Source organism: Chelon labrosus (genome assembly GCF_963514085.1).
Source record: "Chelon labrosus genome assembly, chromosome: 24".
Lineage (NCBI taxonomy): Eukaryota > Metazoa > Chordata > Actinopteri > Mugiliformes > Mugilidae > Chelon > Chelon labrosus.
Genome location: NC_140357.1, coordinates 1,550,248 through 1,838,605, shown reverse-complemented (window position 1 = coordinate 1,838,605; position 288,358 = coordinate 1,550,248). Strand labels below are relative to the sequence as shown.

The following is a 288,358-nucleotide window of genomic DNA, read 5'->3' as shown; positions in this document are numbered from 1 at the left end:
TAAATCCCATCTCTACTTACAATACACCTCCCTGCACAAAGACCACAGCACTTTTTAAGCATTAATTGCTTAATTTCATTAAAAAGAAAACAAAAAGACAACACTACTTCCTCTTTTAGTTCCTCATAATGCTTCAGATCAGGAGAATCAATGAAAGGGAACTAAATGTCTCTTCTGCTCCACTCGGTGTGTATTAAGTTTCCGAGACCTTTTAATTGCAGGGACGCTACAGTACAAGTGTGTTTGAGCTAGCACTAGGCGTCGTAGCAGTACTTAGACACTACTGGAGAGAGATAATGTCGAGCGACTCTATCAGCTGCTTACCGTCCCCCCGTCTGTGTGCGCGGAAGGCCGATTATCAATTTACACCCAAACAGATCAGTGTGGAACCTGGCAGATTCATCAATCACTTCTCTCCTCGCCCTGCTTCTCTTGTGTCCACGGATATGAGTCCTTCAACTGAACCTCTGTTCTGCCTGGGACAATAAAATAAAAATAAATCATAGCTACCTCTAATTTTTCTTCTTGGGTCGGGTCAAATTCAGAATACATTTTACAGATTTTGTGTATCGCAAATACAGTTTGTATTAAGAACCTACAGATATAATTGAAACACAATACTTTAGCACAATCCTAGAAATGAGAGCTTGTTTTCATGTCAAAAAAGATTCTGACCTCACTCACCTTCACTCGCTTGCCTCCTGTGTGCCTTTTGCATGTGAGGTGTCCAAGAGGAATGAATGTCTTCGCCTCGGCCGGGTCTTGTAAGCAGGTCGGGGCAATCTTTGGACTTTGCACGGACCTGTGGACTTCGAAGACAAGCGTCTTAATCTTTATGGCTGTGGGACGAGGGGGATATGAGGTTATGAGATATGAGGGAGTGTTGCAAGAGCCGAGAGATATGGGACGACTTTATGGTGCTGCGCATGGGGCTAGGGTACGTCCTCTGTGCTGTGCAGATCCATGCATGCAAGCTGTAAATTCAAATTATCAGTTCGTGACTCTGGTTCAAGAGACACAATGTTCAGATGACAGGCTTTAAATATTTCATTCATTGGAGGGAAATAAGGAACACTTTCATTTTAAATATATTAAAATTTGTATCATACCACCAGTAGGCCCACATGTGAGAGTCTAGATGTCATCCTATAATGGATATTTGCGTCCTGTAGGACAAATTGGGGTAATGTTACACCCCTCTACACATTCACCGGCCTTGCACTGGCTGTGCTTAATTACCTAAGAAGATGTGAATAAAGGGCATTGTTGAAGAGGCCTAAATGCTCATTTAAAGTACCGCAGTACGTAGACGGCGTAACCTACGCACGTAGCTAGCCTGTGCGAGCCAATACACTACTGTCAAGTGGACCAATCACAGCTCTTGCGGTCTGCGTCACTGTTAAATTTCTGGTGAGATGCACGTCAAGCTACGGTGTTCGGGTCAAATTGACGCAAAGGTATAAACTGTGCATAAGATGACCACTTATCATCTGCAAGAGCTCACCATGTCTCACCTGTTGCCTTTTCGTTTTCTTTTGAATTAAATAAACCCTTTTTTGTTCTTTTTTTGTAACTCCATTATGTGTCTCTACTCTATGTTGCTGCCCTCGAGCCGGGTCGTAACATAAATTGAAGATAGCTCCGGAGTTCTTTGTTTCTTAGGGTCAGAATGGGGATTATCCGAGGCTTGCAGTTAGTAAGATCAAGCTAATGTTGCTACATGATGTAATTTTGTATGTCTGGTATAGAAGGCCTCCAGGTGTTAGTGTGACCACCACCACTTTATTATTAGTGCGGAAACCCTGGGTACGCCAGTGACATGCCTGGGAAAGCTAGTGGAGTTCTACTTTTTTAGAATTTCAGTCTCTTAGTTAGAGAGGAAACCAGGCAAGTTCAGCGGTTAATTGGAAACTAGAACCTCTAAATTTGGGATGGCATGCTGAAGCATTCTCTGGCCTTTGTTTTTACAGTGTTCTTTGTTGAGATGGGGTGAGCTGACAGGAGGTAAGGAATTATAGGGGACTCTAGTGTTGTGGGGAAGTCGGCCCAGTTTTGGTAGCTAACTTCTTGATGTTCCTAGCTGGGTGAAGGCAGTAACTTTGTATGGTGTGGAGCCACATTCGTTGTGATCATTGTGGGCGTGGCTTTTCCATTTGTGGTAGGTCACTTGTATGTTGGCTTCACTGAATTTGTAAGTTGTGTGTGAGTTTGACCACGTTGGGGTATCTAAGGTAGTAACTGTAAGTAATCCATTTGATTTGTTAATTGTGATCACGTCTAGGGGATTCTATTGTTGCACGTCTTGGAAGATCGGACATGATTGCAGTTATGTTTTCTTAAGGATCCTGGAGGATCCCTTTTGATGGTGAAGGTGTTACCCCCCTCTGCACCTCCACTGGCCTTGCAGTGGCTGTGCTTGTGCTTAATCACCTTAACCAGCCTCACATGAGAAGATGTGAATAAAGGGGGGTTGTTGAAGAGGCTTAAGATGACCACTTTTCAGCTGCAGAAGCTCACCATGTCTCACCTGTTGTCTTTTTGTTTTCTATTTAATGAAATTAAGCCTTCTTTTTGTAACTCCGTCACGTGTCTCCACTTTATGTTGAAGCCCTTGAGCCGGGTCGTCACAGGAAGTCATAATGCATTCTTTAATAAAAATCCCGTCATAGTCGGAAACTATCCCATCAGGGGTCACGTGAAGATTTAGGTGAGAATCCATTATTAATTTCAGTGCACAGATTGACAAACATGCATACATTAGGCCACGTTGTCTACGTACTTATAGGTGTTGTAATTGACGGATTGTCTTCCTCCCTTCAGTTGGGCTAGGAAATGTGCTGCGAATCTGCAACAGCAGCTTTCTAATTCACATTAAAAGGGCTTACGCTGCTGCAGTTGTATAAGTTCTGTCTTTCTGGGGATAATTTAGGACAGAAGTCTTCTTAGAATAAGGTTCATAGGCCTGATGTAGCCTCTAAATTAAAATAATTCCCTCCAAAAATCTACTAAACCAAAAAAAAAACGAAAAGAATTAGCTTAGACTTTATTGATCCTCGAGAGGAATTGCTTGGTCACTGTAGTCCAGTTCATTGAATGGAAAGACACTAAAAGGACCAATACAGTGTATTGGATAATGGCAAATTTTACTCCTGAACAGAAAGAAGTTGTTATAAGCCAATTATCGGATACCTGGTCACATACTTCCAAACTTTCTTCTAGTATGCCTCACCATCTGGTTCACATAAGTCGTACTTCTTGGAGTACTGCAAATAAGATGTAAGCACTGAATTATGTTGTTTCACTTGCTTGGAAAGGCATTATAGATGGGAGGTTGCCTGATGCCAAGCCAAACACACACCACCTGCTCTCTCTTTCCCTCAGCATTAGCCGTATAACTGATAGCATAACCATTATGCGGTCTGTGGGTTGCTCTCTCTTTCTTCACCTCTCCATTTTTTCCCCCTGCTCCTCCTCCGTCTCTCTCTCTCTCCCCCTCCTGGTTTGTCAGGACACAGAGAGCTGTGGTCACGGGGAATTGTGGGAGGAAGATGCAGAGGAATAAACACCACATCCTGATGAAGGCAATGTCAGATCGGCCTCATTATCAACAGAAACGCTTTCTTTTTGTCCGTGCGTGTGTCTCTCTCATATGCACGCACAATCTACAACTGACTTGATATATATCATTGAAAGTCTACCGCTCCCTGCAGACTTGTGACAAATCAAACGAGATCTGCAGTAAATTCACTGTTATCTTTTGTGTTTTTTGGTTAATACTGAAAAAAAGTCTCTGGAAGTTATTTATCGTCAGCCTGTAGCATGGTCAAGGTCTGTCCTCTGGCAAATTTCCCACAAATTTGTAGAGATTCCGCCATGACCAATGCAAAATTTTCCACTTCTGTTGCAGAACTGCCCTAATAGTTATTTCCACAATAATATCTCCCGAAGTTTATTCTGTAAGATTACCTGAGCACATTTATTGACATTCTAATAATTACTGACGATAGGTGAAAAGTCCTAGAAGTCAACCTGTAGCGAGCAAAGTAAGTACCCTGATTGGTAACATGGACATTGCACAATCCATGTTAGTTTTTGTGAGTTGTTCCTGAACCGTATTTGTGTGTGTGTGTGTGTGTGTGTGTGTGTGTGTGGGTGTGTGTGTGTGTGTGTGTGCCTGCTGGGAATTCCCTAGATCCTAAACTGATCATGTTGGGATGATCCCCAGAGGCCCCTCCCCTCAACCCATAGGACCCAAAGGCCCCCACTAACAGAATTCTGCTGCCGGACACCACAGGACACCCTCAGAAGGCCCGTGTCTATTCTCTGATGAATCACAACTGTTTTAGATACACAAGGGATACCTGCTATTAGGCAGGTCATAATGTTATGCCTGATTGATGTATAATATCATTGGGAGGAGAAGTCTATACAACTAATTTGCAATCCATTAGCAATGACAGATATCCACATTTCTTGAAGTATGACCAAATGCTTCACAACTTGTGAACCGTGGACCTTTCGGAAAAGTTGTGGATGCCACAAAAGGTCATTCGTAGGAATTTTTCTTGTGAACTCACCAAACATGGCTCCATTTTAAGGCAGACTTAAATAAACAAAACTACATGCTGATACGGGCAAGGCTCCTTCCCTGTTGGGATAAAATTCAGGAAGCGTTTGGGGACGAAGGACAGTCCTTTGAAGACAACAATGTCCAGCATTAAAGGAGACCATCAATGGCACATTGGAAAAGTATCTGGTCATTAACACACTCTAATAATAGGAGTTTCCGATGAGTAACAACCGCAGAAGTTCTTATTTAAACCCCAAATCCCAGTCTTTTAGAACTGAAGAAGCTACTTAGATGAAACATCTTCATGAAACTCTACAAGTTCAGACGCTGTCACTTCAGTGAGTGATTATTATATTTAGGAATTAATTTCTAAATGAATTCTTCCCAAGGTTGTTCACTCATTCACAAATCTCTAGCGCTCTACCTCTCTCACCTCGCTTCTCCAATCAGCTGACTAAGGGTGTTTCCAGCCTAGCCGCTCACATTCGTCCACATTCATCCGGTCACATCATTGCTGTCAATTTTTGAATATATCCTCCTCCGCCGCTATCAGATGTCATTTCAGTTGAAGTTCTGTAATTGGACTCCATCCCATCCACCTCCAGTCTTCACATCCACGCCCATGTCAAGTCGTAGTGTCCGTTCCTCACTACTCATCACTACACTTTAAAAAAATAAATAAAAAGAAGAAATTACAGTAAGATACTGTCAAATAGCAACAGTAAAACACTGCAAAATGTCAAATAGTATATTGTCGTAGTAGTAGTAGTACTCTAAATCAAGAAACAGTGTATAAATTTTTACTGCCATAATATGTAGCAAACATACAGTTTTACAGTGAAAACTATAATATTTTAGTAAATAATTAAATAATTATGGTAAAGACTGACACCATATTTTTTACGGTAAACTTCTGGCAACCACAGCTGCCAGTATTTCACTGTAAAATACACAGATTTATATATTTTTACAGTGCACTGCCAGTGTCTCGGGTGGTTTTCTTATTCTATGCTATTCCCATTTGTCATTCACAGTCTAACCATTTCCTCTCCAAGATCTTGATAGCATCACGGATAGGTCTAATCGCTAAATCGTTTTTGTTGTGCACATCATGGAGTAAATCCCTGTTGTTCACTCTTGATTGAACTATTGTTTCCGGCTAACATTAGCAATGCTACAAGTGAGCTACAACTGCAGAAACAATGAAGTACAAAAATGAACTTTGAGGTTTGAAGGCTTTGAAAAACAAAGAAACTAACACAATAATCCTGTTTCTTCATTGGCTCCCTTGACTAGTAATTTAAAAAATTACATTAGCATGTGTGATTGAAAGACACATTAAGCAGCTGCTTCAGTAAATATGTAATCACAGGCAGTGAACTGTTACTGAACTTTACCGTGGACCTGAAAATAGATGGAGAAATGTGAGACATTTTTATTTTTCCTCTCTTGTGCCTCTAAACACACTGGCAGTTTACAGTTACAGTGAACTTCAAAACGCCAGGCCGTTTAAACGGGAGCTGGCAGACACAAAGCCACGACACACACTCACAAACACACACGCACTCAATTTCTCTCAATTACGTCTCTTCTTCTGCCATCTCTCTTTTCTCTCCTCTCCTCCCCCCCCCCCCCCCCCCCTTCCTTTAGGCAGTGCCCCCCTGTCCTCCATCTGAGAGAGATTCAATTGGATTGGAAGCCGATCAATCACGGCGAGTATCCAGCTGTGATTGGATTTTGCCAGAGCTGACTTGTTGAGGTTGATGGGTGGGGGGTGGTTGATTTTAGCTCTGCTCCAATGAAGGTAGATCTGATATATTATTGCTATGGACGTACAGGATGAACGAACTGTGTGTGTGTGTGCCTGGGATGCAGGCTTCTCCCCCCTCTGGTGAATGAGAAAGAAGGGAAAGAATGCCATGCTGCATTTGCGAGCGGCCAGAGCATGGACTCCTTGTGAGGAACATCTCCATAATATGTCAGATTGCACAAGAGAGTGTAGGTTAAGATAAAAACTTCATAATTAATAATCATAAAATTATGAAGCCATAGTTTAAAAATATTGTTTTACATTGTCAATGAGACTTTAGGAACCGTTAAGATTACTGTATCGTCACCAGAAAAATTCCTTCACTTCACCAGCATATATTCACATAAAGTGTCAAACGACTAGTCGACTAATCGGCTTTACTTTTCGCTAGCCTACGGCCTAGGTCCTAATCCTCTCAACAGCAGTCAATTAACAACTTCACCAAAGGTCACGCGATAACAAAGAGAAGGAGGCTGCAAATCAACAATTTGATGATGAATGGACCTTTAGCTGCTATACACGGAAAAGGCTTCAGAGATATACCGCATAGTTTTATTATCCCGGCTACACTATACACTATATCTTACAACACACTTTGAAGTACTATTAAACGCTATTGACGGTGCCGATTTATATAGGCTAAGCATATCTGCACTGCCCAATACTGATAAGCTCATGTGATTATGTTTAGCTATGTAGTGTTCTATTAGTTGACATTGTTGCTGTGGTTGTACGACGTATTTTTTTGCCAAGCGAGAGCCGCATATAAGTCTGACGGTGTTTATGGTGTTGACGTGGGCTACGACCGACAGTAGACCTGTGTTCAAGGTTCAGAAATTTTGCAGAAAAGCCTCCGTAGCTTCTTTTGCATGAGATGCTACAATGTGTATTCAACTCAAGAATCTAGACTTCAGTGTTGAAAAGCATTATTTTCTATGCGTGACTTCATCGACTCGTCAGCGCTGACTTGACTTTCACCACAAATTAGTTGACTTTATGATCACTGAATTTTGAATACATAGACACACCACTTACTACACAACAACATTACATAACACCTACAGTTTTATGATCCTTTGACCATCAAGCTCACAGTCTCCACAATTGCACCTCAGACCCTACACCCCACTGAGTTCATATCAGTCTGGTAACACACCATTAGGATCTAATTATAAGATGTATAAATAAAGAAATACCTTAGTCAGCACACATGGATTGTGCAACAACCAGTCAGGGCCACAAATAGTGTGTTGCATGCTTCTCGTCGAAAGCCGTTCAAAGTTATTTCGCTGTCGGTATCTTTTAAAACAGACGCAGTGGAGGAACCTAGGCCTCTTTGTTCTCCGAGCCATTGACTAAGAAAAGTCAAGACAACGACGCTCAGATGACTGGTATGACTACATCACCGATGCTCTTCAGTCCATCCATAAAGCCGGCCCTAGCAAATTGATCAGCCCTGCAGATCTTTCTCAACTTATATTGAAAAAACAAAATGTTTCATCAATAATGAATCAATTCAACATCCAATGTATTCAACGTCCTTTGCTGCGGTAACAATGCCAGAACTAATGAAAAAGGTTTTCCGGAACTTTATTGCAGAGCAGTTCATATTCAGTTTAGCTTGATAATGGTTTTCTGGATAGAAGGCAATCTATTTAAGACATTTTATTGGAGAACAGATGTTGATATGGTAGAAGACTGTTTCCAGTTGCTGTCTTTTACAGAGCTGTTCCAGGAATAGTGACCGTATACCTTTGGGAGGGTACTCCTAGTTAGGCCAACAATACTGATGTGTTCTTATTCTGCTGCTGATTCCTCATTTATCCAAATTGTCCATTGTTGTCACGAGTTACCGCATGATGTTAGGTAAGGTAAAGCATTGAGGAGCTTTTGAAGCTGACATGAGCTACTTAGTTCAGGCTATGCTATGCTTGCTATAAGTGGAAAGAGATGTTTCTCTATCATAGGACACCCAACATGGCAGGGCTGAAGATACATTTTATAAGTTCTGAGGTCAAGAATAAGTGACCATAATTCTGGCTTTTCCTAGAACTTTCAGCCACTTCACAGTCTCGAGTCTTGACAGGAATAAATTTGTGTAATTGAGTGATTTCCCACAAATACACACACCAGTGATCTTAATTAATCTTGGTCCGCTTTTTGAACTTTCTCAAAATGTCTGTTAAGTAGAAAATCCTGCCGTGAAGTCACACTCCGTCCAATCACATTGGCTTAATGCCTGAAACGTGGCACGAGATACCACGAGAGCGGTTCAGCGCATCTCTGTATGACAGATGGCCAGCTTTGGACTTCTGCAGACATCAGTCAGAGCCGGCGCTGCTTCGAAACCTCGGACCATGACACATGTCAGCCACAATCACGCACACCATCCACCCTTCCACCTAAACACACACACAAATGAGAGTCCTTGCCATTGTATATGAGTGATGGCTGCATTAGGTTAGTGGAGAACCTCTTCTGTGGCAGTTATGATGCTAAAGGATCTCTCGCTGTTTCACCCACACACATAAAGACACACATGCAAGGATTCAAAGAACTTAATTTTAAACTTTAAACAATGAAACGATGTTTAGGAAGAACAAAATAACAGTTACCTGCTCCATATGTCACTACAGCAGGTAGTATTAAGTGGTCTTCTATATAGCGCCTTTATTGGTACTCAAAGCACTTTACAATCACTATGATGCATCTACCCATTCATTCACACAGACAGGGACCAGTGCCAGGTTCATTGTCTTGACCGAGGACACTTTAACATGTGGTCCATGTATTGGGGATTGAACTGCTGTTCCTCTGGTTTGTGGACAACCTGCACTTAAGGGAAGGCTGTCGCTCAGTAGGTAGGCACACCCATTGCCAACGGTTGCCAATTCCTTGGGCAGCAATCAGGCGTGTAAACATACGTGTATATGACAGATCTTTTTCTCAGGATGCTATGACTATAATCCAGTGCACAAAGGCAGGAGCTTATCTCAGTGGGATGCTCAATATACCTTCATACGCCATTAGCCCAACTGTATAGGGCTAAAAAATAAAAATAAAAAATCAGATTACTCAGCAAATTGTAAATTGGTTAATATATTATACAAATGATATGTGTATTTACGTGGTGGTGCCATAGCTGTGAATCTTTTTTTAAACCTTGTGCCCAGACACATGGGTGTTGGATAAGGTACATGTGGATAAGCACACTGGATAATTTGCTTTTCTCCACTCAGTTTTTATTTATGAGTCCTACAAGCATCTCCATTGGGGTGATTGGGAAGCCCCACCAAAGAGAAAAATGCCACCAAATAGGGTCGCAGTGTTTAGCTAGGTTTCAGTGACTGTCACAGCTTTTCGTCCATGAAGATGGATGACAGAATAGCTCCTCAAAAGTGAAGCCAGTAGAGCTCCCGCTGGTAACTGTCTGCAGTATAGGTCATAAGCTCCACCCCCTCCATGTTGGTGGATGGGACTTAAAAGTAAAACACTAAAGTACACATCAAATATATATATATTTTTATTTGACGTTGCAGAAACATGACGTGACATCATGATGATTACAAGCTGCCATGCCAACCGCTCTGTGAAGTGGTCCCATAGGACCGTGGGAGCTGGAAAAAATAAATAAATACATATGTACAGTGTATAATCCGACATTTCTTTGTAAGTGGTGGAGGTAGAACAGAGTGCAGTATTAATCAAATAAAAAGTGAGTATGGAGGAAGTGTGGGCGGGTCTTCAATAACACGGCTCTGCATGGCTCCACTCTCGGGCAGTAGGCTACTGTGCAGACTCAGGCTCCATATTTGCAACATGGTGCCGCCCGTATGCCCAGGAAAATAGCCTCTTTTTGGCCAATGCAAGAAAGTGGGATCGCATTGTCCATATTTGTATACAGTCTATGCTCCACACACATACATTGATGCAAACTCTGTTTTTTAGGTATTTTTGTCAGTATATATTTTGTGAAGTAGCTAAATACCTGACTTTGCAATAGTGTACCCTTCACATTAACCAAACACATGGAATTTTGGCCTGTTGGTCATAGCTCCATTATAAGTAACTGAAGAAGTAATTCAAGGGAGACACAAAAAGTTTCAGTATAAGTGAGTTTAAATCTAGAGTCATTGATTATACTCATTGTATAATGAGAGGAGTAGTGAGGAAAGTAGTTGCTTTTGCGTCCAGGTGCTGAACAGAAAAATGGCGGCACAACTGTTGATGATCACTGTCAATATATTTTCCCTATATCAGAAAGAAAATGTTGTTCCAACCCTCCAGTAGAATTCCAGAAACTTGTAGAATCAATACCTGGGTGCATTGTAGCTGGTCTTCCAGCTTGTAGTGCCTCAACAAATCACAAAGACACTTTATGTTGGTTTATCTTTTAATGTGTCACCTATCTGAACTTTAGAAGTACTGCCTTACTATGATACATAAGCTTACATAACATCAGGTTGAAATAATAAGTTAAATGTAGTGTTTTTGTCCATCCCAGCCTTACTGATAACATTAGTGAACGTGTGGAGAAGCTGTGTCAGCATTTGGTCCCCTCAGTCAACACCCCATTGGGTTTGGAACAAAACAATAAAAAAGAGACAGGACGGGAAGGGAGGGGAGTGGTGGCGGAGGAGGAGGCGATGGGTAGATGGATGTGAAAACAAGTGAGCGGACCGACAGTCAGGGGAGCCATTGATCCTCCCCCCTTCTCCCTCCGTCCCGTCCTGCTCTCCATCGGCAGAAGACAGATAATGTTGAGGTCGCCTGTATTGGATTTATGAGTTAATGGCCTTGCCAGGATGAGACAGATGGAGAAATAAGGAAGAGGGGAAAGACAGAGGGAGGGGAGGGAGGAGAGAAGAAGAGCAGGAGATTATCTGTGAGGAAGAAAAGTTAGTTACGACTTTTTTGTTATTTACTATCCTACATAGTGTAATTTACTATAGTAATATAGAAACCAAATACTGTGAGCATCATGTGAACATGTGTGATCAAGATGTATCTTGTTTCACTTTTTAATTTACACATGTCTTCTGTTGAACTAACTTGCAACGTACAGTCAGGCCCAAGGCCTTGGGAGGTATGACTGACTCTTAAGTGAGATAAAAAATGTACTTCCTCACATATCACTGCAATACAATGTATGTACAATACATACTTTGATTGATTTTACACTCGGGAATTGTTAACCCATGATTTAATTTTATAACTGAGTGATATCTCTTGTTGTTTGTCATTTCCCAGCTGTATTGGACCAAAACCATGCCCAAGAGTCCCTAGCGACATTTCAAGATTTTGGATACAAGTGTTACATTGACCACGTGTTCCAAACACTAAACAATAGTGTTGGATGTGATGTGAACTTGTGCAACTGTTTTAAATATGACTTATTGTTAGTTAAAGGGTAAATGTGTCAACACGATTTGCTTGATGGTATTTGCAGCCAAGCCTTTGAGACTAGAGTCTCTAGCCAATAATGGGTCTTTAGAGTGTCGGTCACTGGGGAAGGAAGACAGGATCAAAACAGATTCCTCCAAGGTAAGTATCAACAGACCATGCGAGTTTCACAACCCCAAACTCCCGCCGGTCCTTTAGTACCGAAGAAGCTTCTACAAACAAGCCCAGTTGCCTATGTTTCATGTTGTTTTGGGGAACAACAAAAACGTCACCACGTAACAGTCCTACACACTCTGGCCTTTTGATACATGTATATTGTATTGTATTTAAGGGTCATTATACACCCTTCAGACATAACATTATGACCACCTTCCTGATATTGTGTATATCTCCCTTGTGCCTCCAAATCAGCCCTGACTCATCAGAGAATGGACCTTCTGAGGGTGTCCTGTGGTGTCTGGCAACAGAATGTTGTTAGTTGGGGGCTGCCATCAAGGAGTGTCATTGCTATGGGGTAGGGGTGCCTGGTTTGGTCTAGGTGGGTGGTACATCTCTAAGTAACATCCACATGAATGCCATGTCCAAAGGTTTCCAAACAGAACATTGAATTGTCACAAGTTGGTTGATGTTATTCACTTCTGTAGAGCATGCAGAGCATGTCTCAGCTACTACTGGAGATGTACATTGCATTCTCTTGTCCTCTCTGAGCTCCATGCACCCTATACCAATGAGATGTGTGCAAAGAAAAACACAACTGCAGAAATTTCTCGTGAAATGACAACAAAACAATTATAATTTTATGCTGTTTAGGAAAGTTTTTGAAGTCTTTACCAAAACAATTTGACGCAGCAGTCAAGACCCCCATATCCTTCCAGTTTATCCCAGCCTTGTGAGATACTGAATGATTGATTTGCTTTGGAAAACCGTAAGAAGACGCAAAACCTCCTGTGCGGGGCTTTAAAGTCAGCAGCCACTGACCATGACCAATGCAAGGATATGTAATCCATCCGTACGCTGTTTATCTGTCTACCCATCCCTCCCCTCCCCCGCCCATCTGACCTCCACTGACCCCTCCAAGTCTCCATACCCCATCCACATGAATCCACATCTAAAAATTCTCCTCTCATTCCTCCATCACTCCATCCTGCGCCCCCGTCGTTTTTTGTCATCCGCGGGGGAAAATTAAAAATGTAAATCTAATCGGAGGGGGGGTTGTAATGTGATCAGGATGACAGGGGATCAATAGGGACTGTCACACGCACATAAATACACATTACAACCAGTGATGCATGTCATGTAAGGGAAGTACGGATGGATGGAAGAAAGAAAAGGAGGGGAGTACATTAGATGACCAATCTCACTTTATCAGCCTTCTTCCCTTCTTTCTTGACGTAGAATATGACCGGCAGCAGAAGCATGTATGTGGCGCAGCCCTAATGATAGAATAAGGTTATTTTAATATTTTAAGCATTGTTGGAATTTGCTCCTATTATGACTACCAAAATATAAATTTTCCATTTTCTGATAAAAACAGATTCAGAGTCCCCAAAAAGCCACACCAAGACCCTTTTTTGGACTTTTTTGTGGTACAGAATTTAATTAACCCCACCATACTTTTGCACTCCCTTGCCATATGCTTTACATTCTCTCAGCTCCATACGTTGTTGTGTTTAAATACTCATTATTTATTCACACATGGCAGATCTCCAACTGTTTTCGGCAGCTGACTGCTAGAAAAGTTGCTCCGCTTGCTCAGTTGAAGCTACTGTATGGCTGGTGTTTGTTCAGACTTCAGCTGCTGCTGTGGCGCCGAGAATATGTCCAGCTGTAGTGCTTCTACGATGTGTTACCATCAAATTGCAGTTGTTCAGGACTATGGTAGCTTAGTACGGCAATTAGCTAGCCCAAGCACCCATGCACTCACATACTTAAAGCTCGGTACTGTGTGACTAGATACCGTAACCTATGCACATCTGGCTCTGGCTCACTCTGTAAAAACTATATCTACTACAATTACTATAGCAAAAATTATGAAAAAAATAAATCAGGAAAATTTATGTATCGAGACAGATATTTTGCAGGAACAGTACCTGACCTGCAGGTGGTGCTAAAGGGCACGTCATAGGACCATCAAAGATAGGAGGAGCCATCCTAGGTGCAAGTTTTTTTAATTGATGATAAATTTAAATCTGGAGCCAAGCATGATCCGATCTGCCATCCCTAGAACCATTATGCAAGCATGACAAATAAATAAATAAATAAATACATAAATAAAAAATAATATAGGGACAATAAGAGCATACACAGGCCTTGACTATTCATGGACATGGAAGGACAGAAAAGTTGATATGGAATGTATGACTCTCCAAGAGAAAGTGGTAAATCATTGTTTTCTCTTGAAGTGAAAGTCAAGTTAGTGCGTATAGTTAGTGTGGAGATGCGCTTGCAGTGAAAGCCAATCTTGGATGCAATTAGAGCTCAAAGTGTTCGAACCTAGATGTAGCTGAAAGTCGGATGTGCACGATGAGTTTAATGCCCTTTAGTGGAGTTTAATTCAGCATTCACAAGACCACATTTTAGCAGAGATAACACAGTTCTCTTGCACCAGCCTGCCAGGCCAGATCCCACTGTCGGAGGCCGGGCATTCTGTAGATAATTTAATTGCTGAAACCATGCGGCCTTTAAACTTTGAACTCCAACCTAATGCGACTAACACATCCACAGTGTCAGTGATCCAAATCTAATCACATATTAATTATTAACTGTCCTCTTATCACACCTACATGCACACCCACACACACACACACACACACACACACATTGCACCTGCACATGTCCCATTCTCACACAAACACAGCGATTGTGCAAATGAGGCATAAATGAAATATTGACCCCGAGGATTCATGCATACTCAACACTTTCTGTGAGTGAAGTATGAATTAGATATGCTAATGAATCTGCAGAGACTGTCAGAAACTGATGATGATAAAAATTATGATGATATCGGGGAAGGGAATCAAGTTGTTTGGAATTCACGTATGGATCAGCCGCTTCACCTCACTGCCAGTCTAGAAAAATATCACATGTTACATAATTTATTACTCACAGATTTGCACATACTTGCAAACACATACAAACAACTATAAAAAAAAAGAAAAAAGAACTTCCGCATACTTTTGTAATTCCGTAATACTGTAAATGTGCAATGCTGCAAAAACCACAGTGGCTACTGTTCAAAATGTTATTTTACTGTGTTGTAGGGTGGCAGAATCTGAGAAGTATCGTTAATAGCTCCAAGTCAAAAAGATCGTAGAAACCTGCGGTTAAACGAAATAAAATGAGAGGACTGGACCAAGGCGATCACAAAATAGCATTTGCTAGCTCCCTCTAGAAAGTTAGCATAATGAGCTTCGCTGATACTTTGATAGCAAGCTTCGTTCATTTCATTTTTCTAAACCTAACACAGCTAACAACATTTTGTTTTTGCATTAGTCTCTTAGCTATTAGCCTGTGTAATAGCCTCCACTGGCATTAGCCTCTATAACTAGCACATATATATGCATGCACTTAACTTTATGGTTGACAGATAGCAGTTAGCTGTTAAGACATAGCTGCTGGTTCTGTTAACAATAACCTAAATCTGAGGCAGGTTTGTTTTTCTGACCTTGCCGCAAGCTAGGCAGAAGTTAACTTTTTCACGTAACGCTCTGAGTCCTGGGGTGTGAGTGACCATACATATTCAGCTTCAGAACACATGTTTTCTTCTGCCATGTCTTGTCAAAAACAAGCCGACAGAAGCTGCTAGTCCGTGTTAACTAATATATTCCTGTGGATTATTTTTCCCACCAGCTAAACCCCGCCCACAGAAAAACGTCATCGTGTTTAGGCCTGTGAAGGTTCTCAGTCATCCAGGTCATGGTATATCCAACAAAGGTTCAAAAAAAGCAACTGGACTTGTAGAGTTTTTTGGGAAGACGTTTCACCACTCATCCGAGTAGCTTCTTCAGTTCTAGGTAGGTTCTAGGAAACGTCTTCTCAAAAAACTCTACAAGTCCAGTTGCTTTTTTTGAACCATTGTTGGATATGTCATCGTGTTTACTAACGCAAAAGGGGTCTATTGAATGCCTCTTAGCGAGGAGCAGTAAGGTGAGCTGGGTTTGGGATAGACAAAACAAAGAGTTGTGGTAATCATATGGAAATCCATTTGAGCTGATTTCATAACCAAATCAAATCATCAAAAATGATATCACGTCCCTTAGCCAAAGCAGCTTTTTACTAATTCGCAAATTTTTAGTGAATACAAGCAGCCGAAATGAGTTTCCTTCACAGGGTGGCTTAGCTCAGCCTTAGAGATAGGGTAAGGAGCTTGGACATACAGGAGGAGCTCTTCCACGTCGAGAGGAGTCAGTTGAGTTGGTTAGGCCATCTGGTAAGGATGTCTCCCGGACGCAATCCGGATAGATGAAGACAAAGCAAATTTTTAGTATGATCAGATAGCTAATGCAGAAAAACACATTTTAATTCTCATAGTGAGCACGTAAAACTGACAGACTGCAAGAAGCCCGAACATGTCTGATATCATGTTCATGGGAAACTCCTCATGATGTGGCATGAACACAACCTCACAGAGACTTGTACACTCAACACTTCAGTTTCATCACGCCACCTCCGTCAGTAGATAATCCACATTTTGGAAACACTTAAGGACCGGCGCACAACCGCCGCCTTGACCGCAGTCAAGGACACTTCAGCACATTCCAGGGATCGAACGGCTCTACCCTCCTGTTCGTGGACAACCCCGCTCCACCTACTGAGCCATAGCCACTTGTTCCAAATCGATAGAATACCTTTCAGGTTGCATGCATGTGTGAGTGAACCATTTGTCTAGAGGTAAGAAAGTAGGCTAGGTCTGAATTTCCATCACTTTTTGTGTCAATGACAAAAATATATTAATGCATAATGCATGTATACAAGTACAAATATGAGTGCAAGTACAAGTACAATTGGGATATTAGTAAAGGATTTAGGGTAGATGCCCTTGACCTGGAATAAAAACACAGATATCCTTGTATATGTGTGTGTGAGAGTGTGTGTTGGTGGTGAATTTTTGTGGGTTGTATAAATTGTCCACTGGCTGACCACTGTGGTCAGACGCAGTGGTCAGCTTAAGTGCCCGCCCTCCGCACCCTCGGCGCACACACACACACGAACACGCACACACACACGGCGGACACATCTTCATTAACAAAGAAACATTTCTATTGATCTGGTCTCAAGCTGCGCCTCATGTTACAGCAAAGAAATATGTATGGGGAGCACTAAATGGGTTACACACTCACACACGGACACACACATTCACTTCCACCGAGAGGGAAAACATGCAAACACACTCTTTCTTCTCTCTCACTTACACACACACGCAGAGTGACTGGTCAGTGCTAACCGGGTTAGCGTGAGTGAATTAGTATTGACCACGTCCTTACAGCATTATATGTGGCTGCAGCTTGTCACTGGTGTCAGAACTGCTAAAATGTGTGTTTTTGTGTGTGTGTGTGTGTGCCTGAATAGTGAGCCACAGATGCTTGTGTGATTATTTACTACAAGTCCCTTATGTGTGTACGTATGTGCTTTGTGACATGTCCACATGTGACTCCTACAATTGATTCCGTTTGGGAAATGCACAGAAATAAGCCTATATTTGTATCCACGGTCACAGGTGTACTAAAACCTATAGGTCCAAAGGAAACAACTCCAAAGTCTGAACTGACTCCTCTTCGAGTCATTGCGGGAGTTGTGCTTTCAATGAAGTTGGGGAACGTTGAGTTTTAGGAAATTCTCTTCCGTTTGGAATTTGCTAGGTCAGAAAGGTAACCCACCTGCTGGTCACAAGTCAGTCATCCAGGCCAGTTTGAGTTTAATGAAATGTAATGTTTAATGGCATTAACAAGTATATATCAAAAGTATTTGCACGCTTCAGAATTGTCGACATAAAAATGCTGATTTTCACATCGGTCCTGCAAACGACAAAGCAATGAACCCAATGAATCCTTAGGACGTATGCTTCATGGTTGACACAAGATTTTTCCAACAATTGTTTCAATGATATTTCACCTATGACTTAGAGAGAAGGCGTAAACCCTGTCTGAGATCGGACAATGATCGGAGACGGCAATTGACAACTAAAGCTTGTTACATACTCCGCAAGAAGTCCGCATACTCCGCATTTGTTCTTGCACCTAGGGCTGCAACAACATGAAGACATCATTTTGTTCACACAGCCCTCGTTTGGGAGTCCTTGCAGCTTGGTCTCAACACGTCAACTAGGCAGGACTTTATTCTTGAGTGGTGTCCTACAGCTGTTCTGGTCAGAAATTGGAAGTAGGCTTGGTTAATGTGGAAAAGTACAAACGCTTGTGGCCACTCTGTGAACTCCCAGATTCTAATATCCGCAGTGTGACCGCTAATCTCTCTAGAGATCACCATACTGTGCGCGGGTGCGTGCTGAACAAATGGCATGATCCGATGGACCACCAAACGACTGGGCGGCATCCAAAAATAATAAGAAAAGAGCCTCTCGTCATCCATCTTCCGCATTGGAGGGCTCTATAAGGACTTCCCCGGAGTTCTGCATTTGGGTTTCTCGTGAAGTATAAATGACCTGGCCAGAATGAACTTTGTTCTTGTTCTTGCTCACCCCAAGAACAAGAACAAGAACAAGCCACCACTGATTACCTTTTATCATTATGTCAGTACCCTGTCTTTGGGTAACCCCTGTTTTCCTGTGTCTGTACCTGCCTGTTTTCGACACAGGCAAAAAGAGGTAAATGACTTTGCTCTCATATCCCTATACCCCCCCCCTTTCAGCTCCTCCCCCCTCATAATCAGCCCCAGATTTTAAGATACCGGCTATAGGCGCTAGAGTTAGATTGGCTTCATTCGGGCGCACCTGCGTAGCCCCAACAACTTGTCGGTATGCGCCATAGCCGACGTCTGGCCTCATCCATCCTCCTTCCCACTGGCGATTTGTATCACAAAGTAAATTAGGGCTGCGGCAGCAACAATTATTCATAAAAATCCATTCATGTGCCAATTATTTTCTTGTTTAATTGATTAATCCTTTGGCTTAAGAGACGCCAGAAATTGATGACGCATGCATGCGATTTTCTCTGAGGGTTAAGACGACGTTCATTTAGTGAAATCAATCCTGACCGATAAAAATTGATGGATAAGTCATTTCATTAACAACTTTTGCAGCTTCTTGCAACTCTAAAACAGGGGTTTTAGTTGAAGCACCACATGTCCCGTACGACACAATAGGTGTTTTCATTAGGACCGAGACCGTCGTAGGTTTCGCATGCCTAGGAGAGACAAGGAGGTTCGCCTCAGAAATATTGCGATACACACTAAGAGGGGTGGCCAGCGGCCTGCGGCTTTGGCATGGCATGCACACACTCATACAGTGTGGTTAGAGTGTTTCAGCCCCCACTGAACCACGCTGGCCTCTGGTGAGCCACAGAATCCATGGGGTGTAGAGTGACAAGCTCCCTCGCTCTCCATCTCCCCAACACACACAAATATTCGGATTGTCTCGTTCTTCTCTCTCATGAACCTCCTGGTCTTTGTGTCTTTCTCGATAACTGATTTGGGTTTTTAATTTAATTTTATTTCTTGGTTTCATTACAGTATTAAGCCACGGGAAAAGCCAATGACCGAGGCTCTATTTCTATTCAGTTTTACATGCATTCCAACCACTATCAGCTTTTTAAAATATAGTTCTAACAACTTTTGTCATTGTTTCTGTCTTATCTGCCTCTACATGGACTTTATACTGTGGTACAGTTTGGATTTTGGACTCACAGCAAGCCGCAGTGGGTGTAAATGTTACGTGAATCCAAAACTTTCTCTTGCTGATGTTGTGGCATTGTAACGTGCCCGTTGTAAACAAAGTATTCAAACTGAAAGGAGGTGGACAGCACACTGTTTCTTCTTCAGTGGCTTTCAGGGACTGGCATGTATCCTCTGCTCACACGCATTCAGACGTCACCATTTGGCCACCATAACACAGAATTATTTGCAGACGTGAAATGACATTTAGCTGACTTACAGCAGATGCGGTCTTAGACATTTACTGCATGCTTAGTTTTATTTTGAAGTTACAGTTATTAGCATACTTTTCATAAATTGTCAAATGCTCACATTTGGTAAAATGCCATGGTTCTTAATGACGATTCAACCAAAGAAATAATAATAATTATTAATAATTAACTAGTGTTTTAAATAATAATTAAAACACTAGTAAAAAAATAAAATAAAAAAAATTGAGAATTAAGAAATAATAGAATAAAAATTAAATTAAATTAAATTAAATTAAATTAAATTGTATAAGCAAAATATACACAATTTGCATATGTGCAAATCTATAAGAAATACAAATTACAAATGAATTACACTATGGTTTCTTATTTACTGTACTTTTAAGTAAGGACAAGAAGTTTTCAGAATTCTGATCATTTCGTTTTTTTGTAGAATCCCCAATTTGGATAAACTGTTCACCTCCTCGTCGTAGCGCCGACACCGTGTTCCCACGCTACAGAAATAGGTTTGGAAAAAAAAACAGACCCACTGGACCCAGAGAGTGAATAAAACACTGCAGGTACTGTACACAGAGTCCTGGGATTTTAGTGATAGCAAACAGTGTAATATAATTAGAATCATAACCAGTCAGCATTAGCTTGTGTCCTTTAGCTTACATGACAAATTAATCTTTGTAAATCATGAGGTCATGGATTTTTTTTTTTTTCTTCTCTCGGGCACATAAACACACACACACCCAAACGAGCACTGCTTTTCTCCACAGGCCACTCTTCACCTCCCATCAATCCAAATGCTTTTATCTAACAAAATACAGCGCAGACGTAACATCAGTCATATAAGCTGCAGAGGAGAGCGCGCACAAACTTTACCTACCCTTTTAATCAAAGTCGGCATCCACATTCTCTCTAGCTCTCTCTCTCTCGCTCACACACGCACACACGCACACACACAAAGAGAGACACACAGTCAGGTCGTGCCCTTCTCGTGTTTCCTTTGACACATGGTAATAGATTCCGCTGTAGTTCTACGCCTCGGCTAAGTGGCCTCACCTTTCACTGAAAACAAATCACTCCCTTTCTCTCCTTCTCTCTCTCCCCCCTTCTCTCTCTCTTTCCCTCCATCCCAGTCACTCATTCACTCCCTCACACACACACACACACACACATGCACACTTGGAAAAGGTGAAAAGGGTCACATATAAGGACGTATATGCTTATGAGGTTATCTGGCACATTCAAACACATGGGCATGCTCATCTAAACTCTCCAACCATAAGGCACTATAAAAACCTTTAAATGCAGATGAATCGCTGTTGCAACAAGCTGCAGTGCAATGTGCCATCGATAAAGAACATGAGTTATGAACGACTAGACTAATGAGTGTGGAGGTCGGTGTGATTATACCGCATAAAGGTTTGCTCGCCCTCAAACCCAAGGGATCATAGCTAAACGCTACCACCTACTGACCGGAAAGAGTGACAGAAAATGTAAGAGGAGAAGACAGAATATGAGCAACTGAATAATAGGCTTCTACTTTGATTTATTTTTGTGCTCGTTTTAAAACCAACTGAAATAAAATTTGCCTTTTTGCAGGAATTTGTGCAGAAAGTTTAACGTAAACCAGTCAGTTCACTAACAAAGACTTTGATTGGTGCGAATAAATCTATTGGTAAACATGGATGGAGCGATGAAAAAGGTCCAAGGGAATGGGATGAAAAGGGTTTGATGGGATGGGATGAAACTGTTTTGAGGGGAAGGGATGAAAAAGGGGTGGCAAAAGGCTGAGGGGATGGGATGAAAATGCGTGAAAAGGGGTCAGGTGGTTGGGATGAAAAGGGGCCAAGGGGATGGAATGAAAAGGGGCGGGGCTTGAGGACTGAGATGAACAGAGAGAGTGTTTGCACAGGAAACAGAATGATATGACTTAAGTTACATCTTCATTGTATGAATGTGGATACTTTCCCCAGCATTTACTATTTAAAAGGTTCCTCCCTCAGGTCATTAAATCCCTGCAGCATCCGAAGACTGCAGGACTGATATTACATCTGTAGCCTCTGTCAAGTGCACGCCAGTGCAATTACAATTGGCCATTCACTGTGTTGAAGATATACCAAGTCCAATAAAATAATCTGACTGAAAATCTAAAGCTAAATAAATCTAATCTAAAACTATAAAATAAATTATTGAAACTAGACTATTAATGTGGTCCACAATTAGAAAAACTAATTTAAGGGCACTCCTGTGCATGCATCTGTATTTGTGCATGTGCACCCATGTTCATGTTTGTTTGTCATGAGTCCCACATGTGCGCCCATGTGCATCTGCATACCCGAGTCGTACTTTCAGTCATTACACATTACAAAACAATCACACAATCACATGTGCTGGATATTGTCATTTTCACACACCACGCCACACCTCTCCTTCCGCTCATACATCGCCTGTTTCACCCCCTTTCCTCATCATCCTTTTATCTCTCTCTCTCACTCATCCCTCTCCCATGTGTGCTCTCCTATTCTTCTCCGCCACTCAATCCAGCGTCCTTCTATTTCCATCCAATCTCTCGCTTCTATCCTCTCCTGTTTGTTGCAGATTGCTGTTTAAATGTTTGTTTTTTTAATTGTATATAGTTGTAACTTTCAGTAAGTGACGTCTATTTATGACATTTTTAGACATTCAACTTGTTGTGTAGACACATAGTGCTGCATTTCCAAGTTCTATTTATGTTATACCGTAATTGTGGGCAAATTGCAGACTCAGCTATAATTTAAGGGTTTTCTCATGCACAGAGGAGGAAAGGTGTAGGAACTGTTACCACATTCATACACGGCCCCGTGTTTTCAGGTGCTCAAAAGTGATTGGACAATCATGACTCAAAATGTAAACAGTTATGTCCATGTTTTTGAATGCAAATTTTGCTATTTAAGTTCTTTAAATGGTAAATGGCCTTGTTTTTATATAGTGCCTTTTTACCTATTGGTACTCAAAGCACTTTACAGTCACAGACACATCTACCCATTTGCTCACACAAGCACACACACATTCACACACCAGCGCCACACACTGGGTGCAACTGGGGGTTCAGTTATAGTTATAGTCATATTGTAAGCAAATTTTAGACTCTCAATATAATTTAGAATATAATAGAATAGAATAGAATAAAACTTTATTGTCCACCGAGGTGGAAATTTGGCTTTGGCTCACCAACACAGAAGACATACAGTACTAAAATACAAAAGTTGACAAATACAGGCACACAGCATTAAGAGTTTGTAACTGTTTTTAGACACCATGCTCAAAAATGATTGGATAATCATTAATCAAATGCTCACTCTCTCCAGAATCATTTGCAGGTAATGACTGTATCAAGTCTGGAACCTTAGACCTCGTCAAAAATAACCCTTCACTGTGGCCGTCTTCAGCTGCTGTTTGCTTTTTGGTAGTTTAGAAACATGCATGCTCGACTGGGTTGAAATCAAGGAACAGACTCAGCCACTGAATGTTCCGCTTATTTACAATCAAACATTGTTGGTTTGCTTTGAAATCATATTTTGGATCATTGTTCACTTTTATTGTGAAGTTACGTCCAACTGTTACATCCAATCGCTACATTTAGTTAAGTCCAAGAAGACAGCATATCCCTATACCCTAGTGAGCCAATGGCTTTAGTAACATGTATGCCATAATACGCCTTATTGAGGTTTATCAAGTGGTAAACCCTCTGGTGATGTACTTTCTTTATGGTACGCTTGAGTAATGACGTGCCAAACGCCTGGAGAGTATTTCTCACTTTACTGGTGTTTCGTCTCCTAAGATCATCCGATCCCAGCTTTTTTATGTAGCACAGCTCACCAGTGTGCTCTTTTTTTCTCAGAATTTGCCAAAATTATTGATTAGCCCCCTCCTAATGTTCCTGTTATCTCCATGACCGATCTGTTTTGTGTTTGCAGCCTAAGGAAGTCTCGTTTCGCTCGCATCTGAGATCCCCTTTGGACGCATGTTGTGCGAATGCCATACTTGGAATCACCTCCAGACCTGTTACCTTATAAACAGATGCCCCATATCTGTCCATTAAACAGATCTTGAGTCATCCATTTAGCCTTGATCCACAGACAGAAAAAAGAGCTACGTATTTCTTAAACCCTAGGCCCAATTCTCAGTTTCCTGCTTGCATGACCAAAATAAACTGCGTATATCTTAGAAGCTATGGGGATCATTTGTATCATTTTTATGTCATAATAAAAGTTGACATGTTTAAGATGAGTAGGTTCGAGTCAGACACCTATCTATGCCAATGTATTTCATGGTGAGGGACCAAGTCTGTGGATCTATGCGGCATCAAGGAACTCTATAGAGGAGGACTGCCCTCTAGAGGTGACTGAGCCAAACACCAACAGAGAAGGAGAGATCTGTGAGAGCAGCTTGGGAGTGAAGAAAATTCAAAAGGAAGTGTTGGTAATGTCCATGCTGAGTTGCAATTAAGCTGCATGACAAAGGTTTAAGGACGTGTTCCACCTAAACTGCAGAAAAGGTGTTTTCTTGCTGGCCACTACCAAGTAAAGAGTTTGGTTTTGTTGTCCAAGTTTTGAGTGAAATTTAGCAAGGGAACTGTTTTCATTAGGAATTTCTATCAAAGAAATAGGAAGACAGACAGTGTGGTCTGTGAAATATACTACGAGATCATCTGGGTCAAAATCACACAATGGGTCACAAGAGGAATATGGTAAAATTGACAAGAAGTAGAAATGTACAAGAAATAGAAACAAGATTCTTGTAGTGTGACCCTTTAATAGTTTTTTTATTTTAACTTAAAATCTTGTTTCAACCAGACATTGCTTTAACCAGACTGCTGACAATTAACCTTCGGACTGTAATGTTGTTTTTTTAGAAACTAAGAGTCTCCCTGTATAAAGAAGAAAAGGGCGAATGATGGCACGTCTAAAGACAGAGAGAGACAGAGAGGCAGACAGACTTGATGTTTCAAGAACAAGATGGATGAGACAGGGGAAAAAAGGATAAGAAAACGCTTCTTCTTTATTTCCCTTGAACTCCTTCACTTCCTATCTCTCCCACACGTGGACGCAGACACACAACGTGTCGGACAAAGCTCTGCGAGACGGACAGTAATGAATGAGTGGATGTTCTTAAAGCTGAATTCTCTTCGCCTGGCAACTAACTCAAATGCAAACACACACGCACACACACACACTTTGCGTCGTTTAGTATTTTTTCCCCTCAGCGTTTTCCACAACTCATGGATTGGTAAAAGAGGCAAGTATACTATATTAGTTGTTGTTATTGGCAAGGGTTTCCCACCGTCACTCTGTCAACTTCCTCTCTGAGGGATTAGTCATCACAATGAACAACTAAACAAAACGCAGAACCATTCTCTGGGTCTTTTTGTAATTTTGGACACGAATTCTCCGCCTTTGTGCGCCCTTTGATGTGCATCCCACGCTTCTTTTTACAATCTGTGTGTGTCTATGTGCGGGACCTCCAACCTTTCTTCCAAGTTCAAAATGACCCCAGAATTGTGTGTGTGTGTGTGTTTCTGCGCATGAGTTTGTCATGTCGTTTTCCGTGTTGAATGCTGTATTTGTGAGCTTTGTCTGTGTGTGTGTGTGTGTTTATGCGCAGTTGGTGTGGCTCCAGGCCCTCATGCGTCAGAGGGCCTTTCTCTCTCTGTGGCCCCTGAGCAAACATATTAAGAACTACCTTATCACTGCTTATACAGCCAGGCCCGCACACACACACACACATACAACACACACACATTAAACACAAGTCTAAATTCACACATTCACAAAAAGATAGCTTTGACACCCAACACACAAAGCCTGCCGCCAAACTCCCCAAATGTCACAGACCCTTCGAGGGGAGAGGGGCGGGGGCAGGGAGCCTTTGCAGTAGACGGTCAACGGTTGACGACGAGCAAACTCGGGTTTATAAAAGCGAGATAGGTCGACTGTATGTGGAAAAGGAGCTCACTCTAGACAAGCCATCTTCAAGAGGCGCATCCATGGACTATGAACGGAAAGACTCAGTTTGTTTTATAGATAAAAAGTTAGATATTTAAGTGTATATTCTTCTTCTAAAGTAAACGAATACCAATTTTTGGTTGGAAAACAGGAAAATTTTAGGAACTTCTTGACCTAACACAGCTAGAAAGAATTCTGGTTGTCTCGTAGTGTTTCGGGTATTTCAGAATCACCAGAATCTCCAAAGGGCAAGTCACTGCAAGAACTCAAAAGACGTTAAACAAGCTTTGACTTGACAGAAAGTCCAAAGAACCAAATGGATTGAGTTTTTTCATCAGGAGAAAGATCATAAATTGAGAATCTGTACACCAGAAGAACTCTAGGAAAAATTATCCAGACTCTGAGTTTGAAATATTTAACCAACAAGAAAATCAAGCTGCTGCACTGCATACTCGTCATCTCAACTACCTTTGCAATGGTCAACAGAGCGCCAGTCCTGTCGGGGATGAAGGTACTCCTGATGATGCTGATGATGCTTGGGAAGCAAGTGGAGGCCATGACCATGGAGAGAGGTAAAGAACCTATAAAAATTGCAATCACCCAATCTAAATGGACATGGCAGATCTTAACTGGACTTGTAGAGATTTTGAGAAGACATTTCACCACTCATCCGAGTGCGTGGTGAAGCGTCTTCTAAAAAAACTCTACAAGTCCGGTTGCCATTTTTGGATACACCATGACCTGGATGACTGAGAACCTTCACAGACGAAAAGTATGATGGTTTTCAAGGTGGTCGATTGCTTGTAGATCTAACCCAATCGCCCAATTAGGTGATTCTGTCAAACCAAGAATAATTTTACATCTATAGTCATAACATTCTACAGAAGTTGTTCTGCAACATTTGGGATTGAACCTAAGGCAAAGGAATGTCCTGCTTATGGCTAATAAACCATGGTATTGTCAGTGGCTCAGCAGGTATACCGGGTTGTCCACGAACCAGACATATGCATATATGAGCCCTGAATTGCTTCCAGTGTTTGGCATTGGTACGTGAATGCATGTGCAAATGGGTAGATGTGTTTAATTGTGACGGTAAAGGTCTCTGAGTACCAATAGGTAGAAAAGCTCTACACAGATACAAGACCATTTATCATAAACCAGAATGTTTTTAGGGTTCAAATAGGGATTTTTAGCATTTCACATTTTAAGAAGTCACTACTGCAAGAGATATGCATATAAAATGGTGGGTTGATTAAATTCCTAAAGACCATATCAATCCCTGCCATGGCACTCGCCCTTGGCTCCAGAAGTGAATTAACTTGACTTGTCTTGAGCAGACAAGTCCTAAAAATACATCTCTACAAACACAGAAAGCAGAAAACCTTAGCTGAACAAACTGTGGTGTATGAAGAGGAGCTGTTTAACATGCTCTGTGCCCTGTTGTGTTTGCAGATCCAGATTTAGAAATCACCTGGAAGGGGACAAAAATAAGATACGCTTTGGCTTGAGTTAATCTAAATTAAACCGAACTGCTCAAAATACCACCAGACAACATGGAAGGGGCACATTTCCAACAGGATAGGTGCTATTCGAGGACCTTTTGGTGCACATTCCTTTCATTCCTTACGAAACTACACAGTACAGAATAAGTGTGTGTGTTTATTTGTGTGTGTGTGTAAACACAGCGACAATGAGCCACGCTGTCCCTGAGGCTTGGACGTCACGGCGCGGACATGCAAACACAATTCATGCAACTCTTATGTCACAGCTCAAGGCTAGAAGCCTACGCAGTAACCAGCTAAAGCAATGGAGTCGCACCAAAATAGCATCCGTGCGTTTGAGGGTTACGTCATGTGCTTGCACGGGCTAACAAAAGACTGAGAATCGGAAGATGTCAGCAAATTAAAGACAAAGCTCAGCCTACTCAAAGAACTTTAATCTGTCTTTTTCACATTCTGGGCACACTGGACTTTTGGTGTAATACAGCCAGTGAGAAGCTACTCTCGGTTAAGGGTTTAGTCTGATCTGTTTGTATAGTTGTGTGTCAAAGAGTCAAATAAAGCTGTTGCCAGCTTGTATTTCATTCTCTAATGTGATTCTGTACACAGGAATTACACCCTGCACTAAATCCTGCACTCTCGCATTCCAAAAATCAATTTACCATTACAATAGTCCAGGTCAGTCTATCTTGTGGCAGGGTCCAAGGTTGTAATGAGGCACGTATTGAGTTCAACCAATAGAAAACATTTCCTTGCAATGTTAATTTAATTACTGCCTCTTTTCTCCCAGGTTTTGTGAGACCACCGCCGGATCCTCTTCCTACATACACTCACGCGTCAACAGTTCCACAAAAGGCGTCCACGCTGAATCCGAGCCAGTACCTGAAACGTTGGCTTCTGAGCGTCAAAGCAGCCGGACCGGATGGGACGACAAAAGCCAATGACAAAACCACTTTGAGGACCATCACTGACGGTGGCAGGGCCAGCCAACCGAGAATCGGTCTGGATGCAGCCGATCTGGACAAACGAGCCAAGATGCTGAAGATGATCTCGTCCCTGGAGGAGCTGCACCGGGCGTTCAGCAGCACGCTGAGCTCCCAGATCACCATCATACCGCGAGGTAAGATGGTGAATACTGCTGTATTTTGCACTCCTCATGATCACCAGAACTGAAACTTATCCCAACATCCCATGTGCAGACAGCTAGAAGACACTGTGTGTGTGCCGTATGCTCCTTTTCTCAACAACCAGGAAGGACTACTGCTAATTATCCCTTAAGCCCGTTTTGTTTTTCATTTCAGCAAATGGCAAAAATTCAGGAAGAAAAAGTAAAGTGGTAAGTTCCTGTGAGATTATTGTAATTTTCAATGAAATGCTCAATAATGTGCCACAACTTCATAAACCTGTACTGTACTGATTTAACATCTGAATGGTACGTGATAAATTGCTGATTACGTCTGGGATCTCCTATCAGCTTTGAAAATGAAGGAATAAAGAACTTTTGAATCTAAACCTGAACCACATTGAATGAGTTCATCCAAACTACAGGGCAGCTTTACAGTTGTCAAAGAAAAAGGAAGTGATTACCTTAGAAGGCTACTGAGCATAAATGATCCAAATGATCCAAGGAAAGGATTAGATGATTTGTAATGAAAATGTGGTACAATAAAACCAAAAGGTGTTGGTGTGGCTGCATTCTTGGTTGAATGTACATTGTAAATCATGTTTGAATTAATCATTGCCGTTGTGTTCTATCTGTTGCTGTTGTACTGAAAGCTCCCTGCTGCCGAGGGTGCTGTCAAACCCACAACTGTGACCCCGGCAGTAGACGACAGCACAGCATCCAGAGCAAGTGCAGACGTCGGCGTTCCGAGCCTGACGGGACGAAACTTCAGGAAGTCTCTCCAGCCGCAGGCCAAGAAGCCCAACAAAAGAGGTGACGAAAGTTAACGAGCCTGTTCTGGATGGTGTCTTTGTGGACTCAGGGTGTGACAGTGATGGGTTGCTTTTGTTGGCTACAGAGGATGACCAACATGACATCTACCCCAAACCTTGTTGCTCTTAGAGACAATGTGCCCAAATAAGCCGGATTAACACAGCATTTTTAGTATTTACCAGCAACAATAAAGACCATTTTAATGCCTTATTGTGACAACGTCTATTTTGTGGTGTAGCAGTAGACAGCAGTATCTCTTTAAATTTCACATGATAAAGTCCTGGAATAATTATTTTTTTTTTTCTAACCAAATGTTCTTCTCTTTCTTCCGCAGTGTGTTTTTGGAAGTACTGCTCCCAAAACTGACCTCCCATTTCACCTGCCTATCAACTCATTCCATCCATCTAGATATCCACTATCTCCCTCATATGAAGTATTTCCAAATTGACAGCACACACAAATGATCATCTGATATAGTATGCATATTTCAGCCAGGTGACAGCGCAATAAATTCTTTTAAATTGGGAGTTTAAATTGGACTCGCACCTCTCCATCCCATTCCCCTTCCTCTCCTGTGGCTCTTCCCTAACCTCCCAGTGCTAGGAGACCGTCAGCTCCTGGCATTACGAAAGCCCCGCGCCTCCCACCAGCCTGGCGCCAGCCTAGTCCCGGACCTTTTCATTCACTCATTAATTAACAAGACTGACCAATCAAAGAAGACGATGTGTGCCTGTGGCCCGGGCGCATGAACAATCCTTTTTTTTTTTTTTTTTCTCACAAAAGCTTTTTTTTTTCTCTTCATAATAAGACAGACACGCGTCAGTTTGTATGTGTGTGCCAACTTTGAAATAAAGTTCATCTTTAGCATGGAAAACTGTGACAATAAAGATTGAAATTGTATTTTTCTACAGTTACACTCTCTTTAGTTGTTCATTATGTTATTTAATATTTTAATACATAAGATATTTTAGTAATACTATATTTCAATAATTTTACAAACGCTCCAATGAGCTTTCTATAGTAAATGCCAGGGCCATGGAAAAAGTCGGATAATGGGGCCCGAATGTGAATGGTTTACATGAGAAACGTGACGCATGAATAATTTGTTAACCATAAAATGGTAAATGGTAAATGGCCTTGCTTTTATATAGCGCTTTTCTACCTATTGGTACTCAAAGCGCTTTACAGTCATAGACACATCTACCCATTCGCTCACACAAGCACACACACATTCACACACCAGTGCCACGCACTGGGAGCAACTGGGGGTTCAGTGTCTTGCTCAAGGACACTTCGGCATGTGGCACATTCCGGGGATCGAACCGCTAACCCTCTGGTTCGTGGACAACCCGCTCTACCTACTGAGCCACAGGAATAAAACTATGGCAAAATATTTCAAAGTTCTTTCTATATATTTCATGCTTTTGTCTTCAATTCCTCTGATAGTAGTATGTCATGAGTCACTTTGTCCAGCCTTAATAGTATAGTATCAACTGCAGGACATTCTTCCTCTTGATGTTTCTATAGTGATTGAGCTGTGAGTGTTTACTGTCTGTCTGGGTCATTACATTGAGAGGTTTTCCACAGCGACTTCCACACCATCATTGTCGCTCTCGTCGTGACTGTGTGATTCTTCACATGCTTGTATGTACTTTGCTCAAACAACATCTCTTTAACAAAATTAGAAATTAGTAAAGTATTTATATCAAATCTATATATATTCTAAGTTGTGTCTTCTATATCTAAAACAAAGCCCGAACTGTTGGGTCATTAACAGACCAATCATGTAAGTTTCAGTTGGGCACCATCCACATATTTTCCTAAAAAAAATATTATTCCTAATAAACTTCCAGTCACCATGATGTACATGTCTCAGAATCACAGACATAATGGCTTCTATAGCTATAACAAAGGCATTGTGCCATCTGCAGGAAACCTATGAAATGTATGGAGTCCATAGTATGCCACAAAAATCTGAGTAATGAATTAATGATATTTAAAAAAATTAAAATAAAAATAAATTATATATTTCATTACATACTGAAATGTGAAAATGGAATATGCATTTTCTATCATTTTTTTGTATGATTTGTGTGGCATAATCTAAATGCTAATTTTCACATAGACAAAAATACATTACAAAAGTCAAATATAGAACGGTGCCAAAATGTGTTCCTCTGAAGAAATATGACTGTATAAATGTTGTCCGGTGGTTTAGCTTATCTTCAAGCTAAACCCAAAGAAAGGGAATTTTAGAGAACACTTAGTGAATCATTGTTTGAGAGAAAAGATAGCTGCTGCGCCAATGCTAGGTGAGCGGATTAGATGGAGTGGTTCTGTTCAAATGGCCAGAGTTTATAAAACCCTTAATTGGATTAACTGAGGAGAGTCTGTTTTATCGCTGGAGAGCAAAAGGTCACGTTGGTTGAAGACTTTACATATACAGGATATAAAATAAGACAAGACTCTTTATTGTCATTGTACATTTCAGTATGCAATGAAATTCAGGAGCCCAACCAGGAACCAGATTCAGTAAGTGTGTGACAGAACAGGTAAATAAATGCATTTGACATTACTGACAATATTTTACTGCAGAGATTTGAAAGTGTGATCAAGATTAAAGGAATCGCATTAGACTGGTTTGAATCCTATTTGTCAGACAGATTCCAATTTGTCCATGTCAACAACGATTCTTTTACTTATACAAAAGCAAGTTATGGAGTTCCTCAGGGTTCTGTGTTAGGGCCAATACTCTTCACATTATGCATGCTTCCCTTAGGTTATATTATTAGGAAACATTGACCATGATTCCATTTATAACATGGGTGCAATAAGCATAAATGTGTTTACTTGGTCTTTGTAAGTACTGCACTGAACTCTGACGTAAAAGAGCTGATTCGGTCAATGGCAACAGTTCAGTATAAAAAATCTCCTACAATAAAAACACTGAAGACAGCCCACATAGGAATAAAATCTGTTTAATGAAGATTTTCCCCCTCAGAGAGAATATAAGGCCAGAACACAGCAGGCTACTGTCAAGGCTCATTTAGTAACAACTGATGTCTACATCAGGCTAAATGGTCTGTCCCAATCTGTGGTGGTTTGAAGCAAAACACACTCGACCAAATGTCCTACAAATGAGTTTATTTAAATAAAGCTGCTTTAAAATTAACTAAGGGGGAAAAAAGACTTTAATCCACTTTTTTTAAGGCAGAAAAAACTAAATAATTGAAATAGGGTGATTTCTCCAACCTCCTGAATCACAACATCCCAGAAATACCCATAGCTGAGAGTATATTTTTTTACAATTTTATAAAAACAAGAAGAAAATGAATCACCATGGGTTTTCTCAACGCAGAAACCTTGCATGGCTAACCTTGTATGACATACGACTCTGTCATGTTGTTCAGAGACACGTAAAGACATGACGTGACAGAACAGTTTGGATACATGATATAGTATAAGTTGTTTTTTTTTACTAAACTACAATGTGTCACTTAGACAAACTAGCCAGAGCACAGGCCTGCCCACACTTTGAAGCATTAGATACAAAACCAAACGTGTCAACAACAAACAAACAAAAAAAAAAAAATCACAGTATAGGTAAATACTCTCATTGCGATATCACTCATCGGTATAACTGACTGCTTATAAAATGTACAAATTAAAAAAAAAACACTCTTCAATTGGACTTCAAATGCTATGTTTTAGTTTGATTCATGAATGTTTAGCAGAGACATGAAAAGATAAAAATGAAATCACACGATGCACAAAGTAAGCGGCATTATCAAGGGGAAATAAACTGGTTAAAAAATCCTGAATGATATCGGCCATAGATGGTGGTTATATGACTGAAATTTTGCCCCTCACGCCAAAAAATAATTATCTCCTTTATAACACCAAACAACATTCAGAGAACATCTTACAGTTTCCTCATGTCCACAACCAGTGACAACCAGCGGGTCCAATGAACAAAGGAATAAATGCTTAGAAGACGCCTTCATCGTGTAGATTAATTAAGTTCACTGTCCATATACCGTTTGTCTATCCTGAGTTAAATGATACATCGAACAGAAATGACCACAACAGTCGGAAACGTCTCTGTGAGTGTGTCATGTTATTGCCGTCTTGTAGACACAGAAAAAAACAGCGCTTTTCTGACGTAGCACTGCCAAGGCTTTTCTGCCAGAGAAAACTGCAATATAGACACAAAATCCTTGACTTCCCCCACACACCTAACTGTCCTTCGTTTTCCTTATTTCTAGCATCTTTAATCTTCTCACACTCTCTCTTTTGACTTTTGTTTGAAACACCTACTGATTGCAGATGTACAGTATAGTATTCAGCCCCTTTTCTTTCTTCTTTTCCCCACTCTCATTTGATTCGTTTTGCAACATCCATATAGGCAAACTCAATCTCCCTCTCGGCAGGGCAGGTCTTGGTGAACTCCTCTCTCTGGTAGGCGCAGTTCAAATAGCTCCACACCCGTGTCATCTCGGCCGGGATCTCAAAGCCACGGTATTTCTTGGCTACCACCTAAGAAAAAGCAGATCAAGATGAGCACCAGTGATCCTGCATATTCAGAACAGCTCAAGCAATCTAAACAATCCTTATCAAAGCTTTTTACTTTAGTATATATGTATCAAGCTGAACCTTTAGGATGTGCAGCTTAGGTAGCAGGTTGCAGTCAGCCAGGGTGAGCTCAGGCCCATCTAGGAAACTCCTCGAGGATTCAGGCAGGTCTCCTGAGGCATATGCATCAATCTCCTCAGACAGGGGAATCCTCAGAAACTCATCGAGGCGCGAGAGAGACTTCAGCAAGGCTTTTTCTAAGGCTGGAAACACAAATGGACAACTTGTGAGTACAACCACGTCAAAGGTATTTGAAAAGCTCGTTCAACTGTTGTTTTTGTCCACTTGAGGGCAGCAGAAGTTTTTCAATTTTCTGCTTTGGTCTTTGGTCTGGTGCTTTGGTCACCAGAAATATGGTATATCTATTTATTTTGGTTGGTTTGTTTGTTAGGCTAGGGTTATGTTTACGCTTAACAGCAATGGTGTGAGAGATGTTTGTATGTATTCCAGGTCACCACTTTGACCTCTGTGACTGAAATAGCTATTCAGTCATCGCCAACAGATCTTCTGTAGTAAAATTTAGTGCATTCATGTTCCTTCAGGATGAATGGTAAGCCTCAGCCATTGTGTTCAGTGCTAATAAGCTAATGTTAGCATGCTGACAAGCTGGAAAAAAGCTTAAAGTTATACATTTTATACTGAGAACCATCTCTTTTTGTACTGGGGAATGGGCTAAAATTCCTCCAAGCTGCTGTAGACAATTGATCGGCAGTTTCTGGAAATGTTGATGTGTTGCTGTACAAGGGGGTCACACGAGATTCTGAAAGTAACTATAACAAATGATTAATTTTCTTTAAGATTGGGATCTCTTTACTCTCAGGACTTAAAATTAGGATAAAACAGAAGGCTCCGAGAGAACCTAAATGAGGAGCCATTTGGGAGCCATAAGAACTGGCTCGTCTAAGGGAGTCGATCCAAAGGAGCCAGATCTTTGAAAAGAGTCTGGCTTCCCAAGACTGGTGAATACATTATACTTTTTATTTTTATTTTTACCTTTTTATTGACCTGTGATTTCTCCTGTCTATGTAATGATGCTATTGGATATCTATCTACTTAGCCTTTACATATAGCTACACTGTTTATCCCTATTTTTAAGAACTCATCATGAATAAAATTAATAAAGTAGCAACAAATAGCAAAAATATATAACATGTGGGCCTGTTTTTTGTTTTATTTTTTGTGCCATTTTAGCAATTAATCTAAATAAGCTATAGATATATACTAAATATAGGCGTAAAGGACAGGCCAAATCAACCGCCTGGTACATTTTCAGGTACAAAGAACACACCAGTGACCACCGTCACATATAAAGACGTGGATATCCACAGAAGAAAACAGTGGTGGATGACTGTGGGATCTTTTCCAATGTTAAAGAAAAATCCCTACAAAATGCTCAGCCAAGTGGAGAAAACTCCCCAGGAGGTAGGCATATATTTACCCAAGCCTACCATTAAGAGAAGTGCTCACCAGAGCAGAGGGTTCACCAGGAGGTGCAAACCATTAATAAACCTCAGCATTCCATACATAGACACCATCGCTGTCCATTACTTTGTATTTTACCTATTACTTAGGCAGTCCTTCTGAATTAATCACACAAAATACACATTTGAAGGTATGTGGCATTTCCACATTTTATATACAAAACTGGTGCTGCACTTGCAAGGAGCCTGTGAGCGTGCACTGAAGCAGACTGTCCAAGGGCTTTATAACCCACTTCCTCTTGATGATAATTGGTTTGGAATGGCTCTTAATGTGCTGGACTGTCCATACTTAACAGAGTCAGAGTGGGTAGGGAAGCAACACTTTTCCCGTGATTCATTTGTTGTTTAACTGATTATACAGCATATTGTTTACCTTATTCTGTTTTTATCACTTACCATCATTGGTGTCTTTCCTTGGGTTTTTGATGTATGCGGAGAACTTGGCGAAGATGTCAATGCCAGCTGTGTTGGCTTCAGCATGTTTGGGAGCCAGTTTGGGGTAGCTGGTGTTAGGGACACATTTAGAGGATTAGATAAACCTGCATGCAGCTACTTTCCAAATGATGCTGACATTACATTTTCTGTTATCATTTTACAAGTGTGTAAAGTGTGATACAAGACGTTTCTGCAGAGAACCTCATGGACAATTACAAATAACAGACCTCTTATTTGTGTAACCTCTTTAAATCAACTCGTGCCAATGAAAGTGCGTTTGTGTACCGGGGTGGGGTCAGTTTCTCCTCCAGGAATTCCTCTATTTTGTTGACGTCAACCTTTACCTCGCCATTAAAGGTCATGAAAGGAGGGTTGGTTCCAGGAGCAAGGTCCTGGAGATCAGCCGGCTTACTGACAAGACAAAGCGAATAACACCACATATCAATGACCTGCATTTCCAGGACAGACAAATGTTCATAGTATGAAAAGGTTCATGTGTGTACAGTAGGTTACCGCTTGAGGTCGACAGTGGTAACGTTGAAGAGAACTCCTTTCAGCCATAGAATCATAAACAGTCTCTGAGAGAAAGGACAGTTGCCGATGGTCTCCCGATCGCTTCCCGCCTACACACACACACATATGAACATAAGTTAAGCACATAGTCCACTCTTTGATTTTCACAGGAAGTCAAGCTTTCACGGAGCATATGAATCCTTTATTTGTAGAATTCAGGATTTTGGATTTTCAAAAAGTGGTCCACAGCGGCAACATTTTAAAAGTGATGAAGTTGTAGCCGCAAAGCACCTTCTCCTTGAATGCAGTAGCCGTATTCTCCACAATGCCGTAAGAAGGTGAACATCATGTCCTTGTAGACCTCCTTGGGTGGTAAGCACTGGAGATTGAGATAGCTAAATCCCGCATAAAGGCCTTATTAATTACCCAAAACAGAAACATCAAAAGTTTGTGTCACACTTCCTGCGTAATAAATGTGGGATTATGTGTGTCCCCAACACGCAGCTGTATGAAGGCTTAGCTACAACACATTCCTTCACTGTTTACCAGTTACTTTCTCTGGCACCTGCTCTTACCAGGTGTGAATTAATAGATGGTGTGAGAGAAAGTTAGTTTAAAAAGAGGGTTGCCCACAGGTCAGCGGTGTACATTGCAGTACATACTTGTGTATCTCTTTTTGTGAGGACCTTCCATTGGCTTCACATGCTTGAATGTCAATTAAATAAGTCGGTCAAGTTGAACACTTGCCAACAGCACAGGATGAGGGGTCTGGTAGGGGGTCAGCTCAGAGGATCAACGGGGGACTGACCTGATTGAAACTGATGTGATCTAATACTGTACATTATTAATAACCCAGTGACTTTAATCTGCCGATCCTTAGCTCTTGTTGAGCAGGGTTACCTAGCAGTTCCTCATAATGTACACAGTATGTGAAGTGAGGTGAGAATGTGTTGTTCGCAGCACTTCTGTGTCCAGAACTCTCAGTACCAAATAACATGCTAATCAGCTTACAGAGTGAGAATGCAGAGATTAACCCTACATGCTACCACCATAGCAGAGTTACACTACTCAGCGGTTAGCACCCTAAACCCAAATCCTTAGCTATTTATGCGAGACAACAACAAAATAAAATGCAGCATACTCCATTTTATGAGAAGATGAAAATAGAACCCTTATTTTGACATAACGGTCATCATGTCTTTCTCATAGAGCTAATCACATTTGCAAATGTAGTGACCAGTTGGGTTATTGTTGCCACCGCTACCCTATTCAACCTTTCTGGACCTCAAGCGTATGGTTTTCCAAGTGACACAGAAGGACGCTTGAACCTTTCCTTGTCCCTACCTACCTCCATCTGCGCTGCCAGCAGAGCTGCTTACAAAGGAAGCCATTGTTTGAATGTGGTCACCCACAGGGAACAAGGTTGCTGTGTGTATGTGCAAGGCTGCGCTCAGATATTAGTGCATTTTTTCTCTGAGTTAAACCTCTCCGGTAATGCCCTCTTTTATTCTTGCCTCAGTCAGGAATGCTCCTAAACCTGGCGTCTCTACCCTCTCTGTGGGAATGTGACCACAGGTTGGTCTTAATTAAAAGCTAAGCGCACATATCCAGAGCATGAAACAAAAGAGTGGCCATTATGATCAAATGTCACATTTCCAATTTAAATGATGGTTTACTATTATTGCTTCCACTACCTTTAGAACATGAAGCATGAAGCAATGTTGGCTATTATGCCTGATGGATTAGGACATCACTATGCTAATGGGATAAGGTAAGCAGATCAAGATTTGTCTCTCACTTGCTGTCTCTCTGTACACACACACACACATACAACTCTAACACTAACCCCATGTTAAACATAATTGTAATATTAAACCAAAGGATCACCTACAACAACAAATGTCCTCACAAGTACAAACATCCTCACAATTTGCTTGGCTCTACGTGTAAGATTAATAATGGTCCATAACAAACCCAACAGCTCTGATTCAGAGAGGTTTGGGCACAAAGTTATTATTGAAAATCCTCATGGCAGCCAGACAAAGCCATATTGGGCATCCAGTGCAAGAATAGTACAAATGTACTGCCACTCAGCTGCAGTTGGCCTCATTCAGCTAGCTATCTGTCTGTTTGTGCATGTGGCTTAAAATACAAGTCGGTTGTCCATAGGGGCACATTCACTGAAGATGGCGCCACTAAAATAGGTAGGAACTTGATGGGTTTTATCAATTATGGCAAAGCTGAGAATTTGTAGAACTGGTCCAATGACATTGGTCTATTGAAATGTCTTATCATAGAGCCTAAGTCTCCTCATTTGACTGAATTTGTTAATGTTTTTGAGACAATCAAGGACCAGCCAGGATGTCCAATTTGTTTGAAGGGCCACATGCACCGGCAGCATCTCATCGTACTTCATTCGCGGGCTGACATGCATCAGTTTGTCTCCAAGCATTGATGCATTCCAAATGCTGTCTTTTCAGCACATCCTAGGTAGTGTTACCTTGACTACTCTTGTCTGTCTGAAACACAGGTGATGATCTGAGACAGGATGTGGTGTCTATTATAGGAAGTCGCACTGACCAGGGACAAATGAAGGAACCCTGTCTTTTCTCAGTGCCTATAAAAAGTTATTGAATCAGGCTGGACTACAGGCTTCATTGGATGGGCTGTGTGTTTACATGCTTCATTACCTTAACATAAAGTGAGATCTCGTGGTCCTGCTCTTGGAGTGTTCTGTTGTTCCTGCGCACAGGGGGCAATGGGCTCTCCACTCTCCTATGGGAGATCAGTCTGACCTCCTCTGTCACCTCCTCCCGCTGGCGAACGTACGAATGGCCGTCCTCCAGTAGCACCACTCGCTTTTTCTTCACATTCTCGTCTCTTTTTCTGGGCATGGATTCGTCCTTGATCACCGACTTCAGCTCCTTTATCCAGTCTTCCTTTCTTGGTGGAGTTTTCTCTTCTCGCAGTGTATCTTTCTTTGTCCATTCTTTCCTTCCAATCTCAGCACCCCAAATGTCTTTTTTTACAGGCTTCAGTTCTTTCTCATATTCCTTCGGTTCTGGTGCTGTCTCTTTCTCTAATTGATCTTTTTTAATCCAGTCATTGTCTTTTCTCCTAGATGACAACACTCTTGCTTTCCCCCACCCTTCCTTCCTAAGAGGCTGAGGTTCAGGACACAAGCGTTCAGTCTCCAGCGCTTCCTTCAGTCCTTTGACTTTACCATTTATATCCAACTCTAACTCTCTTTTGTCCTCTTTTTGCCTTTCATCCATCTCTGTTTCTACTTTTTCATCTTTCAGTTTCACATCATTCTCTTTGGAAAGCTCAACTTCCGTTACGTGCAGCTCTTGTTGCTCTTTTGTCTCGGTTGTGGCCTCATCAGGCGGCCTTGCAATGGCGGCAGGACTCTGGTCTTCAAGTCGTCCACCTGGGCTCTCCTCTGTCTCTTCAATCTCATCATCGAGAACGGTTACGGGCTCTTCTGCCATCTCTACCTCGCCCTCTACTGCTTCTTCCTCTTGTCCTCCTCCTCCCTTTTCATCTTCCACAAGGGCTTCGTCTTTTAGCTCTTCTTTCAAGTTGTCTGTGTTTGTCAGTTCTTCGAGAAGTTGCAAGTGTTGTTCTTGAGAACCTCCTTCCTCACCTTTTGCGAATTCATTCTCTTCTGATGTGACCTCATCTCCCGGCTTGTCCAGTACAACTGCTCCCACTTCCCCCAGTTCAAAGGCTTCCTCCACATGGTCTAAACCAAAGTCTTGTTGTTGTGTGTCTGCAGGTATCTCATCTACACCCTTCACCACTGGTTCTGGCTCAGCTACCATATCTGGGTTTTCAAGATGAACTACTTTTTCTTCCTGCATTTCTAGATTACCTCCTCCTCTGTGTTCTTCCTCACCCATTACCTCCTTAACAACATTAGCACCTGTCTCCCCCTCCCCTTCTACACTATTTCCTTTCTCATCAATCACTGTTGGAGTATTAAGCCCAACCAGTTGCTTTTCCTCTTCCTCCTTCTCGTTGATCCCCGGCATCTTTGTGGCCTCAATCCCTCCCTCTGACTGTGACAGTTCTTCAAAAGGTACAAAGGATAATGCAGCTTCAGTCTCGCTGGTTGACTGATCAGCCTCCTCTTCAATTGTACCAACTGCATCAATAGGTGTACCGTCAGTTATGGAAGAGGAGGTAGGGCATAGAGTACCTTGAATGTTCGTTGTATCATTTACCCCAGCGTTGACAGGGGTTACATCTATTTCTAGATCATCAACATCTTCTGTTACGTCGCTGGTAGTGGGCAAAGTAGCATCTTCTGATGCTTGTGAGTCATCTGCAGATGGCTGTATACTCTCTCCGGACTCAGCCACCAGAGTACCAACATCTTGAACATGCGTCCCTTTGGCACTGGTGTCCTCATCTGTTTCTTTGTCACTTACCACCATTTCTGAACTCGCTGTTACTTCCTTTTGTTCGTTTTCTTTTGTCTTTTCTTCATGTTCTACACTGCAGTCTACTAATGCTGGAGAAAGACATGGATTTTCTGTCATCACATTTGTGTCTTCACACTTTTTCTCTGTTGACTGCTCTTCTGTGTTTTTCTGCTCTCCACCCCCCACTTTTCCATCCCCATTTCCTTCAAGTCTTCCAATGCCTCCCTCCCCCTCTGTTATTAATCCATTCGGTAACAGGGCTACTTGTATAATACCCCCTTCCTCCATTTCACTATGTTCTTGGCTTTTGTTTTCAGCTTCACCCTGGTCTTCCTCGGCCATCATCAATACATCTTCCCCTACCTCCTCTGCTAGTTCCACTTCCTCATCTTCTTCTTCGCCCTCCTTATCCTGTCTTCCTCTCTGGGTATCTAGGTCTGAACAAATACCTAATGGGCTGTGGACAGTGGCTCCATTCGATAGATCTGGGTTTGGGCAGGAAATTGATTGAGCCATTAGGAAAGTTTGAGGAAACTGGGGCAGGGTTCCGGAGAAAATAGATTTTGTAGATTTTGGAATCAAAGATAGATTTTGGAGGTACTAAGAGTGAAATTCCACAATGATTCCAGGTTCTAGATTGAGTCCAAAAGAGAATCGCAGAGTGTTTCTTGGAATATTTGAGATTCCACAAATCTCAAAATGCAAAATGAAAACCAGTATTCCATAAAACAAATGTCCCAGTGTTTCTGGAGTTTGCAAGCAGTAGCAATAAAGTTTTTTCCAACAACGCAGAAGGTACTCAAACTGTGGAATAGCTACCAAGTTGCTGAGGGACGAATCAGGTGTGTCCAGGATTCTAGAATGGTTCGGAGACGAACGTTTCTCAAGCTCTGAGAATCACAGAAGACCGATAGGATACACAGAGATTCCAAAGTTCCCGGCAAAGGAAGGAAATCCAGATTGTGAGATTCCACCTCCAAATAAAACAGCTAATACTAATGAGCCTTAGTGTTTGTACGTACACACTCTTTCTACTGCTTGCTTGTGGCTATGGGGTTCTTAAACCACTACAGTGCCTATCGCTCTCCCTCCCTCTCTCTCACTCTCTCTTTCCTCTTTCGCTCTCTCCTCTCTCTCACTCTCTACCTCTCCACCCACCTCCGAAGGATTAAATGAAGGCTGATCCCCACATGACAAGAAGATTAAACCCCTCTGCCACCCAGGGACCAGTACCAACTGTGTTGGAGTTTCTTAAACACACACATTCCCGTTGACCCGGACTCCCAGGTCAGGAGATTAGCTGTCAATGCGAACTTCCTGGCAAAATAAATAAACAGTATTACGGACATACGCCGATCTGCCGCAACATAAAAACTCCTGACAGGAAAAGTAAATAACATCTTGTGACAATACAATGTTGTGCTGGGAAACGTTTGGACCTGGCATTCATGTGGATGTTCCTTAGACATGTAGCACCCACCTAGACCAGACCAGGCACCCCCACCCCATGGCAATGACACTCCTTGATGGCAGCAGCCATCCCCAGCAGGATGCTGCCTGACACAGGCACACACACACATTTAAATGATGAATTTACTTCACACTTTACTAGCCTATTTGACACAGTACATGTTATTCTAATCCTTTGAGTTGCCTGGAAATCAAAATAATTATTGAGAGAACATTTATGTCCAATTGCATTTGTTGCAATATTCTTTTCTGCCACAAGATGGCAGAATATGGACTTCAAAGAACATGGGCAAAGCATAGACTGTATGCAGTTTATATACTGTGTGGTATAAAGAAGCAAGTACAATATTTGTTTATGTGTTAGAATTTTGAGTATATGTATTTTTTCTTCAGTATTTTAGTGTATCTTAAGTGACGTAAAAAATTAGAAAAAAATGTATTACAAATAATCAAAAGCATATATATATATATGTTAATGTGCACATTATCTTATTAATTTATTTAATCCTATTTTCTTTTTATAATATTAGTCAAGATTAATCGTGTTTCTTTCGTCCACAAGCATAAAAAGGCCCACACAATTAAAAAAAGAAAAAAAAAAAAAAGGCACAAAGCAAAACCGGAAACTCGTCCCAGCTGCTGTTCGGTTTACGTCATCTCCTTTATCCTCTGCGCCATGCTAACACAAACGATCCTCGAGCTGTATTTATAGTTAATATTAAGAGGATACTGCGTGGTTTCAGTTGAGGACAGTGGCAAAAAACACACGGCCGCCTTCAGCCACGGCTGACAAATTGAAGGCCTTCACGGGACGTCGTGTGTCTGGCTTGTTTGGGTTCCCGGTTAGCTAAGTTGTTAGCCAGCTTAGAGCCGCTTTTAAGCTAATATACTCAAGAGCAGCTTTGCAGCTTTTACTTGTGCTGGCGGATCGGAGGAAACCGCCGTGGACAGTGCTGTTTTAATTCACCACATTGTCATGAAATAACGTCTACCGCTTTGCTGGTACGTATAAAGTTATTGCTACGTTTATTGTTTTTAACAGCAACCAAGTGACGGATGTGGCGGACGTATAGGCCAAGTTGTGTTTCCCGTGTAACTGTATGGACTCGAGGGTTGCTAACATGACTTGTCCCTTTTCCCAGAGACAAGTCTTGTGTTCTCCTGTAAGTCGTGATGCAGCGGGCAGAGAATGGCGGTGAGGAGGAGGCCACGGTGGACGTCCAGTTCACCGACTTACCGAATGCCCTGATAGCATGCAAGGCCCCGGAGGATCTGTTCACCGATGGCATACTGAAGGTAAGATAAAATAACAAACTAAGGTATTTTATTGGACCATTTGTGTCGTCGGTGTATGCCGAAGTCAAGGGTGCTGCTTTTTGTTTGTGAGTCACGTAAAGTAATGACTTGTGAATAATGGGCTTAAGCGGTTGAGCAAGGACATGTTAAATCGCTCGACTTTTGAAGGGAGTTTGGTGCTATGCTCTGTCGGTCCATACTAATGACTGTATGTAAATATGGACGACCAGCCACAGCATTTAAGCCACTGATAGGTGAAGTCAGTAACATCTTGTGACAATACAATGTTATGCTGGAAAACCTTTGGACCTGGCGTTTGTGTTGATGATACTTAAACGTGTACCACCCGCCTAGACCAGACGAGGCACCCCCACCCCATAGCAATGACACTCCTTGATGGCAGCAACCATCCCCAGCAGGATCTTCACACAAAACCGGTTTGGGAACAACTTAAAAAACATGAGATACCAAACCTAGATCCGAAACTGATCAAGTATCTGTGGGATGCACTGGGGCAAGCTTGACCAACAGAGGCCCCTCCCCTCAACCCATAGGACCCAAAGGCCCCCCACTAGCAACATTCTGTTGCCACACACCACAGGACCCTCAGATTTGGCTTCTTAGATAAATGTAAAGTGTCATCTGCACAGTATAAGAAATGTATTTAGTTCATGATAATAAAAGCAAACATTTATAAGGTGAAAGGTATAGATCCTAGCACAAAACCTTGAGGAACTCCACAATTACCTTTTGTCCTTTGTGTGGAAGAGTCATTGTTCACTAAGTTAAATTCAATTGTATTTACATAGCATCAATAACAATACAAATTGTGTCAAGACGCTTTACAAAATCTGATCTTTAATCCAGCCTGAAACCCCTAAAGCATGAATGAAGGCGGCAGTGGCAAGGAAAAACTCCCTTTTAACAGGAACCCAGCTCATATGGAGGGACCCATCTGCCTAAGGCTGGCCAGGTAGAGACAGAAAAGAGAGAAGAGAACAGCAGGAGGAACGACTTAACATACATCTGTCCTAGATGCATACATCTGACTTAAGTGTACATTCTGGTACAGGGACACGCAGCAGTTAGCATGTTGTTCAGTAGTAGCACAGAATTGCATGAGTAGTAATGAAGAAGAAATTAGATAAGAAATTAGAGGACGGGAGCTCAGTGCCAGAGAAAAGAATATTGACATGAACCAACTGACATCTTTCTGATAAATAGATCTGCTTTCCATGCCATCAACCATGGAAAGGCTTTACCAAAGGATTACTCCAGTTTTTCCTAGTTTTCCTAATAGCTTTGCTCTTTTGAACATTGCCTATTAGTCAAGGGTAAAATTTATTTGTTTGTCTTTGGATTTTTGCTGTTTTTTTTGTTTGTTTGTTTGTTTGTTTTTATGTCACCGTCTGTAGTCAGCTGGTCTTTGTTTGTTGGGCCATAGCACCAATTACTTAGCGGAGGGAAAGGCAGTATGCCACTTCACCCACAGGTCTAGCAAGTCTGTTTTGTTTAGCTCATGACCCTTTTAGAAAGGCAATGTTGCATTCAATATACCATATAACAAGTGGGAAATTGGAACTTAAAATTGTACCTTTATAAATTTGATTCACAAATTGGGATTGAGAAATCTCATCTGAGACACAAGGTCCAAAACACAGCACGCTGGGTCACGGAAGGAACCGGCATCGCTAGCTGTGCATTACTGATGTCGAACTACCTGTACACAGTAACCTTTAGGTCATGTCCGTGTTAGTTGTTTCCAAAAGACCCTGGGGTCAAGGGCTGATGAGGGTTGCCTGTTGTGTCAGTAAAATGGGGCTTGGTGACTTGGCCGGAATGGCCGTAATTAATCTTTTCGTGGATCCACATCATGCAAAACATCATTTTATAGAGAAACGTAATAGCTAAGCAAGGCTTTATTACTAATCCTTCAGATGAAATGCCCTCCTGATAGTCGGAAAGGATTCCGAATTCAACCGGCCTCCCTGCCCACGCAGATAGCAGCTGCGCACATGATCCTTGAACTGGGTTGTGGATTGCCAGGATCGGCTGAAATTGTGTGTATTCCGTATTTCAGCGCTCTAATCTCTAATCACCATCATGAGACACGAAACATTAAAACGGGCAGACAAAATGAGAGAGAGAGAGAGAGAGAGAGAGAGAGAGAGCCATGCCACTGCTGCAGTCGCTAGCCTCGCCATATTCCTTGGGTAATGTTGGACAAATATAGAAGATAGGGATGTCCCGATCAAGTCTTTTCGCCCCCCGATTTGATACCAATCTTTTAGTATTCTGTATTGGTCAATCCGGGCTCAGATCCGGAGATTAACGCCAATAAATAGACCTGTCCGGGCTAAGGTAGCGAGGAGACGGTAGCTCGTACCTTGGCTCCAGAAACCCTGTGGTCTGTACTACAGGAAATTGTTTGGTCTCTGGAATATTTGCCACTTGACTCTGTCTCCAGGAAACATTCCTCTTATTTTAAACGTAGTGTTCAGTGTATGTTGTTGTTGTTGTTTGCGCGCAACCTTTGCCCAAGTGTTCCGCTTTGGGTTTTTCCGGTGGCAAAACGAGTTGGTAGTATTGAATGACGGTATCTTACTACCGCCTCCCCAAACATCCACGCCATTGTTCTCGACGCTAGCTAACCACCATTGAAACAGAGGAGGAACAAGGCGCTTTGACGTCTACAAAAGATCACCTGTCTAGCTCATTCCTTCCAACCTGTCCACTTTTCTTTCACAGAGCGTTATTTTCCATTCACCAAATGATTCCTTTTCCGCGTTCAGAAGCAGCAGAGAGCAGATGAATGTGTCAGTTTGCTCAGCTGTGATTATTTTTCCAGCATCTCACTCGCAGACGCACGCCCACACGCTCTCATTGCCCTTGTTTCTGTATGATTAGTCAGCGTCGGGTAGTAGAAGGATGGGAAGAGAGAGGAAAAAATAAAAAAAAGACGCCCCTCCCACTTCCACAGGCGATTGGGCTAGAGTGAATGAACAGATTTATGAGACCATGAAGAGAGGGAGAGGGCTGTGGGTAATGCGTCATCGGCTGGCAGGGTCTCGTTTGAGAGGCTGCGGAGCAGGATGTGTGTGTGTTAGAGAGAGAGAGAGAGAGAGGGAGAGGGCGTTTGAATAGGCTGAATGACAGTTTTGGGTCTCCACACCCAAATCTCTGGAAAATTCCTCCCGTTTGCAGACTGCTGCACTGCGTCCTCGGAAAGAGTGACCGAAGGAGGCAGGAAAAAGCTGGATATTAAGAGCGCTGAGACAGGAGGAGGAAGGATTCTTTCTCGCATCATCTGCGAGAGCACACTCAGATAACCTTGGATTGTGGATTTAGCAGCGACGTGGATTTTTCACCGGGAGGTCTGCTAAAGAAGGTCCACGTGTGAGGAGCCAGTGGAGGGGGTAAAAAAAAAAAACCTGGACCGGTTCCCTGTTCAGAAGTATATATTACTTCCTACTCCTCTGTCACCCTGGGGAAGGCAACTCTCCTCCGACTCCCCCCTTCCTCTCCATCATCATCCTCTTCGCCCTCCTTATCGCTGTCGGTTTTGGCGTTCCGTCGCGCCCTGTCCGCGGTTATCAGGTGGAGGAGGTTTCAGCTCTCTGGGTCGCCAATCATGCACATCAAGACCGCTAAGGGTAACCGCTTCTGCCTGGTCGCCTCGGTGACCAACCAGGAAGTGTTCCACCGTCCTGAGGCGCAGGTAAGACAGCAGTGCGACTATGGTGCAACCCAGTTCCGCTAGTTGTTGGTTGTGAATAAGCATTATTAAGTCGGAAGTAGTCTTTCAGTCTTATGGGGCAATAACTACGAGCAATAAAAGCTACAACTCGGTCAACATTGCCTGCACCGTCGTCAACGAGTCACTGTTGGAGTGTCACTCCAGCATTGATAGGCCCATTAACAGCTGTGCGGTACAGTTCGTTTTCCATCCACTTAAATTACTAGAAATCCTGTGTTCAAGATTATCTATATCTATATTACTGTCCAGTGCTTCCGTATGTTTTTGCAAGCTACATTTTTTCCAGCAAATTCCTTTTTATGTCTGGGATTTTATTACCTGGAAGCGAGCTAGAACTTTTTTCCCCTCCCACAAGATCTCTGTAGGGGAAAGTTGGTCTGGAGTCAAATAGTTTGGGTGGGGTTTATGAGGTAATGAATGGAATGGTGCGGTCATACACATCGGCCGCGGTGTTTCACTGATTGTTGCGTGCCAAGGTATAATTTCCTCTGGCTTGGTTGAAGCACGGCTCATAAAGGGGTCCGTATGGTTTAACCAGACTCAAATTTGGACAAGAATTGAGCCTGGCTACACGAGGTTAGGGAATTTCGTGCTTTTTCTTTTGAAATACTCCGATATTTTGTCATTCTTTGACAATGTATCGGAGTTGAAACACACATTTCCTTCTGACAGCGCCACAACAGGCATATTCAACCCGTCCATTCATACACGCAAAGAGTGTAGAGAGTACTACAGGATTACATTACTACATTTGCATTTACAATCACCCGGCCACAGGCGGCAACAACCAACCACGAAGGGAGCCAAATATCAAGTACCTTTTGGACCTGTGCATCAAAATGCCAGGTGGAAAGCTCTTAGTCATCCTTGGCATTGGAATACATTTTGAGTGGCCGCTTTTGTTCGGATCTCGGTTCCATGTTACGTATGCAAATAAACGCCTACATCGTTTTTTGCCACAGTACGACGTTGTCCAACTGGCTGTAGTTGCCAGTAGATCAGTATCATTACTGTTCTTTCAGAACCACGAACACAATGACTGCCGTTTGTTGTCTGTAGGGGGGTTAGCGCATCACATGGCTACACGATACTGAATGTGGGAGGCTGGGAGGCATCCAGAGCTCTGAGAAATATCACCGTTGTGCTGTTCGCAGCAGTGAAAGGGAAGTCCATCTTGTTTGATGTGCGATAATTCGATGCACTCTCTTGTTTTCAAAGCAAGACGTGAAATTGTAGCACAGAAAGAACGAGGCAAAACTTCAAAACGGAGGACATCAGTTGGCGGTCCATCAATGTGGCCAGGACACATTGTGTGCATTTGGTGCTAATGGGCCTCCGTGAGCCATCATATTCATTGGTCTCTCTAAACTAATTATCTTCTGTAACAATAATTGGACGTCTAAAATTGAGTCCATAGCTCCCCCTTGACTCATAGTTGGACATACGCAGAATACACGCTCTCTCCAGCAAAGAAGGAGGACAGAGATAGTGTCTGTTAGCTATTTTTACTGCTTTTAATCATCACATCTTCAATTCTCTTAACTGCTTTCATGCCTCTCTCTGGCCCGCAGTATTTTTAGATATGAGATGAAAGAAGAACTGAAGGGAACAAATGAGTGGAAGTGGAGGAACCTGGTCTAATCTTTTCCAGATTCCAGGCCTTTGTCTCACTGACGACCACTCACTGTTCTCCCCCCCCCCCCTCCTCTTCCATTACAGGCCAGGTTTGAGGCGTTGTTCCGTTCGTTTGACCCAGAGGTGCAGTTCCAGTACTTCAAGTCTTTCCGGCGGGTGAGGATTAGTTTCAGTGATGCTCTGGTTGCGGCCGAGGCGAGGCTCCGACTGCACAAGACGGACTTCAACGGCAAAGAGATGAGACTCTACTTTGCTCAGGTAATACTTAAGGCCCTCCCGTGGCCTTTTTTGTCCTTTGGCATAAAGAACTAATCCTCCCAAAGCTCTTAAAGCTCACTAATGCCACTTAACACAATCTGGATGACATCAATGTCTCACCATTTTGTATGAACTCCCCAAAATTTTGTTGACTAATGTTTAAATGAGAAATGACTAGAATATTTTGGTTAAAGGTCAGTAGCTTTCAGGCTCTTATTGATCGATATAAGATGATGTTTCTAATTCTTACAGATGTGTTCTCTGTGTCCAACACCGTTTAACCTTAAGGCTCCATCATTTCAAGCCACGTACATTCAAAGCTGCTAACTGGGCTCGTAATCGCATCCCATTTTATGCTCAGCTGTCGCCAACCCTGACATCTGTCGTTCTCCTACAGTCCGTCCACATAGGGAGTCCTCGCCTGGAGCCTCCCAAGCCAGATAAGCAGTTCTTGATCTCCCCACCTGCCTCCCCTCCAGTCGGCTGGGAGCAGTCTAAGGACGCCACACCAGTCATCAACTACGACCTGCTGTGTGCCATCTCCAAACTCGGACCAGGTACATGACTCGACGTGGTTCATTTGATCCATAAACTGTAAAAAAAAAAAAAAAAAAATGTGGATGCCATTACAGCTACTCAAAAGTAAAATTAAAGCAAGTAGAGCTCCCCCTGGTGGCTAGCTGCAGTGTAGTTCATAAGCTCCACCTCCTCCATGTTAGTGGACGTGCACTTTTTCTTTGTTTTGTTGTTGTTGTTCTTAAATGGTCATTTGGACGTACGTTCAAGTGTCCATTTTTACTGACAAATGTCATTTTAGTTCCTAAATTTTACTACTAAATAGTGTATACTATAACTATAAACTGTAAAAACAGGATGTGACATCATGATGATTGACAGTTGCCATTGACAAATGCACCATGAAGCTGTCCCATAGGACTGTGAGAGAAAACAATTAAGTGCTTTAAACTTGCATAATGGCGCTGCCTGTATCCCCGGAATTCTAGAGTCAGTTTAACCAATGAGAGGAAGCGCCAACATGTGTCATCCATTTTTTTTTACAGTCTATGCTTTGATCTTACAGCATCCTTGAACCTCCTTAAAAGATACAGTATAATAATCTCTCTTTCATTCTTGAACTATTCACTCTCACTGGATAGCAGGCATCTGCTGGCCACTCCAAAGTGGGCTCAGAAACCTGTTCAGTTCTTTAACCGCTTCAGTTATGCTAGCCTGTATTGAAATCCACTGTATTGTGAACTCCTAGGGGACAAGTACGAGCTCCACACTGCCACGCCCACCACACCCAGCGTGGTCGTCCACGTCTGCGAGGACGAGCGCGACGACAGCTCGGCCCCCGACGACAGCGACCAGGATGACAAGCCCCGCCCCCCGCGGCCGAAGATCATCCAGACCCGCCGCCCCGACTTCACGCCCGCGGTCGAGCAGTGAGCGGCAGCCGCAGCGGGCGCAACTCGACGGCTGTAACATTTCATCCTAAAGTGATTGGTCAAGAGCTGAACATGCTCTCAGAGCTTTGAAGGAGGTTTTGGGGTACTTTGAGAAGGCTCCCGAGGGGGTCCTGCGATGTCCCCTAGATGAGCATGTCATGAGACCAAGTGAGAACACATTGCTTTGAATGCTGCATTCATGTACCGTGGGAAACACAGGACAAATGAGAAGAAGAAGAAACGGTTCATCAGATTTAGCCATCAGATGAGATGTACCGCTTGAGATTTTGCGAATGAACGGAAGGAAATATTAATTTTGAAGTGTAGGAAATCATATATGCTAATGTTCTAATTCTAGTTCGTTACCTACCATGGTGTAAGACGTTTCTGGATTTTTGGATTGTGGTGATATTTTTGCAAAAAAATAAAAAATACAGGATGCTGGTCAGGTACAAATAATGTCTGTACTAGACCGTTCAAGTGATTCGGATGTGGCTTAATTCCCACATGACATGTATGCAGCATCATCCTGATGAGTCATGTTTTCCTCATCTAGAGTCTGGAACACAACAAAGTGAAGAGGGAAACTTTTTAAACTGAATTGTTAGACATATCTATGTGGATATTTGCTAGGGTGCTACATGTCAGTGAGCTACAGTGTAGAGGCTACACATTTTTACACACCGCTGGCCTGTGCTTTTTATGATCTTCTTCGGTCGTGTGCTCTGTACCCAAGAAGTCATGCTGGCAATGAAGGCTCCCCATCCCTCTTCACTAGTGTCCGACGTGTCTGCTTCACTTTCACAGCTGCTTTGCGGAGAGCAAAAGTCAAAGCTCGCCTTAGACGCATTTTACGGTCAACCTGTGCAGCGTTCTTCTTCTTACTCTGAGATTTTTGTCCCGAAATAAAAGCAACCACATTCTTGTTACTGTAATGACAATGTTGTACATTTGTGTGTGTGAATGTAGAACATATGCACACAGTCCTTAATCTGAGGGCTTTAACAACGCCAACTGTGGTATTTAAATAGTATTTTGAAGGAAAAGTCTTTCAGCTAATGTACAAGGGGGAGAAACACAACTGGACCACTGTTATTCAACCTGTTCAGGTGTGACCCCATTTTTAAAAGATTGTGCTTGTACAGGTGTAACAGTTTCTAGTCTTTTCAACAACCAAAATCGTGTATATGTGTGTGGGTCAGTTCGTCTTTCCGTACGCTACGCCAGATTGTTGCACGCACACTTGTTAAATCGGACATTTTCCGTGTCAGCGTTAAGTGTTAGTCCACATGTGTCACAATGTTGTTACCATAGACTGTAAATAAAGATGGGCTAAGCAAGCCTAAGCAAGTAGAGCTCCCCCTGGTGACTGGCTGCAGTATAGGTCATAAGCATATGGCTAGTTGCTATGCTAACTGCTAAAGCGGTCCGTGAGAGTTGGAAAAAATAAATACAGTGTACCGACCGTACTGCGCAGTACAGATATGGTGCCACCCATATCCCCAAGAAAATTGCGCCAGTGGCCAATGCAAGGAAGTGAGGATGTGTAGTCCATATTTATATACAGTCTATGGTTGTTACACATGATCAATTAAGACTTGTAAAGAAACATGTAAAATTTCGCAGTTTTTTTTTTTTAAATACTTGAATGAAAACGCACCTCTGTTTTCTGTAGGCAACCCCTGCGTTAACCGATGTGTGTGTGCCTATAGCTTTTTTTCTTTCTTCTGCTCTGCCCATCTGTTTTATGAGTTACAAACATGGAAAACAAAGCATACATGGTCTTGATACAGGACTCCACCAACACACTTATCGGCTTCATAAAGGTCTAAATTTTTAATTTTTGGGGAGTTAAAGCAACTGAGTGCCACTTTACCGGAGTTAAAATGATATCGCTAAAGGTAATTTTTGCTTGTTGAATTAGCTTGGTAAATATCGTCACACATTATTTGTTGTTATCTGTAACCAGATTTCTGTGTTGGTGACAGGAAGGGTCCAGCTTTCTTCTTGTGGATCTCATTTACGGTGATGGGAGACTGCTCACTAGTGGAAGCATCACTGTGCACTGTGTCATTATGGGATTGAAGCAAGAGTAAGGATACCTTTTCACTAGCTGTTCACTTGTTTTGAAAAAGGAACATTGAGTTACAACTGAATAAATGTTTGATCATCTCACGTCTCGTGTCTCTTTGTGCATATAGTTGAGTATCTTGTAATGCGAATCAAAATGATTAGTACTTTTAGGTCCATTTCCTGTGCAGCGTTTCACCTAGATTTGCGGCTTTGAGGGGGCGGGGTTTGCTCATGTGTTGCTTTTAATGACAGCAGTTGACATGGCAACTGAACGATTTTTTTGAACTGTTGGAACTGTACATGGAACTAAACATCGGAACATTTCTTCTCAGTTCATTCTACATTTTTGTTTTGTTTTGTTTTTTAAGGTGATAACGTGCTCGCGATACCCAGAGCAGAGGAGAATTGTAAACGCGTGATGATGTAGACACAAAAATGGCATGCTGTCGTGTAAGTAAGATGAATAACATAAGGATAGGTCGTTGGTTTAATAAAAGAACAACATATAAACCTGCCCTGTAGGAAATTTAATCTTAAATGGCTTCTGTTGTGATCTGGTGCTATATAGAAAATTAACTTGATCGTCAAGGATGGGGGCGGGGCAACACTGCTATACGAAGATGGGCAAACAAAAAGTATTTGAAGCTCGGAGTAATCAGCATATTTGCAGTCTGCTTAACTCTTGGCTGGTGATGTGTCATGCGCACAAGAGCCAGCTCTAAGAGCCGATCCTTGGTGGTGAATCCCAAGAGCCGATTCCCATCCAGTGAGAGTCAGTTCCCCACTATTTTTTTGCCTTTTGCTTGGGAGAGGATGGGGCAGAACTTTGTTTTGATGGGCAGCCATGTGGCCAATCACATGTGAGGACTTAGGATCATACCATTATGAGTGACACCTCGAAACGAAGCAGCATCTGGCTGAAATTTAAAGACACTGGGAATGGCAGAGCAGATTGTCTTCACTGCAAAATGAAAATATAATATCATATAAGATCAGGTTCCACCACAAAGCTGCACAAGGACATTTATACCGTTTGCTTACTGAGTTTGGTTCTGTTTTTGCTTGTGTGGATTTGATTCTGCTTTGGGAGCCGTGTCAAAGGAGCCGGCTCTCAGAAAAGAGCCGAACTTCCCGTCACTGCTCTTGGCTAATCCACAAGAGTGGTGGGATTTGAGTCAAACTGTGGCAGGAGACTATAGGAGACGGCTAACGGTCATTCGGTGCAACTTAACAGCAGAAATAAGTACGCTTACAGTCTGGTACAACAAATGTTTTCGGTCTCTGGAGCTAATTTCCCCATTTGTGACAACTGTGCATGCTAAAAGTTGTGACGTCATTCTGCTTTGAGTGACAGGTGTGTGCCGTCTCAGGTTGCTCTCTGGCTGCCTCAGCTCTTCTCTTTGCCCTTTTTCCCAATAAGCCGGGGCTTAGGAGGAGTAATGCACTGGCAGGGTGACAGCGCCATGTGCCACCCGCACTTTAGAAACATGTACAGTTGTGTCAGGGTACAGGCTACAGCAGCAGTAGCGATCACTGCTGATTTAGGAGAGAGAACACTGTAATTCAAATCAGGCTTCATAAACTTTTATTTTCAGGATTTAACTTTAATTTAAGGCTATGACCAGCAGGAGGTACTGTATGCTACCTTATGTGCCAAAAAGTACAGGGTGCCTATCGAAGTCATTTAAGTGTTGAGCTAATCACTTATAACACTATAATATTTAAGTAAACACAAAAGGTGCTTACTTATAAGAAAGTCTTGTGGCTCCACTGATCACACCTACAACAAGTAACCTGGATTGCTACCGAGCAGACTCATTATTCATTTCACTGAAGCCAGAATTAACTTCACGACAGCTTTCGTGACGGTTCATATGCCGGTTTAGCAATGTGACTATCTCGAATTGTCTCACTTGACGGTATGAAAGGGCTGGGACTGAATAGGGGACTGACGTCAATCCTTGGCAAAGAGCTCAACGCTCTGTGGCTTTAAACAAATCCTAGCTGAATATGATGACTAAATGAATGAGTTATGTTTTGTTTCTCCTCCCTACGTGAAGGGGGCGGGGCTCTGTCACCATGGGTAGAATACAGAGTTTTCAGAGTATGTAATGAGTCTATTAGGTTAAGTTCACTTCAAAAAGACAAATTTAGAACTAAATGGTTGGTCTTATGATGGTAATAATAAAATGTACTGTGTTAGCTGAGGTGCTGCATGAATAGACTTTTAAAAGGCTATGATTATGGAGGACACATTTTTACATTTTTATCAGTTAGGGTAATTTGGGTAAGGCTTAGAAGTACTATGAAACATAGAATTGAAAATAGTCAACCGGTCCCCATATCCTAAAGAACTTTTGATAGGGCAGAACATCTGGTTTTAGGCATGGCATGATAGATCCTAGATCTTGCTCTCAGCCAATTTTAATGTTGTTAAGAGAGGGGCCTTTTAGCTCAGATATCAGACTGTGTATGGTGGATATTGATCCCATTACAAGGGGCTGGAGCGAAAGGAATTTGTCAGTGGGGTTGGGGGTAGGGAGCTTTGGGAAGCAGGGTATTAGCGATCTAACTTAATGCCTTCTGAAGAAGTTGTTAGATGACAAGTTCAATTTTTTAGACAGGTCAGGAGTATGAAGGGCTGGTGGACAGATTTGTGGGGTGAGCGTGAAGGAATCACCTGCTGCTTAACATGGACAAGACTAAAGAGATGGCGACTGACTTCAGGAGGAAGGGAACGACTCCTCTGCCCCTCAGCATCCTTGGTAGGGATGTGGAGGTGGTGGAGGATAACACATACCTGGGCCACTGACAATTGACAACTGACAACTGACCACTGAGCTGGAGGACCAACAGTACAGCTGTGTACAAGAAGGGTTGCAGCAGACTCTATTTCCTGAGGAAGCTGAGGTCCTTCAGATCTTTTTTCCAGTCTGTTGTGGCCAGCACCCTTTTCTCTACTGTGGTCTGCTGGGGGAACAGCACCGCAGCCAGTGACGCCAACAGACTGAACAAACCGATCATCATTGGCTGCAGACAGGAAACATTTGAAATGGTGGTGGAGAGGAGGACACTGAACAAATTGTTATCAGTCACGGATAACCCTGACCACCCTCTCCACCACACAACAGACAACGGAGCACAAAAGGGATGGCAGCTGCAGGCCAAAGGTTCTCTGAACTTGGCCCACACTCTTAGGGAGCTGCATGCAACCACGCTGCTGGTCGATCCAGGGAGCAGAGGGAGCGCTGCCCCCAATGGTGCAGGGAGTGATGTGCCTTGGGAGGAGTCAGCCTCCAAGCATGTCCATGTTGGGGAGTTCGGGTGGAGGTGGGAGCGTAGCCAAAGGACAAGGCATCTAATGTTAGCCGCCCAGTTGTAGAAGCGGAAGTTGGGGAGAGCCATTCCTCCGCGACCCCAAGGTCGCTGCAGGTGGGTTTTACAATGTCGGGGTTTCTTATGTTTCCAAATATATGACTAGATGACAGAATGTAGCGAGTAAAAAAAAAAAAAAAAGGATTTGAGTATAAAAATAGGGACATAGGGACATGTTGAAAAAGATATAAGAATTTAGGCAGTATTGTCATTTTCACCGAGTTGATTCGCCCCATTGAGGACTGAGACCACATTGTAACGTCTCGTTTTATCTGGTTCAGGCATTGGACAAAGTTTTCTTTGTAGATGCTTTTGTACTGCCTTGTGATGACCACCCACAGATAGGTAAAACTCTCTTTTTCAAGTTTCAGTGATATGTTTGAAGAGTCTAGTCCCGTCGCCTCAGCGTTAATTGGGAATAGTTCACTCTTGCTCAGGTTTAATTTATACCCAGATATCAGTCCAGACTGATGGAGCAGGGAGAGTGCAGCAGGTGGAGAGGAATGTGGGTCTGAGATGAAAAGCGGCAGATCATCTGCATACAGCCTTTCTTCAGATCATATGATTTAATATCTTTCCACATCACATTTCCACATCACCGACGTCATGACAGTATCCTATAATAAAGCGTCTATGGAAGATGAGTCCAGATATTCATGAAATCATTCTGAGGAAGGTGGAGATTGCAAGTTGGAGATTCCCGCCTATGCTCTGCTGCCCCCTAGTGGTGAAACTGTGATACCACAGACCACTGAGAATGTGGATTTTCTACTTTCTTTTTTTTTTTTTTTTTTTTTTGGAAATTCCTATTTACATAAAGCATGGGACTGAGAGACTCCCAGAATTTGCTGAAATGGCCCTTTTTCTCCAATGACAGATAAGCACCTGGTCGTGAACGGACACTAGTCATGTGACTTCCTGGTGGACAACACTCTAAGATGTTTCTAATAAAACCCCAACTCTCCATTAATTTAACTTAATTAATGGTGGTGGTGAATATGCTGAACCACTGCCCTTCTGGTAAAGGGTACACGTTTGATACTGCAAACAGGTTAGCTACGGCTCATACGCTGCATCGGTCACCAGGGTGGTGTTTCAACTTTAATCATAAGACTGAATTCAAATGTTCACCATTGTCATTTTTATTGAATCATTAAAAGCATTTTTAAATGTCCTGCAGCATGCTTATGGGAGTAGATGTAGATGTTCAGTAAATCAGCATATAGAGAGAGTACAGACATGATATACATTTGAATGCCAAAGTCTGAGTGAACGTTCAAAAACAGGATAAACAATAAGTTCACGTTCAGGAAGGCGTCATCAATAAGATGTGGACAACTGGAAATGTGTTGAAGCCACAGAGAAACATTGCATGTGATAAATGGAAGGAGGGGCAAAAACACATTATTTGGCGTGCCAGAGGTCTTAACTTCAGTTCTGGCGAGCAGAAGATGACTGAGCAATCAGCTGCACCATCAGGCGGATCTGCTCCTTCTGATTCTCAATGATCGCGTCCAGTTTTTGGATCACATTTCCCTGGGAGGCTGGGGAAGAGATTACAGATTACTTAGATTAGAGACTTCTGACGGTGTCCTGTGGTGTCATTGTTAGTGGGCGCTTTTAGAAACCTATGGGTTAAGAGGAGGGGCCTCTGGTGCATCCCACAGATACTTGATCAGTGTGGGATCTAGTGAATTTGGAGGCCAGGTCAACATCTTTTTCTTTTCATGTTTTTTGAGTTGTTCCTAAAATATTTTTGTGTGTGTGTCTGTGTCAGGCTGGATCCTGCTGGGGATGGCTGCTGCCATCAAGGAGTGTCATTGCTATGGGGTGGGGGTGCCTGGTCTGGTCTAGGTGGGTGCTGCATGTCTAAGTAACATCCACACAAAGGATTGCCATGCTCCTGTTTGAAACCTGGAGATAAATACTACAATTCAATGGAGAAGGAGATGAAACTGTTTCCTCCGGTTACAGGTAATAAGCTGGTCATCAACAGACCCCAGTCAAATGAGATAAATGAAAGAGTACTGTTGGGATGGAGCATCTTGCGAGTTGGTTAGTTTAATGAAAAAAATAAAACTGTTCTGGTGTGAAACCAGCAGCTTCAGTTATATATATATATATATTTTTTTTTTTTTTTGAGTCAACCAGTGTTGATTGCGGGCCTGTGGATACAAAGATAATAGCAAGAATCAGTTCATCGTAGATAAAGTAAAAGGAAGGAGTTTTCTCTTGCAAAGTAATTTACAGTACAGCCATTTTGAATTGCACATAGTTTAAAGTAAACAATCAAATCAACAGCCATTTAAAACCCATACAGGAGTAGTTAGCTTCAGTTGCAAGCAGTTTTACCTGGTCCGAAAACATCCTCTAGATCAAATCCAAAGCCACCTGAAACACAACCACACAGTCTTTACACACTGACCAAATAACACCTAACTACCTTGTTAATATATAATTGTTGTTTTTTTTGTTTTGTTTTGTTTTTTGAGTCAACTAGTGTTAATTGTGGGCCAACCTCTTCTTGACCACTAATCAACATCTAATCTCGCTTGCCAGACTCACCTCCCCCACTCTTTGGGGGCTTGACTGCATGTTTGTTGGTTTTGGGGGTGGGGCCTGTGGATACAAAGATAATAGCAAGAATCAGTTCATCGTAGATAAAGTAAAAGGAAGGAGTTTTCTCTTGCAAAGTAATTTAAAGTCATTTTGAATTGCACATAGTTTAAGGTAAACAATCAAATCAACAGCCATTTAAAACCCATACAGGAGTAGTTAGCTTCAGTTGCAAGCAGTTTTACCTGGTCCGAAAACATCATGTAGATCCAATCCAAAGCCACCTGAAACACAACCACACAGTCTTTACACACTGACCAAATAACACCTAAATACCTTGTTAATATATAATTGTTTTTTTTGTTTGTTTTGTTTTTTGAGTCAACTAGTGTTAATTGTGGGCCAACCTCTTCTTGACCACTAATCAACATCTAATCTCGCTTGCCAGACTCACCTCCCCCACTCTTTGGGGGCTTGACTGCATCTTTGTCGGTTTTGGGGGTGGGGCCTGTGGATACAAAGATAATAGCAAGAATCAGTTCATCGTAGATAAAGGGCCCGTCCACACAGAAACGCAAAAACGCCGAAACGCATAAGTTTTTCATCGTTTTGGCCTTTCGTCCACACGTATCCTGTAAACGCATAGCCCTAAAACGCACTTTTCTGAAAACGGGTCCCAGGGTAGAGAAATTCGCAAACGCAGCTCTTGCGTTTCTTTGTGGACGGCTAAAACGGGGAAAACGATGACGTCATCGCCACACTCCCGAGCAGCCTTCCACATCCCGCGAGACGTCTCGTAACAACATCAACAACAATGGCGGACTACATGCTAGTTTTCATGCTGGAGACGATGTTGAGCCTATTAGGGTTACTAGGGCAACATATCATGCTCCTGTGCCACCACGCTGAGCAAAAAAAGGCGATTTGTAAACAGCGCTCAAGCTTTATGCGCATGCTCCGCATCTTCATCTCCCTTTTTGGTGAATTTCTGAAACCGAAACAGCGCCACTTATAGGCCTGGAATAGGAAGTAGCGTTTTCGGTCGTGCTGAAACGGATCCTTGTGGACGCGGATATTTCTTGAAACGATGATCGAAAACGGAGAGGAAAAAGATCGTTTTCGTACGTGTGGACGGGCCCAAAGTAAAAGGAAGGAGTTTTCTCTTGCAAAGTAATTTAAAGTCATTTTGAATTGCACATAGTTTAAGGTAAACAATCAAATCAACAGCCATTTAAAACCCATACAGGAGTAGTTAGCTTCAGTTGCAAGCAGTTTTACCTGGTCCGAAAACATCATGTAGATCCAATCCAAAGTCATCTGAAACACAACCATACAGTCTTTACACACTGACCAAGTAACACCTAAATACCTTTTCAATTACTCTTGGGCAAACATTCATGTTAGGATTAGTTCCAACTTCTCATATTCATCCACACGCATTTAACATGAGGCAGCAGTCATGCTGACATTTTACCTTGGAATACCAGAGTCTTATCACTTCATCCTTGAGTCCAGGTGGACGTCTGTGCCAAATTAAAAAAAGTTCCATCAGAGTGTTCCTGAGATATCTCATCAGGATACTGACTTTTCACTTTCAAATAGCAGATTCTGATGAGTTCATTCTGGAGTCCAATTTTGAAGAAATTCCTTCAGTGCTTTCCTGACTTCCTCAAAAACAAAATGCCTTTTTGGCTGTTGCTGACACACATTTGCATTAAAAAGTATAGAATTACATCTACAGCATCATACACAAGGAGTGGAGAGCTGTTATGGGCTTCTCAAAGGCTTTTGGTTTTGGTATTGTTACTAAAGGAACAAAAAGAATGCAGTGTGTTACTAAGTGCCCTATAAGACGAACCAAGTTTGTCCAAATCTATTGGTAAAAATGACCCACTACAGAGAAAGTCACTCACAATCACCTCCGAGGGCATCTGCTAGGTCGAAATCTGTTTGAAGAAGACATGATGAGGAACACCATTACAATTCAATGGACAGAACCACATGACAAGAAAGTTATGAGTGTTACAGCAAAGGGCAATCCGTCAGTTTCGACTCACTACTGTTTTTGAGTCAGTAACCACAACTACATAATACAGTATTTAGTGTTTTTGCTTCATGGCAGCTGCACATGTGCTCTGTGTTTAGGTGTCGCACAGAATCGCACAGTGTATTTGCCTGCGATGACACACAATCGAATTGATTGTTTTGGGCAATGCAAACAAGATTCAAAAGCAGCAACATTTAAAGTCACTGTTCTGTCAGGATCAAGCTCTGAGGAACACATTGTCCACATGATGGAAAGTGGGACATGATTCACAGTCATAGGGTTACTACTAACAACCACATTCACTATTTATTATTTATTTATCGTTACACAACATAGTTAGTTGTTCCAGGCTTACCACCTTGTGTTAAAGCTCCAGTAACAAGAAAAAGAAGTACAACAACCCCCAAGAAAAACTTCATCTTGTCTGTAAAAGCCTCGGTCTTCTGCTGCTGCTACTCGCTGTTTGATAGTTTTTTATGGTTTCTGTCTACGTCCTCGTGTGAGCCGCGTAGCTAGCAGATATTTCTGGACACAGATTGTTTCCCGTACCCTGGGCAGAAAAACAGAAAAACCTCGCTTGGTGTCCTGTTACTAGTGATGTGTCATGCGCAATAGAGCTGGCTCTAAGAGCCGATGCTTGGCAGTGAAGCTTTAGATATCAGGCACACTCCAATACATCTGCACTCCATGCCAACTAACCCATACACTTACCACAACAGAGCATAGACTGTATGTAAATATGGACAACGCATCCCCACTTCCTTGCATTGGCCAAAATTACGCTAGTTTTCCGAGGATATGGGCAGCACCATCTTGTGAGTTTGTAGCCAGAGTCTGTGCAGCACTGCCCGACAGGAGCCACGCGGCGCCACATCATTGATGACCCGCCCACACTACTGCTGTTGTAATCGTGTTTCCATGTCACTCCGCTTTCTGAATACATACTGCAGACCTGTGTGTTGATTAAGATTCTTAGTGCTCTGTTGCAGCAGTAACAGCAATATATGCAGAAATTAGAAATGTAATGTCCGCAAATGTACACCATTGTCGTCTTTATTGAATCACTAAAAGCATTTTTAAGTGTCCTACAGCATGCTTAAGGAGATATGCACTGCATACAGGTAGATTCGTAGTAAATAAGCATATAGAGAGACTAAATTCATGATGTACACATACAAGTTTAATGATAGGATAAACAAGTTCAAATTCAGGCAGGCGTCATCATCTGATCTGTCATCTTCTTGTCTAAAAACACAAGCACGTCAGTTATTAAAAGTGAGAATACGATGTGAATGGCTGGAAACGTCCTCCACTGGAATGGACATGCAATAGAAGTGAGGAAAACATTCTTTGGCGTAGCACAGGTTTCAGTTTCATCGCGAGCAGATCTGCTGCTGATTACTGCGCTAGCAGGCGGAACTGCTTCTGATTCTCAACGACCGCGTTCAGCTTTTGGACCACATGTTCCTGGCAGGCTGGGGAAGAGATTAGAGGTTACTTAGATTAGAGAGTAGTCATGAAAAAATTGGGGGTTGGTGTTGGCAATTCTGTTTTTCATAAACTAGATCACTAATCGAGTGAATTTAGAGGCCAGGTCAACGCCTTGTGCTGTTTTTCACGTTTTTTAGTCGTTCCTAAAATATTTTTGTGTGTGTGCCTGTGTCAGGCTGCATCCTGCTGGGGATGGCTGCTGCCATCAAGGAGTGTCATTGCTATGGGGTGGGGGTGTCTGGTCTGGTCTAGGTGGGTGCTACATGTCTAAGTAACATCCACACCGATGAATGACAGGTCCAAACGTTCACCAGCAGGACATTGTATTGTCACAAGATGGTCAATGTTATATACTCCTCCTGTTAGTGGTTTTAATGTTGTGGCTGATCATTGGCCAGCCTAAGGCACACCTGTGCAATAATCATGCTGTCTAATCAGCACCTTGATATGCCACACCTGTGAGGTGGGATGGATTATATCCTGAATATCACAGATTTACACACATTTGTGAACAATATTTGAGAGAAATGGTTATTTTGTGTATACAGAAAATGTTTTAGATCTTTGAGTTCAACTAATGAAAAATGGGAGCAAAAACAAAAGTGTTGCGTTTATATTTTTGTTCAGTGTAAGTCACGCTGCCATTGCCTCACGAGTCATGACACAAGGAGGAATATTGTGGGTGACAGATCCCCGTAAACCCAAACTGTCGTAGCAACTTATTAACATTATTTATTCAGTACTTAAAACCTGGTATTTAGTTGACCAAAAAATAAATGCATTCGTTTTCTGAGCAGAAAGACGTTTTGATTGTACTGGAGTTTGTATTTCACATTGCTTGATACCGAATCAACTGATACTGTAAGTACAGTATCAGTGACGTCTGACGTCCTCAACGTGCTTTACGCAGATCAGAAAGGAATCAAAAAATGGCGGATAATTTGAGACAGAGAGATTTATACCTTCTATGCACCTTGCTTCTGTGGAAAGTCAATCAGGGCAAATACTTTTATGATTTGTGTCATTTCTTTTCTTATTAAGCGGCCTTATCTGGTAAGTAAACGTTTTGTCGTTTTCTTTGCGCGCGCAAGGATCGTTATCTGATCGTTAACGTATTCTGCAACTAGCAAGCTCCTCGTTGTTTATTTATTTTCGCTTTTTCGCCGTATTGAGCTGAAACAGGACGCACTTTGTCCCCTATTACCGTGGGAATCAAAAATAGTGTGTGAAATGTCAATAGAATGAGTGAATAACAGGGCGCTTTATATGAACATTTACGGTAAACTTATTCCCAGGCCGTCTGTCTGCCAATGAGCTGACAGCGGGAATCCCGCTGTCAGCTCATTGGTCGAGGTCTCGCGGTACTGTCGTTTGCGAAGTAGATACCGGAAGAAAACAAAGCAACAACCTTTCCTCACACTTTATGTTATTGCACTTTTCTTATTGCACTATTACAAGAGGAATGTTCTGCTTTACATTGTTTTATATTAATTTATACAGTTTTAAGTTAAGCAGGACAGGTTTCTGTTTAAGAAAGATGTTTATTTTATTCTGCTAATTTTGTTACGTTGTATTAAAAATAAATTGTTGAATAATAATTTGTTTTTTCCATGTGTTCATATCACTCAGAAATATGCATTTAATTCAAGTAAATCAGGTTCGAGTCAAATGGGTAAAAAAATAGTTTCACTAAAAAAAAAAAAAAAAAAATACACCACGCCAGGAATGGTGAGGCTGTCGGGTCTGCTGGCCCTGCCAATGAGGTGTCCCTTATTTATTTTTTAGGGAGTTGACAAATCTACCTGTATCTTAGTAAGCTATGAAAAAACAGAGTTTTGACTAAATTAAGTCCACCTTTTTACTAGTTGCTGATCTGTAGATCTTATTTGAGGAGCATTAAGATGCATGTTAATGATGCATTATGTTTAAATGAGCTGAGGGAAGTATTATATATCCAGAATGTGATACTTTGTTATGTACTTCACTGTGGTAATATATGAAGTTAATATTTGTACTGTTGCTCTCTCTTGCAGGCTCAAGTGGAAGATGAGACGTGCATGAGCAGTTCCTCCTGAATCCCAGTACTGTATCAGGTCTGACTTTAAGGCTAGTCACGGTTAGGATGGCAGTGGAGTGGAAATGTAAGTTGTGCACTGCATTGTTTCAAACCTGAGTACAATTGTTCAGACATTATCGCCTACAACACAGTCATTTTTCTAGAGTTAGCCCTCTGCCATGCCCCTATGACAACTGCGTTTGTAGTGTTCAGTCTTTTGATGCATTTAAAGCCCATCTATCAGTCCATCTATCTCACACTCGCATCACTTATGATAGTGTTAACTGTATGACAGTGCACGATGCCAGAAATAAGTATTTATTGATTCTGCCTGTGTTTGTTTGTCTTCAGGTTTGTTCAGAGTTTCATCACAATACAAATGTGAACCTACGCAACACATTCTACTCGGAGCTTGACCGATACACAACATGACTGATGACCTTGTACAGGCAGAAGGCAAGACTGCAGAGGCACTACGGGCAATCCTCGAGGCTTAGGTTCTTCAGGTATGTCTCGGACTCAGCGTATCAGTGATCATATTTTCTACCAAGAATATCCAAGTATTGCTGCCTTAAACTGAATCAGGAATCTGACTGAACTGCAGGCTTTGTTCACACTGCATGCCAAACCTTCTTAGAAATATTTTAATTAGAATCTGATTAGATTGAATCTGATTAGAACTGTATTTCTGCATTACATCTTGGAGTGTCACTGTGAACAAGGCCTTAAAGTGAACAGAAGCAGTTGAGTTGAAAATGTATTACTACTTGAATGAGGAATGAGTCAGCTGAAAGTGATCATGCCTGAGAACATTGACACATTTAGGAGTTATTGTTGAGAGGGCCCAGATGACAGTGAACAAGCTGAAAACTATTTCACTATCATTTTAACTTGTCAGTCAAAAGAAAACATGATTTACAAATGCCTGAACAGATTTTTTTTGTACTCTTTATTGAATTGGTATAGTTTTTCTGATTTACTAAAAACTTGATCACTTGATTTGTAAAACACCAGATTTGATTTAAGTTGTTGTTGACAGTCCAGCTGATTTCATTGCTGCATAGCTTGCTTGCTAGTTCAACTGTCTTTTTCTGTCATAGATCCATCAATAGATCCATGGAGTTATTTTTGTTATAGATCTTTTTACGGATATACTTGAAAAGTAAATGATGTGATACATCTTAATTTGTTTCTCGTCTCATTCTTTTCACTGGAAATGTTATGTACATTTTAATGTTAATTGTACGGTAACTGGGCGGCACAGAGGCGAGGTGGTTAGCGCTGATGCCAAACAGCAGACTGTTGCTAGTCAGCACCTCGTGCTAGCGGTATCAGAGACTTGTTCTTGGTAAACACTTACTGCACCAAGCTGCTGAGAACCTACTGGATGGCTGCAAATGTGGTCGTAGCCTGACGGCGTGTTTCTTGACCACCGTGACGGGATACTGCTGAATGAGGGGTTCGCCAGACTATATCTAACAGCACTCTGCATCCCAGGAACTGTGAGTACTGTACCTCCAGTACGGCGGTGAAAAAACATTGGCGTTTAGTCAGATGTATGTACCTATGACAGATGTACGTTTCTCTAGTTCCTCCTGTACTCTCGCTTCTCTTTTCTGTCTCTACCCGGCCAGCCTAAGGCAGGTGGGTCCCACCATATGACTCAAGGTTTCTTCCTGTTAAAAGGGAGTGCTTCCTTGCCACCGTCGCCATTAGGCTTGTGATTTAGGGATGTACGATATGGACCAAAAATCATATTTTCTAGCTAAGGCATATACTGCTGTACATTTATATGAAAAATTACTGTAAAAGGTGAAGTAACAGGCAACTTGGCAGCTATCTAAGTATAGTTTTAGCGCAGTATAAAGTATATCGATATAATATTGATATATCTTAAAACTCGACATATCATCCAACCCTAACTAAAGCCTGTCTAAGATTCCTTGTTAGCCAAGAAGGCCCCTGTAACTGAGAGGAAATGTATGTATGTATGTAGCAGTCAGCTACAACCCAAAGTCTGCCTATCAACACACACACATTCTTTAGTAGTACCTTTAGTAAGATTCTGTATATTCTTTATTTGATGCTGTATAAGAATTAAACTTAACACTCATTAAAATGCCCAATTTTTATTGTAATGCTAAAGACACACAAACACACACACACACACACACACACACAGGGAGCTGCATAACGTCGCTGATTCCTCGGTTGGTTTCAGGATTGTGCCATTTGGTGGTTGTTGTACTCCTCCTCTCTGTCCTTTTTGGCATATCTTTTTGAGCCTTTGAGAAAGGCCCAGTTGGGACGTCCACATGTCTCGAGTGTTTGTTTGATGTAAAGTGGGAGGAAACCGGAGTGCCCGGGGAAAACCCTCACAAACACGGGGAAAACACACACACACACACACACACACACACACACACACACACACACACACACAGGGCGCTGCATAACGTCGCTGATGCCTCGGTTGGTTTCAGGATTGTGCCCTTTGGTGGCAAAGTTCAACATGAAGGTTTCTCATTCATCCAGGTCATGGTATATCCAAAAAAGGTTCAAAATGTGTACTGTACTTGCAGAGTTTTTTGAGAAGACGTTTCACCACTCATCTGAGTAGCTTCTTCAGTTCTAGGGGACTGGTGGGAAGTTTGAGTTTAAATAGGAACTCCTACTGAAACGTGCTTGTTGTGTAAACAACCGGAAACCGGTGCAGCTAATTCCCATTAACGGTTGGGTACTTACCTGTCGTTGAGGAGGGGGCAGTTTTCTCCTTGTCCTCTTTCCCTGTGAATGGTGCTCTAACGACCCTTGTCCATCAGAGGCTCCAGTGTCAAGGTGTGAATGGGGTTGAAACTTCTTGGGGACAGAAGTTGAAACTGTACTGTAAATGGATGGCAGATTAAATCTTAATCCACCTCCTCTGTTTAGAAGTTTTTCCAATCTGACATAGGTGGCTTCCTTTACTCCTCTTTCAAACCATCGGGCTTTTCTGGCTAAGAATTGGACGTTGATATCTTCAAAGGAGTGTCCTTTGTCGCTCAGGTGTGGGTGGACCGCCGAATCGTTTCCCGATGAGCTGACTCTCCTGTGTTGGTACATGCGTCTATGGATGGGTTGTTAGGTTTCCCCAATGTATAAGTCTGTACACTCCTCACTGCACTCAATATCATACACCACATTACTCTGTTTTCACCTGGGTGTTTTGTCTTTTGGGTGGACCAGTCTTTGCCTTAGTGTATTCCCTGGTTTAAAAAAAACTGGAATGCGGCGTTTTCTGAAAATTCTCCTGAGTTTTACCCGATACTCCAGCCACACAGGGGATGACAATGTTCTTTCTTTTGTTGTACTCCTCCTCTCTGTGTTTCTGTTCCTTCTCCTTGCCATGTGAGTACAGTCAGTGCTCATCGAAACTCTTCAGCACAGAGCACAAGACTGGATGGCAAGGAGAAGGAACAGAAACATCAAACATCAAACGGACACTCAAGACGTGGATATCCCAACTGGGCCTTTGTCAAAGGCTCAAAAAGATATCCCAAAAAAGGACAGAGAGGAGGAATACAACAAAAGAAAGAACATCGTCACCCCCTACGTGGCTGGGGTATCGGAAAAACTCAGGAGAATTTTCAGAAAACACAGCATTCCAGTTTATTTCAAACTAGGGAATACACGCAAAGACTGGTCCACCCAAAAGACAAAACACCCAGGTGAAAACAGAGTAATGTGGTGTATGATATTCAGTGCAGTGAGGAGTGTACAGACTTATACATTGGGGAAACCAAACAACCCATCCATACACGCATGTACCAACACAGGAGAGCCATCTTATCAGGAAACGATTCAGCGGTCCACCTACACCTGAGGGACAAAGGACACTCCTTTGACGATAACAACTTCCAAATCTTAGCCAGAGAAGGCCGATAGTTTGAAAGAGGAGTAAAGGAAGCCACCTATGTCAGATTGGAAAAACCTCTAAACAGAGGAGGTGGATTAAGATTTAATCTGCCATCTATTTACAATACAGTTTCAACTTCTGTCCCCAGGAAGTTTCAACCCCATTCACACCTTGACACTGGAGCCTCTGATGGACAAGGGTCGTTAGAGCACCATTCACAGGGAAAGAGGACAAGGAGAAAACTGCCCCCTCCTCAACGACAGGCAAGTACCCAACCGTTAATGGAAATTAGCTGCACCGGTTTCCGGTTGTTTACACAACAAGCACGTTTCAGTAGGAGTTCCTATTTAAACCTCAAACTTCCCACCAGTCCCCTAGAACTGAAAAAGCTACTCAGCTGAGTGGTGAAACGTCTTCTCAAAAAACACGAAGTCCAGTTGCCTTTTTTTGAACCGTTTTTGGATATACCATGACCTGGATGAATGAGAAACCTTCATGTTGAACTTTGGACAACCTTTAGACAACCCTGGTTGGTGTCAGGATTGCGACATTTGGTGAAAAATCTAGAGCTGCCCTTCCAGAGGAAATCCTCTTACATGTAGCCGTTATTCTGATGGTTTGTGTCAGACTGGATGGTGACGTCTTCTTTGTTTTTCTCTGATGTTATCACCCAGGAAGTTGAAATTTGGACACTCGGCTCAGTGTTTCCTGGTTCTGGGGTCTGCAAGCAGAAAGGCTGCAGACTTACCTGACCGTCCTCATAGTCCGTGTCAGTGTAGGTGTTTTCAGAGGAGCTCTGAGGGTGGCTGGACGCAATGACAGGAGACAGCAGAACCTCCTGTGTTTTGATGCCTTGGTTGGTTTCAGGATTGCGCCATTTGGTGAAAAATCTAGAGCCTCCCTTCCAGGAGAAATCCTCCTCCATAAAGTCATTATTCTGAGGGTTTATGCCAGACTGGATGGTGACGTCTTCTTTGTTTTTCTCTGACGTTATCACCCAGGAAGTTGAAATTTGGACACTCGGCTCAGTGTTTCCTGGTTCTGTGATCTGCAGGCAGAAAGGCTGCAGACTAACCTGACCGTCATCATAGTCCATGTCAATGTAGGTGTTGTCAGAGGATCTCTGAGGGAAGCTGGACGCAATGACAGGGGACAGCAGAACCTCCTGTGGTTTGACGCCTTGGTTGGTTTCAGGATTGCGCCATTTGGTGAAAAATCTAGAGCCTTCCTTCCAGGGGAAATCCTCCTCCATAAAGTCATTATTCTGAGGGTTTATGCCAGACTGGATGGTGATGTCCTCTGTATTCTCCTCCCTTGTATAACCCGGTAAGAAGGTTGAACTTTGGACAACCTTTGGACAACCTTGGTTTGTTTCGGGATTGCACCATTTGGTGAAAAATCTAGAGCTGCCCTTCCAGAGAAAATCCTCTTCCATGTAGCCATTATACAGAGGGTTTGTGTCAGACTGGATGGTGATATCTTCTTTGTTTTCCTTCGATGTATCACCCAGTAAGGAAGTTGAAATTTGGACACTCGGCTCAGTGTTTCCTGGTTCTGTGATCTGCAAGCAGAAAGGCTGCAGACTAACCTGACCGTCCTCATAGTCCATGTCAGTGTAGGTGTTTTCAGAGGAGCTCTGAGGGAGGCCGGACGCAATGACATGGGACAACAGAACCTCCTGTGGTTTGACGCCTTGGTTGGTTTCAGGATTGCACCATTTGGTGAAAAATCTAGAGCCTCCCTTCCAGGGGAAATCCTCCTCCATAAAGCCATTATTCTGAGGGTTTGTGTCAGACTGGGTGGTGATATCTTCTTTGTTTTCCTCCTCCGTATCACCCGGTAAGGAAGTTGAACTTTGGACCCTAGGCTCAAGGTTTCCTGGTTCTGTGATCTGCAAGTAGAAAGGCTGCAGACTTACCTGACCGTCCTCATAGTCCGTGTCAGTGTAGGTGTTTTCAGAGGAGCTCTGAGTGGTGACAAAGCTCGAGCTGCCCGACCAGAGCAAGTCGTCCTCCAAGTAGTAATTCTGAGGGTTAGGGTCTTCTGCGTTCTCCCCTGGTGTATCACCCAGGAAGGAAGTTGAACTTTGGACCCTAGGCTCAGGGTTTCCTGGTTCTGTGACATGCAAGCAGAAAGGCTCCAGAATAACCTGACCGTCCTCATAATCCATGTCAGTGTAGCTGTTTTCAGAGGAGCTCTGATTGGCGACAAAGCTCGAGCTGCCCGACCAGAGCAAGTCGTCCTCCAAGTAGTCATTCTGAGGGTTAGGGTCTTCTGCGTTCTCCCCTGGTGCATCACCCAGGAAGGAAGTTGAACTTTGGACCCTAGGCTCAGGGTTTCCTGGTTCTGTAATCTGCTGGCAGATGTCTTTACTAGATGCAAAAAGAGGATGATTCAGAACCTCCAGGGGTTTGATGCGTTGAATAGCATTTAGATGCAGCATGCTTTTTATGAGGGACACCAACAGATGCTGATCATCGTGGTGTCCTGTCTTCCTTCTCATCAGTTGTTCAAGGTCATCCAGAGAGTTGAGCCTGATGAATCTGGTATCTTTAGCTTGTAATCCTGTGTCATTCTCAAACTCTCCTGGGGTTTTAAGTCTCCAGTATTGTTGGCCGCTGTTGTCATCAGCCTGGAAAAAATACTCAGTCGCCATCCCACGGTGTAAGATGTGGTCTGCTGGCTGACCTTGAGTGTCTATGATGAACCGAAGAACATCGTAGTCTATATCTCCAGAGTAGAGCGGATACCCAGTAATCATCGCCACAGCTGTCAGTCCCAGAGACCACATGTCAATAGCCTCATTATAGGGGATACCTAGTATTATCTCTGGTGCCCTGTAATAGATGGTCTGCACACAGACACCAGGAGTGGCTGCAGACACAGGATGCGCCAGGCCAAAGTCAATAAGTTTGACTTTGAGCGGTTTCTGATGGCGGTTCACAACCATCACATTTTCAGGTTTGAGATCGGCGTGTATTATTCCTATGGAGCTCAGGTGGGACAAGGCTGTGGCTAGCTGTTGTATAACTGACTTCACTTCTGTCATGCAAAGACATTGTTTGCATTGTTCCTGTATGTAGCAGTGCAGGCTTTGATCAAGGAGCTCAAATTCTAAACATATTGCCTCCCAATCAAAGAAAAAGCCATTCCATTTTACAATGTTGCAAGTATCTGGATCCAGACATCGCAGCTGTTTTAGAATGCTAATTTCCAGTTTTGCCTGTTTCACTGTTCCAGGTTCGTTTTTGTTGACTTTGACGGCTGCGGGTTGGTTGGTCTTGTTATTATGACATTTCAAAACAAATCCAAAGCCGCCCTGCCCAATGATATCCCCTATTATGTAGTCATTATTTTGAGGGTTTGTGTTGTCCTCAGATGGTTGCTGCTGGCTAACTTGAGGGTTCTTGTCTAGTGTGTCCATTATGTCGTTGTTGGTGTCTGCACAGGAGCTCTGAGGGAGGATGGATGCAAAGAAAGGATGCTTCAGTACCTCCAGGGGTTTGATGCGTTGATTAGCATCCAGGTGCAGCATACTTTTAATCAGGGCCACCAATAGATGCTGATCATCGTGATGTCCTCTCCTGTTTTTCATTACTTGCTCAAGGTCATCGAGACTCTCAAGTCTGATGTATCTGGTATCTTGAGCGGGGCGTCCCGTCTCATACTCATACTCTTCTGGGGTCTTAAATTTCCAGGATTCTTGGCCGTTCTCCTCCTCCAATTCAAAATAATAATATGTATGCCCTCCAGAGTATAACATGTTATCTGGAGGCTGTCCCTGAGTTTGTATGATGAACCGGAGAACATCATACGATGAATTTCCAGGGTAGAGCGTACGCCCAGTAACCATCTCTGCCGCTATCAGTCCCAGTGTCCACATGTCAATGGCCTCATTAAATGGGGCGTCTATTATCACCTCTGGCGCCCTGTACCATAGGGTCTGCACAAAGGAGTCACGAGTGGGATCAGACACGGGACGCGCCAGGCCAAAGTCAATAACTTTGACTTGGAGCGGCTTCTGGTGACGGTTCACAACCATCACATTTTCAGGTTTGAGGTCTGCGTGTATTATTCCTATGGAGCTCAGGTGGGACATGGCTGTGGCCAGCTGATATAAAACTGGTTTCAGCTCGGTCACGGGAAGACCTTGGTTGTATTGTTCTCGTATATAGTAATGCAGGCTTTGATCAAGGAGTTCAAAGCTTAAACAGATGTGAGTCTTGTCAAAGAAAAAGCCGTTCCACTTTACAATGTGGCTGGTAGTTGGATCTAGTCGTCGGAGCTTCTTCAGCATGTCAATTTCCACTTTTGCCTGTTGGACAATCTCGGGATCGTTCTTGTTGACCTTGACGGCCAGTTTCTCGTTGGTTTTTGTATTGCAGCATTTGGTAACAAATCCAAAGCCGCCCTCTCCGAGGAAAGACTCCACTTTAAGGCAATCGCCCAGTGTGCTCCCTACGAAGATATTCAACTCTCTTGCTGTTTCGTTGGTTGCCATTGATGCTTGTTATTCGGGGAATGGTGTGTTATCCAAATGTCAATGAAAAATGATGAATGAAAATATGTTCACGTGTGATCGCTGTCTCGCTTGCAGTCAGTATGAAACTCTGATATGCACTAAAGAATGTACAGGTGGACAAAGGTTTACACCTTATTTAAACCTTCAATAAGATCAAAGGCACAAATGAAGATCAAAGAAAAACATTTGATGACATCATCATCGAGGGACCGGAATGCATGACATCATCATCGTAGGACAGGAATTATGACATCATCAGAGGAAAACATTCTAAAAACATGTCAAACATGGAAAAAAAAAATAAACATACAAAATATACAAAAATACATGGAAGATTACTGATATTTTGGACCGTTCATTGAGTATATGGAATGTCCTGTGTGTGTGTAACCAATGTTCAACATGGTTCCACACACACACACAGAGGACATTTTCAGATGTTCTGTGTAGGCAATTTCTGAAACGAGGGACGACTGTGACAGAATTGTGTGAAATATTCTTTTCGGAGGTTTACATTGGCAGGCTTATGTATATTGTGTTGAATACTTTTACATATATTCGCGGAACGAGTATAGTTAATGCGGGTGTGTACGCATGTGTATATATTCCAAGGGTGGTCCATAATAATGAAACGCCCCAACATTCAAAGCACCTTCTCTTCAGTGTTGAGCATCTCCATAGCACCTGCAACAGAAAATCTCTGGAGCCGCCACTGACTATATCTATCAGCACTCTGCATCCCAGGAACTGTGAGTACTGTTAAGACACTGTAAACTGGATTCAAATGGGCTCCAACATGCGCATCAATGGTTTGGTACCATTCACTAATTAACTAAATGTTGCGTGTGCCTTTGTGATAATGTATTTCCTGGTAATGAGTAGGGACCTATGGGGCTGCAGTGCTTTTGTTAATGTATGGCTCTGGCGCCCCCTGCTGTGCCGCCATTATCGTTGCAGTCACTCGCATGTGTAAAAGTTAAACCCGATGTCACAAACTGTCACAAAAGCAGCGTAATGTGCGATAAAATGTCATGCAGTCGCTGTGTAATGGCGGTGAATTAAACTTAATCTATTGATATGCACATGATTCAGGTGGGAAATCAAGAGCCTGGGCGTTTATCAATACCAAGTCGGCGACATTCTGACTTGCGTACTTGGTCGTTCGCACTGGACAAGTTCGACTTCGTCTCTAACAACCGTGAAATGCATTCTGGGTGTCGAGTTGAGTGGTGGTTAACGGTAGTTACCCATAGATATATGGATATATGTCTATGGATATACATAGAGCGTCACAGTCCCGCCCACAGCCAAAGAGGGCGGAGGTGCCGGAAGTACGGTTCCCATTAATTTCTCCCATCGACGTTTTGGAAAAATCCGTATCTAAAGATTTCTCGAGCATGTCTTAGGATAACCAGCTACGGCTGAACTCATAAGCATATAACATATCATTTCGAGTGAAAAAACGAAGAGAAAGTCCAAAAAAAGTCAAAGGTACAAGACTGTGTACATATTTTCATTTCCGAGAGAAGGAACTACTCATCCCATAAACCACGCGACTCACTGAAGGTGCCTCACTGAAGTCGACTCGAAGCCACAACCTGTGATCGTACAGTCACTGTACGTCTCGACCAAAATGAAAAACATCTGAATGCGTTTACAGAACTGTCTCACCACGGGTGTCACTTACACTTTGAAACTAGTTTGAGCGACAACTGTTCTTGTTGCACTTTGTACACACTTCCCGATATTTCCATATTTATCTATAGGCGTGTTCGACTTCATGCAGATCTGTGCAGATCTGACTTGACGTGACGCATGCTGGGTTGTTCATGCTCATAGACCTCGAATATGATTGGTTAAAATGAACTTGTTCAACCCAGCATGCATCACGTCAAGTCAGATCTGCACAGATCTGCATGAAGTCGAACACGCCTAATGTCAAAACATTTGGCTTCAAGCTAGTTACCTAACCAGGTGGACCAGACACTCTGGTGGTCCTTTATCTGTCTTTGTGTCTCTTAATTGTGTTTTTTTTTTTACTGGCTTAATTGTCTTTTATGTTGCAACTTCACTTAAGTTTAACTGGTCTTATATCACTGCAGTGTGCTCCAGGAGCTGGATTCAAACCAGATCTGGGCGTCGCTGGCGGCTTAAAGCCACAAATGAAGCCACCACTCCTCCAAGTCCCCTTCGCATTTCAAGTTTTTCCTCCGGGCGCTTTTCAATCTTTGCTTTGACTGCTGGGATTCAGAATTCACCGAGTCCCGTAAGAGACGAACCCACATCTTCAGAGTCTCCAAGATGTCTTCTAACAGTCTGAGCCATCTAGTCACATGTTGTCAGTGTTCCTTTGGCTGTTTAACTTGAAAATGTTGTGAGCAGCGAACACAAGTCTCCAGAACACTTGTAAACAGACTTGGGCGTTAAACAGCAACGATTTCTGAAACTGGCCAAGGATCAAACCAGTCGCCTCCCAATCCTTTGAGGTAGGTTTTGAAAGTGCAAACAGCTCTGGCTCAGGGTTGATTAAAAACTTGTCGCTCATTTACCGGTAAATAATAAAAATACGAGACTGTAGGTGTAATAAAATACCGAGCTAAAATGCAGCAGTCGATGAATATCAGTGTTATTGGATGTGGACAGTTGCAGTTACAGACAGTGACCACTGGAGGGCAGTGATCGTTATGGTTTAAAGAACACTTCCTGTCCTCTGTTCATTAAATGGTTCAATATCAGGTGTAACAATTATTTATTTGAGCTTCAGTCTCCGCGTTGTGGATTCTTCTCTCCATTTCCTCTCCAGAGTCTCTTTTTCTTCTTCTTTAGTCTGGTTTGTTTGTGTTGATGTTTGGCATTGACGGAGTAAAAACAGACTCTGCAGACTGACCTGCTGCTTCCTCTCAGTCTGTGTTCACCACTCAGTCACATTTGATCAACTCTGTGTAGAAACATGAACCAACACAAGAACACAGTCAACATGCTGCTGCTGCTGCTAAATCTGGTGCAAGTTGAAGTATCTGATGTCCAAAACAGTCTGACAGTAAATGTGTCTTCTTTTCTTTCCAGATGAAAACTGAAGATGAGTCGTCGTCTGACTTCGTCACCGTCTCATACTGTACCTTTCCTCAGAGGTCAGAGTTCACAGAGAAACTTTCTGACTTCAGGTCAGCAGAGTCACCTCTCAGAAACAGTCAAGTCGCTTTCTGTGGACAGATTTCTTTTTATTAAATGTGAAACGGAAGCTTTAAAATTGAACAATTTCAAAATGTGTTTCTGCCTTCTGGAAAATAAGTATCGACTACTGAGGCAGAAATAATGTTTGTGGGGAAAAATAAAAGGTCTGTGGTGTCGGACTGGTGTTCCCGATAAAGCGCTGCATTGAGGTTTGGTGGTGAAACATCAGTCTGAGGCTTTAAAAGGACATTTATCTGTCGTTCACCGTGCAACTCAGGTGTGGTGAAGTTTTGGAGGTTGCGTGTTCATCTCCAGGTCAGACAGCGACTTGAAGGAAGTCCTCCTCACCCAGAGGAAGGATGGCCCTCACCACCTGAGTCATTTCAGAGACAGAATCATCTGATGATTCAGAGAGGTGAAACATCTAAGAAGAATGCTGAAATTGTATGAATGCATGTAATGGACATTTTTGTATGATTTACAACTACCAAACACCCCTTCTACAATGCCCAGCTTGGTACAGTCCAGCCCCCCCTTCTGTGAATCACATTGGAATCTTCCACTTCCTGTTTGTCGGTCTGGCCTTCTACCTGGACAGGTGTGGATGGAGCACATGGAACAAACATTTGGGTAATTTGAATTTACGAATAAATGAGACTGAATGTGAATGTTTATTTCTCTGAGTTAACCTGAAATCCTTCAAATCAAACATTTACCAATGAAATCATTTAACAAAAAGTGCCAGATTAAAATTCATTGATGCCCATTCAAAGCAGTTTAGCGAAGAAGTTTAGTCCCCCATCACCAGCTGTAAATGTGAGGATGAAAATCAACTAACAACACAGGAAACCACAATGAAAGAGACGCCAAGACAGACACTGCTACTTGATGAAAGACTGAAGTTGTGACGTTTTGTTGAAAGTTTTATTGTCACTTTTATGCTCGTAACATAAGCAGGCAGACCAGAGACTCTGGTATTCACTCAGCAAAACCTTGTCACAACTTCAGTCCTTTATCGAGCAGCGATAGCTGTGTTCATGTCTCTTTAATTTTTATTTTTTATGTGAAGGTCCAATGTCAAAACTTTTTCTTTGCAACTTCACATTTATATATTAAAATTCATTGATACCCATTCAAACCACTACAGTAATAAAGGCCAGACTGTCCCCCACCACCAGTTCAACCACAACTAAAGACACACGAAGACAGCTATTGCTAAGTGATGATAGACTAAAGAACACACGAGTTGAAGAAAGTTTGAAGAACGTGAAAACATTTGCCTTTAAGCTTGTAACATAACCAGGCGGACCAGAGACTCTGGCAGTCCTTCATCAAGCGGCAATAGTTGTCTTCATGTGTCTTTGTGTTTTTGTTGCTGCCTCACTTTTACTAAAATGTCCATTTTCTTTCAACATACTATACTGTGACATTATGACTTCTTTTATAACAGTAGAGTAACAGATAGTAATAAAATAGTGACATTAGTAAATGTCAGTCAGTTTTGTTCTAACCTCCTCCTTCTATCGGTCCAGAACATCGAGAGGGGACACGGCCGTGATGATTTCCAGGACTTCACCCAAAGAACAGGAACTTGGCAACCAATGACACTATATAGGTGCAGTATATTACATTACTATTTAAAACTGTTTTCAAAATTCCATCATTTTTTTTTTTTACTTTTTACTCCACAGTAAAACTCCTGATGTTTGTAGACTTTTATTATTTTAGTTTTTTACATGCTCTGTTACTATTTTATAATAGTAGAGTAACAGGTTGTAATCAAATAGTAATGTTTTTTGTTGCAACAAGTCAATCTTCTAAAAGCATATATCTAAAACATACAGTATTATATGATGGCAAACTCATACAAGTATGTTATTTTCTATAAAAGAAAAAAAAATCAAGCATTTTAAGATGCACATACTGTAGATCCTTTATTGTTGAGCAAACACAACATTCTGTTTCACGCGGATGCCATGTATAGTATTATCCAGCAGATGTCGCCACATTTAATTGTATCAAATGCTTCACGCACCTGAACCATTTCAAAACAACTGCTTCAGATTGATTCAGTGGTTCAGAAGGCTTTGGTTTCTCCATCACTAATTTGTCCATATGTTTCCTCTCTTTCTTAGAGCCTTTCAGTCTTGACTGACCTTGTTTTGTTGTTGTTGTTTGTGGAACTGGATTCAGCGTGGTGTGTGAATCATTGGAAGGCTGCTATAATTGCAGATGACCACTGGGTGTCACTGGTAGTGTCTGTCTTTGAGGCTTTGAATCTTTTTTGAGGAAGAAGCCCCAAAAGCTTCATCCACCCATCTCCAAGTCACTAAGCCAGGGTTCATACAACACTTATCTATTTTTATATTTTTTATATCTTTTCAGTCTGTCATCTTGGTATTAATATTCAAAATACATCCAGAGCTTTAACCCAAACCTTCAGAATCTCTGAGGAAAGGCTTCATATCATGATCCAGAGGACCCAAGAACAAGGAGTTACTGGGATATCTATAGATGTAGTTACTGGCAGTGACCACTGGGGGGCAGTAATAGTTTCTAACCACTTCCTGTCCTCTGTTGATTAAATTGATCAGGATCAGGTGTGACTCTAATGTATCTGAGCTTCATCACTGCTCCTCCTCCTCCGCTTCTCTGGATGTTTCAGTCTCAGCGTCGTGGCTTCTTCTCTCCAGCTGAAGGTAGCGATGGAGAAACCGAAGCTTTCTGAACCACTGAATCAATCTGAAGCAATTGTGTTGAAATGATTCAGGTGTTTTGAAGCATTTGATTGATACAATTAAATGTGGCGACATCTGCTGGATAATATTATACATAGCATTCACACGAAACGGGTCATGAAACAGAAAGTTGTGTTTGCTTAACCCTCATACCTGATTTTAAAATAGTTACGTTGTTACCACTAAGGGACAAAAGTGTCCTCTTTTAAAATGCCATAAAAATGGCACATGTTAATATTTTTTTCTGCTTTTTTTTACATAAATCTTTTCATCTACTTCAGTCCTAATCATAAATACCAAATGTTTGATTATTTTCAATATTTTAACCCTTTATATGCCAGTGTTTGTGATGGCATCCAAAATTTATCGTAAAAAAACACACAAAAAATGAAATATTTTCAATAATCTAAATGCAAAGTGGATTTTTCTTGGGGGGATTATTAGAGCCTTGGATATGTCAATAAATGGAAGCAAGATTGATTTTGATGGATTATTATTAGTAGTATTAGTATTGTTTTTTTGTGCTGTGTACAAACAGCTCCCATTGAAATCCAATGAACCTACTGTTTTGTACTTTGCACCTGTGTGTCTTTGAAGTAAAAGGATACATGTTATAGATCAAACGCCTCAATTAGACACACACTGCATCACCGTGCGGTACGGCAGCACTATGGCCGGGACCCCAAACGCCTGCAGAAAGGATCCCCGGGACTCTACTGCCCTCTCTGCAGAATATCTACAAGCACAGAGTCCGCAGGAGAGCTGCCTCCATAACTAAGGACCCCACCTGCCCCCAACACAGACTGTTCACACCCCTACCTTCAGGAAAGAGGTACAGGAGTGTGAAATATAGGACCTTGAGACTGTTCTTCTTCCCCACTGCCATCAGAGTCCTCAAGAGCTGACAGGAGTCTACAATCACAGACTAAAATCTTGCCATGTTCACTTTCCAGCTTCTGTTTACATTTTTTCAGTACATTGTTTTCATTTCATTTGCATATCGATATTTGCACTTCGTCTTCATCTTCTCGCGCTTATCCGGATCCGGGTCGCGGGGGCAGCAGCTTCAGCAGGGAAGCCCAGACAGCCCTCTCCCCAGCCTCTTCAGCCAGCTCCTCCGGAGGAACCCCCAGCCGTTCCCAGGCGATAGATGTAATCCTTCCATCGTGTCCTGGGTCCGACCCGAGGTCTCCTTCCAGTGGGACATGCCCGAAACACCTCTCCCGGGAGGCGTCCTTACCAGATGACCAAGCCACCTCAACTGACTCCTCTCGACGTGGAGGAGCATCGGTTCTACTCTGAGCTCGTCCCGTATGTCCGAGCTCCTTGCCCAATCTCTAAGGCTGAGCCCGACCACCCTGCGAAGGAAACTCATTTCGGCCGCTTGTATTTGCGATCTTGTTCTTTCGGTCATTACCCAAAGTTCACGACCATAGGTGAGGGTTGGAACGTAGATCAACGGGTAAATTGAGAGCTTCACCTTTCAGCTTAGGTCTCTCTTCACCGCGACCGACCAGTTAAGTATCCACATCACTGCAGATACTGCTCCGATCCGCCATTTGCACTAGTTATCTTATATTTTTGTATTATATGTATCTTTTTATATTCTAATTGTAAGATTTTTTTTTTTATATTCGTAGGCATTTGGCTGGACGGCAAAAGAAGAATTTCATTGTACAGGGAAACATGTTTCTACACTGAGCACATGAAAATAAACTCTTTGAATTTTGAACATACACACACCATCAATGCAAGGATCCCTTTCTCCTCATGACCAATAACATCACTTTTATATCATAAGAAACTTGGGAGCTCCAAATCACAGCAACTGTGGAAAATACATTTGCAAAGTTCACACATCCTTTTGCTGCAGTTCCTGTGTATGAGGGTGAACTGAACTCACACACATGTACATACACACACACAACATTCCTGATGCCATTGATGTACTTTTCTGTTCCACATTTTTAAATATTTATGTATTTATGTTTTACTTCTAGAGCGATCGAAGTTGCTGGACACTGCACTCCTAATTGAAATGCATTGTATGTAATGCATTGTGATGCCATCACAATCACTGGCATATAAAGGGTTAAAATATTGAAAATAATCAAACATTTGGTATTTATGATTAGGACTGAAGTAGATGAAAATATTTATGTAAAAAAAAGCAGAAAAAAATATTAACATATGCCATTTTTATGGCATTTTAAAAGAGGACACTTTTGTCCCTCAGTGGTAACAACGTAACTATTTAGGTTACACAGTGGAAAAATAGAGTATTATGGGATTTGTTTTTGAAAATATCAAAATTTGTTCAAAAATACACACCTTTACCAAATATCATAGCAGCAAGCATAACCAACACTGAGTAACCAAAAAAATAAAATCAGAAAAGGACACTTTTGTCCATATCAGGTATGAGGGTTAACAATAAAGGATCTCCAGTATGTGCATCTTGAAATGCTTGATTTTTTTCTTTTATATAAAATAATAATATACTTGTATGAGTTTGCCATCATATAATACTGTATGTTTTAAATATATGCTTTTATAAGATTGATAGAAATACAAAAATATATTTACAAAATAAGTGAAATGCTTGTGCATCTGGGGACGGTGATGACAGTCGTTGTACAAAATGCTTGTGCATCTGGGAAGGGGATTTGGGTGGTTCAGAGATTTTTATGATAATTTCAGCTGAGTTAGGCTTTAGTCTGTTCCTCTTCTATGTATACATACATTGATTTATATTAAAAAAAAATTTGTGTAATACAAAAAGTATTTCTCTTAATATGAAGATTAATCTGGTAGAAGTTTATGAGGATATCTATAAAGGGAAGAAAAAGTCCCATTCACCTGGAGTGTGATAATAGTGTCACCTATTGTGGTCATTTTTCAGGACTTTCGTCCCTGGTAGAGATTTTGGCACACATCCCACGTTGTTCAGTGGGGTCATATTAGTCTATAACAGTTGAGATATTCTCCGCTAAATGAAGCGCATACAAATCTTACCCAGGACCTCTACTATTTACTCTGGTGTCAGTTTGTTTGCGTTGACCTGCGCAGGTGAGTCTGTTTTCAGAGCCGCGAGCGTCCTCCCGCCTCTGCAGACTGACCTGCTGCTTCTTCTCAGTCTCAGTGTTCACCACTAAGTCACTGAACTGACTGACAGTTGGTCAACTCACTGTAGAAACATTAAAGCAACACACGGACAGTCAACGTGTTGCTGCTCCGCTGCGTTCAGGACAAATCAGACACGTTGGTGAAATCCACCTGGGTTTAGAAAAATGATAAACTGACAAAATAAATGTTGATTTAAAGCAGACTTTCTGTGTTTGATCAACAATGAGACTAACAAGTAAAGTGTGTGATCTGATCACTGCAGAAACAAATGTCCTGACAGTTCAGTCTGTTACTGATCATCTCAAAATTATAGAGACATGGGGCGATTATTTCAGATAAGATGAACCTTTATTTAAAAGTGATGCAGCAGAAATGTAAAATAATAAAAATCAAACACCTGTCTACATACAGTCACGTCAGAGTTAAATCTGACAGGAACTCGAACATGAAGTTTGTATCTGTCTGTAAATAAGAAGAATAATGTAGATGGAGCGTTTAAATCAATACTTGGTCTATAAATTAAAATGTTGAGGCTCCTTCTGTAAAAGCAGCTATAATTAGATAAACAGCGTCTCTAATATTTTGGACTTTCCATCACATGTGTTAACTCTTCAACAGGAACAAATGATCAACGTCTGAGGCGGGAACTCCTGGTTGACTCCACATGGAACGTCCTCCTCTTGAATGAATCCTCTAAACCACAGGTGTCAAACTGATCCATGAAAGGGCCGCTGCAGGTTTCCAGTCCAACCATGCAGCAGACCTGACTGCATGCAGTCATTTCAGGCGTCCTCTTGCTCCTTCACTGTCCATTGTAAACATCGAGGTGAGTAGTGGTATTAATATTTTTGGATATTCCCCATTGAGAATGACTGGGCTTATGGAAGAAGGTAGAACTACTTTGGAGGAATAATTGTTACCGCCATAGTTTACCAAACCTTTCCTTCAAAATAAAGTATTTAATTATGAAAAGATTGTGATAGTTGAGACACCTCAGACTTTAATTTGCATAGCAGTTAAATACTAATTATTTAATGGTAAACACTGACCGAGAGTGTTTGACTGCACGGTGGGTGTTTTTATTTTAGAGTATACTGTCGATGCATTAGATTAAACTGTAGTCAAGTAAAGCGCTGTCATTTTGATGCATATCTGTTTTGTCTTGCAGGTTTCTCCACATAGCAGTGGCTCAAGGTAGACGGGCTATGGCTTACGTGTTGGCTGCCAAGATGGCCAGATGCGGCTTCCTGGATCTAAAGGAACACAACGGACAGGTAAGGATGCTCAGGCCTAGTAGCTGTAAATGTTGATATTTTTTTCCCCAATCTAATCTGTACTCTATCGCTGCGGCCACCAATCAGCACCTGCTGTCGCATGGAGCTCAGATCAACACCAGAGACTTCTGGGGTCGCTCTCCCCTGCACGCTCAGAAAGGTCATTTGTCTAGTCTTCAGGTGTGTTGTTGAGTTCAGCCTTTAAACTAAATATAGGAGAAGTGTCTTGTCTAAAGGTAACACTAACATCAGAAGTATTGCGTATATTATTTATTTATTTAGATGAATGACTGCTACAAATAGCTTTGAGCCATTTATAATTGTTTTTCTTAAGTGTAATCCAAAAGTATTTTTGTGTTTCACTTCAGCTGCTTTTTAAATTATTAAAAGATTTATATAGAAATGAGTTTATGTACTTAGTGAAGAGATAACTCCTTTAAAGACTTTACTTTGCATGTTATGTTGTATTGACTTAGCTGTAGTTAATCTTTGTGCCATCCACCTTTGACTTGTGTTGTTGCTGCTTGTGCAGAGCATTTGGGCTGGGAAAGCTGTGGACATGTTCAACTATGATGGTGAGTGTTTGTAATACTGAAGTTGTTCATGTCATTGAGGTGATTTAATGTTGTCCTTTGTGTACGCAGGCTTGACTCCTCTTCATTCAGCTGTGGTGTCTGGACAAGCCCTGTTCATGGAGCGGACTACATCCAGACTGCAGATGGGTGCTTCCTATGTAACTAAGGTTCATTGTGTTTACAGAATAAAGCCTAGCAATGTGTTGAACCTGTTGTTTGATCAGTGTCTTTCATTGTAAGCAGCAAGAGCAATATGGTGATATTTTTGGAAATTCCCCATAGAGAATGAATTGGCTTATGGAGGCCCCACGAAGATAGAAGATAGAAGATAGAAGATAGAAGATAGAAGATAGAAGATAGAAGATAGAAGATAGAAGATAGAAGATAGAAGATAGAAGATAGAAGATAGAAGATAGAAGATAGAAGATAGAAGATAGAAGATAGAAGATAGAAGATAGAAGATAGAAGATAGAAGATAGAAGATAGAAGATAGAAGATAGAAGATAGGTTCTGCACCACTGCCTAGCAACCGAAAAAATTGCTGAAACTGAAGTCCTTCACACATGCCATTTTATTGACTTTTCTAAACATTACAAATAAAACATTTCTTTACAGACCTTCAATGGAAAAACATTGTTAGCTCTTTACAATGTCACAATAACAAACTAGTCATGAAAAAGAGCAGACCCTGGAATAAAAGGTAACATCTCCAAACACTTGACATTAGCATAGCATTACACAATTAATCAATGCTAACATTTGCTTTTGGTCCCCAGATATAACAGATCTTAAGGGGAAAACATGTTCACACTTAAGTGAAGCTCAAGAACACTATCAGTTAGACAGTCAACACTAAGAAAATTTCTGTGTAACATTAAACTTTACTTTTTAACCATTAGCATTACTTTAGAAATTCATGTATTAACTTAGATTTAGTTACTTTTAAGAGCTTCACCTTGTTTACCATTGATGCCAAATGTACTCTGTAATAATACTCAAATACATATGTTGGATACTGAAATTTTATTTTGGGTTTGAACAATAAAAACATTCAAAGATGACAGGTGGAGTAGTTTCTTAATGACTTACATACTAGGGCCTCCGTCCAGTTCTCCCAGGCACTTTACACTCTCAGAGCCTACAATGAGGTACAGACATTTGCAATCATGAATGAAAAAGGCAGCACTTTCAAATAGAAAATGATTCTGGACAATAGTTCTCTGCAGTCTTTACTCACCTCAAAGCCAGACCACACTTCAGGTCATTTCTTCTTCCTGCGTTGACGATCAACGCCAAGAAGCTGAAGACCGTGAGGAGGTAGGGAGGGGACACAGAAGACAACTTTATAACTCAGCTGATATCGTTTAGGAAATCAAAACTATAACACTTGGAAAACTTTGCCCTTACCTGAGCTGCCATCAGCACGTGAACAATGGTTATTTTCAGACTTCAAGGTGACACTGAAACAAACGAGAAAGTAGTTGACACAAAACATAGATACTTTAATCCCAAGGGAAATTCAAGCATCCAGTAGCAGTAACAAACATTGAACATAAAATACACAAACGATATAAAAAATAGAAAGTAACTAGAAATAAAGTGTTTTATACAACTATAAACTATGTTAAAAATATAAAGTGACCAGTAGAAGTAGGTTTTTTTTATGACTGTGTGCAATGAAATAAATGAAAATGACAGTGTCCAGTAAGTGGTGCAAAAAGATATGTCCATGTTCAACATATACAGCAAGGTTCAAAATGACTCAAAGGGGGACACAATTTTACCTCATCTGGTAATGAGAGGCAAGTCGCTGCTCTCGGACCTTCTCTGGAAGCCATGATGGAAAGTTAAAAACACATCAGGCAAGACTAGGACTGCATGCGTTAATGGTAGATCTGTAACACATGGCAGGGAAGCAGGACCTCTCAAATGCACGACACCTGTGCTTACCTGCAGTGAAAGGACTCATTAGTAATGCAAGAAACACATTGGAGATAATCCCAGGAATTGAGCTTCACAGCTGCAGACACCTTGTTAATCAATGGCAATTTTATTGATTTAACAATAAAGTTGTCTCAAGGCAACACAGAAGAAGGAGGAACAACATACATGTAGAATCTAATACAACATTCAGGTGACGCATGTTACTTTAGTTTACCAAACAAAAGTGTCAGCTTAAAAGATTGCTAAATTCAGGTTTAAGTGGATAACTGCAGGCCACGAAGACTGGGCTGCTCGACGACCACAGGTGAGGAGCAGCTCCACTGCGCAGGCGCGTCATTCACAGCTCCTGCTTTAGCATGTCCAGTTAGCACATTAGGTTTTACCACTTACCCGTTTCTTGGAGCCCTCTCAGCTTCGCGCGTCAAACCTACGAGCAAACCCTACGTCTTTTTTTTTAACTTAACATAATTCAGATTACTGTTAATTGCAACATTTACAAAAAGACAAGTTGAGCTAACGAGCTAAAGCTAGCTGCAGTAGGTCAAACATACGGGAAGGTTAGCACAGCTTTCACATAAACGGAAAGACACGCTGCCAAACAGACACGTATCGTAAAATAAAGTACTTCTGGCATAAGTTGAAGTACTTACCTGCTATATCTAGCCTTCATAAAACAACGTCCCGACTAGAACGCTGGCTAAAAAGCATCTAAAGCCGGGCGAGATGGGTATATGAAGCGGGAACGGTGGACATGAAGTATGACGTGTCGAGCTGCGATTGGTCCCCGTTTAACTCTTCCCCTTCCTCCCTCTCCTGATTGGCTACGCGTCAGGTGTTTCCGTTTATCGCAGTGATTGCAAGTGCAGACGTCACGCGAATGTGCCAGCTGCAAAACATTTGTAATTTAGCTTCTATGGATTTTAACTCGAACTTTAATTAGGAGAACGCAACCAATAGGAGGTTAGCAGATGGGTGGCAGGACAACGGCAGGGAAATGCCAAAGTTTTGTGCAGTATATGGCTGTACAAACCGGTCAAACCGGGGAAAACAAAAAAGTTTCTTTAAAATTCCCAAAGAGGTAACGCTACAGTAATTACACTACTTAAAGAGCTGACTAAAACTGTCAAAAATACAGAGCAGGGTATTATAATATTATTACAAACATACATATATATATATATATATACATACATATATTGTCTGTCTACCTCTGCTACATGTGGTGACTGTGATTTTAATTCATTTTTTTCATTTCATTCATCTGTTTACAAACGAATTTAATTTAATTGCACACATTCCTCCCCATCTGTAGCTCTCATATTTATAAAAAAAAAAAAAACCTTCTACTGGTCACTTTTTATTTTTAACATAGTTTATAGTTGTATAAAACATTTTATTTCTAGTTACTGCTACTGGATGCTTGAATTTCCCTCGGTATTAATAAAGTATCTAGCTATATATATATATATATATATATATATATATTTGTGATTACCCTTTGAAGTTCCAACGTTAAGCTATGTGGCCATCACTAGTGTCGTTGTTTTTAGCATTGCTACCTAACGTTAGCTATCACGACCACTGGTTCTCAAATTGTAGTCATTGTCTATCTGTGTACAATACAGTCTTGGTAGTCTGGTCAGAATCATCTAACAATAAAATATTGTCAGATCTCTGATTGAGACGGCCCTACGGACATAATGTGAAAACGGTAGAGAATTATTTCAGACTGTAACAACGTGATGTAAACTACAGTTATCCCTTCTTACTCTCAGTACAGGGTGTTAATCACATTTATTTTATCTAGGCTGGCCAAGTGCTGTCCCAGATGTAAACTCTCCAGAGAGGTCAACCAGCGACAGAGGCATCACGTCAACATGAGGAAAGATTGAGGGCCAATTACCACCGCCTTGATGAATACAATTTGTAAATTATACAACTAACCTATCTTTCTCCCTCTCGTCCTCTTTGCAAAATATAGTCTATATATGAAATTAAAATGTTTTAAATGTTTTAATACTATTACTTGAGTAAATGAATTTGAATCAATTGAGTTACTTTATGAGTCATAAAGTACTTTAAGTGTCTGTTCTTCCAACTGAGTAAAGAATGTGTGTACTTTTGGCACCTCTGTATATTGTACATGTGGTTTTATATTTGTCTTCTTACAGATAGGTATTAAAAATATTTCATACTTTGTTTAAAAACTGTGTCATAATATCCCAAAATCACCCTGATATGCTTCCAGTGAAAGACGACAGACAATATTGAGTCATCACCCTCCCGTACTTAATTCATAACAGTTCTTTAAACTGACATCACAAAGTGGCCTTGGCATATTTCAGAAACTCATTTATTTTTTTGTGATAGATACGATTTGGACCTGTTGTGGTCACATTCTATGAAAACCTATGGACATACATGTAAAGACGTGAGAACGGATAAACATTTGATTCATTTTGACAGTGTTGCAGAGTGGGTGATGTACTATGGAAAAGTGCAAGTGGATATGTAAGTATAACATTCACTCTTTCATTTTAACACCAGCTTCAATGGAACTGCTCCAACGTGTGAGCAGGATTCTGACAATCTGTTGGTAAAAAGGACAGAGAAAAGGAATTATGCATTTACAGATAAGATCTGTTTTTCACAGTGACATAACACAGTGATACTATTAAGTAACACAAACAACTGACAGACTGCTTTGTTTACGTCGCTGAGAACCTAATTAGCCAACCAAAGGACACACCTCTTTAAAGAGTCACAAGTTATTTTATTTTCGGACAAACGACACGTTAGCTTGAGACACAAGCTGGGTTGTTAGCTTAAAACCCTTTCATGCGCAATGTCCCCATCTGTGGACAGAAACTTTAACTCTGTTTTCTATTTATTTATCATGTTGATATACTCCAATCCACTTGAGGGCTGTGTTAGTAGATCCATTGCAATATATTAACAATGTGTATCATCTTATATTTGGAATATTGACTGCTTTATGACATCATCAATTCAACATGGCTGACAGTAATGGCCATGTGCTGAATGCTCCAGGCATATCTGTAAAAAGTTTCAATTCAAGAAGGCAAAATCAGGTAAAAAAAAATATATATTATGGTATACAGGAGAGTGTGTTGAACAACTTTATGTGTTTAGAAAAGAAATTTGATGTAAAATATAGCTTGTACACCCTAAAAAGCAACTGTCCACGTATGTGGACGTTGCGCAACAGAGGAGTTAAATGACCAAAAATCTGATTTTGTAACTAGGAGTTTTTCTTATTTGTATTGTTCAAATATGAATTTCACTACTTTAAATTAAAAAGAAACAAACATTTGGTAAACATATAAACATAAATAATGACCTAACTATATGTTATAAATTATGTGAACTGCCTATTTATGACAACATTACAGAAATATATAGAGACCAATGAATTGTGCATGTTTTGCAAAGAGTAATATATTAAGACATTAGGTGGTTACTAAGAGGTGTACAGTGACACACACACGCACACACGTATAATAGTATAATTCCGTATAATAGTATTGTTGTCAGATCATTTTCTAACTTTTTAACATTTTAACATTTAAAAAAGCTGTTTAAAAATATGTTACATGCTAAAAAAGTAATAACATTACAGACATGATTGTAAATTCAACTTTTTTAAGTTTTTAAAATCTTTGTTATCTGTTACAAAATATGTTCAAAAAAATGATCAAATACTGTTAAAAATAACTCTTTAAAATGTTAACTCTTTGTAATGTTGCATAGCATCTTCATCATATCCTTCTGTGCCATTAAAATCATTACTGTTATGATATCTGTTGTTTTTTTGCATTAAAGTCACATAATGGTCCATATTTTCTGTCATTACTCTTTATTATTTTTTACTCCATTGTTGCGCACTGTCCACATACGTGGACAGTAAAATAACTTCTATATAAAATCATATTTTTAAAAAATTCAAAATGCTTTTCAGTTTTAGGCTCATATAGAGTAATAAAATCAATATTAAAAAAATCTGGACCATTTTTTTCATAATGTGTGCATGAAAGGGTCAATCAGCCTAATTAACCGACACCTGTTCACTACTTCCGGTTTCTTCTTCTTCTGATGTTTAATAGCGGTTAGCAAACCACCTTAAAGGTGCATTCCCGCCACCTACTGGACTGGTCTGGTGGAACATGAGATTACAGGAAAACAAAGAGAATTAACTGTTTTCCTCCAGGTGGTTTTCCTGAACATCCTGTCACAGCATTTACAAATCAACATGTCTGTACAGGGTTTGAGAACATTTGCAGATACAACAATTTATTAAATATATTAAGGATGAAGCAGGTGCAAAATTACAGAATATTTCTTCTTAACCCTCGTGCTACCCTCTTGCATAATCTCTCTCCGTCTGTCCATTCACTTGGGGTGCCAGAGACCCCAAAGGTAGCACGAGGCTTAAATTAAGCAAAACAACACAAGCTACTCCGCTATTACCTTCGAAGCAAACCGGTAAACACGAACACGTGGTCAACTTTAACTGAATATTACTGTACCTGGACATAACTCTCGGTGTCTCCGTGTCTATTTAAACTTTTTTATTTCCTCTTTAAAGAGTCACGAGTTATTTTATTTTCGGACAAACGACACGTTAGCTTGAGACACAAGTTGCGTTGTTAGCTTAACATCAATCGGCCTAATTAGCCGACACCTGTTCACTACTTCCGGTTTCTTCTTCTTCTGATGTTTAATAGCGGTTAGCAAACCATATTAAAGGTGCATTACCGCCACCTACTGGACTGGACTGGTGGAACATGAGATTACAGGAAAACAAAGATAATTAACTTTCTCTGGTTTGGTCACTAACTGTTAGCCTGGTCGTTACCAGAGAACGTCTAATATGGGGAGAAGTTCCACTCTCACTGAACTTCCGGGTTCTGAACTGTTGCAGTTCCACTCTGGTTCCATATGAGGGCGCTCTCAGGACGAGTGCAGAATGAATGGCGGTCTATGGAGCAGTACCCCTCAAAATCCACTTTTCTCAGGATATAATTTTTTGTGCAGTAATTTGAATATTGAATTTGAAAGGAGATGCAAAGAAATTACACACTGCTGGGTGTTAGATTTTTTAGAGTCACTTATTTTGCTTTAAAAAGTATTTTAAAATGTCAATGACGTCATACACATCGTACGACCAGATACTGCTTTACGGCAATTCTTCAGTCACTGCTTTGGTGCTTTCGCGCTCTGCACTTTCTTTTCTCTCGAGGCATGGACAACACAGCTGACACGGGTAAATAATCGTGCTAGAAGAGTTTCTGTTTTGTAATTTTAAAAGACCGGGCCGAAAAAAAAAAAACTTGGGCGAAAAAGTCCGCCTTAACATTCTGGTCCCGCTTCGGATGCCACGATGCCGTCAAGCGGGATCTGGTCGTAATCAGTCATTCACTGACCAATCAGCGTTCATTAGCACAATGCTAGCGTGTTATGGGCAACAACAACTCAACCTGTAAGAAAACGAAAGGACATAAGTTCTCGTTCATTCAACTTTTGACCTATAACCCATGTTGAACTTGCAAAACCTACAATCAAATCTGAGATTTCTCAACGACAATCGGGTGAAAGAGACACATTTAGCCGTTTAGCTCCATAGAGTCCCATTCATGTTGCACTCATGGCGATCGCCCCCAGTGGAAATCTGGTGGAACTGCAACCAAAATTCGTTACAATGGGACTTAATAGAGAGTGGGAAGGCTCTCCGTAGACGGGCTCTGTCGTTACCATCCTACGTTTCCGCCCAGACCGAAATCAAATTTTTGGCGGAAGTACGTAGGATGGTAACGACCAGGCTAACTAACTGTAACTTCTTGAGTAAAAACCTTCTTCTCTAAAATCGTAGAAATCAATTTAAAACATGAATCAACGTTAAACTGCCCTGTGATGGAGATTTGCCTCCATCTCGCGGTGAAACGATGAACTGCATGATGTCGCTTTAATAATAACACATAGAAACCATCACGATCACTGCCCTCCGGTGGTCACTGTCAGTAATTACAACTCTCCACATCCAAAATCATACTGCTCTCTCTCTCTCTCTCTCTCAATTCAATTCAATTCAATTCAAAATGGGCTTTATTGGCATGAAACTTTCTTAAAAAAACAATATTGCCAAAGCAAAGCATTAAAGTACAATACAATAAATCAAAGATATATACATTATGAACATTCTATTAGTTATATACAGTGTGTGTGTGTGTGTGCGCCTCGATCACTCACTGTCCCTCAGGGTGTGGCATGTTAATACATACTGGGCAGCAAGGTGTGCCCGCTCTCCTTCTCCGAGGAGTATTTTTAATGTGGAGAGGTCGTCCAGCTCTTTGAAACCTGGAACCAAAGAGCTGAACTTCTATGCACGCATCACTTCCGCATTGGCGTAAGGATGGTGTGACATTTCCGGTTACATGAAGAAAACATTAGACAGTGGCAGTCGACATTTACGATGGCAGATACTAAGTTCACAAGGTGTTTGCTGGAGTTGCCGAAAGTATCTGTTAACGATATACGGAGGATTGTCCGGGCATCCAGTACAACACCACGTAGCAAATTAGACAAAGGCTTCAAATTTTACGTGTCTTCATTTCTTTGCAACTTTGCTAACGCTAGCTAGCCTGAGCTAGAATCCTAGTTTTGGTGTTTTAAAGCATAATAACTTTCGCCCAAATGCATCCTAGGGTGTTTTTGTGAATGTACCCGAGTCAAACTTTCGTTTAAAAGCATAATTACTTTTAAGCTTGTTCGTGTTGCCGTTTTCTGGTCAAATGGCCTTTTGAATGGGAATCGTAGGGGCGCTAACGTTTCTATTTTGATACGTGATCACGTAGAAATCGCTATTTTTAAGACACTAAGAAGGCTCGACACAACATGAAACTTTGATCGAACAACTCACTTGGTTTTTCTGCTCGCTGCCATCTTGCCAGTCAAGGAATGAGTTGCCCAAAATCTTTATTTTTAGTAAACTATTTGTACACGAACAATGTTCTCAATGCTCGAGTTCATGTGTAGAGACACTGATGATACCCAGACCAAAGTTTCATGTTGTGTCCAGCCTTCTTAGTGTTTTAAAAATAGCAATTTTTACTCGATCATGTATCAGAATAGTAGTTTGATTGATTGGGGTACATTCACAAAAACATCGGATGCATTTAGGCGAAAGTTACGCTTTAAGTCATAACTTCGTACTGCTTCAGGTTAATCATGCTTTAAATAAGTTTAATTATGTGTATATACCTCTCACTTCATCTGTTTGTACTTTTATGAAAGTATCAGGTAAAAACAGGGCTACAAATGAGATATCTGTGAGAGCCCACTGCTACCGATCAATGAAGAAGCTAAAGCCACCACACCAGCTGAGAGTAGGACTAGATTAAGTGACACGTTCAAAGTTCTGTTGAACTTGTTGAAGGTTCCGTTCAACAAAAGTTTTACTCGTTTAATGTTACCACATTTCAGCTTTGATTACCATTGGTAAGAGAACGCCTTTGTGGTTTTCACGAAAGCTGAACAGCGGTAGCCTAATACAGAACAGGGTCGCTGAGTGGGAATTGCCATGCTTTGTTGTTGGGTCTGTTAAACAAATTGGAGTTTGGTTTAAAATGTAAACAACGAGATTACTACTTTTGCATGACTTGACTGCAAAGACGGTAAAATATTCCACTCAGCTATTCTTCAAACTGCTGTTGTTCTACTCAAAACTGTCCTGACAAGGGCACTTGGAGAGGGTCGGTACAGGTGGAGGCATGATCAAGTCCTTGAGACCATCGCGGAAGCCATTGCCGCAGGACTGGCATGGGCTAAACAGTTCCACCCCTCCAATAAAACCATCGCCTTTGTCAGAGCCGGGGATAAGCCTACCCCGGCCAGAAGATCTTCATCTGCAGGCATCCTGTCGTCTGCAAGAGACTGGCAGTTGTTGGTGGACCTTCAAAGACAGCTGAAGTTCCCCAGTCATATTCCAGTTACCACCCTGCGACCAGACATTGTCCTCGTGTCTGAGTCCACCAAACAAGCAGTGCTACTGGAGCTGACAGTCCCGTGGGAAGAGCGCTTGGAAGAAGCCTTTGAGAGGAAGCTCTCCAAGTATGCAGGACTGGTCAGCGACTGCCAGCTGGCGGGTTGGAGAGCAAGGTGTTTCCCTGTGGAGGTTGGTTGCAGAGGATTTGCAGCCCGTTCCTTGGCCAGAGCCTTTAGCAGCTTAGGCATCGATGGAGAGAGGAGGAGGAGAGCCATCCGCAGTACCACGGAAGCGGCAGAAAGGGCCTCAAGATGGCTGTGGCTCAAAAGAGGAGATCCATGGAGTCATGGTAGCTAGTTAGCCGTCTGGACACAAGCCGGGACTTGATCAACCCCGGCCGGGTCACCTGGAGGAGGGCGTATGATAGTTGAAAGACCCGAAACGCCCAGTGAATCCAGGTACATCACTGATGATGTGTCCAGACTAGGCATCAGTAGATGTATGTACACAGCTGTCATCTTTACTTCATTCTTTATAAACATAAGGCCCAACGTCCTTGCTTTTGTACTTGATGTTTCTACTCTTCGAGAGGAATTAGGAGCAAAACCTCCACTCTACTGTTGTTATTGGCACTAGGCTACAATGTCGCACCACTCACCTACTGCTCTGCCAATACTGTGTGAAGGTAGGTAAATTGCACAAGACAATAGGTAAGTGGTGGGAGACCATACCTGCCAACATTTAGCTTTCCAAAAAAGGGAGATTGTTGGCTGTGGCTGCTAGTGTGCGCCCGCTTCCTTATTTGGGTTGCCAGGTATTAAGACCTTTTGGCTAACCCTAGAATGTAGATTGACCAATCACAGCTCCCACAGGGGTCCGACACTTTTTCACAGCGCTCCATTGACTTTAACGCAGGCGTCTCATATTTTCGGTCTCGGCAGGCTATAGCTACTGTCGGTATATATCCAGGGTATGGATAAGCCCAATGATGTGCGCGCAAAACCCCGTGGAGCTAACCAAAACATCACCGTTACAGCTCAAGTTGCATAGTTGTTGATACGCTAGCACACGCTGAAGAAATACAACGTTATACGTGCGTAACGTTAGTCCGTTTGCTTCGTAATACCGATTATAGAAGTGAATAGAGACGTACCCAGCTTTGCATGAACAGTGTTGCTCCTTGATATTGTCAGTCCCAGCCTCCGTCTCGATTAATAGGATATGCGGTGGTTCATTTTTTGATTGTGACCGGTATGCTTTTGCCTCTATTTGGATGCCTTGTTGTTCGTTGCGTTTCACTTGTATGTCCTGAATATAGCCTTCGAACGCATATTGCAGCCCCTTTTGCCTACTTCTGTCGGACACTTTATTTGCTGCTTTATAAAAGTTTGACAAAAGTTCAGCAGGAAGAGCTGTCACAGCATAAGCCATGTTGATACCAGAGCCTTATAGATAACCAGAAAACCACAGCCCAGAAGAGAATGTCGGACGTAGCAACAGTAACTAAGGGGGGCGGGGCTTAGCCAAAGGTCAGTTGAAAGTAAGAAAATGTGTATGTGTAGGGTGTATTTCATACACAATCTGGCAACCTGGGAAACGTCAGACTGCCAGAAAAAAATAATGGATTTTACAATTAAGTTTGATGGTCATGCAAATTACGGGAGTTTTCCGAAATTAAGAAATAACAAAATGAGAGGGCACCAGGAGATGACCTTGAAATACTTGGGAAAAACGTGAGTGTTGGCAGGTATGTGGAAGACAGTATAGCCAAGTGGTACAAGACAGTAGGAAAGTGACGCAGAAAAGCATAAAAGTGACACGAGGCAGCATATAAGTGGCTTACACCAATAAAAGGAAGAAAGAACAGGCTTTGCTCCTACTGCTGCTACTGTAGACCATCTTTCAAAACCCATTCAATTATGCTTCTGTGTGTTTCAGATGACATTACGTGATTCACAGCCACTTGTGCTTGTTAAAAGCTACTGTTCCTGTGTGGCTGGGTGTGGGATATGCAATCATTTGGTTGCATTACTTTATCAGACTGCCCATTACTCCGAGTGTGGCATGTCTGTCGTCCCTCCTGTACTTTCTTGCACTGAAACCGAGCAGAAAGTGGCATAAACCACGGACAATGGTTTGTATCATTTCAATACCAAACAGTTGTATCACATGCATACTGGCATCTCTCCTAATACCATCTGATAAATAAATAGGGAGTGAAGCCAGGACCTGTGGATGCCATGGTTGTAGTGAAGCCCAAACCAGATGCGACTTCGGCAAGCGGAATTAGGTATGCTGAGTCCAATTAAATAGGCAGATTACAATGTGTTGCAATATAAATGTTATTGATCGCTGTTAGATCATGGTGGATTTCCTACTGAGTCTGTGTACTCTTCCTGCTGCATAGTGACATCTTGGTTATCTCAAATGTCATGATCAGGCTGTGCCGCTACGACGAAATACATAATACAGTCGACTATTAGATAGTCTAAAGCAGGCATGGGCAAACTACGGCCCGCGGGCCATATACGGCCCGCTGGGCTTTTTAATCCGGCCCGCCGAACCTGTCTTTATTATATTAAATAATATTATTAAACCTTATTTATTTGGCATTTTCCCTGCAGTGCCTGCGTTTCCCCAGTAGATGGCACACCCCATGTGCACTGGCCTTTGTTGAGTGTATTTACTGAGTAAATGAAGAAAAGAAAAGTGGACAGTGAGTGCCGAGTGTTTAATAAGGAGTGGACAACAAAATATTTTTTCACTGAAGTCCGATCAACGGCTGTTTGTCTCATATGCCAAGAAACGGTCGCAGTATTCAAAGAGTACAATATCAGCCGTCACTTTGCTACGAAGCATGCTAACTGCGCTAGCAAGCTGTCAACGCAAGAACGGGCGGCTACTGCTGAGAGGTTGACGGCGCGTTGAAGAAGTGTATGGTTAGGTAGGCAGATGCCAAAGCATGATAGCAGTTTTTTTTTTTTTTTGTGAATTTTTCTTTTTTTTACTACTGTTAATAAATGCTTTTTTTTTTTCAAAAAGCCTTGCATATCCATGCTTTACTACCTATTAAAGGCCAAAACCTTTTATGCAATGGCCTTTACATGTCATTTATATTCACACAAACACTACATCCATCTGCCCCTGGCACGGCCCCTCTGTCAAATTTTAGAACCCATTGAGGCCCACGAGTCAAAAAGTTTGCCCACCCCTGGTCTAAAGTCTATACAGTTATGCCTAGAATCCATAAGAATCCAACAATAGCCTGATATTGTTATTCCAGATCTACACTTTACAAGGGATACAGCGGTGTGCTGCCAGACCCATCAACCCTCAACCCACTACCTGCCTATGCTGACATGGAACCAGACTCTCTTCCCCTTATCTGCAGAATGAACATCACACCTGACGAACCACTCGTGGACTCCGTTTTTGGCAAGGTACAAGCTGGCAGTATCCTGTCACATCAACACCCACCAGCTCCACCTGACAGTGTTGTCGTCCACGAGGATGCACCACCGTTCCCAAAAGTGCCACCGGAAGGTTACCATCTACCACCAACAGAGTGTTCGTTCGAGATCATGACGGATCAAGAGAAGCTGCACCTCAGCTCGCTGTCTGTGACTTTGACACAGTCGCGCCAGATTGAGGAAGCAACCAGATGCCAAAGCGCAACGCCCGAGTGGCATTCCCTGAGGAAGGAGAGAGTGACTGCTTCACATTTCCGGGAGGTAAGCCATGTAAGAGGTACAAACTCAGCAGAAAAACTGGCAGAAAGAATCATCAGAGGGACAAGACAAACACCACTAATGAAAAAGGGGGCTAGAAATGGAAGCAGGTGCATTGAAGGACTATGCGGTTCTAAAAAATCTTCACTTGACCAAGTGTGGGCTAGTTGTGCATCCCGACGCACCTTGGCTGGGTGCATCGCCTGATGGGCTGGTATATGACCCACTTGAGCGACCATCATTTGGTCTGGTTGAAATGAAATGCCCAAATGTAGCCAGCTATATAGACTGCAAGTTCCTGAGATTTGACCATGGCCTACACAAATTGAAGGAGAGCCATTGTTACTATTGGCAAGTCCAGGGACAGTTACTCATCACAGGCATATAATGGTGTGATTTTGTTGTTTGTGCCCACGATGACATTTTGGTGCAGCGCATTTACCGAGACAGCACTGTATTAAGCTCCCTGAAAGAGAGATGTGATTTGTTTTTCTTTAACGCATACATGTCCAAATACCTCTCTATGAGAAATAACTGAACAGACGCATGAATTTTTGCATTATTATTGTACAATCAGTCTTATTTACAACATTGTAATATTAATTGTCACAATATACAAATTGTAACATCAAATTGTAATTGTAAAAATAAATAAATGTAAAAATAAGTTTTGTACAATAAATTGTAAATTGTAAACTACATGAATTTCATTTTAGGGTTGTGCTGCCAACACTAGGCATTGGTTGCCCAGGCTTTAACCAAGGGCCCGTTTTGATAGTTGACCAAAAGACATGCGACTGTGTAAAGTTGATTGACGCTGCCCGTCAATGAAAGAGGGATTACTGTACCGAATAGTTTATGTTCCTTAACCCTGCGAATGAGCCGCTCAACGTGGACTCTCAGTCTGGCAATAGATTGCGTCTTCCTGACCTCTGGCTCAGAGAGTTGTGCTCTCTTACACAGAAAGGTAGGTATGTGGACTTTGCAGGGCGCACAGTCTTCTACAAGAAAACCCTTGTCAACCATTATGGCCATAGATGGGTTTAAGAGAGCCACAATGCCAGACTGCTTCAGAATCTCTTTATCGCTGATGGCACCTTCATAGAGAGATGACACAAAGGTTACTGCGCCGTGAGGGGCCATCCCAATTAATCCTTTAAATGTACAGTGTGATTTATAGGTGGAGAATACCTCACTCTGAAGAGAACTTGGTGTTTGGCAACGTATTTCGGTACAATCCAAAATAATTTGTGTGTCAGAGTAACCCTGAAAAACCTCTGGCATGTGAGATTTTACAGTCTCCTCATCCAGCCAGATACCCACAGCCCCTAGCACAGTATACAGGAAGTTAGCCCATGTATTTATGATGCGGCTTACAGTTGACTGGTGGATTTTGAATCTGTGGGCCAGATCCTTCTGCATCAGACCCAATGACAAGTAATTCATGAAGAGAAAAAATTCATCAACGGGTTGAAGAACCTGAAAAGAGAAAGAATTCCATTATTACCTCATTACACGAATAGATTGTGACTGGTTCAACTTATTTAGATGGAAGGATTTGATAAGATTATGAAATATATCTTGCATGTAAGAACAACTGTAAAATATATTCACCGTTGCACTGCCAGTGTGAGGGACCTCATCATTCTTCGCTACACTTCGTGCTCTTGTCACCCGTACCGTCTTGCGGGTGGCTGGTTCTATCTGCTTCCAAAAGGCCGTCAGGTGGGCGTGACTTGCAAACCTGTGGGACATGGGTGTTACATTCCATTACCGTATTTTCCGCACTATAGGGCGCACTGGATTATAAGGCGCTCTGTCAATGAATGGTCTATTTTCGATCTTTTTTCATATATAAGGCGCACCGGACAATAAGGCGCATTAAGAGAAACGCTATGGAAAATACGTAATTAAACGAACTACAAGTCCAAGTCGCTTACCGCTTACGCGCATGCTGGCGCGTACAGAACCGACCAAAACTCCCTTGGTGTAACTACAGCTCTCGACATGACCCGATTTATAATGACTTTCACCTCGTTTGATGCTTCTGCCTTCGTCCTGGAAGAAGACGGTAAAGCTCAACAAGGAGACAGCCATAGTTGTCTAGTGACGTACATTGTTCGAGACGAGAGATGTAGTTCACTAAGCGATCTCATACAAAACCTAATGTTGTTCAGCTTATTTACGTCAAATGATTTATCTCTTGACGTGAAAAATTATCTTTTAAATTCACACACATCATATGTGAAAATCATGCCACAATTCGAACGGGACCAAAAAATAATTATGATCTCTCCATAGACTGCCGTTCATATTTTTTCGAAAGATAGGTCCAGAGCCCGTCTACGGAGAACCTTCCCACTCTCTATTAAGTCCCATTGTAACGAATTTTGGTTGCAGTTCCACCAGATTTCCACTGGGGGCGATCGCCATGAGTGCAACATGAATGGGACTCTATGGAGCTAAACGGCTAAATGTGTCTCTTTCACCCGATTGACGTTCAGAAATCTCAGATTTGATTGTAGGTTTTGCAAGTTCAACATGGGTTATAGGTCAAAAGTTGAATGAACGAGAACTTATGTCCTTTCGTTTTCTTACAGGTTGAGTTGTTGTTGCCCATAACACGCTAGCATTGCGCTAATGAACGCTGATTGGTCAGTGAAGGACTGATTACGACCAGATCCCGCTTGACGGCATCGTGGCATCCGAAGCGGGACCAGAATGTTAAGACGGACTTTTTCGCCCAAGTTTTTTTTTTTTTCGGCCCGGTCTTTTAAAACAACAAAACAGAAACTCTTCTGGCATGATTATTTACCCGTGTCAGCTGTGTTGTCCATGCCTCGAGATAAAAGAAAGTGCAGAGCGCGAAAGCACCAAAGCAGTGACTAAAGAATTGCCGTAAAGCAGTATCTGGTCGTACGATGTGTATGACGTCATTGACATTTTAAAATACTTTTTAAAGCAAAATAAGTGACTCTAAAAAATCTAACACCCAGCAGTGTTTAATTTCTTTGCATCTCCTTTCAAATTCAATATTCAAATTACTGCACAAAAAATTATATCCTGAGAAAAGTGGATTTTGAGGGGTACTGCTCCATAGACCTCCATTCATTCTGCACTCGTCCTGAGAGCGCCCTCATATGGAATCAGAGTGGAACTGCAACAGTTCAGAACCCGGAAGTTCAGTGAGAGTGGAACTTCTCCCCATATTAGACGTTCTCTGCTACCGCCCATACATTTCTCTAGTTCTCTCTCTCGCTCTCTCTCTCTAGTGTTTACTGCCCTCTGGCGGTCACAGCAAGGAACTAGAGTTAGCAACCACATACAACATATAATAAACCAGCGATACACTGGATAGACACTACTGTGTTCACTGAGAAATCAACAAGTTTCAGACAGGGAGTTGGCAACCCTATACGCAACACTTCAGCAACCCAGTATATAAATGGCATTTATTACAATAGGCTACTGTTACGAGCTTGTTTTTGTGTTCTGGTAAGGTTAACTAACGTTAGCTAGAAGCATGCAATCAACTCAAGCTGACATTAACGCCTGGTCTGGTAGGCTGCTATTATAATTCATAAAGTTAGCCAACAAGATTTCTTGACCAGAAGTCTTACCTTATAACAATACAATACTGTAATTGTTTCTTTTCCTTTCGTTGGGTGGATGGTATCAAAACTGACCGCTGTATCACTTTGAAGTTTGAAGTGTTTGCACTTCCGGAAACTTGCACTGTTGACATGACAACAAGCGTGACTAGTGTTCCGGTTTACTGCGCCGGCTGAAAACATCACAGAAGGAAAGTTCCGCTTGATACTAATACCATAAGTTCTGCTGTCCACCTAGATTACTCCCTTTATACTTGCTTTAAATACTTAAATAAAATAATTGAATACATTTTAGATAACAGTCTACAGCTGCTGCCTTCAGAAAGGAATAGGGACATAGTTATTCATAATTTATGATAAGGTACTGTATGTTGGAAACAACTAAAATTGTACTAAAATATACTTTTACTTTCTATACTATAAAACAATTATATATGTTCCTGAAGTTAAATTGTCATTTTAGTATTTAGTATTTTATTTTTAAACAGACTAGAAAATGTCAGAGAGCACCTATTTACTGCAAATGATTCAAAAGCTTTATTGCGTTAAATATATCAGTTATTGCAGGTATATCCTAGCCCAGGAGCATGGTTAAATCATTAAATGTCAATATCATAAATTATCGTCCCTAATGCAGTGGATTCCTGCGAGCACTGAAACTCAAGAGCTTTATTTGGCATAGATGCAAATTTTCTCTGTAGCTATATCTCTCGCAAAGGTTGGATGACTACTGGGATCAGATACGAGCACACTGCAACCTCACACCTTTCTGCAGGGTCTCGTTTGCGAGCTTGCGTCATCGCGTTAATTAGTGATGTGTTTTTTCGCGAACGAGTTGGCTCTAAGAGCCGATTCTTTGTTGTGAACGAGAAGACCCGACTCCCATCCAGGTGAGTCGAATCTTCAGCTGGCAGGACTTTATTTTTATGAGAGCACCATTCAATCACATGCGAGACAGAACAGGATCATACCATTATGTGAAAGAAAGAAGGGGTGATATTTCTGATATCAGGTGACATTTCTGAATGCCAACCTGCACTAAAGACTTAAGTGTCATGATGTTAAGACTTTGGCCTTATGTATTTGATTTGTTTGCTATGGTTCTGTGTTCTGCTGTTTATTAAAAGTTTGATTAAAATGTACCAACACACAAACCATTCATGATGGCTAACTCAGGATAAAATAGAAGACTCAGAGCGATATTGAATGAAGAGCCATTTGGGAGCCATTAGAGCCGGCTCTTCTGAGGGAGCTGAGCCAAAAGAGCTGAATCTTTGAAAAGTACGAGACTAGCATTAATGTTTAGAAAATATAGTAATGTGCAGAATCATCTGCTCAATATAAAACATGTGGATTCCTCAGAGGAGCAGCAGCCTCAGAGAAAATGAAGGATAACACATTTGTCTTTAAGTGAAAATAATATTTATTTGCAGCGGGATGTGGCAAGTGAATATGCGACTTATGCTACAATAATAAAAAAACAACAACAACAAACAAGCAAATTATAATTTAAACACTACAACGTGCTACGCTGTACATATGAACGCGTCTGTGTATACAAAAATAGACATATCAAAACGATTTTACACAAATGGGTAATATGTACATACCACAAAATACATGAGATGACACGAGACTATATTGAGTTTTAACCTACTGCTCTCCATTGCGTTTAATAATGAAAATTCAAGCAAATCAGCTGCAATCACATTTGTCCCGTTTGAACAAGTCACATTTAGCCTGACGCGTTCGGCGTTAATACAGAACACAGAAAGACAACTATAAGTCCGGAAAACTCTTATCCGACTGGGGAACAATGGGAGGTGTCATAATGCCTCTTGACGCTCAACCTCCAGCTGTTTCACAGTTGCAGTGCAGAAAACTACAAGGGGAATGAGAATCTCCAAGAAAAAAAAAATTTAACCATCAAAGAAACAAAGCACGCATCCCTGAATGAGTATGGGCTATAAAAGAATCATTTAATTATAAGATTTTTGTTTTAGAAACAAGGGATTTCAGAATGTATCGGGTTTGCATTGGGTACATTTAAATTTGTATATTATCAGAAAAACTTTATGCGTGTAAACATTTTTGGATAAGCTGTTGAACCAGATTAGCCTGAAAACCAGATAAACTACCCGGTCTGGAACTGTACCAGTGAGAACTGATTAAGCTCCAGCACAAATCTGCCGGCCCGTCAAATAATTTGGGCGGGCTTTATGAACGTTTTCAAAAGTAAAGTAGTCATATATGTGATCTAAGCACTGTGTTTACAACAAAATGACTCGATTGGTTGTAGGACTATCCACTTATGTGCTGATTTATTTTAATTTCTTCCAAATTAATCATTTGAAACACTCCCCGGAATGAAGTCCAAATAACATGGGCTAGGCTAGGCTAGGCTAGGCTAGGCTATGCTAGGACTAGACTGCATTAGATTACGTGTTCCTAATAAAGTGCTCCTAAAGTGAAAGTTGACTGCGCGTCCCGATCAAAACATGGTGGCACATTCTCCTATACAGCGACACATTCCAAAAGAAACACGAGCAGCAAAGTTCAAGTCATTCACAGGAACAAGTTACATACACTACAGTAAACCAAACAAAAATAACAAGCAGATTTAATATACTCCTTCGGACTAATACCACTACTGATTTGGCATTGTATTTATTCACATCAAATACTAATATCAAGCATTATTAAGAACTATATTTTCTAGAGTGAGGGAGGACCCTGCTCTCGTCACTAAATAAGATAATAAGAAGATGCTTTATCCAGTACCTCTGTCTCTTAGGATCAGAAAGTTTATTCTTGTTTTGTGATCCGGATGTGAACGAATAAGGAAGAAGGAGGAATACTGGTTCCGTCTTTGGACAAAAGGTGAATGTGACGATAACCTGAGAACAGGAAACAAAAGGGATTAGGAGGCAGCAGGACGTCTTCAGTTACTTGTACGTAAGAGAACTGGGATCAGGACACTTGTGGAGGGAATGGTCACAATTACAGATGGGTGACAAAACAGGCTAAAGAAACTAGTCTGTGAAAAGTAAAAAGCTAGCACGGAAAAAGGATGAACTCCTTCGCCTGTACATTTTTGCAGTGGAAAGTTGGTCTCGAACCACTCAGTCGGGAACTGATTATGCTCCTTGCAAAGATCTGCCGGGACAATTTAAGCAATGATGGACATAAGACCAACAGCGGCATAGCTATAGATGTCATCCAAGCACCGTTGGGTTTAATTTGTTTGAATTTCACAAAGCGTTTGTTTAGTGTTTGTCTTTTTGGACAGGTTGTGTCCTCAAATTAAAGGATTATCTTAAAGGATTATCTTATGTCTATTTTCTATAGCTAATACCACCTATAAATGCTGTACTCTACCGTCTTATGGAGTAAGACCTGACAAAATAAGTCATAGACAGATGATATTTATAGAAGAAGCACTACCTTGCTGCATGCAGCTGAGAGGGAGCGTGTACTGCCCCACAAAGTCGTTCTTAGACGTCTTGTCATAGTCTTCCACCACAAAGCGCACCAAGGCCAGCTCAGGAGTGTGGATGGTGAAGCGCAGAGTGTCATACCATATGGGGTTGAACCCTGTGAAAAGGACATACTCTTCACTGCTAGCACTCAGACAAAAGTATTTCTGTGGCGTATGAGCCCAGAGCCTGCCCTGTACCATTGTTCTCAATGTATCTGGTCTCCTGCTTGGCCTGGTCCATAGGAACTCCATGGAGCTCCACTCTGACCAGAGGATCCACAATCGAATCCTCTTTGATGTTGACTTTGGGCAGCTGCTGACCACTGATGACCTTTATCACACAACACACACATTTATTCCGTGTTGTACGTGACAACTGTATAAAACCTTTTTAAAATTCTTGGCGCTCTGTACCTGTATGGTGAGGATGACAGGTTGGTAGCCATCCAGGTTTTGAGGCGTCTCGGGGTCAAAGCTTTTCTCCACCTCTCTCATGAAGCTGGGCTTCAGGACGAAGCCGCAGCATCCGTTCTGACTGAAAAGTCCGTCGTTCAAGTCCATCCCCTCTCCCGCTGTCTGGAAGTTCAATGCAACTGAGAGGAAGAGAAAAGTTTTACTTTACGGTAATTTGACAAGATTCTGGTTTAAAACTTGGTGTGCTGAGGCACTTTGCAAGAATGGAATTATTATTAAAGCTGCACTGGGAAACTTCCGTAGGGATCTTTTATAGATAATAGACAAATCAGTTTGGTGAAATAGTCTTGTTATGTTTTTCCCATCAGTCTTTAAGTCACTGTGGCTCTGTTTACCTGAACCCTACCCTAACTTTATTAAATAAAGCTGACTGATTTCAATACTCCCCCGAAATGATCAATAAATAACTTGTGTGCTGTTCGTGGTTCTGAAACAGCAATAGAGATCCATCATGCATTTTAATGCCAGTTGTGAACACGGGCGCTAAAAGCTCGCCACTTATGATTAGATTTCCCAGAACAGATGACAATGCAAGGTCTGAACAGGGCTTGTGATGGCACAATGAAGTTGACCTTTGACCTTTTGGATATAAAATGCAAATAAGCACTTTAAAACAAACATTATAAAAGTTGGAAAGCAGCCGATTTTCCACTCATTAAGAAGAATTTCACCTAGCCTGAAAAGCTGGTCCAATATAATGTATTCATAATAGGGCTGTGACGTTCATGGACGAACCGAATCAATTGATGACTCCTTAAAAACGAACAACAGGAACGGGATCGGAGTTGCGAACCTTTTTTTTTTTTTATTTGCAGTTGCACTCCGAAGTTCCTGTTTTTATGAATATCGAAACGAACCATTCTTTTGAACGGCTCCTTGAAAGGAAGGGATTCACAAAATCTGGCTCCCTTCAAAGAGCCACAAATCCCATCTCTAATTCCAAATGCTAAAACCACATATTGTTCATCCTTAAGAGGGAAATATATCAACGACCCCAGCACTGTAGCCAGTCTGGCGGAGTCACAACTGTCATTCATTCATTTGCAATGTATGAAGTCTCTATAGTGTCAGTTTGAGTTGAGCAGAAGATGTCATCACGCAAAAATTAAACCCAGTGCAGCATTAATAGTGAAAGAAAGAATAATAATGGCAGTGTTGCAAATGATCTGAGAGTTATCTAAGATCCCTGTTTGAAATCGAGTCAAATCTATTGTTCAGTTGCAATCACCGATTTGGCACCCAGTGTTCCACATTTCCTGAGGATTAAAATTGGAGGAGTCAGTTCGGAAGCCGGTGGGATAAACCCTGGTCAGCTGTCGCGAGTTGTGGTACACAAACTCGGCCCCTGGAATGGAAATAATACATCAGAAGGATGGTTAAAGTCGACAAACAAGTCGTAACTGAAGCCCCTGGCACATGTTAAATTTTAACTAAACTTCTGGTGTAGACACAGCCAAAAATCTCAAACATCTACAGAGAATGTTGAAAACCTGTGTTTGTTAGTGATGTGTAATAGTGTAACAGGACTCACCAGCCTCTCTCAGGTGTTTGCGGGCTTTAGACTCAGTGAAAGATGTCACCTCATAGAACTTGGAGTGCATGCGGGAGTGCTTGAAGCTGTTAAAGTGCACACTTTTGCAGTAAACAACGCAGTCTGATAGCTCCTTGGACAGACGCTGCTTTGACCTCTGTGAAAATATATGAAAAGGAGACAAAGGATAAAAGAGGGATGGCGCTGATAGATGCCTGGGTTTGTAAGTGATAAACAACTTTTGCTGTGACAGTGCAAGGCGCCGTGGATCAGTGAGTAGAGTCAGTCATCTAAGAAGCTTCATCGATTCTGCTGATTGGCAGGAAGACCACACACTGAAACCTTTCAGGAGCATGAAGTCACATGAGGCCCATTGACTTCAGCCCATGTCCGAACTCGGCATTATCACCAGCTGACTGGCGCTCCAGTCCCGAACACGTGATAAGGTAAACCCCTTGGGGCGAAAAGGAGTCCTGTCATGGGTGGAAGCGCCAGGCACATCGAAACCTTGAGATAACCCCCTTTTGAATTGTGTAAGCGATACTCAGCCACGGTGCCAAGTGAAAGCAGGTGCGCTGCCATCACTGCACAGATCAAAAGCACCGGGAAACATCCAAAGTACCTCTACGTGCACGCCTGCCGGCTTCCACATGAAAGCTGATCAGGCCGATCCACCCTAACCTCCCCAGCACCCATCCACCAGACATCTCCCCAGACATTTAAACCATCAGCAGGGGCACCTCAGAGCTCGTATCGCTGCCAAACCAGACGCTGGGCTCACCTGTTATGGCCGTGTTGACAGGATTCCCAGGGTGGCATTTCATGCCTCTCATCAATAAACATGACTCAAAGTGCCAACGGTTTCCTTTAGACGGTTAGTTTCCTGTACTAGACCCAGAAGCACTATCAACACTCTCTAAAGCCACAAACTCTGAGGGCATATAAATCCAGTACAAAGCATATGTACAATATGCTTGTCAGTCACCAACATAAAACATAGTAGCATGAATATTTCTATGTTTCAAACTGATTCAGAACTCCTTCCTATGTACGTGGTGTATATTTACTTCTATTTCTGTTATATTTGTACATATTTGAATATATATTTTATTTTGTTTTAACCAGACTGGCAGAAAAGACACAGCGCCGACTAGCTTGCGCCGGTGTAGGCTACGTACAGTACGTAGGTTACGGCGTCTATATCCCGCAGAGGTATAGACTGCACTTTAGTCATTAGGTCTAAGTCTGAGTTGTCAATTCACATGTAGTTTTTAGAGGATAAGTTAACAGCAACTCCCAAGGTGCATTTCAGCAAGATAGGGGGGAAAAAAACTCAACACTTTCTTAATTTGCAACACCGGACATGACCACCACATGGTCTATATAGCTGGTCACGTAATGCCAGTGGACCATCTCCATAAGCAGAGATTAAAAAATGGAATCAGACTCGTTAGGTCATAAATGGATATAAAATTTACTTTTTTTTATTGCTTTTTTGAAAAATTGGTTCTGGTATAAAATAAATCTGCAGGAGAAGTTTCTCATTTTCCGTATCAAATGAACGCACTATCTTCCATTTTTCTACTGTTTGGGATTGTAAAGCAAGTAAAAAATATAACGCTTAAAGATTATTAGCTATAAAACAACTGTGGGACCACAATGAATAATCTCTATTATGATCATAAAAGCGAGAACTGTGCACAAGGACTCAATTAAGTTAACTTTACGTCTTGAAAGCTAGGGCAGAGGACATTGGTGTCACGAGCGGTAGCCCAAGGTTGAAGCTCCATTCCGTCTTTCTGTCTCTCTGTCTTCCTTGCCGAGCACTATCTCTCACGGTGCTATCACTTGTGTAAACAGATCACCTTATCTGTCTGCTCCCTGCCTTTCAATCCTCTCTATTTTTCATGAGGGATGACAGCAGTTTATGCAATCCTTCTCTACCGGACGAAAAGGCGAGCAAGGTGTCTGGGCGTCTTTGACTGGCGTACCAAAAAAACCTCTCACCCAAGACGAAAAGACAAAATTTGTGGTTGTGCTACAAGTAACAAGACAGTGCCAATGGTTCACAGCTGTTTTCTCCAACACTTATGACCCATTCTTAATAAAACCTTCTAAGTATTCTTCCTGATCCGTTTCTTATCCTATTTTGCATTTCTCATGCATCCCTGTTTTCAGTTGCTTTTGTTTCCTTCAGCCTTTTCTCAATAAATCAGCTTGGTTTGCATTTTGGATAGCTGTCTTGGTTTTGCCCCTTTGCCCTGCATCCCATGAAGAAGTTTAAAATTGTATTGTATTGTTTAGTCTCTAATGTTTCAGACAAATGGAATAAAACTAATTTTAATCTCATACTACTGAAATGTGGTGAAAACCATGTATTCCAGTTTATATTTGATTGAAGAAGCACTGAATTTCATTCTCCAAAAAAGGCCGTAGCACCTTTTTTTCCAAAAATGTGCCGCCCTTTGACTTGCATGACTCGTTTTAGGTCTTCATCTGCAATATGTGATGACTGTGTGACCTTAGTCCTGCTCACTGCCAGTTGTGTGTGCGTGGACCATTACAGTGTGTATTGTTCCATTCTCCGGCAGCAACAAAGAGGTTGTCTCAGAAGAGTGTTCAGTTCAGTTTATAGCAACCCCAATAGCAACAGCTATTAGAGGGCATAGCCTAATAGAGCATTGCTTGGGTAGATTACATAGTGTGGGCCCCACTGGCTCCACCAGCCAACGTCAGCTAAAGATCAGGACTCAAGGGCCCATGTGAGTCACAGGGTGGGAATCTTCAGGACAACATCTCTCGAGGGCTATGCCTTTGCTCACGGAACATTCGCTAACACAACCAACATTTGTGTTCTCTGTAACTGTTTAACACTGGAAATCCAGGGTTCAAAGCAGTCTGAAGCCTGAGCTTTGAGTTCAGAAATGGGTTTTCTGGTCTGTTGGGCACTAATACAATAACATCTAATTATTTGAGTAAGTAATTATTAATAGTATCTTCACAAATCACTTCTTCAGAACATGAAAAATGTGCGGCAAGTTCTTCCATGTCCATCATTGATGCAAAAAAAGTACAAGACGATATAACTGTAGCTAGGATAGCTTAAAAATGAGCCTGAATAAAATAAGCACAATGTCTTTTTGTTTAAATGCTCACAAATTCCACAGGTTTATGTCTGGGCAAGTACCTTTGCAAATTTAAAACCTCAAAAAACCATGCCCAATCTGTACCTTCATTTGTTGTGAACTTATCCATGGAACTGCGACACACTTCAAAATTCTTCTGCATATTAATGCTGGTAAATTTTGTTAAACCCCATTGTCTTCCACTGATGATGGCGTAAAAGTTCTCTTTACAAATGCAATAAATAACCTGGACTGAAAAGTGAAAGGACCTTCTCAGGTAAGGACTAACAGCTGTTCACTATATTCAGTTGTTAACATGACATGTTTAATCAAAAGGAGAGCCTTTATTTTGGGTTACCTTAATCTATTAAGTGATTCATTCACACAACCAAATCCACTTCCTGATTTGCTTCCTGATTGTATTGAATCATCAGCCTAAAAAAATCCCTGAAATGGACGTCCCCGGTCTATATCAGGCTGGATTATTGAGCCGTGCATAATGGGGCTGAGGCCAAAAAGTTACAAATCTGTGCATTAAAAACAATCAGACTCACCTTAACCCTGCGGCGAACACTCTCGCGGTGTAGGTTGTCCTCATCTATTTCAGCCGCTTCATCTTCATCGCTGACCTCCCCCGTTAGAGACTCTTCTGCAATCCCGTTGACACTCTCCTCTAAACCGCCGATTTTCTTCGCCTTCAGAAGAATCTTCCCCTTAAGATCCTGACAGAGAGGTCCAATGAAATTCCAGTCACCCGTAACAAACAGTTTAATTTCCAAATAAGACAGTAATTGGGAGTTACTAAAATGGTCAAACACAATGTGCCATTGAATAATTCAAAGGGATGTAGACATGGACCACAAGGCCCATGGGTGTATGGCCATTGTACCCTCTGGGTCAGTGCTCTGACAGAATCAGGACCATTGCCTAAAAAGCCTCACACCAAAGCCCATTTGTTAGATGGTCTGAAGATTCCCATATCCCGCATTCTTATCCAAAAAACAAGCGGAAACAAGGGCAACTGGACTTGTAGGGTTTCTAGAAGATGTTTCACCACCAGCGTCTTCAGTTCTACAAGACTGGTGGGGAGTTGGAAGACATCTGAACATCAAAACCCCACAGTCACAGAATGGATGAAGGGTGAAACATCTTCAAGAAACCATCCAGTTCCTCCAGTTTTAGCCTGTTTTTTGGATATACCATAACCGGAATTACTGAGAACCTCAGAGACGGTCTTGCTCTGGCAGTTCGTTGATAATGGGACAGAATGTACATAGTTATCTGTAGAAGCTCATGGGCAATGATCAAAAACAATGAACATAAAGTGGTTCAGCACCGCACGAATTTGCCATGAAGTCCTTTGCATAGATGTTTGATAACTTGAAAGTCGTTTGTGTAGCGCATTGGCACAGATGCGGTACAAAGAATCAAGCCAAATGAAAAGGAGATAATGATAAATATCTCAAGCAAATTGAGACAGTATGTTGTGGCATTTCGAACATGTGATCCATGTATGGGACTTCAAACCTTTGAACCTCCGGTTCTTGGACAACACACTCTACCTACTCATCCAAAACAAAAACCTCTGGAGTTGGAGTTAAACATTTTTTTTTGCTGCAAACCCAGCTAGTACCAAGCAGAGTGAGGTAAGAATAGGATAACTGACTGCACCGCTAACCTCAGGAGACGGCAGCTGGAGGGGAGCATTGCCATCCAGTGTGGTTTTCAGCAGCTTGTCACCGAGGATGAGGTTGAGGTGTTGGGCCATGACTCCCTGCTGCTCAATGCTGCAGTGGTTCTCGATGGACAAGATGACTGGATATTCCGATACCTGGGCGGGGAGAGGAGGAGGAGGTAGTGAGGGAGTTTGTAATTTGACACTGAAGAGCATCATCATAAAGGGAAAACTAATACGCGTGCTGCCATACACCTGCGGGTCACGGCTGACTGGCTGAAAGACCAGTGGATGCATGAACAAGTGCTCTGTATTCAGTTGCAGACACACATCATACACAGCTGACATACTTGTGAACCTGAAAGCTGTTTATTTTGGCATGAGGCTAGAATTCTAAGGCAGATCTCTCTCCAGCTCCATATCCTTGCCCAGTTGCACTCCCACTTATTAATAGACAATGTGATGCCGAATGACTGGTTGATACAGCTTTACAGAACAAGGACAGCAGAAACAATTGTGATGTTAGCATCAGGGGATTATAAAGCCTGCTTGGCCTTCTTGAAAAGCCACATTCAGATCATTGTAATAGTCTTTTCCAACAGGTTGGGACTAAATCAGCACAGGTGATGCTACCTTAAAGGCGTAGTTGCCCACCGCAGTGACCACATCCTTGAAGAGTATTTTGGAGGTGAAAGTGTGTCCGTGATAAACGATGGGCTCTCCATTTGCGCCATCCCAGCAGTCTACTTCTACACACCGGCAACCGCGACTCAGAGCCCTGAAAACAAAAGGGCAATTCATTCATTATTTTTTTTACTCAGGGGGTTCTATGAGTATAGAACATACACTGAGCCTGAGTAAATCTCCTCTGTTAATGGCGTCATTAGACGGATGTTTGCAATGACCAATTTGATGAAACACAATTAATCGCTTAGAAAGAGTATTATGTCAGGACTCGCACTTTATTTTATTAGTGAGGGTTGGAAAAGCAGTGCAGTGGTGGAAGATTAATTCTGGGCAACGTCACTTTAAAACTCATTAGGCACAGTGGAACATGTCAGAGAACACATTTTCCTCAGAGACAAACCCTGAAATCTGTTAAATCTTTCGGAAGTGGATTTGAAGAGAACCATCTTCTAAATGATTCATTGTTAACTGGTATTTCTTGGATGTGTTGGCAAGCTGTAAGCCAAGCTATGCCCAGTTTTAATGGTTATGTGGTATCAGAGATAACACAGTCACTTTAAAAGGTAAGTAAGTGTCCAGGTCCATGTGCTAAGGTTTGGCTCAAGAAAGCTTTGAGCCTTTTCCTTTGCAGTTTTGTGAGAAGTTTGGAGAACTGTTGAATGGAAGAAGAGAGCAAAGAGTGAAAAAGTCAAAAAGTTGTGTTTGACCATTTGATTGTACATAACCCTAGTCTTCCACAGTATAAATTGCTCTTCAAAATGGGCATGTCAACAGTGACTATAGCTGTGACGTTCGCGAACGAACCGCATCTATTGAACGGCTCTTTAAAACGAACGATAGGAACCGAGTCACAGTCGCTCTTGGTGTTGGTGACAGAGATGGTATAGTGGGGAGCATAGCAGTGGATCCGTGTTCGAGTCCCTGTTAGTGCGAAGGTGTTTACCAAGTTTACTACGTGAAAAATAAAGCATCTGTCTATCTAGAATATAGATGTCCCACCAAGAATATATGTATTGGTGGGAGGTCGAAGTTTGAATGATTCTGATCCAAATCTTACCCTATCACAGTGCTTATTGTTGTCCGAGTACGTGAAGGACCCCTACCTGATGTATCCCTCCACACTACTATGCCCACGGAGCTGGTCCTCCATCAGGTAGGTGTTGTGGGAGGAGGAGATGAAGTAATGGCACAGCGGTTGGCTCATGTCCTGAAAGACACCCCTCCGCTGTGGGTTGAAGATGGAGCCCTCAGCTGAGCCCAGGTATATCAAGAAGCCGTCAAATGTCATTGCATTCAGCAGTTTGGCTGCAAATTCATAAAGATGGGGTCAGAGTCTTCTCAAACAGTGCTTTCATTTATGGTACACTGACCATTGCTAAGAGGCAGTAAAAAAGGACTTAATCTTAATTTTCCTACGGCATTAGGATCCCACAAGATACAGTGCATTCTTTGGTGTACCTGTGTCTGAGGGCTCATAGCGCTCAATGAGCTGCTTGGCATGCTCTTGGGTATCATCCACCTCCAGCTGCTCCTCTCTCAGGAAGTCCTCCAGGTCGCTCTGGGATAGCTTTTGGCCGTCAGCCGAGTACTCCTGAAAAACCCTCAGTACATCCTCTCGCTGGGTCAACATTTTGTAGAACAGCACAAACTCTTCATCCTCCAAGGTACCCGACTGGGACTTATCAGCCATCTGCATCAAAATGCAAGAAGTCTTACAGGGGTTGTCAAGAGAATGGTCACAGACACCAAACTATACAAAAGGCTCTCACTGTGAAAAGACGATGAGCGTGGTGCTCGTTCATGTCCACATTCATCATCTTCAGCAGGTCCCGCACTTCTTTGAAGTTCATCCTGCCATCATTGTCCTTGTCTGCTTTCTTGAACCAATCACCAATCCATCTGGGTACAACATTTAAGGAAAGTGTCCCATTCGACGGCTTGGTAAGAGAGATACTTGATGTACTGATACAATGAGTACTGGGCACTGCATACTTCTCAATAGAAAATCTCTGTCTGAATTGCTCTGCAACCTTTACACCCTTCTTGATGGACTTTAAAATGCCTTGAGTAGAGTAGAGTTAGGTTGGACTGTTAAAGAAACGTTAAACTCTTTCACACCATTGTTGGCATACATATATTAAACTCTGAGTAAAGGATACTGGTCAAGTTTCTCCCTTTCTCCCATGTTTTCAAGGTTCTCAATCAACTTCCTAATGCCCTTGATCCAGGATTGTGCCTCCTCGGCCGACTCGGCCACCAGGTCCAGGTTGCCCCTGCGACCTCGGAAGACCAGCGTAAAGCATCGGTCAGCTGGGAACTCATCTGCAATGCTGAGCAGTATCTCGCTCTGGTGGCCTTCTCGTATTGCCTCGACATCGCTCACAGAAACTGAGCAAAAAGGACAGAGGTGTTATATTTTAGAAATGTAAACAAAGCACAGTTTAGAATTATGCACATCTCTCTATCCTGTGTTGGCATGGCAGCAAAGTGCAGTCAAAACACAAAACACTTCCACATAGCTAAAAGTTGTGTTCTTACATGTGGAGTGAGCGTTCCCAGCCTTCTTGGATTTGTACCAGATGGTCATGCAGTCATCCTGCAGCTTGAAGTATCGCTGCTTCTTCCAGGTACGAGACTTGATTTTCCTCATCACCGTTCCCACCAGCATAGACTGGAGGTTATCATCCCCCTGAATGCCTGAAAAGAAGAGAGACCAGAGTGTTGAGGTCCATTTGACACCTTTAAACTTCCATACGCTTATACTTGTGAGTGATGGGGAAACCTGCTGTGGCTTAGTAGATAGAGCAGGTTTGTTGGGTTGTCAACAAACCAGAGGGTTAGAGAGTTCCATCCCTGGTACATGGACCACATGTCAAAGTGTCAATTAACAAGGCACTGAACTGAACTGTGTCATTGTGGCTATAAAGTGCTTTGAGTACTAATATGTAGACAAGTGCAATAGAAAAACACACCATCTACCAAGAACATTTGTATCGTTCACCTTCCACAATAGACTAGAGTACACTGAGGTGTTTGTGGCAATATTCAACATTTAATACTTTAAATTCATTGATTAGTGAAGGATTTATACATACATATTGCATTGCCCTCAGTTTCATATTTTGACAAACCCAACCCCCCCGCAGTAGACAAAAAGGTGGCTTGACTTACGGAGGTCACTCCCTGTGAAAGCCATTTGTTGTCTTCTCACACTGCCATCTAAAGACAACAACAGAAATAGCTGTAATAGCAGAACAGCACTCAAAACAAGATGAAACTTAAGTGCTTAAATATTACAGCGTTGTGGGGGAAAAAAAGGCCATTTTAATTCCGAGTTACCGTGAAATAATGAAACGTACTGTGTATTTGTGCTAAACTAAATGAACCTGTGGAACCCTCTTTCAAAGATTTTTAATTAATTCATGAGATCAAGGAATAATGAAGTCTCCTGGGTCTCTAACAGTCCATCTGTAACACTACAACTGAGTTTTATGACTACTTTGTTGTGGTATTAAGAAAATATCATGCAAACGCCTTACATCTGGCCAATAAAAAAAAATATACTGTACATATACAGTATACAGTATATCTACCTATAGGTAACATGATTATGAGACCAAGGGGTGATGGGTATAGACAACAAAAGACATGCAGAGAAATTGGAGTCATTCTGTGCATCATTTTGTGAGTCTTTGTGGTTTTAGTTTAGTTTAGTTGTCGGTTTTGTTGCTTAATTTTGTAATTTTTTTCTGTTTTTTTTGTTTTGTTTGCTTTTCTTTATGGTCATTTTGCCTCACTTTGTGAACTTTTTTGCTTCCCTTTGTTGTTTTTTGGTTGTTTTTCTTCTCTTTTATGGTCATTTTTTGGTTGTTTTTCTTCTCTTTTATGGTCATTTTTTGGTTGTTTTGTTTAGCTTTGTGATTCTTTATAGTTGTTTTGGCTTCTCTTTGTTATTCTGTTTGGCTTTGTGGTTGTTTTGCTTAACTTTGTGGTACTTTTCTGGTTGTTTTGCTATACTTAGTGGTAATTTTTTGGTTGTTTTGCTTCTCCTTGTGGTTGCTTTTTGGTTGTTTTGCTTCTCTTTGTGTTTTGGGTTGTTTTCCTTCTCCCTGTGGTCATTTCTTTGGTTGTTTTGCTTCACCTTGAAGCCATTTGGTTGGCATTCTATGTCTCAGTGATTGTTTTGTATTTCTTTGGGGCTGTTTTGTGTTTCCATGGTGGTTTTGCATATTTTTGTGCGCTGATGCTCATTTTATAGTTGTCTTCTGGTATGTCTAAACCATGCAAAATTGGTAAATTTTACAACCTGGTATCTCTTTTAGGCCAGTTTCACACTGTTTGATGAACGTGTCAGTAGATTAAAATAATAAACAATTTATTACTCTCCAATCAAATATCAATAGAAAAGCAACATGGCAATTGCCGCCTCATTACTCAGCCTTCCGCCCCACGCTGTCTAGGACGTTATCAGACTGCTCATTAAGCTGATCTGTTTTGCAGCCCCATTGTTGCATTTTGTCCTGTCCTGCACTTTTTGTTCCATCTCCGCGTCGAGCTCTGCAAGCCAACTAATCTTTCCAAATCCCTGCTGCCTTTCATTTGTGACCTGAGTGAACTCAGTCCAGTTCGTGCTCAAAAATCCCTGGCATTTTGTTCTGCTCACAAAGAACCTGAACATCTTAACACGAACAGATACAACCAGCTAACCTTTGTCTTCAGTGTAGCTGTGATGTTTAGCTCTGTCTAGAATATAGACTATAACAAAACAGTTGTTTTAAACTGAGTAGAGGGCAGATAATGCATCTAAAACTGTGACATAAAACAGAAAAAGTCGACTTTTTAATTAATATATTCACTCAGTTACAAAACAGTTATATATCATGTGTGGTAGCTAAACAGCGAGCACACAAAGTGTATCCACTCTGTTAGGGAAATGTTAAACCAAACAGATAAGTTCTAATCAGTCTATGCGCTTTAAGAAAAACCATTTGGTTTTATCTAACCAAATAAAATCCAGCAGCATTTGCCTTGGAAAGCAAAAATGTGGCAAATAATATCACAATCTCTTGCTTTCTTGCTGTCGACATCCTCTCAAATATTCAACTATTGGAACATGGAAGTACATGGAAGTGTAACATTGTGGTTTTGCGAAATATAAAGTTTATTTAAGGATTACAGAAGAAGCCAAAATAGGGGAAAGGCCAAAGCTGAATTGAAACTACTGAGGTGTACCCTACCTGTTGCAGGATCATCGCCGTCGCTGCTGCAGAGCTGGAAGAGATCATATGTCCCGGGAGCTGCTGCTGCTGCTGCTGCTGTCCCTCTGCATGCCACACTGCAGTGACGAAAGTCTGCAACAACTGAAGCCTGAGTCAACCCACTGTGATGCTCACCTGTTGCCTCCTCCCACCCCTCCTCCTCCTCCTCCTCCTCCTCCTCCTCTCTCCACATGGTTTTTGCTGTGTCTTCATTACATCACTATCATTACAAGATAAAGAAAAATCTTGAAGCTTCTGTTTATTTTGTGGGGATGCAAATGTTGAGTTGGTGCCTCAGGTGGTAGAGAAAGGTTGTCCACTGATTGCAGAATCGATGGTGCAATCCCCCGGCCCCTTCACATGCCGGATGTCCTTGGGCAAGACGTTGGCAGCCAACCATGCCATCGGCCAATGGTTACCAATGGCAGATTACCACTTTGCAGCTCTAATTTGCTCTCATATGTACTGATGGGATCTGGGAGTTCCGGAACTCCCGGAAGGGGGAGTCATCCGGTAGTCCCATGGATTCAAACTTACCAAGAACCTCTGATTTCTTGAAATGAACTTTGATAATGTATGGTCAGGTTGCTCTGAAACTGTGATTTCATGAAAACTCTTGAAAACTATCTCCAAAGTGTTGAGATATCTGGATGGGAAAGGGGTCATTTCGTCCCAACGTCCCTGTGATAAGATCACCCTTTACGTCGACTTACGTCTATGGGGCTATAAATATTCTGTGACTGAAACCGTCAGGGTTTCTACTGCAAGAAACACCATTTTGACTCACAAGTGAAGAATGTGAGACTTTTTCGCTACCACGGGATCTCCACAGGCAACCTGAGGTGCCAGCTCCCTGCACAAGAAGTGATTTTTTGGGAGAATGACTTAGAGCATCTAGTTCAAATACACATTCTGGCCTTAGATAATTGGTGTTAGTGTGGCAGCCTGACTCCTGTAATTCAGGATACTCGTTACCAAAGCATTACCCTCCAGTTTCGACCACGTCTATCCCATGGTGCCAGCTGGAGGATTAACAGCAGAGCTCAACCACACAGAGAGACACCGCGTTTTTCTGTGCCGCTTCATGTTACCAGGACCCACTCATCAAACTTTGATCGGGTCAGTTTAGCAAGCACGCCCGCGAGGAGAGCGCGTTAGGGAGACATTATTCATCAAATCAACCAAGCTGCTCCCAGCTCACTTTCGGGGTCATTACAGCCATCACTTACGCACCTGAGAGCTCACACATGTGGAAGTTTAGATATGAATGCTCTCTCTGTGGTCTTGGGCCGTGCTCCCTGCTCGGGTTCGGAGGCATTAATAATCCACGGCTTCAGCTCAGTGACCCGACTCAAATTACAAAGACGTAGCCAAGGCTAAAATGGAGGGAGTCCCCCACAATGACCTCGAGTAGGAAAACTACAGTACCCGGCAGCTGCATTAACAATAGGTGAGCTGAACTCATGTGTACCAGACATCCGGTGCTGGGTAGTTTGGGTAGAAGTAACGTGTGCAAAACCAAAACGAATTCTTATTTTATTCCAAAGTGACAGTCAAATTCCCTTCTCTGCCACATTGGAAACATATATTCCCCTGGCTTCACACCATCAGTTTGTCATTCAAGTTCGGCAGCCACTGCACGAGACAAATGATCACCAGGACCTGGTTAAGCAATGCCGGGAATTTGTGTGTCGGGCTGCAAAATTTTTGTTGGACATGGTGGCTAGAAACACTGCGTACCACAAGAAACTCTACTGTCATCAATTTCGTGCCCCCTCTACACCAGAATTTCTTGATCACACACTCATCACTGGCTGTTACGCAAAAGATAACAAAGAATACGGAGAACTAGCACAGCCCGGTAGGCAAAATAACCTCCAAGCCTGAATGTTTTTGTGGTGGAAACCTGGTCTGGAAACGCTCGATAGGGAACTGATTGTGCTCTGGCAAAGATGCCAGGACAAGACAGAAGAGTGTTACCGGACTTAGGTTAAAAGCAACCACGTCCAGTGCAATATCAGGAAGACCAAGGGAGGATGTTCAGCCAGTCTATTATGGCCAGCATTCTCTTTTTTGCTGTGATGTGAGGGAGGTGACATAGCAGCCAAACTGGGTAAGCTGGTCAGGAAGATCAGCTCTGTGGTGGGGATGGAGCTGTGGTAGCGAGAGAGAAAAGGGTAAGAGGGAAGTTGAATGCGATGTTTTGCCGCTAGTCGGTCTATAACATGAGCTGCTCTGGGGGGCGTGGTTGGAACACAGTGCATGTCTGCCGGTTAATTCCTTTTCATTTTATTTCTTAGGTGCGACCATAGAATATTGTCCTACCATCCCTACAACTTGTTTGCAATTGTAATTGTTATCATTTTATTTTATACTGTTTTACCGGTGTTAGTGTGTCTGTGTTTTTGTGTGTGCGGATTAGTGACGAAGCCGCGCCAACCCCTTTAGTTCCGCTGGGGCGAACTCCACCATCTTTAACTCATGAACAAATTAACCGCAGATTTTGCAGATTTTTATTCAGTTTTTTTTTTTATACAAATGCCACATGTGTTGCACATGTTCTGACAAATGTATAAATATACCACAAACATTTCACATGTACATATGAACAGTATTCTACTGTAAACAGTTTCTTTCCTATTGTGAATTCCCTGTGCTGCCATGTCATCTTTGAATTTCCCCTACAGACAATAAAGGCACATCTTATCAATATGCAGTGCATAAAATCCAACAAGCCTCTGTTAAAACAGCAAGTTTTTGTGAAGTAAATGAAGAATGAAACAAAGATAAACAATTTGAGAACTTCAGTCCACGCAAAAAAGCACAGCAGCACAGTACATCAGCAAAAGAACACCGGACCTGTCCCTCCAACAGTGAAGCATGGTGGGGGCAGCGTCATGCTTTTCTTAAGCTGGAACTGGGGATTTTCTGAAAGTGAAATGAATCATGACTAAGTGGTACCAGCCTACACTGGTGTCTGCAAGAAAGGCGAAAATGAAAAACTGCCAAAGATGAGGCAACGCGATAGACTGTTATTGACACAAACAGTGTCCTGTAACAGAATTAAAAGGTGCTTCAATTAAGTATTAGAAGTATGAACACTTTAGGTTTAGGTGCAAAAGTTCTGAAATGATTTATTAGATTTTTTACATCACAAAAACCTGGTATTTTAACAACTTCTTTTCCCCAATGTAACTAGCAGTTTAGATCTTTTAGGATGCACTAAATCTGTGTATCAGATACCGCACAGTGAGGCAACTTGAAAATAAGGATCCACGGGAACAGTACAGCAAATTTCAAGCAAGTAAGTAACATCTGAACACGAACATAATCAGGCAACAACCTTTTCTTTTCAAGTGTTTCGGAAGAATTGTGCAATTAGTTGATGGGAGACAACTAATCGCATTTATTACTTTGTAATAAAAAAGAAAAAAGCGCAATTAAGTTACAGTTACTAAGTCATCTTTTATTCGTTTTGCCGAGTTTTCTTTTTTCACTTTGCAGGAATGCCTTCTCTTGGCATTTTCTGGCCAATATATCGCTGTTTGCTAAATTTGAGGGATGGCTTATAATGAGCTGGTTCTAGACTAGGCAGGCTACATTCATTTGGCACTACACGCTCAAACTTTTAATTATTGTATCAGTTCTGCCTGTACTCTACCAATCAAATCAGTGCCAAAGCCAAACCCAAGGTGGATGGCTATGACTCTGGACAATAAGGCCTTTCAATGTTAGAACTTCCACTCTGAAATCAGAGTCAACATACAAATGACCAAAGTAACCTGAGGAACATCTACAAGAACTTTTCAGTTTTATAAAATAAAGTACCTACTCTGGTTTAAAGACATGTTTTTTTAAAGACTTTTGTGCTTTGTTTAAAACCAAAAACATCAGAAAATAAATTAATGAATAGGTAGTCATCTCAAACCTTTCCAACACTAGCTGTCTTTGACTTCATGAAGGCTCGTCGCCTGTTTGGCAGTTCTTTGCTGGTGCGCGAAGAGCAGATGGAGATGGCAGTTGGGCGCTCACTGCGGGGGGAGAGGTATCCCGCGAGGGTCGGTCACTTGGCCCTCCTGCAGGTTCTTCACCAGCTGGGCCAGCCAGCGTTTTGTGGTGGTGTCGTCCTTGAGGACCTGGGCGAAGGTGGTGTCTTTGAGCTGGTCGGGGAGGCACTGGCGCAGAGCTTCTCTGGCTCTGATCGACAGGAAGCACACACATAGGTTCCCAAACTAACACAAATACGTATTTTATGTCACTGTCATTGGGACAGAAATGAAACATTGTGGGGATGGTGGGTCTGGAGTTACATGCGTGCATGCAGTTGTTATCCTCTACTTATTTCTTCTTTAGCGCCTCTAAAAAAATTACTTTTTATTGCTTTTATGAATGTCATAATCAATATAATTTGTCTTTTTTGACAAGAATGTACTAAAAAAATCTTTGCTGTATGTGATAATAGATCTCTAATGTAAATTAAGTGAAATTCACCAATCTTATTCAACAGAGGCCCTGCCAACTGATGCAAGAAGTCTCACATTTAGTGAAATTGAGATCGCCTGAGGACAGTGAATGTGTCTCAAGTGACCGTACTATAGAGACGCCTATGTCTGGAAGGTCCAGTCACTGGTTGATCCCTATTCCTGGCTACAATTACACCACGAAGACAAGAGAACACTCCCAAGTAACTCAGAGAAAAGGTAGTAGAGATGTATAAGTCAGGGCATGGATGCAAAAAAAGATGCCCAAGTGACAGAACATACCCTGGAGTATTAAATCCATTGCTAGGACGTGGAAGGAACAAGGCAACAAGGCCATCAGACTCGGTGCTACTGTACGCTTGGCGCCAAACAAGACACCAAACGCTGCGCATCACTACAAACACACCACCCGCACTGTAAAACATGGTGGTGGTAGCATCAGGAGCCCCTGGGCGACTTGTAATGGGTAAAATGAACGCTGCAAGGGAGTCCTGGAGGACAACAGGCTGCAAGAAAACAACGCCTTGGGTGAAGATTTATTTTCCAGCAAAGCAGTGGTCTGAAACAAACGGTGAAAGTTACACAGACATGGTAAAGACCACGAAGTGAGCGTACAAGGCGTACACCTGATCCCTGTGCAACCTGACGGAGTCGGAGCAGGTTTGCTGGAAGAATGGTGTAAAATTGCAATGCCCAGATGTTGAAGCCTAACTTGAGACTTATGGCCACTCAGACCAATGGATCTCTGTTGAATGAGAAATTGTATATCCGGTCCAACTTTACCTACTGCTTACCAAGGTACACGGAGGAGGAAAGGGAATATGAACAGGCCGAGTCTCCAACATATTGCTCTGATATTACTCTTGTCAAAACAGACAAATTATATTGACCATGATTCCATTTAAGGGGCTGAGTACTTTTTTTCTGCGTTTCATCCGAGCCCTCGCTTGTTGGTTCAGCCGCCAATGTAGCACTACTTGAATGGCAGAAATATTACGAACTAACTAAAATGTTAATCAGACTGTTCATCTCTAAATTAATCAGGACCCAGTGAACTGGAATCAAATCAATTCATCGACATAATGTTAACTTGGGTCTCTGAGAACTTATTAGGGTTACTCAAATACATTGGTTTTGAACAATATGAACAGGGGTGTTAACTGTTCATGAACTTAAGTATTGATATTACAATATTAGTTTGAGAGCAGTCAAGTAATTGTATACACTGGGTGTCCTATGGCTTATTTGTTTACGTGATTCCCTTCTGCCCGATTGCGTTTTTTGCCGATAAAAGTACCTGGAGTTGTCAGAAAGCCGTAAGTAACACCGCACCACATGCTTCAGCAGGCGGGCCGACGGCTCTTTGGAGAGCTGGAGGACCATTTTACCCTGAAACACAAGAGGAGACCGTGAGGCCCTGAGAGTTAAACAGCAAGTGCGCTCAATTATTCAAGGGATATAACTGACTCACGAGAATCATTGCGACATGGGAGAAGCGCTCGTATGTTTGGCAGATGTACGCCAGCCCCGTGTCGTCCAGGAGAATCTTCTGTAGGATAAAGGTGGCGACCTAGAACACAGTTATTCAACATCAATGTGTTACAGTTGTTTTAATCAACTACAATTAGCATTTTCAGCTAAGTTACAAGATATGTGTTTTAGCCATAGGCTGTATAAATATGGAAAGCATAACTGCTCCTCAAAGGTGGAGCCAAACCAAGTGGAGCTCCCCCTGGTGGCTGGCTGTAGTATAGGGCATAAGCTCCACCTACTCCTTGTTAGTGGACGGGACTTCGGCCAAACAAAAACTGAAATGATTTTTTTTACAGAAACAGGATGTGACATACAGTGGGGAAAATAAGTATTTGATACACCGCAGATTTTGCAAGTTTCCCCCCTTATAAAGAATGGAGAGCTCTGTAATTTTCATCATAGGTACACTTCAACTGTGAGAGACAGAATCTAAAAGAAAAATCCAGAAAATCTCATTGTATGATTTTTAAATAATTAATTTGTATTTTATTGTATAAAATAAGTATTTGATCACCTACCAACCAGCAAGGATTGTGTCTCTCACAGACCTGTTAGTTTGTCTTTAAGAAGCCTTCCTATCCTCCACTCGTTACCTGTATTAATTGCACCTGTTTGAACTCGTTATCTGTATGAAAGACACCTGTTCACACACACAATTGATCACACTCCAACCGCTCCACCATGGACAAGGTGAGGGAGCAGTACAGAACTACATGGGAGGACCTGGTCAATGACCTGAGGAGAGCTGGGACCACAGTCTCAAAGGTTACCATGGTAACACACTACGCTGTCATGGATTAAAATCCTGCAGCACACGCAAGGTCCCCCTGCTCAAGCCAGCACATGTCCAGGCCCGTCTGAAGTTTGCCAGTGACCATCTGGATGATCCAGAGGAGGCATGGGAGAAGGTCATGTGGTCAGATGAGACTCAAAAGTGAACTTTTTGGTATAAACTCCACTCGCCGTGTTTGGAGGAAGAAGAATGATGAGTACAATCCCATGAACACCATCCCAACTGTGAAGCATGGGGTTGAAACACAAGGCTTTGGGGGTACTTTTCTGCAAAGGGGACAGGACGACTGCACCGTATTGAGGAGAGGATGGATGGGGCCATGTATTGTGAGATTTTGGGCAACAACCTCCTTCCCTCAGTAAGAGCATTGAAGATGGGTCATGGCTGGGTCTTCCTGCATGACAATGACCTGAAACACACAGCCATGGCAACTAAGGAGTGGCTCTGTAAGAAGCATTTCAAGGTCCTGGAGTGGCCTAGTCAGTCTCTAGACTTAAACCCAGTAGAAAATCTTTGGAGGGAGATGAAACTCCGTGTTGCCCAGCTACAGCCTCGAAACCTGAAAGATCTGGAGGAGATCTGTATGGAGGAGTGGGCCAAAATCCTTGCTGTAGTGTGTGCAAACCTGGTTGAGAAGTATAGGAAACGTTTGATCTCTGTAATTGGTTTCTGTACTAAATATTAAGTTCAATCAAATACGTATTTCATGCAATATAATGCAAATTAATTATTTAAAAATCATACAATGTGATTTTCTGGATTTTTCTTTTAGATTCTATCTCTCGCAGTTGAAGTGTACCTATGATGAAAATTACAAACCTCTCCATTCTTTATAATGAGGGAAACTTGCACAATCTGCGGTGTATCAAATACTTATTTTCCCCACTGTAATGGCGACTACCAGTTGCCATGCCAACCAGTCCGTAAAGCGGTCCTGTGGGACCGTGAGATTTGGAAAAAAATAATGTAAAAACAAGTACTGTGTAAAATCCAACATTTTCTTGTAACTGGTGGAGGTAGAGCAGAGCACAGTAACAATTAAACAAAAATGCGAGCGAGTTCGGCGGAAGTACGGTCGGGTCACTGATAGCGCGGCTTTGCGTGGCTCCACTTTCGGACTGTACTGCTCAAACTCTGGCTCCAAACTCACAAAATGGCGCTGCCCGTATCCCCGGGAAAATAGCGTCAGTTTAGCCAATGCGAGGAAGTTGGGATGCATATTTATATACAGTCTATGGTTTTTGCAGGTTTTCGTTCTAGCTCCTCCAGTTACCGCCATTGACCGCCAGGAAAAGACAGTAGAAAGTCTGCGAATCGGCTCGATACAAATACAGGATTGATAAGAAATAAAAAAAAAAAAAAAGGGGCAAAGTACCGTCTTGGAGAGCTCACTTCCAGACTCCATGATACGAAGGCACAAAGGAATTATCTCTGTGGTCAACAGGAAGTTAATCACTTCCTGCTCATCTGTTTTCACCAAAGCACCTACACAGGGTTGACACATGGAACAGATGAGTCTAGACTCTGAAAAGTCACGTAATGATGCTTTAGATACAAAGATGCCAACAAAATCGAGATTTCTTACCGATGACTCCTAAGCTGGTGAGGCGGAGATACTCAAACGGTCGTGTTTTACTCACAGTGTGCAGAAACGGATAAAGGAAGAGCGGGATGTGCGCGGCCAGGAAAGCTGACCTGTGATGGGACAAAAACTCCATCGTGAGCCGTTCACGGTGTTACGGAGTCCCCTGGCAGTAGAGCTCCATCATTATTTCACAGGGCAGAGCCCTTTAATACTTTAATGGTTGGTCTTTTGTGTTAATTACATGGCATGTATTCATTACCCTTTATTTATTTAAACAGGATGTCTCATTGTGATCTGGGTAAAAAAAAAAAAAAAAGTACAAAAACTTACAGCTACACCGATCAGGCATAACATTATGACCACCTTCCTAATACTGTGTAGGATGGACATGGGTGGTGTGTGTGGTAAATGAAAGTTGTTAGTGGGGGGCCTTTGGGTCCTATGGGATGAGAGGAGGGGGCCTCTGTGGATCAGGCTAGTCCCAGTGCATCCCACAGATACTTGATCAGTTTGGGGATCTAGGGAATTTGGAGGCCAGGTCTTGTGCTGCTGTTCTTCTTGTGTGTGTGTGTGCCTGTGTCTGTCTGCATCCTGCTGGGGATGACTGCTGCCATCAAGGAGTGTCATTGCTATGGGGTGGGGGTGCCTGGTCTGGTCTAGGTGGGTGCTACATGTCTAAGTAACATCCACACAAATGCCCAGAGGATGACATTGTATTGTCACAAGATGGTCAATTTCATTTACCTCTCCTGTCAGCGGTTTTAATGTTGCGGCGGATCTCTGTATATCTCAACATTAACAAGTGGCACTTCTAACTAATGAGCGAGAGGAATTCCCAAGTTACCTTGTCTCCGGATGGGAGGCTACACACTGGAGGAGTGCCAGTGCGTTACATACTCTGTTGGACTGGTGTGCTGTCAGCGTGGGGGGGTTGATTGATGGGTAGATGTTGACAATTTCCTGCAGGTAAAGCATGATTAGGTTTTTTTATTGTTTATCTTTTTTTTTTTTTTTTTTAATTCATCAAGCGCTTGGTTGTTTTTAAGCATATCTTTCCCACCTTGTGGACAAAAATCTGCTAGGAATAAAAGGCCCGACTGACCTGCAGCAAAGCTGCTATGGTGCCGCAGGAGTGCCACAGCATGGGAGCCAGGTCTGGCACAGACTCCCTTTTCTTGCTGAGCTCCAAGAGGGCATTCTCCCTGGTCTCTGGACTGGACAGCTCGTTGATCCACTGGTAGATCTTTTCTCTGTCTACTTGTGCAAGGGCAGTGGTTACAGCCTGGAAGCAAGGCAAAGACACAAGTGTTCACTGTAAATGAACATGTGATGCTAAGTGTGCTGCCTACTGGACACATAGAAATAAATTGGCCAGTGTTTGTGTACACACAGTGCATTTTCAGTACATACACACACGGCGACTTAAGGAATGACAATTTAATAGTGGTTATAATGAGTTTGATCTCATTTATAGTATATGTCAGTATGAATAGCTCTTTGTATGGTTAGCATTACTAAGCCAGACTGAAACAGGCAGATTAGCTCACGCTAGCTAGCTGCGTTTCATAACCTGTGCCTACTTACTGCTCCTGTGGCCAACATTTTGTGCAGCAGAACTTTTTAATCCGGTATGGTGTTCTGACAACCTGTGTTGCAGATTTAAAATGAATTTAACGAGCTGAAATGGAGTTATTCAGCTTGAACAAATGAAGCTACATTAACATCTGCGTTCAGTCACCCGGAACAACAACTTCCGGGTTAGTGGTGTTTTCAAAATAAAGGCACGTTACTGCAAGCGCATACCTTCTATAACTGCAACAAAATTAGTTTTGGCGTTTAAACACTGCAAATGTAGACTGGGGGCGTTTATTAATATGTGTTTTTGTCTGTAGTTGTGTTCTTGTGAAATGTCATCAGCCATTGTCCTCATTGTCCTGACCCATAGACACATAGACACCGCATCGACTGTAGACGGGCTCTGGTGATACACTTTCCACTTTACTAGTATATTCCGTAGTAATGCTTTCACAAATACATAGTTTTAAATGTAAATTGAAATTATCTCAAGTGTTTACACAATGTATATGTCACGTTTATCTGAATTAGTTACATACTCTCTGTAACCATCGTAAACAATGCCATACACGTGGTGTCGCGACAGAAAATAGCAAAACACTTGACAATTTACACAGGTGGCCTTTCTTTTGTGAAAGTATATATATCATACTACTGTTGCTATTGGCAAAACACAAGCCAAAAGTGTTCAAAAAATATAAATGTGACATTTCGTTTGAAAGCGACTGAGACTTACTTCCGGTTAACCGTCCTACGTCATACGCAGTCGACGCAGGGGACAGCAAAGCAGCTGCTCGTTAAAAAGAAAGCGCCTGAGATTAATTCATATTTAAAGTTTGCTAGGCGATATTATCATGGTTGGAAAGATAAAACACGTCCGGCAGAAGCTCCACCAGGAGGCGGTGAAGTTTGACAAGCCGGGCAGCCTCACAACAACACAGCCCCCCGGCCCCGCGTTACCTCTGGGTTTAGTGAAGCCTCCTTCCCTGGAGCTAGACACAAGAAGTCCTCCACACGTGGAAAACAGCGGCGCTGCGAAGAATGCTAAACAGGTCTGTCATATGAAATCTTCGAATAATCGACGCTGACATGATGCTAATAAAAGAATATGTGCAGAACTCCTTTAAAACTATTAATAACGAGTATGTTAACATGTAAATACAGCCAGTGTACATGTGTTGTTATTGTCTGTTGTTATGAACAGAATCCACTGACCAATCAAAATAACAGCCATTTCTCGAGGTGATTGATAATTACTTTGCTATTCTGAATTTCTCACAGGTCCTGGCAGAGAGGTCTTTACCCGCTGGGATTTTTGCAGGCACTAAAATCTCACCAGAGGCTCTGGTACAAACACTGAAGTTTGAGGAACCCCCAGATGTGCCCACACCTGCAAAGACAGGTGAGAGGAGCGGAGTTGAAACGTTCGCGGACGAACCGGATCTGTTGACCGGCTCTTTAAAACGAATGATTGGAACCAAGTTGCAGTTGCGAGACCGTTCTTTTTTTGTTATTGCTGCATTTCATTCATATACCCACAGATGCTCCTAATTTAAATTTGCGTTCAGTGCAAAGGAGTTTACTGAATTTCTCACCCAATAAATGGAGCATCTGTCTATCTGAAGTCTATAGTTTAAGTAAAGATAGATTCAGATATCCCAGCAAGAGAATATGTATTGGTGGGTTGTCCAAGTTTGAATGATTCTGATCCAAATCTTACCCTATCACAGTGCTCACAGTTAGCCCCAGGCTGGCATCTTAAAAATAAATAAATATCAAAATGAGCCAGTCTTTTGATAAGCTCTTTGAAAGCCAGGATGGACTCACAAGATCCGGCTCCTTTCAAATAGCCATAAATCTCTCCTGGACCTGCATATCTCATGATCTCTTTCTGCATGGCAGCATCTGTTTTGCAACAAACCCTGAGGTTCCCCCTAAAGAATTAAGAGTCCCAGTGGAAATTCCACTTGTCATTAGCCAGCGGGTGTGCTCGCAATCAATAATCGTTTTTTGGGCTGCCCCTTTGCTGATTAGTTTAGCTAAGCAATGAATAATAACATCATTTCTCGCACTCACCTTTCAACCTACATGGATGTTGACGCTAATTGGAGCGTTGTACTTTGTGAAAATCTGCACATCTGCCCTTTTATCACTGAAAATTAACTTTTCTTTGCATATTAGATGAGATTCTGCTTTATAGTCGTTGCATATAGTGCAGGTACATACACGGCAGAATGCAGTTTAGCATCCAACCAGTAGTGCAAATAGCAGCAAGTGCAAAAAGAGCCCAATAATTGGGTACACGCCATGACTATTGTATAGGTACGTTACAATATAAGTACATAATACTGTAATAATAGTATGTAGATCGTGTATATGTGGTATGGAAAGTATAGACAACACAGTATATGCAATTCACTATACACCCACACGCACATATACATACACAGGCAACTCTGAACTGTTCACATTGCACAACTTCGACATGTCTGATACTGATTTTGTTCCTATATTAGGCACATTTTGTCTATATTATATCTATTGATATATATATATATTATTATTTGCCTGTAAATGTACTAGATAGTTCCTCAGCGTAGGTGATGTTGTGCTGATCAAAACACTGAATTATTGATTCAACTATGCCATAACCGGCCACTAGATGTCGCCTAAGACATGTGATTGTCCTCTAGATACTACAGCGGAACCACAACTAACTACAGTGAAGTTTTTGTGAGGTGAATTATGTCCCACTAATTAAAGCCGAGGGAACATCTCCCTCCAGCTTTTAAGACTAGTACTGAGCAAAGTTGGATGTGAGCCCTCACCAGACAATTACTAGTTGCTATTTATAGACCATTCGTGGTGTAAATTTACCTCAAGCTTGAAATCAAAGTTTAACCACACCTTGTGTTTCAGCAGCAGAAGTCATGTGCAGTTCGACACATGGATTATAACTACACACTTTATATCCTTGAATATTGTGCCTCGGCTTTTTACTGAGGAAGCTGATCAGACAGCCCCGCCGCTATTTGACAAAGCACTCTGCAGTGTCTGCAGTCCAATTAGAGATGTTGTATCACTTACAGACTGGAGACCCTGGTTTCTCTTTCTTCTGAGGTCATCTTGCTAAAGACATTCCAGCTTCACTCATCTCCACTCCCCTCCTCATCTTTCTGCTCCTCTTATTTCATGGCAGTTTATTTCTCTCCCCTCCCGTTCATTGCTTCATTTTAACCAGATTTATTTTATTTTTACCTGTTGGCATCTCTGCACCAACCAGTTATCACCAAACACATCCAGAGCCATCTAATTTCCACTTAGCGGGACCTTCATTTATTTTTTTAACAGGACCCCAAACACACCCCAGGCTATGTCATTTAAAGCATCATTTAAAGTACCGCGAGACGTAGACGGCGTAACCTGTGTAGCCTGCGCCAATGCGAAGTTCCTGGAAGTTGGGTCATTGTGACTCTAGAGTGCCTTGGGTGGAAAAGCACTATATAAATACAAGACCTTTTACAGTACATCCCATTGTATTGACCTTTAAAGGGTCTGCTGCTGACATCTTGGCAAGTCAGAGATGATTTGGAGGAGGCACTCAAAATATCAGTAGCATATTAGGAACTAGCATGTTTTTAAATGCCTCATCAGAGGGAAAATTACAAATGAGTTCAAATTTGTAACTGACACATGTCTGAGTAAGACGTGCAGTCTGTCTGGTTGTGGACGCTGGGTAGATAAGGGGGTCACCTCTAGTGGAAAGACGATGCTCCCAGTGGGAGTGGAGTGGTGGTAAAGACACCCTTCCCATTCTCTCCCCTCGGTAAACACCACAGACACTCGCTCCTTCCCAGATTAGATTTCCCCTCCTTCCACCCGCAATTGTAGTCAGCAGCAGATGCTTATCTTTTGCCTGTTCTTTTACTGCAAACAGCGGCAAAAACACTTGTGTTGTTTAATGCCGTGGTGGCTGATAAAGGCCTGCCAGGATCTCTGGAGTGTACAGACTTTGTAGATAATGTGCCTGTTGTGATCACTCAATAAATATTTATTTCAGTCATGGTTTCAGTTAAGTATCTGTCCAAACCTAGGTCCTTAACAGCCCTAAATCTTATGTGAGCCCACCAGTATCGAAGGAGTGACTTATTTAGTAAACCTATTTTTTTTAACCTATTTACAAGTCTAAAGTGTATCTTGACACATTCTTACTGCTGCTGGTGGTGGGCCAGGGCCAGGGCCAGGGCCAGGGCACGGCACAACACATCACAGCCTGCTGAGCTCATTGAAAAATGAGAAATGACATACAAGCCTATGAGTTGCCTCTGATCTTTGACCTATTCAGAGCTAGAGCTGCCAGCAATCAATGGATGGAAGCTAGGTCAGGCATAACATGACCGTTAGTTTACATGGTACTGAGAAATTTGATATTGGCATGTATATTGTGTACGGCATTCAGTCACAGTTTAAAATGATGTCCAGTGCAATATTGGATTTTACTGGTTAAAGACTCCATTGAATCATGTATCAGGAATATGTGGAAATACCAGGTTAACTGGCTCTGGGTTTCTGATGGATGACTCTCAATCTTTTTAAATTTGTGACTTGACTCGATATTTCCTGTGAACTGTAAAATATTATTACAGTTTTGTTAATTACCAGCTGTTGCCTTCAGGCCTCTGTACTTTATTAGGCGATTTCTGGTAAAGGCCCATCAATATTTGTAGTTTTTGTTCTCATATGGACCTGATGACACACCCAGATTAAACAGCAACAAATTCCCTAAAACAGCTTGCTTTATATAAAACTATAAAACTCCATCGTAGTCATGTCAGTGGTTTTCCATCCATATTATTGCACCTCATCATTTATCCTTCCTATGTATATACACTATATTACCAAAAGTATTCGCTCACCTGCCTTTACTCATTCTATGAACTGAAGTGCCATCCCATTCCTAACTCATAGAATCCAATATGATGTCGGTCCACCTTTTGCAGCTATTACAGCTTCAACTCTTCTGGGAAGACTGTCCACAAGGTTGAGGAGAGTGTTTATAGGAATTTTTGACCATTCTTCCAAAAGCGCATTGGTGAGGTCACACACTGATGTTGGTCGAGAAGGCCTGGCTCTCAGTCTCCGCTCTAATTCATCCCAAAGGTGTTCTATCGGGTTCAGGTCAGGACTCTGTGCAGGCCAGTCAAGTTCATCCACACCAGACTCTGTCATCCACGTCTTTATGGACCTTGCTTTGTGCACTGGTGCACAGTCATGTTGGAAGAGGAAGGGGCCCGCTCCAAACTGTTCCCACAAGGTTGGGAGCATGGAATTGTCCAAAATGTTTTGGTATCCTGAAGCATTCAATGTTCTTTTCACTGGAACTAAGGGGCCAAGCCCAGCTCCTGAAAAACAACCCCATACCATAATTCCTCCTCCACCAAATTTCACAGTTGGCACAATGCAATCTGAAATGTACCGTTCTCCTGGCAACCTCCAAACCCAGACTCGTCCATCAGATTGCCAGATGGTAAAGCGTGATTCATCACTCCAGAGAACGCGTCTCCACTGCTCTAGAGGCCAGTGGCGGCGTGCTTTACACCATTGCATCCGACGCCTTGCATTGCACTTGGTGATGTGTGGCTTGGCTGCAGCTGCTCGGCCATGGAAACCCATTCCATGAAGCTCTCTGCGTACTGTACTTGGGCTAATCTGAAGGTCACATGAAGTTTGTAGCTCTGTAGCAATTGACTGTGCAGAAAGTCGGCGACCTCTTTGCACTATGCGCTTCAGCATCCGCTGACCCCTCTCCGTCACTTAACGTGGCCTACCACTTCGTGGCTGAGTTGCTGTTTTTCCCAAACGCTTCCATTTTGTTATAATAGAGCTGACAGTTGACTGTGGAATATTTAGGAGCGAGGAAATTTCACAACTGGATTTGTTGCACAAGTGGCATCCTATGACAGTTCCACGCTGGAATTCACTGAGCTCCTGAGAGCGGCCCATTCTTTCACAAATGTCTTGTTTCACAGTCTGCATGCCTGAGTGCTTGAATTTATACACCTGGGGCCAGGCCAAGTGATTAGAACACCTGATTCTGATCATTTGAATGGGTGAGCGAATACTTTTGGTAATATAGTGTAGCAGGGTTTCCCATACAATGGCACAAAATACGGTCGTTTACTCACCCATATTACCTTTGTGTAATTTGTATTCCTTCGGGAGATATTTCAATCTGCGTATATCCATATAGTGGGAGTGACTGGGGCACCGAAACACAGCCTCTGAATAACGCATTATCTTCCGCGAAACTCATTCGTTTCACCAATATTTTGTTGTCGTACTTCTGACCTGGATGATGTCGTCTCTGAGCGCCGCACGCACCCGCGACGGTCGGCTTGTTTACCTGTAATTTGCTACTGCTAGCTTTTTGCAACATGGCTGACTATTTTTCCGATTCTGAGGTTGTGGACGAACCATAGCAGACCCCAGATGATGATAACAGCTAACTCCGGACTCAACAGGGAATAGCACTAGCGTACGACAACAAAGAAATAGTTTTTTTCGTGGTAGATAATGCGTTATTTAGAGGCTGTGTTTCGGTGCCCCAATCACTCCCACTATATGGATATACGCTGATCTAATTATCCCCCGAAGGAATACAAATTACACAAAAGTTATATGGGTGAGTAAATGACCGTATTTTATGCCAGAAATAAGGTTGAGGTTTACATTTGGTGGGTCATAAAAAGCAGTTCTCCTCGTTCCTGTCTTTGCACCCTCAAATTTCGGTGTGCATGTTGTGAAATCATTACTGTAGCTTTAAATTACTTTATTTCTGTGATCAAGTGCAGCTTTGTCTCTAACACCTCTTTCCATCGTCATTGAGAGGAAGGGAAATGAATGTTCTGTGACGACCCAGGCCACAGTGCAGATATCTCTGCTCCCCGGTGTCGATGTTTCCTACCCAACCACTGTTAAAATTAGACTCCTGATAATGTAGAAGTACGAAGCATTGTAGAATTTATACAACACACACATTCTCATGGTTTATCCGTTATGCCCGAGCCTCTCTCGCCCCCGAGGATGTCCTGACCACAGGGAACCTCAAGGTGGCTTTGCTGATAAGATGTCATTAAAAAAACTTTCCCTTCCAGCCAGGGATGTTATTCACAGAAAGGAAAAGGAACCAGATAGGTCTGTAGTTATTTTTCTCTGTATCTCTGGTGTATTTTCTTTTTTTAGTCTCTTAAGTAGTATTCCTGCCTATTTATCCCATAAGTAATGCATTGCAGTGAGAATCAAATATCAGATTTGAAGTTAGCGCAGCGGTTCTCGTCTATGCCCACATTCATTTATGTATTTTAAATAAATAATAGAGCATTTACATTAACTACACTTTGTGTAAGTTTAATAAAACAACACATTTAAGTAATTCATACCATCATGTTAAAAAGTCCCTTATCTCAAAAAACTCTCTACTCTCTTCTAAAAAAAAAAAAAAAAAAATCCAATTTTTAGGTTTGAAACATTTGTTTGACCAAATGTAAACACAGAAATTAGACATGTGGAATGTTGCTGAATTGGGTTTTGGATACCTGTCTGCACCAGGTACTTGCAGCAAATTCTTCGAGTTTCCCCTAGGTTTACGGCTTTGAGGGGGCTGGGGTTTGAGGGGGTGGGGCGGAACTCCGACATACGACGATGTATAGACGGACATGACATGCTGTCGTGTAAATAAGATAAATAGTAGAGCAGCATTTAGTTTGTTTAATAAAAAAAAAAAACTGGAACGGTAACCTTATATTACGTCTGTTGTGATTTGGAAAATACAATAAAATTAACTTGACCTTCAATGGGGGGCAGGGGTACAGCAGGACAGTGTGTGTGTGTCATTGAAAATCTGTTGGGAGATGTCAAACGTGTGCAAGGCAGACTAAAAATAACTCAAATCTTGCGGGACAGTGTCAAAAAAAATGTGATGTACAGTAAGAGTTTTTTTTTTTCTCTATTTCCTTTAACTTTGTTAACAAAGGGAATGCTTATTATATTCTGTATCGGCTGTATACATGTCTTTGCCCTCCACAACCCAAGAAACATATTTGATTGGCTCATAACTGCATATTTTTTCAAGAGTTTTGTTTGATTTGCGTCTTTTTTTTCTGCGGGGATTGTTATTGACATGCACATTCAGTGTACAGTTTGGGAAGAAGAAGAAGACGTTAATAACCATGTGTTTGTGTTTTCACAGGCCCAGAGGAGAAGAAAATCCAGTCAAAGAAAGAGAAGATGAAGGAGAGGAGGGAGAGATGGCTCAGCAGTGAGTTGATATCAGTACTTAAGAAGGAATGGGCATTAAACACGGCGTTACCACTAATTTAACTAATTAAACTGGAGTGGATAACTTAAATTCAACATTTAAATGACATTTTCAAATCCCTAACTTTAAAACCTTCATCAAGTCCAAGCGCAATCTGCAATCAGCCAACTTTGAATTCCCACTCTTAAATATTTGACGAGGGTTACGCATTTATCTTGTTTTAAAACTTTTGCTGCGAACTTTGCATTCATTGCCCCAGTTAAAGCGGCAGTAGACGACTTCTGAGGCTTGTTAGTCGGTAGACAAATTGTGATGTGATCTGGGACAGTACTCTAGAACGTGGACCAAAATCTGAGGAGTGCCTGTCCAGATCATATATGCCCTGTGAGTTTAGTAGTAGAATGAAGAACAGTTGTCGAGAAATGCGAAGAACTGGAAGACACACATGCTGAGATTCCTTTAATTAATGGTGGGATAGGAATGAAGGCTTCATTACTTATTGATCTGCTAGGAATAATGCCAACTCAGTGTCTTCTTCAAACCCTCTCCACTCCTGGAGATCTCTCCATTGAGTGAAAGCCCATCCGTTATCCCATGTTACATTGGTGCTTATGCCTTTACCACCGATATTGCGTGTAATTTCTTTCTCCAGCTGACGCAAGGTGAGTTTAATATTGTCAAGCGCCCATGAGTCATTTTCACCTCCCTCCCAGTTGTAATTGCAGCTCAAATGACCTCCTATTTTACTGTAATTGAAATCCAGTCCCGAGCTACGTCCTTGAATCTGTTTTTTTTTTTTTTTTTTTGTGGGAAGATCTTCTTTCCTTGCTGCATTCTCTCAACTCGGTGTGAAATTTAGATTTTTTGGAAGGAGTAGGAAGAAAATGTTCTGCCACTCTAACGACGCCTGTCGGCCTGTTAGGTAACCTACGTCATGACAAAACAATTAAAACAGCACCTAGTAATCTCATGGATGTGTTATGCCACAATGCCAGCCCTGTTTTACCAACTATTTCTTTACAGTTTATCAAACAGATGCAATTAAATGTACCCGAATTAGCTTTTAACTCTTCTTGGTTGCCATGCTTGGTAACCGCTATACAAACACCTCTCTTAGAGCTATGGGCCATTTTTTAATGAGCGCATCAGTGGGTATTCAGACTCGGGGCCCATCATTTCTCTGTAGTTATAACTCTTCTCCCCAACACTGCCGCCAGGATCTCCAATAATTGGGGTCAGGCCTGTAACTGTAACCTTCTGCTGAGCCAATCAATTCCTAAGTAACACAACACGTATCCTCTTCAGGCGTATAATTAGTTGTTAATGGCCGTGTGCCTCAGTCTTTGCTGAAACCCAAACCCAGCTGAATGGCATACGGTTTTCAGGAATAAGGAGGAAATAATAAGGAATGATTAAGTTTTTTTTTTTTGGTTCATAGACACAGGGTAGGGACAGCAGATTGAAGCCTGACTTTTGTAAATCTTTTAACCAACAGGATGCGAGTGGACACATCGTGGACACTTGGTCATGGTGAAAAACCTTGTAGTGTAACACACAACTGCTAAAGACTTTCGGGATGTCTGGTAACTAAAAGTTAAAGAGGTCTGCTGCTTCAACCATTGGCCGTATAAAGATGGACGATGGAACAGCTCCTCAAAAGTGAAGCTTAAGCAAATAGAGCTCCTTCTGTTGGCTGGCTGTAGTATAGATCAAAAGGTCCATCCCCTCCATGTTAGTGGATGGGACTGGGACCAAACTAAAACATGGCAAATTTTTTCAGTGATTGTTTGATATGATGTAAGGCCACCCTTTGCGGCTACAACAACTCTTCCGGGAAGGCTTTCCACAAGGTCTAGGAGTGTGTTCATGGGAATTTTTGACCATTCTTTCCAAAATACATTTGCAGTGTCAGACACTGATGTTGGACGAGAAGGTCTAGCTCACAGTCTTCGCTCTAATTCATCCCAAAGGCGTTCTATCAAGTTGAGGTCAGGACAGGCCAGTCAAGATCTTCCACACCAAACTCATCATCCATGTCTTTATGGACCTTGCTTTGTGTATTGGTGCGCAGTCATGTTGGAACAGGAAGGGACCATCCCCGAACTCCCCAAAGTTGGGAGCATGGAATTGTCCAAAATCTCTTGGCATGCTGAAGCATTCAGAGTTCCTTTCACTGGAACTAAGGGGCTTATTTAGTAGCGAGGAAATGTCATGACTGAACTTGTTGCATAGGTTTCATCCTATCACAGTACCACGCTGGTCTATCTCACAACACAGAGTGCTGTGAAGGCATCTACTCATTGCCAGTAGATACCATGAGTGCAAACCCATGATAAAATTTGACTCATTTAAAGATATTTCAGATATTTTCCAGGATTGGAGATTTGTAGTTTTCACACTGTTGTCATACCGTCCTACCTATCAGCTTTCTGAACGCTGCTCTCAGAGTCGGGAGCTTCTGGTTCAAGGATTATGAATCAATTGCTAATCTTTCAAATGAAGATGAATTCCAATCAGAAAATAGACAAACTGTGACACGGTTCAGACTGACGTCGTAGTTCAGTACATGCCGAGCTGTGTGCACCGTCTGGAGACCTCTTCCCCTCACATCCCACTGAGCCATTTAGCCCTTTCTGTCTTTCTACCACTCTCAGAGATCAGTTCCATCAAGCAGGCTAAAGAGCAGCAGGCAGCCGAGGCCCGCAGACAGGCCACGCCTGTGGTGGGAGACATGAAGCCGCTGGCGGACGCCTTGCCCACGCTTTGTCAACTCATTGGTCCTGCCGCCACAGCCACAACGTCTCGCCGGAAAAGCAGAAAAAATAAAGCGTAAGTTGTCTGTGAAGGTTCTCAGTCATCCAGGTTATGGTATGTCCAAAAATCAAGCTGAAACAAGGGCTTTATAGAGTTTCGCCACTCATTCAAGTAGCCTTTTCAGTTCTAAAAGACTGGTGGGGAGTTAGGGTTTAACAGGAACATTTGTGAGTGTTGCCCATCAGAAACTAGAGTCTGTTTATGACTAGACTCTTACCTGTAGTGTGAGGAAATACAGTTTTCATTCCCCAATGAATAGAACTCAATGGTACTCAAACCTAGAGTTGCGCTTGTTTCAGCTTTTTATTTGGATACAACGGAAGTTCCAAGGTGGCATCTCAATGAGCTGGGCATCAAGTGTTAACATTGCAGTTTTGTTCATTCTTAAGTGTGGTAATCTATAATTATTGAGTTTAAACCTAACCCTCAACCAAAATAGCCATTGTGCAACTGTCTTTGCAACTCTGGACTATTACCAGCCTTTAGTGTTGAGTTGTAGTGAAACCTTGCAAGTCGAACAGAATCTCTTAGTCTTGGTGTGTTAAAATGTCCGTCTCTTTGTCCTCCCTTCTCCCTCAAGGCCGATGAAGAGGCCAGAGCCAACTGATTTCAATCAGATGAAACAGTCCCAGAAACGGAAACTCCTGTAAGCAACTTGAATTTCTTTTTTCTTGGCTCCGTGTCCCTTGAATGTCTGGCTGATTAGAAGGGAAATGTCCACTCTAAGCATGTTTTCCTCCTCTTTCAGGGAAACTGAAACCAACCAGTTCAGCGACGCAGTCAAGAAACTTTCTGGCAAAATGAATCCTCTAGCCGATATCGGCGAACTGCTGAGGAAGAGGATGAAGAAGGAAGAGGACGGTTGCAGCTAACGGCGGCAACAAACGAACTGTGTAAGACGGAGGCGCCTCCACGCACATGAACGCAACACAAGCACATGAAACATGAAATGACTTTGCCGGGAAAGCCCAACGCCACACCCTAATACCTCGTACTACATCACACTTCCGGACTGCTGACTAAGGGATGCTTCTGACTGGACATACACAAAATAAGCCTGTAAATGTAAATGATGACTGTTAATTATCCTTCGGCTCCTATTATCCACACTTCCTCTGCAGTAATAAATCACTTTACATTCAGATGAGGTTTTCAAATGTCTGTTTTCAGATCAAACGGTGCACCGTTACCATTGTGCTGAGCTATTGAATGACTCAGTGGCAATAGCCATAGCGGCTCCTCTGATCCACGGTAGCTAGCCGAGGCATCACCCGCCTGGCTCAGCTTCACTTACGCTCCACTTCTTTGCCCACTTTTGAATTAGTTAGGCGGAGACGTGTAGCGCAGAGACGGCCATAGCTTGAGCCACCACACTGAGCTTCTTCTGGAATTCTCAGTGATGTTACAGAGGGTTCTCCCATCTTTATATTCAGTCAGATGGTGTGCCATCCAAAGGCTTGTGACATCTTCACACAACCTACATTTGCGTTTGAAGATGTTTCCGGAAGTGGTGAAGCCCCGCCCACTTATGGTGTTCCTTCAAGCAGCCATCTTGATCTTCAAGCACAGACATGGATGTCTCGCTAGGGACATGGATCCAACCATTTGCCTTTTTTGGGTTTTCTTTAAGTTTTGTTAAGTAACCATTAACACAGTTTAGGACACCCCAGCCCCAGTCTCACTTTGGGAAAGTTGTTAAATTCTTCTGTCCACTCCCTGTCTCCTTGGTTTGGCTTTGAATGCAGACACTTCATTAGTCAACCGTGTCCTTGGCAGTTGCCAGTCTCCCCTGAAGTGACAAATTGAGCCCATTAAGCAAGTTGAATTAAGGCACGCGGGTCCTTTCTGATAAGGGAAGGTGCAGCTTCAGTGTAATTACCGTACACACATAATCAAAAATGTCGTATTTATAGTATTCGGAGGTTTTTGCCGAACCTTATCTTGTCACGGCCTTGTACCAAATACTTCGGCGTCCGGTTCATGCTATATACTTGCAGTACTGGAAAATCTAAGTATTGAAAGTAGAAGATTAGAAGAAGAAGATATGTATTGTAACACAAGTCAGTTTGTTTTGTTACATTCTACCACCAGCAATTACAGGGACAAATACACTCCATACGAAGCACTTTTTAAAGCGTTGCTTAAATATTGCTAATCCTTGTTTATGAAGTTTTCTAGTTCGATATTTCAACTCCTATGTAATAATATAGCAAAGACATGTCCCCCCCACCCCACCCCATTGCTCTAGTTGGCTGCTATGATTAGATTAGAGGTAAGAAAAACCTAATCAATAGAAGGTTCAGTGCTGCTGCGGGCCATTAGGACTCATTAATAATGGAAGAGCACAGTGTCAAATTAAAAGTAATCAGAGCTCGTCGTTAGCGTCCTATGCATCCTCTTTATACGTAAACCAGTGTAAGCTCGCTGTCAATTCTGACGGTGTGGACATTTCAGATTCATGGACTGTGCTATGTTACGGACGGGTATGGACGTATTCAGGGGTCCGAGCCAGAATGAAGTCCTGGAGTAGCCCAGTCTCAACCCGAGATGAAAGTTGTGGTTCACAGACACTTTCAATCTGATGGACTTGAAAAGAAAGTGTCAAGAAGTACAGAATAAATTGGCCATATCCAGGTGTGATTGTTTTCATTATTGATCTGACTCATTGACTCATTGACACCAACCACCTTTCTATGCAAGTTCTTTCACTTTTTCCAAGTCTTTATAGGAGTTTTTTAGTATTACAAATAGTCTTAATAGTCTTCTTTTACTCTGATACTTTGGGTTCTTTTGTTGTGCTGTCAGTTTCCTTCTCCTTTGTGCTTCCTCTCAGACTAATATCCTCATGATCCAGTGCTTTATTAACCCTCAGGTATCAGTTTAATTCCTGTTGCCAGAGGTTGGATTCCGGGCCGACACCGTACTCTGTCACCAGGATGGCATGTGCTGGCGAATCGAACGGGAACATAGTGGGTGATCTCTGCATTAGTAGAAAATCAGACATGCCAATTTTTTGAAGTACATTCTGTTCAGGATCCGTTGTGTCCTCTCCACTCACACTGGAAAGGTCAGGAGAGGAAGAAGAGGAAGCAGAATGATCTGATCTACTCTCATTCTGACCCTTTTCCACGGAGAAGAACATCTTCATCTTGCTCATTGGTTGTCAAAGGAATGAAATGACCAGACAGCCAAGCTCCAAACAGTTCGTGACGGTACTCCAGTCAGGTGCAAAAACTCACACATACCTTAAAATAGCATGCTAAGCTCAACAACAAAACTAATGAAATAACAAACGTTTTGTGCATAGCCCCTGTAATAGGGAAGTGGCTGATTTTAGTGTTGAACTCTAAAAATGTTCTCATAAATGAAACCCTAATATTGCAGAATGAAGGATTACATTGCATCATGCCTGAGGGATTAAAACATGTGGTTATAATGGGGGGATTTTGGTCTGCTAAGGTCACAAGAGGGTAGTAAATTTTAAATCTGACACTACACAAAAACTAATAATGCAATTAAATCAATATTTTAGATAATCTTGATCATATCCCAGACTGATTTGTTAAAAAAAAAAAAAAAAAAAAAATGCCCCAGCCTACAAACATTAGTTTTATGGAAAATAATTTTTTTAAATTTTTTTTTGTGAAAAATAACAGTGACTAAGTGATCAAACTGGTATTTGTAGGGTTAAAATCCTCAAAATGATTGAATTGATAGTTTTGTACAGTGCTGAAGTGGTTTAAGAGATTTATGCAGAATAACAAATATTGCTAAGTTTTTATAGCAGTTTTTTTAACATGGACATTTTTGTCCTTAATGCCTCAAGAAGGTAGTAAAATGTTTTCACAGCGTTCTGTTGACCAGTTAGATTTCATTTTTTTAATTTTTTTTATGCTTTTTTGAATTTCACACTTTGTGTAGAGAGAGACTTTGTTACAAAAAAAATGTGCCATATGCACTAACACAGCCAAAATGATGGCAAGATGAAGAGGAAAATTTTGCCCGAATGGTCCGTAATGGTGCATGATGTTTAGCAGTATGTGCTCCATCTAGTCCTCTTGCCCATATCCAAATCTGCATTTCTAAATTCTGTAGTTCCCCTGCTACATGATCTGTGATAACACACGCATGTTAGCACCTGACCTGAACAGCACATTTGATGCTGAAATCTGAATTTCAAGTGTCTGAATTAGCATCAAATAATGTTAACCTTTTACTTTGCACAATGGAGATGAAACTTAATGAAATGTGAGCCACTACCTGGTATCACTTTTCTGTTGGACTTCCAAGGTAAGTACTTTAAATTTACACAATGTCTAAACGGGAAGCCTTCAGTGGGTCCGGCAGGGGAAACCTCTCAAACGTCTATTATGTGCAGTTAACTGCATAGTATATGTGCAAACCCTGAAGCTATAGAAACACCTTTGTCTCCTGCACCAGTTAAGATGAGACAGGATAAGATAAGGTCATCTTTTACCCACAGTGGGTACATTTGTAGCGTTGTGGCAGCAATTTAAAGACAGTAGCACACGGGATAAAAATGGAGAAATAGAACATTAAATAAGTAGGAAATTAGGCAACAAAATTGCTCCCTCCACTCTAAAGGACCTATGTCTCCTTAGCAGGCAGAGTCTCCTCTGGTGTTTCTTGTGAATTGAATTCAAGTGAGAGGGCGCCATCATTGAGACCAGTACCCAGTTCACCTAAATACTGTACATCCATGTAGGCTGAATTTAGTTTTGAACCAGAACAGAAAGGGGCATGTGTTAATGTAAAATGTCTTATCTGGCTTTCTTTGGATGAAATTGTAGTAAAATAGTGATGGGATTCATGGCTCTTTAAAGGGAAGGAATTATAGACATCCCACCAATACATCTTCTCCTGGTGGTGAGTCTATCTATATCTAAAATATAGATTCAAGAAAGATAGATGCTTTATTTATTGCACGAGAAATTCAGTAAACACCTGCGCGCTGCTATGCTCACCACTATACCATCTCTGTTACCAACACTGTCTTAAAGCAACGCAGCGCAACTGTGTGCAAAAGGGAAAAAAAGAAAGGCTCGCAACTACCGCTTGGTTCTCATTGTTCGTCTAAAAGAGCTGGTCAATAGGATCAGTTCGTTCGCGAACGTCACAACTCTACACAAGTCCCATCATATATTGCCACTCCTTGGCCCAAGGTTTAGCATGCAAATGTGTAATTATGCAGGAGCATTTTATACCTCAGTTCACGATGTTAAACCTATGCATCCTCTCATATTTCTATCTGCAGATGATAATATAAAGACTACATATTGGTGGTCATAAAAACCTAGTGAAGATGTGACATTCAGGAATAAACTGAATGTCTAATATTACACAGTATATACTGTCTAAATGATTCTGATTTAAATCTTACCATATCCTTCCTCCCAGCATTTATTTCCCGAATAAAATTTGTCATCTCCAGGCTGACATTTTAAAAATAAATAAATATAAAAAAGAGCCAGTGTTTTGAACGGCTCTTTAAAAGGAACGGATTCATACGATCCGGCTCCTTTCAAAGAGCCGCAAATCCCGCCTCTAAAAACCAAGAGTAACACATACAAATACAGTTTTCTGTTCATATATAGGCAGCGCGTCCAATCAGCGTATCTGCTGGCGCGTAAAGCCTGGCCTCATTTCCACCACCCTCCACCCCCACCCCTTTTCCTCCTGTCCAATAAGAAAGAGGAGCTTTTGGAGCAGCCAGGAAAGACCTTACCCAGAGATTCTTTTTTTCTTTTTTTCTTTTTTCTCCATCCCTCACCCCGGCGAGCTGACACTCCACTACTGGTCCTCTGAGCGCTGCAGGGTCTGCATCCGAAAGCACCTTTACGCAGAAGTTCAGTGTAAGTACCCGTTAACGGGTTGCTTTATTTTATTTTAATTGCGCATTGGGTTTACGCATTGATAGCGACAGCCTTCCTCTTCTGTCTGTTTATCCGAGAAAGGTTTTACGCACACCGTGAGCCATGCACAGTGTATTAAAATATGTATCCCACTGATGCGCACGGCATGTAACGTGGTCATTTTAGATTTTATTAAATATCCCTTATGCCGCTGATGTTTCCCAGATGGAGGTGTCAGTCCCCGGGGAATTTTATTGTGCACTGATGCCATCAAAACTGCATTATGTGTTAAATATATGCTTCAAGAGTCAGCCCTAAGTAGAATTTATGACACTGGTATCTTATTCTGTTAAGGTTTTTTTTTGTATATTACAATCCAAGAAAACTGTTCAAATTTAATTTAACTTATTTTATTTTATGTACACAAATTTTATTTAATATTATTTTATTATTTTCATTTTCATTTCATTATATTTTAGCAGACTTGAAATTAAAAAAAATAATTAAGAGCATTTTTCTTTAAATATTTTCCACCACTGCTTTGGTTACAGTCCAACAAGCCCTCCAGTAAAAAGCATTTACAATTAAGTCTTATAGAAAGAAAAGGCTGCATGGTAGAACTAGGGATTAATTAGTGATAACTTTTTAAGGAAAGGTGAAACTTTAAGTTTTTTTTCCGGTGGTGATTTTCTCAATCACTACAGAGAATCAACACCAAAATTTGACTTTGTGGATTATATAGTATTGTGGACATATTGTTGTAACAATATAAGATTACAGCTTGACATCATCCGAAAAATATTACATTTATTTGTGTGTTTTATACTTTTGAAAATCTCCGAGCTTGGCCGTAAACTTCTAGGCCACTTGCAAAATACACACATCGATACACAGCATGTTATATCTTTGTCACTAAGCTTGATGGAAATAAAAATAAAATCAATATCGTGCCATGAGGCGCACGATGAACTGAGATGGGTGTTTATCTTTCTAAATATAGCTGAGTTTCTTTATTTATTATATACTACATGTGATTAAGTACTGTTTGTATAGTGGTCATTAAGACACAGTTACTCTTTAACAGAATCAAATTAAAAGACTGTTGTGATAAACAGACAGATCATCCGGTTGTACTCTCCCCCTGTGACGAAAACCGCCTTCAGCTGCAGCAGAATGCCTCCTTGCCAAAATCGTTGGCGCTGCACTTACGCCTGACCTCTGAATGGCTCGGCACAACTTGCCGTGGGCGTTTTTTTATTTTTTTTTTGCTTTTGTCTTCCACTTAGCCTATATATAAATATACGGAGGCTGTGTGAATTGCTGTCCCCGTTTGTAAGATTAATTCCCCCCGTTTTAACCCTTATATGTAGGGCACGTTTTCAGGTTTTCCACCCATCCTGTTCTCGTGATAGCTCAGTAAAATAGGTATCAGCTGAAGTTGACTATCCTATAGAATGTTACGTACCATGTAAAAAAATACTGAAAGACTGTGCTGTGTTTTTTGTTCCTTTTAATTGGAGGTATCAAAATCCATTTGAAGACGAATCGTAAAAAATGAACCGCACCGTAATAAATGGGTCAGGTCCAGAAGATGTATGATAGCAGGGGGAAACACATTGGGGTAACCTATATCTTTTGAAGCATCGCTATTACAGTTCATATAGTCATCACATTTTTCTCTATCCACCTAACCCCACCACCAATTTTTCTTCCGATCGCCGCCCGACAACTCCAATTCTGGATCCTATAAACATAAGGCCGCATCTCCTTCCAAGGCAGGCACAATAAAAGTCTAGACACATATCTCAAGTCCACTAAATACAATCAAACATAACTGAATGGACGGATCTTGCGCTGAAACATGCTACACCAGACAGGAACAGGGCAGCCATAGGAAGTTTATGTGTGATGACAGTGACACGATGCACAAAATTGCAGCTTCTGAGCTTCAGATTCTTTGTTTATTTCCTGCTAAATAGATTTCATTGGCAGACTTTAATTTCTGATTGTTTTTTGCAGTATAGCACACCCAACAGTTTGCTTGATCAGCTTATGAAGTGCAAGTTTAGTTATCATGAAAATACTGACTTGAGCGCATAGACTGTATATAAATATGGACAATGCAACCCCGCTCCCTGGCATTGGCCAAACCGACCTATTTTAAACCTATTTTCCCGGGGATACGGGCGCCGCCATCATGCAAGTTTGGAGCCAGAGTCTGGCCGAGAGTGGAGCCACGTGGAGCTGCGTTATCGACGACGCGCCCACACTTCCTCCAGACTCCCTTGCGTTTTTGTTTAATTAATACTGCGCTCTGCTCTACCTCCACCAGTTACAAAGAAATGTTGGACTATACACTGCACTTCTTTCTTTCTTTTTTATTTACAACTCTCTTCACGGAGCAGTTGGCATGGCAACTTGTAGTCATCTTGATGTCAGGATTTTTTAATTTTTTTAATTTTTTTTGTAATTTTCTGTAGTATAAAACACAAAACAGCCAAATAATCATTCATTTCAATTTTAGGCAATTAATGCGCCTTCACCTTAACCCTACATGACAACTTCTGTGCATGTGAAGTGGTGGCTGGGGAAGAGAAGGCCGGACACAAGGAGAAGTGAGAATCAGAAGCAATCGGGTTATTTTCTGCTTGGGATGAAAGACATTAGCATACATGCAGCACGCATGCATTAATCATATTAAAAATACTAAAGGGAAATGATCCAAACAAGACCGACAGTAGTAGTAAAATGGTATTAATTATAGAACAGCTTAATGGGTATCCAGCAGCGTCCCACAGTGAAGTGGAAGAAGGGAGCAAAAGAGGCAGCGTTTTGTTGTCCAGCCATCAGGATTTGCCGGCAAATGCGCTGCTATATGGGAGAGAACAGACACAGATAGATATCATGTGGTAGAGTGAAGGAGAGGTTGAAAGAGAGGTGGCAGCATGTTGTCCGTTCCACATGAGGCTTGGTAGCTTGGCTGAATTACTACAAGACCCGTCCTCTCTAAAGGAAGAACCTTGATTATGCATCCAAAAGGGAGTATTTTTGTCCTCGGGATGTCCTGTCTCCAAGTGGTTTCCCAACTTGTTCGGTTTCAAACTGTCGGAAGCTGACATTTTTAGACACAAGTGGTCTCTCCTCGTTGCCGACCGATACATGCCTCATCATATTTTCTCGTCTTTGCTTTGGAAGTTGTGTTTTGAGCTGTTGAAGACTCATCCTCTGCTGTACGTTTAGCTGGGAACCCTCCCCCAAATCTCTCCATGGTATGCTAGCGGTGCTTAAGGAAGCTTCATTCAACTGCCTTCCCCCCGGACTTGTCTAGTAAATCAACAAAAAACAGCATTTGTTCAATGTTTTTAGATGTGCAAGGTGGTCATGGTATGGTGGTTTGCTGTGGCGCATCACAGCAAGAAAGGTTCTGGGTTCAAACCCGCCGCCCGGGACCTTTCTGTGCAGAGTTTGCACTGTTCTCCGGGTGCTCCAACTTCCTTCTTAATTTCGTAGACACGCTAGTTAGGACAGCTGGTGATTCTAAATTGGACGTAGGTGTCTATGTGAGTCAGAACGATTGGTTGTCTGTCTGTGTTAGACCTGTGATAGACTGGTGATCTCTCCAGGGTGTACCTTGCCTCTCGCCCAGTGACAGTTGGGAAAGGCTCCAGCCTCCCTCGACCCTCTAGAGGATGAGCGGTAATAGATAATGAATAAATAAAAAAGACGATGGTGATTGTGAATATATCTATCTATCTATATATATATAATGCAATATATCCCGAATCTTCCCTTGAGTCTACGGAATTTCTCTCCGCTTTTCTGTCTTTTTATTCCAATTTTCACTTTCTCCACCACGAGTTCAGGCCCAGCCCTGTGTAGAACCATGATGTATCGCTGTTGAGCTGCTTTTAATATTTCATAGGTTGCCACTTTGATGAAGCAAAGGGGAACACCCACCCTATTTAATGGGAGTCAGGCTATCAATGCTGAGATGTCTAGCTGATGAATCATTTATTACTCCGTGTTTTTTTTCTTTTTCCTCACCTGCTCTTTGATGCATTCAGGCTCACCGCACACACACAGATGAGCTGCACTGCAGCAGAGGAAGGTTTTTTTTATTTTTTTTATATTTTAACACACAACACACAAACCGACATATGTGAGCTGTCAGTATGTCAGGCTGCACCAGCTGTTTATGAGCCGTGCCAAGATATTGGAAGCACCGATGATTTTATAACTTCTCCACTACATCTGCACATCAATAATCAATCCTACAGTGTAAAAGTGAATCGCTTCTTGGTTTAAACAGGAGTCTGGTGAAAGCCCTAAAGAAAAAAAAATTTTTTTTTAGCGATATAAGCACTGCCTTTGACCCCCCCTACTGCAGAAAGAGATCTTCATCTTCTGTAACCGCTTGTCATGTGAAGAGTGGCAGGGGGGCTGGAGCCTATCCTAGCTGTCATCGGGCGAGAGACGGGGTACACTCTGGACAGGTCTCCAGTCTATCCTAGATCCAACACAGAGAGACAGACAACATTCACACTCACATGCACACCTACGGCCAATTTAGAATCGCCAATGAACCTAATGAGCATGTCTTTGGACAGTGGGAGGAAGCCGGAGTACCCGGAGAGAATGCAAAAGGCCCCAGTCGGCTGGGATACACTCGGAACCTTCTTGCTGTGAGGCATCTGCGCTAACCACCATGGGACTGTCCGGCTCCTCTGTTACTTACTCCATCTAGTTGGGTTCAGCACTTTCAGAGCTCACTTTGTGGGCCCTGGAAAAAAACTAGAGATGTGACGGTCGTGAACGAATCGAATCTATTGACTGGCTCTTTAAAATGAACGATGGGAACCGAGTTGCAGTTGAAAGTTGTTATTTTTTTTTGCTGTGTTTCACACAGATGCACACACAAGAAGGAGAACAAGCACAAGGGGAGGCGCACAGCAGAGTTATTCCCACGGAATAAATAAAGCATCTAGAATCAATATTGTAGAATAATTCAAACTCAGATATCCCACCAATAGAATATACATTGTTGGAATGCATTCTCCCAGTTGGGATGTATCCTCCCAGTTATTATTTCTCAGATGAAATAAGTTACCCACAGACTGGCATCTTAAAAATAAATACGTATCAAAATGAGCCAGTCTTTTGAACGGCTCTTTGAAAGAAACGGAACCACAAGATCCGGCTCTCTTTAAAGAGCCATAAATCCCATCTCTAGAAAAAAAAAAAAACCCTGAGTCTAAATTTAGATTCAAGCTGGGTTTGATCTCCCTCTGATGTTCAGAGCACCTTGTTGTAGCAGTCTTACTCATTAATTTTTCATGGGCTTGTTAATTTACTGTTCTTCACGCGCAGCCGACCGTTTTTAAGTCATCAAATGCGTCTTTCCCTATTATTTTGGCAGTCAATCTGCTTGTTTTTTCCCCAATTAAATTTTTGTTTATGACATCTGCCTGTACCCGAAACGGCAAATGAACTTCCCTAATCGGATGGCTGCATCTCACTCTCATCTCACCCCTTCACAACTGTGTTTCGCTCGGTTAGCTGTAAATGAATGTGGAAAGTAAAAAGAAGAGTAGATAATGAAAGATAATGAGTGCGATGAAGGTTCAGATACCACTCAATCTGAGTAAATCGATACCCCAAATAAAAAGAGCTTTAATATGCAAACATGAGAAACCATAAAAGTGCCCCAGAGACCAGAAAATAGCCAAATCATGCGATTGTACAACAACATTGTACAATTTCATTTGTTACCAATTCAACATAGGAAATTGCTTTAGCTTTACTTTTTCTCTTGTTTTTGTTTTTTTTTGTTTTTTTTTAGAACGTTGCATCACAATGGTGCACAAATATTGTACTGCGTCATCGTCTGTCCTTGTGAAGTTAGTCAGGCGTCAAGGAAACGATCTCTGAATCGACCTCGATCCTCTGCCCGCTCCGCGTCGCAATCAGACTACGACTGAAGCCCCAAGCCTGGAGTGGAGTTCAATAGGGCGCAGAACATGATCAAATAAGTTCAGACTTGCTGATTCATTGCTGTGAGCTTTTCCGTCTTTTTAAACGACGACACATTTCGGGTGCAGTTTTTTAGTATTTTGACAGATTCAGAAACAAAACGGGGAATGGAAAACTGCATCGTCAGACATTTCTCAAACACCTTCTTTGGTTTGGGAGTTAAAACTAAAGCCAAAACAGCAGAGTTTAATATATGGCCAGTAAGTAATAAATTAGATTTGGATTCTAAAATCAAATTATGTGCTGGAAGCCTGCTGGAGAGCTGGACCCACACCCACTGTAATTTGTAGCACACCCAACACTATTCTGCCATTTAGAGTAGACATAGTACAATAATGCTTTCCAAGTTAGACCAACACTGTAAAAAGTTTGAACATCGTTTTTCATTGATACATTTTGTGCTAAAATATTTTATCATGAGACAATGTTTGTATAAAAGTTTGAATGATGAATTTATTATTCAGTGGCAAGTTAACCAAAGGATTCTTGCATTGATTTAAATAATTTTTGTTTGTTGTAACCCATCTTGTCATAGTCCCTTGCCAGTTCAAATGAAATGACGAAGAAAGGCCTCACTATGGCCCCGTTCAGACCTGGCATTTACATCCGTTCTGGGAAATCTGATTTCAAGTGACCAGATTAAAGTACAGGTTTGAACACACCCAGAATGCATTGCGGACGCATTTGCATGAATAGATGTCAAACCACATTTGGAAAGTGGTCTGGGACGCATTTGACCGCATCACTTTGCTAGTGTGAACACACAACGGGCCCGTTCAGACCCAGCGCATTAAGAGCCGATCCTGGGTGATCCAATCACGTTCACAGATGTGAACACCCCGAGGATGCAATGAGATCGCATTTGAGAGATCCGATCACTGGTCTGGGTTGCATGTGTCCACGTTTGTCTGAATTCCTTTGATAGTGTGAACGCAATGCGTCCTGAGTCACATTAAAGACTGGCTACTCGACAGGGGTGCTCCTGCATCGGCAGAGTTTTGTAATGAGAGCCTTCAAATATTTTCTTCTCGTAGCTAACTAAACTTAACTAAGTGAACAAAATACACCGATCAGGCATAACATTATGACCACCTTCCTAATATTGTGTAGGCCTCCCTTGTACCTCCAAAACAGTTCTGACTCATCAGATAATGGGCATGTCACGAGATGGTCAGTGTATTGAATATGAGGAAACTGTGCAATGATGGTGTTTTTATTTAGAGATGTTTTGATACCCAGAACCATCTAGAAAGTCATGCTGGGAAACAAGTAAAGGGCAGCTACTTTTCCATCTCTGTCTATCATAGGCTAAACAATAAATTGCAGTTGAAGGAACTTGAAAGCAGTCGTTGTGCCTAACTGTGTAGCCACCTTGACGTTAAACAATTCTTGTCTTCCGCACCCTTCCTTCTGCACTTCCATTTTCTTCTCAATGTCAATAAACCAAGGGAGTCAGGATAGTAATAGAGTTAATGGCATAAATTTGATGTGTGTGCTTGTGTGTGAGCATTTCCTCTGTCGGGCCCCGTCAGCAAAGTGTCCCCTCGGCCCCCGGCCGCTTCCATCGAGACGGACGTTTTCCGATACAGTAAGAGACAGCCAATCGAACTGCCTCCGCGCTTGGGGTAATTCGACAACGCTCTGGGGACTCGTTCGGCGGTGTGACTGCCCAGACAAAAGCTCTCAACATAAATAAAAAGGACTGTAAAAAGGACAAGAGACATGGAGTGCGGACTGATGATAATATCTGCATACAGAAGGATATCCCACACACTCAGTCAGGATGTAAGAACAGGAAGAATAAAATGTGGTAGGGAAATAATGGCTTAAAGCAGTGATGTGAGAATATTGTAGTATTACTAATTGATTCTCTTAGAATCGTACTTGATAAACCTTTGTTTTCAGTATTTGGTGTGACCTCCTCGTGCAGCAACAACAGCAAGTAAATGTTATTCCGGTAACTGCTGATCAGTCGCCTACAGCAGCTTTGTCCCTCCATACAAATAAGACCTTTAAAGGCCAACCGCTATCATATTTCAAAGACCTCACAGTACAATATCACCCCAATAAATACCTTCACTCTAGGTAAAGCGTAGCCTTACTTGTGGTTCCTAGAATTTCAAAAAGTAGAACGGGAGGCAGTTCCTGTGGAACCAGCTCACAGTTTTTGGTTCTGGAGGCAGACACTATCTCCAACTTTATGGTTATGCATGCATGTTTCCTTTTTGAAAGTTTATACGAGTGCTGGGTTGGGTTACCTTGAACCATTAGTTATGCTGCTATAGATCTAAGCTGCTGGGGGGACTCCCGACGGCTTCACAGAGACGGGTCCCCCCATGGAGTACAAGCTATGTTCCGCTCAAGGTTTCTTCCACTGCCTTAGTGCTTGCTCTAGGGATTTTAGCTCTAAAGCCTCTATAAGATAAGATTCTCCAACTACAGCAGTAAATCCATCAGTAATAATATAAAGCAGAACTCACATTTTTCAATGCACAACCTTGTAAAGCTACTTTTATATAGGACTGGTGCAACTTGCTTAATCTGTTAGCTGAATACATGATCTCTGGACGTTTGACTCCTTGCTATGAGAGCAAGTTTAATCAGGATACCTATGTGGACTAAAAGGAGACTTAAAGGCTTTAAGGATAAAATGAAGGAACAAAAGTCTGAATAAAATAAACACCGGAAGACTGTAATGAGATTGACGGCAGGCTCTGTTCTGACCTTGCATTAACATCTAACCTGGGCAATCGGAAGCCAGATAACCAGCTTCACAAAGTCTGTGTTGGGGACATGCTATGTATTCTGGAACAAGATGAAAGTCGCTACCAGAAAGCATGTGTTATTATAACTGGACTCTGAAAACTTAACTGAACCATATGCTCTGTAAATTCACCACTGTGCCCATTTGAAGCACTGGCAAAAAAAACAAAGGTAAATAAAGACGAAACTCATTAGGAAACTTGTAACTTGACTCCAGGTAGCTCCTTATACGTCAGTATGGTCGTATCAATAATTAACCTAATTTTTATGACGGAATCACACAGTGTGTATTCATATTAACAGATTTCTTTGAGTGCACCTAAATGCCACATCTACCTCATTATCCTTTGCATTTTTTGTCAGACATGTCAGTGCATTATGAGCACAGCGTTCTTGGGGCACAGCTAAAAGTACAAATCTGACGAGTCATTTCAGAGCCTTAAATCCACAGAGCAAGCACTAAGGTGACAGTGGCATGTGTAAACTCCCGGGCTAGGTGGAGAGATCAAAAAAGGAGGTGCAGTACAGAACAAGAGGGGGACCTCTGGCTGATGAGGCATTGCGATGCTCTTGGGTGCAGGTGTCCTACACCCATCAGACATAACATTATGAGCTGTCAGATATTGTGTAAATCCCGCATTCGTCCCTGGCCTGTCAAGGTCTGGACTCCTCTAGACCTCTGAAGATGTGATGTGGTATCTGGCACCAAGACGTCAGCAGCAGAAGTCGGAAAGTGCGACCTCAAAGGATTGGACTTGTTTGTCCAGCACATCCCATAGATTGGATTGGATTTTGGAGGCCAAGTGAGCTGCCTGTTTGCCTCTTTCCCTTCCCTGAACTACCTTTGATCACTGCAGACCAGGAACACCCGACAATAGCCAATTTTCCCTGCTTCTGACATCAACTTTGGGGACAAAATGTTCACTTGCTGCCTGATATATCTCACCCACTGACAGCAGCCATAATAATCAGCGTTATTCGCTTCACCTGTCATCAGTGGTTATACTGTTTTTGGCTGATCTGTATAGGTGTTTGTGCCAGCATTGCAATTTCTCTCAGATCTGCCACCATTTGATGATTCCTGGCAGGTCCTGAGTGGGCCTCAGTGGTGGCAGCATGTCCAGCATACAGCTGCGGAAGGGGAACTCATGTTTCGCCTTTGGTATTGTGAACATATTTTATGCTGACCCTGGATTTTTTTTCCTCCTGTCTTGTCCTTGTCAAGCTCCTGTACTGTCCAACCCTGATTCCTCTAGCCACCCTCTGAAACATATGCAAATATATGAAAGTAGGCTTTGCTTTGCACCAGTCTGCATGGGATTTGGAAAAGGAAAGCACTGCTTCTCTTCCAGTTTATTTCTGATCATGTTTTTACCACAGTCAGATGTTTGATTTCCTGATGTTTCAGACCAGACAGATTCCCTGAACAGGGATATATTGTCTTTGGTAACAGGCGATGGCTGACGCTGTAGTGTGTACCTGTGGAGGACATTGTGACCTTAGAAAAAGAGTTGCTGTTGATCATTAGACTGGAAAAAGGTTACAAAACCATCTCTAAAGATTTCAACAAATCCTAAAGGCCTCTCTCACATTGGCTAATGTTCATGTTCATGAGTCCACCATAAGAATAGAATGCCTTTATTGTCACATGTACAATGAGATTAAAGAAGGAGAACACTGAACAACCACAGTGTGCATGTTAGAGTGGCAAGTATAATGCCACTGTTCCTCCAACAAGATTATTTGTGGATGGATGAAACCAAAGCAGAATTGTTTGGTTCAAATGAGAGGAATTGTGTTAGGAGACAAAAAACTAAACAAAAAAAAAAAAAAAAAAAAAAAAACAGCATTCCAGCACCATGAAACGTGGGGGTGGTAATGTCCTTGTTTGGCTCTGTTCTGCTGCGTCTGAGCCAGGACATCTTGCCATCATTTATGGACCAATAAATTTTGAATTATGCCGGATCGCTCCAAAGGACAATGTGAGGACATCCGTCTGCGAACTGAATCTCAAGAGGAACTGGCTCGTGCGGCAAGACAACGACCCCAAGCACAAGATGTTCTACGAAAGAATGCTTCAAGAAAAACAAAATTAATGTTTTTGGAATGGCCAAGTCAAATTCCTGACCTTAATCCAATAGAGATGTTGTGGAAGGAATAGAAATGTGAGGAAACCCACCAACATCTCTGAAGCTGAAGCTGTTGTGGTCTGAGGAACGGGCAGATCGGCAGTTACCGGAAACATCGCTGTTATTGTTGCACAAGGACGTCACACCCGCTACTGAAAACAAGGGTTCAGATGCTTTTGCAACTCACGGATATGTACAAATGATTAATTTTCTTGAATAAACAAATAAGATGCATCGATCAGGTCATTCGATCATTATGACCTCCTGCCTAATATTGTGTAGGTCTCACAATACACAAATACGCTGGGTGGGCATGTTCGTTACATGTTTTATTCCCAAACTGATATGGAATGGGTGAACAGTCTTATGTAGTGAGGGGAATCATTTTTGTAACAAATATTCGTAAAGGGACCGGATGGCTCACTAAAGTGGATTGTTCATCCAGGGTCTTGCATGGTGCAGCATCTCCACCGCTCGGTGCTTTTCTTGCAAAATTTTGTACTTTTTATTCGTACCATCTGCCGCTTCTCTCAGCGTTTCAGCGCACAAACTAAAAATTCACATTGCGCAACGCACAGTGATCATTCACTGGGTTCACACACTGATAGACCCCATTTGTGTCGTCAAAGGCTGCCTCTTGGTCCTCTTCAGTAAACAATCGCTTCTGCCAGACAAATGCTTTGTTTCTTTTTTTTTTCTAAACAACCACCGACTTGGGAAACTGTCCCGGTCACAAACACTTGACCGACCGAAAGGAATGCTGAATCTCGGCAAGGAGACCGCAGAAATCACCATTCACTGTGACACTTTAGGCAAGTCGAGGGCATTGGAATTAAGGTCATAAAATCTGATTATCCGACTGAAGCCAGAGTATGTAAATCTGATCTGTGTACGGTAATGGTGGCAGGTTATATAAAAAAAAGGATGATAGTTTGAATGCAAATAACCTAATCTTTGCAGTGTGGTAAAGTCAAGTGCCCTATCAACCTAAAAAAAGAAGAGTCGCAACAACAATGCTCAGTACACAATGCAAGTCAGTACATGCACACACACCCAAAATAAATGTAAAGCAGACTTTTGGTTAGCCATGTACTTAGTTAAACTATGCTAGCTATGCTAACACGCGGAGTTACCTTTCTGTGCGACCTCAGTGTCCACTGATTTGTTAGCTGCTGATTCCGTATGTTGTTGGTAAGCCAGTCTGTGACCTTGTTTGCCTTTATCTCCCGTAGGGTTGTGATGTGCGCGAATGAACCGAATCTATTGAGCGACTCTTTAAAACGAATGATGGTTGCTGTGTTGATGAATGTTTGTGACGCCAAAAACGGTAAAGCAAAGTATCTGTTGGTGGTATAGTGTTAAGCATAGCTGCCTCCCAAGCATTTAACCTGATTCCCGGTTAACGCAAAGAGCTTTAAACATGTGTATCTATCTATTAAGAATCAAAACGTCAGAATAATTCAAAGTCCCCTGACTTTGAATTATAGATAGAATGTAGTTTAATTTATTCTGATCCAAATCTTATCCTAGCATTCCTCCCAGGGATTAATTCCTGCAAAAATTATTCCTGAAAATAAATAAATATCAGAATGAGCCGGTCTTTTGAACAGCTCTTTAGAAGGAACCGATCCACAAGATCCGACTCCCCTTTCAGAGTTCCAAATCCCTTCTCTAATCTACCTTACACTGCCACCCAGTATATTTAAGAACCCAAGTTTTATTCGATGAAGCTGTCAGGAAGTGCTGTGTTCTGACTCAGCAGCTGACGCAACCCTAGTTTTAGTTTTGCCAAGGAAAAAAGGGCTGTGTGATTGACACCAAATGTCAGCGTGCAACAGAGTTCAAGCCCTTCTCCTCTACTGCAGATGTATGTCTTGCTGAGCTTTGGTTTCTGATGTCATGTGATCCTCTCGTGAATCCTATGTCAGTGCATTTCCGTCTGCTGCAATGTCAATCTAAAGCTGATGGAACTTTTTTTCTACGGTTTGATTAATCATTAAAACTGATGCATGGAGCCTGATCGACAGTGATTCTTTCGTTCACCTCTGAAGAATATTAAGAACTGGTTAATCTTACATCTTGCATTCTGCGACCTTGGTCTTTAAGAGTTTCAAAATCTAGTTCTAAGACAGGTCTTCCAGAAAAATCGCTTCTGTTTTTCTTCGTATCAAGTAAATAACACATAAATCCACTGCCAAGATTGGATTATTCCATCGTAACAAAATGGTCAGGCTGCAAAGAAACATCTCATTAATATCTGACATTAATTTTCTTTCATAATTATTGATTTTTAATTTTCAATAAGCACCAGCAGATCTGTGATAAAGATACTATCAGTATCAGAGTATCTTTTTATTCATTTATTTTTGTATTTTTTTTAACGAACAGCTCACAGTCCTGATTAGGCATGCTTTTTCCTCGTAACAAAGTCTTCTTCAGCTGTGATGAATGTGACGAAAGAGTAGGAAGAAAGAGAGAGAGCAGTACAGAAATGTTACTTCTGAACATGTAGTTCAATCAGTTCTTTCCAGTGTGGAATAGAAGTACTACAGCTCCATCTACAGGCCACTTACTGTATGGGTCATGTTCTAAAAACCACTGGATACTACATTTCCCATAATGCCTCTTTTTGTTACATCCTCTCTGCCTGGTAAATGTCAGCATCACTGTGACATACTATCTTTTTATTACCGGTAAAGCCTTTTTTATTCCAAGTGTAGTTGGACAGCATGATAACAAGAGGCCTCAATAGCACCATCCTGTGGACAGTTTGGCCATACAATTTGGGGGCTTGTGTGCAGCTCATCCAAGTGTTTTCACTCCTTTCTGACAAGGCAGAGCTACACTTGTCCAAAGTATATGGTTATATAAACCAGTTGATCAATCACTGAGCCTCGATGCTAATTTAATAATCCCTGTATATCATCTGGAAAGGATATTTTGACAATTATTCTTGGATTGGGATGAAATAAGATAGAATCAAATAATAATAAGTACAAAGGAGGAAATTATTCATTTTTTTACAGTGTAAAGATTAATTTGAGGTTTGTGCAATTAAAAAAAATAACTAATCTAAGCTGCAACATACCAAAAATGTTAGTTTTAGTCAAAAAGACAAAGTCAAATAAAATAAAACACAGAAGGCTGGGTACATTACAGTATAGTATCTTTATTGACAGTGCATATCTATGTGATGTGTGTTTTGTAATTCCCCTCACCATTTCCCTCCATATTAAGATAAAACTCAAGAACTCAAGCAGGACGTATAGGCAACAAACAATATGGAACTGACATCAGATTTATTTTTTTGGCTGACTAACACAAAATTATTATCAAGTTGGTGCAAAAGGTGAAGAAATTCCCTGTGATATTGCATTCATAAGAATTTATTAAAAAAAACTAATGCTAAAAACTAAGCATTTAAAAAAATATATCAATCTAATCTTTGCGGATATATGGAATGTGCAAGTCTAACCCATAATAAATGCATTTAGAAAAAGCTATTTAAATGTGCATGTACTTACAAGCAGTTCAGGTATGAGTTAGCTTTCTGTGTCACTTTCTTTCTCTCCTGCAGTAAATGCAGTTGTTATTAATGTTATTAATTGATTCCATCTTTGTCTATGTCCCTAATGTCTGCTGGGAGTTTTCCCCAAAGGATTATTTGAATGAAATGCACATTTCTGTCACAATTATAGCACTTAAAATCATTCTCATAATGCAGAGTCTGCTCTGTAGTAATACTGCAATCTCCATTTAGCCCACAAGGGGTCAGTGTTTACTTTAAGCTTCACAGTCTGCTTCTCGAGAACATAACTGCCCTTCGAGACTAACTTTTATTTAACAAACAGGTTGTTTTTCTACACTGGAGCCGGTGTTGTATCGAGAACACAAGGTTGATTTTCAGCATGGATTGTCAGTCTCTTCACGAGAAGCTTATTCTATCTCGTAAACATCTTTTATTATGTGCCATTTAGTTTCTGCGTTGTGTTGTTAAATGTCCCCTGGAGATGTTCAGCGTTCCCAAACACAGCGGATGTTTTCCAGTCTAAAAGCTGTTCAAAAACCACCAAAACAAACAAAAAACAATGCAGTCGAAGCATAGAAATCGTAACAATATAAACGCCGCACAACTCAAATCTACCGAATAAATATAATTATCAGCATGTGAATACAGTGCAAGCGGGCCTGAGTTTTCACACATTTTTTGTAGGATAATTTTAAAGTATAGCTTACTATTTACTTTCATTTTATGTGAAATATTTTTTTATAATTACACAGTCTTCATAGAGATTAGATTCTATGATTAAGTCTATTGATTTGACGGTCCATTCTATGCCCATTATCACCAAAAGTGTATTTTTATCTAGCTTTTAGGATCAACCAATCACACCTTTTGAAATGATGACTCATACCTAGCAACGGGGTCAACCACACCTCCTCACTAAGATAAGAGTTTCTGTCCATTCCTTGCTCAGAGTTCTCTGAGAATGTTCTGGAATAACTACTAAGCTCCTTGCTAGGAATTTTTAGGCTAAGTTAGCAGCTCTCTGAGAAGATTCTCAGAATCTTTGACGAATACGGGCGTATGGCTCTGAAACCATAGACCGTGAAGACCATAGACCAAAGAAAGTAGAGCTCCCCCTGGTGAGCGGCTGCAGTATAGGTCTCGGACTGTACTTCGCAGACTTTGGCTCCTAACTCGCAAGATGGCGCTGCCGTATCCACGGGAAGCTAGAGTCAGCTTGGCCAATGCAAGCAAGTGGGGACGCGTTCTCCATGTTTATATACAGTCTATGTGTAAAACCAAAAACAATGAGGCTAAGAAGCTCACTGATTAAGACATTCTTGACGAATGCCTTAATCACTGTTAACCGAACTTCGAAGAGGTCACGTCTTTTTTGTTGCTAACAAATTCAACTCCACGGCACTCAGATGATGCGTATGACTACATCGGTGTTTTACTTCCATCCATCACCGCGTCAAGCCCACCCAAACGATTTGACTTTGTCGGAGCATGATCCATAGTTTCCAGATCAACTTTCTGCCGCAACAAAAAAAAAGTTGTGGGCGGGGCTTCCTAGTTTGCAATATCTGTCATTGCAAGTGTTTGCTACGCGTTAAGAGGAACAACTTGACATTTTTGACGGTGTGACACGAAGAGAAGCCAGTAGTTTTGGGTGCTTTATTTGCCGGCTTTAAAGATATTGAAATAGGTACTCTAAGCACTTAGCATTTGATGAAATGTCACATGCATATTCAAAAGGTACTTTTTCTTTCAAGAGCGTCTGCTTGCCAAGTTCGTTCCAGCCCAAACTGGCGGATTTGAGAGGGGGGTATGAGTGGATGGACAGAGTGGAGGACAGCCAGAGAGGTTTACAGAAAAAAAAAGGAAGAGCACGAGATATCCCAGCCCATTTATCTGACAGCCTTTTACCTACGGCAAGTCAACGTGCCGACAGTTCTCTGCCATCTTCATGCTACACTGGCCGTCACTCCCCATGCCGCCTCCTCCTCCCCCTCCTCCTCCTCCTCCTCCTCCTCCTCTCTTCAAAGTTGTGCGAGCACTCTGTCTGCACTTAGCATTAGGCTGAGAGTGACGAACACAGCAAGCAGAGCTCGCGGGGCAAGCCGAGGGGACCGATATATACGAGGTTCCGCCATGGCTCTGCTGCTGGAGGGCTTTCACGCCACGGCAGCCTACTACTGCCTGGTCCGCCACAAGTTCAAGAGGAGGAGGAAGAAACGCTCAGAGCGCAAAGGTATGAGCCATACCTACTGTTGCTCTCAGCTGGGCTGTTTGTTTGGGTGAGATGTTGACTGTCGTCCTCAAAATTCATCCCTTAGGATGACTCTAGTCTGGAACTGGATGTTGCATTTAAGCTTGCATTAGTATGCAGTTTTAATGTGCATTTTGTAAGGCTTGTTTCTGATGTTTTGGACAGTTAAGTTTACTTAATCTTGTTTTTTTTATTTCAAACCACATTCAAATGTATTTATATAGCTCTTTTAAAAAGAAGTTGACCACAGAGCCAGGACTTTTTGAGCCCAGTTCAGGTGGATTTGGTTTTAGGATTCAGTGGGAACTTGGAATAAAACTATATTTGCTACACGTTTTTTAGAAATAAATAAATTGGTTTTACGTAATTTAGACTGCAGATGGAGGGAATCACTTGTTCCTACTAGAACAGTGATTCTTGTAATCGAAGTCAAAAGAGAAATCCCTTTGAGTTTGTCCAGTATAACAGACTGTTTCCAGGGAATCAGTACGTTGTTGAAGAAATGTACAGGAATCAGTATCATTGTTTCTGCATGATGACAGTAATGTACATACACCGATCAGCCACAACATTATGACAGAAGTAAATAACACTGACCGTCTTGTGACAGTTCAGTTTTCTTCTGGGAAACCTTCGGACGTTTGGCATTCATGTGGATGTTACTTAGGCATGTATCACCCACCTAGACCAGACCAGGCACCTCCACCCCATAGCGGTGACGCTCCTTGATGGCAGCAGCCATCCCCAGCAGGATGCACACACAAAAACCGTTTAGGAACAACTCAAAAAGCAAAAGAGATGAGATTGCAAATCTTGATCCAAAACTGATCAACTATCTGTGGGATGCATTGCATCAAGCCTGACCCACAGAGGCCCCTCCCCTCAACCCATGGGACCCAAAGGCCCCTACTGACAACAGGACACCCCAAGAAGGCCCATGCCTCTTCATGACTGAGTCAGGTCTTCATTGAGAACCTGGGCCACCAGGGTCGGTGGTTCGATCCCTGGTACATGGACCAAAAACCCAGAGTTGCTCCGAGTGCTTTGTACAGATGTGTGAATGTGCCTAGGCTTGTGTGAATGAATGGGTAGATGTGTCATTGTGAGTGAAAAGTGCTTTAAATACCCAATAGTGAGAAAAGTGTTTTGTACATAAAAGCTATAAAATATTCAAAATTGAATGAAATCATAGTTTGTTTCTTAGTTACTCATATTAACAGGGCATTATCTGACCCTGTGAACTTAAAAAAAAACTTCCTCTTAAAAGAGCTTTTCTTGTTAATACATCCTATGTGTATAGCCAAACAATTAATGACTGTGGGCCAGTAAGGCTGAGCCTGGTACGCTGTTTCTTATTCCTTTGCACCACAGGGATCCATTGTTGTTGGGCTTAGAGCTGAGAGAGACAGAGAATGGAAGTCAGAGTAAGGTTTTTGGTAAAGGCAGGACTCTAGGGGACCGCCATCAAAGTAGTGAAAACCAAAGAGTGGGCAGGTGTCTGTGCTCTGAGTTTAATCATCTAAAGAACACCGGATTTAATGTTAAATATTAAATAAAATATCTCACATCTCGTATCTGCGTGTAACCCAGATCATTCCAAGCGTAGATAAAAGTAGAAAATAGAAAAACCTTCAAGTGTTGCGGAGTTAGATCCCAACTTTGATCTGTTTTATACTGTATCAAACCAGTCAGTAAAAGCTAAAAGTTGAATCTCATTTGAAGTTTGACTCTCATTAAGGCTCAGAAGGCTGATTGAGAAGCAAGGATTAGCTTCAACACCAAAGTAGACATCATAAAATATTCATCAAATGTACTTTGTGTCGATATTGTGTGCTCAGGGAACGAAGACTTTAAAATTAAAACAGTCATGTGACTGTTGTATTGAAATTCTGTTGACACAGTGCAGCTAACAAGGTCGTCCCTTCATCAAGTGTTTGCGAGGGTCCTTAGTAGAGTTGTGACGTTCGCAAACGAACCGAATTTATTGACCGGCTCTTTAAAATGAACGATGGGAACCGATTTGCATTTGCAATCTGTTTTTTTTTGTTTCACAAAGATGCACACAGAACCTCCTGCTTTGCTCCACTCCACTCCACTGAGTGAGATGGAGTACAGGAACAAGGGGAGGAGCCTACCAGAGTACATGTGCAGTGCTTATTGATCAATCAAAATAATCAGTGTTTCAAAATTATTCAAACTCAGATATCTCATCAATAGAATATATATTACCTGGGTAAAATTAGTTACACCTGTGCCGTCACCTTATATAAATATCAAAATGAGCCCGTCTTTTGAATGGCTCTTTGAAAGGATTCACAAGAACCAACTCACTTCAAAGAGCCCTAAATCTCATCTCTAGTTCTTTGTCAACCGGGCCATGTTATATGAAAAGAAAAAAAAAAAACAATGATCAGGTAGGCAACACCCACATATGTGCCTGTTTAAACCCCAACTCCCCACCAGTCTCTTAGAACTGAAGAAGCTATTTCGATGAGTGGTCCAGCAGCCCTTTTTTTATTTGTATTTTTTTTTTGATATCCTTTATCAGTATTGCTGCCTCCTGAATCCCTCTCCAACACAGTCAACAAGTATCAGTTGCTAAAGGCAGGAAAACTGGTATGCACTCAAGCGTGAATGGTTTGTAGCCACAACAAATTCAACCTTTTTTAATATTATTTTTGAAATTCTGACTTTAAAGCACTTAAAACATGAACTGCCATTTTTTACAAGCTGGACCTTATTTCTGGCATAAAATATGATCGTTTACTCACCCATATAACTTTGGTGTCATTTGGAGTTGTTTGGGAGATATTTAGATCAGCGTATATCCATATAGTGGGAGTGAATGGGGCACCGAAACGCAGCCTCTAAATAACGAATTATCTGCCGCAAAACTCGATCATTTTACTAATATTTTCTTTGCTATGCTAGTGCTATTCCCCGTTGAGTCCGGAGTTACCTGTTATCTTCTTGTTGCGCTCTTTCTTTGCAGTGGTTTAATGGCACTGACCAGAGGATTAACACCCCCAGCTATTTTTTTTTTTTTTTGCCATCAAAACCAGTAGCCGGTCTGTCTTGGGGGAAAGTCAGATCCTCTAAGCAGGACTTTCTATGTCACTCCCCTTACCATAAAATCAAACCAATGTCTGGCCAGTGTGTGTCGCCTACTTACTGGATTCTTGAGAACATTTTCTTTCCATAAGTTTTTCCTTTACCCTTCACAGGACAAGCGGTTACAGAATAAATAAATGAATGAAAGTTTTTCCTTTATCACTTAATAAATGTCAGAATCACACATCCAGACTGCTGTTAAGCGCCCCCAGGTTGTACACGTGTTTGGGTCCTGGGAGTCTCGAGGTGACGAGCGGCACGGCAGCTCCGCTCGAGTCATTTTCCGCTCATCCCGCTTCATTGGCCCCGTGCATATTTGCAAAAGGCCCGCTAATATTTTCTCTGTCTGCAGAACTCGAGTGCAGTTAATCCGTGCATTAATTCAAATTCCAGATATCACGACCAAAAGCAGCAGGCGCGCTGTGGTGTTTCATCTTTTTTTTATCCCACTCAGGAATATTCTGTTTATTCATGCAGAATGCAGTAAACAGTATTAATGTGTTAAAAAAATAAAAAAATAAAAAATGGAGCCTTTGTACATACTTTGCATACGGGGTGAGTTAGAATCCCCATCATTTCCATGTTCCTGCTAAGCGGGGTGTTGTGAGATGAACTGAAGTGTGAGTTTAATCTACTGGGAGCAAAAGTGAATTTCAGACAAGGTATAAGTCGATGTGCTCTGTGAGGCGTGTACGGCACGCCGCCGCTGAGGGATGTGTCTGTCGGCCCAAAACCGCAGCTGCAGATCTCTGTCTGGCAAACAGCCGCCGCTTTATGATGTGGAGTTGATACGGCTTTGCCCTCCCTTCTTCGATCCCCCTCCACCCCTCATCCCTGTGCAGCCTGAAGCTATGCTGATAACCCGCGCTCTCCTGAAATCCTCAGGCTCAGGGTTGTGAGCTCTACTTGGGGCTTCGTCTTTCACCCCCACTGTCCATCACAATACCCCTTCAGACAGGCGGGGAGGAAGTGGAAGGGAACTTTTTTTTTTTTTTTTTTTTAATTTAAGGCAGATTTTGGGTGAGATTTGTGTTTAAAATGCAGCTTTTATCAGATGGGAGGTGACAGAAGGTCATGCCATGTGCCACTAAGAGATTAACCAAATTTGCCCAAGCTAAATTGTCCTGTCAGGTTTATAATCCTCTACATCAACAGAAAATAATGAATCGAAACTGAACCGTGAAATACCATGAAACAGTACGACATTGTTAACGCCGATTCGTTCGCGCCTTTTTTGCATTGATTCCTGAGCTAAAAGTAGTACCACCACCACAGGGTAAAAATACTCCACCAACAGGCAGATTAATTAATTATGGTGCCAACTTATTGCGTACCAATATCGGCCACATTGCTTTGTATTTTGACATCCTCCGGATCCATGGCTGAGGTGCCCTTGAGCTAGGAACCTGACCCTCTTGAGCTTCCCGGGCACTAGACTCCAAGATTGCTCGCTACTGTGCCCCAATATCAAGGCATGACGGAAAACATAAAGACTACCCTTAATGTACTGTTGGTCCTCTGAGCTCCACCAAGACGGCCAATGAATTCACTGGCGCTGTACTCCACAAGACCTCTTAAGGTTTCCTGTGGTATCTGGCGGCAAGACCTTTCCGGAAGTTGAGTGTCTTGAAAGTCAGAGCCATGGTAGTATGGGGAAAATGACAATTACAAGGAAATGTTTTTGTTTAAAAAATTAAAGAAATGGATGATTTTCCAATCAGGCATAACATTATGACCACCTTCCTAATATTGTGTAGGTCTCCCTTGTGCCTCCAGAACAGTTCGGGCTCATCAAAGAATGGACATGGGCCTTCTGAGGGTGTCCTGTGGTGTCTGGCAACTGAATGTCGTTAGTGGGGGCTTTTGGGTCCTTGGGCTGAGGGGAGGGGTCTCTGTGGATCATCCCACAGATACTTGATCAGTTTGGGATCTAGTGAATTTTCTCAACAACATGTAAAGTCTGCCTCGACTACCAAACATACAGTTTAAATACGGTGAGGATCTAAATCCTCCTTTAAATTTTGCAGCATGTGGCACAAATTTTTATAAAATTGCATCAGCAGCTTGGGCATACCACTTTCATATTTCCTTAAGGAAACAGAAGAAATCTCATTAAGACTGGAAAGGCATAAAATTGCATGCTAAGTAATATCTCTGCAAAGTTTGATGAGGCTCTGGACCGAGCAGAAACACACCCCGCTCGTCAGGGTCCAGGAGGCATCGGCAACCTTCCACCCCTGCCCCTGCCCGTCCATCAGCTCCTGGTCTCGCTAATCCAGAGGCCGTGGGGTGTGAAATTCAACATCAGCCCCGAGCTTTCCCGTCCCTAACCACTCTCTCCGGGAGATAACGGAGGACCCAGCCCGGGCCTTGACTGGGGCGAGGAGAGCGGCGATACCCATCTGTTGTGCGCGGCAAAGGCCAGTGATGCACAGAAAATGGGGTGGAGGGGGATCAGTGAATGCGAGGGAGGGGGGCCTAAAATCTCTCAAGCCGACCTTCTCACACCTTATGAAAAATAAAAATTGAACTCATGGCCAGATTCAAGGAAAGTGAAAAGCTGTCACCTGGCATCACCTGAAGAGAAGAGACATTGTTAGACAGTTGTTCCGGAGCAGTGCTGGAATTTTTAGTACTCGGTATAACATTGCATAACTGATGCTCCTCACGCTTCGGTATTGGCTGTATACAAAGTGTACCTAAAGTAACATTAACATCAATTTACATATTTTGTGCTTGCTCAAATTATGAACAATCCAGTGATGGTGGAAGTACAGATTTGTTCTGACAGGAACATCTAGACTTTTAGAATGGAGGAATCGTCTTCACATTTGACAGCTCTGTTTGTCCCCGGTGGCCCATTTATCGAGATCCGCATGCAGGCTTTAGTCAGCGAAATGTTACACACTAGGCTTACGTCACATGAATGTCCAGTTGTCTGCAGACAGAGACATCCATCACATAGAAACAGATATAAAAGATTTAACAGGGAGGCGTTGTAGAGTCGTATGGCCTGAGGGACAAACGACCTCCTCAACCTGTCCATGGAGCAGGACAGGGACAGCAAACTGTCATTGACGAGCTTGGTGCCCACCACCCTCTATCGTGTCGTGTAGAGGGTGGTGGACATTGTTCATAATGGTCTGGATTTCATGTTCTTGCATCTGCCACCGTGTCAGCAGTTAGTTATGTGGAGTCACAGTATGATTTCAACTAATGGGCTCATACTGTTGTTGTATTATGACATGCTTGGCATTCATTTTCCTTTCACTTGGTTCTCCGATCTCTTTTGTTTCTTCCTCCCACTGAGTCCTAAGCTTTGCTAAATGCCTTTACATTTCCTTTGCATGCTGTTCGTGCATCTCTCGGCCCTGTACGGTTCAGCTTTCCTCTCGGGAGCCGGACCTGAGCTGTTGTCTCTCTGGGGGGTTGTCCATTTCTTCAGCGGGCCATGACATTCTGCTGGTCTGGTGCATCATTTTGCCCCTTTAGTCACGGTCTGATGAAGATGTCGGAAAAAATGAGGGCGGAATGGCTCAGATGCATTGTCGAGCTTTCGCTCGAGCAGTCCGTGGCATCAATAATAACAGCAGAGAGTCTCTAGTAGGTGTAGTATTTATTCCTCCATGCACACTACGAGCAAGCACCAGTCGCTCATTAAGTACTTCACTTAATACAGTTGTAAACATAGCTGGAAGATATCCATTTGCTTCGATACTACAGATTTTAGGGTACTTTCACACCTACTTCATTGTTTCAAAGTTCAAGAGTGTTTCCTCCAGCAATCGCACTCTGTTCCGGGACATATCAACCAAGATGAGAGTTACTACCGAGAGCAGTTTGTCTGCAGCAGGAAAACTGTAGTGCCAATTTGACCTACTGTCTATTAGACTATAATTATATAACCGAGCAGTGTACCTGATGCGCCTTTGGAAGAGAGAATGTCAAGTGAATAGGTTGTTGCACACCTCTGTGTACCCTTCTTCTGAAGCATTAGTTAAGTGCGTCTTCTCGGCATATGTATTAAAGCTTTGTTTTCTATGCGCAGCCTAGACGCTTGGTTAAGCCAACACGTTGTTCATATACAGAACGACAAATATGAGGCCTTCAGGATTGGCCACCTTCACACGGAAATACTAGCACATAGACGCAACCAGCATATGAAAAGGATTAGACTGTAATTTAGCTATAGAGGTTCCTGTGCAAACAGTTCAAATAATGTTAGACACATTACAACCATAGTGTGAGAAACTTTACAGGTGTACCAGAACCTTGCCTTTTTTCTGTAATGCTGTAATGTAATGCTGCTGTGATGCTACCAGCTAACCAACAAAATTCCCATGTACCTGGAGGTTTGTAAAGTTGGCAGATTACTTTCAAGACTACTCAAAGGAAAAGGATGGAGCAACATTCCAACCTGTAGTTGCTGAAAAAAGGACTGTTCTGACATGTATTGTCTGTCCACAGTCTAAATCAAAGAGACTCTGTAACAACATGACAATTTTGAGTAAAAGAGAGGTGGCAAAAATACAGTTGTGGAAAATTAATGGGACATGCCTTCCTGTCTTCAATAAATAGTTATTTCTGTAGGTCTGATGCACATTACAGGACTGGATAGTGGCATATCCTGATGTATGGGTGTATGTTGGCCTTAAGGTATAAATATGAGTTACCCATTTTCAAATATATTCTAATCTGGAAGCTGAACCAGTTTCACTATTCAGATTTTTTTGTGGCCGACATTCGGTCTGGAGTCTCTCCGTTGGGAACTATGCTATCTGCCGGGCCAATCAAATTGCTTGGATGTGATCCTTGGATGTGATTTCATTTTTTTTACATTAAAATGGCTAATTGATTGCGGTACTATCCAATTGCGTGCAGAGGTATTTTTCTCTCTGTATCTGTTGGAACATGCCCAATAATGAAATCCAAATGGATTATTACCAGTAGAGATGGGATTTATGGCTCTCTGAAGGGAGCCGGATCTTTTGGATCCATTTCTGTCAAAGACCCGTTCAAAAGACTTGGCTTGATTAGACATCTTAGACGTCCCACCAGTACATATTCTCTTGGTGAGATATCTGAGTCTAATAATCTGTCTAATCTAAAATACAGGTTCTAGACAGATGCTTTAAGTATCACGTGAGAAATTCGGTAAACACCTTTGAAATAACCAGGAATTGAACGGGGGTCCACTGCTATGCTCACCACTATACCATTTCCATAACCAATACCATCTCTAAGCAAAGCAGGAGATTCTGTGTGCATCTGAAAAAAAAATAAACAGAAATGGCTCGCAACTGCGATTCGGTTCCCATCGTTCGTTTTAAATTGCCGGTCAATCGATTCGGTTCATTCGCGAACGTCACAACCAGACGGAATTATCTGCTACCAGGGGTCTTCAACGTTTGCCAGGCCAAGGACCCCCAAACTGCTGGAGAGATTAAGTGGGGACCCCCTACTTATGTATATGTGTATTTAAAGACCTTTAAATACCCCCCCAGGGGTCGCGGACCCCCTGTTGAAGACCTCTGTGTAACGGGTGGTGTATGAACCCAGTTGCAGCACAAAAGACTCAGAACCAATGGACAGAGTTCGAAGGTTTACTGAAGCTCTGGCAAACAGTTCAACAAACACAGTAGCAGGCGGCTAGGTCGAGGCAGGCAGGGGTTCGGTACCAGAGAGACGATATCACAGGCAGACAATCCAATGAGGAGCAGGCAGCAGGAAACAATATAACCAGGCAATCAGTCAGAAACAAGCAAACGGGAATCAGGAGAGCGGAGGCTGAACTCTTGGTCAGAGACAGAAGGCTGAGACGATTACCAGGAGGCAGACAAAGCAGAAGAATCAGGGTCAGGGTCAATGGAAAAAATACTGAGAGCTTAATGACTGAACTGTGACACTCTGTGCTACCTTATTCGTTTGCTTGTGTGACTGAATATTATGGTTGTTGCTTTACGTTAGGCAGAATCTGTAATGATTTTCTTGTAATATGCTCTAAATATCAGATTTAACCCTTTTTTGGGGAAATTAATCATCATTTCAGATCCATAAACTTTAATTACAATTACATTCTGGTACAATGTCATACTGGAGACCATCCCTACCCCCTCTCCACCAACCCCGTAGATGAACTGGATGGATTTCACCACATATCCATTTGCTTGTGGCTTTGCTCTACTTTAGGAAATATTAAAGTGTTTATAAGTCTATAGTTTATTCAGTATTAGAGTTGATTTCCTCCTGTGCCTGCTCCTAAGTCTGTTTAAATTCACAGCATTTGTCTCCTTTACTCGGCGTGGAAATGTGTTCAGTAGTGAGGCCTGTTGTGTGCTGTGATGCGTGATCTGAAGGGTTATCACAGACGGAGGTAGCGTAAATACATTTTTGTTTATTTTGCGGCGCTTGTCCCGATTCTCCGTCCGTACGTCACGGATGGCCGGCCGCGCTATTTTTTTTAATATACACGCCACTTCCCATTGGTGCTGGCTGTTTATCCTCAGCAGTCGCATTTTATTTCCAATTTGTTTCCGAATCGCTGCACCACAAATGCCGTTCCATGTGAAAAAGTGTATAGAAAAATTCTTTGTGTCAGTAAATCAGATTCTGTAGCAAATAACAGCAAAACTTTTACACAGACTGAGGTAAACTAAGTTTTTAATACCGTGTAAGATTATTCTCAGGCCCCTAAAAAGTTTCTTGACAAGCCTTGATGATTATATTTGTTGACATTTCACTTACTGAGTTAATTTTCTTTTTCCATTATCCTGAGAAAGACAACCTACTGTAAGCCTTGTCCTCATTTCACTTTTCTCCTACAATGGAGCCAAAGAAGCCTGGTAACACTGACATTTCTAAAAATTTGAAGCCACACAGCTGAGCGGCAGGAGGATATACTCCATCCACAGATTCATTACGAAGAAGCAAGGCTTTCCTGCCAGTCCCACTGGCTTGGGGGTTTACTCAGTGCTGTCTCCAGAGAAAATCTAATTAGCCATTTCATTGGTTGTAATCAGTCTTCTCACTGATAGTCGCACAAGTATAGCAAACATCGTGAACCGGTGGCTTCTGTAACAGAGACGAAAACAAACCCAACATGACACAATTAGGCTCATTAGGAACTTCCTTGAAGAGGAAAAGCCGACGGCGTTAGCTAGGAGATTCTTCTGAGGCTGTATTTAGACCTGCGCAGTCACGACTTGGTTTTATGCATTATGCATAAGAGCTATGTACTGTGACATTCATTTATTGTGGTATGGCCTTTTGTACTTCTAGAGGGCTAAAACTGAGTATTGTTAAATGGTCTATGAAGGAGTTGCTACTTACACCTTTATTCTTGCTTCATAAAATGCTAATCCTGTTGCCTATCAGGACAATCCCGACACAGCTACTGTAATGTGGATGGGTCAGAAGAGGGAGCAATACCAGCAGTAGTTAGTTAACAGCAGTTAGTTAATGTAGCCGTTAACCGCATAGACATAGACATATATACATATATATATATATATATATATATATATATATACATGTTGTAAATATGACTATGGTTAGCCGAGCTCTGATGTGTGCATCAGTATAATCGGTGTACCAGGAAATCGTGCCCTGACAAAAGTTCCGTGATGTTTGGAATGCAAACTGCGATTAGAGACAAGAGGCGATTAATAACGTCACTCGCCACCAAGTGGTCAGGGGTGTGAATTGCAATCTGTCAAAATGACAGATGGCCTTCAGATTTTACCGTCACAGTTTTTTAAAAAAATGGTCAATGACGAAAAATATTCGGTTAACGCGACCCCTGGGCCCATACTAATGAAATACAGGTGGTATAGAAAGAGTGACAAGGAATTATACAAAGATTACACGTTTAGTACGGATTTTCTAGTTGTTTTAAAGGCCCTTACCAAAGTCACGTAGGATCATTCTATGGGTACTATTGTGATGATTATCAAAAAATATGCATATAATAATATATAACACATATATATATAATAATAATATATAATAAATGAATGCAGTAGTCTTTACCAAAGCAACTCTGTTAATTTGAAAATTAGAATACCAACCACCAACCAAGGCTTGCCAGGGTACTGGTCACACATATTAGCTTGGCATCTGCTGCTTCATTCATGCTTTATGATTACATTCATCAACTCTGGCAACCAGCTAATTGTATTTGTACATTTATACAATGCATCTATTCTAACCTTTTTACTTTTACCCTGCTGCTTTTTTTTCCATGCTCATCCACCTTCTCATGCGCTATAATTTCCGCTTTGTCGGTTCGGCCGAGACCGAGGGGTTAGTTCTCCTGTAGAATCCACACAGGCGCTCCGGGTATTTAAGCCCATTCCATCAAATCCAAAATTTGCCAGAAGTGATTAGTTCCCACTAGAAGTGCACAGTTTTGACGGAATTTTGTCAACCATCTGTGTTTCCTGCAGGTCAAGTCCCCCGGCCATCTCGAACCCAACAGAGGCTGCTCGTCACAGAGCGGGACGAAGCGGAAACCATGAGTGAGTTATTTTTTTCACTTCTTCTACAGGTTATTTTATAATAAACCTTATGTGGATTCTATATGTAAACCGAACCCAATGAATGTTTACATATCCGTCATGTATCACCGTGTTGTCCTTGAATGTCTTTGAAAATGCAACTTCTTTTGGTTTGCTCGGAAGGTGGGATTGGAGATTAATCCCAGAGTCAGGGTGTATCACCTGTGAGGTTTCAGCCTATTTTGATGACAAATTCTAACAAAAAAAGCTCCCATAAGCCCCTTGTGAGAGCCACCCCTGCATTCAGCATGTAGGTCTATTTCAGCCTAAGTCAATCTGACCCGGGGTAAGCCTTAATACGGAAAAGATGGATAAAGCATTACTCTGAGTGGGGTTAACATGAAGGGCAAAGCAAACAAAAGGAAACAAAATTCACCTCGCCGCATTTTTCAAAACTCATAGTTTATTCATAAGCAAAGGATGTGTGGTTTGTGGGGTAGACTGAAAATAATCTTAAAGACGTGAACCAGATTACCCAATTTGGCATCGCGTCAGCTCGCCGCTCATTTGCCTCAACGCCAACTGATAGAGCCTTTTTAACACTCTTCATTATTTGCGTCGGACACCAGTAATCCCGTCCCTGTTCTGTGTAAGCCAGAGTGTTACCAGTTGGGAGAACATGTGGATTATGCTAGATAGGGTAGTGAGGTTTGGTTGCAGGCTGACGACAGAAGCGCCGAAGGTTGTTCAAGGGCATTTTAGTTTTCTAAAATGAACAGAATTGGAAAAAGAATCAATTATCAGGTGGTAGGTAGGTGGTGACTCACACTTAAAGCCAAACATGTCTGTCCCTGCAGCTGCCCAATAGTTCCCCATTTAATAAAGACAATTTCCACTTCTCTGTTTGCTTGCTGAACTGCAGCATTCATTTTTTATTTTTTTTCAGCGCTGCAACAATGACAATATTTTCTCTCTTCCCCAACAGGCCTATAATCGCACTTCTCCTCTTGTTGCTCAGGGTATTATCCCCATTATTGTTTTTTTGTTTGTTTGAGTTTTGTGTCCCACTTGCATGCCTGTTATTTACTCTGCATACAGTAGTCTACTGTGCCGTGGCTGGAAATCAGACTGCTCTCTCAATGCACTGTACTGTTTGATTGGGGAGGAAGGGATTTACAGTTTATATTAAAATGCATAAATGTAAAATGAAAATGACAATCATCTAGGGTCCGGGTTCTGTTGCACTATATCAAATCTGAAATCTTTTATCGAATCTGAATTTCTAATGCATTACTGAATCTTATTTAGAGTTAGGCTTAGACTTAGGATAGACTTTATTGATCCACGAAGGAAATTGCTTGGTCACAGTAGTTGAAAAAAAAAGAAATAGGTTCTGACTGGTCAAAAATTACAATGTAACAGCAGCAGTAGCTGGTAAAACAATGATAAACCATAGAAAAACATCAAGGTGCTTGTTTGGTCCCTTAATTTAATTTAATTTTAATTTAATTGTATTTAGATAGGGACAGTGCATATTGATGGACATCAGTACAAGTACACAATGTAAATATGCTAGAATTAGCACCATAGCTAGTTTTCATCTATTGTCCCTAGGCAGATTCTCTGTTATGAGTGCCTGACTCCCCTGGTCTCCATTATTCTGCTCCGATACAAAGTTTATATACAGTAAACCACCATCAATTTTATTTTGTGGCTGACTGCAGTCTCTGCAAAAGGTGAGAAGACTATCAAATAAAGGTTGTGAAATGAAAGATTTGATAAGGGAAAATACTCTGCAGTACTTTTTTGATGATATTTGACTACTTCAGTTTTAAAGGTGAATGTGATTTATGTGGTATATACCTTTAGGCTCCATTAACACGCAAAAATAATATTTTGGCTAAAAAAGTTGACACCTTTTTTTTCTACCTCGCTCTTTCACCTCCACCCCTATAAACCTTTTTTTTACAGGATTGTTCTTCTTTCCCGAGCACCGCAAGGAGTAACCTATCGAGCTTTTGATGGAGGATGTTATAAATGGAAATTTACATTAAGTTCCACTGGCTTTGTTAACAGGGCCTGGTGATATGTGCTCCCAAAACATTTTTAATAGAGCCATACCTTGAGAATTGATATATTGCCAATGGGTTGATATTGACAGTTTTGATTGCTCAATTGTAATCTGCATCTGCGCTTTTTCCTTGGGCTGTGCCTGGATTAGGTGAATGTGTTTTATTAGATGTGTCATAAAAGCATTAACCTGTTTAGAATAGAGTGATACGACTATAATATATAATATATTCTTGGAATATCATCAGCTAAATATTGAAGGAACACACATCACTTGTTCAGTTGCAAAGAGAGATAAATGAATCTCTAAATTTTACATTTACAAGATCCTTCAACGAAGGCGTTGTAAGTTACTCTTTCTGGGCACCGCAGGTTCACGCAGCACAGATGTTAAGGAAAATCAAAACTTGGACAACCTTTTCTCCAAAGAAAGGGTTGCAGCTGAGGCTGCCGGACGCCCCAATGGGAGTGCTGGGGTTGCGAGGAAACGTCCCCTGGAGGAGGGCAATAATGGGCACATGCATTCCAAGTACAGGCCCAAGAAGCGTAAGAAACTCCCTGGGCCCATTCTGCCCAAGAATGCCCTTATGCAGCTGAATGAGATCAAACCAGGGCTGCAGTACAAACTGCTCTCTCAGACTGGGCCGGTCCATGCGCCTGTCTTTGTTATGACGGTGGAGGTCAACGGGCAGTTCTTCGAGGGTTCAGGTCCGACCAAGAAGAAAGCAAAGCTGAATGCAGCAGAAAAGGCGCTACGCTCCTTCATCCAGGTCCCCAACGCCTCTGAAGCACACATGGCCATGGGCCGGACACTGTCCGTTCACACAGACTTCACCTCGGATCAGGCTGACTTTCCAGACGTGCTGTTTAATGCCTTTGAGACATCCAGCCGTATAGATGTCCCGTTTTACCTCGCTTCCAACAGTAACGGCCCCTTCAGCTCATTGGTTATTGAGTACCCTTGGCTATCATCCCCTGTCCCAAACCTAGCCCAGTCCCCCTTAACTCCAGCACCCTCTACTTCCATTTCTCCAACAAGTGGCAAGAATCCAGTCATGATCCTCAACGAGTTACGGCCAGGCCTCAAGTATGACTTTGTGTCAGAGAGTGGGGAGAGCCATGCCAAGAGCTTTGTCATGTCAGTGACGGTAGACGCCCGGAATTTCCAGGGTTCCGGGAGGAATAAGAGGCTGGCCAAGGCTCGGGCCGCCCAAGCCGCTTTGTCTGCTCTCTTTAACATGCAGCTGAACCAGCCACCATCACAACAGCCCATACCCAGAGAGGGACTACAGCTTCACCTGCCACAGGTAAGCACTGAAGAAGGCAAACGATTTTTACTTAAGGTATGTTGATGTCATCACATCTTAATGAAACGCATTAGCAACTTTGGTATTTCTTTTGATTTGTCCTATGCCACTAAATACTATTCTTTCTGAAAATACTATTCCCATGACATCAAACCATGGGAACGGATCCAATTCAACCGTAGCAGCCATGTTCTCTTAGTTTTCTTGGTGTTCCTACGATCATCTGAATTTACGGTTTACTCAACCACCTATGAAGCATCTCCCTCTGCCAGGCCTTCTGATATTTGTTTTCACCCTCCAGTAAATGCAAGAATGACCAGTTGGGTGTCCCTCAAGCAATCCAGGCATCCTCTCTAAACCCACTCTTCATCTGGGTCAGGCTTGCCACACACATATGATTCCGCTACCGTCCCCAGGCTACGTCCAAGTCAGGGATTCCTCCAGAATTCCACCGCGGCCACTCATTCCAAATCTGAGCCACATCCAAAGCTATACATGTATTCATAGCTCCGCCCATGACATTAGAAGGACTCTCTTCAAGCTTGCCTCAGTACACCCTTTTCTGGGGTACAGAGCCGGAGCTTCCAGAGACTTGGTCCCACATCTCCAGTCTCCATATCCCACCTCTTTCATCTGATTCCCTTGACACCTCCCTTCCTAACCCTTCAACGCTTCTCATCTCATCCCTTCAGGCCCTTTCATCCCTCAGCTTACCTCATCTTGATTCACATCAATTAACAAGCTTGCATCTCACAAAATAAAAAAAACTACCGTGTTGTCAAGTTATTGTAAATTGTTGTACACAAAATCAAACAGAGGATTTACATATCGGTGCAATATCATCAGATATTGGGATTTACTATTTTTATTTTGCGGACGAAAATACTGGCTGAAGGAGGAAGTGGCCTTTGATCGTAGGCTGCAAACAGCTTCTTGTCTGATCTCTATCCACTAATGCAAGACTCCTCTAAAACTAATCCCTGCCTGTAATCCCTGCACACGTGTAACAAATCTGCTATCTTAATTACCATCACTCTATGAAAGCTGTACAGAGTCCGCTATTCATTATACCAGTTTTTCCCAAGTCACTCTGTCTGACTCATTTCGTGAAGCGGAGGATTTGGTTTCTTTTAAGTAGCTCAGATCCCTGCCTGTCATTCACACCAGTGCTACGTTCCTAATTGAAACATCCAATAGTAGTTTGTGTCCAGATAAGGAGAGCTTTCACAAGTGTTTTATCCTACTTTAACATTGTTATCTCCTGCTGTTCGGTGAATCGTAATACATGAAATTGAATAGTCAGTGTATGAATTTAGATATTTCTACATCATTCTAACATTTTGCTTCACACCTAATTCTCCAGGTCCTGGCCGACGCCGTCTCCCGTCTTGTCATTGACAAGTTCAGCGAACTGACGGACAACTTCTCGTCCCCGCATGCTCGACGGAAAGTCTTGGCAGGTGTTGTCATGACTACAGGTATTTTTTAATCAGTTCTGCTGCAGACAATCAGTGTGTTGTGTGAACGTCGCTGTGTCAGTGTTTACAGACTGGACAATGGAACGCTGCAGCTATGCGCATAGATGGAGGAACAGTCTGAGTTTTCAGTCAAAAGTTCTATTGTCCTCAACGACTCCTTTGACTCCTGTCTGAACAGATGCCATATTTTCCGTTAAGTAATCCAAACAGAAGATACAGTGATCGAGTAACTTGATTAATTTAATTTAATGTCAGGTATCTTCAGTATAGAACTGTCCTTGTAGAAGTGATGGAAAGTAAAAGTGTTTTTTGAGAGTTTTATTAAAGCACATTTTTGTATTGCTTGTATTCTAATTTACACTTCACTAGTTCAATATTAAAAAAAAATCATCATTCAGTAGCATGGAAGCCAGACAAACGTCCCCACCTACAATTTTTCTGTGGCCTGGAACCCCTCCGTTGGGAACTGATTATGCGACTGTAAAGATAAGCCAGTCCAATCAAATTGTTTGGGTGGGCTTTACGCAGTGATGGACAGAGGACAGGGACAGCAACATAGTCATACTCTTGGGTAGAAGCATATCACAGCCTCCTTTTGGAGTTTGCTAAAAGGTCTTCTAAAACATATTTTCTACTCCTATTTTTGATTAGGGTTCCTAAGTACTGTTTCTGCTTAACAATTGGCACTGCTCACCAACTGGCGTGTATGATGAAGCATGGTGGTGGGAGCATCATGCTAGCATCATGCTATTGGGGGGAAAACTTGAAATTCCAATTTTATCAAGTTAAATCTACAACACAAGATGTAGAAAAACAAAAATATGTGAGAATACTTTGAGTATATTGTGTGGATGACGTTTATTCAACAGATGATTGGATCAAAAGGTCTTTACAAGAGTAAAGACCTTTTGACCCAAGTAGATCGTTTAGACTGTATGATACCACCACCACACCAGTTTATACTTGCTTGATGTACCTCTGCAAACTCTTTTGTTTCTTCCCATCCAGGCACAAATGTGAAGGAGGCTCAGGTCATCTGCGTGTCCACAGGAACAAAGTGCATTAACGGTGAATACATGAGCGACAGGGGTTTGGCCCTCAACGACTGCCACGCTGAGATCGTAGCTCGTCGGTCTCTCATCAGGTTCCTGTACTCCCAGCTGGAGCATTTCCTCAGGTGATGGCTTCCTAGACCCCATTTTGGTTTAAAAATCAGAATGAGGCCATTTTTAGCCATTCTAATATGTAATTGAAGTTCTGTAGCAGTCCTCTCAGAAACCTCACCAGCCATTGTCTGTATTTGAATCTTTAGTAACGATGAAGAGGTGCACCAGGAATCCATCTTCACTAGATATGACAACAGACAAGGCTTCAGGCTGAAGGACAATGTCCAGTTCCATTTGTACATCAGCACTTCCCCTTGCGGAGACGCCCGTATCTTCTCACCTCATGAAGCTGGGGTAGAAGGTGAGCAAATGAAAAGAGACTGAAAGACTGTGATAAAAGATACAACTTTAACAAGATTTTTTTTTTTTAGATTTTTTGAGTTTGATGTTTTATCCTCTCTGCGTTTATCCTTGCATTTGTTCCTATGTCAGATCAGGGAGACAGACACCCCAACCGAAAGGCCCGCGGACAGCTGCGCACTAAAATCGAGTCGGGTGAAGGAACCATCCCTGTGCGCTCCAGTAACACCATTCAGACGTGGGACGGGGTTCTTCAGGGCGAGAGGCTGCTCACCATGTCCTGCAGCGACAAGATTGCCAGGTCTGTATTAATATGAACGCGACCCGCTCAGGCAGTCACATGCAGTGGTTTTGTCCTGTACAATTTCCTCCTCTGTCCTAAAACATCCAAGTTGGGCCATGCAGACGTGAGACTGATTGACAATTGGAACCTACACAGTCATAATAATAATAAGAAGAAGAAGAAGAGTGAGAGAAAATAAATATGCTAGTATTGTTTTTGCAATATTACATCCTCAGTGTCTTTACATGGAAATGCATAAACATGCAGTATAAGGGTACAGTATACAGTATTCAGTGCCATATTGGAATAGCCTAATAGTGGCATCAACAGGGTTAAGGGAAATGGACAGAATGACAGAACCCCAACAGCCTAGGCCTATAGCAGCATAACCAAGGAATGGTTCAGGGTCACCCGAGCAAGCCCTAACTGCAAGCTTTATTATAATGGAAAGTTTTAAGTATAATTCTCATAAATGTATTGGAATAAGAGGTTGTTTGGGTCCGGACCGGAACTGTGACCTGCCTATTACTGACATTGGCTATGCAGTATAAGTACTTGGATCAATCTAGCTGTAGTACATACTTAACTGTCTTTTAAATGATCTAATGATTGAAGGTTGTTTTTCACAGGCTGCACATCATATGACAGGGTAGCAGGGAAAGGTAGGACCCAAATGCAAGGGAAGTAAAAAGCAAGGCACACAGAGTCTGTGAATTCAGGCAGGAACAACAGGACGGCATGCCGGTAACTCAACACGACAATGGAAAAAGCAGGGATATAAAATGCGCAAGGGCTGATAGGATAACAAGAAACAGCTGGACCATGAGGAGAGGAGTACACCAACAAAAGACAAGGCGAGACAGGTGAATGCAATAACAAGGGAGTAAAAAAAGACAAAGACAGACATAGGGATCAGGACCTTTTCAAAATAACAGGTCACCTTCTCCGGGATGATTTCTGATCAATTACGAGAAGGTCACTAACAGCTGAGAACTTCTCTTAACTTTTGGTTGGAACAATAATATCCCTCCCATTTAACCTCCTTCGGTTCATTAGTTCTCATTTGGTTTTATAAAAAGATGACTCCACTGAGACCTTCACTCTTAACCCCTCAGGTGGAATGTTGTTGGAATTCAAGGCTCTCTGATGAGCTACTTCACCGAGCCCATCTACTTCTCCAGCATCATCCTGGGCAGCCTATACCACGCTGACCACCTCTCCAGAGCCATGTACCAGAGGATTACTGAGCTTGAGGATTTGCCGCGGCCCTTCAATTTGAACAGGCCGCTGCTCAGTGGTAAGAAATTACTGATTTCCCATAAATATCCCATAGATATCCCATAAAACCTGTGATTACAGCTTTTATGGGATATCTGGGGCCCTTTTTGAGATAAGGGCCCCAGATCTGAGCCTTGAGATAAGTGCTTGAACTTAATGGAATCCAAACAAAACCAGTCCTGATGTGATGTGTCCATGTTCCACAGGAATAAGCAATGCAGAGGCTCGTCAGCCGGGAAAAGCGCCCAACTTTAGTGTGAACTGGGTTGTGGGAGACCAGGGCTTGGAGGTGATCAACGCCACCACGGGGAAAGATGATCTGGGTCGACCCTCCAGGCTCTGCAAACACGCCCTCTACAGCCGCTGGATGCGCCTACACTGCAAGGTAACACTCAGCTGAGCCATTGGACTTTTGTTATAACTAAACACCGTGAACAATTATTCCTGGTGAGGAGGTATGTGCGAAGGCAGCGTGGTAAGAAAGAAAAGGGGAAGGCAATGTCAGTCATTGCAGGTACTGAATCTCAGCTGTTAACTATCTGCCTCGCAAATAAATTAATGTTACATGTGCTGTATTTGTCCGAACCGTTAAATCTGATATGAGGCTTCCTTAGTCAGTACTTCCTGTGATCCAAACAATTCCCGTAGAAGTTAGGACATGTGGACAGAGCTGGGGAAGTAATGAATTGTCTTCCCCAGTTGAGAAAGACATCTACATAATATGATTATTATGACAAAAACAAGCTTACTCTTTAGTTAAATAACCGTGAACAACTCCCGCCCATGTTCCGTAGCTCTCCGCCACCATGCGGATCAAAACGGCGAGGCCCAGCAGCTACCACGAGGCCAAGCAGGCAGCGGTGGAGTACCACTCCGCCAAACAGATGCTCTTCAGGTCCTTCTACAAAGCCGGACTGGGCGCCTGGGTGAAAAAGCCGATAGAGCAAGACCAGTTTGCTCTCACCACGTGAGTCAGTTCCGGTTCGGAAAGGCAGTCGTTATGTGACTGTCAAGACTACGGACTTTACTTAGTGAAACATTGGAGAACTAATTTTCTTCTGGATTGTTCATGGATTGGATCGTGCGCTCCGGGGATTTTAACATTCCACCTCAATTTTTTTTAACTGAAGTATGCTAAATAATACCACTGTTCTGTCAGTTATGCAACTCTTTTGTTGGAAAACAGCCTTGATTGGAACCAACGTTAGCTAAATGGCACTTGTTTAGATAATGAAACTGATGATTTTGCATGTAGTATTATACCAAACTCATAGGAACGGAATATCCTCTGCAAATCACATGGATAAGGCAGTTATTTTTCGGTAGTTTCAGTACGTACACTCAGAGGATTGGGGTGCTACAGCTTTATCCTCTTGCGCAATCACAAATGCAAACTTTGACGTCTGCATCAGGCAATTTTTGATATAGGTGGAATTTAGGGTAACTTCATAAACGTACAACTGTCAAATGAGTCTCCACAAGAGTCCTATACATACACATCAGTCCACACAGCAGAAAAACATCCTGTCTGAAAGGTAGTGCTGTCCTCTGGATCAGCTTTGTCCAAATGTCTTTATATCTCATAATTTAAATAAATAAAAGTGGTCTACTGCCCATGAATTCTGCAAAGAAGTGTTGAATAAATAGTGATTGAAGTTGAACTTTGTCCAAGGAGGACCAAAATTGCGTGTTCAACGGAAAGACAATATAAAGCTTAAACATTGGAGACAGAATGTTTTTGACTTTGATTGAAGAGGAATGATCTCTTGAGATGCCAATAACTCTTAAAGTAGAAAAGAATTTGGGATAAGCCAGATTAGGCCATTAGACCAAAAAAAGTGCACTTTTTATTAAAGTAATAAGCCCTGTGTGATAATTTGATGAATCAATACACCACATGGATAAATATAATTCAACAATTGCTGGATTTACACAAACAAAATCCATTAATAATCGGAGTAATAACAAAAATGCCTCATGTAACCTCCTCAATGAGAATGGACTACCCTAATCTAAAATAATAATAAGAACCAGGACTTGTTAACGTGTAATTTTTACCACCATGAAAAAAAAAAAATCACTAAAGATGTCAGCATCTGTCTATTTTAATTTCAAATATTATTGTGCATTCTACAATACGTAGAAATTTTATTTGTAAAGGATGCCTATTTCATGTACTCATGCAACATGTAGGCCTTCATTTCTATGTAGTAAACCTTTCCAAATGTTTTTAATTTTTTAAAATCTTTTCTTTATTTTTAACTATACTTTATATATACACTCTATATATACTGTAAATCCCTCTGTTTCTAATTGTTTTGATGAAAATGTGTTCTGACCTCCAGTATGTGTGCACTTTTTCATTTTATTTTCCAGCCTTACCTGGGTCCAGGTACAAGTTGCATTTGCACAATATATGCACTTTTATTTTTTATATAAGTGAGACGACGACCACTGCGTAAAGCAGTCTGATATAAATGACTGAAAAAAAAATATGCCCCATATGTCAGTCTTTCATTTCCACGCGTCACTAATTGGTGCAATCCTGGTTATTCATTTTCTCCATATAGCTAGGCAACACTGTGGCCGTTCAGACCTTGTCATTAAAATGTGATATTGGATATGACACTTGGTTCGCCAAATCTGTCTCGAAGTTTTGCGCTTTATATGCAAATAATCAACAAAGACTTCAATTTGGGCGCGGTAGAATATTGTAACAGCTGTTTTGTCCAATGGATCAATGCCTACTGCTGTATCAGAACTATTGATCAGAGCACAGATTGTTGTGTTTGTTGTGCATTATACTGTAGACTGTAAATAAAGATGGATGACGGAACTCCTCAAAAGTTTTTCAAGGATAGTTTCTCTCATTTTTGGTAGTTAATGTAGTACTGATGCATTTCAAGTATACATTTTTCTGATAAGTTTAGTTTTAGGAGGTAGAGCAGAGCGCAGCATTAATCAAACGAAAAGGCGAGTCTGGCGGAAGTGTGGGCGGGTCATCGATAACGTGGCTCCGCACCACTCCAAACTCGCAACATGGCACCACCCGTATCCCCGAGAAAGCACCATCAGTTTGACCAGTGCAAGGAAGTGGGGATGCAGGGTCCATATTTATATACAGTCTATGTCGTGCATCATGACATGAAGACTTAGGGAGATGAGGCACATTTTGGAACAAGCTGTAAAGCCTCTCTCTCAATTAAAACATGCACAAAAATCAAACTTAACTCGACTGCATCAATAATAACCACATTTTGCTACATTTTTTTTTTTTATAACAGAATCACACACAGCTTTATTGTTGCCATTTTAAAAGGATGCCATTAAAAGTCAACTTGGGGTTCTTTTTCCCTTTCAGGCAGTTTTTTTTTTTTTTTTTTTTAATAATTGAGGCAAAAATCTGTATACATGAGAGTATTCCGTTGAGTAGGCAATCCTTATCGTGACCCAGGATGCACTGTGTGTTCACACTGCCGAAGGAATACGGTCAAACGCAACCTGGCGCGTGCTTACAGCTGTACGATCGGATTGCCCAGGACGCACGTTGATGCGAGGTCTGAACGAGGTCACGGTGGGGCCTAATGCATGAGCGCCACCTGTAAAGCATGACAAATCCAGTAATAAGATGTGTAGAAACTTGAGTAACGGATCAAGAGATTTAATAAAATGCTACTAAAATTTGTTCTGGTTGTCTATGGTTGTCTATGGTGCTTTGAAAAGGGAAAACACAGACTTTAAAGGGGTTCATGAGAACTTTTTGTTCAAAATAGGGGATTAAGAAGAGCAAAATCAGTCGTTTACATGAGCAACATGCTATTTAAAAGCTGTATACCATCATGCCAGCGAAGGTATAATGTTAAAAAGGTGGCTTTGAGTGAAATTTAGTGAATGCTGCTGCATTTTAAAAATTATTTTTTTTAGTCGTTGACATGGTGCCAGGCAGCTGCTTTTTATCTGCTGCTATCTGAAGCTGTCCTGACCGCCATCTCCACACAGGCTTATTACTTTGTGTCATATCAGCTTCCGGCACCTGTGCAACATGAGAGCGCCAAGTAATCTCGGCATGTTACCTGTCCTTCTCTGCATAACCGGGGTGGCGGCCAGGCCCCCCCCTTCCAGTCAGACCCGTGTGCTGACAGATTGTTTTTTCTTTTTTCACTAGTTCCAGTCCTCCCTCCCTCACTGCCTACTACAAGAGCAAAGTTTACGCGCTGATTTTCTTGGCTGTGGGATTCCGGGGAGATAGAAGAGAGCTTCAAGGTGAAGTGGGATTAGTGGAAACTGCTGCCATTTTCCCCCAATTTATCTGCAAGTCTCTGATAGTGGTGAGACACAGACTTTGGCATTTTAGTCTCGCCCTCAACCAGTCCACACTTGGATCACGGTGTCCCAGTCATGCAGGTCGTTTTATACTTACGTCATGGCTAGACACACCGATCAGCTGCAAGAATTGTGACCACCTTCCCTAATATTGTGTAGGTCTCCCTTGTGCCTCCAAAACAGTTCTGACTCATCAGAGAATGGACATGGGCCTTCTGAGGGTGTCCTGGTGCATAGATATATACACACAACAGTGCAACTGGGAGCAAATGTATGGGTGATGCCATGGATTCAGTGTCAGTGGCTTGAGACTTTTGGATTCCTTGGAAAATCAAGAATCAGCTCAGTGTTTTGTTCAATACTGGAAACAAGAGAGAAAAAAAAACAGGATAATCTGTCAGTTTCAAAAGTGAATGTTCTTTGTGGTGAGATAAATGATGCCGCCCCTCCGGTGGCTGTAGCTGTCCATCCATTAGGACACCTCATTAGTCGCAGCTCGTTTGGCAATCGAAGCCCATTAGCCACTTAATGGGCCCCTGCATGAACTCAGTGTACGTACAGTAGCACTCGACAGATGGTCCGGAAAAGGCTCCCACAACAGTTTGCTTTTTCTCTCGAATTCAAAACCACAGTGATGTTGTACTAAAGAAAATCACTGTGGATAACTTTTAGTACAATTCCAGTTTTTTTTTGTGACCTCAGCATCGGTGAAAGTGCAAACATTAAGGGAGACCAGGTCAAGAGATTCAACAAATATGTGTAAATATACAATGCACAAAGATTGGGGTGGGAAGTGATTGGCTTGAGTTGCATAAGCAGCTACGTGATCAGTCACAACGTAAGTTACCGCAGTGAGCAACATTTCCACCCGGCTGCTGACACAATGCTACAGGAGAACCGGTATAGATGGTGGTTTTCATGCAATACGACTAATACATGATGCTGCAAAGAACGGAAAGTACAAATGCCCTGAAATCTTCTATTCCCCACTGTGTGCTGGATTATTTGAACACCTGCTGTGATCTGCATGAGGCAGACCTCAGATCTCGGTATTTTTTTTCCGGTATCTGTTTGTGCTTAAACAGTTTGAGTTGGGATGCTGAAGCACCGCTGCCTTGCTCCATTCAGTATAGGTAAACTCATCAGTATTTATTTTGTAGAGATAAAACAGAAATTTCTTTCAGCCTGAAACTCAAATCGGCCTCCCCTGCAGTGCTGTTTACCTAACCAGCTCCTGAGCTTAGCAAGTGAGAGATGCCGCATCTGGAATTATCTGATCCCTCTCTTCTCCAGTACCTAAACACTACCAGTGAAAGTGAGTATGTCCCGCAGGCCCCATGGGAAAAAAAATGAGCAACCAATCAGAGTGCAGGAAGAGGATGCCTGCTTGAACAAAAAAAATTAAAGGACCTTCCTACATGAGACTAGTGGCCAAACCGTGTCACTACAACTAAAACGGTCAATACTTTTTTAAAAATGTAAGTTAGAAACTGACTGGTACAAGACTTACAAGACAATACTTCAGAGTAGGTTAGGTGTGCATTTTAAGTTAGCAGCATAGACTGTATATAAATATGAACAACGCATCTGCACAGTATGGTCCCGGAATGGAGGCACGTGGAGTCACATTACCAATGACCCGCCTACACTTCCTCCAGTTTTTAGTATGATTATCTGCTCTACCTCCACGAGTTCCAAAGAAATACTGCATTATACACTGTGCTTTTTTTTTTTCCTACTCTGTTCGGGGACGCTTCAGTGGTTGGCATGGCAACTTTTAGTCATCATGACGTCACATCCTGTTTATAACTAAAATTAAACTTATGGACACTTGAACATGCATGAGTGGACCACCACTGAAAAAATATTTGACGTGTATTTTAGTGTGGCCCAAGCGGATTGAACTGAATTTAATCAGTAATATGGAGGGGGTGGAGCTTATGACCTATCCTGCAGCCAGCCACCAGAGGGAGCTCTACTTGCTTTGGCTTCACTTTCGGGAAGCCGTTCCATCATCCATCTTTATTTACAGTCTATTGTTCCCACTGCAATGGATTCAGTAACTCTCATTTATGCCTGGCACATAAGGCTAGCACTCGACAGTGTCACGATGTCAAATAGCAAATGTTCTGATGACACTGATGCGTATAGACACAGAAAAGCAGCTGACTTAGCAGCAGCCAAGCAAACTGCTAGCCTGTAAGGTATCACAATCTCCCAATGCTGGTTTTCTTATGAAACATTAAAGAACTGACATAGTCCCTTATAAAAAAAAATCTTTAACTAATCCAACCCTGTTAAAAAACACTTACAATTGAGGAAATTTTAGACACTCTTATCTCTGTGGGCGCAATCATTTAAGCATGATTTCCCATATGTAATGCAATAGCATTAAATTAAACTTTCATAACTCTGAAAACAATGGGTTAAATTTAGTTACCTCCACCGCTACCTCCAGATCCTGCTTCATTACACAAGTCTCTGGCCTAATGTATCGCTAAATGATTTCTATGTTCAGTCAGTGACAAATACCATGTAAGTATAGGATCAAGCATTGTATTCCTAACACTGCATTTTGAATTGAATGGTTATGAAATGGAGCATTGAATGAGCTCCAGGCTGCATCAAGGTGATGTAATCGCTTGCTATAAATCATACAGCACGGGACAACGGGACCCCATTCGTGGCCTAAATTTCCATTTTAATTTTCTGCTCAGTGGAGTTGATATATGGCAACGACCTTTCCTCTCCGGATCGATGAAAACGAGACTCTCTCTCGGATGAGGAGCCCAGGTAAGCATGTGTTAGACATTTCCCATCCAGTCGAGAGAAATGTCAGACGCCATGTAGGCTGGTTTTCTTAGATTAAACAAAGTTCATTTCATACGCCGCAGCCTCGGGTTTTACCCGTTTTGCTCAGGGAAGTCGGATGGTGGACTTCCAAAAAGTTCCACCTCCGTTCACGCATTGAGACTGGAGTCTCCAACTAATAATGGGTGATTAGAGAACCATTCACAGGTAAGTATCTAGTCATTAACAGACCCTGTAGTCTTGCAATTTCAGTCTGGCAAAACTAAATGATTGGTTAAACATCTTCAAGAAACGCAACAAGTCCAATTGCTCTTGTTTGACCTGGATGACTGAGAACCTTCACAGACAGCAGGATATGTCCTACCTCACCTTTAACTTCACCATTGACAGGAAAAGTTGTGACAATGCAGGGGCTAGGAACAACTCAAAAAACATGAAAAACAGCACAAGGTGTTGACCTGGCCTTCAGATTCCCTAGATCCCAAACTGATCAAGTATCTGTGAGATGATCCACAGAGGCCCCTCCCTTCTACCCACAGGACCCATAGGCCTCCACTAACAACATTCTGTTGCCAGACACCAAAAGACACCCCAATGCTTTCTCTCCTCCAACCTATATCTTCTTAATTCTGACTCCTCTGCAATTCAAGATGTCACCATGTCCTGTGCTGCAGAGGAGCCAAGCTCACCTGGGTCGACTCCAGGTGTTCAGGCATTCAGTCCTTCAACCATGCGATAATTTCCAAAAGCAGGGCCACGGATAACAACAGAAACCCTGAAATGCCGAGTAATTCCAGTGAGGAGGCATTGACGTAAGAAGGAGTATTTTAGAGAAGAAGAAAAAGGGGAGAAAGACTGCCAAGAAAATGTTGAAAGCCAATGCAGAGGACAATGAAGTGTCTGTCTGAAGCCATTTGGCAGCTCAAAGCCAAAGCCTGGGTTACCAACATACACTTGTCACCACTGTGAGTCTGATTAAGAACACAAAAATGCACACAGTATACACACTGTTGTTTTGTTAGACCTAAATATCCACTACACTGATGAGTGTTTGCTTATTTTGTGTAAATGACACAGATTTGCACATTGGACCTAATTCAAATAGCTGAATAGTATCCGTGGCAATGTGCATATGTTCATATTATACATATTCAGCAACATGTACAGTATATCTAGACAATATTTATTTCTTTAGCAGGATTTGTAATGCTAACAACCACAGACTGTAAATAAAAATGGACGAAGGAACAGCACCTCTAAAGTGAAGCCAAAGTAAGTAGAGCTCCCCCTAGTGTCTGCCTGCAGTATAAGTCATAAGCTCCGCCCCCTCCATGTTAGTGGTTGGGACTTGGGCCAAACTAAAACACTAAAGTACACATCAATCAAGGATAGTTTCTCTCAGTTTAGGTAGTTAACATAATGCTGATGCATACTCAAGTGTCAAGTACAGTGTATAATCCAACATTTCTTTGTAACTGGTGGAGATAGAACTGATTTAATCAGTATTAACATGCGAGTAAGTAAGTCTGGCGGAAGTGTCGGTGGGTCATCCATAACACGGCTACGCGTGGCTCCACTTCCGGGCCGTACTGCCAAAACCCTAGTTCAAAACTCATAAAATGGCCGATAGTTTGGCCAATGCAAGGAAGTGGGGACGCGTACTCCATATTTATAGACAGTCTATGCTTACAACCCATACAATGCTCGACTTGAGTTTTTATTTTATACTGTTTGTCATCATATAGTATGCAATAAAAAGAGTATTTATATGCAGTCCTTTCACACACTTTTGTACATAATAGCCGAGTCTACTCTTACATTATATTTGTTTCTTAGTTGTCCTTGTTAATAGTTGTTATGTCTATTTCTATGTAAGAAGAGGGAATTCTTTAATCTTATAATACTGTTAATGGCCATTTCTACTCTCATTTGTTTGTCAGACTGTGTCCCTTTTGAATAAATTAGAAATTTGCTCCAAATTTGCTTAAAAATATATAAATGTATACCAGTATAAAACTAAACTTTAGTTACACTTCAAAGGTCAAAGGTCATAGTGGTTTTATTGTTATTTCAACCATGTATAGCAGGTGCAGGGCATAGTGAGATGAGAGAACGTTCTTCCAGGACCATGGCGCTACATGTAGACATAGGGCTGAGTACAATACAAGGGACTGAGCATAAAGTACATGAGTGCAAGCTTGTGCAGACAATACAAAACAGTGCAAACAGTACGAACAGTGCAAACGCTGCAAGAACAAGAGACAGTACAAAGACAAACAGTACCATACAGACAGTAGGAGACACTTGGGAGACGATGCACAGTTCGTTAGTGTGTTGGCAGTATTTTAACAGGATATTAGCACTGACTGTACTGGATATTAGTCACAGAGGTGATGGTTCTCATATTTCTGCACCGAGTACTTTAACCGCCATCTTGTGGTCACATGTGCTTACTACAGGAACAGTTGCTCTGTGGACCGTCTGTAAGCTGATTGGCCAAACAGCCAAATAGTCTTTTCCCATTGGCTTGCTACAGTGTCGTCACCGCGCACTCGTTTGAATCACGGAAGGGGCATAATCTCCTCTGCAGCGTCGAGAAAAACTAGTCAGCTGGAAACGGCAACGTCCATAACTGGTAACTTTAGCGTATGTTAAAGCGTATGTTTTTAACTCATTTACAGTTCACTGGTGAACAAATACGTCGCCTAAGATATTCCAAATTGGCAACGCTACACTGTTAGCTATAGCAGCTTGTGTTAACCCAGCGTACCGCTCAGGTATACAGTCATGTCACAGAGCCAAACACAGTAAAATTTCTTTGTGAAAACACTCGCCACGTTCGTTTAAAACACTTTGTTTTTGAAGGTACCTCTTAATTAAGCTCCGTGGTTAATGCGCACGTTAAGTTGGCCCACTAATATTTAGTTTTCCAACTGTCATAGACCTTTTGTGGATAAACGGCACATTAAGTTTCGCTAGTCTGTGTCATTTTTATCAGTTTGAAGAGTGTTTGATACCAAAGTCGCTTCAGATTATATATATCTATATATATATGTGTATATATATATATATATTAAAGTAGTTTCAACAAATACACCTGTCAAAATTACTGCATTTCAGAACTGTCCTTAAGAACACATACTGATAATTGTTTTCCACAGCTTGAAGTTTGACTGTCGCTTTGTAATGACGTCACGTTGAGGGCTAGTAAACAAAGGCTCCCAATTGGCTTTGGCAATATTGTTTTTTAAAAAAACCTTCATGCCAATAAAGCCCATTTTGAATTTGAATTTGACTTCATAGGCTATATTCAATTTTTAGTACCAGCTAACTATTAAAATTATATGGTGATATGGTATCAAGCCAAAAAAATGTGGCCACCGATATAGGTGAAAAACAAGCGTTTAACAATTATTTGTTTGATGGTCAATCATCTACCCTCTAAATTCACTAGAATCACTAGAAAAACAAGTTCAATCATTGGTATTATACATCTGATTTGCATTTGCAGGTTGTTACTGGCAGTCCACCATAGATTTTTTTTATATTCTATTAAAAATCATTGCCAGCAAAGCCTCTAATGTTGTGCTTTTTTTTTCTTGCAGTGCTGTGAAATATGGAACTGGTAAGTTACATGTAACAAAACTGCATTCTGATGCTCATCGCAGTGCATACAGGCGTGTGTTTGAAGGGAGGGGGGGCTGTCACAGAGATCGTGGATGGGTGGATCGCCTTTCAGTCACTGCTGAGCTACAGTAGTGGCAGCTCCTGCCAGTCAAAGGGTATGGGAGGGGGGGGGCTACAGAAACACTTGTGGATTTTAACAGGAGCCACATTATTCAAGAAAGGCACACAAGTGCTGCAAAGTTTAGAGCGACTGATACTACTTCTTTGTGTGGAGTGTAAGAGATTTGAAATTGGATATGGACACCGGGAGCCCACATTTTTTACAATCGAGAAATAAGACGTATGTTTATCTGTGGACCTACAGGCAGTTTAAGGTAGAGCTAAAACTTTTCATATGTGCAATAAATTTACATTTAAACTGGAAACTGCTGATTTGTAAATAACCGTTTGTGTCTGTGTTGCAGCAGGAGCAGGTGGAGTGGGATGACGTGAACAAACTGCTGCAGCATCATGGTTTTAAGCCAGTGTTTTTTGCAGATCCTGTTGAGAATGAGAGCCTTTCAAGTAAGAGCCAAAAGATCTCAATAGTTTTTTTTTGTGGAAATGTGAATGCTTTGTTAAGAAATATGTTTTTTTTCTAAGAAATATTTCAACAGTCCTTATAAGTGATGCCTCTGTGTCCTTAGATTTGGTCCTGCTGGACAAAAAGTCAGCTGTTGAAGTGAGGACAACTCTGAGAATGATGCTGACAGACTCAGAGAGGAGACAGTCTCTCATCCAGGAGCTTGTTAAGTCCAACAACCAGCTTAAGTAAGTTCAACGAAGAAAGCTGTAGAACGTTTTTATACCAACAGAAAAACATTATACTATCTTCCTGGACCATTTGTTTCGTCAGTCACTGCCCTATTTTATATTAAGCGGCAACGCGTTAATTTTTTATTTTAGGCCATGTCTTAAAATATGTCTGCAGCGTAAGATTGGTATATTGACAGACAGCATTCATTCTGGTGATCAATAGTGGTGTCCCTCAAGGTTATGTGCATAGCCCACTTCTGTTCACTCGCTGGATTGCAAATGATGACAATAATTTACTGCTCAGTGACCAGTTTTAGGTTATATTTAACAATGTTGTGTTAGAATGTTACCATAGTCTACATCATCATCTTTTTTTATTATGTTTAATAAAAAATATGACTTTTAAATGTGCAGACACAAGTTTTAAATACTTACGCATTCATATTTTCCTTTGGTCTAGAGAAGTGACAATTCAAAATACAAGAAAAAAACACCATGACGGTCAGGAGTCCAATTCCTCAGACAAAATGTCTATTTGCTTTAACACTGTTACAGTGATACTGATTTATGTTATTTATATGTTAAATTCACACAAATACCCTTAATGTTCGTTAAATTCACTGCTGTACATTTACCGGTACATGTCCAAACAGTGATGATGTAATATTATTTGAAGATATTTTCAGTAACATTGAAGCAAATTGCAATACCATCTATCTAAACATTCAATCCATAAACTTAAGAAATTCTCTCATCCTATTCCCATTGCCATTTTGGCAATCAAAAACCGTCTTCCTGCAGGAATGTATGGAACGAGGCAGAGTAACGTCAAACCAGGGATGAAAAGCTGGTGGTCTCTTCCCTGTGTTCGTATCATGTCAGTATGCGACTGGTGAATAATGCATATGCGGTGTCGCATAGACCACCTGTCCATCTGTCACCCAATCTCATCGGTATTAGAGGAGTATCATATGGATGCACCCCCTGGACCTCACAGATCAGTGCAGGTATGAGGTGTAAACCTGAGGCTGAGTACGGCCCTCCTCCCTTGACCGCTCAGTTTAGACGGCTGGCCAGCTCTAGGAAGAGTCCTGGTGGTTCCAAACTTCTTCCATTTACGGATGATGGAGGCCACTGTGCTCGTTGGGACCTTTCTCCAGATTTGTGCCTCAAGACAGTCCAGTCTCAGAGGTCTACTGACAATTCCTTTGACTTCATGCTTGGTTTGTGCTCTGACATGCACTGTCAACTGTGGGACCTCATATGGACAGGTGTGTGCCTTTCCAAATTATGTCCAATCAACGGAATTTAAAACAGGTGGACTCCAATTAAGCTGTAGAAACATCTCAAGGATAATCAGTGGAAACAGGATGCACCTGAGCTCAATTTTGAGTTGCATGTGATTTCTTAGTTTTTTGTTTTTAATGAATACTTTCCAGATGCACTGTATATGTACCTCAGAGGTTGCGCTAGACTTTTTCGTTGTTGACAGGGTCATAAAAATATTTTTACCCGTCACTAGCATTTAGTTTTCATTAAATTTTCATTAACTTTAAGTACTTTTTCAGAACAGCATTGACTTTTAATGGCTATATAAAAAAAAATATATAAAAAAATTTGGCTGCCGACCGGGACTGCTAGCGCTAACAGCTCTCAGACAGTACCGTAGGTAGTGCTTCGGTAGCTGAAGTGCTTCAGTGGTATGCAAATTCCATTTTGGTAGCCGTTGGCCGCATAGACATAGACATAGACATAGACATATATATATATATATATTGTATATATGTCTATTAGCCAAGCTCTGACTTGTGCATCAGTAGAGACAAGAGCCAATTAATAAAGTCACTCGCCACCAAGTGGTCAGGGGTGTGAACTGCAATCTGTCAAAATGACGGATGGCCTTCAGATTTTTCTGTCACAGTTTTAAAAAAACGGTCAATGACGGAAAATATTCGGTTAACGCGACCCCGATACCTATATAACTGTTCAGTGTGTCAATTCGAAACCACGGATCTTCTGCTGAGGGGCATGTTAATGTTGAAACAGAAGAAGACATCTGAGATCTTACACATCCATGTATTGCTTATTGACAGACCATCAACACAATGCTGTAAATGTCATAATCTCAGCTCTTCAAATGAGTTATTAGCAAGTAAGTATGGAGCCTAGTGAAAGCAAATAGAAAATGTAAGAAATGCTTTTAATTTTTAACAAAAAATTTGAAATATTATGTGCTGGACTTCATAGGCAAATATAACCTTGAAGAAGTGACAGGAGTGACAATTCAAATAGTTTCCTTCCCTGTATGCAAATATATTTAGTCATGGCTAATGGCCTGTTCACACCTTGCATTAAGATCCGGTCAGGGCAATCATGTACAAAAGATGGGTGTGAACACCCCCAGGACACATTGAGTGATTTAATTTCTTTATTGGGGGTTTTTAATGCGTCCTCGGTCGCATTAAAAACCCCTATACTCACACGGATGCTCCTGTCTCAGCTGAGCTTTGCCTCATTCAGAAAGAAAGAAATATATGGTCGCTATTATAAATGATCGCCTGTAAATGACACTTGCCGGTGTGTGCATGTTTCGTGTTCTTCAGAGGGGAGGTTCAGGAGCACATGAGCCGAGCAGCTCATCAGTCCAACAGGGTCACGGAGCTGGAGGGCTTGCTAGATGAGGTGAAGACCAGAGTCCAAGACCTGGAGGACCGCTGCCTGGACAAGGCTGTCCACCAGCGCAGCCACATACAGCAACTAGAGCAAGAAAATCGAGAAGCACAGGTGTGCCATCCAACTAGTTTTATTTTTTTACCTATTTATTTCACATTTTTTAATAGATATACATCACTTTTTCTGTCTACATGATAGCTCCACTGTTTTATATTTTCAGAAACAGTGTCAGGTCCTGGAGCAGAAGCTGTCTAAATGGAAGGAGGAAGCAGCTGAGCTTCAGAAGAAACTTTACTTCGCCGTCAAAGAAGAAGAGGAACGGATGGCTCGACATAGTCAGATATTCCAGGTCATCTGCAAGAAAGCGAGCCAGCCGAGCTCTTCTGCAGATCAGGAGTAAGAGCTACTGCATTTTAGAAAAAATCCATATGAACTAAACTGCGGTTACATTTTTTGTTGTTCATAACTATTTAAAAGTGATTTTGCCATCATATATATGTGTGTTACGTTCACTGATGTGGTTCTACTATGTGCAGGGTGCTGGATGTGATCGACTTCTACGACACCAAAATGAGTCAGCTACTGGATGAGCTCAGGTAACACACGCCTCTGCGTTTGTTGATATAATAGCTAAAATAGCAGCGTGTGACATTTAAAAAAAAAAAAAAAAAATTAAGTCAAAAGGTGGAGTGTGATTGAAACTGGGGCAGACAGATGACACTAACCCAGACAGCTAGCTACCTGCGAGGGCATACACCCATCATTCAAAGGGTCCACGCCCTTATTGATGCATAACTTGATTTCATTTAAACAGGCGAGTTATATAACAAACAAAAAAAAAGAGTTGCCATAAATCAGGGCAAATTTTCTTGAGCTGATGCAAAAAAGACCGTATAAGTATTTATTGAGATGGCAATATAACACAGGTATCTGAATTCTGTTAACTGCTACAACATCGACCCCTGTACCACGATTTCCTTTTTTTTATTTTTTTTTAACAAACCATTTCACAAATTGTTAATTTAAGCACTGAAGTAACTTGCTAATAACAAAAGCTGGAAGTCTGTGTTACGTTTTCAATAACAAGGGGAACTGGCAAATATAGAAAATATAACTCTTTTTCTCTGTAGGTGTATGACATGTTCCTCTGAACATCTCCATGAAACTAAAAGGCATTTGATAGTAATATAGGAATTAGGCTTGATTCTTTTAGCATTCATAGCCACTTAATTTTGTACCCTGACTGCTGTTTGAAGTCCTCAAATATTACTAGAAGCGAGGTAATGGAATTTTCTATGTCTGTTAAGCATGTGAAAATGTTGAAGGCCAATGGAGAGGCATCTGATTTGGATACGAGACATGACTGTGTCTTTCCTCAAGTGTGTCACACCAGGAAAAGTTGGTTCAGGGTTCAAACTTAGTCCATTACCAACCATGACTGGGGGGTTTTCATACGGAACAAAATTTCCCAAATTTTCCACTTGGGGAAAATTCTATCTCTGATTGAACTCATCCATTGGTTCAGGGAACACAGGGTGTACACCCGGAGCAGTGAGTGGCCACCCTTGCCATTTTTGTCTCGGGAGCAGTTTGGGCGTCAGATGCCAAAAGGAATCCAAAGAATTACTCATGTAATTGTTTGGATTCCTTTTGGATTACTGGCATCAGACGTCTCCGATTCATCGATGTGAATAAGTCCTACCCAAGTACCTTTTGAAGCATATTGCCAGCATATGTCCTTGGAATATGTCCTACCGTATTGTATCGTATCGTATATGAGACACTGTTCTGAACTGCTAAAATCCTATACCCATTCTATTCAGCGACTGTGGCTCAGTAGGTAGAGTGGGTTGTTCACGAACAGGTTGCTGAAGTGTCCTTGAGCAAGACACTGAACCCCTAGTTGCTCCCAGTGCATGGTACTGGTGTGTGAATGTGTGTGTGCTTGGTTGAGTGAATGGGTAGATGCGTCTGTGACTGTAAAGCGAGTACCAATAGAGCCCATTAAAGTGTGCTCTGTCCACACAGTATGTCTGGCCTCGTTCTCTTAGTATTTGCCTTGAAACCGTAGCAACCATCACAACATCTCTTGCTAAGAACGCCACTGAAATAATTAATACAAGATTTTGCAGCTATTGACACCCTTTCAGTCCAAAAGCCCAGATCAGAGTTCTTCTTTAGCCCTCAGCTCCCCAACAAAACACACCCGGTCTAAATTAAGTTTAAGTAATGGCTGCATTAGTTTTGGGGTTCATTAAGAATGTGGACCGAACCTAATTCTGATGGAGCTACAGCTGTCTGTTTTGATCCCAGGTCTGTCAAAGGAGAATCCGAAGGATCTAAAGCACCGGATCAAACAAGAATCAAAAAGACATCCAGTCTGAAGGTAATTGACGGAACCTTTTCATTACAAAATGGATTTTTGTTAAAGCAATAAGTAAAATCTAATTTCTTCCCAGGCATATCAGGAGCAGCAAAAGGAAAGCAGAGCTGAGGTAGAAGAGCTAAAGAAGGAAGTTGAGTGCTTGAAACAAGAGTTGGAAAAAAGGTGTGAGTGATTTATTTTTTATTTCATTCACTTCTGAATTCATGTGCTATCATATTGGTATTAATACCCACTGTATTTCTGCTTGTAGGCCGACTCTCAAAGAAGTAAAGTTCTACAAACACAAACTGCGACGTTTGGAGGGATTAAACAAGCACAGCAACCTGAGGTGGGAACTGTTCTGAGCTCTTAATTGCCTCTTTCGGCGCTGTGGCCCTGTTCTAACCCCACCCAGTGAGTCATGGAAACACTGGCACAAAAACCATGTTCCTCTTCGACATGGGTTGCCTTCAGGTGTGCCTGTCCTTCAAAAGTTCCTGCTATTGAAATTCTTGGTGGACACCAACTTCAAGACAAACTCAAACTCCGGAGGAGTGCAGGATTTATACATTTTTTTATTCAACCAACGTCCTTTGTGTTTGGGAGCTCAAATGCGATCAAAAAAAAGGTTAATTTTTAACATGATGTGTCTCAGGCCCCTTGCCAACAGTGTAGTCTTCAGAAACCGAAATGCGCATTCAGTCCGCTTGGAATCAGGTTCCTGATTTGCAAATACGCAATACCCCACTTCTTTACCCTCAAAGACTGGATGATTGTCCATCTGTATCGTGATAGGCAGTCGATTCAGAACTAATTTTTCAAGTAAATAACCTGTGATGAAGGTGCCAGAACTTTCCATCAAAAGTTCTAGGAACTTCTCAAGGACTAATGTCTGAGGGTGAAAGTTCCCTACAGCTCTCTGGCCTCTGAAAGTAGTAAATAATTAGTTGTAGAATCTCATGGGCTTTTGGTTATACACTAGAAGCACAGATAGCAGCTCCTCAAAGGTTCTTAGTTCCTGGGAAAATTTTCGTCCAGTGGAAATGTACTTTAGCTTCCATTTAAGAGAGCCCTAGCCAAGAAGGTTGTGAACCACCTTGCAGCTTGAGAGATAACTATCCATCATTGACACACTTGGTTTCTTTGCCGGGCTTTGTCACACTGGGCAAATGAATATGAATGAATAAGTTTATGTATCCATGTATTGATTTAAATAGAAGTACATCGCTTATATCCAGAACCAACCACCTTTACAGATTGCCTAAAGAAGACTACACAACTGAGAATAGTAAGAACACAGACGACCAAGGCAGAGAGGCCAGTCTGTGCGCCCACTATCACCATGTAAGTGGGATTCTTAGCCGATCATTCCCTCTTCAACCTTTGTAATTTTCTGAAACCTACGTTTTCTGCGTTTTCATCCAGCTGTTGACTGAGATCAGTGCAGTCGTGACCAATACCAACGCTCCGTTACAACTGCACAGACAAAAACCCTCCACTGTTGGCTTTGAGCCGACTGATTTCCGGACCCTCCTCCCTACGCTGGAGGTGTGGGCCCAGCAGCTTCGTCTACTGAAGGTAAACACCGACTACCTGGACGCTTGAATTCGTCCTTAGCCTTTATCCTGGATTTGTCTGTCTCCAGGTCATGTTTTGGAGATGAGTGGATTTCTTATTTGCGCTCATGTTTAGGATCTTCAGCGCAGTTTAAATGTATTGTCAGCCAAACTGATGCCCTGGCAGCCGACCGGTGGCGACTGCAATTCTGGTGAAGCAGTGAAGGTGGAGGACATCATGTTGCTGGTGGACACCATGCTGGAAAACATGTCTACTGATGACGAAAAGGTACAATTATGTGTATTATGTGTATGTCTCAAAGGCCGAAGGAATTAAATGGTCCCAGACTCCAGGGAACACTTCTTAATGAAAGAGCGTTGCGTCCTGTGTTGTCCGTCCTTCTAGTCGCTCAGGAGCCCCACTCGGTACACTCTGGGCTCCATGGTGTCTCACTTCCAGAAGCTGTTTGACGTTACCTCACTCAGCGGAGTCTACCCTCGCATGAACGAGGTCTACACCCGCCTGGGAGAGATCACCAACGCCATGAAGAACCTCCGAGACGTTCTTGACCTAGGTAAAGCACAGTACTTACCTATTTCTACATTGGGTTAAGGAGGAATTAAATCACTGTATGCCTCTAAAAGTGTTATTTTGCATCAGACAGCAGAGTCTCTCCTGCTGAGGTGGTGAACCACGTGGCTCGACTGGTCTCCTCTACCGAACACACTGCAGGGTTACATAATCTGCTGGGAGACGGCGACATTGACAGGTTGGCACACGCAGAACTTTCGCATGTTGCTCGAATACAGTACGCCGCACTGCTAAATGAAGCGTTCTTCCACTCTTTTCTCAGCATCATCACCAAAGTGAAGCAGCACGAGGAGTTCTTCCCTGCCTTCCATGCCCTCATAACAGAAATCTTACAGACTCTGGGTAAACATGACACCGTGACACCTATGTCTTATCGCTTCCTTTACTTCAGTTTGTCTCTTTTCCTTTTTTAATTAGTATGTACTGTTTATTAGTCAGGATTTTACCAAGCATCCACATATGGACTGTTGTGTAATACTTTGATATGGCCTAATTCATATCAATACTCTCGACAAGCAGCTGACTTCGAGGTGGAGCGTCAGCGGCGGTTAACGCTACCACAGCCACGGGAATCACCCCGATTCTGCGCTTTGTGTTTGTTTGCAGGGGTGAGTCACCTGGACGACATCCTCCCTGCCCTGAAGTCTCTGACGTGAAGAGCCCAGTCGCCCGTTTCGGCGAGTGTCGCGTTTTTTGCCGATTGCGCAACGTGTCTTTTGTTTTAAATAAATTAATCCGAATGAGTCGCCCGATCCGTACTGGGTACATTCTTTCATTTATTCTCATTAATAAAGGCAGGAATACCTGTTCACCTGCTTGTTAATGCGATGGTTTGGCACGCACTGGGCTCCAGTGTTCAAGTTTTCTGATTTGGATTCGAATTTGATGCACTAATGCCTGAACCCGGCACTGAGTTCATTGGACTTGTGGATTTTGTGGAAATGTAAACAGTGCGGCTGCAGTAGTCACATGTAGCCAGTACACGTTTCACACCAGTAGACGGCAGCAAACAGCAAACTTTCTTCTTCTGTAACCACTTTTCCTGTAAACATTTCAGCAATATGAAATAATAAACTGCTCAGAACCTGTCTTTACAGCACCATACAGGGTTAATTCACGTATGTGTGTGCGTCAGATTGCTTGGCGCTCTTCCAAACTCCACGCAGCTGCCATTTATCATAGTAAGCATGTAGGTACAAGACCGGCACTTGGGAAAGGTAGTAATCCATCAAACCATCAAACCGTGAATCATATTTTCTTCAAATTCTTCAGCGGATGAAGAAAGATTAGGTTCCTGTTAAATCAAAAACCAAGATAAGGCTCATTATTAACACTTGATTCATCTCTGAAATGGATCGCCACTGGACACTTGAGAGATTCTACAGATCTGAGTAGATTTATTTGAAAAGTGCCTGAGATTAGCTACTGAGATAATCAACACTGTTCCACTTGTAGCACGTACCATGGAATCTCTTCAAATATAGCAAGAGCGATTTAATTTAACCCATAAAATATGGGACATGGCAAAAGTTCAGCTCTCCTTCACTGCACTGATAAGCCTTGTTCATAAATCTGTTTTCCTGAGAAAAGTACACACGTCCTGACACCTCCACGCCCGGGCAGTGATGCTATCCACACTCCTTGTGCAAGGCTGCCGACTGACTCAAGTCCGCCGCTGTGACTCAGTCGCTCCCGTCGTTCAGTCTGGCAACCGGCCCCTGTTTTGGTACACAACATGCAGTTGCGCACCGTAGTTGCACACGCCATGACTCACCAGAGGCCAGGGAGTATCCACGGTTAGTTCTACGTGTATCTGAGGGATGACCTGGAAAAGAAGTCACAAAAATATGGGGAAAAATTACAAAAAATGAATACTAAAAGACAACAAATGAATAATTTTTCTATCTAACATACATATATGGCAAGCTTAGCATAAAAGAAGAGCCGAAGCCTTGTGTTAGTGTATCCAAAAATGCTGAAACAAGGTCATCTGGACTTCTACAGTGTTCATGTTTTGGACTTTTTTTTACTTTTAGAGCTTCATTTTATTAAACACGTGACTAAAACAAAACAATAAAATATACAATTCATGAAAGCAATTGGAAAAAAATCAAGAATTTTATTATTATTTAATTTTTCATTGTATATTATTAATATTATTGTATTATTTTATTCATTTATTTTTAAACCCCCAGAATTTACTCATTACTTTTGGTTACACCGACGTAACAGAACAACCTGTAGCAAACGGTACATGGCAACACTATAAATTACATATGCAAAGTAAAGTTTTGAATGATAAAAATATTATTTATTATCTTATTGTTCATTTTTACCTCTTGAGTAGAGGGGAAAACAATAATCTATCTCTATTTAAATAGATATATAAATACAATCTCAAGATAGTTGCCATTACAGTCAAAACTTAAGTAGACTAATAACCTTTTTTTTATATATATATATATATGTATTTATATATTTATATTAAATGGGAGGGGGTTATATCGATATTTTGAGCAATAAAAAATGGACATACTGTATGTACATGTCCCTTAAGTGATTTCTCCTTGTGGCAGCTTGTTCTGTTCACTAACAGGTGGCATCAGTGTCGACGTGGTAATTCCACTGCTACGGTAAAGACCACTTTCCAAGGAACAAACAAACAAAATAAAACAAAAAAAAAGTAGTATATTATCCATATCTATTTTTTTTACACACAATCTAGTGTAAAATGTACCCAATAAAACAAAGATAAATCTTTAGACGTTTGTACTGTATTTTTTTTTTTTTTTTTTTAATATCACCAAACCCCTCCATAGACGAAATGGTACAGTCCGAAGTGCCACTTTCCTGCACCCGGTTGCTAGGAGGCGGAGAACGCTTGACAGCTAGAAATAAAACGCAGGGAAAACTCTGCATCACACTTTCTCTCGAATTAGAAGCGATGACACATCTACTTTGAATATTTCTGTAACGCAGAGATTTTTTTTTTTACCTCTTTTCTGTTATGGGACTGCGCAGCAGGAAAGCATGGGGCTGGTTACTAATGCTTTGAGTCGAAACCGTTAACTCTGGAGTGTGGTAAAACACACAAGAAAAAAGAAAAAAAATAAAGGAAAAAGGGTTGTGTTCATTGTGTCAACAATGTCCAACGAGTGCAGTGAAGATGCAATATTGGACTTTCTGAAGGAGAGAGGAGGCAAGGTGAAGAACGCGGACTTCATAGAGCACTTTAAAAGCTTTTTCCCGGAGGAGCCGGGCGGCAGGGCGGCCGCTCGGGAAAGATTTAAAACCTGCGTCGACGGCGTCGCTTTTGTGAAAAGTGAGAGCGGGGTTAAATATGTCTGCCTGAAGAAAAAGTTCCGCGCTTCTATAAAGGACAAGACGGGCGCGGGAAGGGGGAAAGAGACGCTTAAAATCCGCCCCACCTGTTCGGACGGCGCGGCTGCCCGCGGCGGCGGCGGCGACGCGGCAGCGGCAGCAGCACCTGAGGAGCCGCCTCGCGCGGCAGGCTCTCGAGCAGCGCAGCGCGCGCTTGGCTCAGGTTACGGAAATGACACCGGGGGAGTTCCGCATTACTTCGCCTCTGAAAACACTTTACCGGAGAAAACAGAAGAGAAAAGTAAGTGCCATGAGTTTGTCTGCGTAGTGGGTGAAGCTGACAGCGGCTCGGGTGAGATGGGGAACCTGGGGAGCTTTAGCCGAGAGGGAAGGGTCTCCAAGAAAGACATCAAGATACCTGAGATTGCAGTGATTGAGGCTTCGCCGCTCCCTGCTGAGGATTCTGTGTTCACCCTGCCTGGGCCTGCACAAACTGGTACTACAGGACAGGTAGACACAGGCACTCCTGAGACTCGTGTCCTTAAAGAAGCAGGCCCTAATGAAGCAGAGGATGTCAACGTCACCAGGCGACAAGGTCCCCAAGGTGGGTCCCTCTCTGGGCAGTCAGGCGACGGGGAGGACGAGAGACGCTTGGATGCGTGCAGTTTGTCCGGGAGCGACGACAACAGCACCCCGAAAAGTAGCCGCAAACACTTCCTGGAGCTCATGATCAACAGCTCCCCCCAGCTGAGGCGCACCCTCTCCTCCAGGTACGACAGCGACTCCTCCAGCGTGGACGACGACAGGGCCCCCGTGACCCTGGAGCCCGTGGAGCACGAGTGGATGATGTGCGCCTCCGACGGGGAGTGGGCCAGCCTGCGCCCCCTCCTCGCCGCCGAGCCCGGCCTCGTCCTGAAGAAGGACTTCGTCACGGGGTTCACCTGCCTGCACTGGGCCGCCAAGCACGGCCGGCCCGAGCTGATGGCGCTGATCGTCAACTTCGCCAAGCGGCGCGGCGTCCCCGTCAGCGTGGACGTGCGGTCCAACGCCGGCTACACGCCGCTGCACGTCGCCGCCATGCACGGCCACATGGAGGTCGTGAAGCTCCTGGTGGGCGCCTACGACGCCGACGTGGAGGTCAGGGACTACAGCGGGAAAAAGGCCTGCCAGTACCTCACCGACAACGTCAGCGTGGACTTAAGGGACATCATAGGAGCGTACGAGACTTCTCAGGCCAACGACGCCGAGCGCAAGGCTGGAGGCCGCTGGAGGTTCTCCAAGGTCCTCCAGTCGAACATGAAGCCGATCAAGCTGCTCAACCCCAACGACTTTGTGGACGGAGAGGTGAGACGCAGGGAGAAACCCGTCCGGAGGAAGTCGTCCCTCAACCGGATGAAGCCCGCGCTGCAGAAGCTTCGCTTTAGGACGTCGCAGCTCGTCGACGGCTCGTCGTTCGGTGACAAAGAGGAGCTGGACAGGTCTAAGAAAGACTCCAGACCTAAGACACACTTCTTTGGTTGGGATCGCTAACGGCGCAGGGTGGGAAATGGTTTACAGGTTAACAAATACAACAAAAAAGCCGTTATTATTTAAAGAGTTGAACTACTTTTTGTATTTCCGACCATTAATATGTTGTAAGACGCCAACAATGCCTCACAAATCCACTGGAACGTTTCTCCAAGCCATACAGCCTTGTGGCCTCAGGTGACTCTGCTTCTCTTTATCCGTCTGCTGCTCGCGCTAAAGCCTCTCGACCTTGAGTCCGTAATCTGGATCACTGCTGGGAGACTTCTGGGTCACAGGGCGGCGAGAGAATGTAAGCCTCTCGGGCTGATTGAGCAAACTTACTCTTAATGTGAACGTATCCGCACAGTAAATTGAGTATATTTACGCTTAAGTGACTTCCAGTGAAACGCTACCTTGTTAACGTACCAGAATACCAGAACTGGTTGGTTTAGTTCTCAAAAGGTTTACAGGAACATAGCAGAAGTACTGGGACGGTGGAAACCAGACTGAAAAATAGTGCGTGTGTGCTGATTTAGAATGTGGGGTAAGAAATGCCGTTTTACATTCGGTCTGTGACACAGCAGGGTTTTGAATCACAGACGGAACAAATTCACTTAATCCACAACATGCTGCTTGATCTGTCAGAACCCCCCCACCCCTCCACCCCTCCACCCCACATTCTACAGGCTTCTCATATCAAGCTTCTTAACCTGAGGCCTCTGGAAGGCTCATTACACAACTATGCACCTTTTTTGTATTGCTTCGATTCAGGATACCCAAATCTGTTTTGCACATTTTAGCGACTACATTTTTAATTGCACATTTTAATCTGTTAGAATCTTTTCCTGGGTTAGCTGTCATAGGGGCTGCCGATTTTAATGGTTCATGTTGTTTGATTTTTTCACTGATTAAATAAAACAAATCATTGTACAAGGAGCCTGTCTGATTTGTATTCAGGACCGAAACCACAAAACTCTCTAGTGAACTAGGGCGCTTATCTAACCTGGCTGAAAGTATTCGGTCAGGGCTGTTTACCTTTTTTTTTTTTTGTGTGTGTGTGCACAATGTGACCGGTGGCGTGTTTGAACAAGAGGGCATTCACAGAGACAGAGGTTAATGCTTTTGTTTCTGTTAGTTTAGTAAAAAACTGAGTCATCATGGACCTTGTTAATATACCAGAACACTGAAAAGTTTGGTCTGTTGGTCATATTACAAGGTTTTTGGAGGTTAGTGAAAGAACAATAACAATAACGAATAATCAGTCATATAATTGTATTCAGATAAATAAGGGTATTGATACAAATTTAAATAAGCACAGGGGCAAATTAAAACACATCCATGTGTTATCAGAGTAATTTCCTTTTGCAGTTCTTTTTCAGTCCTCTATGGGTGCAACCCCTTGGTAAATAGTTTATAGATTAAATTAAAACTTCTTTTGGAGGTCATATTTGGGTGTTGTTAGAAAACAGCATAGACTGTATATAAGTATGGACGATGCGCAGAGGTGGCAAGTGACGAAGTAGCTGTACTTAAGTAGATTTTTCAGGTATCTGTACTTTACTTGAGTATTTCTTTTTCTGACGACTTTTTACTTTCACTCCCTACATTTGTACACAAATATCTGTACTTTCTACTCCTCACATTGGAAAAACAGGCTCGTTACTTTTTTAACCTCCACGGACGACAAGATGTAAAAGACGTGAGTCCGTCACTAACCAATCAGCATTCATTAGCAGAATGCTAGCGTGTTCCGGCCAACAACGGCCCGACCTGTAAGAAATTGAAAAGACATAAGTACTCATTCATTCGACTTTTGGACTACAATCTATATTGAACTTGCGGAATCAACAATAAAATCTACGTTGATTCAACGACAAGCAGGAGAAAGAGATACATTTAGCCGTCTAGCTCCATAAACTCCCATTCAGTCTGCACTCGCCCGCGATCACCTCCAGTGGAATTCTAATGGAACTGCAGCCAAGATCGATACAATGGGGCTAATAGGAAGTGCCAAGGCTCTCCGTAGACGGGCTCCGGTCTGGCACAATGTAATAGGAATCTGTCTCCGTAATGGGCGGATGATTATTTTGAGGTTTAAAATCATTGGAGTTCCCTTAACCAATCAGCAACGTTTGGTAATGACGTATATTGTGCGCCGGCGTTCAGGCTCTTACGCTTACCACTTCCGCTTCCAGTTAAATAAATCAAACTTTTCCCAAAGCCAGTTGGAAGGAGAGCTACGACGTCCTTGCCATTTATAAAATCGACGAGACAAGCCTCTTGTTCTGGTTTTAATTCCGTGATGCTCTCGAGAGTTGAGACAACTTCGTGGATGGCTTCTAGCGTGTCTCTTCCTCCGTCGCCATTGCTGCTGTGCTGTTGAACTACAAGCTTCGCTGGACTACAAGCAACTCGGCAGGCGAGTTCCGCGTCATCACTCAACTGTTCGCCGATTGGCGCGGCTACACGCGAACCGCAGAAGTGCAATTGGGCCAGACTTAGGATGGTAACGACCAGGCTAACAGTTAGTGACCAAACCAGAGAAAGTTAATTCGCTTTTTTTCCTGTAATTTTGTTGTCCCACCAGTCCAGTCCAGTAGGTGGCGGTAATGCACCTTTAAGATGGTTTGCTAACCGCTATTAAACATCAGAAGAAGAAGAAACCGGCAGTAGTCCACTGTTATTTTCAGTAATGATTGATGATGATATTTTTAAAGATATGCAGAATTCAGTTGGGGTGGCATTGTTTGCGGACGATGGAGCAATGTGGAAAAAGGGAAGAAACATAGACTTTGTGGTTAATAAGATGCAGCAGGCAGTGAACAAAGTCCAAGAATGGGCCCTTCAATGGGGGTTTAGGATATCAATAGACAAAACAAAGACTTTATTCTTCTCGAGGAAGAAAATACAGTTAAATGTAAAAATCTAATTATCTGGGGCAGATTTAGAAAGAGTAGAATTCTTCAAATATTTGGGAATTTGGTTTGATAAACGATTAACCTGGACAATGCATATCCAAAAAAATTATTGACAAATGCAAGAAAGTGTTGATGTGTCTGCGTGGAGTTGAATGGGGAGCAAGTAGACCTGCTTTAAAAGCCATTTATACAGGGCTGATGAGATCAGTATTTGATTATGGGTGTGTAGTGTATGGGTCTGCTGCTAAAACATCACTTAAAAAACTAGATGTCATACAAAATCAAGGTTTGAAGCTATGCTGTGGGGCAATTGAGACGACGCCAGTGGCAGCAGTCCAGGTAGAGATGGGGGAGATGCCTCTCCATCTTAGAAGAGACCAGCTGTCTCTTGTGTACTGGGCAAATCTAAAGGGTCATAGTGAAAAACACATGAGTCAGTCAGTTTTGTATCAATGTCAAGAAAGAGAGAATGACCTAATTAAAAGTTTTGGCTGGACCATAAGGCAAAAAGTAATAACTATGGGAATCAGTGCTCTGGAAATAAGTCCTACAGTGGCATATCCAGCTTCTCCCCCTTGGCTGCTGTCAGAGGTCCCAGTTGACTTGGGCTTATTAGAGGAAAAGAAGGATGTTGAAGTTGATCATTACAGGGTCCGGAGTTACATAGCTAGCAAATATAAAGAAGCAGTCATTTTATATACCGATGCATCTAAGCAGGCTGATAAAAGAATGGGAGTTGCGTATGTTACCCCTCAATGAGACATTGAATTTGCAAAAAGAATTACTGATAATTTAGCTGTATACACAGCAGAAATGACAGCAATATGGATGGCCTTATTGTGGATAGAGAGCAATAGACATAGATATAGTGTATGAAATAATCCAACTAGCTAACAATCTGCTTAAGGCTGGTAGTAGTACTACATTTATATGGGTACCCGCTCATATAATGAACTAGCAGATAAATGTGCGAAGAAAGCAGCAGGAAAGTCTGATATAGAGGTAGATATTAAATACAGCAAAGCTGAAGTCAAGAGTTAGATAATTAAATCTAAAATAAATGGAAAATGGCAATTTTTACGGGATAATGAACAGTCTGGGAGACACCTGTATAGCATTCAAGGAAAGGTGGGGAGGAGCAGGAATGTGTGCAGAAGTAAGCAGGAAGAAGATGTGGTATCTAGAATGAGGCTGGGACATACAGGATTAAATAGAACATTATTTACAATGAAAAAACATGTTGATGGAATGTGTGAATATTGCAATAGTCAAGAGACCATAGAGCATGTAATTATGTATTGTCCTAAATACCGTCAAGCCAGACAAAGATTGATTTCGCAACTTCGTGAAAACCAGATGACATTAAATATACATGATATACTGCAGAGAGAATCTGGTGGAATTTGTTTTCATTTCCTGTTTTCTTTTTTGAAGGTAACTGGGTTATTAAAAAGAATTTAAGAAAGTGTACCTTTTGATCCACACTCCAGTCCAGATGGCGGCGGTAATGCACCAAAAAGCTGGCTGCCAACCGCCATATAAAAAAGAAGAAGAAAGTTGACCACTGGTTAGCTTCGAAGCTAATAGCGGAGTAGCTTGTGTTGTTTTACTAAAGTTAAGAAGAAATATTCTGTAGCTTAGCACCTGCTTCATCTGAAATTAAACTGGTTCGAGTATAAATTTGTTAACCTGTCCATACAGTAGGAAGCCAAGACTTGAAAATATCTATATACTTAATAAATGATTTTATCTCGAAATGTTCTCAAACCCTGTACAAACATGTTGTTGATTTGTAAATGCTGTGACCGGATGTTCAGGAAAACACTCGGTGATGCCGTGAGTTTCCACCAGGACCAAGCCCTCAGCACAACCATGTTACTCCTGAAATCCTGCTCAGAGAAGAGGGAGAGGTCAGAGACTTCAAGGTAAATCCTGCAGGGATTCAGGATTCATACAGTTGACACTAAATAAAAACATTTTGATTTCATTTGATGCTTGTGCATGTCCTCATCTCTGTTCCAGATTAACTTCAGCATGGACTCACGGAGAGACAGATCTTAGAAGCGCTCCGTGGTGTTCACCAAACCGACAGATGATCCCTTTGCTTCTTCTGGGACTCTGAGCCAAGCGGTGACTGACCAGGACGCTGGAAAGTGACCCAAACCCAGGATATGTGTCTGATCTGGAGGAGGAAACGCAGCCAGCGTCTAACTGCAGGTGTGTTGGCTGCTGTTGTCAGATACAGTCATGTTTCAGGATGATGTGAAATGGTTTCCTCAACTTTTGTTGCACTGCTGACAAGAATACGACTGAGGAATTGTTAGTGTCTCTTTATCCACTGACTAATGATCAAATTATCATCTACATTTGTCCTTTAATGAGAGGATGTCTCTTCTTTATTGGAAGATCTGTTGGAAGAGCGGATCTAATATGATATGAAGAAACTGAACACTAACTTTCAGCATCAACATGAGCTAAAGTTTAATCTGTTTATGACTTGAGACATGAGACATCAACACGTCCTCCTTTCAGGTGGGTCTGCTGCTTAAATCTGGTGCGGTCTGTTCTTTTTCTCCTGGTTGCTGCCAGCGTGATGGGCATCATGTGTTGGTCTCCTCCAACAGCATCAGGAGCATCCAGTTCTTCACGGTAAGTTCAGCTTTTTGTTGTCTTCTTTCTGTCTGACCAGCAGTCTGCAGCCTAAAGCGCCACAGCGCCGCAGAGAAGAACCTGGACGTGATGCTCTGAGGGCAGCTCTGCCAATCATGTCATGTGTGTTTGTGACTAAATGGAATGTTTTAATAAAAGTCAGAAAAACCAGCTGAATGTGTTTCTGGTCATTGATAATATTGAGTGAATGCTGCTTTTTAAAACATGAACTCAAACAGCTCTGGCTGTTAGAGAGTTAAACAAAAGGTAAAGCGCTTCGCCTCTGACAAACCACGCTGCTTTAAGACATTTGCAACAAGAAATCTTGTTGGCTAACTTTATGAATTATAATAGCAGCCTACCAGACCAGGCGTTAATGTCAGCTTGAGTTGATTGCATGCTTCTAGCTAACGTTAGTTAACCTAACCAGAACACAAAAACAAGCTCGTAACAGTAGCCTATTGTAATAAATGCCATTTATATACTGGGTTGCTGAAGTGTTGCGTATAGGGTTGCCAACTCCCTGAAAAGTTGGCAAATATAACTCCCTGTCTGAAACTTGTTGAACTTGTTGATTTCTCAGTGAACACAGTAGTGTCTATCCAGTGTATCGCTGGTTTATTATATGTATTATATGTTGTATGTGGTTGCTAGCTGTAGTTCTTCGCTGTGACCGCCAGAGGGCAGTAAACAGTAGAGAGATGAAAAATGTGCTCCTGAATTCATCTCAAGCATGGACCTGAACAGTTGGACATTTTGCAAAACAAGACCATCGAATTTTCTTCAAAAAGGACTCTAAAGAAAAAGGTAAACACTTTATCAGCAAGACAGAAGAAAGAAAATACCATTTTTGGATATATTTTTTCAATGAAAACAACCAGCTGACTGTCAAAAGCTAGCTGGCAACTGCGTATCAACTGCTGTGGGCTACCACCTGCCACAGTGGAGAACATTTCTAAGGAGGAACCAGACTAAATAAGATAACAGAAGAGGTGTTTTATGAAGATAAGGGGGAGAAGAAAAGAACAAACCAAAAACCATAACATTAATAACTGTTTTTTAAAGGCTAAAAAAGCTAGCAACAGTAAAGAGTTACCCCACTAGTAAACAAACAAAGTGGTCGCCATGGAAACAGCCAAGCAGCGAACAGAGAGCAGCAGCCAGGGAGAAGTTTAAGGAAAAGACACTTCAGGAGAACAAAGAAGTCTTGTTCACGGACTATGCTCTACGCAAAGAAGGGAGGAAGAAGAACAACCTCATATTCTTCACAGACTCCATATACACCTGGAAGGAAAGTCTACGCAAGAAATATCCTTACATCTCCAGCGAGGGCATCGGCTCAGGAGGCCTATTGAAGATTTGTAAGGATAAACACATGAGCAAGGACGACCCCCTGCTCGCCATCACCTACTACGCAAAGGGAAAGGTGATGGTCCAGGGGGACGAAGCAAACTTGAAATCCTTCGAAGAAGTATTCTCCCTGATCAAAGCTGAGGTGGAGACCGAGAGGTGCGATGTTCTCTGTGGCAGTGAAGATGATGCGAGCCCAACAGAGAACCCCACCACTTTGTCCATCTCTGCCCCTCCCACCAACCAGCTGAAGGAGAGCATGGCCCTGCTGGAGCTGGACTTTGCTGAATTCAAAGAGCTGACCCAGGCCAGGCTGTCCGCCCCCCTAGACAACATTGTGCAGCAGCTTCAAGAGGAGCTCCAGCAGCTCAAGAGTGAAAACCAGGCCTCGACATCTGAGCTAAGAGGAAGTGTAGAGGCACTAAAACAGGAGAACAGTGTGCTCCGGGCTCAGTTAGCCAAAGTGAAAGAGGACGCTGAGAACAGAGAAAGGAACTTCATCAGGCAAGTCCGACACCTGACGGACCAACTCTCATCAGTCCCCAAAGAGACAACTACAGAGACACAGACTCTCCCTGCTAGTCTTCCAAACCCCTCCCTTGTCTCTGTCCCACCATCTCTGCTCTGCACCCTACCAACACCCACACAGCCAGCTCCCAGCAGCCAACCCCGTCCATCCCAGCTGCCCTCCACTCAGCCCGAAGAACAAGCCCCACAAGTGGTCCTGCTGGCTGACTCAAACGGGAAATTCCTGGACACTGACAAGCTTTTTCCTTCTAAGAAAGCGCTGTCTAAACGTTGCAGCAGCACTGGCCAAGCAACGAAGCTGTTGAGAAAGGACATCAATATGGAGATCAGAAGAGGTCGCGCCACCTTACCCAACGTCCACCTGGCCCTCCATCCGACCATCGGCACCTGGGACCTCTACGACGGACTCCATCTACACAGAGAGAAGGTGAATATCTTTGCAAAGACGCAGCCCTTCCACCCTCTCTTCTACCAGAAGCTTCAGAGACCATCACAGACCTCCTCCCCCCTATCTCCAGCCCCCGGTGCCCTCCATAAAACTAAAAAACATACGCAAGGGCAGAACATCGGGGGGGATTTCGGTGTGGTATAAAGGAGATCTCACCAGTAAAACAGGGTAAATCGCACATTTGGTTGAGGTTAGATCAAACCCCAGGCATGACCGATAGGGATCTATACCTCTGTGCAATTTACATACCCCCAGTGGATTCTCCTTATTTTGAAGAGGACATTTTTGACACCCTAAATTCAGAAATCGCCTATTTCCAGGCCCAGGGAAATGTACTTCTCACTGGAGATCCAAATGGATGTACAGGACTTGAACCTGATATCACTGACACACAGGGCAACAACCATGTATTTGGTCAGGCCCCCCTGTTTACCACACCAAACATCACCCGTCGGAATAACCTTGACTCAATATTGAAATCAAAGTGGCAGGGAGAGGGTGCATCTCTGTCGGGCCTTAGGCCTGTACATAGTTAACGGTAGGTTCAGAGGGGAGTCTTTGGGGAGGTTCACATACTCCTCAGCTCTCGGGTCTAGTGTCGTAGACTACGCAATCACTGACACGGACCCCTCAAGTATCAGTGCATTCACTGTCAGACAGCAATCCCCCCTTTCAGACCACAACCAAATTAATGTGTTCTTTAAATTGTCAGGTCAAATTAGTGACACAAAAAGGAAGCCCAGTAAGCTGCATAAATTAAATCCTTCTTGCAGATGGGCCCCAGACAGTGGAGACAAATTCACCAAGGCTTTAAACTCCCCTGATCTGACGAACTACATATCAACATATACTCAAAATCAATATGTCCCTACCAGAGATGGGGTAAACAAGGCCACTGATGATATCAATATGATATTTCATAAGGCAGCTATGAGGGCTGACCTCATAAAGCAAAGACGGAGACCTGTTAAAAGGCAAAATACTGACAAATGGTTTGATCAGGAATGCAAAGAAATCAGAAAAGAGCTGAGAAAAATAGCCAACGAGAAACACCGCCAACCGAACAACCCAGCCCCGCGCATTCGATACAATGACATTTTAAACACATATAAACACACAATTAGGATCCAAAAAAAAAATTATACCCAATTGAAACTTGAAGATATTGAGAATGCCATTAACCAACAAGTTCAACACAAAGCAACAGCAGACATGACCCATCCAAAACGGTACCATCTGGAGATCACATTTTTAAAATTTATACAAAGACATACCAATCAATCAAATCAATTCAGATCGGTGTATTATGAAAGAAAAACTCCAAAAATGAGAAGAAACAATTAAAGACAACCAAAACCCCCTTGATTTCAAAATTACTTGGGAAGAAATAACCACACAGATAAAACGTCTGAAGCCAAAGAAAGCTTGGGGTCCAGACGGCATTAGAAATGAAATGCTCGAAAGCAGCACCCCAGAAATGCAGGGCGCAGTGTTACATTTGTTCAACCTTATACTACAGGCAGGATGTTTCCCCAACATCTGGTGCAAAGGGCTCATTTCCCCCATTCACAAGAGTGGGGACAAATCAGACCCTAATAACTACCGTGGCATCTGTGTCAGCAGCTGTCTGGGTAAACTATTCTGTAGTATTCTTAACACAAGAAGACTAGATTTCCTTGAGGAACAGTCAATCTTAGGTAAAAGTGCGATTGGCTTCCTCCCAAAACACCGCACCACCGACCACGTATATACCCTTCACACTTTAATCAACAAACATGTACAACAAACTAAGAATGGAAAAATATTCGCCTGCTTTATTGATTTCAAGAGGCTTTCGACTCTGTTTGGCACGAAGGGCTCTATTACAGACTTTTAAAATGTGGCATAGGTGGCAAAATGTACGATCTGGTCAAATCGATGTATTCGGAAAACATGTGCGCTGTTAAAATTGGAGACAAATTAACTGACTTCTTCCCCCAGAGAAGAGGTGTTGGGCAGGGTTGCGACCTAAGTCCGACGTTATTTAATCTGTATATAAACGAACTGGCTGTCGAGTTGGATAAACGTGCTGCTCCGGGCCTCTCCCTCCTAGATAGAGAGGTGAAGTCTCTGTTCTATGCTGATGACCTTGTTCTACTGTCTCCTACTGAACAAGGACTACAGCTACAGCTGGACGTAGTAGAAAAGCACTGTCAGAACTGGGCCCTGGCAGTAAACGTGAAGAAAACAAATGTCATGATTTTTCAAAAACGCCCCAGGTGTCACGAGAACAAACGCCAATTTACCATCAATAATCATGTCATTGAACACAGCATGAGTTATACCTACCTTGGTATAACCATAACAGCATCAGGGAGTTTCGACATGGCAGTGAATGCACTAAAAGAAAAAGCTCGAAGAGCTCTATATGCAATTAAGAGAAAATTTTATAATGTCCATATTCCAATAAAAATCTGGCTTAAAATATTTGATAGTGTCATCCAGCCCATTGCGCTGTACGGTAGTGAAGTATGGGGTCCACTCAGTCATCAGAGCTTTACCCGTTGGGACAAACATCCAACAGAATCTCTACATGCAGAATTCTGCAGATACATTTTACACGTACACAGAAACACACCAACAAATGCACGTAGAGCAGAATTAGGCAGATACCCACTGATAATCAACATTCAGAAGAGAACGCTCAACTTTTTTAACCACCTGAAGTCCAGCCCCAGAGACACCCTCCACTCCAAAGCCCTCCAAACCCAAGAGCTGAGCCCAGAGAAGAGTCCCCTATGTCAGTTGGTACTGAGGCTAACTGCCCCCTCTCAGACACAGTCTGACCAGCCTCACAACAACACTGCTCTACAAACAGTAATCAGAGTAAAGCAAGTTATAGCACAATGTAAAGAAAGCTATCTGGACCATTGGGAAGAAACAACTAAAAGCCAAAGTAGATTGGAATGTTATCTTGCCCTTAAAAGAGATTATGAATCAGCAGAATGTCTCTCTACTGTCAGAGATAGAAAGCAGAGACAGATCCTAACCAAGTACAGGCTCAGTGACCACAAACTGGCAATCCAAAAGAAAACAGAACATGTGGTCACTGTTGGACAGGTGAGGTTGAGACGGAGATGCACTTTCTCCTACAATGTACAAAATTAAATGACACTTGAGAAATTTATTGGAACAAGTTCAGCTCTTTGGTTCTAGGTTTCAAAGAGCTGGACGACCTCTCCAAATTAAAAATAGTCCTCGGAGAAGGAGAGCGGGCACACCTTGCTGCCCAGTATGTGTTAACATGCCACACCCTGAGGGACAGTGAGTGATCGAGGCGCATGCACACACACACACTGTATATAACTAATAGAATGTTCATAATGTATATATCTTTGATTTGTTGTATTGTACTTTAATGCTTTGCTTTGGCAATATTGTTTTTTAAGAAAATTTCATGCCAGTAAAGCTCATTTTGAATTGAATTGAATTGAATTGAGAGAGAGAGAGAGAGAGAGAGAGAGAGAGAGAGCAGTATGATTTTGGATGTGGAGAGTTGTAATTACTGACAGTGACCACCGGAGGGCAGTGATCGTGATGGTTTCTATGTGTTATTATTAAAGCGACATCATGCAGTTCATCGTTTCACCGCATATCTCCATCACAGGTCAGTTTAACGTTGATTCATGTTTTAAATTGATTTCTACGATTTTAGAGAAGAAGGTTTTTACTCAAGAAGTTACAGTTAGTTAGCCTGGTCGTTACCATCCTGTTCGGTCTGGGCGGAAACGTAGGATGGTAACGACCAGGCTAACAGTTAGTGACCAAACCAGAGAAAGTTAATTCTCTTTGTTTTCCTGTAATCTCATGTTCCACCAGTCCAGTCCAGCAGGTGGCGGTATTGCACCTTTAAGGTGGTTTGCTAACCGCTATTAAACATCAGAAGAAGAAGAAACCGGAAGTAGTGAACAGGTGTCGGTTAATTAGGCCGATTGATGTGAACGACGAACAACGTAACACGCTAACGTGTCTTTTGTCCTAAAATAAAATAACTTGTGAGTTGCGACTCTATGAAGAGGAAATTAATACAAACGGTTTTAATAGACATGAAGACATCGAGAGCTATGTCCAGGTACAGTAATATCCCGTGTTAAACTTGTCAGCAACCTGCCCTGACTACTTGCTCGTGTTTACCTGTTAGCATCGAAGCTAATAGCGGTGTAGCTTGTGTTGTTTTGCTAAAGTTAAAGGGATAGTTCACCCTAGAATGATATTTCGCTCATTATCTACTCACCCTCATGTTGACTAAGGGCTGGAAGAAGTTTCAGAGTCCTCCGTCCCTTCTCTGAGTTACAGGGGGTCTTGGTGTAGCAGTGCATTTCAATGCAACGGTTGTAAAGGGACACCAGAGCTCTTCGTAAAAAAACACACACAAAAAAACATCCAAATACCTCCATGATGCTCGTATGTAATGTCCGTCTTGTGCTGAAGCCCCAAATTGCGTAATTGTCCCGAAAAAAATTAAATAAGTCCACATTCCAAGCATGTTTGTAGCATTAGCTCCGAGTGTTGTTGTCCCGGCTCTTCCGCTGCCAGCGCGCATGCGCAAGGTTCGCACTGAGACTCGCTTCCTTGTTTACCCCGGCGAAGGACTAGAAGCAGCCCGTAATAGCCTGCCTTGCACCGGGACAACACTTTTTCGTGCAATTTTAGCCATGGCTGAAGATTTTGATGTCGAGGACGAGCTGCATTTCTTTGCTGAGCCGTATTTGTACGAGCGCATGCGCGCTGGCAGCGGAAGAGCCGGGACAACAACACTCGGAGCTAATGCTACAAACATGCTTGGAATGTGGACTTATTTAATTTTTTTCGGGACAATTACGCAATTTGGGGCTTCAGCACAAGACGGACATTACATACGAGCATCATGGAGGTATTTGGATGTTTTTTTGTGTGTGTTTTTTTACGAAGAGCTCTGGTGTCCCTTTACAACCGTTGCATTGAAATGCACTGCTACACCAAGACCCCCTGTAACTCAGAGAAGGGACGGAGGACTCTGAAACTTCTTCCAGCCCTTAGTCAACATGAGGGTGAGTAGATAATGAGCGAAATATCATTCTAGGGTGAACTATCCCTTTAAGAAGAAATATTCTGTAGCTTTGCACCTGCTTCATCTAAGTTATCAATATTAATAGTTTACTGTTATTATTTTATATTTTTAACGCAGTTGAAGACATGTTAACGTGTACTGTGGCAAGACTTGAAAATAACAATATAATTAATAAATGTTATGCACCTGGAGGAGATAGAGGAAGATCACACAATAGAATTAAATTATATAAAAATGTTATGGTGTAGTAGCCTACGTTGTAAAAAATTTTAAAAAATAAAAAAAAAAAAAATTATTTAATCGAAGAGACAGAAACAACACTTTTTTAAAATAAATAAATAAAATAGAACGTAAACCGGAAGCAACTCACTGACTTTATTGTATAAGTGATTACGTTGATGAATAAAACATTAGTTTACCTGACAGTACAAAATCACTAATAATACTAATAATTATGATAATTTAGGATTTGAATAACAAAGACGGGTACTTTTTAAAAAACTTGAGCAGTTAGTTTATTTAATTTTATTTAGTTTTTGGATACTGGCATTAACCGGAAGTAGTGACCAGGTGTCCGTTAATTAGCCTGATTAACGTAACTTCGGTCTCGAGGTGTTGTTTGTCTTAACATAAAATATTTTGTGACTCTATGAAGAGGAAATAAAAAATTAAAAAAAACAGACACGAAGACATCGAGAGTTATGTCCAGGTACAGTAATATTCCGTGTTACAGCAGCTACCTGCCCTGACTACCTGTTCGTGTTTACCTGTTAGCTTTGAAGCTAATAGCGGTGTAGCTTGTGTTGTTTTGCTAAAGTTGAGAAGAAATATTCTGTAGCTTTGCACCTGCTTCGTCTGAAATACCAATATTAATCGTAATATTGTTATTTTATATTTTTAACGAAGTTGAAGAAATGTTAACGTTTGCTGTAGCTAAGACTTAAAAGTAATAATATATTTAATTAATTATTTTATGCACCTTTTTACCTGACAGTACAAAGTCACTAATAATATTAATAATTATTAAAATTAGGACTTAAATAACAAAGACGAGTACTTTTTTAGAGTAGCTACACCTGAGGAGTTTATTGTTATTTAGATTTTGGATCTAAGCAATAACCGGAAGTAGTGAACAGGTGTCGGTTAATTAACCTGATTAATTAATTACCTGAGGTAACTTCGGTCTCAAGCTAACGTGTTGTTGGTCTTAACATACAATATCTTGCGACGAGGAAATTAAAAAAATAAATAATTAAAATAGACATGAAGACAGGGTTATGTCCAGGTACAGTTCGTGTTTACCTGTTAGCATCGAAGCTAATAGCGGAGTAGCTTGTGTTGTTTTGCTAAAGTTAAGAAGAAATATTCTGTAGCTTTGTACCTGCTTCTGAAATTAAACTGGTTTGAGTGTTGATTCAATATTAATCGTAATAGTTTACTGTTATTTTATATTTTGAACAAAGTTGAATAAATGTTAACATGTCCATACAGTACCAAGCCAAGACTTAAATTTATAAATATGTTTAATAAATGATGTTCAGGAAAACAGTCAGTGATGCAGTGAGTCTCCACCAGGACCAAGCCCTGTTGTTACTCCTGAAATCCTGCTCAGAGAAGAGGGAGAGGTCAGAGACTTCAAGGTAAATCCTGCAGGGATTCAGGATTCATACAGTTGACACTAAATGAATAAAAACATTTTGATTTCATTTGACCCTTGTGCATGTCCTCATCTCTGTTCCAGATTAACTTCAGCATGGACTCACGGAGAGACAGATCTTAGAAGCGCTCCGTGGTGTTCACCAAACCAACAGATGATCCCTCTGCTTCTTCTGTGACTCTGAGCCAAGCGGTGACTGACCAGGACATGTGTCTGATCTGGAGGAGGAAACGCAGCCAGCGTCTAACTGCAGGTGTGTTGGCTGCTGTTGTCAGATACAGTCATGTTTCAGGATGATGTGAAATGGTTTCCTCAACTTTTGTTGCACTGCTGACAAGAATACGACTGAGGAGTCATTAGTGTCTCTTTATCCACTGACTAATGATCAAATTATCATCTACATGTGTCCTTTAATGAGAGGATGTCTCTTCTTTATTGGAAGATCTGTTGTGTGACACCCTGTGGGCCTCAAGGCCTGTTGTCTGTTAAAGATGGCTACTAGGATCTGGGGAGGAGCTTATTTTCCCTTATTGCTGACACCTGTTACCGCCCACCTATATATACTGGGACAGCCAGTCTCAATCTCTCTCTCTCTCTCCTTTCTGGGTTGTGGTTTGAAGGAACACAAGGGTTTGATTGTTCTCGCTTTTGTGCAGTACTGTTTGAGTTTTACTTTGAAAGAAACGTGTGTGGTCTCCACATTTTGTCCTTCCTCTGAGCCAGGTCGTGACAGTTGGAAGAGTAGATCTAATATGATATGAAGAAACTGAACACTAACTTTCAGCATCAACATGAGCTAAAGTTTAATATGTTTATCACGTGAGACATGAGACATCAACACATCCTCCTTCTGTTTCAGGTGGGTCTGTGGGATTCTCCTGGTTGCTGCCAGCGTGATGGGCATCATGTGTTGGTCTCCTCCAACTTGAGAAACTGTTCAACAGCATCAGGAGCATCCAGTTCTTCATGGTAAGTTCAGCTTTTTGTTGTCTTCTTTCTGTCTGACCAGCAGTCTGCAGCCTGAAGATCACTATCGCTGATGGACGAGCGCAGTCCTGTTCGTCCACATCTACTGCAGCCTTCAGGACAGCGCTGCAGAGAAGAACCTGGACGTGACGCTCTGAGGGCAGCTCTGCCAATCATATCATGTGTGTTTGTGACTAAATGGAATGTTTTAATAAAAGTCAGAAAAAACAGCTGGATGTGTTTCTGGTCATTGATAATATTGAGTGAATGCTGCTTTTTAAAACATGAACTCTACAGCTCTGACTGTTAGAGGGTTAAACTGTTAGCTGTTAACACTTAGCTGTTAGAGAGTTGAACAAAAGGTAAAAGTAAAGCTAAAACACTTAGCTGTTAGAGAGTTAAACTGTTAGAGAATTTAACAAAAGGTAAAGCGTGGTTTGTGAGAGGCTTCGCCTCTCACAAACCACGCCAATTTAAGACAGTTGAGAGGGGGGAGGTGGGTTTGTGAGAGGCTTCGCTTCGCTCCGCCTCTCACAAACCCACCTCCCCCCTCTCACCTGTCATTGGGAGGGAGGTGGGAGGGAGTTGAGAGGTGTCTTCGCAACTGATACTTTGAGCTAGACACTCTGGGGATTGAACTCCTGATCTTATGGTTCGTGGACAGCTTGCTTTACCCACTGAGCTATGCCACCCACCCACCCTACTATGATTCTTTCTCTGAAATAACTCAGGTGGTGAGGAGGACCGTCTGACCTGGAGATGAACACACAACCTCCAAAACTTCACCACACGTGAACGACAGACAAACGTCCTTTTAAAGCCTCAGACTGATGTTTCACCACAAAACCTGGCTGCTGCTGAAATCACTTTTACAACAGGGACAAAATATTATGAACAATCCAGATAAAAAAATAAATCATTCATTCTTTGTTTGACAGAGAAGCTTTTATTTTCTCCAAAAACATCAAATCACATTTTAATACACTTTCCTCTTAGGCCTCACTGTGGAAGTACATTTTATCATTTAAGAAAAATAAATCTGTCCAATGAATGACTCTTTACAATTACTACCGTTTCACTGAAGTCCTTATTTTTTTTTACTACTGGCTGCAGGTACAACAATACATTTCACTGTGCATGCGACAAATAAAACCTATCCATCTGTCTATCTTAGTTTCTCTACCGTTTCTGCGGAGACTGTGCTGACCTGATGTCAGAAGGTTTCTCTGTGAAGCTCATGATGAGACGAGCTCTGAGGAAAGGTACAGTATGAGAAGGTGACGAAGTCAGACGACGACTCATCTTCAGTTTTCATCTGGAAACTCATCGAAACGAAAAGACAACGACACATCCTGGATTGACTGAAGGAGGAAGAGGACACAGAGACACAGAAACATTTAGAGGATTCATCAACGTCCACAAAATTCGAATGAATCTGAAAAATGACTGAACTCAGTCTAAATGACATGAACAGCTACAAACAAACAAGAGGAGGACGTTCCATGTGGAGTCAACCAGGAGTTCCCACCTCAGACGTTGATCATTTGTTCCTGTTGAAGATATGCGATAGAAAGTCCAAAATATTAGAGACGCTGTTTATCCAATTATAGCTGCTTTTACAGACGGAGCCTCAACATTTTAATTTACAGACCAAGTATTGATTTAAACGCTCCATCTACATTATTCTTCTCATTTACAGACAGATACTAACTTGATGTTCAAGTTCCTGTCAGATTTAACTCTGACATGACTGTATGGAGACAGGTGTATGATTTTTATTATTTTATATTTCTGATGCATCACTTTTAAATAAAGGTTCATCTCATCTTAAATAATCGCCCCGTGTCTCTATAATTTTGAGATGATCAGTAACAGACTGAACTGTCAGGACATTTGTTTCTGCAGTGATCAGATCAGACACTTTATTAATTTTATTGTTGATAAAATACAGAAAATCTGCTTTAAATCAACATTTATTTTGTCAGTTTATTATTTTTCTAAATGCAGGTGGATTTCACCAACGTGTCTGAAATGTCCGATTTGTCCTGAACGCAGCGGATTTAGCAGGAAGTGGAGACAGCGGAGCAGCAACACGTTGACTCTGTCCGTGTGTTGGTTTAATGTTTCTACAGTGAGTTGACCAACTGTCAGTCAGTTCAGTGACTTAGTGGTGAACACTGAGACTGAGAGGAAGCAGCAGGTCAGTCTGCTTTTACTCTTTAACGAGTCAATTCAACAGGCAGAGGCGGGAGGACGCTCGCTGCTCTGAAAACAGACTCACCTGCGCAGGTGAACGCAGCCCGTTCATCAACACAAACACTGCAAACAAACCGACACCAGAGTAAAGGAGAAGAACGAGAGAAACGTTTTTACCTTCAGCAGGAGAGAAGAAGCCACGACGCTGAGACTGAAACATCCAGAGGAACAGGAGGAGGAGGAGGAGGAGGAGTGATGAAGCTCAGATGCATTAGAGGCACACCTGATCCTGATCGATGTAATCAACACAGAGGACAGGAAGTGGTCAGAAACTACCGCGATCACTGCCCTCCAGTGGTCACCGCCAGTAACTACATCTATAGATATCCTAGTAACTCCTTGTTCTTAGGTCCTCTCTCCTCAGTGGCTCTGGAGCTGTGGCTCATGATGTGAAGCCTTTCCTCAGAGATTATGAAGGTCTGGGTTAAAGCTCTGGATGTATAAATCCATTTTGAATATTAATACCAAGGTGACAGACTGAAAAGATGTAAAAAAAAAAATAGGTCTAAGTGTTGTATGAGCTCTGGCTTAGAGGCTTGGAGTTGGGTGGAGGAAGCTTTTAGGGCTTCTTCCTCAAAAAAGCTTCAAAGCCTCAAAGACAGACACTACCAGTGACACCCAGTGGTCATCTGCAATTATAGCAGCCTTCCAATGATTCACACACCACGTTGAATCCAGTTCCACAAACAACAAGAAAAAAACAAAGTCAGTCAAGACAGAAAGGCTCTAAGAAAGAGAGGAAGCATGCCTGATAAAGGACTGAAGTTGTGACCAGGTTTTGTTGAGTGAATACCAGAGTCTCTGGTCTACCTGGTTATGTTACGAGCATTAAAGTAATAATAAAACTTTCAACAAAACGTCACAACTTTAGTCTTTCATCAAGTAGCAGTGGCTGTCTTGGCGTCTCTTTCATTGTGGTTTCCTGTGTTGTTAGTTGATTTTCATCCTCACATTTACAGCTGGTGGTGGGGCACTAAACTTCTTCGCTAAACTGGTTTGAATGGGCATCAGTGACTTTTATTAAACGATTTCATTGGTAAACGTTTGATTTGAAGGATTTCAGGTTAACTCAGAGAAATAAACACTCACATTCAGTCTCATTCATTCGTAAATTCAAATTACCCAAATGTTTGTTCCATGTGCTCCATCCACACCTGTCCAGGTAGAAGGCCAGACCGACAAACAGGAAGTGGAAGAATCCAATGTATAGAAGGGGGAGCTGGACTGTACCAAGTTGTAGAAGCGGTGTCTGGTAGTTGTAAACCATAATCATATAAAAATGTCCATTACATGCATTCATACAATTTCAGCATCTAGTTTGAAAATCATAAGATGTCAGTAAGATGTCAGCCTGTAGGTAAAAGTCAGACGGTGATGGAAAGATGTTTTATTTCATTAATGATGATCATCTTCTACTTGCTTGTGTTGGCAATCTGTATTTGGGCAGAAGATGGAGGAAAACACACATGGAAGTAGGATGACGTTTCCTTGCTTGCTGGTGGGAGTCTTCATGATTAGTGATGGGCAATCGAGGCTTTGTTGAAGCCTCGACACGTGATTCAAAAAAAGGTTCACTGCTCGAAGCTTCAGTGACACAGTGCTCTATTAGGACATCTAGTGGACAATAAAATGTAGTGCAATGGAGACGTGTCTTACTGGTTCATGCTTGTACGGGACTTGATTTGCCATGCACATTCCTATTCGACTACATTACATGGATATGTGGTTTGAAGTTTATTATAAGAAAATTATATACATATAACAATAAAATAAATAATAAAGAACAAATGAGAATCGAACCCTTGTTTCGCTAACGAAAGACCTCATCAATGATGCAGCGTTGTCGGTGGACCATTTTGGTTAGTTGACATATTAAAGGTGTGCTATCCTGTTCGTCCACTAGGGGTCAGTATGACGCAACAAGAGGACAAAGACACAAACCAGATTGTTCAAGTAAGAGTGACCATGTTTTTAATATCTTAAACATCTGTGCAACATTATTCAAAATGTTACATCACTGCATGACCTGTAATGTTTCACAATATTTACAAAAAAATGCTGCTTACATCAAACCATTACAAAAAAAAAAAACAATCTCAAAATAATGGACAAACTATCCCTAGCCCACGTTAATGCAAAAAAAATAAAAATAACAAACAAAAAAAAGCAATCAAGTGCACATCATACTTCACGCAAGTCTATTTTTTGTAAAGTATATATTAGTGAGAAAATATATACTTAATTACAAGTTACAAGAAATAAAATACTGACAACGAAAAGAGCAAAAAGAAATCACACTCACGCCTCACACACATGATCACAGGTGGAAGGAGGAAAATAAAAAGACTGCACACGCCACCTCTTTAACAGAGAACACGATAGAACAGATCCACGGGCTCCTGCTCGTCTTTGCACAAAAAAAATTAAAAAAAATAACGGAGGAGGCAGAATGAACTTTACCGAAAGAGCTCACGTCACATTTTATTTAGTTTTTTTTTTTTTTTTTTTTTTTTAAACGGCTGGAAGAGATTTCCTCGCCACGGTTTACAGTAAAGATCTGTGAAAGTGTGCACGCTGAAAATAAAGATAAAAATAAAGATAATGTTTATGGGCAAAAGTGTTTTTGTTTGTTTTTTCTCAGCGTGCACACGACACCTCAGATCAGAGAATACAGTACAACTTGACTTGAAGGTGAAAGCGTCTCTAAGATATGTTTTAACGAACGGATCATCGGTTTGTTTAGTGGATTATTTGGTTTTTAGGTCGTTTAGTTTCTTACTAAAACAAAAGAAAGAAAAGAAAGAAATTCAAGTAATGGTAAAGGTTTTATTCTGCGGGGGTTGTGGCACGTCTGGAAATAAAAACTTCATTTTGGAGCAACGTAAAAAGAAGGAAAGGGTTGATCATATTGCACTTGATATTTCTCTGTAGTGATTTCAGGTGTGAGTTCCCAACACTTGTCAGTTTGTAGACGGATCGCTTGTAGTGTCAAAAACTGCGTCGGAAATAATATGGTGTTTTTTGTTTAACCCTCAGTGACACAATCCGTAGCAACAACAAAAGAAAAGAGTGTCGTCTGCGTTAAATAGGGAGGGGATATGACCTCTGACCTCTGGATACATGATCTATTCACTGGTTAGAAAACAACAACATACATATACACATATAAGGCTTGAGTTCTCAACTCTTGGTAGAATTATTGCCATCTAGCATATTTGTAAAGCTTAAAATAAATATGGAGTACTGTACAGAAATAATTTACATCAAAAAATTAAAAAAGAAACAAAAACAAAAAAACAAAAGGCCCCTAAAGAAGAAATGCTTTCAACGCTCCTGAAAACCCAGTTAGTGTTTGTGATGATCTAGACTCTGAGCTAGTCGCTACTAAAGCTCTAGGTGACTACAGTCATGAGAGGAAATAAAAATATATGTCGTCACTGTACAAACGAGCACGAAAACATGATCACAACCAGCAGATGAGAGACGATGGAGCTGCTCTCTTTACAGCCACCCAACTATGAGGAGGAAATGAATGAAGTGACCTCTGACGCTGAATCCTTGGCCCTAAATGTCCTAGAGTTTGTCTCCTGTAGCTTCCTGACGTCTGTCTTTGTCTGTCTGTGTTAATGTAGTGTGGAGAGGGTAGCTGGTACCTTGTGTTCTCTACTCCAGAAATGTTCTGGTCATCCAACGCTGCCATAAACTCCCTAACCCTCTCTGGAAGATGTTTCTCCTTGACGCTGTCTCTTCTGTTGTCGTCGTCTTCTTCTGGGATTTTTGGCAGCTTTAACGCTGTCCAACCATCATTATAAGAGAAGAAGAAGAAGAGTAGTAGTAGTAGTAGTAGTAGTGGTGGTGGTAGAAGAGTTTGTCTCTTCTTCTGGGATTTTTTGTGGCAGCTCTGATGCTAGTCTACTGCCACCACAGAAGAAGAAGGAGGAGGAACAACCTGGATCTGGACGTCCCAAGTTTCCTGTTGTGTTTCCATTTTCCAGACGATTACAGATGTTTCTACGTCAAGAGGTTTAAAAATATGGCGGAGTTAAATTAAAGCCCTTTTCTTTGAATCGTGCATCGACCTCTCTCCTGATCCTGGGACTGGAACACATGACTTCAAACTTCAAACTGAGAAATATCAGCAGCTAAATCTTGCCTTTTTATTTATTTATGTATTTTTTGTTTTGGTGCTCGTAACGAAAAGGAAACTGAACACTTTCTGCTGGTAAAGTTCATTCTGTGGTTTCGTCTTTTTAACTGTAATGGAGATCATGTCCGTTCCACTGCTGTCGCCTTGAAAAATAAAAACTAACAAACAACCAAAGGAACTAAAGAGTAAAGGAACCCAGCTCGTCGTCTTACAGGTGATCATATAAAAGCTTTAGGCTGTATTCTTATTTATCCTACGCATGCGGCCGACCGCATAATTTCTGAATAGAAACCAAGACATTGGTACACTTCTTCTGCTTTGTTTTTGTACAAAAGATAAAATGTGCATTAGGTACGCTTGTACATGACATTGTACAATATTTACATACAATTCTTTTTTTTTTGAACAAAGTGTTTTTATTTATACTTATGCATGTTCAAATTGTACACAACTGCCTCATAAGGCCATTCAAACAAACATCAAAACAAAGCAGTACACAGTACCCTTTATCAAAGGGGAAATATTTACAATTCGGCAAGCATGTTAAAAAAAAAAAAAACATTTATTTTTTTATTTTTTATAATAATCCATGGCATCTGGTAGAGAGGAATCACCCAGTAAGAATAAAATAAAATGAATAAACAAATCAAAAGGGAAAATACTTCAGATGACAAGTGTTAGTTTTAGCCATTTTCACCATAAAGTCAGTTTTGGGCTATCTCACACTGATAGTCTAAAATAAGCAATTACAGGGGCCCAACGGTTTAAGAATAAGTCCATTTTCACCTGGAGTTTTGCTGTTATTCTTTCCATCAAGTACACTGTCATTAGTCTATCTTTCCATTGATGTAGGGTAGGTGGGTGTGGTTTAAGCCAGGACAAAGTTATCATTTTCTTTGCCACCAACAGGAGGATGTTCAGCAGGTATACCTTTTCCCTATCCATACTTCCCTCTGGAATTGCTCCTAAAACATAGTACAGCGGATCTAATGGTAAATCAACATTCAAAATGGAAAGTATTTCTGTACGAATCCCCTCCCAGTATGGTTTCAATTTCGGGCAGTCCCAGAAAATGTGTGTGTGATCTCCAATTTTTTTGCAATTCCTCCAACATAAATTTGTTTTATTTTTATTGAATTTTGCTACCAGGAATGGAGTTCTGAAGTACCTCATTTTTAATTTCCAGCTGAATTCCTTCCACAGTGGGCTACTTGTTACTCTGTGTCCCTCTTCACACACCCGTTCCCATGTCTCATCCTCAATAGTAACATTCATCTCCAGCTCCCACTTTTCCTTTGTGTCAAGACTGTTCCCTGACATATGGGATTGCAGACATTTATATATTTGTGAAACAATTTTCGTACTTCCCTTTTCCTTTATAATTTTTATCCAAAACAGTTCAATAGGACTAGAAGGTCGTCGAAGCATGTTCCATTCCTTATGTGACGTTAAGTAACTTCTCACTTGAAAAAATCTGTGGAGATCAGTAGGACCCAAACCAAATTTCTCTCGCAATTGTGTAAATGATTTTAAAACGTCTCCCTCAAACAATTGGTCTATTGTAACAAGTCCTTTATCTGCCCATTCCCTGAACCCAGTGTCTAATATGTTCGGAAGGAATTCCACATTTTTCGCAATCTGCATTGCTCTTGATATTGTTAGAGGTGCCTTCATACTTTTCCGAACCAGGAACCAAACTCTCAGGGTGCACTTCATCCATTCGTTATCTATTTTGAGACTCTTTCGCTCTAAAAATGGCAACGATTCAAGGGGCATTTGGGGACATGAGTTTTTTTCTAAGTCTAACCAATTTGTCTCCTCGTTTTGCATTAACCATTCTGCCAATCCACGGAGCTGTGCTGCCCAGTAATATAATTTCAGATTGGGAAAATTGAGGCCTCCTCGATCCTTTGGGTAGGTTAACGTTTTTAATTTAATTCTCGGTTTCTTTTTCTGCCATATGAATGCAGAAATCAACTTTTCTAGTAACTTAAAGGTTGATGCTGGTATCCAAATAGGTAATGATTGATAAAGATATAATAACCTTGGGAGCAAGTTCATTCTAATGGTTTCAATTCGTCCAAAAAATGAAAGCGGTAAAATCTCCCATCGTGTCAAATCCGATTTTATCTGAGCTATTAATCTACCATAATTCGCTTTGTATAGCTGTGATGTTTCTGTAGTAATGGTGATACCTAGGTATCTAAATCCCTGTGTTGACCAATTAAATGAAACCTCTTTGTCCAACTGAGGTGGCCATTTTCCCACCAACATCATAGCTTCAGACTTAGTTTCATTAACTTTATACCCAGACACCATCCCAAAATCCCCCAAACATTTAAGAAGTGTTGGGATAGAAGTTAGGGGGTCACTTATGTACAAAATGACATCATCAGCGTACAGCGAGATTTTATGCAATCCCCCTCTATCAGATATTCCATGTATTCCAGGGTCTACCCTTATCATTTCTGCTAACGGCTCTATGCTAATCGCGAACAATAGCGGCGACAGGGGGCACCCTTGTCTAGTCCCTCTTTTCAATTCAAAGTGTCCAGACATGCATCCATTAACTCGGACCCTTGACAGAGGTCCTGAGTACAGTACTTTGACCCAATTAATAAAATCCGCATGAAATCCCATTTTCTCTAATGTGAGCTGCAAATACAACCAATCTACTCTGTCAAATGCTTTCTCAGCGTCCAAGCTGAGAAGCATTGAAGTTCGTTGAGTCTTGCGAGCCACCGAGATTAAATTTAGTGTTCGTCTAATATTATTTATTCCTTGTCTACCAGGTATAAATCCTGTCTGATCTGATTTGATTATTTTATTAATACACGCCTGGACTCTTCTAGCCATTATTGTGCTCAATATCTTAACATCACCGCAAAGCAAACTTATGGGTCTGTATGAAGCGCAACTTGTAGGGTCCTTCCCTTCCTTTGGAATCACAGAAATTACTGCCTCTGACCATGTCTTAGGAGGGTCTCTCTCTTTGAGGGCATAATTGAACACTCTTTGGAGAAGGGGTGTGATCTCTTTACTAAAACATTTATAAAATTCCCCCGGATACCCATCCATCCCCGGTGTCTTGTTGTTTTTCAAATTTTTTATAACTTCCTCGATTTCTTCTCTTTCAATCGGTTTTGCCATTAGTTTTGACTCTTCCTCATGCAATTTTGATAAATTAATTTTTCCAAGTAATGATCTAATCTTCCCTGCTTTCTCTTCTATCGCCGGCGAATCATAAAGTGCCTTATAATATGTAGAAAAAGCTTCCGCTATATCTATAGGGTGGGAGACAATTTTTTTGGTGGAGGGATTAACAATTTTCGAAACCACTCGGCTAGCTTGTGCCTTTCGCAACTGAAAAGCCAGCAGCCGACTGGCTCTGTTTCCTGATTCGTAATACCTCTGATTCGTAAATCTTAGTGTGCCTTCCGCTTTGTACGTCAGTAAATCATTTAATTCCCGTCTACACTGGCTAAGAGATTTCAAAGTGGTTTCATCATTTGTCTTTTTGTGTTCCTGTTCAAATTTTTTGATGTTGTCTTCTAAATCTTTTTGTTTTTTCTCTCGCTGTCTTTTCAGCCTAGAAGAGAGTGCAATTATCTTCCCCCTAAGCACCGCTTTTGCTGCGTCCCACAAAGTAGACAATGACACCTCCCCGTTATCATTCTGATCCAAGTAATTATTAATTTCCTCTTTTATATTTTGTACCACATCAGAGTCGTTTAGTAGGGAAACATTCAACCTCCACTGTTTTGAATATTTTTCAGGTTCTAGAATAATTGACATTACAACCGGTCCGTGATCCGAAATAGTTATGGGTTCAATGCGACAATCTGTAACTTTATGAGCATCTTGTTTTGAGACACAAAAAAGATCAATTCGGGAATAGCCATTATGCACTTTTGAAAAAAAGGTGAAATCCCTGCCCCTAGGGTGCTTTACGCGCCATATGTCTGCGAGTCCAAGCTCCTCCATCATACTATTTAATGCTTTAGCTTTTTGGGTTCTAAGGCTTTGTTCATATGGGCGTTTATCTATTTTTTGATTCACCACACAATTGAAATCTCCTCCCACTATAATGATTCCCTTTGCATGTTCAGCTAAAAGTGCAGCAATTTCTTTAAAGAACCCCGGATCATCTTCATTCGGCGCATAAAGGTTCAAAATTGTTATACTGACATTCCTAATTGTACCTACAACCATGATATGGCGACCCTTTTTATCCTCATGCACTGTTTCTGGAATTAAACCTAAGGACCTGTGGCACAAAATTGCTACCCCTCTTTTCTTGCCACTTTCGTACGATGCACTAAAAACCTGCCCCACCCACCCCCTTCTCAATTTCTTATGTTCCTTCACATTCAAATGAGTCTCCTGTAAAAACGCTACAGAGCAATTCAACCTTTTCAACTGATTAATAATTTTTGTCCTTTTTATGGGGTGATTAATTCCATTTATGTTATAGCTGACAAAGTTTAATGTGTTCATACTCTAATATTGTTTAATTAGGAATCAAGCTTGTATATCCCTCATATTTTAGCTTGTACCTTGACTTACCGTTTTGCCATGTATAAATGAAAACCCAAGTAAACTCTCTTAGTATCCACATGCCTGCCGAAAAACATTTAACATTAGAAACAAATATACAACGTAAAATGTTCAAACTGTGCAATGAACAACACTGAACTTCCAATTGCCCGGTAGATTGCCTCAAAAATAGAAAAAAAACAATCTTTTCATTACAAAATAAAAGTCCAGAAGCATTCCACCCCCGTTCTGAATTGGGCAGAGAGCTGCAACTCTCCGGGAGATACACACAAAGTGCAATCGCAAAGAGCCACCAGGGCATCCCTGGATGAAAAACTCGTTGCCTTATCAGCAATACTCTCGCCAGAGTATGCATAATACATCCCTCAACCCCTCCAGATCCCGCCCCACCCCCAAAAAAAAATCACATATTTTTCAGTCTATAGCCATTTTCTACTGTCTGCATATTATTTTTTATCGTCCGACGAATGATGATGCAACTGTTCCACCGCTGTACAGTCTTTATACTCGACATCCCTAACATTACTCACGACCTCCCGGTTAGCTTATGCTGCTCCGTTGTCTCCGTGGATGAAAGCTCTGACATCCGCGAGGTTCAGCTGTTTGTTTTTCTTCCGTCTCTCCCGGGTTGACCACCCGTGCTGCGTCAGTTCACTCTCCAGTACGTCCCGCTCCTCCACCTCCACCTCAACGCCAAGTTCCTTCAGTGTTGACCGCGCCTCCAGCAGCGAGGGAAACACTTTCACTCCCGTTTCAAGAAAAAGTTTCAATTGCGCCGGGTAGGGTGAATGGGCTCTGATGTTTTTCTCCTTAAGCTTTTTTATCACCTCCCGTATTAGCTTTCTTTTTCTCTGCAAGTCGGGCGAGTAATCCTGGTCAAAGTACACTCTCTGGCCCTGGAACTGAATGTCTCGTTGTTTCCACGCCTGCTGCAGTACTGTTTGTTTCACGCTGAAATCTAGAAAACGAACAATAATGGATCTCGGAGGTGCTGTTGCATCCTGTGGTTTCGGCGCGAGGGCTCTGTGCGCTCTCTCAAGCTTGATATCCACTCCTTGCAAGTCCAACACCGAGCGAAAAAAGTCCGTTATAAACGCCAACATGTCACTCTTCTCCGCGCCCTCTCTTATCCCGTACAGCCTGACATTGTTGCGCCGTGTCCTATTTTCCATGTCATCACATTTAGCTGCCAGGCTAGCTTCTCTTCGCAGCAAATAGCCCACAACTCTTTCTTGCCGCATGCTTCGGTCCTCTGCAGCACTCACCCTGTTCTCCGCCTCGGTTACTCTCTCATCTAGCTTCTCCATCTGTTGCTTAATTTCGCCCACGGATGCTTCCAGTCTGTTTAACGTAACTTTGGTATCCCGGAAAGCCTCTCCGTTCTCCTGTCGGAGCTTCCTTAACTCTGCTAATATCTCCGACACACCGCTTGTTTCACCGTCATTAGCCCCGGGTGGCGATGTAGCCGCTAACGTCAGCTGCTTCTGGCCGGTCTTCATTTCGTCTTGTTTAACTGTTTTAGTGTCTCTCCTACTCGACTTCTGGGGACCGCTCATTGTAGTGGAACGTTCGCTGTTGAATATTGTGTTCATTCGTCGGTTTTATCTCCGTTTTAGGCTGTTTTTGTCGCGGGTCTGGAGGAGCCGAGTTTTCCTGCGGCTGCCTACGCCATGTCGTAACCGGAAGTCTACATACAATTCTTAATAGCAGGAAATTTCAGGATTATCTATATACATATTGAAAATGTATCAGAAATATTTGGACTGTCTATTCTTCTTAAATATGTTAGGTAATGCTTGTTTTTTTTTGTTTCTTTTACTATCTTATACTAGAAAAAAATAGTTAATTATTCAGTGAGCTGTAGACAAATTGCAACCGATGTTTTTCTGTCTTTTTCTTTTCGTTTTTTTTTCCGTTTTGTGTTTTTCTCCTACTACAGTTGAAACTGTATCGGTGGTTGGATCATCTCCAGCACCTCATTGAGATCATGGGACGAGGATGTACCAGTGAAAGTCCATGCGTAGCACCTGTTAGAGAGCTCGGACGCACGGCGCCTCCGAAGGCTTTTTGAGGACGACACATTCAATGTTATCTGGAGATCTTCCTCCTCTTGGGCTTGGGCAGCTTCACCTGACGGTCCCGGGATGGGATCTGAGGGGGAGACATTGAGGTGAGGCGTGGAGGTAAAGGGGACGACCGGTCTGCGAGGTTATCAGAGAGGATACTCACTGTGCCTGACATCTTGTCTAGCTCGCTCATGGCCTCGTGGATAGCAGCTTCCAAGTGATTATTCAGTTTCCCCGGCCTGTCGGATGAAAACATTCACATTAAACTTGTTTTTTTTTTTTTAGGATGCCGTGTTTAATCGTGGTGGAGGCGACTTACTTCAGGCCTCGTTTGGCGGCTCGGTCAAGTGCCTCCAAGTCGTGAGTTAGTGTTTTTAGCTTCTCTGGCTCCACCTGCAGGAAGAACAAGGAACAAGCTCAGAAACAGACCAGAGTTCATCAGAGCGGAGACGTTTCCTCTAAGGAGCTTCTTCATGTCTAAAGGGCTGAAGGACAAAACATCTTCAAGAAACTCTTCAATCTCTTGGACGACTCAGAGCCGTCCCAGACATGTTACCAGAAAGCTTGGCAGCCATCTCTAGTCGGACCCGTTTCTATTCTACCACTTGGCAGGTATGACGCTGGGATCCATCTGCCACCATGGCTGCTGCACAAAAACAAGCCTCTGACTTTTCAGCACTGAAACAATTTTCCATCTGGAGTTAATTTATTCTGATCTGCTAAAGACTAAACGGATCTTATTTGTTTACGGGGAGCTCTCTGGTGTCTCACCTTGGCCTGCTCCCTCAGCTGCATAGCAGCACTGTGCACTTGTTCGTCCCCGGCCAGCTTGGCGGGCCAGGGTGGGAAGCCCTTCAGCTGGCCCCAGACCAACTCTCCCATGTTGAAGGTCCTGGAGCGGTAGCGGAGCAGCTCTGACGAGGGGGAGTCCGGCTGCCGCAGGTCCTCCTCGCTGCTCGGGCTCTTTGTGTCCGAGGGGCTGGGGGCCATGCCGTTGAAGTGGCCGTTGTAGTGGCTGTAGTCTTTGGCTGTGGCCAGGGGCCCCTCCAGGCTCGTGGAGGATCTGGGCGACTGGTCGTCCCCCGTCAACTCCTGCCGCGGGGGACCCAGGGCTTCTCCGTAAGCCCGACTGTTGAAGTGGGGGGTGGTGCCGTTGATGTGGGTGCAGCGCTCCACCGTCTGCTCCAGACGTTCCTTGTAGTTCGCGGGCGTCCGACTGCAGTTATTGAACCGGTCGCCGTTGTCCAGAAAGGCCTTCTCATGGGCCAGGGCCAGTCCGTGGTCGTTGGCCCCCTCGGTGGGGCACGGTGGAGCAGGGGCCAGACTGCAGGGACTACTCCTTACTTGGGTCGAGCACTCCAGAAACTCCTCGCCGCCCCAAGCGCTGTTGTTGCTGTGACCGTCGAAGCCTCCTCCGTGCTGCGTCTCCCCGTCCCACTGGCCCCTGGGGGTCCCACGGCCCGGAGAACGGAAGTAGTCCCCAGCCTCTGGGCCGTCTGGAGTTCTCTTCCCCGGATCCAGGTTCTTCTGACCCCGCCCTGGCCTCACCTGCCTCGGCCTGGCTTGCTGGGGGGGCATGGCCTCCCCTTCCTGGTGTCCGTGCAGGACAGCGCTCACCGCTTGGGGCAGGTTGACGGGTTCCCCTACGGAGGCAGTGAAGGCACTCATGGCGCTGAGGGCAGGCACCGGACTGGCCTGTGTGGTCCCACTCACCGTGGTGGTGATGGTTACGTGGACACCTTTACTGGCGGCGTCCACCACGGCTCTGTAGATGGCGTCCACCGACTCCGGGCCTCCACCGGGACCCCTGTCGGAGCCAGGCGTGCCCGACGGAAGCCCCTCATCTTGGGGTTGCTGCTCCTCCCCGTACTGTGGGTGCGACATCATCCCCTGCTGTGGACACAACGTTAAAGTGACGACTCGATGACAAATGAAAAGCTGCAGAGGTTAGAGTGGAGTGGAGCGTTATCTGGTAGTTCTGGTAGAGGCAGGGCAGGGAGCCGGAGTTAGCGTCAGAGAAGTGCTGCTGCCCCTGGTAGACCGGGTGCTGCATGGCGCCCTGGTGGACCTGCCGCTGGTACATCGGACCTCCGCCGGCGCCGACGTGCGGCTGCAGGGCGCTCATGCTGCAGCCGAGTGACGACGGGTTTCCTGGATTAAAAAAAAAAAAAGAATTTGTAAAACTAAATCTACGTAATCCTCTCTAAAGATCAGTTCAGAGGAATTTGTAGAGGTTTTTAAAAGCCGTTGAGAAAAAGTTGCACACATTAACAATCTGTTGCGTCCGGCGCCAACAGATGGAGCGTGCAGCCGCAGCATCCAAGGACAGAGAGCGGGAACAAAAACACATCAAGGCCACAGATGTATCAGCAGGGGCGCTGAAAAGGGGGGGTAAAGGAGACAGATTCTAGGGGCCCATGATTGAGGGGGGCCCAGAGAGGCCCCTAATGATGATGAAATTATAACACAGAAAAAAATAATGACACTAAGTTATTAACTAACAAATAATCCTTGTAACAATAACTTTATTTGTTTTGGCAACATCAACGCCTGCAGGCCCCCCCCCCTCTATTTATGTAAAATGGTGGTGATTGAAAGGTTGCAAAAGGAAGCTTGACTCAGTCGGCAACGTTATATATTTGCCATTCTTTCATATATTAAGTTCTACTTAAATGATGAGAAATCATATATGGCCTTTTTGTATTTTGATGGTGTTTTTGTTTTTGCTGAGATTTTCTTCTCTCCACTGATTATAATTGCTATTTTTTCATGGAAGAGTTTATTTCCAATTTAAGAATCAATGTTGCAGCAAATAAATGAATCAAAATGAATTCCATTGTATTCAGAGTGCTCAGTTCTTCCCCTACTGTACATGTCAACTGTCATGTTGTTCTTCTTTCACAAATATTGTAATGATAGTCAAAAATACCATTAAAATGCATAATTGTATGTAAAATAGCTTCAAAAAATTTCGCCGCTGTGTTGGGGGGCCCTGTAAAGATTCTTTTAATGGGGCCCAAAATCCCTAGCGGCGCCCCTGTGTATCAGTGAATGAAGAGGGAGGCCGGCAGCAACGTGACGCAGACAAAGCCCGAGCAAAACACGAGCTCTCAGAGGCCTGACGCCGCCACCGCCGCCGTGTGTGTGTGTGTGTGTGTGTGTGTGTGTGTGTGTGGACGAGCAGCGACCGGAGCAGCTGGTGCGATGCTGCGTTGCTAAAGGGCAGCTGTGTGTGTTCTCCATTTTTTTTCCTCCTCCTCCTCTTTTCTTTCTCTCTCTCTCTCTCTTTAACGCCGAGAGCCACGACTCGGCCAGCCCTCCCCCCTTCTCTTTCCTCCCCACATCCTCCGCTACTGCTATGATATAGTGACGGCTGTTGCCGGGGGAGGTTGTCATGGGAACCGAGTGCATACCTGCCAACTTTTCTAAAAACCTTGGAGTGAGATTTTGTCGTGGGTGACCAAAATTATGCCGCGCACGCAGTCACACAAATTGGTGGCTCAGATATAAGATAATTGGAATTAATTTGATGCTGTACCCATGTTGTACCCTGCATTCTGGTGGTTTGTGGGGAGGTCCAAAGCTGTTGATAGGGGCAGCCCACTGAAGATGGACAATATTGGTTACATTCTGTGAAGCAGACATAGCTGAAGGTCCACCCCCAGGAGATTTTGGATTAAGTAGATGTGGTTTCCAGCATTCTAGTGCATTTTTGGGCGGTCTGCTAAAGATGTGCAATACCTGAACTTATTCTGATTCATGTTCAGCGTCATGACTTGTAGGTCTTAGTCTGTAGACTTGAGCTGAACATTCAGGAGGCGGGGGGGCTAGCTGTATAGAAACAGATGGCTAGAGGCTAAAGCTAAGACGCCACCGACCACCAGGCCCGGGAGTTTTCAGAGCTCTACGTTATCTTATCCTGTGATACCAGGACGACGGACCATTATTAACTTTCACTAGTGTACCTAATGTTTTGGCAACTAAGCATGTTTTAATTTTAAGTATTAATCGACTGTCATGATATAAACTATATGAAACATAATCCAGCAGCAGTTATCGTGCCAATCAGGAGGCTAAATAAATAATAATAAGTGGTGTTTTCTTTTCCCACTGGTGACAAACGTCCCGCTCCACCCCCCCTGACCCACACCAGACCCCCTGAATCTCACCGCCTGGGCTCACCAGGGCCCCCGGTGATAAGAACAGGTGGCCTGCAGCAGACCTCGCTGATATCTCCATTATAAACCACATGAGGACACGGGGGACGCACGGCGAATACATAAAACTGCTGCTGCTGCTGCTGCTGCTGGTGGTGGTTGGGTCCCACACACACACACACACACAAGTAGTAACACACAGGCCTAAACCCTCATCAAAGGCTTCACTCTGGTCTCTATTCAGGGTTACTATAGCGACCAGCTTGCCGGGGAGAAGCTCTTTAGAGGCCGCTTCCCTTAAAGCGTGATGCAGATCCCGTTTCCATCTCCTCACACCGACCCGCCCTGACTGCGAGCGCACAAATAGAACAAAGAGACACAACTCTGGCTGAGTGACAGCTAGACGAGGGCCCTGAACGTCTCTGCCCCGGGGCAAGGGTTGGGGAGGGGGTCGCTCATGTCTCACCTGTATCAGAGATGGTCTGCGTACAGCTGCCATCGCCACCTCCGTGTGGCATCACCATGTTTGTCCGTCCCATACTGTGAAGCTGTGACGGGTGGGGGCCGGGGTGGGACAGAGGTGGGGGGTTAGCGTTGGGGCGTCCCAGCGGCATGCCGTCCGGCCCGATGACCCCCGGCCCCATAGGGCCACAGCTGCTCATGGAGGACGCCTGCATCTGAGCCATCATGTCAGGGAACTGGCTCTGACGGGAGCCAAGATGGCCCCCGGAGGTGCCCATGCTCTGGCAGTGCTGCATGGCGTCTCCTGGACCCCGCAGCCTCTGCTGGACCAGGAGGTTCTGCTGAGGGCCACCGGGGACCATGACTGTGCTGTCGTTGTAGTGCAGCGGTGCAGATCCTGGAGCACCAGACCCCGGGCCGGGGCTGAGGCCTGGACGATGGGAACTCTGGCAGCTCATGGTCTGGAGCAGCTGAGCCATGGAGGTGTTCGGGTGGAGGTTTCCCAGTCTGCCCACTTTACGCAGCTGCTCGGTGGCACTGGGCCCCGGCATGTGGGGTTTATTAAGCATGCTGTAGACCACGTTGTTGCTGCTGTCGTGGTTTACAGCGGCGCCGCCGGACGACTGCTTCCGTTTGCGCATGGGGTCCCTCTGCTGAGCCATGAGCTTGTCTCTGAGCGCCGCCCGGCCGCTCCGGCCCTCAGGAGTGTTGAGCAGCATGGTGGAGTTTGGAGGGAGCATGGGGTTTAAAGCGCTGTGTCCGTCCATGCCTCGAGGGCCGCTCATAGAGCCAGGGTGACCGCCGCCGCCTCCGTTTCCTCCGCCCCCTGCCCCCATGCCCGACATACCAACAGCACCACCAGCCATGCCACCAGTGCCGCTGCCAGCAGCGCTGAGTTTGTTTTGATTTGCTAGCTGTGCTTTGGCTGCAGCTGACAGGAGACTGCTGGCGGGGAAGGAAGCGGCGTTCTGTTGGTTGAGGATCTGGTTGAGGGGCATCCCCAGGAGTCCTGGGTGGCCCTTCTGGGAAGCGCTGGGCGTTGCCAGGGAAGATGACGACGAAGAGGAAGAGGTCGGCGAGTACATGGGGTTGCTGTGTTGCTGGGCGCCAATCGAGTTTCCCATCCCGGGCAGCAGCTGGGAGTCTTTGTACTGGTGGAGTGGATCCGTTTTATTGGTGGAGGGGCTTGAGGGCATGGCGGGCCGGGGAGACCCCATAGCCGACCTGGGGGAACGCGGAGGAACCTTCATGCTGCCGCACGGGCCTTGGTGCCCTGAGGGCATCGCAAAGTTCCCGTGGTCAGAAGAGGTGGAGGATGAACGTGAGCGATGGGGGGAGGCCTCCATCCTCCCAAGCGCAGGTCCAGCCATGTGGACAGGAGAGGTGACGGGGGAGGGGGACATGGAGGAAGCCGGACCACCCTGTTGAGTCCTTTGAACGTGGCCACCGTGCCCCACAGGCCCGTGCTTCACTGTGGGTAAAGGTAAGTTGCTTGGCAAAGGAACGATGGCGGGAGGGGGGATGTTTACATTCATCATTGGTACCTGAGAGTGGATGCTAGGCTGGAAGTTGGAAGGGTTCTGGGTGTTGGCAGGCGGCTGGCTGACCGGCTTACTGGGACTGGGGTCCAGGATGCCTAAGGGGTCCTTTTCAGAAGTCAACTGCCTTTTCTGAAGCGCACAGGATGGCGGTATGGATGGTGGGGGGGGTACGGGGTGCACGTGGGGCTGTGTTTTATGGTGAAACGCTGCACGTGGCAAATCCATGCCAGGGGGGAAGTTCCCTCTTGGCATGTTCATGTTCATGACAGGGCTTTTGGCAGTGGCCGTTGGGGAAAGGGGCGTACTAGTCCTCCCTGTCATGGCACAGGAGACCTGGCCCGCAGGGGAGCCGTGGAGCATCAGGCCGGGGGGAGAAAGGGGCGTCCTGGTGTTCCCGTGAATGGAGGCTGAGCCAGGACTACCAGCTCCAGGAAACCCACAGGGATTGGTCCGCTGAAAGCCCTCGGGACTCCCCAGAGTGTCCGCGCTGGGAGACTGCGAGCCGTCTCCGTACAGCTTGGCACCGGAGGGAGGTGGGCTCAACATGCCTCCGTACCCGGACCGGTAAGGAGATTTGGGGCCTGGTTCCCCACTGCTCAGCCTCTGTTGCCTGTGGTACCCAGAGTAGAGCTCCGGCTGCTGGGCTCCACTCATCTCCTGGGGCGGATACAGCCTCTGCTGCTGCTGCTGCTGTCTGGCTGCCATCATCATCTTGAAGGAATTCTTGCAGTCGGGGCCGACAGCACTGAGCAGCCCATCGCTGGGTTTAGTCCTTATTGCTCGTTGAGTCGTGGAATGAACGGCGACCACAGACGATGTACCTGAAACGCAAACACAAACCAGTTTGCTTCTACACGCTAAGAACACGTGTGTGATTTTCAGGCTTCATGTGTACGTCGCGTGCATCCGTACCTCCACCCGGACTGGTCAGCGTCAGAGGTGGGTGCGTCTCCATGCTCTTGTGCAGCGTGGCCACGGCCAGGAGCTTCCTCTTGTGAATGCAGAGCTTGGTGACGTCTTCATCTGCTTTCACGTCCTCCGCTGTCCTCAGCTTCATGGCCGCCCCGGGGTCGAAGTTGAACACCTGAGGGGAAAAAAAGAGGGATGTGAGGTGATTTGGAAAAAGACGTGGATTGTGGGGTTATCCCAAAGTAATCATTCGTTTAGTTCCTACATCTTGGAAAAGTATATACAGGAGGAAGGAGGATATTCTGGAGCGTCCAACAGAAAGATGAAACTAAATCAGACCCATAATGTCCTGATCCGACAAACATGGGGCGTTTTTGGGGACAAATTTAGCATCGAGAAGGATAATCGGTTGGGTTACCTCATGTAACGTGATACAGTGGACGCCTCACAACAACATCTGTAGCTGCACAGAAATCAGTGAAGCGGCCAGCTTGAATTTATTTCATACTTCCTGAGCGGAGAAGAGGATTAATGCTGCAGGAGCGGGTCTGAAAGCTTTTTCCCCACCTTGAAATCTGGTCTCTACACAGACCGTAGCCGGCATTAATTCAGGATGACCACAGTTTTTAAAAGGATGACTTCTGGATGCTGAAAAGGTCATTCCACCTTCCGAGCTTCGGGTTGTGAAAGTCAAACATGTCCTATCTCGGGGCCAAGACGTGTCAAGAGTTGATTAAAACAACGTGCCGTCTGAAGAGGCATTCGGCCAACACTCGTTCTCATTGGACGTCCAGCGAGTGGGAGCAGTCACGTTTGTCCGTTAGTTCATGGCCTGACCACGGTTGGCTAAATTATTAAATGATAATTACCTTGAGTTGTTATAACACCACATTTACAGGTTCCATCCGTCAGCAGGTAGGTCTTCACCTGCTCTAAGGTGGACAGCACCGAGCCACTGGGACTACACAGATTAAATAAAAAACAAAACAACACTGTGAAGCTGAAGCACACTTCTTCAGAACATCATTCAGTATTTCATTTGACTCCTGTAAAGAGATGACGTCGGGCGTTAAATCGATCATTTTACTTTATTTTACGCTCGCCCCAGAAGAAGAAACCGAAGCACAAAGGCTCCACTAGCAGACGTCCTCCTGGAGGCAGCTTCAGCAGACGTGAAATCCTCCCACTCTTCAGAGCTGCACCACGGAGGAGTTCTTTTAAGGGTGGGTCCAGGATTTATTTCACTTGTTTAGAGGCTGATATGTGATTAAACAGCTTCCTAAAAGTGTTGCTTATCAAATTTGGCTCCTTGTTCTTTCATTTTTTCCACCCCGTCTCCCCAGATTGGTAACTATTAGAATCAAAACTGACAAAAACAGGAGAAGACGACGTAGAAAGACGTGGAGGAAAAGTTAATTCTCTTTTTTTCCTGTAATCTCATTTTCCACCAGACCAGTCCAGTAGGTGGCGGTAATGCACCTTTAAGATGGTTTGCTAACCGCTATTAAACATCAGAAGAAGAAGAAACCGGAAGTAGTGAACAGGTGTCGGTTAATTAGTCTGATTGATGTGAAGTTTGCAACGTAACACGCTAACGTGTCTTTTGTCCTAAAATAAAATAACTTGTGACTCTTTAAAGAGGAAATAAAAAAGTTTAAATAGACACGGAAACTGGGAGTTATGTCCAGGTACAGTAATATTCAGTTAAAGTTGACCACGTGTTCGTGTTTACCGGTTAGCTTCGAAGCTAATAGCGGAGTAGCTTGTGTTGTTTTGCTTAATTTAAGCCTCGTGCTACCTTCGGGGTCTCTGGGACCCCAAGTGAATGGACAGACGGAGAGAGATTAGGCAAGAGGGTTAAAAAGAAATATTCTTTCAAACCCATATATTGGTGGGGGATAAACATTTGATAGGTGCTTTGAGACACGCTATGAACCCAATAGTAGCATTTACACTTGAAATATGGAGCACTGTTGTAAGAAAATACAAACTTAAGAGAAATATATGCAATCTGGGGTGGTTTGCCTATGATTCAACATTCAAAGAATGGACACAAAAAGGTGTGACAGCAATATGTACAGTATCAGAAGGTGGACAGTTCCTAAGTTTCCAAGATTTAAAGACAAAGTACAGCCTCGAAAACAAAGACTTTTATAGATACTTGCAGTTGAGAGATTATTTCACAAAAGAGATAAGGTCAAATGAAACTATAAATAAGGTGATTGCCGTTATTATGGATTCATACAAACAGAAGGGGTCTCGGCCCATCTCTGCCTTCTGTCGAGCTCTGGGTGAGAGCAGGAAGGATTCAACGCTTTATATAAAAGCAAAATGGGAAGCAGAACTAAAAATCCAAATACAAGAGGAGGAGTGGTACCACATGTGTGAGACACAATGTACATCAACAAATTCATTAATATGGAGGGAGTTCTGCTGGAAAAACCTAATTCGCTACTTTATAACACCAAAGATAAAATCCAGGCAGCTTGCCATACAACAAGACTGCTGGAGATTATGTGGGAGCATTGAAGCAGACCATGCACACATCTTCTGGAACTGTATAAAAATGAGGACATACTGGCAAAATGTTAACTCTGTTGTAAAAAATGTTTTGGGATATGAAATCCCAAATACTTGTCCAGTAATGTATCTTGGGAATATTGGGAAGGTTGTAATGAGAGAAGATATGTACTTGACTAAAGTATTACTTGCGGCAAGCAAGAAAGCGGTCACAAGAAACTGGCTCAATGTGAACACTCCAAACCAGGAGCAGTGGTTGGACATTGTCCAGGAAATCTTTGTTATGGAAAAATTGACATACCTGTTGAGACTCAAAGAGAATGTATTTGAAAGAAACTGGGAAAAATTGAACATTTACATGAGATGTGACACCAACTGAACAAACGCTAAATGGAACAGTGGACTGAACAGTAGTATCTCCAGACAGTATGTTAGTGTTATTACTGTTACTCTAACTTGTACCTTGTTTGCTGTATGTTTTTTTTTTTTTGCCTATATACATGTGAAAATTCAATAAAAATTGAAGTAATAAAAAGAAGAAATATTCTGTAACTTTGCACCTGCTTCATCCTTAATATATTTAATAAATTGTTTTATCTGCAAATGTTCTCAAACCCTGTACAGACATGTTGATTTGTAAATGCTGTGACAGGATGTTCAGGAAAACCACCTGGAGGAACAGTTAATTCTCTTTTTTTCCTGTAATCTCATGTTCCTCCAGTCCAGTCCAGTAGGTGGCGGTAATGCACCTTTAAGGTGGTTTGCTAACCGCTATTAAACATCAGAAGAAGAAGAAACAGGAAGTAGTGAACAGGTGTCGGCTAATTAGTCTGATTGATGTTAAGCTAACAACGCAGCTTGTGTCTCAAGCTAACGTGTCGTTTGTCCGAAAATAAAATAAATTGTGAGTCTTTGAAGAGAAAATAAAAAAAAAAACACAAAAAAAACAACATAAATAGACTCGAAGACATCGACTTCGTTATGTCCAGGTACAGTAATATCCAGTTAAAGTTGTCTGGTGTTTAAGAGTAAGTTCAGAAAGCAGAGAAGCACACCGTCTGTATGTAAAATTAGGTTCTCAGCGACGTAAACAAAGCAGTCTGTCAGTTGTTTGTGTTACTTAATAGTATCACTGTGCTGTGAAAAACAGATCTTATCTGTAAATGCATAATTCCTTTTCTCTGTCCTTTTTACCAACAGATTGTCAGAATCCTGCTCACACGTTGGAGCAGTTCCATTGAAGCTGGTGTTAAAATGAAAGAGTGAATCAAATGTTTACATGTTCTCACGTCTTTACATGTATGTCCATAGGTTTTCATAGAATGTGACCACAACAGGTCAAAATCGTATCTATCACAAAAAAATAAATGAGTTTCTGAAATATGCCAAGCCCACTTTGTGATGTCAGTTTAAAGAACTGTTATGAATTAAGTACGGGAGGGTGATGACACAGTTTTTAAACAAAGTCTGAAATATTTTTAATACCTATCTGTAAGAAGACAAATATAAAAACACATGTACAATATACAGCGGTGCCAAAAGTACACACATTCTTTACTCAATTAGAAGAACAGACACTTGTGTAAAAACATTTTAATTTCATATATAGAATATATTTTGCAAAGAGGACGAGAGGGAGAAAGGTTAGTTGTATAATTTACAAACTGTATTCATGGAGGCGGTGGTAATTGGCCCTCAATCTTTCCTCACGTCGTCGTGACGCCTCTGTCGCTGGTTGACCTCTCTGGTAGACAAGATGAACGTAGGAGACCAGTCTGGAGAGTTTACATCTGGGACAGCACTTGGCCAGCCAAGATAAAATAAATGTGATTAACACCCTGAACTGAGAGGAAGGAGGGACAACTGTAGTTTACATCACGTTGTTACAGTCTGAAATAATTCTCTACCGTTTTCACATTATGTCCGTAGGGCCGTCTCAATCAGATCTGACAATATTTTTTTGTTAGGTGATTCTGACCAGACTACCAAGACTGTATTGTACACAGATAGACAATGACTACAATTTGAGAACCACTGGTCGTGATAGCTAATGTTAGGTAGCAATGCTAAAAACAACGACACTAGTGATGGCCACATAGCTTAACGATGGAACTTCAAAGGGTAATCACAAATATATCTATATCTATATCTATATATATATATATATATATATATATATAGAGATATATATATATATATAGCGAGATACTTTATTAATCCCGAGGGAAATTCAAGCATCCAGTAGCAGTAACATACATTGAACAGACAATACAAAAGCTATAGAAAAAATAGAAAGTAACTAGAAATAAAATGTTTTATACAACTATAAACTATGTTAAAAATAAAATGTGACCAGTAGAAGTAGAAGGTTTTTGTTATAAATATGAGAGCTACAGATGGGGGGGAATGTGTGCAATTAATCTGTTTGTAAACAGATGAATGAAATGAAAAAAATGAATGAAAATCAGTCACCACATGTAGCAGAGGTAGACAGACAATATATATATATATATATATGTGTATGTTTCTAGTAATATTATAATACCCTGCTCTGTATTTTTGACAGTTTTAGTCAGCTCTTTAAGTAGTGTAATTACTGTAGCGTTACCTCTTTGGGAATTTTAAAGAAACTTTTTTGTTTTCCCCGGTTTGTACAGCGATATACTGCACAAAACTTTGGCATTTTCCTGCCACCCATCTGCTAACCTCCTATTGGTTGCGTTCTCCTAATTAAACTTCCAGTTAAAATCCATAGAAGCTAAATTACAAATGTTTTGCAGCTGGCACATTCGGGTGACGTCTGCACTTGCAATCACTGCGATAAACGGAAACACCTGACGAGTAGCCAATCAGGAGAGGGAGGAAGGGGACGAGTTAAACGGGGACCAATCGCAGGTCGACACGTCATACTTCCTGTCCACCGTTCACTCTTCATATACCCCTCTCGCCCGGCTTTAGATGCTTTTTAGCCAGCGTTGTAGTCGGAACGTTGTTTTATGAAGGCTAGATATAGCAGGTAAGCGCTTCAACTTATGCCTGAAGTACTTTATTTTACGATACGTGTCTGTTTGGCAGCGTGGCTTTCCGTTTATGTGAAAGCTGTGCTAACCTTCCCGTATGTTTGACCTACTGCAGCTAGCTTTAGCTCAACTTGTCTTGCTGTAAATGTTGCAATTAACAGTAATCTGAACGACGGTAAGTTAAAAGAAGACGTAGGGTTTGCTCGTAGGTTTGACGCGCGAAGCTGAGAGGGCTCCAAGAAACGGGTAAGTGGTAAAACCTAATGTGCTAACTGGACATGCTAAAGCAGGAGCTGTGAATGACGCGCCTGCGCAGTGGAGCTGCTCCTCACCTGTGGTCGTCGAGCAGCCCAGTTTTCGTGGCCTGCAGTTATCCACTTAAACCTGATTTTTGCAATCTTTTAAGCTGACACTTTTGTTTGGTAAACTAAAGTAACATGCGTCACCTGAATGTTGTTCCTCCTTCTTCTGTGTTGCCTCGAGACAACTTTATTGTTAAATCAATGAAATTGCCATTGATTAACAAGGTGTCGTGCATTTGAGAGGTCCTGCCTTATGTGTCTTTAGGTTTCCATCATGGCTTCCAGAGAAGGTCAGAGAGCAGTGACTTTCAGCCTGTCATTACCAGATGAGGTAAAATTGTGTCCCTCTCTGAGTCATGTTGACAATGGACATATCTTTTAGCACCACTTACTGGACACTGTCATTACCACGTGTGTGATTTTCATTTAAGTGCACACAGTCCTCATAGCTATAAGAAAAACTATTTCTACTGGTCACTTTCTATTTTTATATAGTTTTTGTATTGTATGTTCAATGTTTGTTACTGCTACTGGATGCATAAAGTATCTGTCTGTTTTGTGTCAACTACTTTCTTGTTCGTTTCAGCGTCGCCTTGAAGTCTGAAATCCGTAAACACAACATTGTCCACATGCTGGTCTGGGTCCTGATGGCGGCTCAGGTAAGGGAAAAGTTTTCATTTCCTAAACGATATCAGCTGAGTTACAAAGTTGTCTTCTGCGTCAGGTGAGCTTGGTGTCGCCCTCGCAGGAAGAAGAAATGGCCTGGCTTTGAGGTGAGTAAAGACTGCAGAGAACTATTGTCCAGAATCATTTTCTATTTGAAAGTGCTGCCTTTTTCATTAATGATTGCAAATGTCTGTACCTCATTGTAGGCTCTGAGAGTGTAAAGTGTCTGGGAGAACTGGACGGAGGCCCTAGTATGTAAGTCCATTAAGAAACTACTCCAACTGTCACTTTTGAATGTTTTTATTGTTGAAACCCAAAATAAAATTTTAGTATCCAACATATGTAATTGAGTATTATTGCAGAGTACATTTGGCATCAATGGTAAACAAAGTGAAGCTCTTAAAAGTAACTAAATCTAAGTTAATACATGAATTTCTAAAGTAATGCTAATGGTTAAAAAGTAAAATTTTCATTGTGTTGACTGTTTAACAGTGTTCTTGAGCTTCACTTAAGTGTGAATGTGTTTTCCCCTTAAGATCTGTATCTGGGGGACCAAAAGCAAATGTTAGCAATGCTAAAGTTAATGTCAAGTGTTTGGAGATGTTATGTTTTCACTGTTTTTTTATTCCAGGGTCTGCTCTTTTTCATGACAAATTTGTTATTGTGACATTGTTTTTCCATTGAAGGTCTGTAAAGAAAGCAATGTAATGTGTTTTATTTGTAATGTTCAGAAAAGGCAATAAAATGGCATGTGTGAAGGTCTGACAGTTTCAGCAATTTTTTGGTTGCTAGGCAGTGGTGCAGAACCTATCTTCTATCTTCTATCTTCTATCTTCTATCTTCTATCTTCTATCTTCTATCTTCTATCTTCTATCTTCTATCTTCTATCTTCTATCTTCTATCTTCTATCTTCTATCTTCTATCTTCTATCTTCTATCTTCTATCTTCTATCTTCTATCTTCTATCTTCTATCTTCTATCTTCTATCTTCTATCTTCTATCTTCTATCTTCTATCTTCTATCTTCTATCTTCTATCTTCTATCTTCTATCTTCTATCTTCTATCTTCTATCTTCTATCTTCTATCTTCTATCTTCTATCTTCTATCTTCTATCTTCTATCTTCGTGGGGCCTCCATAAGCCCATTCATTCCCTATGGGGAATTTCCAAAAATGAGACCATATTGCTTGCAATGAAGGACACAGGTTCAACACATTGCTATGCTTTATTCTGTAAACACAATGAACCTTAGTTACATAGGAAGCACCCATCTGATGCAGTCACCAAACCTCTTCATCAACATGTATGAACAAGGTGAGACCACAGCTGAATGAAGATTCAAGCCTGCGTACACAAAGGACAACATTGAACAACTTCAGTATTACAAACACTCACCATCATAGTTAAACATATCCATAGCTTTCCCAGCCCTTCCAAATGCTCTGCAACAACATGCAAATGACAACACATTACAACTCAAAGGTGGATGGCACAAAGATTAACTACAGCAGTTACTAATTAACAAGTCACATAACATCAATACAACAGTCAAACATGCAAAGTGAAGTCTTTAAAGGAGTTATCTCTTCACTAAGTATATAAATCTTTTAGTAATTTAAAAAGCAGCTGAAGTGAAACACAAAAATACTTTTGGATTACACTTAAGAAAAACAATTATAAATGGCTCAAAGCTATTTGTAGCAGTCATTCATCTAAATAAATAATATACACAATACTTCTGATGTTAGTGTTACCTTAACACAAGACACTTCTCCTATATTTAGTTTAAAGGCTGAACTCAACAACACACCTGAAGACTAGACAAATGACCTTACTGAGCGTGCAGGGGAGAGCGACCCCAGAAGTCTCTGGTGTTGATCTGAGCTCCATGCAGAATCAGGTGCTGATTGGTGGCCGCAGTGATAGAGACAGATTAGATTGGGAAAAAAATATCAACCTTTACGCATTTACAGCTACTAGGCCTGAGCATCCTTACCTGTCCATTGTGTTCCTTTAGATCCAGGGAGCCGCATCTGGCCAACGCGTAAGCCATAGCCCATCTACCTTGAGCCACTGCTATGTGGAGAAACCTGCAACACAAAACAGATATGCATGAAAATGACAGCGCTTTACTTGACTACAGTTTAATCTAATGCATCGACAGTATACTCTAAAATAAAAACACCCACCGTGCAGTCAAACACTCTCGGTCAGTGTTTACCATTAAATAATTAGTATTTAACTGCTATGGAAATTAAAGTCTGAGGTGTCTCAACTATCACAATCTTTTCATAATTAAATACTTTATTTTGAAGGAAAGGTTTGGTAAACTATGGCAGTAACAATTATTCCTTCAAAGTAGTTCTATCTTCTTGCATAAGCCCATTCATTCTCAATGGGGAATATCCAAAAAATATCATATTACTATTACCACTACTGACCTTGATGTTTACAACGGGCAGTGAAGGAGACTGATCAAACAACATGTTCAACACATCACTGTTGGCCTCTTCAGCTGCCATGTGTAAACAGGTCCTGCACAAATGACACATTAGTCAACAAGAACCATGACAAACACCTGACTCTGCTTTATTCCATCAACACAATAAACCTTAGTGGCATAGGAAGCAGCAGAGCATGGATCCAGACACAGCAGAATGAAGAGGAGTCAAGCCTGGGTACACAAAGGACAACATTCAATCACCTCAATGACATCAACAGCTTCAGTATGATAAACACTCACCATCATAGTTGAACATTTCTATGTCCATAACTTTCCCAGTCAGTCCCTTCCAAATGCTCTGCACACGTAACAACATGCAAATGACAACACATTAAAGCCAAGATTACGAGTCAAAGGTGGACGGCACAAACAGTTACTAATTAACAAGTCACATAAACGTGAAAAGTAAAGTCTTTAAAGGAAATATAAAAGAGTTATCTGTTCACTAAGTACATAAACTCATTTCTATAAGGATCTTTTACTAATTTAAAGGCAGCTGGAATGAAAAAAAAGTACTTTTGGATTACACTGTTAAGAAAAAACAATTGTAAATGCCTCAAACCAAAAGCTATTTGTAGCAGTCATTCATCTAAATAAATAACATACTCAATACTTCTGATGTTAGTGTTACCTTTACACAAGACACTTCTCCTCCGATATTTAGTTCCATTCTTTTGTTTAAAGACTAAACTGAACAACAATCTCAACACACCTGAAGGCTAGACAAATGACCTTTCTGAGCACGCAGGGGAGAGCGATCCCTGGTGCTGCTCCGTGCGACAGCAGGTGCTGATTGGCGGCGGTCTGCACATAGACACAGAGTACAGCTTAGATTGGGTAAAAAAATCAACCTTTACGCATTTACAACTACTAGGTCTGAGCATCCTTACCTGTCCGTTGTGTTCCTTTAAATCCAGGGAGCCTCACCTGGCCATCTTGGCAGCCGTCTACCTTGAGCCACTGCTATGTGGAGAAACCTGCAAGACAAAATGGACAGCTCAAAAACAGATATGCATGAAAATGACAGCGCTTAACGACAGTTTAATCTAATGCGTCGACAGTATACTCTAAAATAAAAACTCTCTCAGTGGATGTCCTCTCTACGGCTCAGTTTCCTCATATTTTCTCAGCCTGCTATAACTCCAGACAGAGAGGTGTAGCTATTCTGATTAACAGGAAAATAAAATTCACAGTAATCAACATGGATGCAGATCCTGAAGGGAGATTTATAATAGTTAAACTATCAGTTCAGAATATGATACTGTGCTTAGCTCATTTATATGGTCCAAATGTTGACAACTCACCCTTTTATCACTCCCTTTTCAGAGCACACAGACACCGCAGTGATCATTGGAGGACAATTCAACATGGTACTGGACCCCACAGGTGATAGGTTCAGTAACGCAGGTAACTATCGGAACTGGCAATCAGCTAACATAGTTAAACAATACATGGAGGACCTGGGTCTTTGCGACGTGTGGCGCTCTTACCACCCCACTCTTAAAGAATATACCTTCTTCTCTTCAGTTCATCATTCATACTCTAGACTGGATTACTTCCTGGTTAGCAGCTCTTCAGTAAGCCAGATCTCTGATACTCAGATTCATCCCATAACTGTGAGTGACCATGCTCCAGTTTCCTTCAATTTGAGGAATAAATTAATCACACCGCATTGCTTAAAGACCCTGACTTTATCGACTATTTTAACAGAGAATGGTCCAATTATTTAGAAAACAAAGACACAGCAGGCGTTCTATGGGAAGGCAGTGATGCGAGGAAAAATCATTTCTTTTGCATCACATAAAAAAACATAAAGAAAAAGCAAATATATCGGAATTAGAAGTAAGAATTAAAGCATTAGAGGATGCCTGCAACGCATCACCGGAAGAACAGACGCTTAAGCAAATAAGGAAAGCCAAACTTGAATTAAATGAAATAATCAATAAGAACACACAGTTTATGGTACAACGATTACGCTTGGAGAAGTTTGAACACAGTGACAAATCTGGAAGATTTTTAGCCAACCAATTAAAAATTAACAAAGAAAAATCAACAATTCAATCAGTTAGAGACCCAGCAGGTAATATCACACATGAGTAATAAATGACACTTTTTATATTCATCTCAACTCGACCCATCAGACAGTGACATCCAGCAATTCCTGAACAACAACAACCTTCCAAAACTAAATGAAGAACAAGTAATGGCTCTAGACTCTCCCCTCACAGTGGAAGACTTACACGAAGCCCTTAAACACATGTCCTGCAATAAAGCTCCCGGACCAGATGGCTTCCCAGTAGAATTCCATAAAGAATTTGGACACTACTGGCGCCAACATTTTTCAAAACGGTTGCACAAATTAAAGAAGTAAACTATTTAACATCAACCATGAATTCGGCAAGCATCGTCGTACTGTTAAAACCAGGCAAAGACCCCACATTGCCGTCTAGTTACCGCCCTATATCGTTGATAAATGCTGACCTCAAAATAATTTGTAAAGCTTTAGCTGGAAGGTTAGAGAAAATAACTCCTCTTATAATTCACCCTGACCAAACAGGCTTTATAAAAGGCAGAAATTCCTCTACTGACATGCGCAGATTACTCAACTTAATAGACTATTCCAACATTAATAACCTAGAAACAATTATAGTATCTCTGGACGCGGAAAAAGCCTTCGACACAGTTAACTGGAAATTTCTACTAGCTGTTTTAAGTAAATTTGGTTTTGGTCCATCCTTTATTAACTGGATTAGAATCTTATACAACTCTCCTAATGCAAGAGTCAGAACAAATGATCACACGTCGCCTAGCTTTAATCTGCAGAGAGGGTTGTCCTCTTTCCCCATCACTCTTTGCCATCTTCATTGAACCTTTAGCAATGGCCATCAGACAAAATCAGAATGTCAAAGGTATTTGGTCTAAAAAGAAAGAACATAAGATAAGTCTTTATGCCGATGACATTTTATTATTCCTTCAGAACTCACGTACGTCTCTCTCCGAAACAGTCTCACTAATCAATAAGTTCTCATCTCTGTCGGACTACTCTATCAATTGGTCAAAAAGTATAGTCCTACCAATTAACTGTAGTTTTCAAGGGACACCCAATATTGCATTACATTCAGGTAACATTAGATATCTTGGTATAAACATCTCTTCCAGAATGTCAGATTTAATTAAGTTAAATCACAACCAATTACTGAAGACCATAGAAGACGATCTTGCTCGGTGGAAATCCTTACCCATTTCACTCATGGGGAGAGTTGCCACCATAAAAATGATGATCTTGCCTAAAATCAACTACCTATTCTCTATGGTCCCCACGAAACCTTCTTATATGTGGTTTAGATCACTGGAATCCCATATTTCCCAATTTCTCTGGAAGAACAAACCCTCTCGAATCAGCTTGAAAACTTTACAGAAAACTAAAGACGGGTGGACTAGATTTACCTAACTTCCATCATCATTTCTTACCAAATAAGTTACAGTATATCTCAAAATGGCTTAAACCTAGTACATTAGATGAAACATGGATGGACATAGAGCAAACACTTTGTGACAATCTGGACATTTCTAACTTACCATTTTTTAGCTCAAATATTAAGTCTCATAAGTGCTTTAAGAGCATAAACATCAGCACTTGTTTGACAGCCTGGTGGGAATTTCTAAAAAAAAACGAACTCTTCAATGACACCATGTCAGCTCACCCCTATATGGAACAATCCCGATATCTTACTAAACAAAAATATGATTAATTGTACCCAGTGGAAAAATAAAGGAATTAAACACTTAGAGCATTTAATTCCTAACAGCAACTTTTTACCTTTACAAACACTCTCTTCACAGTACGGGATTAGCAGTAACAGATACTAACAGAATATCAACAAATCAAATCCATAATAAGTACAAAATTTCCCCTCAATCAAACCAGCCTGGAACTTCCACAAAGTTTCACAGAATTCAGTAGCATTGCTGCTCCAAAGCTATTATCAAAAATATATAGATTAATTTCCAAAATAGATGACTCAATTTCCCTACCAACAGGAAAATGGGAGTCAGATCTACACGTTAATCCCAATAATCAGTTCTGGTCGGAAATAATCTCAATCAACTTTAATATGACCAACAGCCTAAATCTGCAACTTATACAATACAAAATCCTCCATAGAACTCATTATACAGGTCAAAGGATGTTCAAGATGGGTCTTAACCAATCAAATATCTGCACGCAGTGCACAAGTAACTTACCAGATGACTACATACAGGCTCTGTGAACCAGTTAAAAAATTCTGGATCAAGGTTTGTGAGGACTTATCAACATGGCTTAAGACTAACATACCTACCTGCCCCAAACTATGTATCCTCGGTGATCTAAGTGACATCGATATAGAGATCAACAAGGCACACATGGTCCTCACCACATTATCCATAGCGAAGAAAACTATCCTCTTGAACTGGAAGACTAAAAACAATCTAAGTGTCAACCAGTATAAAAATCTCCGCTGTGTGGGGTGCATGGAGATTGGTGTGCAAGAGCTATGTGTGTGTGTTTGGGGGGGGGGGGGGTGGATCAGCGGGTGCTGGTCCATCCCGGGCGGTCGTCTGGGGCGGCCTGGTCCTTGTGGGCGTCGGCTGGGCCTCGTGTCTGGTGGGGGTGGGGGGTGCTGCCCTCGGGCTCGTGGGGCCGTGGACCCTGCTCCGTGCCTGTCCCGGGTGGCCGGTTGCCTGGTGGGGTCGGTGGCTGCCTTTCTTGGGCCTCCGGGGCCCGATCGCCACAGCTGGGGGGGGGGGGGTTCTGGCGGGGGCCTCCTCTATGCCACCATCTGGATGGAGGCATGCCCCTCTGTGGTGTGGTGGTGGGGACACGCACCCTGGCGTTGCTGCCGGTGGTCGGGGTCCTGGGGCTTCCTGTCCATCCTCTGCTCTCCTTGGGGGAACGGTTGCACCATCACAGCCGTCTTTAAACACTCTTCACCCTCATTCTGCATGGTGACACAGTCACTGCATCCTCTGGTGAACATTTAAACCGTGTATACAAACCGTGAACATTAAGGTCTGCTGTGTTATACAAACATGTATGTGTAGACTTAAACACGAGTGTATGAAACTTTTGTGCCATGGTTGCTGTCGACTCCAATGTAACCTTTCTCTTTTGTGTGCCTTTCAGGATTGTCAGCTTGCTCTCCGGCCGAGGCCGGGTGATGTTCTTTGTTGTGTTTCTCAACAGGTGTAGCAGTTGCTGCTTGGCGTATCCCTCTTTCCCCCCCCCCCCCCAACTCTATCTTCTCTTCACTTTCTCTCTCCTTGTCAGGTTCGGCAATATAATGTAAAGGTCCATCCACCAACATGTATAAACAATTAAATAAGTTTAACTTAGATTATCAAGAGGAGCCTTATCATCCATAAAGCTCCCCTTGGCAAATCAAAATCTGCTCAGCACAACAAAACGAACAGATCATCATTCTGCTTGCTTCGATGCTGGACAGGACAAAAAAAAACAACAAAAAAAAACAAAAAAAAAACACTCTCAGTCAGTGTTTACCATTAAATAATTAGTATTTAACTGCTATACAAATTAAAGTCTGAGGTGTCTCAACTATCACAATCTTTTCATAATTAACTACTTTATTTTGAAGGAAAGGTTTTGTAAACTATGGCAGTAACAATTGTTCTATCTTCTTGCATAAGCCCATTCACTCTCAATGGGGAATATCCAAAAATATTAATACCTCGATGTTTACAATTGACAGTTCAGTTGATTGAGCCAAGTCAGGTGTGCTGCTGCATGGTTGGAAGGAAAACCTGCAGCGGCCCTTTCACCGATCAGTTTGACACCTGTGATTTCAAGGATTCATTCAAGAGGAGGACGTTCCATGTGGAGTCAACCAGGAGTTCCCGCCTCAGACGTTGATCATTTGTTCCTGTTGAAGAGTTAACACGTGATGGAAAGTCCAAAATATTACAGACGCTGTTTATCCAATTATAGCTGCTTTTACAGAAGGAGACTCAACATTTTAATTTATAGACCGAGTATTGATTTAAACACTCCATCTACATTATTCTTCTTATTTACAGACAGATACAAACTTGATGTTCAAGTTCCTGTCAGATTTAACTCTGACATGACTGTATGTACACAGGTGTTTCATTTTTACATTTCTGCTGCATCCCTTTTAAATAAAGCTTCATCTTATCTGAAATACTCGCCCCATGTCTCTATAATTTTGAGATGATCAGTAACAGACTGAACTGTCAGGACATTTGTTTCTGCAGTGATCAGATCACACACTTTACTTGTTAGTTTTACTGTTGATCAAACGTCTGCTTTAAGTCTGCTTTAAATCAACATTTATTTTGTCAGTTTATCATTTTTCTAAACCCAGGTGGATTTCACCAACGTGTCCGATTTGTCCTGAACGCAGCGGAGCAGCAACACGTTGACTCTGTCCGTGTGTTGGTTTAATGTTTCTACAGTGAGTTGACCAACTGTCAGTCAGTTCAGTGACTTAGTGGTGAACACTGAGACTGAGAGGAAGCAGCAGGTCAGTCTGCAGAGTCTGGTTTGGCTCTTTAACGAGCGGATTCAACAGTCAGAGGCGGGAGGACACTCGCTGCTCTGAAAACAGACTCACCTGCGCAGGTGAACACAAACAAACCGACACCAGAGTAAATAGTAGAGGTCCTGGGTAAGATTTGTATGCGCTTCATTTAGCGGACAATATCTCAACTGTTATAGACTAATATGACCCCACTGAACAACGTGGGATGTGTGCCAAAATCTCTACCAGGGACGAAAGTCCTGAAAATGACCACAATAGGTGACACTATTGTCACACTACAGGTGAATGGGACTTTTTCTTCCCTTTATAGATATCCTCATAAACTTCTACCAGATTAATCTTCATATTAAGAGAAATACTTTTTGTATTACACTTATAATAATATATAATTACACAATTTTTTTTTTAATATAAATCAATGTATGTATACATAGAAGAGGAACAGACTAAAGCCTAACTCAGCTGAAATTATCATAAAAATCTCTGAACCACCCAAATCCCCTTCCCAGTTTCACAAGCATTTTGTACAACGACTGTCATCACCGTCCCCAGATGCACAAGCATTTCACTCATTTTGTAAATATATTTTTGTATTTCTATCAATCTTATAAAAGCATATATTTAAAACATACAGTATTATATGATGGCAAACTCGTACAAGTATATTATTATTTTATATAAAAGAAAAAAATCAAGCATTTCAAGATGCACATACTGGAGATCCTTTATTGTTAACCCTGATATGGACAAAAGTGTCCTTTTCAGATTTTATTTTTTGGTTACTCAGTGTTGGTTATGCTTGCTGCTATGATATTTGGTTAAGGTGTGTATTTTTGAACAAATTTTGATATTTTCAAAAACAAATCCCATAATACTCTATTTTTACACTGTGTAACCTAAATAGTTACGTTGTTACCACTGAGGGACAAAAGTGTCCTCTTTTAAAATGGCATATGTTAATATTTTTTCTGCTTTTTTTTTACATAAATCTTTTCATCTACTTCAGTCCTAATCATAAATACCAAATGTTTGATTATTTTCAATATTTTAACCCTTTATATGCCAGTGTTTGTGATGGCATCACAATGCATTTCAATTAGGAGTGCAGTGTCCAACAACTTCGATCGCTCTAGAAGTAAAACATAAATTCATAAATATTTAAAAATGTGGAACAGAAAAGTACATCAATGGCATCAGGAATGTTGTGTGTGAGTTCAGTTCACCCTCATACACAGGAACTGCAGCAAAAGGATGTGTGAACTTTGCAAATGTATTTTCCACAGTTGCTGTGATTTGGAGCTCCCAAGTTTCTTATGATATAAAAGGGATTTTATTGGTCATGAGGAGAAAGGGATCCTTGCATTGATGGTGTGTGTGTGTGTGGTCAAGATTCAAAGAGTTTATTTTCATGTGCTCAGTGTAGAAACATGTTTCCCCATACAATGAAATTCTTCTTTTGCCGTCCAGCCAAATGCCTACGAATATATAAAAAAAATAATAATCTTACAATTACAATATAAAAACATACATATAATACAAAAATATAAGATAACTAGTGCAAATATCGTATCGAGTGAAGGTAGGAGGGAGCAGGAGATCACCAGGCGGATCGGAGCAGTGATGTGGATACTTAACCGGTTGGTCGCGGTGAAGAGAGACCTAAGCCGAAAGGTGAAGCTCTCAATTTACCCGTTGATCTACGGTCCAACCCTCACCTATGGTCGTGAACTTTGGGTAATGACCGAAAGAACAAGATCGCAAATACAAGCGGCCGAAATGAGTTTCCTTCGCAGGGTGGTCGGGCTCAGCCTTAGAGATAACGCAAAGAGCTCGGACATACGGGACTAGCTCAGAGTAGAACCGATGCTCCTCCACGTCGAGAGGAGTCAGTTGAGGTGGCTTGGTCATCTGGTAAGGACGCCTCCCAGGAGAGGTGTTTCGGGCATGTCCCACTGGAAGGAGACCTCGGGTCGGACCCAGGACACGATGGAAGGATTACATCTCTCGTCTGGCCTGGGAACGCCTGGGGAGAGGGCTGTCTGGGCTTCCCTGCTGAAGCAGCTGCGACCCGGACCCGGATAAGTGCCAGAAGATGAAGATGAAGTGCAAATATCGATATGCAAATGAAATGAAAACAATGTACCGAAAAAATGTAAACAGAAGCTGGAAAGTGAACATGGCAAGATTTTAGTCTGTGATTGTAGACTCCTGTCAGCTCTTGAGGACTCTGATGGCAGTGGGGAAGAAGAACAGTCTCAAGGTCCTATATTTCACACTCCTGGACCTCTTTCCTGAAGGTAGGGGTGTGAACAGTCTGTGTTGGGGGCAGGTGGGGTCCTTAGTTATGGAGGCAGCTCTCCTGCGGACTCTGTGCTTGTAGATATTCTGCAGAGAGGGCAGTAGAGTCATGGTGATCCTTTCTGCAGGCGTTTGGGGTCCCGGCCATAGTGCTGCCGTACCGCACGGTGATGCAGTGTGTGTCTAATTGAGGCGTTTGATCTATAACATGTATCCTTTTACTTCAAAGACACACAGGCGCAGGTGCAAAGTACAAAACTGTAGGTTCATTGGATTTCAATGGGAGCTGTTTGTACACAGCACAAAAAAACAATACTAATACTACTAATAATAATCCATCAAAATCAATCTTGCTTCCATTTATTGACATATCCAAGGCTCTAATAATCCCCCCAAGAAAAATCCACTTTGCATTTAGATTATTGAAAATATTTCATTTTTTGTGTGTTTTTTTACGATAAATTTTGGATGCCATCGCAAACACTGGCATATAAAGGGTTAAAATATTGAAAATAATCAAACATTTGGTATTTATGATTAAGACTGAAGTAGATGAAAAGATTTATGTAAAAAAAGCAGAAAAAAATATTAACATATGCCATTTTTATGGCATTTTAAAAGAGGACACTTTTGTCCCTTAGTGGTAACAACGTCACTATTTTAAAATCAGGTATGAGGGTTAAGCAAACACAACTTTCTGTTTCACGACCCGTTTCGTGTGAATGCTACGTATAATATTATCCAGCAGATGTCGCCACATTTAATTGTATCAATCAAATGCTTCAAAACACCTGAATCATTTCAACACAATTGCTTCAGATTGATTCAGTGGTTCAGAAAGCTTCGGTTTCTCCGTCGCTACCTTCAGCTGGAGAGAAGAAGCCACGACGCTGAGACTGAAACATCCAGAGAAGCGGAGGAGGAAGAGCAGTGATGAAGCTCAGATACATTAGAGTCACACCTGATCCTGATCGATTTAATCAACAGAGGACAGGAAGTGGTTAGAAACTATTACCGCGATTACTGCCCCCCAGTGGTCACTGCCAGTAACTACATCTATAGATATCCCAGTAACTCCTTGTTCTTGGGTCCTCTGGATCATGATATGAAGCCTTTCCTCAGAGATTCTGAAGGTTTGGGTTAAAGCTCTGGATGTATTTTGAATACTAATACCAAGATGACAGACTGAAAAGATGTAAAAAATATAAAAATAGATAAGTGTTGTATGAACCCTGGCTTAGTGACTTGGAGATGGGTGGATGAAGCTTTTGGGGCTTCTTCCTCAAAAAAGATTCAAAGCTTCAAAGACAGACACCCAGTGGTCATCTGCAATTATAGCAGCCTTCCAATGATTCACACACCACGCTGAATCCACTTCCACAAACAACAACAACAACAAAACAAAGTCAGTCAAGACTGAAAGGCTCTAAGAAAGAGAGGAAACATATGGACAAATTAGTGATGGAGAAACCAAAGCCTTCTGAAGCACTGAATCAATCTGAAGCAGTTGTTTTGAAATGGTTCAGGTGCGTCGAAGCATTTGATACAATTAAATGTGGCGACATCTGCTGGATAATACTATACATGGCATCTGCGTGAAACAAAGGGTCGTGAAACAGAATGTTGTGTTTGCTCAACAGTAAAGGATCTACAGTATGTGCATCTTAAAATGCTTGATTTTTTTTCATTTATAGAAAATAACATACATGTATGAGTTTGTCATCATATAATACTGTATGTTGTTTTTAAAAAAAAAAAATGATGGAATTTTGAAAACAGTTTTAAATAGTAATTTAATATACTGTACCTATATGGTGTCATTGGTTGCCAAGTTCCTGTTCTTTGGGTGAAGTCCTGGAAATCATCACGGCCGTGTCCCCTCTCGATGTTCTGGACCGATAGGAGGAGGAGGTTAGAACAAAACTGACTGACATTTACTAATGTCACTATTTTATTACTATCTGTCACTCTGCTATTATAAAAGAAGTCATAATGTCACAGTATAGTATGTTGAAAGAAAATGGACATTTAAGTAAAGGTGAGGCAGCAACAAAAACACAAAGAGACATGAAGACAACTATTGCCGCTTGACGAAGGACTGCCAGAGTCTCTGGTCCGCCTGGTTATGTTACAAGCTTAAAGGCAAATGTTTTCACGTTCTTCAAACTTTCTTCAACTCGTGTATTCTTTAGTCAAACTTTAGTCTTTCATCACTTAGCAATAGCTGTCTTCGTGTGTCTTTGGTTGTGGTTGAACTGGTGGTGGGGGACAGTCTGGCCTTTATTACTGTAGTGGTTTAAATGGGTATCAATGAATTTTAATATATAAACGTGAAGTTGCAAAGAAAAAGTTTTGACATTGGACCTTCTCATAAAAAATAAAAATTAAAGAGACATCAAGACAGCTATCGCTGCTCGATAAAGGACTGAAGTCGTGACAAGGTTTTGTTGAGTGAATACCAGAGTCTCTGGTCTGCCTGCTTATGTTACAAGCATAAAAGTGACAATAAAACTTTCAACAAAACGTCACAACTTCAGTCTTTCATCAAGTAGCAGTGGCTGTCTTGGCGTCTCTTTCATTGTGGTTTCCTGTGTTGTTAGTTGATTTTCATCCTCACATTTACAGCTGGTGGTGGGGGACTAAACTTCTTCGCTAAACTGGTTCGAATGGGCATCAGTGAATTTTAATCTGGCACTTTTTGTTAAATGATTTCATTGGTAAATGTTTGATTTGAAGGGTTTCAGGTTAACTCAGAGAAATAAACACTCACATTCGGTCTCATTCATTCGTAAATTCAAATTACCCAAATGTTTGTTCCATGTGCTCCATCCACACCTGTCCAGGTAGAAGGCCAGACCGACAAACAGGAAGTGGAAGATTCCAATGTGATTCACAGAAGGGGGGGGGCTGGACTGTACCAAGCTGGGCATTGTAGAAGGGGTGTTTGGTAGTTGTAAATCATACAAAAATGTCCATTACATGCATTCATACAATTTCAGCATTTCAGCATGTGGCAGCTGCTTCTTCTTAGATGTTTCACCTCTCTGAATCATCAGATGATTCTGTCTCTGAAATTACTCAGGTGGTGAGGGCCATCCTTCCTCTGGGTGAGGAGGACTTCCTTCAAGTTGCTATCTGACCTGGAGATGAACACGCAACCTCCAAAACTTCACCACACCTGAGTGACACGGTGAACGACAGACAAACGTCCTTTTAAAGCCTCAGACTGATGTTTCACCACCAAACCTCAATGCAGCGCTTTATCGGGAACACCAGTCCGACACCACAGACCTTTTATTTTTCCCCACAAACATTATTTCTGCCTCAGTAGTCGATGCTTATTTTCCAGAAGGCAGAAACGCATCTTGCAATTGTTCCATTTTAAAGCTTCAGTTTCACATTTAATAAAAAGAAATCTGTCCACAGAAAGCGACTTGACTGTTTCTGAGAGGTGACTGTGCTGACCTGAAGTCAGAAAGTTTCTCTGTGAACTCTGACCTCTGAGGAAAGGTACAGTATGAGACGGTGACGAAGTCGCAAGACGACTGATCTTTTCATCTGGAAAGAAAAGAAGACACATTTACTGTCAGACTGTTTTGGACATCAGATACTTCCACGACCAAGAATCCACGACGCGGAGACCGAAGCTCAAATAAATAATTGTTACACCTGATATTGAACCATTTAATGAACAGAGGACAGGAAGTGTTCTTTAAACCATCACGATCACTGCCCTCCAGTGGTCACTGTCTGTAACTGCAACTGTCCACATCCAATAACGCTGATATTCATCGACTGCTGCATTTTAGCTCGGTATTTTATTACACCTACAGTCTCGTATTTTTATTATTTACCGGTAAATGAGCGACAAGTTTTTAATCAACCCTGAGCCAGAGCTGTTTGCACTTTCAAAACCTACCTCAAAAGATTGGGAGGCGACCGGTTTGATCTTGGCCAGTTTCAGAAATCGTTGCTGTTTAACGCCCAAGTCTGTTTACAAGTGTTCTGGAGACTTGTGATCGCTGCTCACAACATTTTAAAGTTAAACAGCCAAAGGAACACTGACAACATGTGACTAGATGGCTCAGACCGTTAGAAGACATCTTGGAGACTCTGAAGATGTGGGTTCGTCTCTTACGGGACTCGGTGAATTTTGAATCCCAGCAGTCAAAGCAAAGATTGAAAAGAGCCCGGAGGAAAAACTTGAAATGCGAAGGGGACTTGGAGGAGTTTTGATTTTTTTGATTTATTTGTGGATTAGACAGACAACATAATCCAAAGGATAGCATTTTAAAGTGTGAACACTTATTTCCAACATGGTCCTTGGTGGTTGAGACACACATAAGACATATTACAGAACAAAAGAATAACATATAACACAGAATCATCCAAGATTAGGAGAATTCTATAAACAAAAAATCACAAATATTGTATTGTATGTATTTAAAAAAGCTAATTTACTCTATTCCATAAAAATGACTTCACCTGACGTCTAAAAATCCCTCTGGTGTTTAGAATTTTGAGGGAAAGTGGCAGATTATTCCACAATATGATGCCTGTATAGAAAAAAGCACTTCTGGCTGCACTGTTAACTCTGGGTACTTTACAAGAACGGACACTGGCCCTAGTATTATGATTATGTTGTGTATGAACCATTTCTATGTGAGAGTGTAAATATTTGGGAGCAGAGCCATTTATGACATTAAACACGTGGTTCAGCTTTAACTGCTCAACTCTAACATGTACTGGCAACAGCCCTACCCTTTTGAAAGCATCTCTACCAATATGAGTCCTGGGGGGTGCGTTTAGTAGATAGCGGATAACATTATTTTGCATCACTTGCAGTCTGTTTTTAAGTTTAACTGATAACCCACAGTACCAGGCAGAACATGCATAATCAAAATGACATTGAATCAGTGATACAACCAGTAATTTTTTTTTGATCAAGGTATTTTTATTTAGTTTTACAAGTCATAGTTTACAGTATAACATAAGTCCAAACGAACCGTAACCCCCCCCCCCCCATACCAGACATACAGAGTTCACAGTATGAAATACATAGTTCAATATACAGAGCTCACAAAGCCAGATTACAAAAAAAAACAAACAACAACAAAAAAAAAGGAAATACAACAATAAAGATGACTGAGGACAACAGCAGAGGTTTACAGTGCTATATTGTCTGCCTCCATATCCTCAACAAACATTAAGAAAGGCTGCCATATGTTATAAAATTTTCTCGTAGACCCCCTGATTGTGTACCTGATCTTCTCCAACTTGATATGGTACATGACTTCCCTAACCCAATGACTGTATGTTGGAGGTGCTGGGTCTTTCCATTTCAGTAATATCAGTCTCCTAGCTAGGAGAGAGCAGAAAGCCACCATTATTCTTTCCCACATCTCTAGATGGGAGTCTATCTGAGTTACACCAAACAGGGCAATGAATGGAGACGGTGCAAGGCTTTTCGCAAAGATCTTAGAAAAGGTCTCAAAGATGGGCTGCCAGAAAGCGCAAAGCTTTGGACATGTCCAGAACATGTGTAGGAGAGTGGCTGGATCTCGCCTGCATCTATCACAAGTGGGGTCTATGTCAGCATTGATCTTAGAGAGTTTAACTTTAGACCAGTGCAGACGATGTACAATTTTAAACTGAATGACAGCATGTCTAAGACAAATGGAAGATGAAAAAATTCCCTGTATTATTTTGTGCCAAGTGTCGTCTGTGATTTGCTCATTTAAATCTGTCTCCCATTTATTTTTGAGGAGGTCCAAAGGCATCAAATTATGAGAATACAGTATTTCGTATATTGTGCTAATAGTTCGTTTTCTGACTAGCGTACAATCAAAAATTGAATCCAACAGGCCAGTTGGAGGACGTAAGGGATAATATATAAAGTTTGAGAATACAAAATTCCGAAGTTGCAGGTATCGATAAAAATGTGATTTGGGAATGTGATATTTTTGTACCAACTGTTCAAAGGAGGCAAAGCTGCCGTCAATATACAGATCAGACAGTGATACCGTACCTCTTCTGGACCACATATCGAAGACCCCATCTATTAATGATGGGACAAACATATGATTCAATGCAACTGGGGCAGCCTGAGAAAGATCTGTAAGTGCAAAGGATCTTCTAAATTGGTTCCAGATCTTGACTGAGTGCAAAACCACAGGGTTAGAGGTAAAGTTAGAAATGGGCTGTGTAAATGGCAGCTTAGAACACAGTAAAGCTTTTAAAGAAGTGGAATTTACGGATGTCCCCTCCAGATTTAGCCATTCAGTGTCAGTGTTGTCATTATCGTTATCCATCCAATATAACAGTACTCGAATGTTAACCGCCCAATAGTAATACAAGAAATTAGGGAGTGCCATTCCTCCCATTGAGCGAGGTCTCTGAAGTACACTTCTTTTTATCCGGGGTGGTTTTTTGTTCCAAATGAAACCTGATATCTGATTATTTAATTTCGTAAAAAAAGACTTCGTTAAAAAGATGGGAAGGCACTGAAATGTATATAAAAACTTGGGCAGTATATACATTTTTACTGTATTAATTCTTCCACCCAGAGAGAGAGGCAGGGGATCCCATTGTTCAATATCCTGATTTAAGTTTGATAACAGGGGCTGATAGTTAGCAGCATAAATATCTTTATGTTTATCTGTAATCCATATGCCGAGGTATTTCAATTTTTTGGGGCTAATTTTAAAGGGGAGTGAATTCAAGCATGTCTCATCGTTACTGGTGCCAACAGGCATCAGCTCACTTTTTTGAACATTGACCCTGTAGCTGGATAGTTTGCCAAATTCTTTTAGTAAGACCATTAGCTTAGAAAGACTCAAAAGGGGTTGTGATATATATCGTAGCATGTCATCCGCATATTGCGAGACTTTGTGCTCCCTCCCCGCCCGGTGAATCCCTCTGATATCAGTATTTTGCCTCAGTGCTAAAGCTAGTGGTTCCATTACTTACTTACTTACTTAGGCCTTTGTATTCCTTTCGGAACATAGGCCATTGATGAATCGCCTCCACCCTCGTCCGTCTTGGGCCGTCTTCTCCAGCTGTTGCCACGTCAGCCTCTCCTTCCTGATCTCTTGCTCTGTGCTTCTTCTCCAGGTGTTCTTGGGACGACCTCTCCCTCGTTTGCCTTGTGGGTTCCATGTCAGTGCCTGTTTGGTTATTGCTGTTTTGTTTCTTCTCATTGTGTGACCAATCCAGATCCACTTTCTCCTTTTCATCTGTATTTCTATTGGTTCCTGGTTGGTGCGTTCCCACAGCTTGTTGTTGTTAATTGTGTTTGGCCAGAAGATCCCAAGGATGCGTCTTAGGCAGTGGTTCATGAACGACTGGAGCTTGCTTACGATGGTAGTGGTGTTCTTCCATGTTTCTGATCCGTACAACAGCACGGCTTTGACGTTGGAGTTGAAGATTTTGAGCTTTGTCTTGAGAGAGATGTTTTTTGTTTTCCAGATCTTGATTAGGGTGTTGAATGCTGCTCTAGCTTTTCCAATTCTTGACTTTACGTCTTCCTCTGACCCCCCATCTACGGCTATCGCGCTTCCCAGGTAGGTACATTTTTTGACCTCTTCGAGAGAGTGGTCCTTGAGTTTGATGGAATTCATGCTTTTGTTGTTAATCCGCATGATTTTTGTTTTTGGCCCATTTATTTTGAGTCCAAGCTCAGCTGCGGTTGTTTCCAGTCTTTTTGTCTTGTCCTGCATCTGTTGGTGTGTATGTGAGAGCAGTGCTATGTCATCCGCAAAATCAAGATCATCAATGTGTTCCGTCAGACTCCACTGGATGCCATTCTTTTTATTGCCGGTTGTTTGTTTCACGACCCAGTCGATACATAAGAGGAAGAGGAACGGAGATAGGAGGCAGCCCTGTCTCACGCCAGTGAGCACATCGATCTTCTCACATACAAGTCCCTGCTGGAGCACTTGGCATTGCATACCCTGGTATGTGTTCCTGATGATGTTTATATATTTTAGAGGGATACCATAGTGAGCCATGAGCTTCCACAGCAACACGTGGTCTACGCTGTCAAATGCCTTTTCAAAGTCAATGAAATTGACACAGACAGGGGTGTTCCATTCTATGGACTGCTCGATGACGATCCTGAGGGTGGCAATTTGATCGCTGCACGATCTTTCATTCCGAAAACCAGCCTGGTTCTCTCTCAGTCTTTCATCAACCCCCTTCCGCAGCCTCTCCAAGATAATGCGATTGAACACTTTGCCGGATGTTGATGGCAGCATGATCCCTCTGTAGTTGTTACACTCCCTGAGGTCTCCTTTCTTGGGTACAATTGCAATGAGGCCGTCCTTCCAATCCCTTGGTATGATCTCTTCCTCCCATATCTGCTTGATCAGCTGGTGAAGCATGGTAGTTGATGTTTCAAGAGCAGCTTGTAGTGCCTCTGCAGGTATCTCATCTGGCCCTTCCGCCTTGCCACGTCGCAATCCCTTTATTGCCTTCTTTATTTCAGATCTTGTTGGGGGATTGCAGCTTTCCTCCAGCATCTTGGCAGCTGGTGGGATCTCTACCGTCTTTGTCCCCAACACTTCTGAACAGGACTCCTTCCATATGTTTTTAAGGCATTTCCAACGCTCCTCTGTTGTTGTTTTGTCCTCTTCTTGCAGGGCTTGGAACCTGTTCTGTAGGGTGGTTTGGTACAGTTCAGTTGTTCCTATGTCCTGGAAGAGCTGGATGTTGAATTTGACTCTATTGTCACAGTGGTTGTTGCAGCGTTTCAGCTTCATTTGTATTTTGGCTGTCAGTAGGTGGTGGTCTGACCCGGCGTCAGCTCCTCTTTTCACTCGAACATCCAAGAGAGAGCGTCTGAACTTCCTGTTTATGCATATGTGGTCGATCTGGTTTTCAGTAGCGTGATCAGGTGATACCCAAGTGGCTTTGTGGGTGGGTTTGTGGGGAAAGAGTGTTCCTCCTATGACCAAGTTGTTGTCTACACAGAAGTCTGCAAAGATCTCTCCGTTCTCGTTCATGGAGCCAATTCCATGTTTTCCCATTACTAGTTGGTATCCACTGTTGTCCATTCCCACCTTTGCATTCATGTCTCCCATGAGCACAATGATGTCTCTTGCTGGTCTGGTCTGGAGTATCTGTTGCAGTTGACTGTAGAAGTTGTCTTTTCATTCCTCATCGGCATTGTTAGTGGGTGCATAACATTGTATGACTTGCAGCTTGATTCTTTTCTGTGTAGTTTGGAATCGTGCAGTGATGAGTCTTGAGTTGATTGGCTCCCGACTGATGAGGGACCTCTGTGCTTCTCTGGAGAGCATAAATGCTACTCCCTCCGTGTGTGGCGCCTTGTCATCCTGGTGTCCAGAGTATAGTATGGACTCACCGCTTGCCAGTCTGACTTCTCCTGTCTGTATCCATCTGGTTTCACACAGACCGAGGAAGGAGATCTTGTACCTCCTCATCTCTTCTGCAATGGCTGAAGTTTTTCCTGCTTGGTACATGGTCCTGATGTTCCAGGTTGCGATGTTAATAGGTTGCCGAGAAGATAGAAGATTCCGCCGCACCCTCTCCCTATGGTTTTCAGCATGCGCCTTCATAGTCTCTTCGGCCTGTCTGCCTGTAGAGTCTTCTTCTTCTAGGCTAGTGGGTTTTTTAGTTTTCATCAATGTTTCTGTAATCCTTTTTATCCACGACACGGGGGATTGGCCCATGCGCTTTACCAGAGCCCTGTTGGTCAGCATTACCCGCTTCCACCTCTCGCGACAAGGACGTAGGGATGGGTTTCGAGAGGCAAGTGGTTCCATTGCAACCGCAAAAAGAAGCGGTGACATGGGGCATCCCTGTCTTGTGCCACGTTTAAGCTCGAAGAAAGGGGGCAAATTATTATTAGTACGAACAGCAGCGTTCCTCCTTGAACCGTCACCTTATCGTGGTGGAGGAGTTTGAGTGTCCTAATGACCCTAGGAGCTATGCTGTCCGGGGCAATTTGCCCCTGGTAGGGTCTCCCAAGGCAGACTGGTCTTAGCCGAAGGGCCAGATAAAGAACGGTTCAGATGACCTTTCATGAAGAAGACCAAGAGGAGAACGTGTTACCCGGCCCGGAGGGTTACCGGGGCCCCACCCTGGAGCCAGGCCTGGGGCTGGGGCTCGTGGGCGAGCGCCTGGTGTCCGGGCTTTCGCCCATGGGGTCCGGCCGGACCCAGCCCGAACGGGAGACATGGGCTCACCTCCCTGTAGGCCCACCACCCGCAGGAGGAATATGAAGGGTCCGGTGCAATGGGGATCGGGCAGCAGACCAAGGCGGGGGCCTTGGCGGTCTGATCCTCGGTTATGGAAGCTGGCTTTCGGAACATGGAACGTCACCTCTCTGGCGGGGAAGGAACCGGAGCTTGTGGAAGAGGTTGAGCGCTATCGACTATCTAGTCGATAGCGCTCAACTGGCCTCACCTCGACACATAGCGTCGGCTCTGGAACCCAAGTCCTCGAGAGGGGTTGGACCCTCTTCTTTGCTGGAGTTGCTCCGGGTGAGAGGCGGAAGGCCGGGGTGGGCTTTTTGCTTGCCCCTGGACTATCGGCCTGTACGTTGGGGTTCTCCCGGGTGGACGAAAGGGTTGCTTCCCTGCGCCTTCGGGTCGGGGAACGGGTCCTGACTGTTGTCTGCGCATATGCGCCAAACAGCAGTTCAGAGTACCCGCCCTTTTTGGAGTCCCTAGGACGGACGCTGGATGGCGCCCCGACTGGGGACTCCATTGTCGTGCTGGGAGACTTCAACGCTCATGTGGGCAATGACAGCGTGACCTGGAGGGGCGTGATTGGGAGGAACGGCCTGCCTGATCTGAACCCGAGTGGTGTTCAGTTATTGGACTTCTGTGCGAGCCGCAGTTTGTCCATAACTAACACCATGTTCGAACATAAGGTTGTTCATCGGTGCTCTTGGCACCATGACGGCCTAGGTCGTAGGTCGATGATTGACTTTGTAGTCGTATCATCTGACCTGCGACCGTATGTTCTGGACACTCGGGTAAACAGAGGAGCAGAGCTGTCAACTGATCACCACCTGGTGGTGAGTTGGATCAGATGGCAGGGGAAGACGCCTCGCAGACCTGGTAGGCCCAAACGAGTAGTGAGGGTCTGCTGGGAACGCCTGGTGGAGGAACCTGTCAACATGGTCTTCAACTCCCACCTCCGGCAGAGCTTCAACCGCGTCCCGGGGGTGGTGGGGGACATTGAGTCCGAATGGGCCATGTTCCGCTCCGCCATTGTGGAGGCGGCTGTTGCAAGTTGCGGCTGCAAGGTCGCTGGTGCTGGTCGCGGCGGTAACCCCCGAACCTGCTGGTGGACACCGGAGGTGAGGGGAGCCGTCAGGCTGAAGAAGGAGGCCTACAGGGCATGGCTTGTCTGTGGGTCTCCTGAAGTACCGGATGGCCAGGCGGTCTGCGGCGAGGGCAGTCGCTGAGGCAAAAACTCAGGCGTGGGAGGAGTTCGGTGAGGATATGGAAGAAGACTATCGATCGGCTCCGAAGAGATTCTGGCAAACCGTCCGGCGCCTCAGGGGTGGTAGGCGGCAACACGCTCACACTGTTCTCAGTGGGGGTGGTGAGCTGCTGACATCAACTGAGGATATAGTCGGGCGGTGGAAGGAATACTTTGAGGAGCTCCTCAATCCCACCAACACGTATTCCATAGAGGAAATGGAGCCGGAGGGCCTGGGGTTGGACCATCCAATCTCTGGGGCAGAAGTCGCCGAGGTAGTAAAACAACTCCGCGGCGGTGGAGCTCCGGGAGCGGATGAGATCCGCCCTGGGTATCTCAAGGCTCTGGATGTTGTAGGGCTGTCTTGGTTGACACGCCTCTGCAACATTGCGTGGACATCGGGGGCAGTACCTCTGGAGTGGCAGACCGGGGTGGTGGTCCCCATTTTTAAAAAGGGGGACCAGAGGGTGTGTTCCAACTATAGGGGGATCACACTCCTCAGCCTCCCTGGCAAGGTCTATGCCAGGGTGCTGGAAAAGAGGGTCCGGTCGATGGTTGAACCTCAGATCGAGGAGGAACAATGCGGTTTTCGTCCCGGACGTGGAACCATGGACCAGCTCTTTACCCTCACTAGGGTGCTGGAGGGGAAATGGGAGTTTGCCCAACCAGTCCACATGTGTTTTGTGGATCTGGAGAAGGCTTACGACCGTGTCCCCAGGAGCATCCTGTGGGGGGTGCTCCGGGAGTATGGGGTGGATGGCTCCTTACTAAGGGCCATTCAGTCCCTGTACCAAAGGAGTGCGAGTTTGGTCCGTGTAGCCGGTAGTAAGTCGGACCTGTTCCCAGTGAGGGTTGGACTCCGCCAGGGCTGCCCTTTGTCACCGGTTCTGTTCATAACTTTTATGGACAGAATTTCTCGGCGCAGCCGGGTGGGGGAGGGTGTTGTGTTCGGTGATCGGAGGATCCCGTCCCTGCTTTTTGCGGATGACGTGGTCCTCTTAGCTTCATCGAACAACGACCTTCAGCTCCTGCTGGGGCGGTTCGCAGCCGAGTGTGAAGCGGCTGGGATGAAGATCAGCACCTCCAAGTCTGAGGCCATGGTCCTCAGTCGGAAAAGGGTGGATTGCCCACTCCGGGTCGGGGAGGAGGTCCTGCTTCAAGTGGAGGAGTTCAAGTATCTCGGGGTCTTGTTCACGAGTGAGGGTAAAAGGGAGCGAGAGATCGACAGGCGGATCGGAGCGGCATCTGCAGTGATGCGGATGCTTAACCGGTCGGTCGTGGTGAAGAGAGAGCTACGCCGAAAGGCGAAGCTCTCAATTTACCGGTCGATCTACGTTCCAATCCTCACCTATGGTCATGAACTTTGGGTAATGACCGAAAGAACAAGATCACGAATACAAGCGGCCGAAATGAGTTTCCTTCGTAGGGTGGCCGGGCTCAGCCTCAGAGATAGGGTTAGGAGCTCGGACATACGGGAGGAGCTCAGAGTAGAACCGCTGCTCCTCCACGTCGAGAGGAGTCAGTTGAGGTGGCTAGGGCATCTGGTAAGGATGCCTCCCGGACGCCTCCCGGGAGAGGTGTTTCGGGCATGTCCCACCGGTAGGAGACCTCGAGGCCGACCCAGGACACGATGGAGGGATTACATCTCTCGTCTGGCCTGGGAACGCCTGGGGGTTCCTCCGGAGGAGCTGGTGGAAGTGGCTGGGGAGAGGGCTGTCTGGGCTTCCCTGCTGAAGCTGTTGCCCCCGCGACCCGGACCCGGATAAGCGGAAGACGACGAACGAACGAACGAACGAACAGCAGCGACCGGAGAAGTATATAAAAGTCTGGTCCATGATATGAATTTATTGCCAAATCCAAACCTCTCCAGCGTGCTGAAAAGATAGCCCCACTCCACCCGGTCGAACGCCTTTTCAGCATCAAGTGAGAGGACGACCTCTGGCACACCAGGTGGAGAGGAGCCATAAAGGATGTTAAAAAGGCGTCTGATATTGAAAAAAGAGTAACGATTTTTAATAAAGCCTGTTTGGTCGGGTGATATAATGGAAGGAAGAACACCTTCTAGTCGGCGTGCCAGAACCTTGGCAAGGATTTTTGCATCCGCGTTAAGGAGAGAGATTGGGCGGAATGAACTGCACTCCAGAGGGTTTTTTCCTTTTTTGAGAATTACAGAGATTACTGCTTGGCGCGTGGTCAGAGGTAAGGTCTTAAGTGAAAGTGATTCTTCAAAAACTGACATTAGTAAAGGGGCAAGTTGGTCTGAAAATTTTTTGAAGAAATCTGTCGGATATCCGTCCGGCCCTGGAGACTTGCCGCTTTGCATAGATCTGATTGCAGATATTATTTCCAGGGCCGAGAAGTCTTTCTCCAATGAATCAGCTATGTTTGGGTCTACGGATTGGAACATGTAGGGATCTTAAAAAATTCTCCGACACGGAGGGTGCAGTTGGACATTCTGATGTGTATAATACTTGATAGAAATTTTGAAAACGGGAGTTAATTTTGAGGCTATCTGTACACTTTGAACCTTGTTCATCACTGATTGCAGGTATAGTCTGATTGGCAGTCCTTTGTCGTAACTGATGTGCGAGAATACGTCCAATTTTTTCCCCATGTTCATAGCATCCGTGTCTAGATTTGGAGAGGAGATATTCCGCCTGCTGCGTTGATAGAATATCAAATTCGGTCTGCAAAGACAGACGTTTTTTCACTATGTCAAGAGATGGTTGATGACTATATAACATAGTTCCAGTATTTGATCTGTTAGTTCTTTAAGGCGCACTGTATTTGTTTTCTTCTTATTTGCGCAATAAGAAATGATTTGGCCTCGTAGATAAGCTTTTAAAGATTCCCATATAGTTGAATATGACATTCCTGGTGTTTGATTAGCGTCAGGAAAAAATTGTATTTCAGATGAAATGAAGCTGGTAAAAGATTCTTCTGATAAGAGAAGAGGATTAAGTCTCCAAGGGCAGTAACTATTTTGTGTATTAGGAATGCTGATTTTCGTGGTTAGCGGACCATGATCTGAAACGACTATGGCATCATAATCACACTTAGTTACAGAAGATAAGTCTTTTATCCAGAAAAAAAGTATCTATACGAGAATAGCTCTTATGCACTGGAGAGAAAAAGGAGTATGCTCTAGCAGTGGGATTACGAAATCGCCATACATCCACTACACCATATGTTTTAAGAAAAAGCTGGATTGTGTGTGCTGATTTAGACAAGGGCGTCTTTTTGGAGGAACTGCGATCTGAGGTAGGGGAAAGTACACAATTCATATCGCCACCAAGGATAAGATGGTGTGATATCATGTTTGGTAGACGAGAAAAAAAATTTGAAAAGAATTCTGGATTGTCCCAGCTTGGTGCATAAATATTGGCCAGGATGACCGGAAATGAAAAAAGTTGCCCTGTCACAATAATGTAGCGCCCTGCAGAATCAGAATCGACATTAGTCATTGTAAATGGTATATTTTTATCAATGAGGATGGCTGCCCTCCTAGTCTTTGTGTGGAAATTAGAACGATAGACTTGTCCTGACCATCCTCTTTTTATTCGGAACAGGTCCGTTGTGCGCAAATGCGTCTCCTGAAGAAACGCAATATCGGTCTTAAGTTGTTTTAAGTGTGTAAATACCTTTTTCCTCTTAATTGGATGGTTAAGTGACTTGTGACTCCAACTCACAAAGTTTACTGAAGAGAGTCCATCCAGCGCTCTAGTGGAATTAGCATCAGTCATAACCTACTGAGTAAGAGATTTAGTGCACTTGAAATTAACATCTGGCTAAGCAAATAGAAAGGAAAAAAGACATACATAAAATAAATCCAAGAAATAAACAAGTCTGGTATAATCCCACCCTCCCCCACCCCACCCACCTAGTGCCTAGAGAAACAAGGCGAACATGGTACCCCGCAAGAACAAATCCACACATATGTGTTTGTGTTGGGGAACTCTACAGAGCCAACTGTTCAGGCTCCCATCGAACGGTTCATGAAAACCAATTCAGCGCATGGTTATTGTAGTATTACGACATCTGCTATGTGTTCAAGTAAGAGAAAGAAAAAATAAAATAAAATTGAAAAAAATAATAATAATAAAATGAAAAAAAAAAAAGGGGCCATTAAACCCCACATCCCTTATGGAATCAATATTTGAAAGGTGTTCAACTTAAACACTGTGGATTAGCCACATCATATAAAATTAAAAGATTAAATTTTGTAATCAACAGAAATATATTCAATCAGACAAACCCTTTCACTATAAGGCAACCTTTAAGTTGTAGAAAAAAAACAAAAAAACAAATAATTATTAGGCTACAGTAAGCCTATGAATCAAGGTTAATCAGCATTGACAAAGAAAGGAAAGAGAGAAGTGGTCTCCTGGTTCAGTCACTTTACACTTGTTTTCCACTTTAAACATTAACAGCATAAGCTGGTGAACCTGTAACAGTCTAACAGTGACATTAGTCCACTGGGTGCAGCCAATTTAGCTGCCTTTCCACGGATGAAAACGGATAAAGTAGCCTACTGTCAGAATAGTTGAAAACATGAAAACAGTCTCACTCACGCTCCTCTGCGGGGATGATGTGGTTCCTCACGTAGGTCATCGCTTTTTCTGCGTCGGTGAATTCCTTTTCTTCCCCGCTGTATGTGACACGGAGACGGGCTGGGAACAGTATGCCAAACCGGACATTCTGGCGGTTGCGGAGCAGCTTTCTGACCTCGGTGAACGCGGCTCTGGCTTTGGCGACTCTTGTAGTATAATCCGGGAAGATGGCAATTGACTCTCCGTTGTACCGAAGTGGAGCACGGGTGCGTGCCCGGTTCAGTACCTCAACACAGTCTTGGAAATAGTGAAGTTTAGCTACTATCGCTCGTGGTTTCCCGCCGGGTTTTCTTGGAGCCAGACTTCTGTGTGAGCGATCAATGAGCACATCCTTGTCCAGCTGCAGCGCCTCTCGCAGCAGCTTTGAGACCGATGTCGTGGAGTTTGATCCAGGCGTCTCAGGCACCCCCAGTATTCTGATGTTACACCGCCGCGCTCTTCCCTCCATGTCCTCGCATTTGTTTCGGAGCTCTGCCACCTCCGTCTTCAGGGTGTTCACCGTGGTCTGCAAAGTCACCACCTCATCTGACCATGCTGACAATCCGGTCTCCATGTCCCGGACTGTGGTTTTCACTTGGTCGATCTCCGAGTGAATCGCCGCCGTGCTATTTTTAACTTCTGCTTTTAATGCCTGTAGCTCATTTTTAAGGAAATCGAAGTCGTCGGGAAGTGCGTTTTTCATTTCTGATTTTATCACCGCCGAAATTTCAGTTTTCAGCGAAAGAAGAATCTCCGACTTCAGGGACTTGGCGTCCATCTCTGGTTTAGCGTTAGCTGACCGTAGCTGTGGTGGAGATGCTCTTGCCGCGGTGTTAGTAGCAGTGTGGCTTCCGGCGGTGCTAGGCCTCGTGTTCGCTGCTCCAGTATATTGAAATTTACGCAGATTTGTCGCCATTCACTCAAATGTAGACTTTCTCTCAGCTTCGGAAATGTTTTCAGAGCAGATTAGTCGATGTGTTAATGTACTGCGCGCTTATTAACTTAAAATGAAAAAGAAGTTCGACGGGAGCTCAAACAAACACGTCTTACTCCATCGCCAGCTCGACAGCGCCCCCAACCAGTAATTTCTTGATAGAGAAATCTAGATGTCTTGTCTTGCGATACAGAAATTTCAATTTGCCAGCACACTTGGATAATATTTTGTCGACAACAGATGAACGGGTTAATGACTGCTCCAGTGCCATAGAGAGAGAGAGTTGCGACACTCTTTGATGTCGCCGCTATGGCTGTCACGTGGTTCATGTAAACCCAATTAGTTCCAAAACATGCGCTGGCTGTCATGTTCTTCTATGGGACAGACGGCAGCGATTGCATTATTGAACGGTAAATATAAAATAAAACACACACCCAAGTACTTTTTCAGCTGTTATTACATTATTGCATTTTTGTTAATGTCAGTTTTGCATTTGGAGAGGCAGGGTGACAGGGTTATAAGTTTTAGGCTACATGGAGGGAAAAGCTTATGTTCATGTTCGCATGGGTAGTAGCACTGGCTTCAGAGGCTCTATCTTAAGTTTTCCATATCATTCATCTGACGGTAGACGTCTCGTGATATTCATTTGAGCACAACTGGGCTGTATTAGGCTATTGATTCCCGTGATTTTGCTTATAAATTCCGATTCAGCTATTAGCCTACCTTCGTGATAACGCAAAGAGGTCTGCCATGGCGGTCCGTCCAGAATTCGCCTAGAAGCTAGAGTCACGACAATGCCTTGACATACGGGATAGCAATCCAGCATCTCATCAACAAGTAGCGCTGGGCAAATTGTACACTAGCCAAGTGAACATGGAACAGGAACAGTACAACAAATTAAGTACGGCCAACACGTCACATAATTAAAAGTTAGTATATCCCAAAATTCAATTAAATAAAAGTTGCTATAAAGCTGGTAGCGATTCATTACCGAACTACCTTCACAGCAGGGGAAGTCGCGCTGGCTAATTAGCAGGCTAGCAGGCAATGCTAGAAAATTGGTTGAAACAACCAAGATAAAATATAAATAATTACGCTGTGCATATACAAATGAAAGTAGAAAATCCACATTCTCCGTGAAATTAAACATAGAGGAATAATTCTGTGGTATCACAGTTTCACCACAAGGGGGCAGCAGAGCATAGGAGGGAATCTGGGGTCTGGGGTCTGTTGATGACCAGCTTATTACCTGTAACTGGAGGAAACAGTTTCATCTCCTTCTCCATTGAATTGTAGTATTTATCTCCAGGTTTCAAACAGGAGCACGGCAATCCTTTGTGTGGATGTTACTTAGACATGCGGCACCCACCGAGACCAGACCAGGCACCCCCACCCCATAGCAATGACACTCCTTGATGGCAGCAGCCATCCCCAGCAGGATGCAGCCTGACACAGACACGCACACAAAAATATTTTAGGAACAACTCAAAAAACGTGAAAAGAAAAAGATGTTGACCTGGCCTCCAAATTCACTAGATCCCACACTGATCAAGTATCTGTGGGATGCACCAGAGGCCCCTCCTCTTAACCCATAGGTTTCTAAAAGCGCCCGCTAACAATGACACCACAGGACACCGTCAGAAGTCTCTAATCTAAGTAATCTGTGATCTCTTCCCCAGCCTCCCAGGGAAATGTGATCCGAAAACTGGACGGGATCATTGAGAATCAGAAGGAGCAGATCCGCCTGATGGAGCAGCTGCTTGCTCAGTCATCTTCTGCTCGCCGGAACTGAAGTTAAGACCTCTGGCACGCCAAATAATGTGTTTTTGCCCCTCCTTCCATTTATCACATGCAATGTTTCTCTGTGGCTTCAACACATTTTCAGTCGTCCACATCTTATTGGTGACGCCTTCCTGAACGTGAACTTATTGTTTATCCTGTTGTTGAACGTTCACTCAGACTTCGGCACTCAAATGTATATCTTGTCTGTACTCTCTCTGTATGCTGATTTACTGAACATCTACATCTACTCCCATAAGCATGCTGCAGGACATTTAAAAATGCTTTTAGTGATTCAATAAAAATGACAATGGTGAACACTCAAATTCAGTCTTATGATTAAAGTTGAAACACCACCCTGGTGACCGATGCAGGGTAATGAGCTGCAGCTAACCTGTTTGCAGTATCAAACGCGTACCCTTTACCAGAAGGGCAGTGGTTAAGGATATTAACCACCACCATTAATTAAGTTCAATTAATGGAGAGTTGGGGTTTTATTAGAAACATCTAGTGTCCGTTAACGACCAGGTGCTCAGCAAATTCTGGGAGTCTCTCAGTCCCATGCTTTATGTAAATAGGAATTTCCTAAAAAAAAAAAAAAGAAAGAAAGTAGAAAATCCACATTCTCCGTGAAATTAAACATAGAGGAATAATTCTGTGGTATCACAGTTTCACCACTAGGGGGCAGCAGAGCATAGGAGGGAATCTCCAACTTGCAATCTCCGCCTTCCTCAGAATGATTTCATGAATATCTGGATTCATCTTCCATACACGCTTTATTATAGGATACTGGCATGACGTCGGTGATGTGGAAATGTGATGTGGAAAGATATTAAATCTTATGATCTGAAGAAAGGCTGTATGCAGATGATCTGCCGCTTTTCATCTCAGACCCACATTCCTCTCCACCTGCTGCACTCTCCCTGCTCCATCAGTCTGGACTAATATCTGGGTATAAATTAAACCTGAGCAAGAGTGAACTATTCCCAATTAACGCTGAAGCGACGGGACTAGACCACTGAAACTTGAAAAAGAGAGTTTTACCTATCTGTGGGTGGTCATCACAAGGCAATACAAAAGCATCTACAAAGAAAACTTTGTCCAGTGCCTGAACCAGATAAAACGAGACGTTAGAAAGTGGTCTCAGTCCTCAATGGGGCGAATCAACTCGGTGAAAATGACAATACTGCCTAAATTCTTGTATCTTTTTCAACGTGTCCCTATGTCCCTATTTTTATACCCAAGTCCTTTTTTTAACTCGCTACATTTTCTCATCTTGTATATATTTTGGAACATAAGAAACCCAGACACTGTAAAACGCACCTGCAGCGACCCAGGGGTCGTGGAGGAATGGCTTTCCCCAACTTCCGCTTCTGCTACTGGGCGGCTAACATTAGATGCCTTGTCCTTTGGCTACGCTCCCACCTTCACCCGAACTCCCCAACATGGACATGCTTGGAGGCTGACTCCTCCCAAGGCACATCACTCCCTGCACCATTGGGGGCAGCGCTCCCTCTGCTCCCTGGATCGACCGGCAGCGTGGTTGCACGCAGCTCCCTGAGAGTGTGGGCCCAGTTAAGAGAACCTTTGGCCTGCAGCTGCCATCCCTTTTGTGCTCCGTTGTCTGTCTATTGTGTGGTGGAGAGGGTGGTCAGGGTTATCCGTGATTGATAACAATTTGTTCAGTGTCCTCCTCTCCACCACCATTTCAAATGTTTCCTGTCTGCAGCCAACGATGATCGGTTTGTTCAGTCTGTTGGCGTCACTGGCTGCGGCGCTGTTCCCCCGGCAGACCACAGTAGAGAAAAGGGTGCTGGCCACAGCAGACTGGAAAAAAGATCGGAAGGACCTCAGCTTCCTCAGGAAATAGAGTCTGCTGCAACCCTTCTTGTACACAGCTGTACTGTTGGTCCTCCAGCTCAGTGGTCAATTGTCAGTGGTCAATTGTCAGTGGCCCAGGTATGTGTTATCCTCCACCACCTCCACATCCCTACCAAGGATGCTGAGGGGCAGAGGAGTCGTTCCCTTCCTCCTGAAGTCAGTCGCCATCTCTTTAGTCTTGTCCACGTTAAGCAGCAGGTGATTCCTTCAAGCTCACCCCACAAATCTGTCCACCAGAACCTTCATACTCCTGACCTGTCTAAAAAATTGAACTTGTCATCTAACAACTTCTTCAGAAGGCATTATGTTAGCTCGCTAATACCCTGCTTCCCAAAAGCTCCCTACCCCCAACCCCACTGACAAATTCCTTTCGCTCCAGCCCCTTGTAATGGGATCAATATCCACCATACACAGTCTGATATCTGAGCTAAAAGGCCCCTCTCTCAACAACATTAAAATTGCCTGGGAGCAGGATCTAGGATCTATCATGCCATGCCTAAAACCAGATGTTCTGCCCTATCAAAAGTTCTTTAGGATATGGGGACCGGTTGACTATTTTCAATTCTATGTTTCATAGTACTTCTAAGCCTTACCCAAATTACATCATGCTATGCTCTCAGTGCTTTCTTCCGGCAACAGACAGTTCGGTTTCCCCAAGATGGCGCCCGCCTGGATATGCGAGCCCGACGCAAACGGTACTGTGTTCCTTTTTTAATAAACTGCCTGTATACTCGCAAAGTTCTCAATGGTTCGGTTTACATGTAGAGACCCTAGTTATGCTACCGTGTAAGTGTGGTGATATTGTGAGCCTTGTTAGTGGTATAGAAATAGCGATTTCTTTTTATGTGTCGGTGTGCCCCGAAGGCTAGCGTTATACGCTAATTAGCGGTTTGCAAGAAAACTGGTCACATTTGACTAACAAAACAAATGCATGAAAACAAATACCAGAGAACGGTCGAACTCGGTACACATGTGTTATTAACCCCAGGTTCATTTTGCGCCGGAGTTCCCCTTTAAAGCGTAACTTTCGCCTAAATGCATCCGATGTTTTTGTGAATGTACCCCAATCAATCAAACTACTATTCTGATACATGATTGAGTAAAAATTGCTATTTTTAAAACGCTAAGAAGGCTGGACGCAACATGAAACTTTGATATGGGTATCATCAGTGTCTCTACACATGAACTCGAGCATTGAGAACATTGTTCGTGTACAAATAGTTTACTAAAAATAAAGATTTTGGACAACTCACTTCTTGACTGGCAAGATGGCAGCGAGCAGAAAAACCAAGTGAGTTGTTCAAAACCTTTCTATAACTAAACTCTGTGTACACGAACAATGTTCTCAATGCTCGAGTTCATGCGTAAAGACACTGATGATACTTCGATCAAAGTTTCATGTTGTGTCGAGCCTTCTCAGTGTCTTAAAAATAGCGATTTCTGCGTGATCACGTATCAAAATAGAAACGTTAGCGCCCCTACGATTCCCATTCAAAAGGCCATTTGACCAGAAAACGGCAACACGAACAAGCTTAAAAGTAATTATGCTTTTAAACGAAAGTTTGACTCGGGTACATTCACAAAAACACCCTAGGATGCATTTGGGCGAAAGTTATTATGCTTTAAAACACCCAAACTAGGATTCTAGCTCAGGCTAGCTAGCGTTGGCAAATTACCTTCAAAGTTGCAAAGAAATGAAGACACGTAAAATTTGAAGCCTTTGTCAAATTTGCTACGTGGTGTTGTACTGGATGCCCGGACAATCCTCCGTATATCGTTAACAGATACTTTCGGCAACTCCAGCAAACACCTTGTGAACTTAGTATCTGCCATCGTAAATGTCGACTGCCACTGTCTAATGTTTTCTTCATGTAACCGGAAATGTCACAAGTTCAGCTCTTTGGTTCCAGGTTTCAAAGAGCTGGACGACCTCTCCAAATTAAAAATACTCCTCGGAGAAGGAGAGCGGGCACACCTTGCTGCCCAGTATGTGTTAACATGCCACACCCTGAGGGACAGTGAGTGATCGAGGCGCACACACACACTGTATATAACTAATAGAATGTTCATAATGTATATATCTTTGATTTGTTGTATTGTACTTAACTTTAATGCTTTGGTTTGGCAATATTGTTTTTTGAAGAAACTTTCATGCCAATAAAGCCCATTTTGAATTTGAAAAATTGAATTTGAGAGAGAGAGAGAGAGAGAGAGAGAGCAGTATGATTTTGGATGTGGAGAGTTGTAATTACTGACAGTGACCACCGGAGGGCAGTGATCGTGATGTTTTCTATGTGTTATTATTAAAGCGACATCATGCAGTTCATCGTTTCACCGCAAATCTCCATCACAGTTTAACGTAGTCAGTTTAACGTTGATTCATGTTTTCAATTGATTTCTACGATTTTAGAGAAGAAGGTTTTCACTCAAGAAGTTACAGTTAGTTAGCCTGCTCGTTACCATCCTACGTAGTGATGGCCCTCTGACACCCGAGGCTCCGACACATGCGCGGTAGCTCATGAAGCAATTGTATCGAACCACTGTGCCGAGGCGTGGTTCGGTCACGTGACTAGTGACGTTTGAAGCACTTGAGTGACGTTCGAAGCAGTTCAAGTGCTTCGAACGCTTCAGCGGCAAACGAATCACCCCAGGTGTTCGGTTTGTCACGTGAATCACCTGGCGGGATCGAGTGTGTTCAGGGATATCCCGGATACCCTGTCTCTATTTAGTGATGCTCATTTGAATGTTTCTTTACAGAGTAGGTTGGTTCGTTGCTGTAGTTGGAGTTAGTTGCGTATTTTGTGGAGATAGATCGTAAGATTCAGAGAGAAATAGATACATTAGTTACATAGTTAGATAACACTAGATTGATAGATAGACATATTTACATAGATAGTCCCAAATATCGTTATATATAGATAAGATAGAGAGAGAGAGATACAGATAAGATATATAGTCAGAAGTGCGTGTATAGTTTTGGTTAGGACAAATCACGTGTTTTGTGACGTATGAACCATTTCACTGCTTCATTCAGAAACCCTGTCACTGGTTTAGTTGTCTCGGCTCTTCGGGAGAGATGAGATGAGTCTTCGAAGCAAATAATGAGTCAAGAGAGATTTGTTTTGACACTGTTGCATTCAGTAGGCTACAGATATTCTCTAACACTACTAAACCATGATACCAAGAGCAAAATAAAACAATTGATGGAAGCGCTGAAACATAAACATTAGTGCAAATTAACGAAGGTTCATAAAGTGTAATAGTGACGTAATCAAACTGGTCCAACGACAGCACAGCGGCACTAATGGGGCTAGTGGTACACTGTGATATCACCGGTCTTTCGTGAGCAAAACAAGGGTTCGATTCTCAGTGGTTCCTTTTTATTTATTTTATTGTTATATGTAGCCTATATCATTTTCTTATAATAAACTTTAAACCACATATCCATGTAATGTAGTCGAATAGGAATGTGCATGGCAAATCAAGTCCCATACAAGCATGAACCAGTAAGACACGTCTCCATTGCACTACATTTTATTGTCCACTAGATGTCCTAATAGAGCACTGTGTCACTGAAGCTTCGAGTAATGAACCTTTTTTTGAATCACGTGTCGAGGCTTCAACAAAGCCTCGATTGCCCATCACTAATCCTACGTACTTCCGCCCAAAATTTGATTTCGGTCTGCGCGGAAACGTAGGATGGTAACGACCAGGCTAACAGTTGGTGACCAAACCAGAGAAAGTTAATTCTCTTTGTTTTCCTGTAATCTCATGTTCCACCAGTCCAGTCCAGTAGGTGGCGGTAATGCACCTTTAATATGGTTTGCTAACCGCTATTAAACATCAGAAGAAGAAGAAACCGGAAGTAGTGAACAGGTGTCGGCTAATTATTAATTATTAGGCTGACCAGAGAATGTCTAATAAGTCTGACTGATGTTACGTTTACAACGTGACACGCTAACGTGTCTTTTGTCCTAAAATAAAATAACTTGTGACTCTTTAAAGAGGAAATAAAAAAGTTTAAATAGACACGGAGACACCGAGAGTTATGTCCAGGTACAGTAATATTCAGTTAAAGTTGACTACGTGTTCGTGTTTAGCGGTTAGCTTCGAAGCTAATAGCGGAGTAGCTTGTGTTGTTTTGCTTAATTTAAGCCTCGTGCTACCTTCGGGGTCTCTGGGACCCCAAGTGAATGGACAGACAGAGAGAGATTAGGCAGGAGGGTTAAGAAGAAATATTCTTTCAAACCCATATATTGGTGGGGGATAAACATTTGATAGGTGCTTTGAGACACGCTATGAACCCAATAGTAGCATTTACACTTGAAATATGGAGCACTGTTGAAAGAAAATACAAACTTAAGAGAAATATATGCAATCTGGGGTGGTTTGCCTATGATTCAACATTCAAAGAATGGACACAAAAAGGTGTGACAGCAATATGTACAGTATCAGAAGGTGGACAGTTCCTAAGTTTCCAAGATTTAAAGACAAAGTACAGCCTCGAAAACAAAGACTTTTATAGATACTTGCAGTTGAGAGATTATTTCACAAAAGAGATAAGGTCAAATGAAACTATAAATAAGGTGATTGCCGTTATTATGGATTCATACAAACAGAAGGGGTCTCGGCCCATCTCTGCCTTCTGTCGAGCTCTGGGTGAGAGCAGGAAGGATTCAACGCTTTATATAAAAGCAAAATGGGAAGCAGAACTAAAAATCAAAATACAAGAGGAGGAGTGGTACCACATGTGTGAGACACACATTGTACATCAACAAATTCATTAATATGGAGGGAGTTCTGCTGGAAAAACCTAACTCGCTGCTTTATAACACCAAAGATAAAATCCAGGCAGCTTGCTATACAACAAGACTGCTGGAGATTATGTGGGAGCATTGAAGCAGACCATGCACACATCTTCTGGAACTGTATAAAAATGAGGACATACTGGCAAAATGTTAACTCTGTTGTAAAAAATGTTTTGGGATACGAAATCCCAAATACTTGTCCAGTAGTGTATCTTGGGAATATTGGGAAGGTTGTAATGAGAGAAGATATGTACTTGACTAAAGTATTACTTGCGGCAAGCAAGAAAGCGGTCACAAGAAACTGGCTCAATGTGAACACTCCAAACCAGGAGCAGTGGTTGGACATTGTCCAGGAAATCTTTGTTATGGACAAATTGACATACCTGTTGAGACTCAAAGAGAATGTATTTGAAAGAAACTGGGAAAAATTGAACATTTACATGAGATGTGACACCAACTGAACAAACGCTAAATGGAACAGTGGACTGAACAGTAGTATCTCCAGACAGTATGTTAGTGTTATTACTGTTACTCTAACTTGTACCTTGTTTGCTGTATGGTTGTTGTTATTTTTTTTGCCTATATACATGTGAAAATTCAATAAAAATTGAAGTGATAAAAAAAAAAGAAGAAATATTCTGTAACTTTGCACCTGCTTCATCCTTAATATATTTAATAAATTGTTTTATCTGCAAATGTTCTCAAACCCTGTACAGACATGTTGATTTGTAAATGCTGTGACAAGATGTTCAGGAAAACCACTTGGAGGAAAAGTTAATTCTCTTTGTTTTCCTGTAATCTCATGTTCCACCAGTCCAGTCCAGTAGGTGGCGGTAATGCACCTTTAAGGTGGTTTGCTAACTGCTATTAAACATCAGAAGAAGAAGAAACAGGAAGTAGTGAACAGGTGTCGGTTAATTAGGCTGATTGATGTCAAGCTAACGTGTCGTTTGTCCGAAAATAAAATAACTTGTGACTCTTTGAAGAGAAAATAATAAAAAAAAACAACATAAATAGACTCGAAGACATCGACGTCGTTATGTCCAGGTACAGTAATATCCAGTTAAAGTTGTCTGGTGTTTAAGAGTAAGTTCAGAAAGCAGAGAAGCACACCGTCTGTGTGTAAAATTAGGTTCTCAGCGACGTAAACAAAGCAGTCTGTCAGTTGTTTGTGTTACTTAATAGTATCACTGTGCTGTGAAAAACAGATCTTATCTGTAAATGCATAATTCCTTTTCTCTGTCCTTTTTACCAACAGATTGTCAGAATCCTGCTCACACGTTGGAGCAGTTCCATTGAAGCTGGCGTTAAAATGAAAGAGTGAATCAAATGTTTACATGTTCTCACGTCTTTACATGTATGTCCATAGGTTTTCATAGAATGTGACCACAACAGGTCAAAATCGTATCTATCACAAAAAAATAAATGAGTTTCTGAAATATGCCAAGGCCACTTTGTGATGTCAGTTTAAAGAACTGTTATGAATTAAGTACGGGAGGGTGATGACACAATATTGTCTGTCGTCTTTCACTGGAAGCACATCAGGGTGATGACACAGTTTTTTAACAAAGTATGAAATATTCTTAATACCTATCTGTAAGAAGACAAATATAAAAACACATGTACAATATACAGCGGTGCCAAAAGTACACACATTCTTTACTCAATTAGAAGAACAGACACTTGTGTAAAAACATTTTAATTTCATATATAGAATATATTTTGCAAAGAGGACGAGAGGGAGAAAGGTTAGTTGTATAATTTACAAACTGTATTCATGGAGGCGGTGGTAATTGGCCCTCAATCTTTCCTCACGTCGTCGTGACGCCTCTGTCGCTGGTTGACCTCTCTGGTAGCCAAGATGAACGTAGGAGACCAGTCTGGAGAGTTTACATCAGGGACAGCACTTGGCCAGCCTAGATAAAATAAATGTGATTAACACCCTGTACTGAGAGGAAGGAGGGACAACTGTAGTTTACATCACGTTGTTACAGTCTGAAATAATTCTCTGCCGTTTTCACATTATGTCCGTAGGGCCGTCTCAATCAGAGATCTGACAATATTTTATTGTCAGATGATTCTGACCAGACTACCAAGACAGTCTATCTATGTACAATAGTACATAGATAGACAATGACTACAATGACTACAATTTGAGAACCACTGGTCGTGATAGCTAACGTTAGGTAGCAATGCTAAAAACAAAGACACTAGTGATGGCCACATAGCTTAACGTTGGAACTTCAAAGGGTAATCACAAATATATCTATATCTATATCTATATATATATATCTATATATATAGATATAGATATATATATATAGCGAGATACTTTATTAATCCCGAGGGAAATTCAAGCATCCAGTAGCAGTAACATACATTGAACAGACAATACAAAAGCTATAGAAAAAATAGAAAGTAACTAGAAATAAAATGTTTTATACAACTATAAACTATGTTAAAAATAAAATGTGACCAGTAGAAGTAGAAGGTTTTTGTTATAAATATGAGAGCTACAGATGGGGGGGAATGTGTGCAATTAAATTAAATTAGTTTGTAAACAGATGAATGAAATGAAAAAAATGAATGAAAATCACAGTCACCACATGTAGCAGAGGTAGACAGACAATATATATATATATATATATATATATATTTATATATATGTGTATGTTTCTAGTAATATTATAATACCCTGCTCTGTATTTTTGACAGTTTTAGTCAGCTCTTTAAGTAGTGTAATTACTGTAGCGTTACCTCTTTGGGAATTTTAAAGAAACTTTTTTGTTTTCCCCGGTTTGTACAGCCATATACTGCACAACACTTTGGCATTGTCCTGCCACCCATCTGCTAACCTCCTATTGGTTGCGTTCTCCTAATTAAACTTCCAGTTAAAATCCATAGAAGCTAAATTACAAATGTTTTGCAGCTGGCACATTCGGGTGACGTCTGCACTTGCAATCACTGCGATAAACGGAAACACCTGACGCGTAGCCAATCAGGAGAGGGAGGAAGGGGAAGAGTTAAACGGGGACCAATCGCAGGTCGACACGTCATACTTCCTGTCCACCGTTCCCGCTTCATATACCTCAGTGCATACCTCTCTCGCCCGGCTTTAGATGCTTTTTAGCCAGCGTTGTAGTCGGAACGTTGTTTTATGAAGACTAGATATAGCAGGTAAGTGCTTCAACTTATGCCTGAAGTACTTTATTTTACGATACGTGTCTGTTTGGCAGCGTGGCTTTCCGTTTATGTGAAAGCTGTGCTAACCTTCCCGTATGTTTGACCTACTGCAGCTAGCTTTAGCTCAACTTGTCTTGCTGTAAATGTTGCAATTAACAGTAATTTGAACGATGGTAAGTTAAAAGAAGACGTAGGGTTTGCTCGTAGGTTTGACGCGCGAAGCTGAGAGGGCTCCAAGAAACGGGTAAGTGGTAAAACCTAATGTGCTAACTGGACATGCTAAAGCAGGAGCTGTGAATGACGCGCCTGCGCAGTGGAGCTGCTCCTCACCTGTGGTCGTCGAGCAGCCCAGTCTTCGTGGCCTGCAGTTATCCACTTAAACCTGATTTTTGCAATCTTTTAAGCTGACACTTTTGTTTGGTAAACTAAAGTAACATGCGTCACCTGAATGTTGTTCCTCCTTCTTCTGTGTTGCCTCGAGACAACTTTATTGTTAAATCAATGAAATTGCCATTGATTAACAAGGTGTCTGCAGCTGTGAATCTCAATTCCTGGGATTATCTCCAATGTGTTTCTCTCATTACTAATGAGTCCTTTCACTGCAGGTAAGCACAGGTGTCGTGCATTTGAGAGGTCCTGCCTTATGTGTCTTTAACTCTGTCTTTAGGTTTCCATCATGGCTTCCAGAGAAGGTCCGAGAGCAGTGACTTTCAGCCTGTCATTACCAGATGAGGTAAAATTGTGTCCCTCTCTGAGTCATGTTGACAATGGACATATCTTTTAGCACCACTTACTGGACACTGTCATTACCACGTGTGTGATTTTCATTTAAGTGCACACAGTCCTCATAGCTATAAGAAAAACTATTTTTACTGGTCACTTTATTTCTAGTTACTTTCTATTTTTATATAGTTTTTGTATTGTATGTTCAATGTTTGTTACTGCTACTGGATGCATAAAGTATCTGTCTGTTTTGTGTCAACTACTTTCTTGTTCGTTTCAGCGTCGCCTTGAAGTCTGAAATCCGTAAACGCAACATTGTCCACGTGCTGGTCTGGGTCCTGATGGCGGCTCAGGTAAGGGAAAAGTTTTCATTTCCTAAACGATATCAGCTGAGTTACAAAGTTGTCTTCTGCGTCAGGTGAGCAAAGACTGCAGAGAACTATTGTCCAGAATCATTTTCTATTTGAAAGTGCTGCCTTTTTCATTAATGATTGCAAATGTCTGTACCTCATTGTAGGCTCTGAGAGAACTGGACGGAGGCCCTAGTATGTAAGTCCATTAAGAAACTACTCCAACTGTCACTTTTGAATGTTTTTATTGTTGAAACCCAAAATAAAATTTCAGTATCCAACATATGTAATTGAGTATTATTACAGAGTACATTTGGCATCAATGGTAAACAAAGTGAAGCTCTTAAAAGTAACTAAATCTAAGTTAATACATGAATTTGTAAAGTAATGCTAATGGTTAAAAAGTAAAATTTTCATTGTGTTGACTGTTTAACAGTGTTCTTGAGCTTCACTTAAGTGTGAATGTGTTTTCCCCTTAAGATCTGTTATATCTGGGGGACCAAAAGCAAATGTTAGCAATGCTAAAGTTAATGTCATGTTTTCACTGTTTTTTTTATTCCAGGGTCTGCTCTTTTTCATGACAAATTTGTTATTGTGACATTGTAAAGAGCTAACAATGTTTTTCCATTGAAGGTCTGTAAAGAAAGCAATGTAATGTGTTTTATTTGTAATGTTCAGAAAAGACAATAAAATGGCATGTGTGAAGGTCTGACAGTTTCAACAATTTTTTCGGTTGCTAGGCAGTGGTGCAGAACCTATCTTCTATCTTCTATCTTCTATCTTCTATCTTCTATCTTCTATCTTCTATCTTCTATCTTCTATCTTCTATCTTCTATCTTCTATCTTCTATCTTCTATCTTCTATCTTCTATCTTCTATCTTCTATCTTCTATCTTCTATCTTCTATCTTCTATCTTCTATCTTCTATCTTCTATCTTCTATCTTCTATCTTCTATCTTCTATCTTCTATCTTCTATCTTCTATCTTCTATCTTCTATCTTCTATCTTCTATCTTCTATCTTCTATCTTCTATCTTCTATCTTCTATCTTCTATCTTCTATCTTCTATCTTCTATCTTCTATCTTCTATCTTCTATCTTCTATCTTCGTGGGGCCTCCATAAACCCATTCATTCTCTATGGGGAATTTCCAAAAATATCACCATATTGCTCTTGCGGCTTACAATGAAAGACACTGATCAAACAACAGGTTCAACACATTGCTAGGCTTTATTCTGTAAACACAATGAACCTTAGTTGCATAAGATGCAGCAGACACCTCATCTCTTTGAGCCAGCACAGCTGAATGA

The 288,358-nt window shown here is 42.2% G+C and overlaps 10 protein-coding genes and 8 long non-coding RNA genes across 24 annotated transcripts in view; 9 read left to right on the top strand and 9 right to left on the bottom strand.

Annotated features, from left to right (window-relative positions):
- Positions 1-33,618: 33,618 nt before the first annotated feature.
- LOC311509084 (chloride intracellular channel protein 4-like) lies at positions 33,619-39,325 on the bottom strand. Its single transcript, XM_084574135.1, has 6 exons — positions 39,041-39,325; positions 36,351-36,460; positions 36,123-36,248; positions 35,799-35,905; positions 33,943-34,124; positions 33,619-33,825 (listed from the first exon to the last, which is right to left on the bottom strand). The coding sequence occupies exons 1-6, from the start codon at positions 39,242-39,244 to the stop codon at positions 33,664-33,666; spliced, it is 891 nt and encodes a 296-aa protein (XP_084430261.1). The 5' UTR covers positions 39,245-39,325; the 3' UTR covers positions 33,619-33,663.
- Positions 39,326-42,904: 3,579 nt separating this feature from the next.
- rcan1b (regulator of calcineurin 1b) lies at positions 42,905-52,813 on the top strand. 2 transcript variants are annotated; one of them, XM_084574111.1, is made up of 5 exons: positions 42,905-43,249; positions 43,392-43,543; positions 49,020-49,193; positions 49,591-49,750; positions 50,458-52,813. In XM_084574111.1, the coding sequence occupies exons 2-5, from the start codon at positions 43,421-43,423 to the stop codon at positions 50,640-50,642; spliced, it is 642 nt and encodes a 213-aa protein (XP_084430237.1). In that variant the 5' UTR covers positions 42,905-43,249; positions 43,392-43,420; the 3' UTR covers positions 50,643-52,813. The 2 variants fall into 2 exon arrangements, with proteins under 2 accessions (XP_084430237.1, XP_084430238.1); XM_084574112.1 differs by lacking the exons at positions 42,905-43,249; positions 43,392-43,543 and adding an exon at positions 46,470-47,261.
- A 4,283-nt stretch (positions 52,814-57,096) lies between these two features.
- Positions 57,097-61,548, bottom strand: LOC311509150. Of its 3 annotated transcripts, none has more exons than XR_014699799.1 (10): positions 61,404-61,548; positions 61,048-61,242; positions 60,559-60,591; positions 60,120-60,168; positions 59,924-59,962; positions 59,100-59,153; positions 58,891-58,929; positions 58,655-58,708; positions 58,442-58,480; positions 57,097-57,633 (listed from the first exon to the last, which is right to left on the bottom strand). It is a non-coding gene; the product is annotated as an uncharacterized lncRNA (long non-coding RNA). The 3 variants fall into 3 exon arrangements; XR_014699800.1 differs by having other exon boundaries at positions 61,051-61,242; positions 61,404-61,547; XR_014699801.1 differs by lacking the exon at positions 61,048-61,242 and having other exon boundaries at positions 61,404-61,547.
- A 15,843-nt stretch (positions 61,549-77,391) lies between these two features.
- LOC311509324 (NF-kappa-B inhibitor zeta-like) lies at positions 77,392-83,898 on the top strand. Of its 3 annotated transcripts, none has more exons than XM_084574471.1 (6): positions 77,392-77,445; positions 82,313-82,520; positions 82,863-82,968; positions 83,056-83,148; positions 83,501-83,543; positions 83,613-83,898. In XM_084574471.1, the coding sequence occupies exons 3-6, from the start codon at positions 82,900-82,902 to the stop codon at positions 83,780-83,782; spliced, it is 375 nt and encodes a 124-aa protein (XP_084430597.1). In that variant the 5' UTR covers positions 77,392-77,445; positions 82,313-82,520; positions 82,863-82,899; the 3' UTR covers positions 83,783-83,898. The 3 variants fall into 3 exon arrangements, with proteins under 3 accessions (XP_084430597.1, XP_084430598.1, XP_084430599.1); XM_084574472.1 differs by lacking the exon at positions 77,392-77,445 and adding an exon at positions 77,597-78,529; XM_084574473.1 differs by lacking the exons at positions 77,392-77,445; positions 82,313-82,520 and having other exon boundaries at positions 82,656-82,968.
- Positions 83,899-84,096: 198 nt separating this feature from the next.
- Positions 84,097-84,834, bottom strand: LOC311509083. The gene is made up of 3 exons (XR_014699791.1): positions 84,781-84,834; positions 84,633-84,681; positions 84,097-84,231 (listed from the first exon to the last, which is right to left on the bottom strand). It is a non-coding gene; the product is annotated as an uncharacterized lncRNA (long non-coding RNA).
- Positions 84,835-101,990: 17,156 nt separating this feature from the next.
- plcd4a (phospholipase C, delta 4a) lies at positions 101,991-114,994 on the bottom strand (the record flags this gene model as incomplete). Its single annotated transcript, XM_084574482.1, has 15 exons — positions 101,991-103,725; positions 104,273-104,422; positions 104,505-104,637; positions 104,721-104,899; positions 106,009-106,125; positions 106,312-106,468; positions 109,991-110,158; positions 111,115-111,267; positions 111,745-111,889; positions 112,902-113,103; positions 113,257-113,488; positions 113,568-113,697; positions 113,958-114,186; positions 114,337-114,495; positions 114,970-114,994. 15 exons carry the CDS (start codon positions 114,992-114,994, stop codon positions 103,634-103,636), a joined length of 2,271 nt encoding a protein of 756 aa, XP_084430608.1. The 3' UTR covers positions 101,991-103,633.
- Positions 114,995-119,589: 4,595 nt separating this feature from the next.
- On the bottom strand, positions 119,590-127,053 carry cnot9 (CCR4-NOT transcription complex subunit 9). Its single transcript, XM_084574877.1, has 8 exons — positions 127,033-127,053; positions 126,551-126,730; positions 126,293-126,408; positions 125,449-125,558; positions 125,239-125,348; positions 123,009-123,107; positions 122,835-122,926; positions 119,590-121,253 (listed from the first exon to the last, which is right to left on the bottom strand). Exons 1-8 carry the CDS (start codon positions 127,048-127,050, stop codon positions 121,085-121,087), a joined length of 894 nt encoding a protein of 297 aa, XP_084431003.1. The 5' UTR covers positions 127,051-127,053; the 3' UTR covers positions 119,590-121,084.
- A 746-nt stretch (positions 127,054-127,799) lies between these two features.
- slx9 (SLX9 ribosome biogenesis factor) lies at positions 127,800-140,385 on the top strand. Its single transcript, XM_084574664.1, has 6 exons — positions 127,800-128,075; positions 128,305-128,425; positions 135,272-135,340; positions 137,995-138,169; positions 138,735-138,800; positions 138,903-140,385. Exons 1-6 carry the CDS (start codon positions 127,878-127,880, stop codon positions 139,024-139,026), a joined length of 753 nt encoding a protein of 250 aa, XP_084430790.1. The 5' UTR covers positions 127,800-127,877; the 3' UTR covers positions 139,027-140,385.
- A 3,401-nt stretch (positions 140,386-143,786) lies between these two features.
- Positions 143,787-182,118, top strand: LOC311509334 (double-stranded RNA-specific editase 1-like). The gene is made up of 10 exons (XM_084574481.1): positions 143,787-144,027; positions 172,285-172,356; positions 174,778-175,712; positions 177,076-177,190; positions 178,199-178,367; positions 178,503-178,657; positions 178,789-178,957; positions 180,055-180,236; positions 180,424-180,602; positions 181,012-182,118. The coding sequence occupies exons 2-10, from the start codon at positions 172,353-172,355 to the stop codon at positions 181,186-181,188; spliced, it is 2,085 nt and encodes a 694-aa protein (XP_084430607.1). The 5' UTR covers positions 143,787-144,027; positions 172,285-172,352; the 3' UTR covers positions 181,189-182,118.
- A 7,008-nt stretch (positions 182,119-189,126) lies between these two features.
- On the top strand, positions 189,127-199,719 carry cep70 (centrosomal protein 70). Its single transcript, XM_084574230.1, has 17 exons — positions 189,127-189,986; positions 190,957-190,976; positions 191,443-191,542; positions 191,665-191,788; positions 194,377-194,557; positions 194,667-194,842; positions 194,983-195,042; positions 196,760-196,832; positions 196,906-196,994; positions 197,083-197,160; positions 198,068-198,155; positions 198,237-198,389; positions 198,504-198,656; positions 198,774-198,942; positions 199,029-199,137; positions 199,222-199,301; positions 199,566-199,719. Exons 2-17 carry the CDS (start codon positions 190,968-190,970, stop codon positions 199,613-199,615), a joined length of 1,692 nt encoding a protein of 563 aa, XP_084430356.1. The 5' UTR covers positions 189,127-189,986; positions 190,957-190,967; the 3' UTR covers positions 199,616-199,719.
- Positions 199,720-201,759: 2,040 nt separating this feature from the next.
- Positions 201,760-204,722, top strand: LOC311509160 (ankyrin repeat domain-containing protein SOWAHC-like). Its single transcript, XM_084574228.1, has one exon. It carries the CDS (start codon positions 202,104-202,106, stop codon positions 203,808-203,810), a length of 1,707 nt encoding a protein of 568 aa, XP_084430354.1. The 5' UTR covers positions 201,760-202,103; the 3' UTR covers positions 203,811-204,722.
- A 10,290-nt stretch (positions 204,723-215,012) lies between these two features.
- LOC311509163 lies at positions 215,013-219,712 on the top strand. The gene is made up of 4 exons (XR_014699802.1): positions 215,013-215,790; positions 218,310-218,408; positions 218,510-218,678; positions 219,285-219,712. It is a non-coding gene; the product is annotated as an uncharacterized lncRNA (long non-coding RNA).
- Positions 219,713-220,314: 602 nt separating this feature from the next.
- LOC311509294 lies at positions 220,315-223,344 on the bottom strand. 2 transcript variants are annotated; one of them, XR_014699819.1, is made up of 4 exons: positions 222,770-223,344; positions 221,765-221,876; positions 220,844-220,941; positions 220,315-220,752 (listed from the first exon to the last, which is right to left on the bottom strand). It is a non-coding gene; the product is annotated as an uncharacterized lncRNA (long non-coding RNA). The 2 variants fall into 2 exon arrangements; XR_014699820.1 differs by having other exon boundaries at positions 220,874-220,941.
- Positions 223,345-232,139: 8,795 nt separating this feature from the next.
- LOC311509513 (methyl-CpG-binding domain protein 5-like) lies at positions 232,140-242,270 on the bottom strand (the record flags this gene model as incomplete). Its single annotated transcript, XM_084574752.1, is given in 10 exon segments — positions 232,140-232,502; positions 232,581-232,656; positions 232,737-232,810; positions 233,189-234,352; positions 234,354-234,568; positions 237,041-239,398; positions 239,490-239,661; positions 240,356-240,358; positions 240,360-240,499; positions 242,195-242,270. Coding segments are annotated over 10 exon segments (4,341 nt in total). The 3' UTR covers positions 232,140-232,439.
- A 2,628-nt stretch (positions 242,271-244,898) lies between these two features.
- LOC311509295 lies at positions 244,899-246,755 on the top strand. The gene is made up of 6 exons (XR_014699821.1): positions 244,899-245,022; positions 245,594-245,659; positions 245,915-245,987; positions 246,053-246,101; positions 246,201-246,249; positions 246,626-246,755. It is a non-coding gene; the product is annotated as an uncharacterized lncRNA (long non-coding RNA).
- Positions 246,756-247,998: 1,243 nt separating this feature from the next.
- On the bottom strand, positions 247,999-249,268 carry LOC311509414. Its single transcript, XR_014699834.1, has 5 exons — positions 249,208-249,268; positions 248,736-248,793; positions 248,604-248,666; positions 248,434-248,527; positions 247,999-248,082 (listed from the first exon to the last, which is right to left on the bottom strand). It is a non-coding gene; the product is annotated as an uncharacterized lncRNA (long non-coding RNA).
- Positions 249,269-285,483: 36,215 nt separating this feature from the next.
- On the top strand, positions 285,484-287,760 carry LOC311509292. Its single transcript, XR_014699818.1, has 5 exons — positions 285,484-285,972; positions 286,646-286,711; positions 286,982-287,054; positions 287,219-287,250; positions 287,614-287,760. It is a non-coding gene; the product is annotated as an uncharacterized lncRNA (long non-coding RNA).
- A 505-nt stretch (positions 287,761-288,265) lies between these two features.
- The window catches only part of LOC311509296, a 13,173-nt gene continuing 13,080 nt past the window's right edge, over positions 288,266-288,358 (bottom strand). Inside the window, exon 11 of the long non-coding RNA XR_014699822.1 lies at positions 288,266-288,358. This exon is cut by the window's right edge and continues 13 nt beyond it. This is a non-coding gene — a long non-coding RNA (uncharacterized lncRNA).

Excerpts from the sequence above, each read along its gene's own strand:
- LOC311509084 (XM_084574135.1), bottom strand. The coding sequence starts at position 39,244 with ATGCCCAGAAAAAGAGACGAGAATGTGAAGAAAAAGCGAGTGGTGCTA. Across the intron at positions 35,906-36,122 it reads GAGAAACTGACCCCACCCCG|CTACCCCAAACTGGCTCCCA; the intron begins GTACACAAACGC and ends CCCTAACACCAG. Across the intron at positions 34,125-35,798 it reads AAGGAAAGACACCAATGATG|CCTTAGAAAAAGCCTTGCTG; the intron begins GTAAGTGATAAA and ends TTGTGTTTCCAG.
- rcan1b (XM_084574111.1), top strand. The coding sequence starts at position 43,421 with ATGCAGCGGGCAGAGAATGGCGGTGAGGAGGAGGCCACGGTGGACGTC. Across the intron at positions 43,544-49,019 it reads TCACCGATGGCATACTGAAG|GCCAGGTTTGAGGCGTTGTT; the intron begins GTAAGATAAAAT and ends CTTCCATTACAG. Across the intron at positions 49,194-49,590 it reads TGAGACTCTACTTTGCTCAG|TCCGTCCACATAGGGAGTCC; the intron begins GTAATACTTAAG and ends GTTCTCCTACAG.
- LOC311509324 (XM_084574471.1), top strand. The coding sequence starts at position 82,900 with ATGGCTTACGTGTTGGCTGCCAAGATGGCCAGATGCGGCTTCCTGGAT. Across the intron at positions 83,149-83,500 it reads GTCATTTGTCTAGTCTTCAG|AGCATTTGGGCTGGGAAAGC; the intron begins GTGTGTTGTTGA and ends CTGCTTGTGCAG. Across the intron at positions 83,544-83,612 it reads GGACATGTTCAACTATGATG|GCTTGACTCCTCTTCATTCA; the intron begins GTGAGTGTTTGT and ends TTGTGTACGCAG.
- cnot9 (XM_084574877.1), bottom strand. Across the intron at positions 125,349-125,448 it reads CACCAGCTTAGGAGTCATCG|GTGCTTTGGTGAAAACAGAT; the intron begins GTAAGAAATCTC and ends AACCCTGTGTAG. Across the intron at positions 122,927-123,008 it reads CCCATGTCGCAATGATTCTC|GGTAAAATGGTCCTCCAGCT; the intron begins GTGAGTCAGTTA and ends CTTGTGTTTCAG.
- slx9 (XM_084574664.1), top strand. The coding sequence starts at position 127,878 with ATGGTTGGAAAGATAAAACACGTCCGGCAGAAGCTCCACCAGGAGGCG. Across the intron at positions 135,341-137,994 it reads GAGGGAGAGATGGCTCAGCA|AGATCAGTTCCATCAAGCAG; the intron begins GTGAGTTGATAT and ends TACCACTCTCAG. Across the intron at positions 138,170-138,734 it reads AAAAGCAGAAAAAATAAAGC|GCCGATGAAGAGGCCAGAGC; the intron begins GTAAGTTGTCTG and ends TTCTCCCTCAAG.
- LOC311509334 (XM_084574481.1), top strand. Across the intron at positions 178,368-178,502 it reads CAGCTGGAGCATTTCCTCAG|TAACGATGAAGAGGTGCACC; the intron begins GTGATGGCTTCC and ends TTGAATCTTTAG. Across the intron at positions 180,237-180,423 it reads GAACAGGCCGCTGCTCAGTG|GAATAAGCAATGCAGAGGCT; the intron begins GTAAGAAATTAC and ends CATGTTCCACAG.
- cep70 (XM_084574230.1), top strand. Across the intron at positions 198,156-198,236 it reads TGTGCGCCCACTATCACCAT|CTGTTGACTGAGATCAGTGC; the intron begins GTAAGTGGGATT and ends GTTTTCATCCAG. Across the intron at positions 199,138-199,221 it reads GGAGACGGCGACATTGACAG|CATCATCACCAAAGTGAAGC; the intron begins GTTGGCACACGC and ends CTCTTTTCTCAG.
- LOC311509160 (XM_084574228.1), top strand. The coding sequence starts at position 202,104 with ATGTCCAACGAGTGCAGTGAAGATGCAATATTGGACTTTCTGAAGGAG.